Here is a 248,274-nt window from a genome sequence, read left to right as displayed (position 1 = left end):
ATATAATTAGTATGCAAGCGTGTGAACTAATACTATTGTCGATAATGGACTGTTCTAAGGATCAATTACAATATTCATTAATACAGTAACTTAATTATTGACAAACAATAAAATAGTTATTTTTCCGTTCATCTGAAGGATGTTACTCATATTAATTTGTTTTCATACAATCACAACGTTATTTATTTCAAAGAATTTTTCCTATAATCACAACGTTATTTATTTCTAACAATTTACCCCTATATAAACAACGACTTTTTTTCTTTTAATAAATCAAAAGCAGCAGGTCAGGTCAGTTCAGGGATCTGGAATGTGCAGACTAGTCACTAACTACAATGTTTGATATCACAAGATACAATATTACTTATTTTGTTCTTTCTTAGTAAAACTATAACAGCTAAAAGTACAAAGTGGTTCTTTTTTAGCTAAACACTCATTTCCTCTGAAAGTTTTAACGTTTCTGAAAATATTTTTTTAGACCGTTTGCTATTTTTTTATTGTTATATATTTTTTAATTTATTACTTTTTGAATGGATAGCAAACATTTTTGTTATATATATTCTAAAGCAAAACATTTTTTTTACAATTTAAATCATTTCTGTTTTTTTTATTAGCTTTTTTAGTATGAAAATTATAATAGTTAAACAATTATTTATATAGTTAAAAATAAAAGTAATGAAACTTACAATTAAAATGTATGTATAAACAACAAAAAGATTATTATAACAATAAATAGAAAATAACACAGTGACGTGATTGCAAATTAAAGTCTTTAATGAAAAGGAGTTGAAATATATTAGATATTAAAAAGGGTATGATAGGAAAGATTACATGAGGACAAGTTGTATGTAATTAAGTAAAGATAAATAAATTCTTTGGTAATGATAGTATTGAGTGGTGGCGCTGGAAGATCTACGGGGAGAGTCAGGTCTGTCGGTCTGTGAGACTACCAGAAGAATTTATTGAAAGATTGGTAAATACATTATCATTGGTATAATTATTGACGAGTAAGGCGTACATTATTGGCGAAACGAAAGTTATTGATATTTTATCATCATGACGAAGTGACGAACTTGATAAGTTACGTTTAGTACAATTGGGTAAATTTGGTGAAACATAGCCCTTTATTCTATATTTGTTATTCGAAGACATTATTAATTAGGGCCGGCGATAATATTGACCATAATAAATGAACGACCGTATTGTATCGACAACGGAGCGAAAACGAAACGACGAACGTGTGTTCATGACCAAATTACAATTTCAGTAATTATAAATTCAATTTTAAACAAGTAGTTAATTAGTTATAAAACTTTACGGGAAAACGAGAATTTATCTTTAAAAGAACTACTCTATCTAATAATTCAATGTCTCAACACATTTTTGTACCAGTTTTGCCTGAACATTACGCCGTGTTATATTATATTTCAATTTACATTATCAATAATATTATAAACAAACAATTTTAAAGAATATACATTTATGAAAATAATTAACTTAGTGAAAAGTTAGAAATTGTACTATAATAACTGATTTTTTTTTTTTAATTTAAATCAGTACCGTATTATGAAATACTTAATTATTATTAATATATACATTTTTAATTTTTATTTTTTAGTTACTGATATATCGTTTAAAGTTTTCTATTAATATAATTTTAAATCGCTTATTATTTTTTATGCTTCTCTTAATTGTAAATGTCAACAATTATTTTAAATTTAATATTTAAAGCATAATACCATTTCCTTAAAACATTTGTTGAAATGATATAAATATCTATGGTAATGAGCTAAGATAACTGTTACTATAGTATATTACTAGCTGGAAACCCGGCTTCGCTCATGTGTTAAATAATCGATTCGTTTATAGGTAAATTGGTTTTTTTTATTATAATTTAACTTAATTTATGACAAATAGAATGAAATTAAAAATAAATAGAGTGATTTACTCGAAGGCTCATTTGGTACATCCTTATGAAAAAAAAATTCGTTAAATTATTTAAATGACACGCTAAAAACCGTAACATTTAAATACAAACCTCCCCTCATAATGGTAAGAATATTATAATATTTAAAGGTGTTAACATTATACACTATAGTAACTATATAGTATACAGCAGCGGTTCTCAAACTGTGGTACGTGTACCACTAGTACCAGTCTAGTGATACGCGAAACACTGCATGGTGGTACGCGGAGGACCGTTTTTGCATAATAAACCCATTCAATTATTTAATTCGTATTTTATTTTAAAAAACTAATAAATAAAAAATAATTATACAGTAGTTGTAGTATTTTACTGCCTTATTATTTAAAATAAATGTATTTAACTGTACAATTTGGAATTTGGATCGTTCTATTTTTGGTTGGTCATTAGTGGTACGCGACTGATTGATAATATACCTAAGTGGTACGTAAAAAAAAGTTTGAAAACCGGTGGTATACAGAATATTAACTCTCAAATCGTACGTAAAATTGAAGCATTGATTAAAAAATCTAATGTTTAATTATAATAAAATTAGTCAAAAAGAGCATCCTGCATGTACAAAATAAATTAATACTTTGTATTGTTGTTTACGTTATTATTTTTTTTTTTTACACAACCTTTAATGGACATTATTGTTTTTATTCAACGAAATTACATGATTTATGACTTATGAGGTTATAATGCTATTATTTATTCACACCTTCCTATTTAGAATGCTTCTTTTATCTTAGAATAATTTATATAAATAACAAAAGGATTTTAGATTTTTTTATTTAAGGCAAAAGAATATTATATTTTAAACACGTTTTTCGGAAAATTATGGCAGACAAGTAGTGGTTATATTATAATAATAAAATAATGGCTATGTTAGCCTGGACATTATACCTTTTAACAAGAATCTTCTTCTAGCGATTACTTTTATTAGATGCGTATATACGCTGCAACAGGTTGATTCATTTAAAAGACAGTAAACATTCATTTTTCACTCATCTTAAAAATTATAATTGTTTATAAAAATATACATATACATACATACATATATATATATTATTCATAGTCTAAAATTTTTTATTTATTTTTTGAATGACCGTGTATACTCCGAAGCAGAATATTTTTCCGGATAATTTGAATGTACAAAAATTTAAATTAGAAAGAATATTAATGTTATATAAATAAAAAAATACTTTTTATTTATTACTAGGGCTCGGGACTTCTAGGAGTTTGCATGTTTTTAAATAATCATTAAAAACATAGCCAAGTAATATAGAAATTTGTTTTATAGCAATATAAGTTATATTTAAAATGTATAATTGCATATTTTGCATATTATACCATTTTTCATTTATAAGTGCATATTATTTGACCATTATTTTTTATTATATAAGTGCATATTTGACAATTATTTATACAGGGTGTCCAGTGAGGTTTACCCATTGCGATATCTCTTGAAATAATGAAGATATCATAATTTTGATTTTTTAATAAAATTCACAGGGACAAGAACTACAAATATTTCATGTTTTAATTTATTTTAATGCTTTAGTAAAAAGTTAAAAATATATTTTTTTATTAAACTATTTTCAAAAAAAAGTGGCTCTTTGTAGAGTTCACTTTTTTGAAAATATTGACGTTTTAACAAATTTAATTTCATTTATATCCTGATTTTTAATATTTTTTCTAGTTTCGAGAAAAACTGTGAATTACACTGAAAGCGTTCGTCGGCCGTACGAGCAGACGGGCCACATGTTTAATACATTGATACCACTATTCGCAAGTTTTTCTCGAAACTAGAAAAAATATTAAAAATCAGGAGATAAATGAAATTAAAATATTGAAACGTTAATATTTCCAAAAAAGTGAACTCTACAAAGAGCCACTTTTTTTTTTTAAATAGTTAAATAAAAAAATATATTTTTAACTTTTTACTAAAGCATTAAAATAAATTAAAACATGAAATATTTGTAGTTCTTGTCCCTGTGAATCTTATTAAAAAAACAGAATTATGATATCTCTATTATTTCAGGAGATATCGCAATGGGTAAATGCTCACAGGGCACCCGGTATGAATGGGTAAGTTTTTAATTCCCGAATTAAGAAAATAGCTAATAGTTCAATGTAATGCTCAAAGTAATTAGTACTATTTTAAAAATATACAAATGTATTCAATTTCAGTTGGTTTTTAAAAAAATTTAAAAATTTTCGTTTTAGACTAAAACTCAATGTAAGATGAAAACAAATATGAAAAAATAAAATAATTATCTTAGATAATTAATCAAATTAATCTATTTATGTATCATATATATAAATATTATTATTATTACAAATACTCATTCGAAGTTGGGTTTTTTTGTATACTTAATAAATATTTTGCTTCGGAATATAAAATTTAAAACAAAAATAACTTGTATTTTATAATAACTATGAAAAAAACATAAACATATATAGTTTTTTTGATAAAATGATCACACTGTATTCAAAAGTACACTCTGTGTATTTATGTTTTATTAATTTTTATTTTTTATATATAATTTTTGAAAATTATTACCTACTTGATTTACTTCAATCAAATTTACATTTTATGTGTTTTGCATTTATTAAGAACGATAAAGGTTTACTTAACATTAAAAACAATTTATATATTAAGTTATTATCGAATTTAAATTTAAAAATAATGAAATTATTATTAAAATATGTTAAAATAATAATAATAATAATGAAAATTGTATTACATAATTGTTATTTGACAAAATATAAATCGTAATTACTTATATAAACTCGAAATAAAATAAATACTATTTAATTAGCTAAACAATAAACATTTATTACTTACTTGGCTATGAACTCAGATTTTAAAATAAAAATATTGATATTTATTTTAATAACAAATAAAAATATATTTGTTCCATTATTAATATTATAATTAATTAAGTATTTTAATTTCTATAAAAAGAACTCTATTTTTAAATAAAACCCTAATTTTGATTAAATTTCCAATTTTAAAAGGCCGGGAGTTATTTTACTCAGAAATGTTATAGCTTAAAATCATTATTATAATACCAATACATTCTTTACTCAATTCAGAAAAAAAAAATTAAATATTAAAATGGTTTGATCGTATAAAAATACATTCGTGTATCTTTCTATACGTTTAAAAGTTAAAATGAATACAAAATATGTAAACTGATAGCAAACTATCGAGAAAAAAATACAATTAATATCTAAAAACTAAAAAGTTATTTCAAAATGAGAAAAGTTAAAGTTTCTTTACGTCTGTAGTCTACTTCAATAAAAGTATTCGGTAGTATGTATTATATTTAAAGTTGTTCTTAAAATATTAAGATAAAAATAGGCCAACGGCGATTATTAAGGTGGGATGTTTTTACAAAAGATTATCAAATCATTAAGTAGTTTTATACTTCAATAATTTCTCAATGATTATCAAAAAACAGGTACTTATTAGAAATATATTGGTAAATAATTATTAAATAAATAAAATAAATTGCTTTAATTTTTGTTTGTTATTATTCATACTTCAATTATCTGTAATTGTAATGTTATTATATAATGTGTGATTTATGAGATGTTATATATAAAACAACACAACATAAGAACATATTTTAAGTTCATAAAATTTGAATATTTAGTATTAACATAAAAATGAACACATTTTAAACAATTAATCATTTCTTGATAACAGTGTATTACGTAAATAAATTACCTGCAGTTTAACTAAGTGGTCATAAGGTTATTATAATTTTTTTGTTCTAATAATACAATGGAAATCAATAAATTGTTTTTTTTTTGTTTGTTGGTAAATTTTTATATTTTCCTATGCTCAGAGAAATTATTCTGTTAATAAAAAAAATGATCTTTATAAAATACAAGCTGAGAATACAATTCTTCAGGTAAAAATCTTGAAACTTTTAAAGAAGGCACTTCTTTTACTTTCAAGTGCGGTTACAAACATAATATAAATACCAGATTATTTAAAAACAATTTCAAGTTAACTGATCATTAAAATACTTGGTTTGCTTTTTTGGAATATTTTTTGTTTAAAATTAAATGTCAAGTTGGTTTTAAAATAGAATAATATCAGAAATATGTGATGATTTAATGATGTTATTGTTTTACTAAATTTTAATAATTGAGTATTTCATATTTTCATTTAAATTTAATTTATAGCTAGCAATTATAATAAATGAATAATTAAAATGTTTGTTTATAGTAATTGAATAATGTTAATACTGGAAACAATTATTTTAATATGTTTTGAATACATTGAAAATGTAAATAATTTTACTAAAAATACTTGAGCCTACATTGTATGGTGAAATGTGTTGCCAAGAGTAATTTGTACGGGAAACGTCGAGTTAAATGAAATACTAAGATAATCAATAGCCGTACAACAGTTCGGTAACTTGTATAACGTCGCGCGTCGTTACGCCGGACACGTTACAGGTCAACCTAATAACAGTATTATAATGTATCATTTATTAAACACAAACAATAAACATCATTTATTATTATGTTACTATTTATTTTCGTACTTAATTTCTCATATTTAGACACAGTTTAAAGACATTTATGACATTTTAAATGTATATGTGTTATAAAAATAATATCAATCAATTATATTTAAAATTACTCATATTAAATTAGTATAAATATACGAGTGAGCGTATTAATAATATGTATAGGTGTATTTAAATTTACTTAACATAACATATCTTTTAAACGAATCATTTAGTTTTATGATTTTTCCAATGAATATTTTTTTTTCTAATTTGTATTAAATATGTATTAATAGTTATAACTAATAATTAGTTTTAAAAAATAACTAGTATAGGTTTTGAATATTCAGCCATGTTGGTGACATAATAATGACATATATATATATAATTTTATATTTTTATATATTACGATAATATCGTGTTTTTAAAATAAGTTATGATTTATTTATAATATAGTTATGATAACAGCATATCGATAATTATTATAATATAATATAAATTATATTTAAAATTAAATAATAAAGTATACACAATTTATTTCCAATAGTAATCGAATTAATTTAAAATTAATAATATTTTAAAAATAGAAATTACGATAACCTATATATTATACTTTGTTACAATATAGACAAATTATAAAGTCTTAGTACTTAACCTAATCGAAAATATTATAAATAAATGAATCATTGAATATTAAAATTCACTGGAATTATAAAAATGCTATGAATACATTCATTTTTATTGGATTTTTAGCAAATTCGGTTTTCAAATGTAAATTATATAGAGTTTCGAACTTGTAATTTGACCTTTGGCATTCCGCGCGGATGATAATTTATTGGAACATTTACTGTGCCGATAATGTCAATATATATTTGTATGCACTAACTCCTCTATATGATTCCATTTAAGGTAATCTCATTTAAATGGTGTGTAGTGTTCAATATTTCGTTGCATAGAATTATATGGTTGATTCATTGAGCTTATCGGCTGTACGTCATTATACGCGAGATTTAACAAATATTAGGATAAACTGAAGATAGCACTGTTTGTTTTTCGTTTTACTGTGTTAGGTCATATGCAAATTTTAAAAGAACCAAAGAGATGTGGATATCTTTTTTCTTCAACAATAAGAATTCTATGACGTGATAAGAAATGTGTACTTTTAAATGCACGGACGATAAGATAAGACAATGTATTTACATATTATATCGTTAATACAGTATTAAATTTATTTTGTTTATCAATTTTTACATTGAACATTTTGGACGAAATATTGCTGTTTTTGTTTTCGTAAAAATATTTACACATTTTTATTGTAATATGTGTAATATATTTTGATGTTGTTATAAATTTAATATTAGGTTTGAGTAAGTATGATTAAAGTTTATCACTTATACATATTTTGTTTTTAATATTCCGTGATGTTACCTAGTTATATATTCCCCAATTAAAATGGTTTAGATTCTGAACGTTCTGTTGAATGTTTTTATTTTATAATGATGTGTTTTTATTTGTCTGTAGACATGCTAAAAAGTAAAAAATACTTTGATCTCAAATTTTTATGGTGTTTTTTTGATAAGAATAATTGGATCTAATTGGTACTTTGATAGGTTAAAATGAAAATTCATAGTACCTATTTTTCAAAATGATCAAGAGAATAAAACAAAATAAGGACGAACGAGGATTTTCACATAAAATTGGTTTTTGACAAAATTGATATTGTTTTTGGTGGAACTTAAGAACTAATAACTTCAGATATTTAAAATTTAAACTACATTTTTATACTTGACATTTTTTATTTATGATAAAATATATAACAAATTAATAAAAATGATAATTTCTTCAATTTTTACTGCTTTATATAATATAAAACAAATAATTTTAGAAAACTGTATTCTAGTTAGTGACATTAAAATATATTGGAGTAAAATGATATGTAATATAAGATTTGTACATAAGTATTACTCACCATCGTAAGAGTTAACTGAAATAACCATAAAACATAAGTTATGTACCTATGTGCGACGTACGTATGGATAATGGATATGATAACTAACCTTGGCGTTAGATACTTATATAAAGCGCATTTTATTATGTTGGCATCCAGTTAAAACAAAATAATATTACATTGCATGTAAAGATGTATGTTTCTTCGAAAATTGAAATTTATTAATTATACATATAATAAAAATGACTATTTTATCTTCACAATTAATATTATCAATTTTATAAAATACTCGATCTAAGAATAAAATATAGTTGTTTTTGTTATCGACAACTAAACAGGATAGTTTTTTTAAACTAAAACAATTTGTAAGATTTGGTCAGTTGGTTCTCTAGTTGGTATCACATGCTCCAATAACGATTGATTTTAATTTTTGATGGCTAGGTGATTTGATTATTTAACATTTAACACCTTATTGTTTATTTATGTGGTTATTCCATAAATCCCCTAAAGTTTAGTTAAGTTATTGAGATATCTTACCTACTGCAGTCGATTTAAATAAATGAACTACAGATTGCGTTAGACAGTAAGTTAAGGTTAAAATTAAATTAAGTTTTGTGTATTTTAATGCAGTCTTTCAATATAATCAAAAGCACACCGATACTAACTTAATTATCAGTTACATATAAAAATGATTTATTTGTAATAATTGTGAAGTTATTTATTTTGTTAATTCAAATAATTTGTATCATATTTATTGGTTAACTGCTAATTGTGAATAAGTAATTCATTAGCGACACTCTCAACGTACTTAAAATTTAGTAAATAATATAAAATACACGAATAAGAGATAATTTAGTCACAAAATCTCAAAATAATTAGATTATTTAGAATTTTTATTATAATAGGTCTTCAAACAATTTTTTTTCTAATCACCAGTAGTTATCAATTTTTTTGGTAATTTAAAAGCAGACTTCTTGTGGATAATAGGGTTATTAATTTACTGTGGAATATTTTTAAAATTAAAGTGTTTTTTGCAAGCTCATCGACTGTTGATCATTTTTAAATTGATGTAGAGGTCAACATTTATCATGTAGCCCGGGATTGAATTAATGGATGTAAGTTGTGTGTCCCAATATATACCTTTTTGACATATAAATTATATCTAGAGTATTTTTATGATGCAAATTGCGCCCAAAAATGTAATAAAAACGTATAAGTGTTCAACGATGAATATAATAGTATTTTCGTTCATTTTTTTCAGAATTGGAATGAATATTAATGTTATAATATTGGTATTTGATAGGGTAATAAATATTAGTTTTTTTTTATCAAGTCAACTCGGACTAAAGCTTAATAATAATTACGGTTAATATTTACTTATATTATTATACGAGAGGTTTTGTATATACATTTATATTGAAATGGATAAAAATATAAAAGATAGTTGCTATACAAATTCAAATTCAGTTATTTTATCTATTGCTAACTTTTCCATTTGTTGAATTCATTTTTCTTTTTCTGTTTTTTGAGCTCTAACCTTGAGCGTTCGTTATGTATGTTTCAAATTGTATAAATTTTCAAAATTCTTTAAAGTTTAATTTATTTAAATAATAATAATTAAATAAACAAATTAATTTTCTGAGAATTACTTAGTAATTGTTTGTCGTGCGAATTTGTGTTACCAAACATAACACATTTTTACGATGCAATTACGTCAACGTTTAAAATCATTTAAAAAAAAAATTGTAAATTAAAAATTTGTACCCGGCAATAAATTTTAATATTTCATTGTTATTTCTTATAACTATAGGTAATTATTATAACTTTAATTATAATACAGGAATATTCACTCATTAATTCGCGAGCTTGGCGAACTATTGACTAACTTAATCATACTTAGATTACGGTTCGTTCATCAACAAATATTAGGTATTTATCTTTTAAGTTATTTCGATGGTTTTCGGTAGTACACAATAAATGTACGTGTATATGTACCCAATGAGGGCTAATTAACATCATAAAGTTATTGGTTCAACCTTTTATCGGACCGCCGTTCACTATTTACCCACGGGGCTCCTGTAATGAGGCGATGAACTGATACATTGGTTCCGGACGGATGCCATTTGATTGTATTGGTCAAAAGATTGTTTTGTAAACAAATATTTTATAATTGAGACTTACGATTGATTTTAAAATATTATAGATTTTAAACATTTATTAATGCAAATTACCTATACATTACAATATGTTCCATTTTTAAATTATATTCTTATTAGTATTTTTCGGCCGTATGTGATTAATTTAATAAATATTATGTTACAAAAATCTCTTGAAAAGATTGTTTTTATTATTAAAATTGGTAAAATTTGATTAGATTTCTTTGATGTAACAGTATTATGTCTACATCATTTACTGAATACTGAATGAATCTACGTACAGCATTAGTAATTACTCGGTATACTCACTAATGATTTGAACTCTAGCAAGTAAATAATTATAATAATTATAACTATTCGTAAATCAAAAATAATATTATCAGGTTACATTTTATTTAATTTTTGCTCAAAGTATGTTACAATTATAATTAACATCACAATTAATCTTGAATATATATTAAATATAATATATACTTATATTTATTTAAATATAATTAAATTAGTTATATTATATACTTGGTAAAATATAATAATGTTATTGACAATTTAAATTAAATAATTAGATAATAATATTTCAATTTTTTTATTCGTTGAGCTGTATATTAATTACTTTATTTTACTTTTAATTATATATTTTTTAAATGTAATGTTTATTTATATTATATTCTTGTATGTTAAAGTAGAATAATAAAATGTCTATTGGGGTATTCTTAGAATAATAAATATAACACATAAAAATATTCTCCAAAGAATTTAATAATAATAAAAAAAATGTTATTATTACTTTTTTATAAATATATATTAAATAAAAACAATAAAATAAATATTTATTAATATATTCTACAATATATTAGAAATAATAATATGTTTATTTCAGTCATATAAAATATGATTATGATTTTCAATACAATATGCCTTGTAAGCGTTGTTTTCATAAATATATATATACTCGTATATATTATAACATTTAAAATTAATAAATATTATGTATTACTGCTAATAATTTATTATTGCCTTAGTAAAATAGAAGTATAATATATTCATTTAGTTAATACCTATACTAGTTAAAATTAATCTCAAAATTTAATTATTCTAACGTCAGATTATTACAATCTATATTTATATTAAAATGATTAAGCTTTTCTACTATGCAAATTAGTCATTTTATGAATATATAATATTAAAAAAAATTTACCTATAAGATTGTGAGCATTTCAAATTATTCGAATAATATTTTTTTTTTAATTTTAACGATATTATAATCATAATTAATATTTTTAAGAAACACCACAACAATTTTTTTTTTTAGTCAAGTAGGTATCTGTGATAGTGTTAATAACGCAGAATACAAATATGTATACATATAGAGCTTTTAGAGTAGAGTACCTACTACAGTAGTACTCGAAAAAGTGATGACGAACAAACGAATTACATTGCACTACTAATAAATTCCTAGCACTCTTCATCATAAAATTTATTATGTGAATTTACTTTTAATTATAAATGGAGCTAATAAAATTAAATATTTTTATTTATATAGTTGTTTTATCATAAAATAAATTTTAAAATTTAGAATTTAAGTATTTAGTTTTGGCTTAATCAAACTTAGAAAATACCACTACTTTCTACATTTTAAGTTATAATCCAATGTTTAAATTTTAGTTAAGTTAAGAAAAAAGATCGAATTAAGTTTTTAGTTAATAATTACGATAATTTTAAATATGTTTTCCGAAGCTCAAGATAGCAAAACCACTAGGACCAATTATTTGAAGACTCAGTCAATCGCCAGTTCGTCCCTGTTAATTATGCACATATCCTTTTTATTCTAATTTATCACCGAACTCAACTCAAATTATTATATTTAGGTAACTGGAAATAATTTATTTGATACGTATCAAATTATTTATGTTATTGTAAATAATAAATATTTTTAAATAAAAATCTGGTAAATTTGCAATAAATTGAAATTCGATTCGATAAATTGATATTGAAAAATGTATACCTTCATAATTTGTACGCTAGGCATATTTGAATATTAGTATTTCAGAATTTAATTTACGTAGGTTTTACTAATATGTACTATCACTACTGTATATAATATGCATTTGCTTGAAACATTATAGACATTTAAATAACATTATTAGGAAGTTATCGGCAATTATGATGAGTGGTAATAAAAATGTCTAAGTAAAATATTTTGTATTATTTTTAAATCTCAACATAAATGTTGTAATTTATAATAATACGATAATTAATAAAAATAAATGTGTCAGCGGAAGTATAAATTGAGTGGAATGAAAACTAGATAATCTGTTTAAATGTATTATTACATTATACTAATACATTTAAAAGGATACCTTATAAAATCATTTATTTCTTATGAAGTTAATTTTCAATTTTTTTTAACGGGTTTGTAACAGTTGGGACAAGTTCAATAAAATAAATAAGTTGGTCACTGGGGACTTAGGATTACCTACAAACATATACAGCTCCTACAAAATATAATTCCGAGACGATTGAAATAAAAACCCATTAGATAATGTGTATGAATTATTGGGAAGTGAGTAAACATAATATTATGAAAAATAAGTACCACACTTTTATATAATATATTATACTCCACTTTTACGTCAATGTTATTGTTCAAAAGATATTAATATATTGTATTATTGTGTGCGGTTGAATTAAACGACGAAATTCGAAGGAACGATAACTTTATATCAATGTGCTTTTTTTTTTTAGGGGATTATACGTTCGCTTTAATCCGAACGGCGCAAGTGAATTATGTTAATGATATTAGACGGACAAACGTCTACGTGATTCTGGCATTGGCCTCGTTTACTATATAGGTACCTCCTTTACACTCACATTCGACCATTGTTTAACATAATTAATACTAACAAACGTGCACTGTAAAAAAGAATCTACAGCCCGTCAATGGAAAATTCGAATAACGGACATTGTGCAGACGCATAGCGCGCTATGGTACGGTGCGTATTTTAATTTTTGTTTGTACCGCGCCGGTGTAGTTATAATACGGTACATAAAACCACGCAGTACTGCTCAGTACTCGCGCTAAATAATCGTTATGGTTAGGTTATGTTGTGGTAATACAGCAAAGTTTTTATTTCTCAACGGTTTTATCAATTTTTTTTTTTTGTCAAGAAAATCTCAAAAAAAAAAAACCCTATATCGACATATAGGTCCCGATATAACATCTGGAATCATCAGTACGCAAATTCTCTGAGTTAAATATAAATTCAGCAGAATCAACAATTTCATTGTTTTTAAAACATTCGCCATTAGTTCTCGAGATAAATAGCTAAATGGATTTGCTTAAATGCCATGTGTTTTCTATTTCGCGTATATGTATAGTATATATACACGCAAATTATAATAATATAATAATATTATGCATACTAAAATATCTTATATTGTCCACTGTGCACCCGTTTAACATTTGCTATAAGCCTATAACCATACGGATTCGATCGGCATTTGTCGCCATCGTCATGTATTATTATTATATAATACGATATCGAACAGGATTCAAATACGTGTATTAATAGTCGTACGGCATAGATCGATGTTAGTATAAAATTTACTGTGCTCGGGCTGACCCAAAGTCGAGTCCGGCGGAAGTAGCAGGAAATCTCTCATCCTGTAATATAGTTTATACGCGTGTGGCATAGACGCAAATTTGGTAAGATTTCTCGGGGGGTTATTATCAATTTGTTTTAAAATTATATTAAAGGCATTGGTTATAGTGTCTATAATAGTAAACTACAATGATGTAATTGTCGATATAACATTCAGTATCAATGACTGCGCTAAATATTGAATTTTTCGATCAGTAGCATTTTTATTGACATCCAAACCACTAGACTAAAAAAAAAAAAAAACACTATTACGTTCATATATTATTAATGATTAATATTTTACTATCTAAGCACGTATTATATCTACCCACCCACCCATCTAAGTCTTCAGTGCCGTGTCTTACAATATTACATTTGCGGCATCAATGCTTTATATTAATTTAATATATTAATTAAAATACCATAGAATACTTTTATTGGTTGACGATTTTTCATAAGATAATGTCTATAGAAAATTATTTAGATTTACAAACGGTCAAATTTTAGTTTGTTTACTGGAATGAAACGATTGGGCTTTCCTTAAACTTAAGTAAATGAAAAACTATGATATTCTTTAAAATGCGTAATAAAATTATCTATGAGCTCCTAAGCAATGACCAAACCTTACGTCATATTGATTATGTAGATGACTCAATATTTCGATTAGCATCACAGTTAAGATTTGATAATCACATAGAATACATTACTTGTAAAGCATTGCGCACTTAAAGTTTTATCCACTGCAATGCATTAGACTTTAATCAAGTCTCCGTCTTTTAGTATTGAATACTTCATTACATAGTAAGATCAATCCTGGAATATGGATTTATGATAAATGGGTCTATTTAAATTCTGAAAAACATAATATAATCAATGGAAAATGCTCAAAATCAATTTCTTTCTTTTGCCGATTAGTGGTTATGTTTTAAAAATGAAACACTCTCTAGAGTCTAGACGAATATATATTCCAGTTTCAGAAAAATTAAATTTAACAAATGTGTGTACTTTAGAAGGATTGGATATAAGATTCATTGATAATTTAGTTAAAAATTGCTACTACTGCTACATACTTTTCTATTAAATATAAAATCATCTTCAAACCAAGGATCACGTCGTGAACTATATATACATTTTACATTAGTACTTGTACAGCTATAATTACTTATGTAATGATTCTATTCGGGTAATAATGCGTTTAATTAATCCAGAAACCAATTTCTTAGACTATTAGTCTTAATGCATACCATTTATTGGAAAATCTTGGTTTTAGACACTATAATTGTTTGCTATTATTACTTATGATAATGTAAAATATTATGCACCACCTATATTTGTGTATCTTATATTTTAAGTCTTTACTTATATGCAATTTGTAAAAATGTTGATGAATTTGACTAAATGACTGATTGTTTGATTGTAAATGAATTGTAGATATCTTATAATTTGTATTACTCGTAAAATACACGAAATTAGTATAATAATATTAAAATCAATATATTTTAGACGACACGTAGTCACGTAGGAGGTATACATAGATAACCTACCACCTCACATGTAGACTTAAGTATTGTATGGCGATCAAATATAAGCGTATTGGATGCAATAAAAATAGCAGATTAGTATACAACATTCAACAACAATAATACCTATATGTTGAAATACGTAGAATCCAAAAATGAAATTTTATCGCGCTAATTTTTGGATATTTCGGGGGACAATATATTTTCAAAATAGATTTGAATTTCGTGCGTGTTATTTATGTGACATAGCTGAACATAATATAATATGTACAGTTGGCGTAATAGCACCCACATATATGGTTATAAATCGGCGGTGCTGCGGGGTGCACCGCCGAGAGTCGGGGATGGGTGATTAGTCCGCAGGAGGGCCGAGTGATCGTGAAAGGTTCAAAAGTCCGTCATCGCGGGGGGTAAAAACAATAATTAGGGTTAATATGATCGCGCGCGCCGGGTTAGCTGCATCGGTGTCGCCCGGCTTCCCGGGCGACGACGCTGATAATAATAATATAGTATGCGCGTTAACAGGTTTTATCCGCAGTCCGGCCGAGCAATAGTGTAGGTGCAAACCTAGACAGAAAAAAAAAAAAAAATAATGATACACACGTCTAATGCTGCGGTGGCTTGCGGAGTCGAGTTCTACTTTCTAGGGTCGGCACCAGATGTCGCCCCGTAAGCCGTAGTACCACGAAACCGTGTGTTTGGTGGATTGGGTAGGGGCAGGAGGGGGGGGGGTTGGCTTGAGAGCACGCTTTTGATGTCGGGGAAGGGTGTGGGTCGGTCTAGGGGTGTAGGCATTTTGAACGGTGGACGGGTGGGGTGGTGCGTCCACGAGAACCCCCCCCCCCTCCCCCACGATACTTTTGCCCGGTGCTTGACGGTTGCTCGGGCGGCGACTTTGGCGCGCGCACAGACACAGACACACACAGACGCACACACACTGACACACAAACACGCACACACACGCTCACACATACGCACACACACGCGCGCGCGCGCGCACCCGGACCCGTAAACGTGTAGACGGGCGCGCGCGCGACGTTACGACACCGGATCACCGCAGCGCACCAAGCAGCAGCGTCAACCGCGTTTCCGGACACCGGCGGCGACTGTACAGCGACAGTAACGAACGACGATCGACGGCGGAAGAAGCGTCAGCCAGAACAAGCTCAGCGCAACAGTTATCACTGCCACCGCCACCACCCTCGCCGGCCCCGCGTACAGGTAACGTCTATTGCCCGCCGCCACCGTTATATCGTCTCATCACCTGTCCCGTCTTACGCGCCGCGCACAGTTTTTTTCGGAAAAAAAAAAATCAAAAAAAAAAAAAAAAATACCCCAAATATTATATTAATAATATGCGTCCCACCGTATTATCGTACCTATATAAATATCTCATAGTATAGATAAGTACCTATTACATTATAATAATATTATATACATGATATATATACCTACCTTATTTATACATATTATTAATAATTAATATTACGATAAAAATATATTTTATGTTTGTTATATTGTACAATGTGTACATTATACATTATACTGCAGCCGATGATTGATGTCGGCAAAATTTAATACATTTTTACGCGCGTCTCGTGCGGAAACAGAGTCGTAACGGTTTAAACCGTTGAATTACGTGCAAAGTACCTCTTTACCGTACATGGATAAGTAATTACACCTCTGTGCGTAACGTTGCATTGTATTAACGGTTATTTTACAACCGGCTCACGAATATGCGAAAAAAAATAGTCGACGAAATCTTGAGCTAAGTAATAGCGAAAGCAAATTTTAAATATTCATTAATAGTACGAACGCATAATGTCGATGAGAATTTATTTTATTTTTTTAAATGTATTATTGTTTATTTATTTTACAGTTCATAATGTTTGAAATGTGGTCATACAATTTGACTCCTCCGAACAATAGGGCAGCGACTGGAATTTTACAATTTTCATTTTTTTATATGCGGTCGTACTATGATAATATTTTTCATATTATACAGAAAATACTTTTATAGAAAACATATTTATTTTTTCTGTATATTTTGGTTTCATTTTTAGTAAAATACGGTTTAAAAAATATATAGTTTATTGTTTGTCAAATATATAATTTTTTATTTTCTATAAATAGCTTGAGAAAACCATGACAAAATATTAAAATAAAATGTATATTCAAATTATTAATAAAGAGCAAAATATATTTTATTTGTTCAGGGTGATTAATATATATATATATATAACTATATAAGTAGTTTCAGTATAACAAATTGTTATATTGTATTGTTGAAGTGGTTAAATTATTAAATTCATTTTCGATCAAAATATACATTTTTATAACCTTATTATTTATGCACATAAAATTAATAAAAAAAATTAATTAATCCATATTTTCTATTATATAATCTAAAAATAAATTTTAAATAATTTAAAACGAAAGATTTTAATGGAAAATAAATATAAATTGCTGTGAAATTGAAAAATGTATTAAATGGGTTTATAAGGAAAAATTGATTAAAAAAGTGGTTGTTGTCTTTGTTAACTTAGTAATTAACCGACCATTTACGTTTGTTTCTTTTACAATTTTATCTCCACTACTTTTTGATTGTTATTTCCTTATCCAATTAAATATTTTAAAACAAGTATAATAAATTACTACTATACTATAAAGTAAAACATATTGTGTTTTTAGTAATTCATACTCAAAAACTTAAATCTTTGTTTTTTATGCACTATTCTTTTTATATTTAATATAAATTATTATATATTATTATTATAATATTATTTATTATTATATATATTATAATTATTACCTATTATTATTCATCTTATGGTTTATTTATTTTCTGATTCTTAGTATTTCAAACAGAACATGTTTTCTTTAATGTATTTGTTAACCACACATAATGTTGTAGGCATGTATGAATTTTTAAACTGACTTTTAGGAAAACAGAATTAAATTTTAAAAAGGTCTTCTCGGAGCTATCAATCTAAATCATCTAACATGTAGAGGTATCAATAGTATTATGTACATTTTGGTGTTTTAATATCAAATATATAGATCCATGGCCTTTATTTGGATTTTTTTTGAATGAAAATATTTTTCTTTAAAAATCAAGTACAAAACAGTTTTGTGAAACATTCCTTACATTTTCTCAAGTGAGGCAGATGATTGACCAAGGGTTATTTTTAATACGGGATATTCACTATAGCAGTATTGATGTTTTTTCCTTTTGTGTCGTAAAGAAGGTAGTGGTACTGTAGATCTATACATTTTCTTTTAAATTTGTTTAACAATAGTTTTACATTTGTTACAAATAAAATAACCAAATTATGAAAAATGTTTCATAAATATAGATATATTTCTTATTTTATATTTATACTTAATTCGTATTTTAAAATTAAAAAAAAATAATATTTCCAATGAATATTAAAACTTTGTTGTTTTATAACTGTGATTTTTTTTTTTTTTTTTGATTGGGTGTAAAACGAAATTCTCTAAAGTCGATTTAACGGAAATACCGCGTAATTTTATTTAGTAAGTGCACAACTTCTAGTTTCGTTTTATACTTTCACAGTTCATTAATATCGTTTCTTTTTTTTATTGTCCTCATTTATTTCAGATTTACTGCAGTTATTGCAATCAATTCACAAATAACTGTATTTTTTTTTTTAAATGGTATTCGTTACAAAAGTTTTCTTGAAACAAAATACCTACAAAGTATTTCTAGATAAAATATTGACTTCCTATTTCACAAAATATTAAGTGCGTAATACGATATAGTTAAAAGAAACTAGTTATTCCGTAAAACATATAACATGTATAATCTGTATAATGTATCTTAGATTGAATGTTTTATTCACAAAACATACAATACATAAATTCACATGTGTGTGAATTATTTTGTGAATTCCTATTAGAAGGACGAGTGACGATAATGTTAGTCGTAAATCATCAAGTGTCTACAGATTGTGAGTAATAGTGATATGCAAGTTATGAATGAATTATTAGTATACCGATTGCCAGGAAATATTTTTTTTTTTGCATTATTTAACTTGATGTATAATATTGTTCAATTTTAAATAGTTTATGGTAATGAATGTTCAACTTTAAAATAGCTGGATAAATAAATAATGCTTTAAGTAAGTACCTATACAAATCAGCTTGTTGGTAATAATATCGAATTTTTAAATATTCATAGCATATGTATTTAAATAATCTTGTCATTCAACTAATAATAAAATACATTTTAAAATAAATAGTTTAGTTATTCAATTATAATTGATATCATTAATTTTTTTTTTAATATATTATTTTATCTAGATATATTTTCCAATATTATGATTGCATTTTTTTATTTACTATTAGAAGTTGGCTTTGTGAATAACATGTAAAAAATATTATTTCTACTACTATTTTGACCAAAAAACTAAGTTATAGTACTAAATTGAAAACATTTTAACTTAATAACTATTATTATTATTATTATTATTATGATCCTTTTAATATTTTAATTCTTTTCACGTTTATTTTTAAATTAAAAGGTTTATAAATATTAGAAAGCGTCACAGTAGTTGATGTCTGGAATATAATTTAAGAGAAACATTAAATAAGTTAAGTTAAAAAGCGATGTTTTAAATAAAATCCAAGTATCAGTAGTTTGTACGTGGAATTATTTAAAATTCAGTTATTAAGTTTTAAAGTAGTATACATTTTGTTAAACAGTCAAGTTAAAAAAAAAATAATAACGCAAAACCAATAACTTGCTTGATTTTTTCTAATTCTATGATTGGTATTCATTTAATTGTAAAAATGTTTCGTATACAATCTTAGTTTTTTTTTCCTTTATAAATTGTTAGTTACAATATAATATTATTCATAATGTAATAGGATGAACGATAAAATATAGTGGTTGTTTTAAATTTTACATGCCACGTACAAATTTACATACACATTAATTAATCATATTATTGGATATTTATTATTTGGGCAATAAGAGATAGAAAAAGTTAAAGCATTGAAATTACTATTACGGAAATACGGAATAGCTTTGGGAAAGCGGTTAGGGTCAAGCATTACGTATTGCGGAGGTGGTTATAAAAGGATTTTCCTCTATAGCTGTAAAAAAAATCACTCAACACTAAATGCGTTTTCATTGAATTAAATATAGATGCTAAAGCTATATTTAATTGAATTATAATTACAGAGCATTTTTAAAGAAATTAAGGAAGTTTCACTAAAAGTTGCCTATATTTTCTAGTAGATATTAAAATATATTTATTGATTCAATTTTATGTATTCTATTTAATTAATCAAAATTATTTTGAATCCCAAAAAATTAATAAACATAGAAAAATTGTAATAACTATCCAATATAGAATGTACATTGTAGATACATTGAATAAAATATTCGAATATTCGAATCGATTCAAAGACATTGATTTTTTTATTTAGGAAACAAAGACATTAAAAAAAGATTCTATTCAACTAACATAAACTCAAATTTAGTATGCTGTAGAGTGCAGACGAATCAAAATAGTTTGATAACATTTAAATATATATTACTATGCAAATGTTGTTTGAGTGAAAATTGAGAGCAGTAAAATATTTTTTTACAGTATACATATATAATTTCAATGAAATATTTAAGACAGATATAATTTTACTATATGTACACTGTACAGTATGATGGATTGTATATATTCAGTATGGAATATAATATTATAAACTAAGAAAAAAAAAGAAATTAATTAAAATATTTTTAAATACGCAATAAAATATAGGGCGAAATTATAAACATGCATGTACGGATTTATTTACCAAGCTGTTGTTTGATTTTAACATTCATAATGAAACCAAATTAGTTTATTATGTACTACTTGAAATATATTACAGTATTATTTAAACCATTTAGCGAAGTGCTTATTAGTCATAAAGATATACTATGATTCTACAATCAGTTTGAAGAATAAAATTATAATACAGTGATAGTCATGTAAGTTAAAGTACAATAATTTATCTATGTAATTTTAATTTTTTTGATGTCATTTTTAATCACTTCCGTAATATTATATACACGTTTGTTAAAAAAGATTATTGTAATTTATAATTTTGAAACATTTTTAAAGGGGCCACGAAAATAGTAAGAAAACATGTTTGACAATATCATATTAATTCAAAAATGATCTCGCATTTAAAATGATATTATTTTAATATCTCCTGAACAATGGAATACCTTTTGAATTTACATTACAGAGTTCTAAATGATGATATAATTTTATTTCGAATTGAAATTGAAATTACTTCCATTTAAATCGTAATTATTGTAATTTATGACATACGTACAATTTATTAGTATTGGCAATTAATAAAATAAATAAATAAATTATACACGTAATACCAATCTTTTATTACTTCCTGTTTCTTTGACTGGAACGTTGGTAAAGCTAAAACCAATAATACGTATTACGTAATGTACTAAATAATACTTATTGTACATATTTAAACCGATTAATGTGAATACTTGTTGATAATTAGCTATTCACTTGATATTGAATGACATGCATTGTCAAAATAACAATAGTCCAATATTTACCTTTATTATAACATTTATGGAAACCCCTTGTGATCTATACGCGTATGACCGGTATATTAACAAGGTCTGAAATTATAAATAAAAGCAAACATTATAACCTAACAAACACAATTAAATTGATGCAATTATTATTATTTTATAACAATGGGTGTATTTAAATTAGTAACATAGTAATATATCTAAAAGAATATAATATATACGTAGGTATAATATTTAAATATTGTGTGTTTACACAGTTAAGTAAAAATATTAACGAATTCGAGTAACTGAAATATAAATTCAAACAAATTAATATTTTGATTTTGATTCTTATTGTATATAAATTTAAATCACGATATACTTAAATCGGATTATATTAAGGTATCGTTATATATCGATAGTTTTTGTTTTATTTTAAACAAAAAAAGAACATTGTTCTAACAATTTTAAACGTTTTAACGATTGAGACGCGATTTTAATGAGTCTATACTTATTTAATATTCACTAATAACAATAACAATTATGACAATAATTGTTCAACGTAATATTTAAGTTTTTAAAAAAAAAGTTATTAAAATATATATTAAGTGATATAGGTACATGTATGTATAACATTTTCTTGAGCTACTATCGTTTTATTCCGACCAACTCTCGTCTCCTTGGTAGATATGATGCGTGATTACTTTTGATTATTTCATTGAACTCTTTATGTCATTATGTTTTATTTAAATTACGAGTTTCAGAAATTAAAACATTTTTAAGTAACATAAAGTAAACCTATCGGTTATCATTAATTTAAAAAATATAAATGATATATAAAATAAAGATACATAAGGAAAATGAAATTTTATATTCAGTATCTAGTATCTACGTTTAAAGAATGTTAAAATAAAAAATAAAACATTTTTTTTTGTTTGGTGGAGAATATTATAATATATTTTTAATATTGAAGGTGGTTGAATGAAGATTTAAAAATTGATAATATAGTTGGTTATGGTGATAATTTGGGTTAGAGCAAAATGAGATGGGTTATGTCATAAATTGTGGGGTTGTTGTGTTGATACTAGAACTAGGATGATACGTTGTGGACTGTACCGAAGGGAAATCGTTCAATGAGAGTTTATGAGGACGAGACAAATGTCATTATGTTATTTCTACTTACATAATTCCTTAAAGTAAGCTCATAATGAAACCCTACTCAATACCAATAGCTTAAAATATAAGATATAGTATTAAGGGCACTTCAGTTAATTCTATTTTGTTTGTAATAAATATGATATATTTTGAGGCATTTATTCAAATTCAGAGTTCCTACACGATAAATAATACAGAATAATTCACCAAGTATACTAACCCCTACTTTTTTTTAATAAAACATTTATTCATATTCTAATTTTTAGCATTTTTAAATATGCTTATTTTTATCAATGAAAAGATATTTATATTCTGTATGCAAAAAATATAATAAGTATTAATTATAAAGTATCACATGACTTGAAGATTTAAATAAAGGTGGAATTGAGTAACAATACTTTAATTTAAATACACTTTAAGATCTCATTTTTTTGTTGAGATTTTTACTACAACTTAAACTTTTATTGTTCAAATGAGAATTCCCCTTTTTTACTGTAATTTATTTAGTCATTAATTATTTTAAACATTTTTATATACCTAAATCAAAAAACCAAGTATTTTTTAATTATTAAAATGTATTTTACTAAGGATAACAGTCATAAAGAAGGTTTTAAAAAATATATAAAATAGTTGTAATTTCGTATCTAATATTTCTTATACTTTGATCATTTTTAAAAATAATGTAAATCTTTCTAAAATGTTTGAATAATAATAATAATAATAATAATAGTCTTCAAAATACAATAATTATTGAGGATTATTATCTTTAGAACACAAAATTAAATAATTGAAAAATTAGTCGTATAATTTTGATTTTGATTTGTGAACATTTAAAAAAATATATCTACTGAATAATTTACTATATAAAACGATTGTTGTAATTTTAAAAACAGAAGCTTGAATCTCCACAGGACAATTATTAAGTAATACCAAATTAATTAATCTTAATTTGTCTTTAAGTATATTTAAAAATTCAAAAATTCAGACTTAACTACAATACTGAAGAAGAAAAAAGAGTTTTCATATTGGTGATCGATGAATCATCCTGTACTGGCTGTACTTAGTTAATATTTTATTTATTTTAATATTTAAAATTTGTTTTATAACGTCCATAAACTATAGAATAATATACACTGATTACAAATCCAATCACATCAGTTTACCTTAAAACTAAGTATATAACTACCAAAATATTTTTTTTCTATTCTATTGAACCTTAGGATAAACTGAATAATATGTTATTTTATTTTTATGGTATCTCATCATTGTTCAAACGTAAAATCACATGTGATATAAATTAACGAATTTTTGTATGATACTTTTATAGACGATAAATTTAATAGGAACACTCACTAAATGACATAAATGTTTTTATTTGAATTTATTATAACGTTTGTAATTGTTAAACCTATAATTGATATGGTTATATGTGTCAAATTCATACTGGTTTTCTCGGAAATCATTTTTTCTTTATATGATATACGCCAGCGTTGGGCATATATTATTATAATACCTTTTTATTCACCGATGTCATCATTATTAATACGAAGAAAGACGATCCAACAAAAATGTATCGGTTTTCTCGTTACGCCCCAATCACTCGTATATTTAATGCACTGTATATAATATGTAAATGTTAATTTTATCGTCGTAACATTATAGATTGTGGTTCGTTAAACCATAATTATCTATAATGACTGTACAATATATCGATTAGTTACATGGAAAAAAAAAGGCTTGTAGGTAGTTTCAGAAACGTATATTGAATAACCGCGACGAGCTTACAACAGGTCGCGGGTGTTTGACCCATAGGATTTGATTAATTTAATTCCGTCGGGTCACGCATTTAACGGTGGCAAACCTAAAGCGGCCAAGAGCTTTCGCCTCTCCCCCAGATCACCCTCATTCTCTTATCGTTGGTATTTCCCTCTCACCCCTATCACTCTGTCACTTACCCCGTCACGTCTACCCACCCGTTTGGGCGCAACAGGTAAAAGTTTTAATGTTTTGACCTCTGATGGCAACGGCCGTATAAAAGTACAACAATGCAAATTCCACCAACAGAGCCGCGGCGCATTAGGTACTGCGATATATTATATATAGAAATGTATTATCGCTGAGTGCGCGAATCGTACTATACAATAAAAAGTCACCGGATTCACACGTCCGGAGGCCTATTTCTCCGATGCTGTGTTGGTCGATACTGAGATCCGGAGAGACGATGCACGCACATGAATATATTATATTAATATTATTACCAACAGACAGACGTTCTCGTGCAAAATCCACATCATATGTCATCAGTTGACCAGAACCCCCTTTCCCTCCGTTAGATATTCCCGAGGGATAGTTTTCGCGTTCTCGACGGTTTTCCGAGAAAATTTTTCTGACACAAGCGTCATTCTGCCACCGTCCGTTGACCAAAACGAATAATAGTAATAATAATAATGGTATGTAAGGTAGATATTGCCAAAGGATGTGGAATGTGTCACCCACGCAACCGTGATTTTCATCCTATTTCTTTAACTCACGTACACCTTTACATTAATTATAAAAGAAAAAATATCGAAATAATTTTCACTACAAATTTACCATTGTATAATATAATATTATATAAACGTATACGAATTTCCGACGAAGGTTTAACACATAATATATTACATTGTCGTCTAAGTAAATAGAATAAAATATATGAAAAAACTAAAAAATTGTGTTATGAGTAAGAATTCTTTAAAAGACATATAAACAGAACATATAAATTCTTATTTTCTATTTTTGAATATAAAAAAAGATAATAATAATAAATGTGTGTGTTTAAATATTTTAAAAACTTATTTTCTTGCCTTTTATGTTTATTTTAATCATAACTGATTATTTATACTCTAATAATTTTAATTAGTGATTTCCACGAATTTCGTCGGAAATTTGTAGCTTTTAAAATTACGTAAGTACTTGGTATCTTAAGTTTTTTTTTTCAAATAAATGTCGAGCCGTCTAGGTCGATCCTGACGATCCTGTATATATGCATTATGAGCGACACGTGGCACAAAAATCTCCACTTCCACCTTTTAAATTTGGTACCAGACCTGACTTCAAGTATGTTTAAAATCAGAACTTTCCATCCAACATTACCGGACTTTATTCGATAGTCATGACTTTTTATGTTTGCCCGGCTTTATTATTTATTCGGCCCGTCGCGTGCACGCTGCTCGCCGAAGTAATCAATTATGATGTTTAACATGCGCGCATAACGCGGCTGAATGAGCTGACGTGCCAGTTCTCTATATACGTCATCAAAGCCGTCTACTACTTCCGATGGTGAGCCAATGATTGGCGTAGAGAGGGAATGGGGTGTTTAGGTCAGGCCTAGCCAAATTGTTATTGTCAAGCGATTTATGAACTTCAGCTTTTAACGGCAACAGCGGGAGATTTATGTCACCGCCCGTCACTCCGCGTCAGCTCAGCAGTATTAAATTTGCCGAAAACGGTTTTATAGTAGCAATAATTCATAGATATAGTTTGCACCGTATTTTTAAATTCCTTTTTTTTTTTATTGAAAACGGGATTGGCTTACATGATATATATCTAATATTCAGCGTATAATACTAGGCAGTAAATCTATCGTAGAATAATTATTTTCTATTCATATTGATCAAGTACGTAGTATACAAAATCACCTTCTAGATTGAAATAAATAAATTAAGAATAATAAAACCGTTGATTGGTATTCATTAAATTTTGGTATTTAATTTTAATTTAATGTACGAAACAACTTACTTTACTTACGTAAAAAAATCGTAACTCAATTTTAATTAATCATCAAGATTAATGCATTTCGATTCAAAGCATATACTTCATAGTATATTCGTATAATATATATTTTATTTTTTTTTTGTTTTTGAGTATTTAATTCTTTATTAACATCATAATATATTATATTACATTATTTATTAACTTACGTATTGGTTAAAATAATAGTGATATGTACAATATATAATTTAAATAGTTTATACGAACACCTTATGTATTTATAAGATATTACATTTGTTAATGTTTGAACTTTTAAAATTAAAAAGGTTCGTTGCTATTGATTAGAGTTAAATTCACTGCACATATAACATAGTAACTGAAATATATTGAGATATGGCTCTTTTAAAGGGTACCGTGATTTTATTTTCCAAATATATTATACCTGAACAAAAAATAAAAGACTATCTTGATGGTTTGGTAGTTAAAGGATGGACAAATAGTAATTAAAAATAAATTCGAAAATTATGTCAAATATTTAACTGACAATTTATATATTATAAATCTTAAGAATGTTTTACTCAATTCATATTCATTTAGCTAACTTGATTGTTCTTTTTTAGAGATATTGAGTAACTTAATCCAAAATTTAATATCAATATCAACACACATAATGTAATACATCACCAGTTGACATCGTCGAGCCCGTTCTGTTAAATATTGAAGTAAACAAATTCAATTTATTTTATTACTTTCACTGTTTAATTAAAAAATAATATTATCTTTACTAAGTGTTAATTGGTACATTAACAATTTCAAACAATGCGAATAAGTATACAAACTAAAATGTTCACATCTCATGTTAAATTACATATCAGGTGAATATTTCACATTTAAATAAAAAAAAATAGTCTTAATTTCGTGATTTTTATGGTTATTGGTGTTTAGGTCTATTAACAAAAACAAATTCAACTATTTAACTGGTCACAACATGTCTATATAATGCATTAAAAAATATATTAGTGCTTATATTTTTATATAATTATGTATAACGAGTTGTTAAATCGTGTTACATCTTAATAAAACACAAGTTCACTTCAATTAAACACAATGGTATTAAATTATAATACATTTAATATGAATACAATATTTAGGTAAGTATTACTTTATAATATAAAATATCAAGAACTGTTTTTTAATATATTATATATCACCAATGTAAAGAACACGAGATCCATTGAATTTACCCCCAAGGAGTTTTTTACTTTTAATTCATTTTTCTTTAAAACATGCCTGGGTAGTTTTGTACAAGAGATTGGTACCCTATATCTAGGGTACGTGGTATTATAAGTCACTCCCTTTTTATACGTAGAAATTCAATTAAAATCCATTCGGCTGCTTACCTCCGCTTGTACTCTGTATGCTCGTCAGCAGAGAATGTATATTTTCAAAGGTTTACTGAAACGCTGAGAATTCTGTGCTGCAGCGAGAAACATTTGGGTTAATTTAAAGGCTCACGCGCTGACGTGAAATAAGCAATCCGAGTACATGAAATAATGTATACACTTAGAATTGAAATTCCAAAGATCAGGTTTTATTTTTATGAGATATTAAATATAAAGCTATTAATATAACGTGTGTGCATTTGTGTCTATCAACCTGTAAAATTGTACGAGAAGGAAGCGTCTTTTTAAATGTATATAGATGGAAACCTAGACTTTGTTGAATAAAAAATAATGAATTACTTTTTGAATAAATACTAAAAGTCAACATTAACTCTTTATTTATTTAAATAAATAAAGGATTAAGAACGTAATATTGTTTATGTGCAAACTTATATTATTAAATAAACAAAAGTATTGCGTTATTTTTATTTAAAAACTAAACAGAAACTACAACATTTTTTTTGAGTTGACTACATTATTAAAAATATTTTACTGTAGAATTAAAAAAACTGAAGGATATTATATGATGTTTAAAATTACAATAGCTTTTATATTTGTATCTTTATTCTTTTATATAATTATAATTTAAAGTATTTTTAATTTAAAAATAATGGTAACATAAAAAAATATTTTTTAGATATTAGATTAGTCTCAAGTTACGTATGTTTATTAACCTCATGTATCAATATTATGATTTGTTTATATTATTTAAATAATTTAATAACATAGCATAACTTTTTTAATACATTTTTGTAACTTCTTCAAATTGATCATTTTAGTTTATTATAATTTATTACTATTTTTACTATAAGTATTATAAATATTTTAACTTATTTTTTTATTACATAGAGTGATTTATCAAGAATACTCACCCCCATTTTTTACGAATAAACGTATTCAAATTCTATTTATTAAATATTTTAAATATATCTAAGTCTTCATATTTAAAATACTTGAATTCTTTTATAACATTTATAGAGTGTCGTGTTGCGACACCAAATACTGTATTCATACGAGATCAGTTTTTGCATATGTAAAATGTTTATTAGATATTGACATATCTTAATTGAAATTTTAATGAGTAGTTTTTGAGTTATTTCAATTTATGAAATATGGACAATAATAAGTCCGTGGTAATGGGTTTGGTAGATATGGGATCTATGATGATTTAAAAACATTAATAATTAACGTTAATATTTAATCTATCAACATTTTATACTTTGTAATAATGTCCAAACATAATAAATAATAGATACAATATTACATCTGTTTTATATTTTGCCTTATTATAATATACGAATATCCGAGAATATTTTATAACATTTATTACACGAACTATAAATACATTTTTACAATTAGTGTAAGTGTTTTAAGATAATTTGGTGGCTTTAATATATACATAAATGAGTGACCTTTTAATGAAGGCTTCTAGGAATATAGATTTTATTTAGTTTAATATTATTGTTTAGTTAAATTATAAAATAACAAATTATATGAAACAATGAATATAATTTTAAAATATTTAAATTAAGAATATTGTATAATAATTAATAATATGTTGTGTTTTTATTAAATATTAAAATTTTATATTATTAAAATTTCAAAACTTTTAATTTTAAACTTAATATATCTATATTTATATAATAGACATCGTATTCAACCTCAAATAAACAATATTATAATAAGGTAGTTTTCAATTTTTTCTTTGTAAAAAGTAAATACTTTCTAATTAATTTTCTTTATTACTTTAGTCTTTAAATCGAAATATGCAGTTAAAAATAAAGAGTTTATTATAAACATTTTTATTTAATTAAATTTTTTAGAAACAATGAGTTTAGAAATTCAAACATAATTACAAATGACTTCAAGTGTCTTTCTAAAAAAAAGTAATTACATATTTTATGAGCTATCAAATAATTATAATTTTATTCTAGTATAAGTACTTACATAGCTACATATAAAATAAATAAATATACTTAAAAGTAGCATAATTATAATCAGAGGAATTTAAATTAAAAATTAAAAATATTATTTTATTAATATAGAGTTCAATTATAAAAAGGATTATTATTTAACTACCCTAGAAGTAATAAAATGTCCAGAGTAAACGTTGTTTTAAAAATATGAAAAATTGTGTTATGAAATTTATCAATGTATGACGTATGTTCGTTCATATATTTTGCAATGATTTAACTAATTTTTCGTTTTTATTATTTCTAATTATTGTATATAAAAGGTTTTTAGTTAAAAGTATTTTATATAAAAGTCATTATTATTCTGTAGTTCAGTAGTTCAATAGTATTGCTTGCCATGATTATATTATTGCTATGTATAGATAAACATAATATGTAAAATCTAATAAATAATTAGACTATGAAATGAACTCCTACTTTTATCACAAGCTTGCTTACAGAGCGTAAGAATCAGCTTGTTAATTTAAATATAAATGTAAATATAGTGCATTCTATAGTGTATTTCTATAGTTAAACTTCAATAAATAAATAAGTAAAAAAATGTTAGCACTCGTTTCGCATTTCTCTTTCTATTAAATTATGTTTAATTTTTTATACAAAATATATTAGCTATTGAATATATTTAAAAAATAATTTATGTCATTTATCCAGAATTATTTTTATAATTACAGATCTTTGATTATACTTTAATAACTTCTATATTATTTTGTGAAATAACTAAAACAATAGATTAATTTTGAAATTTAAATACTCACATGTTTAAAATACAACTATGGTATTTAGTTTATATTTTATAAAAATTCTACTTTTTAATTTCTAAACAATAACGAAAAAAATATTTTCTGTTAAAAAAAATTAATCATTATTAAGTGGTTTAAAATAGATTCACATAATTTTGCATTTTTAATTAAACATTCTATTCTACTTAAGTTTCTAATATATATTTATTTTCAATTATCGTGTATGATAACATAATAAATTTATATTATCAATATTAATAAAAATATAATCATACTCATAGTGAAAAGATATTTTTTTTTATTTTTTGTTCCATGAAAATAATTTAGTTAACATCCATGTATAATTTTGTTAAAGTATAAGAATTAATAATGTCTACTAAAATAATTATGAATCTAAATCCTTCGTATAAATTAATTGAATCCAGTTAAATAAGCAAACTAACGTAAGTACACACATTTAATATTAAAATATAATACGTTATCTCCTATTATGAACACTATTTAACCTTAAATATATCTTAAAATAAATAAACTGATTTTTTTCAAATTATCAAAGAATTATATTATACGTTCATAAAAAATAATGAAAATAACCAAAAAAAGATATCAGTTTTGCGCTTTTGGAATAGTTTGTTGCGTTGGAGGAAAATATATAGTGATAAATCATACGGCCTCAGGATGGGGAAGGAAATTAAAAAAAGGATATATTTCTAATTGTTTTTTTTCTGTCTCGTCTTTTTCTTCCCAACCCTAACCACTGCTTGCGGCTTTACGAAATGAGACGCACTAATTACAGGGAATGCCAGTTTGGATGTCGCTATATATTTTAACCAGTCCCTGGATAAGGTTCAATCGGAAGCAGAAACTATTTTATTTGGAAAATGAACGCAGACGTTGTTGTTTAAATAATTTAAACACGGACGGTACTACCCCTATCACTTTCAAACGAACACTTGATAAAATGTATTTTCGATTCGTTGGTGTTTTCTCTAATTTTTTTTAATTAAATCTCTGTGCGTGTCTTTGTGACTAATGGCCCGTAAAATATGCGTCAGCCAGAAAATTATTAATCATTTTATTTTCGTTTATATAGAAATTTTCAAGTGGGGCACAAAAACCGTCAATTATTTAACTGGTAAGGAAGGATAAGGCCTAACCCTTTAGCACAACACTTCTCCCCTAGGATTCGTTGTCCAATTTATATAGAGATTTACAGCCGATAAACTTTAAATTAAACATGTAATATTACCCTATGTAATGTTAAATTGCTTAAAATTTTATATTTTTGTATATATTAAAAAATAATATAACGTAAAACATATCATATCGCTTTAAAATTAGATAATTAACAATTTTTTTGAAATGTTTTATTAACAGCAGTGCAAGCATAGGAAAATTAATTATACTCAATCAATACAAACCATGATATACAATTATACAACCCTAGTATTTTTTGAAAACGGCTAATACTTACCTAGTGAACATTTTAATTACAAATTATTTGAAATATGACGTTAATATTTGTACATAGGAAACAGAGTTGTCACTATGACTTATGAGGTTAATGTTAATTTTTCTACATAACAAATATAAACACATTTTTTTTCATTTGTTTCTATCAAATTTAATTGATATTGGCCATTGGTGTTTGTAACGACAACATAATTAAATATTATGGAACAAAATAAACTATTTTTAAGTCAACTGAAATTTACCTTAAACTGTATACTAACTATATCCGTTATAAGGGCATAAAGCATATTATTTAATTATATAAAAAATCTGTTCACTCATTAATGTTTAATGATAATGTCATTTTATAGGTAAAAATGTATAATATATTATTTAAATACAATTTAATATTTGGTACAAAATGAAAGCAATTTTAAATTAATCAACATTATTCAATAAGTTGTATAGGATTATTAATATATTTATATGAACATTTTTTTGATATTAAAAAATAAATATATTTTTATGATAATTTTTTACTCTATTTTTACGCAATTTGACCCTAAGTTTTTTTTTTAAAAACATTTTTGCATTATTTAAAAGTTTATGTGTGTAAAATTATTTAGTAATGTCATCGAAATAAAATATTAAATGCAATAGGATCTTGTAATTAATTGTAATTTTCTATGGTTCTCAAACAATCTAGATACTTACATAAATTGTTTATAGACAATAAATATTGAACGGATTGAAAACTGTTCTAACCATTAAATCATAGTAGTTCAAAATGTTCAAATTATTATAAAAATGAAAATATTTTATTTCATGTATATCTTTGTATTACGTAAAATTCTTCAGTGGCAAATGTCTATAGTTATTCATTAATGTAACAAGCATTCTTGCAAGACCAAGTACAATAAACTTCAAATAGAATTAAACTCGAAAATGTTGTACATGTTAATAATACTGATTTTGAAGTATCACTTATATATTTTTTTTTAATAGAAAAACTCTTGTATTTTGATTCGATTTAAGTATATTAAGTATTTGGACACAATATATTCTAAGTACATGAAAATTGTATTTTAATATTTCAAAAGTTTTGACACTTATGTGCATGCAACTTTTTTATGTGTATTTTAACTTTGACACGTTTTTTTTACCGCAGTAAATTCTGTAATCTGATATCAAGTATTGTTCATTCAAATGTTATAGCTACAAAATTAATATTATGTTTTTGAGCTCATATAGTGTAATATAATATTATATATTTTATAATAATCTATCCTATTCGATTTTTATTATCAAACACGTATAAGTCAATAATTCTGATTTATTGTCGTATTCGAAAATATAAAATTTTATGTAGGTAGTAGGTGCATACATGTGTTTTTAATCATTATAATAACTATAATAATTTTAGCTCTAAATTATATCTTTTTTCATTCATATTTTCTTAAACAATTGCATCTATTCGTTCGATTGCCAATATTTTTTATCTTGTACGATTTTTATTCTTAAATCTTTCAAACGTTAACTAATAATTTTAAAATCGTATAGATTTAGTGGTAGGTATTTAATAGTATTGGTTATTTATATTACAATACTTAAACCTATGTTATATGATTTTAATATTCGTCGTTCTGAAGTACATCGTAGGAAATTAATTATAACTCGTGATAAATAATGAATAATAATATAATGACGTAATATTCGTTTCTGTTGTTTGAAAATGCGCACCTGTTCTTTTCCTTAAAACTTTTTGTCGAGGATGTCATGCATTTCAATATAGAGTTTAACGTTGAATTATCGTCCGGGAACACAATTTTCAAGTCGAACATAATAGCAAAGCACGCCCGTTTTCACGTGACTTTCCGGTAAAAGTCGTTTCGTCATAGACTAGAATAGTGTATTGTGGTGTACCGATATATATTCGTATAATACGCCCGACCGGTATTACGATATTCATTTTTTCTTTTTCTATTCGTCGATGTTTTACCAACAACGTCGTGCACGAGCTTTGCACAATAAAATAAAATAACAATAATATCTACATATTGTATGTATATATATATAAAGCCTCGTACATTATAAATATATACGTAGTTCATGTCATATAATATGCGTAATATGTATGGCCTGTATAGAAAAATGTATACACGCACACATTTACAATAATATATGTTCTACACAGTGCACACATCTCGATTCCAGGACTCGCGTCGTACGCACATCCGACGTGCTTACTTTAAACAGCTGTGTGCTTTCGTCCTGGATGGCACGGCCGTAATAAAATCACATTCTGTTCGGTCGTAGAATGCACGAGAGTTGTCGATTCTCGCATTCAAATATTTATTAAAAAGGCACATTTTTATGCGTCACACGTGTCATTTTACATGGATGATAAAGTGCGCGATAATGTTTTATTATTATTATTATTTTAAAGGTGTACAAATCTAACGGAATAATATATTGCGAAAAATGTGCTCGTATCTAAGTCCGCGATTATATCTTGTAGTGGTTTGTATTTCATCTTTTATTTATTTTTATTTTTTAATTTTTTTTTTTATTGAAGAGCTAGATTTTATAGACGCCAGCCGGACATAATAAATCGTTTCTCCTAGTCATCCTAAGGGGGACTGCGATACGCGAGAATAAAATACCGATTCGGATTTAATGTGAACAACATTTGACATGTAGGATTTAAATTTCAAGCACGTTTGATGCACAATTTATACTGCAGAGTGGTTGGTCGTACCGGTACAGGTCTGACGTGTAACGTCGTGGTGTTATGGGATTTCCATTACTGGCTACCAATACGGCCTGGCAGATAATGTAAAAGTTAACTTATCGTGAATTTTATCAACTTCATTTGTTTCCATCACTACACGATACAATTTACAGTGCTATTATGCGTTTATATTACATTCCACGAAATATTTACATGTTTTTAAGTTATGTATTTTTTATGTCATATAAAAACTTTATTTTATTATTTAAATACATATAAAGGTGTTTTTAAAATAGCTAATAGCGTGTAGCTAAATTACTAAATTACTTAAGCTAAAAGCGAAAAATTAATAATAAAATTAGTTAAAAAAGGACAATTTTTAATGGAAATAATGACGGATCACATACTACATTGAAGAAACTTTAAAAAAAAATAATAATAATAAATTTCATATTAAAAAATAAATTATAGCTAATCAAATAAAATTTATAAAATAAAGATAATATTTTTAGATTAAATCTTATACCGTACATAAAATGTATAAAGCTAGATTCCATGCAATTGTCGTTACTCAATTTTACACTTTCAGCAGGAATTTAATTTGGGCCTGTTACTCAAGAATGCAATTTAATCTCAAGAAACCACAATGTTATTCTTCGTTTTTCTGACAACATTTTGTTTAAAATAACGTTATACGCATTTATATATATAATATTATATTATGACTATTTCATAAACCAATGATCGTATATTTTTTATTATTTTTTGCGCTTGCTCTAAATGATTTGTTGACAAGGATATCATTTGTATCACGAGAATACAAAATATCTTAGTATTTTTTGCTAAAACTCTTCTTGTCAAATACATAATTCTATGTAGTTGATAATGCATTTAAACTCCACATATTGTATTGGAATTAAATAGTATATCATTTTTTTCTAAACTCCATTATATATTATTTTATTTTTTAAACATCGTTATATATACTATTTAGGTTACTAATGTGTGAAAAATCTGAATAATATTACGTAATAAAAATGTTCATTAAAATAATCGTATTGTTTAGTATTTTTTTAATTTGTTTGAAATTTAACTTCATTGTGAATACAATTGTTTATACAACCACTATATGAATATAATTTTATGTTTTTAGTGAAAAATATAAAGGATTAGTGATACAAAAATCACACAAATATAATTAAATTGATATATTCGTAGGTTTAATGTAGCTAACTATAAATTATAATGTACAATGAGTATTATAAAATTTAGGAATAAAAAAAATATATTAAAAAATTCACATTAGATACATTAAAAAGTCTAATGAACTGTTAACTATGTTTTTAATCCTCCCTAAGGTTTTTTTTTTACTGCAATGCAGTTATTTCGAAACAGAAAATTAGTTTTATTACTATTTTTAACCTAAAAATATCACAGTTCCATGATTAAAAAATAAATAAGTAATTTACAATTTTAATATTCTTAGTAAATCTATGAAATTTAGTTTTCAATTTAATTTATTTTTTTCATTAAATTATGCTTATTTTATGCCATATGGTTTAAAATATATGATATTTTTTATCAAGTCAATGTATTTGAATTGTATTCATATACCCTAATAATGCTTTCTTTTAATAAAAATATTAACTAGTTAAACCTATCAAAGAATTATGTACCTAACATTATAAAAATATATATAATTACATTGTTATTATAACTTTGCTAATAGTTAATAATAGTTCATTTAAATTGTGTGATCAGTATTTAAAACTCTACTATATGGATAAAATATGTATGAATATAAATTAAATTAGTTATGAAAATTATAAAATAATTTATAAAATTCAAATTAATAAAATTTAGAATAAAATAAATATTTAATTGAATTAAAATTAAAAAAAAATTAAAATCTATTTAATTAAAGTTAACGCAATAAATAATACACATCAAAAGATAAAAGACAGGTCGGCTTGAATGAAGGGTGTATAATGTCTATTGACACTAAATATAATTTTTATATATCAATGTAAATTATTATTGTTATATCATTATACAATATAATGAACACAAATTTCGATTAAAAGAATTTTTACCAAAACTTGTGGAATTAAACTATGTATTTCGGCAAGTGGAAAATAAACTTCTGTGGTTTATTTACAATTACAGTCTAAATGGGGATTTTTAACAATAAAGTTTTTTTTTGTAAAAAGAAAAAAATAGTCCTATTGAACTAAAAAAAATAAAAACATAAATTTTGATTTATTAAATAATATAGTATGTGATCACCAAGTGGAAATTTAGAACTTATTTAATTGACCACATAAAATTATGTCATATAAATTATATAATCTAACCCATTAGTTTTTATTACTCAAATTATTTTGGGTAATAAAACACAATACACTGTAAATAATGAGCATGCATTTTTATTTAAAAAACATGTTATTCTAAAAACGTACGATATATTTTTTTGTATCTGACCTTAAATTTGAATAGGATCGTGCTTAGAATTTTACTAAAGAGTGATTTTTAATACAAACAAAAACAAAAAGATATACATTTAATTATATTAGAATTATAATTTATAAATATCAAAAACAATTTTAAGATATTTTATATTTAAGCTGCAGTTGCTTGTTAAAAATATATATTCAAATTTTTTTAAGGTTAGGTTAGAGTAAAGAAATTAAATTAGATCATTTGGATCAACAAAACCATCCACTTGGTATGTTCTTGAATATAACCAATTAAATCATCTATTTGAAATAAATTTCAATTTAAAATAATGAATAATAATGATCCTTTGAAAGTTTATGCAATTTTATTAAATACATCTAAGTATATAAAAATATAACATTATTTTAAGATTATAAGATAAACTCTCAAGTATATTATGTTTATTGTACTATATTTTGTTTTAAACTTGTATAGTATGTATACAATTTTATAATATGTTCAAAATCAAATACACTCTATATAACGTAAAAACTGTATGGTATGACTATATGTGAATTTTGTATAAATTCCGATGTTTAGAAAATATTTCAATAAAAGTTTGTTTATTGAAAATTGCGATTAAAACTTTTAAATACTTTTAGTAGCATGTAAATATATACACATCTAATTTAAATACTTGTGTAGGTACATATATTTTATTTGATATCCTTTTTAGTTTGATCACCGACCCGTTGAATAAAACTATTCATTAACTGAACTGTTGTCTTCCTATTCGTTTCAGTATTTCAATCCAATTAACATTCTCTTTGGGTCACGGCTTTAACCTTTATGTCAGCACGTCCTAAATAGTAAAACTATGCCAGTGGAAAAAAAAATACAATTTAAAACATCACAATATATGTAGGTGTCACGCACGGTAAAACATAATAATATTAAATACAATCGATACTTTAAACGCGTTCATTAATATGTATGTACGTACAAGTGTTTAAGTTTTTTTTTTTGTTCTTAGAAAAAGTGACCAATTTAATAATATATAACTAGTCAGCAATAATATTACCCTTGGATAAAGTTCCTTATGTATTGGAAAATAATTCGTTCTTGGCAAGCATACCCGTAGGGAAAACAATGTTTACCCCGGAGAACACAAACTCTTAGATACAGGAGAAGAAGAGCTTGAAAAGTTTTTACTGCCATCATATGTTTACACGGGATATATTCTTAAAACCCATGTTTATTAGTTCGCCAGCAGTGCACATGCAGACGGAAATTCTATCTCGTAAAATACAAGCACCTATAATAATAACGTTCTCGGAAAGCTCTTCCAGGCCGCATAATATGCACGCGTGATACGCGTATTATACAAGTCGAGGTAAATAAATAGCCACTTTTAAGATTGCTCAATATTTATATTATATATTAAAATAATATATACATAATATTTAACGCTGCAAAATGTTCGTATTTTATTGTTGTTGTTATTATTTTTTTAACGCCTACTATTTTTTACATCTCGAATACTATGTGCGTTTCACGTCTCGATAAAAAAAACTGCCACGTTAGGAAAAAAAATCTGTATACATATATATACTTGTCTGGTCTTTGTGTATACCCAACACGCTATGCATAGTGAATATTATAGCCCTGTGTCAGTTCTGTAATGTAACACGATACTCGGTTTACGTGTTTTTATTCCACCTAACCGTTTCACCAAAGCACATTTTAGAAAATACGATACTTACCTACCACTGACGGGTTCCTTCAATGATTAGTGTACATTTTACATACTTCCATCCGCCTATGCGACTATATGCAATATATAATTAATATAATTCTGTCGATATTTTAATATCAAATTTATTTCAAATCTTAAGAGAATTTTTTTTAGAAAGTAATGTATTTACTATTTAGTTTTAATTTTTTTTAGTTCAAATAATATTGGTACTATATAACTAACTATCGAACGTATATTATATTAGTACTACATCAATTTTTTCCTCAAACTATTATTTCTCACGTTATTTTTAAATTATGAAACCATCACAAAGCACACAATGAATTATTTACAATCGATTTTTTTATTTTTTATATTTGGTGTCTGTAATACAGTTTTAGTCTTTCCTGTTTTCCATTAGCAATCTAAAAAATTGAAAAAAATATGTTTACAAAAATATAATAAATAGCAGGGTCAAATGTTTTATTTTTTATTAATAGCTTTAAATTGCGAACATGTCAATTTATTTCATGCTAGAACTCGTCAAAATGACAGTCTTTAATTTTTATTCTCATAACCCTAGTGTTATGTATGTTTTTTTTATTAAAACGATTTACAAACCCTTTATATATGTATATTTAATTTTATGTCCAGCTTTAAAATATTAACGCGTGTATTATAATAAAAAATATATTTTCAACACTTTTGTTTGTAAAAGTGGTTTGGGATGTAATATATTTATATAACTAAATAAATTAACAGTGTTCAGAAAATTTAAAATTAATTATTCTACACAATTAATCGATAAAAATAAAATATATAAGATTAGATATAATGAATAAAGGTGTATAATAAATACATCATTTAAATTATATCCAACCTAACCTAACCTTGAAAGTTGTTCAATACACCGTTATACAACTTTGTATATGTATTTTAATTGTAATTCATATAATAATAATTTATTACTTTAACTATAATATGTTTTATGAAGTATTGCACTCTATTTTTCAACATAAATAGTACGATGTTTATTTTATACATTACGAAAATTATTGAAAAAACCAAAATCAAATGTAGGTACTAGAATTATTTGAAAGTAACCAACGTTGATTGGATGATTCATATTGAAAAAATAACAGACCAATTGCTGTGAATTAAAAACTTGTTACACCTTCTAGTATTCACGTCTAAGACAATAAAAATGCAATTTCTTTGTTCAAAATGCAATGTAGGGCATCGTAGTATATTATTTTCCAGTGTAAATTATATTAAAACAAAAGTAAAATCGATATATTTCTAACACGGCGTGTTGAATAGGCAAAATAGGTCCATAACAGAGTAGGATATTTATAAAATGATACATTCAATAGTTTTAATTTTCCTGAAATATAATATACTATAAATTACTGTAAAACCTTATAACTTTGTAATAGCATATTATTATGTTAGTTAATTTAAACAGTTAAATATTATTATTTTTAAAAAATTTTCATGATAGTGAAAAGTTAACAAAAATGAATACATTCCAACGTTATTGAAATTAACAAGTATTATTAAATATTAATATTATTCGTGACTATAACATCAATATTATTTAATTTTAAAACCAATATTATAAAAACAGTTTTGAATACATTTGTTTTAAATGACATAATTAAAGTATAGTGGGTTGAGTCTGTTAAAGATAGAAATGGAAGATTAATTAACAAATTATGAAAATATTCATTACCACAGTTAAGGAGTGTACATGAGAGGCTATGATTGAACTCCTAAGTTGATAGCAAATTATGGTTCAACTGTAAACCTTGAATACAATGTAAGTCCACTAGAATCAAAGAAGTAAAACAATGATTAAAATCAATAACTTTAAAAGCAAAACTAATTTTAACTTGAACAAGCACTTTAATTGATAAAAAATTAATTTAACGTTTAAAAAATTTACTAATAATAAGCCTTACTAACGCGATTATTTATTTTTGTAAAATTTTAAACTTTTAATTAGTAGTATATGAAATTATAATTTTTATGGTAGTAAGTGGTTGGATAGTAATAAATTAATTATTTTCGTCTTCTTGTATAAATCATACAATACAATTTTTAATCAGAAAAAAAAATTCGTAAAATGAAATCGTCATCATTTATTAAAAATACTACCTATCGTATATGTTATATTATAAAAGCAATAAATACATAAACATTTTATTTAGAATAATATTCATCTTTATAATATGCATTATCAATGCATTTGTTCAAAAAGTAACATATATTGATAAAAATTGTCAAAACTACAATTTGTAATTTCTTATTGGTGTTATTTGATGATTTTAAATTATTACGAAAAAAAAATATTTTAAAAATAAATAAAACTTTTTGATTTAATCGTGTGGTTAAATTGTAAAAAGAAAACACCCAATATAATTAAAATATACCTTAAAAAGTTTTTGTTATTAAAGAAAATTAATGAATAAACTATTTCAACTTTGTACTTGTAGTTTTCATTTAACTTATGCTATCTACGATACTAAGCTTTAGAGAATTCGTATTTTTATATTTTTGTGTTTTTCCACAGAGAATATGTGAATGACCAAACAAATTTTTTGTCATAATCTACAAAAACTTTACATTCGCAAAAGTTTTACCATTTTATACATAACGAGTTTAGAATGAAATTATAATACAGGAAGAGTTATAAAATATTCATCAATTAGGGTTTATCAAAAGAACGAAAATATTAAATATTATATAATTTTAATTGAATGTGTATAAAAGTCTTAATCTATAAAAGTCTTTTATCTAGACATTTATTTGATATATTCGCAGTAATAGTATCTATTTTTTCGCTTAAAATAACAATTTAGATTTTTTATAATCAAAATTGTGTAGTGATTATTAGTCATATCAACAACCTATTGCTACATATTTTAAAAATTGGAACAGTAATCTGTATATATTATCATTTAAATTTTAGACCACCTATGGTATATATAATATATATAATATAATTATTATTTTGTATTCTCATTAATAACGGCCTTTTTTGAAATTGGATTTTAATTTTAAAATGAAACATATTTTGTAATATTGTTTGCTTAAAATACCTTTATATAATTTTTGACAAATAAACAAAGTGTACATATTATTTTTCTTACTCCGTTCAGAAACCATAACTTTGTTGGTCCCAATTATTACGACCTCAAACGTTTTTATAAAATAAATATATATTTACTGTGGCTTATAAAAATATTGACATTTTCCTCTGCCAAATTTATTATCAAATAATAATTGATTTAACACTTTATGTTTCTATTATTTTATATCCCACACGCATCCTCGATAATAAGACGAACAAACGAAAATTTCGACGTCACGTCTCTGGGGGATATGCTAGTCTACGAAGCCACACAGTGTCGCAGTTACTTACGAGTTCAAGAGCGTGAGCCAAAGAATACCGCATTAGTTACTGAATGTAAGGCCACCCACAATGTAGGGCAATCGTTTCGTCAAGCCATCATGTTGTTATTATAATTATAATCGTCGCCAAAGCTCAGGAATTAATCCCTTAAACAAATTGTGTATTTAAATCTTCACTACAAAATCTTACATTATGGGTCATCAATAATAATATAGTATGCCTTTCCGACGAACTATAATATTATAATAGTACAAAAAAAAGCATAGAAATATGTTTTATTACTCATAAAATGTAATGAAATTAATATTCTTTTATTAAGTACATATATATTTTTTAATATATAACTTTTGAATATTTTATGTAGAGTAAAAAATTAAAAAAACTAATTTCGTCTATTTATTTTATTTGAATATTTTATTTTTCTTATAAATTATTTGTAGTATTTATTTTTACAGACATTTATTAAACAAAAAAATCAAGTCCAAACATCTTGAAAAACATTTGTATCGAATCAGATTTATTCTCACTATTCACTTTCCCAACAAATATCATTAAGTTCCAAGACCTTGTCATCATCATCATCATAACAGTGATAATCATAATCATTTAGAGCCTTATTGGCTGTCTGGTGTAATATAATTCCGACACTTCACCTACCCTTCCTCAACTATTTCCACCACATTCTCACTAAAAATCGTCCCAATGCGGCATTTACAGCAGTCGCAATACGCTTACACCAATACCCTTTCTTCAATTATCGTAGTATGTAGGTTGTATATGTTATGCGGTAGGTACTCAACTATTTCTGCATCGCCAACACATTTGGTCCATTTTATAGCCATCGATCGGATGGTTTTTGTCGTAAATCACATGAGATAAAAAATAACTTAAAGTGAACATCTAAAGCGCACGCATTTCCTCTGTATACGTGCATCTAAAATTATTACGATTTTCGGGGAGAACATTTTTTTTTTTTTGTTACTTTTGAAACATCAATGGTTTAGTTTATACAAGTATGTGTAACGAGTCACGAATGAAAAATCAAATACAATAATAAAGGATTCGATAAACTTTCTCTTATTTATTTTTCTACATGAAATATATAATCTATACTCTATAGCCAAAGGCACAATCATTAGATGATATACGATTAACAAGATACATTATTAGACAGAAAAATAAAGAAATAAATAAGTTTAAAAACGTTAGAAAAGCCATTTAAATTAAGACATTTAATCACAAATGTATGTATTTATTTTATGATTAGTGATTAGCATTATGCATTTTTGTATTTTACTATTTACTATTTACGTTTTATGTGTCTTAGAGTATTACAGGAAATGGTGATAGTGACGATATTAATCAATTTTAAAAACTTTTATATAAATGATCTATATTTTTTATAAATGGCTTAGCTTGTTTGTGGACAGTTTTTAATTTCAGATCGGGAGTAATTATATGGTTAAAGGCTAAAAGAGGGGCATTAATGTATTCTCACAGGATAATATTTTGAACAATTTGAATTTGTTGAATGCATTTTGATACTTTCTAAAAATATATATATACATATATAATTCTAAATGAATACGTTTATAAAAATAAAATTGTTAAATATTCTGAATTATATTTTGTTTAATTATAAAATAGTAAATACAAATAAAGTAGAAGGGTTCTATCATCGAAATGTATAACATAATATTTAGATAGTCTTATTAACTTCATCATGTCACAAAATAAAATATATATTACTCCATAGTCAATATGCTATAAATAGAAATATGATAAATAGAAACCGGAATATACTAGAATTTACATTTATTTTTTTTGTGCAAAAATGTGATAGGATAGAAATACAAAAGGGTTAATATTTTTTTTTTTTAATTAAACGATTAATCGTATTTGATGTAGGTATATTCGGGTTTTAATTCGGGTGATATAAATTTAGAATGTTTTATGAATAAAACAACATTTATTTTAATCATCTATTAATAATTTGTGTTCTTAATTCAAAAATTAATCTAAGTGCTTACATATAAAAATAAGCCGTTATTGCAATCATATAATATATATATATATATATATTTTTTTTTTTTTTGAACAAAATTTGCATTTTGTTCTAAAATAATTTAAGTTATGATCATTTTTATTCCGTTATGGCGTCATAATAAATCAAGAAAATTATTAAATTATTACATTTACTACTGTTTTTTTTTTATTTGGGCCGGAAAATACAAAGTAAATATAAATAAAAAAAAATGAATAATTTATTTAAGGAATATTTGAATTAAATAATAGTATGATTTTCCTATGAATTTGTTTACATTAACGTTATATAAAATAAAATGTTAGAAAGCTTAAATAATAATAATAGTCAATAAAAATTTAATTGTGATAAAAAAAAAAAGTGGGCAGGTGGTAACCATCCCCGAGTTTAAAATCGAAACGAATTTACTGCATCAAAAGGTGATAACAGATAGAAAAAAAACCCACATCAATATAAAATCAATACATTTATTGCTCAGCTTAGAATTTTAAACTAAAATATTGAAAAGTTAACTTTGAACGCTCTTGAGTAATATCGATGAATGCCATTTCAATTGAATGATTTTATTTTCAATAGTTCTACTGTCATAAATTGTATCATAAACTCGATCATATTATTTTTTTTAGATAACTTAAATTGTATCTATCATTTTTGATTAAGTTGTCTTTGTTATATATGTATAATGTACATATATTATTACATGGCTAACGATTTTTTTTTTAATCAATTTCTTTCCTAATACTTTTAGACTTTTAGAAGTGCAATATAATTTAATTATTAATTATTTTATTCAGTGAACACTTTTTTGTGTATAAACTATTAAAAAGGTAAAACATTTTATGTATCACATTTAAAGATAAGACATCTTTTCTTTAGAGAACTTTAAAGAAGTAATTTATTGACTCTCTTAGAATAGTTTGTCTAAGTGCAAAGAAACTACCGACAACTGTTAAACATTTTTGAAGAAAGGTTAGTAATCGTGGTTTTTGAAAAATCGTTTTTTGAACGCGGCGATTTATCGTTCTTTTAAATTTAATATTAAGATACACTACTCTACTATATATTGTGCTGAAGTTTTTCGGTAGAGATTTTTTATTTCTTTTTACACTTCTATAGTACCTACGTAAAATATCTTTTGAAATATACTTTTAAAATTAATCAGATAGGAATAAACAACAAATATTCTATAAAGAACAATGTTTCTTTAACTGGACTGATCAATGCTTTACGCTTGTTTTGTGATATTCAATGTTTGACGAATCCAGATTATGATAAGATATTTTTTAATTATTATTTTTCAATAAACGTTATTTTATATGCTCATCGAAAGTTGTATGGATGTAATACACTTTATTAATCGATATTTCGCAGTTAGCAGTGTTATACATTTTCCGCTGATACGAGTATAATATTATATATATGTACCACTGCAAACATAGATTAATAATAAGTACCAATATAGGCTAATTATTCAGTCTCGTGTGATATAATGATACCACGATCATGACTATTTTGATCCGGTATATTATTCACGTTGTATTTTGCGGCCATTCGCCTCTCGTTATCCCTCTCCATTAACGACTTCCATCCACTCGTGTGGTTCGCTTTAAACCCCAACACGTACACAGTGTTCATTACCCGATCCGTCATATCCAGCCAGCTGGAAGATAAATATGGAAAACATTTGCTGTACGGTGGCAAGACACGTTTTGACAGGTTGCGAAATTACATTAAATGAAAACCTCTATGCTAAGAGACAAGACAAAGTACCACAGTACTAGTGTTAGTGCGGAAGTATGCGTACAGATAATATTGCGTACACAGCATACGATCCATTCATTTGCTCTATCGTTTTATACGTAGGTAAGTCTGAATAAATATGTAAGTGTGTGCACGTGCGTGTGTGTGTGTACATGTGTGCATAAATTTAGACATGTTTAAGAATTCATCAGAGACAAGAACGAGAGCTTTTAAATTTTTTAAAAATATATGGATTAGTGAAATATACCTTGTGGTAATAAAATAAAATTTATAACTTTATTCTAAATTTATGTAAAAATTGCATTAATATTTAACGTTGTGGCAGGTTGTAGCATATGTTATATTTTAATCGTATTCACTTATACAAGTTTAGGTATTAGTCAATAATATCTCTTAAGCCCGAACTATCCATACGGTCCTAATTTAATACGAACGAATTTATGATACTCAACTACACTTTAACAGGTACATGAGAATAATAGGATTTTACACTTAAAAACTTTTATAACTAAAAATAAGTATCAATAAATATATGATATATTTTATTTTTAGATAAACAGACAATGTGCGTACAAACTATTTAATACATTATATTTTATATTATATACACAATTTTTACACGTCTTGTAAAGTAAATTACATCTTAGTTACACATACTTACATTACCTGTGCTAAACACCATAAAATGTATATTAATTATTCTTTGAATCAAAGATTTTTTTATGTTAATAAAAAACATTTTTTTTCATAAAATCGAATTTGTTACGTTTTAAATTTAATGACTTTTAGAAAGTCGGTTAATAAAAATATTTTAATGGTTTAAATTGTGTCTTCGAGTAAGGATCAATATTCATATCAAAATACTTTGTCAAAATATATGATTGAAAAAAAAATATTGTAACTGACATTGACGAAGTAACACTACACTGGTGTGAATTTTATGAGACACGGAGTTATGATGGATCGAGATGAAAATATATATATACACATATTGTACACACGACAACGCACGTTACCAATTGCGCCAGATAAACCGGAGCTTTAATATATGTGTGAAACCATAGTGTGCTGATGATGTCTTTGTGTAGGCGATGTTCATAAACGTGACAGCATAACCGAATGTGGGTAATTTCGTCTGAAATACCATTTACATGTTGGTATGCCTACTTATATAAATGGTATGTGCTGTTTTGATATTTGTTCAGAATTTTAAATAGTGACTACGTAACATTTTCCTTCACTAAAAATTTTTCATAAATATTAATGCACATAACGGATTACTACCTTTTTTTTTTTTGACAATTTGTCAACGCGTTACATATTTTTACGCTTGTACGCGTTGTACGTGTTTATAACTTGATTATTTTTTAAATAAAAATGGTGGTAAAATCAAATTATGTTATATTTAACATTAGAAAAGTAGACGATGTTTGATTAAACCGAGTACCTGTAATTAAATTATCCAAACTATACGAATGATTTCGAAACAAAATATTTAATCTAATAAGATTTTATTGTTATATCCTTGGTCAATCTATTAGTTCTTTGCTAATTTAATAAATGCAACACCCTTGTACTCTGAAGGATTAGTGATATACATTATTTATAAAGTATAGGTAATTATACTTAAATATAACAATAATATGGATATATTTAAAAAATATTTTTCGGCAGTATCAAAATAAAATATTTAATACAAATTACAAACTACAATACATTCGATTATAAAAAAATTTAAATTTGTAAATTTTTCCTATTTACTTTGAAAACGTTTTTACCCTATTGTTAATATTACTAAATTGGATGAAAAATATTCAACTACATTGTAATTTGACGAAAGTTTCGAAACAATAATTTACAAATAAAATATAAACACGATTAAAAAATCATAAAAATCACTTTGGTGCAAAATGTAATTGTGATTATTTTAAAACAATATTTTTGAATGATATTTAGTAATGCTTGTAAACTATACATTTTTTTATTTTAAATAAAATACTTAACATAGTATTTTCAAAATATATGTTGTAAAAATATTCACCTGTAATATAACTTAAGATATAAACTATTTGAATTTATTATTCAATTTTTACTTATAGTTCCCAAGCTGAGTAAAACTAATTCGATATAAGTAAAACATCAAAATAAATTATCATGTTAAACTTATAACATTCTAACACTATTATAATTGTTATCAAAATCCGAACATTTAGAGAAAGTGAAGGATATAAATGTTTACATCTAATATTATAATAGTTGTTTAAATTATAACTAATCTTAGCACGTACTACAATAGGAACATTCCTGAAGTTATATGATATAATAATAATTAATGCTCGTATACATAACTTTTGAAACTTAGCTCTTTGTAAATTGCATAACAACAACCCACTTGGAGTGAAATTAACCACAAAATGTCCATGTTCTCAGTAGTAGACGAGCATTGTTACAGTAATTTAGTCATTGGGAACACTTGAGGGATACCTAGCACGCATTACCATTTAGTTACAAAAACTATAAAAACTAAACAAAATAATAATTGTAAAAAAGATCGACTAAAAAAAGAACTTTTATTAAACACCCAATATTTTATTGTCTATAAATCATTGCAAAATAATTAAAATTAAGTTCTATATTTTCGTACTTAAGCATTTTAATTTTTTTTTAATAATTAATAAAATTGTATTTGTTTTTATCTTTATATTAATATTTAAAGGGTATGTAAGTTATTATTGAAGTTGCTTAAGAATATAGTTTAGTATTTTTCTAGTTTATTTTAAAACTACTAACAATATAGAGAATAATATAACTATCAAGACAACAATGAATGATAAGTGATAAGTTTTAAACAAGCGCGGCGTTGTTAATACAGAGAATATATTATGTTTATTAATGTATTTCAAAGTTCAACGCAGGATCGTCCCATCATCATTGTAATAACTAATAACAATTTAGGCAAGTTTTATAGAATTATTATGATGCTAAGTTTTATAGGAATAGGTTATTAAAGTGAAAACACACTATATACATTATTATAAGGAATATAGTTACCGGAAAAGTGTGTAGGAAATTGTGTTATAGGATAAAGTTAAACCATAGGTAACCCAAACTATCCCTTTTCCGAAAATTCGCTATTTTTCCTAGCCAATTGGATTACAGTTTCAGAGAACATACATATTATATATTATATTATATAAACACAATATACAATTCTTTGACTATTCTTCAATATATAATAATATATCATATGAATAAAACAAAATTGTAATAGAACATTTAATGAAAAAATATCATTATAATTTGAAATCAAGGGCACATAAAAATAACAATCAGATAGTCCAGATTTGAAATTATTTATCATTCGTATTATATAGAAAAAACATACTTTTTTGATTTGGACATTACTCAAAGCATTTTTATTGTTTTTTTTTATAAAGATTATTTTAAAATGAATTTTTTTCCAAATAATACTATTTTTAAAGAAAATTTTCATACATCTTAACTATAATTATTAATTATATACTAGATTTTAAATCAAGCGACTAATATATTTCTAACTATTTGTACCACGAACCTATGTGATTCAACAGTGCTCGGTATTCACATAAAATAAGATTTAAATATTATATTATATATCATCATAATTTATAATTTAATAATAGTTTAACAAACCGTGTAGAAAAATAAATTACTAAATAATAATAGTAATATAAATAAAAAAATAAAAATCCTTGGAAATAAAGACTTATTCTGCGCAGAATTGTATGTGACGGTTTATGAATGCATGCAAATTTAACACAATATCTCTTTCAGTGACCTACTCAATGACAGTATGCATATTAAAATCAAGGTATAATACTTTGAAACCTACTATAGTGCATCAGAATGGCTTCCTCTATCTTTTTAATTGTTACTAATTACCAAAGTAAATATTGATGTACGTATTGTAGTACTTAATTAGTATTTACTATTTTCTATAATTTTCTTTTTATATTATTATCGTTGTTATAAATTCTTTATACACGATTTTCCAAAAAAAAAAAAAAAATGTAAATTGCAAAAGTGTATTGCAAAATTCAATAAAATTATTTACTCATTCATAAATCAACATATAACACTCAAGAAATGGACAAAAATAATAATATAATATTATGTTCTATCCAACAAAAAAAACGGTTATTCAATTTTTTATTTCGAAAATTAATAATACTTATAATTAAAAAAATGTTTCGTTTTAAACTGAAACACTGGCACGTTTCCATTAATTTGAGTTTGTTGACAAATCAAGTATGCGCATATAATCCAACATGATTAATTTAGATTTACACAGAGAAATTGTATTAATAAAATTTAAATTATTTAAAATACGGTTTTGATAGATAACCTATTAATTTTTATTATGTCGTCCAACAATTATTTACACATAAAACATTTTCGGAAATCTTTAAAAACAATAGCAACTTTCAATATAAGTAAAACCCAAATTATCTTGACGTTTATTTTAAATATACCTATTTCTATAATTTTTTCTTAAAGTTAAACTAGATTATTTTTTTAGCTTTTTTTAATTAATTCATTCATATTTTTAATTATTGTTAAAAATATGTCAGTTTGTATATTTTATTTTATTTGTTTAATTTTTGAAATATATATTTTTTTTATATAAGCATTAAATATATAAATAGGTACTATGATACCATAAAAATTGTAATTTTAATTTTACAAATGGTATATTTCAATAATCGATAAATAATTTATTTTCTTTGTATTTTATATTTTATGTGTTATGTATTTTTAATTTTTTTTTATTTAAATGTACACTCGACAATAATATTATTGAGAAAATTATTTCATATTTGTAATGGTAAATATTGGAGAAACGACGATTCAATGTTTTTAAAATCCTTAAACTTTATTAATTCGTTCATTTTAAAAATCGGTAAGAATAAAAAAAGTTTTATGGTATTCTCATTAGTGTTATGTAACAAGTTTGAAGCATTACTTATTTGGTAACGCGTACTGTTTTTATAAAAACAAAAAGAACGTTTTCTTGTTTTCAAACTTGTGTCGTATCTTTTAAGTTTTCATTTCTGAATAAAAATTTTAGTATTCACAGAGAGAAATTTCAAGAATTGTGAAGGTATTATAATACACAATAAAAGAAATAGAAATAAATCAAATCGATGGTGCATAATATTGAATAATGGATACTACAAAATAATTACATTAAGGTGGCACGTACGTATGCTTTATTATGGTTACCTATAGCGTTGTATCCACAAATTGAAACGTTCAAATCGTTATCAAAGTATAATTATTTGTATTTCTTTTGGTATGACGATAATAATATAGAATTATATTAAAACAATTGTATGCGCCTTGAAAAGCCCGACGTATGGTTCGGAATAAATTAAGAACCCGAAATTATATGCACTTAACCGTACCAAATATAAATTAAGTATTATCATTAAAATATCCTATAATAATATGTGCAGTACCTAAAAGAAAAATGTTGAAATATAAAATTTTTTAATGTAAAATATCGTATAAAACATAACATTATTACCATACATAATCATTAGTCTCGTATTAAAGCTAGTAATAAAAACATGCACATTCCCTTGATCTTAGGATATCATTTCATTGTAGTGTTCGTCAAATTTAACATGATTTAACATTAGTTGTATTGATATAGTAAAATCCCTATAGGTTATTTTTTTGCCATGTACAATGATCGTCATTCAACGAAATGTTGTATTTTTACGCTGTTCAAAGTAATATTTTTGTATAATTATTCGTTTTCTTTTTATTAAAATATCTAAATGTATAATATTATGTTTATTTATTGGTATATAAAATAAGCACGTTTCAATCGTTTCATGAATAACGATATTACATGGTGGCGTACTGGAGTGCGATAAGAGAACGTTCAGAAACACTACTCCAAAGAGAAGTTATTAATTTATTTTATTTAGATAACAAGGAAGGTGGTCCAGGATTAGGAAATGTTGACATGGTGAAATATTATGATTTGTAGATCCTCGAAGTTGATTACTAATGAATCATTAAAGGATGAATAAATTATTTACTATTTGTTTATAAATTAGAATTTTCTTTTCGAGAGATATTTTTGGACGAAGAAGTTGTCTTAGGTTGTGAAGTTGGATTGTTTTATTAATTTAATTTACATAGAAATGTCATCAAAACGAAGTGAAAAAGTAATGTAAGTTGATTTTTTTTTTTTCATATTTTTTTTTTTTTTTTGGTAGTTTTTAAGATTTTTTGTGGCTAGGTTTACGTTAATTCTAAACGCAGCTATTACTGCGTAAATGAAAAAAAAATAGCTTAACTATAGTGATATTGGAGTATAGTAGATCAGTAGTTGTACATATTATATGTTACAAAATGTTGTTCATAGATACTGACTTGTGAGTTGAGGAGCGGCTGCTTTCATAAAACGGATATTGGAATATTCATCTTTATTGTTAGTATGTTTACTACAAAAGTGCGAAGAGTAATTGATATAAACGAGATGTATTATGGTGGAGTGTGTTAGAAAAGAAGTTTTGACGAAAGCTCTTCGCGGCAAATACGATCAAACGTCTGAATGGCATGAGTTTTGATTTTAAAGTATAACTACATTAGAAATAATTTACGTTTCTTAGTGAATGGTTTGGTCATTTTTAAGGCGCTTAATGTTCAAATGGTTTTTAGGGCATTTAAATCTCTGTCCTGAAACTAAATGATAATCATATTATTACTTGTACTCCCGCAATCTCCGACACACAATTGATTCGACTCGAAAAATGATATCAACGTTTTCGTTAAATTACATACGAAAATAAATTATCTTTTTATTTACCTACGTTCGTTTTCACATCGATGTATATTTTATATGGACGACTACGAGTTGGTTCCCAATTGTCGAATCAGTTACCAGGTTGTCTACAGGTATTTGTTATAATTGGTTCCCGCCAGCTTTCATGATAATACAATTTTGTTAAATTATAACTTTTCAAATCATTATGATATTATATTCAATTCCCGTTTTATACAGACTTAGGACTGTATAGCATTATTATAGATATATATATATATATATATAAAATATTTCATACTTCAAACACTATCTAGAATACCTAGGTATGGTTAAAAATGTTGCTCAGTATAATATTATATTCATATTTTACGCTGCATACGAGGTTTATTGGTCAATAATAATATTTTTCTTTGCATCAATAATGATAATTAAGTGAAACTAAACAATTACTACTAGATACAACTAGGTATAAAATTATATTTATAAACTTTCCCAGACATCTTAAAACCTAATAAAATATTATAAGATTATTGATTTGTACATATTTTGTAACAGTTGTATACCTACTGATAAGTAATTTTATTTGAAAACCAATTCGAACAGCTCTATACCGGAAAGTAATTTTTTCCGGAACCAATTCGTACAATTTATCTGACCAGGAAACCAATTCCGCATTACCCTTTTATATTATTACAGCACCGGTACAGAGTGTTGTTATCAACTAGTATAATAGGTACACAAATACTACGTATACACGCGCGGTCCGCAACAATACGTACGACAATAGCAGCTGTACAGTGAGTACTTACCGGCTATACCGTCGACGAGAAAAGCTAATACCCGATACAATATAATACACTATATATACATTATAATATACATATATTCACATATTATCCGCATTAATCCCGAGTAATCGATGAATATTTCGTCGGTGCCGCGAACGTGACGATATTCGGCCGTATCGGCACAATAAACGGGTCCCGGGGCACGTACCTGTATAATTTGTTGTTTAAAACACAGCGTGTGACGGTGTTAGGCACCTAACTATATATATATATATATTATATGTATGTATGCAAATATATATTTATATATATACGTATTATACGTATATATATTTATATATATACGTATTATACGTCAGGCCGGTCAGCGAAATTGTTTAAAGACAAAAGACCACCGCCGCCGCCGCGGCAATGGCCTGGGCACGTACGCGTGTATATATAAACACGTCATCATTATTAGAGAATAGACAGTGCGGGTGGGACGTTAACTACGGGTTGGTAGGTCGGTGTCGGAGGGGTGAGTCGGCGGCGATCGCGTCGATAAATATTCCCCGAGCGACTTGTTCCGGCCGATGACACATAACAAGTGTGCGTCCGTTAAAAACGATCATCCTTCAATACGTATACAGCACATACATTATAATATATATATAGGTGGTGCTCGTTAATCACGAGCGCTCGTCTGTTTTTAATTTTCTCCGACGGCCCGCAGCTGTCACGGTCTGGCCGGCGGCAGCATTTGCAATAACCGTGAGCGAAAAGGTTCCGTTTTGAGCCGCACGACCGTAAATTGTTTGTTAAAAACCAAAAGAATCACTCGGTACAGGTATACTATAGTGCTATATTCGAAAGACGACATTTTCGCCATAGGAAGAGAATATAATATGTTTCCTACTGCGAGTGATGTACAATATCGTTTTAATTCTATTTTTATATAATCGTTTCCAAAACAATTAGTCATTAATGTTTCGTTATTTTTATGATCTGAAAACTTGAATAACTTTTTCCATAAACGTGATGATGATAAAATAAAAATTATAATCCACAGTTTAAGTTCATTTCTCTTTTTACGTAGAACATTTCGTTAACTGTTGCTTATTATTTAGTCTACTTTCGCACGAAACCGTTTCGTAATTTTCATAATATACTTTTGTTATTACACAACAACTAAAACGGCACTGTCGTAAGACCGTTAATTATAAACTTTTGAATTTATATTTGAATAAAGATTCCATTTAAATTTTAAGTTTTCTTAAAATTACCTATATTAAATCTCTCAAGTATACCCATAGCTTTATATATTGTGTAGTAATAATACGTGGCACGTGCCATATACGTCGATCGTTGTTGGGATTTTTTTAATTCAAAATTGGTTACTGAGCCATATTCTACAGCCAATTGTTATTGTCAAACTGTTGTCTAATGACAAATGTGTTATATTAATAATAATATGCCTTGTTATTAGAAAGTGTAATTTAAAAGCCATTTCGTTCAGTGTGAAAAAATAAAAAGGTTTATAGCTGGTGAATAAACAGTTGTTCTTGTACAGTGAACTATAACTCGAACAATATTATTTTTAATTATAGCTTAATATATATACGACAGTACTAAAAACCGTATAGCCGTTGTATTTTTGTTATGAAAAAAAAATTACACGCAATTCACGTTTTGTCCGACTAATACTCTATGCAAATAAAATTATTTATTAAGCTTATGATGATTGAACTCCAAATCCGTTTATAAGTATATTCGCCTTTACGGTACTAAGTCTAAAATACTTTAGATATGTATAAACTTGTGGTATAATTTTCTAATTAGAATGCTAAAATATTCTGTATGCGCTTATTCCACTCATTCCACCTGGAGTTTAAATCTATATTTATTTTATATCCAGATGCATTTATTTCTAGACCCGAATTGATGTTGCAGACGTTTTTAATCCTTACAGAATAATGAATAATAAGAATTATAATTTAAAAATACTTTATAATAAATAATGTTTTAATTGGTATACTTTCCGGATCATTTTTTCCATACATTTTATTTTATTTATTGCATTGTATTAAGTTTATAAATCCCAATAGTTACATCATATTATGTAATAATGAAAATACTTTTTGGATTGTGTTCTCAAAACTTTTAGAATGCGGTAGGTATAAATATTTTAGAAACCTCAAAGTGTATTCCAGTCTTTCAAACATATATATCTAGTTTGATATTCAAAAACGTCTTTTATACGTTACTTCATAATTCCTGAATAAATATTTCAACATATTAACAAAAAAAAAATATATATATTTTCACGGGTTTTTTTTTGTTGTTGTTAGACTTTATGGTCAAGTATTATATATAATATATATTCCGAGTATTATATATAATATGGTTTTGTGTGGTTCGAAATAAATTGATGGATGTTCTTATTGGTACTTCTTATATATTTGATTCTATTCAAAACTTATTTCGATTTATCTTCAGAAAATCCTCTCGTTAGTGTTGAAATAAAATCATATATTCTTATAAAAACCTAAATTCACTTTTGATATTTTATATGTGACGACTGATGAAATTGCTTTACAATTTTAATTTAATATATGTATATAATACTATATGTCTACATTATCACACGACACATTTTATATGAAATTTGAATATAAAATGTATTATATCACAACAAGATGATAATATAATATATTATTAAGGCCAATTATTTAAATTAAACGAAAATAAAAATGTCTGGATGACTGGATGATCATTTCGTATTTTACATATTTTATCGTAACATATGATATGAAACTAAAAAATTTATAAGATGGATAGTAAACATTTTAAAATAATTAAAATATTTTTTAAACCAATTTTAAGAAAAAAATATCTTTAAATATTAAATGATTTTTATTTAAAAAACGTATATGTATGCTATTAGTAATTAGTACAACATATGTACAACATTATAAGCTAAAAATATTAAATCGTTTTTTTATAAAAATTAATACCAAACTGAATGGTCATAAGTCACAATTCATGACAAGCATATTGTTGTTTTATAAATTTTCATTCTATTATAATATTTATATCCTGTAACCCATATCATTAAAATTATATCATTATTATAGTTTCGTATTCTTTTTACAAACAAATATTTGATAATGTTTACATAGCTTACACGATTACTCGTTTATGAAATAATTGATACATTATACGTCTTAAACTTTTGTTTAATATTTATAATAAATTCTATACAAATATACAAAATATACGTCATAAATATTTTGGGTATAAAAATATGTGTTATATTTTAATATTTTGTGTGGATATCAGGTATCGGTTTTTTTTTTTGGTACAAAATTCCTTTAAATGTAATTATAGCTATATATATAGGTAGTATATGTACCTCTACCTACGTATTATTGTAAATGTTAAAAACATTTTATGATTAATATAGGTAGGTAGTTCACATAAAATTACGTTCAAATAGCCATTGTTTTCTCATATAGGAATGTGCATGTGTATGTGTGTTTAATATCGATATGATAATATAATTATTTTTGTAAATCAACATACGAAACGTGTTTAAAATATTTCCCTACTAAAATATATATTCCGAAAATGTTTTATACACCAAACACACACGTGTGCATTGTATAAAAGGTTAACGGGGTTATTGAATTTGTACAAAAACAAGGACTTACGTGACGAGCTCAATGATATTCGGTAGGGCGAAAAACCCCCGATTACTCATTATTTATTCAGACCTTACTCAAAATATGTACAGGGTGTTATCGAGATAAATAACAAACGAGATAGTTGCGGGATCTTGCGATTGGAGCACGGAAAATGAACGTTACCCGGACAAAACGGATGTACTTTATTTTAGAGTTTGGACAGTTATTGTACCGAAGCCGCATTATAAGAGAGTTACGGTGATGGGGTGGAAAAAAGATCAAAATTTCCCCGGGCGGTAAATTATATCCGAGATAGCAATATTGTTGACCGTGATGTATACAATTTTAGACATAAGTCCCATAAATTTGAACTTTACAAATATATTATTATTAGCCTGACTAAATAGAAAATAGAAATATATAGTGCATTATGTTGCTTACATTATACTTTCATAATACTCGTACATTATTTTAACATCGTATAACTTACAAAGAACACATTTTTATATTTCAATTAATTTAAAAATAATTTATTACCTGTTATTAATGATTTATGTTTATAGAATAATTTATTATAGAAACATAATGGAGATATATTTTTTTTTCAAAATTATATTTGAACTTGATTTTGAAACTAAACAAGATATAATATATATATATATATATATATATATATATATATATATATATATATATATATGTAAATAAAATAAATACAAATAAAAAGTTTATAACTCAATTAATTAAAACTTTTAACAATACTCAAAATATAATATTTTACAGTGACTGGTATTAAAAATTAATTTTCAGTACCTATAATTAATTTTCTTTGAAATAAAATTATGTCATTAACATTCACAGAAGTTTCATCACAATTTTTTTAAATATATCTTGTCAAAGTAAAAATACTTGTATAGGATAACTAAGAATAACATTTTTAAATATATTATTTATTATTTGAGTCAAACCAAAATTCAAGAAAAAAATAAAAATAAAATAATTTTGTTTAGTTATCCTATAAATATCTATACCTAATCTATAATACCTATTTATATTATACATATCATAACAATTTTGATATTACTCAATATTTGTTCTAAATCAGGATCATCTGTGGATATTTATTTCACTTTCTGTATCAAATATATGTGAAAAACTATTAATTATTATTATTATTTCGTTATCAATATTACTTAAAAAGTTAGATTGTTATAACTATTCTGGAAAAATAAAATCGTGCTGACTTATCAGTTGATTAAACTCCAAATGTGAGTGTCATATTTTGTTCGTGTATACTTATCATTGTCAGGCTATTTAATACTATAATATTCGTATAATTTTTAGCATAATATATTGTATAAATTTAATACAAAATTATAAAATTTATATTTATATATGATACCTTGTACCCCCTTTCGGGCAATCCTACTCTATAGATTATATAAATTTGGTATATTGTGTGTTTTTTTTTATTAATTTTAATCGACAAAGATAAACAGGATAAAATCAACTGACAATTTATACACCATTATGATGAAAATTTTTAGAGCTCGAATATTCTACTGACATCGTATATACTTATCAAACATTTTAATAATATTTCGTTTTACCTTTCATCCCCGACAGCGTTATAAAAGTCACTAAATCTCTTATAAATGCTCATATTATTATAGAACCTTTCGACATGTTATTTTTCAAACTTGTACTGCCAAAAGAATAACCACAATGAATCTATCATACAGCGTGAAGGGTGAATATTTTTTTATTAATATATATTACCTAAATAAATACACGATGACATTTTTGTTATACTGCAGGTCGAAAGATTGTTTTCCGACGAATTTTGCATACCGGATGTCCAAACACGTACCCTAGAGCTAAACGAAATTCGGAAGTGAAGGCTTCGCATCCGGCTGTCGTGAAATTTAAAATTCAAAAATACTACCTCACAACCTTTTGGAAACTTTTTTGTGTTTAGATGACAAAGTACTATTAATGAATTTTGCATTAGCTACCAAAAGTTATGAACGTGTGTGGTATGAAATACAATATAAACTATTTGCACCATTGTCACTAGAACTCTAAACATTGTTGACGTTTTGAAAACGAATTAGTAAATTATGTTTTCAGTGATGTGTATACAAGAATGATATATTAAACTTTCTATAATATACTAATTATTTTTATATAGCAGTGATAAATACTTGAAAATAAAATAAATATTTGAGTTATCGTATCATAATTACATTTATTAATAAATGGATAATGTTTTGCTCGTGTCAATATATGATTTGGCTATTTTTTTTTAAGTAAAATAGCTTAAAAATTGAAATTATTATTTTTATTAAACTTTAATAAGTTGCATATTATATTGAAAATTAAATTAAATACATTTTAAATTTTAAAGCTAATTTTGACGAATGATACACAAAGGTACGAGTTTAAATGAAATGATTTAGGAAAAAGTTTTATTCGGAGCGTAAAAGGGATAAGTATACTACGAGGTTCCTGGATATTTCCAGTTCTCGGAAGTCGTAGGTAGGAAGTAATTGTGGGCGATACGTTTCTATACCCCAAACCGAATTTTGGCAGTGATAAAACCCATTTGGCTTGGCAGGCGTTTCATATGATTTTGTGGAAAATTGGAACGAGGTCTGTAAAAGTTATATTAAGAGCGTATAATAACTGTAAAGAATTTGAAAAATGAGCAAGCTGAAGCATCAGTCTCGTCATCAGAGCAAAACCAAAATGACGAAGAACTAAAACAAAATGCAGACTTTAGTTTTTATAATTTAATTGCATTTCCTTGTGTATAATACGATAAATATCAGTAGGTTATATACTTATATAGATATATCTGTTAACTTTGCGTGTGTCAGAGTGGTTAGACAGAGAACAGACTTAAATTGATAACATGGTTTTCAATCACATTAATAATATGTATTATACTATAATGTATACATAGATTATAGAGTATATTTTTGTAGTGTATAAAACAATTTATAAAATATAATATAATAGATATTAAAAAGTCAGGTGTTACAATTTTGTGGATATCTCATAAGTCATAACCAATAAGTTATAACACTATAATCCGACGAATAATATTATACTAATTTAGTACTCTAAAAATATTTATATTTTCTACAAAAAAATGTCAACTGCTTCTTCCTTCTTTCCTATTTATCTTTACTATATGATATTACGATCAACTCTGGTCTTTTACTTGAACATGTTAATGGATGTACCAATGAATATTTAATAAATTTGTTATAAAAATTATTTTCTTTAATACTATGTTTTATTATTTTAGATCAAAACCCAAGAAAAACTCCAGAAAGCAAACAATAATGTCTTCAATTTCACAATTCAGAAAGAACAAGCTCATGTATGTCTTCAATGTCTTCTTCGGTAAATACGTTTATTTTTTTATATTTTATCATTAACTCTGATATTGATAGTTGATATCATTATTTTTCAAAATCTAGTATCTAATATTGGGTAAAATAGTTTATTCTTCAAACCATATTATAAGTTTACTAAAAAATATAATAAATTATTTATCCTCTAGTGAGGAATCTTGGATTGAAAATATTAAACCATTGTTTCCAACACATCTATATAATAATAAATTATACAAAAAAATATATATACTATTTTATTTTCGTTTTGTCCAATAATAATGTTAAAAAAAACAGGCTTAAATAACTAAATTTATATTTAAATTACTAATTATATTCAATCAAATGAAGTCGTAAAACGTATATAGAATCTATATATACGATCGATATTTTAGATATCTTCATATTAAATACATCTAAATAATTTCAACAAAATACATAAACAAATTATTAATAAAATAACTTGATAATAGAATTAGATGATTATATATTCGAAAATTGTAATTTGTTAAGGTAATACTTATAGACTACTAATATTATGGAGAATATTATATTACATTTTACTCATCACGACAGTCACTTATATAACCTAAAAATATGAATTTGGACAATAAAGATTCTAGAACTACTCAACTATACTTGTATAAATGTTTAATTATAAACTTTATGTGTCATATTTAGATATTATTTAATTTTGATGAATATTGTAACTTAAGAATTCTCGTATCTCTTTCAAAAACTTTCTCAGAATTTGTAATTACATATTATTGTGGCATAACGAGTTAAAGTAGAGTACCTTACTCGTAGTATTAATTTTTAATATCATAAGCTAAATGTAAAGTTATCATTGCTCATAAGTTATACATTATATCTAAATTCTGATGAATCTCAACGAGACAAACATTTCCCTTACTTTATAATACACAATATTATTAACAAATCTAAATATTACACAATATCAATAAAGGCATACAGTAACTAATAATATTTTTATTGTGCATATTTTAAACCAATAATATAAAATTTAGTTTCCTAATAATTACAGTTAGTTTGATTTCTACCTATTTTTCACCAACTAAAGTATGCTATACGGCATATAGTCATGTTATATATTAATCATATAATTTATTACCTATGTAGTACTGTGAAATCTACTGTACTTTGTTTTATTCTATGTAATGGCTTAGCACGTTTGGACCTTACTGAAGTTTTGAATTTCAACTGAATATAATATCACTTCACTTTTCAATTCGTTTTTTATCTTACTTTTCTAACCAATAAATTAATGGTTAGGTTCTGTTTATGTACCAACCAATTTTAACCTATCGTCTTTCAAAATAACGTTTTGAACTCATATAATGTACGTAGTAGGTAGTTAAAATAGAATAAATATAGTCATATACACCAGTCTAGACTATAATTACTCAATAATATGCTTAACTCAATTATTAATTTATGAATGTCTACGCGTTTTAATCTTTTAACATATTAATTTTTAACACGTTCATTTTCTAATGTCTAATAAGTCGTTTAATAACTTATAAATCAAATTATTCTCCGATAAAAATTTTAAATATTTAATTATAGACCAATCAACAAATATTGTTTTAAGTTTAAAAAGTTCAATAATTTAGGTTTTTAATAAGACAGAAGATACTTTGTGTCCAAGAAATATTATATTCAACTCAAATAAATAGTAAAATTAAGTTACAAAAAAACATTACCTACCCTTTTTTTTGTCTTAATAATATAAAATGGATTATACCAATACCGTAATATTGAATATAATTAAACTTGTGGCAGAGACAAATATTCTATACGATAGTAAATATTATATTTTGTGTAGATTTATTAAATAAACTGGAACTTAAATTACCTATATAGTATCTGGTATATTACAAAGATAATTGATAAAAATGTACTGCAAAATTATTACAATGATTTATTTAATAAAAATATTATACAAAGTTATCAGAAAAAAAATGTACAATAGGTACAAAGTAAACAAATTACTTAATAAAAAATAAATATCATTTGCAGATATAGAATTGTTTTATAAGCTGTAAAAGCTATATTAAGTTTCACATATACAAGTATAAATACTTACAATATAATATATCTTAACTAAATTCATGAAACTCAATTTAGATAACAAATAAGTAACTTCTTAAATAAATCATAATAATTCGTAAATATCGGTATAATGAAATACAAGTATACCAGTATGATTTTACAAAGACATTTCCATTCAAAATTACAAACACAGACTTATTATATTGAAAACTAAAAACTGTTATTTATTCAAAATATTAGAATATATAAGAGATAATCAAATAACACAAATTCCCTACAATACAATAATATTTTATATCTTAATAATATATTTATTATAATAATATGTCTTTCTAGTGACTAACGAGTCTGGTTTTTAAATTATATTACATTAGGTATATACTTTAGAATTTTTTATTTAGAATTAAAACATTAAAATATATATTATATGAGCGTGAAACAAATTAATAACTAGTTTAGGATTAAGGATAAAGTAAAAATATTAAGTTAAAAATTATGTCGGACACATTTACGATTTTAATTTTTATATTTTATTATAAAAACAGAGTCATTTACTAAGCTGCCCCCCTCCACATAAATTTTATCGTTGAATAAATGAATAAAACAGAAAAATCATTTTTTATTCCTATATTGATTTACACAAAATAATACGGAAAACGGACTTATTAAATATATATAACGTGGACGTACATTTAAGTCTTCTACTAATAAATATTTTGTTTAAATTTAGCTTAAAACCCAGGAAAATTAATCCAAACATTATAAACTTTAGACGACTATTCAAATACTGTATATATACAGTATATACGTTCATATGTGTTTACGAAACTTGAAAAATAAAGCCTGGCCTATGTTTTATATACGCCTTATTATAGTTACCCAACTAACATATTTTAACTAACAATTTCAAACTAACATATAATTATATAGGTGTAATGGTTTTAACTTTTAATAATACATACTTAATAAAGTACAAACACCAACTCCGAGTACACAAAATACATAATAGTATAATTAGTATAAGTGAATTACTGTTGTAATGAAGGAACATTCATTTATCAATTATTAACAACCTATAATTACTAAAAAGTAGTGAAAACTCCCATATAAACTTTTCAAATATAGTATAATATAATAAGTATTCCGAATTGGCTCCGTGTTAAAGCTGCTTTCTTGCGGTGTAATATATGATAATCTAATACCTACTCAAAAAACCATTCATCCAAAGATTTATGTGAACAGTTTTCTCAAACAGTATACAGTATAGTTTAATATTGTACTAAATCTGTATTTTGTTCGTATATTAAAATAAATATTACATTTGTACAAAATGTACGATATTATTTTACTACTATTATAGTTACTCGTTTTAATATTTATTTAATCTTGATTCATTATTTATATTATTCTAAATCTAATCTCTCCTACGTATAATAATTTCTATTATATTAAATTGTCAATTTAAAAAAATTATTATTTTAATTTTAACAGCAAACATAAAAACTGCTTTTTAAGCACAAAAATTATGTCTGTCACTCGATCTGCAAATTATATAAACTATGGCTATCAATAGTCTTATAATTTTTCATGTTTTTTTGTAGGTTAGGTTAAAAACTGCCAAAATATTTTCAACGAAAAATCTTTTACAGTAATACTAAATTTATTTAATGTTAAACAAAAAACCAAAAAAAAAACCCTGTAAAGTCAACTTGTATAAACCAAATGTTATAATTTATGTATAAATACTAAAGCGTTAGTCTAAGATTTATAAAACTGAAACTTTCCCTAGAGATTTATTTATCTGTCTGTTTACTTGCAGTATTTGTTATTAGCAAAATTTATGCTGCCAATATAATCCACATTCCCAAGTGTACATAAAAGTATGGAGTTTACGTTGGATAATTTTAAAATGCTTTAAATGATTTTTTTTTTTATTTCATTTCAAAATTTATAAGATATTTAACATAATAATAACATAAAAACGTAATATTTGATAACAGCTTTAGAAATAACCAATGTAGCGGTTATGAAAAAAAACTTTTTAATTTATTGCAGGATAACCATTCATCATTTTTATATATTCATATATATGTACACGAAAGGTTAACTTTTTATACATTAATTGCATTTGTATTATTTATAAACTTTATGAACACCATACAAACGAGACAATCAAAGTTATGAAGTATTTAAAAAAAGGCATAAAGTCACCTAATCATCCAAAACTAAATTCCTCCAAGTTATTGCGTAGTCTCTGTGACTCATGACATTGATAAATTCAACCATGATGATAAATTCACGGCTGAGAGTTCATTTATTAACGGTTGCAGTCCAAAGAGGATCCAACCGAATATCTTAAACAATTATATCTGAACTAAGGAAATCGTCTGGGCAGGACATTATAATATTATCCGGGAGTCACCGTCACGCACGATTTCTGTGTATCCTCGAACAATCGACAATGTAATGACCCGGTGACTGGCGATAGAGAATGTCGTATGTACACTCTGAGATTAGTCGATCAAGAATAGACTGTTTAATCGTTAGACATTAAACATTTACGAAAAATACATCGGGGACTGACATTTTATGAACACTGTTTTAAGTATTAGAGTTGTATTCAATAAACTTTTTTTTTATAAATTTATTGTACACTTGATAAAATACTTTATAAAACACTTCCTTTTATATTCTCAAGTCACCTCTATCTAAAATACAGCAGTTCGGTCGTATTATTATTATCTCTGTCGTCCGCTATTTTGAGTGGTTCGACCACTTTACGAATTTTATCGGAATAGTTCAACGCCGGATTGAATGCTTGCTTTCGACTGTCGTCGTTTCTCCGGTTCATTTCACGACCTTATATTATATTAGTTACAACAAAAGGCTAAATTTTGGGAACCTAAGAATGCCGGCCGACGAAAATCCAACAAAAAGAGATTAATGGACTGGGTTAACGGATTTATCGTTATCAGTAGCTAAACAGCTTTTACTGAAGAAAAGGTCAATATTTACAAACATTTTTATAGCGTATGGTATTTGATGTCCCACGATTAAATTATGTTAATTTTAAAATAAATGTACTCTATTATCTTAACTAATTTATTATATCGTCTTAGAGAAACCACAGTAGCCCGATAACAGCTTTGCATGAAAATTACGTCAAAGGAAGAGTAAATAAAAAAAGACACGGTTATTCTGCTTATTTCGGATGCATTAAAAATAATAATACATAGAAATAATTTTGTATCAGAATATAGTAAAAATATATTGATTTAGCAAACACAGCAGTTTTCAATGTTTATTCGATCAATCATATTCAATGAAGTATAAATATTTAAAAAGTTTTATCATTATATTATCAATTTTGTATGTATATAGATATAATATTTACACTCAAACATCATAAACAAAACAGTTCATAATAATACATTTTTCGTTAATGTATTATTATCGTCTTTTAAATTAACAGATAGCTGATTGCTGATAATATATTATCTTTTTTTCAATATTTTTTTTTATTATTATTTTGAATGAAATAAAATTAATTTCAATATTCTTGAAAATTTAATATATTTAGTATACCCTCATAATTAATGCAAATTGACAGAATAAAAGAAAGTTAAAAACTATAAAATACTATATTATACAAAAGGTTGCTTCTCGAACTTTACTATACTTTTCGTAGAATTGTTATAAAAATTACTAACCATACAAAAAGTTATAATATTTAAACAGCAAAGTTTAGCACTTAGTTTATTAACAGTTTAAACATTGAACAATGTACATTATACATATTATTTTTTTTTTATATCTATTAATAGGTATATTTTGCAAAGTAATTAAACTATTAAAGCAATGAATTTAATACATTTATCTAACATAAATGAACAAAGAGTATATACTGCAGTATTGCGTTTTTATTTTGTTTCGCTGATCGTGTACCAAAAGCGTGTACTCTGCCGCCACTTGTTAATATAAGAGGGATATAAAATCATTGCGATTTAAAAAAAAAAGAATTTGGAATGAATTTTTTTACAGAACGGTCTCAATCGTTAACTTTTCAATATTAAAAATTGAAAATTTCAATATTGAACATATTTACGACCTAGTATTACTAATATTTACTATAAATTTTATAAAATATATCCTATTTGTTACATCAGTAGTATGGGATTTTACTATTTTTAGCAACGATTAGTCAGCGTGTACTACTACTAATAAATTAACTTTTCTCTTGTTTCATCTTATATACGATCTCTAAATTGCAATACATAATTATTTCAACATCACATAATGTTATTTCAATTTAATCTAAGATAATATTATTAGATTTAGATATTTACGTGCACGCATAAATACGTAATTGATTAATCGAACTATCTGACTATCAATTTATTGTCAAACTTAATTAGATTGAAATATTAAGCTTACAACAAGACTCTGATTTAAATTAAATTTTAAATGATTGAAACACGTTTTGAATAGTACTGCATGGTATATACTATATATTATATTACCCATATATGATTATTGGTTTTTTCAATGATGTATGTTTTTTATTGTACAGGGAAATATTTTTAAGATAGAACAATAAGTACCTCAGTGAACTTTCTTACCGTTTGTCTAAATACTGACGTGAAAGCAAAAACATAATATTTAGTATTTTAGATTAAAATGGGTTAAATATACAATTCAGCAGTTTCAGAAATAAAATCCTGCTGTAAACATTCTCACTATAAAACCTGATAAACTAAAACAACAATAAATCTTGTATGCGTATTGTAAAATACAATATACATACTTAACAATACAAACTCATAAAGGTATCATAAAATATTATTTTAAAATTAAAAATTAATATGTTTGTTGTTGTAGGTTATAAACTTATAAATATTATAATAATATGATGTTTTTATAATATTGTTGATATTATGGATAATCTGTAAAATGAAACTTTTTATATAAGTACCTGTTGTGTTCGTCCGTCGCTACTTTCGATGCCATGGATACTTATACCATTATTGATTATATAATAAAAATATTAAAATACTAAATTTTTTATGTGCAGGTGCATATTGTTGCTTTTTTAAGTTTAGTTTCTTTCACGAAATTGTTTAATGTACGGTTAATTAATGCTTCCATTGATATTTCGTTTAGCAACCACAATACATTTATTACGTGTAATATATATATATATATATATAAATATTTACTGTAGTAGGTAGTATTACATTTAATATAACTATCATTGGGTTATTATTGATTATATTGAATTTTAATATGTGCAATTAAGCAAAGTTGTCAAGTAAAGCCCCCCTCACCATTTAATATGAATTTCATTACACTAGTTTATTACTTTAAAATTATATAAATAAAAATGATTTCAACTAAATCCTATTCTTAATATTAGTAAATAAAATATTTTACAGAATACCTAAATTATAATATAAAACGTTTGAAATTAATAATTGCCATTGGCAATAAAAATGTTGAAATTGTTAAATCACGAAAACAGTATAAATTCGTTTTCCTAGAAATGTCGATAATAATTTTTTCCAAGCACACACGCTCGTATCCTCCAGCTGTTTCCGCAAATGCGATGCCTAACATTAAAAATCTTTCTCCATCGTCAATCTTTCATTATGACGTCTATGGGCTATCGTATAACTGTCAAACACTTGCCCGATGTAATTGGACGATTATTAACCGTTATTTTTTGGTATGTTTCAGACGTCAACTCCAGCGGCACCATCGACAAGAAAGATTTCGAGATCGCCATCGAAGTGAGTAATTACTATAAAATTTTTCAATGATAATTTATAATTTACGTATGCCGTTGAATTAATAAGATATCATCGTGTATGATGACTTTAATAAGGCTATGAATTATTAACACGAAGGTGTTCGATAATAACATCGCGTACAGTATTGTATATTTTCAACAGTACAATTTTACATCATGTTCATGAAACTATTCAAGATTAAAAATTTGCATAATTATGTTTAATTGCTTTCAAACATTGAATATCATTTGAATAAAGTCAGAACTTAGAACTAGATAGATACATTGAAAAGATTAAAAAGTTAAAAACAATAAAAACAATTAATTCAATTATGGATTGATAGTTGTACGTCTATAATTGTTATGTACGTATTTTACTAATTTTAGTATAATACGTTTTATTGTACATAATAATAATTCATTATTTTAAATAATATATTGTCATCACTCGGAAATATTACATCATACATGATTTAGTATTTAAAGAATATGTAGCTGATAACGTGCAGTATTTATTAATTCGAAAAATCGAGTAGGTACAGGATAAAAATTTAAGTTTTAAAACTTTCATGTATATATAATAAAAAATATCAAATATGATATGTTAAAAAGGATAATATATTATCCATAAATTTTCCTGAAGTAAAAATATAATATATCTATCGTGAATCTAGGAACACCTGGGCAAATAACGTGCATCAGTGGTTTTACGATAGTTTATAGCAGTTTCTTGATAAACCACAAGAAAATTACAAAAATTACTTCTTTTAAGTACTATTTGAGTAAAATTTCCAATCAATATAGGAATATATATTATAAAACTTTAAAATACTCTTTCTACTTGAAAAGTTTCAACAGACATTAGAACTAAAAAAAAACACATTATTGTAAAATCAATTAAATTTATTGAACCGCACAGAAATTATTAATTTTAGTAAGTATAATATACGTCGTATTGTTTGCATAATAAATTAAAATATAAGTTGAAATAACGGTATACGGAATATAGTATAATAGTTTTTATATGGATTTAGTATAGAAAATCTTAAATAAATACAGAAAATAAAACGTGATATTTGACTCAATTCTAAAATAATTTATGATTTTATTATTCTCACATCAGTACCAAGCTTTTTATGATTTCATAGCTAAATTTATTTAAAAACTTTAAAACTTTTTAATATTTCATCTATTGTGTAACTCACATATTAGCCGTTGATTCACTGTTTTAATTTAAAAAAAAAAAACTCACACGCACAACTAATTTCGTGGTGTGAATAAAGGTTAAATTATATAATAATAATATAAACCTTTCATAAAACATATTATGTTAACATATTTCTTGCAACCAAATCTATTTTTATTAGAAAACATTATTTTTTGACAACATATTTTATCTTTTACAGTTGATATGCGACACATTAATAAGTGTTTGAATATTTTAACTTTGATGGTTCATAGTATGTTCAACAGATTAATTTCAATTTCTTATTATGTCAATATTAGACTAGTTTTTTTATAAAACTGTATCCAAACTCTTGACTTTTATTTTATTTTTCCATCCATAATATTTATCTCAAAGTTTAAGTTTTAGGGACACTTGGAATAAAATGTATTAATATATTATACTTTTATGCGTCCTTATTATTTATTATATACGTAGTACCACATGCGGTATCCCGAACATTTCAAATGTACGTATTGCGGACATTATCCTCGTATCCAGCTAGTTGGACTATCACGTCCCGAGATTCTATTTTAAATTTAGCTCTAACATCATGTATAGCGTGTCCATATTTGAATTGATATAATAATAATGTACAGTGTACTAAAGTTTTGAAAATTGAAGTTTGATTTGGAAAACGCGTGTCATATATCTTTTTGAATTGAATATATATATATATATATAATGTATATATATTTTTTTGAATCATAAAAAATCACGTTTGTTGCATGTGTGCTTTACTAGACCTTTTTTATAGTTTCGAATGTTACTAAAATTGTGCAAACAATTCTATCGCAACAAATAATAAACTTGGTATATTGCCAACAAGTCAGAGGTAATCAGACGTACCATCACCTCCATAAATTACGTAATACAAACATATTTTATGGTTTCTCTCTAATTGTTAATGTAATGTTTGCAAAACACCTTTAGTCGAACCCGGTTATTCTTCAAATAAATTAAAAAAGTAATTTAAATCAAAAACTAACAACAATTGATTTTGTTTTAAAATCTAAGCAGAGTTTTTTTTTATGTTTGAATCTGTCATCACGTCATTATTTTCTTTAATCTCCAACTTAGGAATTTATTCTGGAAACAAATGTATGCTGGTTAATACTCAAGATAAAAATAGGAAAATTCCTGTACTTTTCGTAACAGTAGAGAAAATCTTAAATATAAAAACAGTAGGAAAACAGCAAATACATTCTATCTAGCTTTCTTTTCAATGTAATTCCAGTGTTTCAGTCTAATAAAATAAATTAAAAATTAAAAATTAAAAAGTGATATAAATTGACATTTTACTGAATAGTATGGAGGGTTATAAATATATTCCGTTAATCGTTTGACGGATTTATCCAATTTTTCGTCAACTTTACTCTTACAATATATATAACTTTATATATTTACTCTATATTGTTTATTTTACTTATACATTTATTCTTTTCAAAATAATCCTCTTTCGTCAAACCACATCGCCATCACTTATCTAACTTTTCCACACACTCCCATTACTGTCCTTTTATATTTTTCTTTGCAAACAACTATATCTTAAGCTTCTTTCCACCTGTATACTACGTAATAATAAATAACACGCCTAGACTATACATATTTCACTATTTCACAGTATTTTCTTATAAACGTATTTATTTATAAGTTCAAGTTTTCATTACTTTAGTACACTTGAAATGTAAAAGTTTACCATTATACAATTTAAGAATTGAATAACTGAATAATCTCTTAAAAAACTGATCGTATTTTTAAAGAACTCATTTAAAAAATCTTATCGAGGCAAATATATAGATTTTATTATGAATATTAACTCTTATCTCAATATAAACTGACATTATAATTTGCATAAAACGCTGTAAGAAAACACTAACCTTTAAAAACAATAGTAATTGGACTATGAAATTCTTAACCTTACAAATAACAAGTTAATTGTTTTATTGTATAATTTCTATAGAGTTTCTTTAATTTCTTTGGAATATTTAAGTAAACATAGCAAGCGTTTACTACAAAATATTAAATTGAATTATATAAAGGTACTAATTACATAGTGTTTGAATGCAGAACACCAGAGAAAGTAAATAAACAATAAAAAATAATTTAACAAACCCTAAGATTGTAGTTAATTAATTTGTTTTAAAATAAATATGCGTACCTGCTGTATAATACGTGTTATTATAGGTACCTATAGTATATTTAAGCTATATATTATTATACTCTTAATAAATAGATATATAATAACAAAGCTATCAAAAACTTAATACATATAATATTATATTTATATGCTCTAGGGAATAACTCTGGCCATGAAAAATAAACCCAAGGTAATATAAAATCAATAAAATGGTAGTTGGTAGACATATTAGGAAATTCAGAAACCATCAAACAATAAGATTGTAATCGAATAAAGTTAGTGTACTGGCGTCCATTTTGACCAATATTATACAAATCATGAGAACACATCAACTATGGATAATTACGATGAATATTAAATAGCTTTGTGAAAAATATAATTACGTATTTTATAATTCGCAGAACATTTAGATATATGTAGCTTATACACAGGTATCAAGAACTCATTTAAGAGTTTTTGATAAAAAAAAATGATGTTTTAGTTAGATATGTATTTTTTGTAATTATTGTGTATGTAACATTATTGTAACTCAATCGCATAACAGGATTTGCCTTAAAACAGTCGTTTTGCTCTTGAAACGCACTGCAAGTGAGGAGACCCTGCTGGTTTTATGGTGGATGGTCGTAGGGAAAATAATTATTACAAAAATGCAATCTTATTTTATGGTTTTTTTGTTATTAATGTGTTTGCATACAACATGGAAATGAATAATACAACGGTGGCTACCCGTGAAAATAATCGTTATACGGTTAGGGATTTCCGTTTTCTGCTCAAGTGAACCTCACTTTTTATCCCTGATTTTTGCCAAAAGAAAAAGAAAAATATATATATTATTTTAGATATTTTTTGAGAACTCCTTAATATTCAGTATTATTACTATTATTCAGTCGCGGCCAGAACCCGATGTCGGGCGTGTTACCGCAGACGCTAAAGAAAGCTTCAGACAGGCAAAACCACAACGAACGCGAAAAACTACTTATTGATTTTTGAATTGATTACTTAACTGTGTTGATTTTGTTGTTTGAAAACATTAAAGTAATAACGAGTAACCGATGGCATATTAATTATTATGCTAATTTACAGAAATATTCGCAATATTCGCATACATCACAAAATGGCTTTATGCGGTGAAGGTACTACTATATTTTATTACTTAAATTATTTCGAAATTAAACTATTTAGTGATGTTTATAATGACTGATATTTATATTGTACCTATAGATGCCATTTATAAAATTCGTTTAATTTAATAAAATATTAATAGTGATCTTGATATGATATAAACACTACACGAGGTAAGGTAAAGTGAGTCGCGTATAATATCATAATCATTGAAATTTGATAGATTTAGATTCAGAGGTTCTCGATAAACATCTAAAATATTAAATATTAATTTATTTTTCGTGAAAATCGGAATATTTATAACGCGGTAAACGGCCATGGCGATCACGGTCAAGGGTTACTTTGGCGGAAAGCGGTTACGCCCATACGGGCCCGGTAGATAAACCGCGAATGATGTCGGTTTGAAGGGTAGAACTGTGAAGTCAACTTAATATTTTGAATAACGTAGAGCCGGCCTATAGTGGGTTTCACAGGCATGTGTAAGATTCGCGCGTTTCAATTTACATAATATTATTTTAAATCGTATGCGTCGATAGCGAGGGTGATGCGTGGCCTAGAGCTAACCACCGGGCTATGTTTACGAATTTCAAACAATATAATATAATGTGCAATGCACGTATGACCTTAGAACGAATTGTTTGATTAAAAAAAAAAAATGAATTTACCATAGGCACGTTTTAATTTATATGCATTTTCTGTAGTACGTATATCAGCTGAAAGTATTTGACGTACTTGTTTATTTTCATTACAATTTATATGCACATAATTCCACGATAGCTGTTCGTTAATGTTGTGTTTTATATTATATACTTGCTAATAAACAGTTTTTAATTTTTTTAGTTTCTCTCCGTATGGATTATACCTGAAATCAAAATATTCATAAATCTTTTGAGATAATAATGTACCAGCTATAACGAAACTCGAGGATTAAACATAATATATACAGAATACACACTATTATTATACGTTACAAACAATGTGATTAATTTCATTATTTTACACAATAGCCATTACGAACCTTTTTTTTTTTTTACTTTTTTGTGAACGCATTCCGTTATAAGTAATATAGGATAGGTATAATAACCATAACAGTGATTTACAATTATTTATACACCGTATTCATTTATTATTTAGGTATTATATTATTATAATTATTGTTTTTTTCTGACAGTTATACGAGTAGGTTACGGTTTATTTTATTATTATTTATAATAAATATGAATGTATAATGTGCTTACATACCTACTTTGCTAAAAGACTATAACTGAGACACGAAACATTATGTGGCACTCGCTTGACACTTGTACTTTGTAGGCACAACCATTATATTATTATGATCAATATCAGACCACTCAACGTTTAGTAGTAGTGTTGGCATGACATATAAATACCTACATAGCTATTGTACATAAATAAGTATGCAAAACAAAAGAGTAGAAAGATACGAGTGATACGATTGTAAATAGAAAATCATAACTATATTAATAAAAAAACTAGGAAAATCAATTTTCTGTATTGTAGCTATAGATTTAAAGTGTAGGTACCTCAAATTTGATTCGAAATTGAGGTCACTGCTTAGGTAGGTATATTATTATAAATAATAAATCAATATTAATAATTTATTGATATAGATACATAAAATACTATATTTTTTAAATCTTTTAGTACACATAATTGGATGAATCTGGAGTTTATTAAGTTTGCAATGTTATTAAAAAATATTGACGTACAGCTGCAAGTAATAGCATTAAATTAATTTGAAATAAAATTGCATGCAATATTCATTTGTAAATTCAAGTTATAATTTAACACTTTTAGTCTTGTATTACATACACATAATATTATATTACAAGTAAAATTGCGAACATAAAAATATTGTAAAAATAAATAAAAAAAAAACCGTTTAACAATAGTGACTGCTATGTTTAGATTTTTAATTATATCGTAGTAATGCCTAAAGTATTTTAATGTCGCTCAGAAAATGACATTAAAAAAAAAAATATGTATGCTTTAGGACATAAAAGACAATATTAAAATAAAAACCATCTCTGTATCATAATAACCAGAAAAATGTTTGTCGTTTTATATTTATTTTTAACATATTTTTGTTTTTTTATCATCTCCCTCTTAGCATTTAATCTCTGAGACATCTCGTAGATTTTTATTTTTTTTTCATTTTTGCCCTTTAGCCCCCACCACAATCATGACTTTTTCGCTGAAACTGTCTGTCACGCAAAGTAAACAACGTTGAACGTTTACTCCGACGCATTTATGGTCTTTAACGATTTTTTGGATGTCTAAAAAAATAAAATTCAGTCATTCTGAAATTTTAGAATAAACTTTTAACATGTCTAAGGTGGAGAGAATATATTATAAGTGATGAAGTAGAACGATAAAAAAATCACTATTTGATAAGAATATAACATTTGAATATAAAACAAATCAGTAGTATCTACTAAAAAAATAAAAACCATAAAGTTGTTTGACTTTTATTTTGTAACTACTAACTAACTATACCAATCACAATTATTAATTTAATTCATTATTATCTAAAATAATTTTAACATATCAAAAAAAATAAAAAATGGTTCAATTTTTACTCACAGCTATAATTAAAGTCATTAGAGATACTTAAAAAATTTGATTCAAAATTTCAAAATTTAAAAAAATGTATGTTCATTTGAAAGTCAAAACATTCTATTTGAACTCAAATTTTCGAAAGAAAATTGTTTATTTTGAAATTTATTATTTTGAAACATTATTATTATAGTGTGATGATATCGGCAAATATTAATTTTATTAATTTTTTTATTCAATTTAAGCACAACAAATCTACACGTCTATATATTTTCAATTATATATCATAATTTTAAAATTATGATCATGATTTCTATAAAACTGCTGAAACTAGGATCCGGATTTAGCAACAGGTCCTCTTATTTACAACTACTTTTAATTTAAAAAATTAAGACAATTTTTTGTTTTACTAATAATTATTATTATTATTGTGATATTATTGATTATAATTATCTATATATTATATTATACTAAAATAATAATATATACTGCTATCTGAGTAATTATTATAAAATGATTAAAATATTAATCATTGTAAGGGTCTTGGAGACTATATTATGATAATGAACACCAAAAAATGTAATTTCATAAAGAGGAAATAATACAATATTTTTATTGACTGCGATGTTTCACTAAATATTTAAAGTATTGATAAGTATACTGATCGAACTTTTATTCTTTAGAATACCTCATTTTTGTATTATTTAATTTGATTTTATCACCTAATTCAATTTATTACCTAATTTAATACTGATTATTTGTAAACAGTTTTTATAAATTGTAACATTCTTTTTCTTAACTCTAGTTATCAAACTCATCCCGGAAATAGCAGATCATTAGAGGTCGATTGTGAATTCTACACTGATCATTTTCAACAATAAAAATATAACATATATTAGTAAACACGTCTCGATACAATTTAAAGGCAACACAAAATGTATCTTATCTTGTACAAATTACGCAGAAAATACGCCAAAAATAGCTAAACTTGAATTTTATACACGCAAAATAAATGTACCTCACTATTAAAAAATAAATAAATGTATAATTACATAACTATTATTTTAAAATTTTTATGATAGACACATATTATCATTTATCATCTAATTATAATTATAATACTATTTTAGTACAGTTATAATAACAAAACATTTTTGGATAGTAAATAAGTAATTGGAAATCATATCCTTTTTTTTTTATTATTATATTAGATTATTTACAATCTATGCTACAATAAGGCATAATAAGCAAATTTGAGCACACATACGTACAATTTTATTTACAACATGAACACATGAGGAGGGAGGCCATCCAGTGATAGAACCCAACGTTATTTTTAGTCATATCCTTATCGTTCGAATAATGTTAAACAAATATTAAAAATAAAAAGGTTATACGTACGTAAAGGTATGATTAAAAAATTATGGCCCATTTTAATATTTAATTTTTACAACCGGAAAAAGTGATTTCCTAAAATTTACATTATTCTAGCACTCCTTAAATTTGTTCATACAACCTAAACCAAGAATTGACGTTTTTAAAAATACATGTATTGCAATAAAGGAAACAACAAAATTGGTAGTAAATAAACAATTTATCCTCATACAGTAGATACTATTACGCCCTATGGCTGGTAAGTATACTGTTGCACAACCGACGTGAATAGTATTACTGTTACACTTTGGTACGCTTAGAGCGAGATTCGCATGTATCGAAAACCTATTCCGATGAATGAGTATTATCGTTGAAAAAAAAGTCCGCGGGGAAATGTTCTACAGACGTATAGCAGCACAGATTTCCTTCTTTACGATTTCGTTTACTATAGTCCTGAACGCGTCGATAAACAATACTTAGTTTTTTTTGTAAATTTCTGTGGAAAGATCGAGAATGGTAGGAATACGTATAGTGGCAAATTCGCGATAAAAGGAAAAATAACAGTTTATCGTTATTATTAATATTATATATATATATATATATATATATATATGTTTAGTTGCAATTACCGAAGGACAAACGCTGAAGTCGACAGAATAGAACAAAAATAAAATGAAAATAAAAGAACCGACTCGTTAAAAGCATTTACACGCCCTTTTCGACGTCGGCAAATAATTGTATGTGTGAAAAAAAAACAAATGAAAAAGCGTAGTGGTGTTCAATAATTTGTCACCATCTGCAGTAGATGTTATACGTGGCGTTGCGAATATTATCAAAGGATTTTCGGTATTACAACACTGGCGAAATGATCTCGTTCCGAGAGCATTATTATTGTTATGATAATAATAAATGATGGGAATCTCGAATCGGCCGCCGGTGGTTATTATAACGTTATATTTATTTCCGAGAGGGGGCGTCGGCGCCGCGCGTATTAGGGGCGAAACCTCTTTTCTGTGCAGAATACGTGTAAATTCGACTGCAGAGGCCCGCCCTTAATGCCGGGTCTGCTGTCAGTATTTAAAACAAAATTAATGAGCTGAACTCGCCACTGCGCAGCAAAAACGTCTGCGTCAATGTACTACAGCCGTAATAGCTACAGTTGGTACTGTCTGTCTGTCTCTCTCTCTCTCTCTCTCTCTCTCTCTCTCTCTCTCTCTCTCTGTCTCTCTCTCTATTATATGTCTTTACGACTACCGTAATTGCATTAAACACTTGTGGAATTCGGTAATAATGGCCCGATCGACTGAAAGAATATCGACGAATCATCATTCAAATATATATATAATGGATGTCTCTGCGTATATAATATTATGTGTTTCGTGATAAATGAGTTTTTAATGGATTCGTAAAGCCGAGCGCGAAAACGTACATGATAATAATATTATATTTAAGCAGATTCAGTGTTTTGATTGTTTCGATCGGATCAATATACTATTATAAGTGAACGTTTAAGTCGTATTAAAAAAAATAATAATAATAAACGTATTATTATAATCGTAGAGGTCTAATTGAAATTTTCGCCAAATACTAATATAAACGTATTCCAGACATGATTAAATTTTTGAAACATTTAAATAACCTATAAACTTTTGAAATTTTAGACTTTTTTTCAATTTATGTTAATAAAATATTTATTACTAAGTAAAAAATCTTAAAAATGTAATACAATAATCTTCGTAAGTTTTTTTACGGCAATTTAAAATATTCAAAATACAATTTACATTTTACATTTTACATTTTTTATTAGCATTTGAAGTTTAAATTTGATTTAAATTGACCATTTAAACGAAAAATAACGATTTTTCATCTAATTGTTCTAATAAATATACTTTTTATCAAAACATTTAAATATGATCATTTAACATTATAATATTCATAGTTCATCATATTTTAAATTTGTAATATAAATATATCTATATTTTATCCGTTATATAATGCGTAGTATCTGAACATAATATATATTATATTATTATTATATTCTAACTACAGTCATCATCTGCGTATTTAAAGGAGATTAAAAAGCTTTAATTCATCGTTGTTAAAATTAATACAATATTTATTTTAACCATCAGTATAATATCTATACAAATATTATGATGACTATCAAAAATGTTTTCCTGTAACACATTATTCACTTAATTTTAATCTTCTATTCGTACATTTTACTGGCATATCATGTTAAAATAAATATACCAACAATGGTAATTTAAACAGGGTTCAACCCTTGTCAGTAACTGGTCTCCACAATCATTGGATAAATCTAAGAGCTGAATTATAATTTAATTTAATTCCCAGTTGTAGGTAGAGAAACTTAAAACTTTGAACTGAACTGAGTTAAAATCTTCAATTAGCTTTGAAACTATAGATATATAATAATGTATTGTATATATTTATATATATACAATACACCGAAATAAAACATTATCAAACTATTGTCTGAATTAAAAATGTTGAGTGTATTGAAACATTCCACCAAAGTAAAGTACTTATTACATTATGAGCGGAGATAGTTTTATAGTGTTTTTAATTATATTTAATGGCACAAAATAGATAATATATCTACTAAATCTAATTTTTTGATTTTCATATATAGCCCATCTATAGACAATAGAATACATTCAAATAATACTTTTTAAGGAGACCTTTTTGGGATTTCTTAACTCACACAGGTTTAGAGACTGACAAACAGAAAAGTATTTCAACTCGAGTCGATTGGAAATTTCATCGTATAGTGAAGTTTTTTTTAAGACCACGATAATTTCCATAAGATTAAAGAAATTAGATTTAATTTTAGAAAACCGGAAGTTTGAAAATAAATGTTATTATCTAAAAATCTTGACATTTTTTTTTATTTTAATGGTATTTAATGAACGCTTCAAATGTTGATTAAAGTGAAATATTTTTTCCGTACAAATTGTATTTCCTTATTTTTATTATTGATTGAAAATAAATATCGGCGACACAGAGCATTCGTTAAGTTACATAGTATATTTTAGTATTTTACATCATGGTTATGAATACAAATGTAATACAACAAACATTTTAAATTCAGTTATACATATTGGTTTGTCTGAAAAATATTATCAAGTCAAGGTTTTGTTCATAATCGGGTACAAGTGAAAAATTATTATTTATATAGTTATATATTTTATACATACATAAATATATACATATTTATGATTAATACATTTTAAGGGGTTTTTTTTATAATTATGGAGACTTTTTGATTAAAAACTGCTTCAGAATTGTTATTATGGTTCTACATCATTTTGTTGTTTGTCTAATATAATATACAATATATACTATATAGTGTGTACATATTTTTTCGTTATTTTTTAAAACCAATTTTATATATATATATATATATATATATATATATATATATACATAATATATTATCTCTTTCGCAATCTGGTGTCCATTGATCATAAAAATTGAAAACTATTGGTTTTTTAGTTTTATTAAAAATGTCTTAATTCTTGGAAAGACGTGCGATGTAGACTGTTTCAATTTCCTGTGTATACATTCTAAAGATACCATATCGTCAGCACTATATTCATTTATGTCAATTGTACGTATATTTCAGTAATCTTTTGACTTTAATTCAATCGTTATATTTTCAAATCGCAAGATGATAAAATTGATTTTACTCGAATATATTTGTAAGGATATGATAAGACACTCGCCATAAGACAATAATTATTGTATTAAAAGTAGCTAAACTAGTAAATATTATACACTAAATGATTTATCGGTATATTTATTGTTTGCCTTTTTTTCCTTTAATAATACATTTATTCAAATTATGTTTTTTTGGAACTTTATTTAATGTTTAAAAATTGTTCGAGTATTTACCATAATAAATATTATTATATATTTTTATATTTTTCGTGAAACCATTATTAATAACTATTGCTATTATATTATTTTATATTTTATTACACTAATATATTTTTTACGTAAGTCTTAATAACTCTGAAATATCTCGTTAGAATTTCAATTTAGATGCAAAAACAATTTCAAAAAAATCATCTGCTTGATAATTTACTGTAAAAAAGTTTGGCACCTACTTAAAAAAATAAGTTTATAGCACACTTTCATTATATTAGGATAGAAAAAATATTGTCTTTAATAAGTGGGCTTACTTGAAAATTCTATAAAATCGGGATTTGAATAAATGCATAATTAAAGATAAAAAGCGGGTAAAAATGCTTAGAATGAATCAACCTATATATTTATATAAATATATATATATATAATTATGTATATAATATATAGTTATGTATACTCGTAGTATTTATACAACCGACTCTTGGTAACTCAAACTCTGATACCTTGAAATATCTCGCATGTATAAAATTCTCTTTCAAACGCCGTAACATTAAATTAGTTTTTGACATCTCAACATTTTTAATAACATGATTTTTGTCCTTAAACTTCGAACTTCCAAAAGTTGATTATATATTGTAATTTTCTCGATGTGTTTACGAACAAATTAATATTATTTTTTATGTCATTGAAAAAAATACTAAACATATATAATATGTTTTTAATAAGTTTCATTGAAATAATATATAGGTAGTTAGTTTTTGATAGTAGTAAAACATGCCATGCATTTGTCCATTAATATTTCTTTTCATAGATGACTTAAATTGAACCACTTGATCCGTCAATTTATCAGTTAAATTCGTTGATTCTAAGCTAAAAGACTAAATTTAATTTAATAAGATAACCGTTACATAATACAATAAGAAACAAAGAAAACAAAGGCTGATTTTAAATACACCATTTACCATTCATAGATAATCATTCCCACTGTTTGATGCTTTTGTTAGAAATGAATATTTTTTGTACTTAATAAATACTATAATTAAGATATATATTTCTTTAATACACTTAAAATACAATACAAAGTCTAAAACAAAATACCATAGAACTGATTTAAACTTGATTTTTCTCAATACTTTATTAATCATGATAAAAAACCTAATAACTCTGAAATTATCTAACAATGCATTAATTAGATACAGTGACGGATTTAAGGAAGGACTGAAGCCACTCCCCCCTCTTGAAAATTATACTATATTTGTTAGGCTTAACATCATATCCTATATTGTGTTTGCAAAATCAATATGAAAAATGTTGCTCCCTCTCTCCACCCCCCACCCACCGCAAAAAAAAATTCTAAGATTCGCCAAAATGATTAGTTAATATACATTTTTCAAATAAACTTATAAAAGGTAAAGAAAGTTTTTAAATTAGTACCAAATATAACAAACTTTCTTAATATTTACTTATCAAATTTGTTCATACAATAATATTACAAACTAAAACTGTTTATTTTTTCTTTTAGAATACTCGAACAATGTTAGATTACCGACATACTTTTTTAGATACGTCTAATATACATTTAATATATTTTGTATTGCAATCAATATTATGTTCAAATTAATAATAATTTTTATTTCATATTTTATTTTCAATTTCAAACAAATAAAATTAAAAACTCCATGAATATTCTGAATTGTACGACCACAAAATTGTATAATACTAAAATTCTAAAACGTTTACAAAATATAACACAATTGTATATACTCGTAGGTATAAGCATATCATTTAGTCCTAATAAAAAATATAAAAATTTAATCAATGTCATCAATAATTATATTAATTAATCAAAATAAATAATTCCTTTTATAGTTTTTTTTTTCGTAAGTTTTATACTCTTAAACAATATTTTAAAATAACTTAATCAAAATATATTGAACAATTTTAATAATTGATATGTACAATTAAAATTGATTAATATCCTGTTACAATTCTGACTGATTTTATATTTTATGTTTTCGTAAACCATGCTGTAAAATATTAAAAAAAAAAGAAAAAAATGAAATCTCGCGTCTTACTTTATTTTGGATTATTAATTTTTTTTATTTTTATATATTTCATCTGAATATGAAACTATAAATAATGCTGCAAAATTTTAGGTACACACTATTTCAATTATACTATTTTATTTCTAAATAACTACCTATTATTTTAAATCAGAATGTATTGTTTATGTACTATAATATAAGCATATAGTAAATTTACAATTTAAATGAAAGCAATAAAAAATGAACACATGGCTTATTGCTATAAATATAAAAGAAATTCAGTGTGCATAATATATTAAGTTTGAACAATACAATGCAACAAACAAACAATAAGGTAAAAGTACATTTTCATCAATATTTTTTGAATTTTTCCATTCGATATTTATTTTATTTTATAAAACATCCATCCCAAATAATTAATAAAACAAACGAATAAACTTACGTCTAAAAAAATAAACGTGGAAAAATAAAAAAGACATGTAAAAACATTTAAAGTTAAATTGAAAAAACCATTAAACAAAATCCATTATTGATCAGTTGAAAGAAAGGTGCTGAAACATTAGATTCGTATAGTAGGTACTTGATACTTGAATGCTTGATATAGATATATAAGATATGTTGTTTATAAGTTATAACTTACATTTTAAATCATCAAACTTTAAGCTTAAATACTTTATGTGCTTAAGTGATATTTGAATTTATATTTCATTGAATTGTCTCTGAAGTGAAAATAAAGAACATCAGTGTAATACCTACTAGCTATCGCTTGGCCTACAATCTAAACAAATTTAATTCATCTTACATTTTTTTTAATGTTTTTTTACAATGTAATTATTTTTTGGTTTATCTTGTCTGAATCAATCAAATATTAAAAGTTAAAATTACCTATTCTAGACTTAATACATTGGACTTATTTTAAATCTAATAAATAATAAATCATAAGTGTTTTGTATTAAGTCTTTTTTTGAAAAGGGCATATTGACACTCTTCCTTAATAGTATCGTTTGATTTATAGTCCCGAACTTTTTAATTCATGATTTATACAATTCTGTTCAGTATTTTGTTTTATAAAAATGACCAATATTAATTTTATTAACATAATTTTTACTTTATTATCAAATGACGTACTCTTTTTTCGATATTAAACTTTTTATATTTTATATTTTGTCTTAAATCAATCATATTCTTACTATTTCTAAATTCTAATAACATCATTATTTTTTATCTAAAGTCAGTTCCGTAGATTGAAATTTGTATTGTATAATAAAACATAATATTATTATCAATAAAACAATAAGAAGCTTGCTTCATTTGACCCGTCTTAAGTCTATTTTATTTGAAATTACTTTTAGCTGTACCTACATAATATTATTAAAAAAAAAAAATACTAATACTATTTGTACAATCTTTATTTTATTTTTCAGAGATTTTGTAATTTGAGAGGCTGGAGCGGTGACTCGGAAAAAGTAGAGAAGACCCGATCATGTCTGCTCAAGGTTTGGGATGGCTTACAGTCTGGTGCTGATAAAGATCAGGATGGTCAGGTTAGAAAAATACTTCAATACAATTTCTAGTTAATATCAAAATAAACTTGAAAATATTTATAACTACATATGTATATGTATCGTGGTATATTGCAGTACCGAGTACGTATTATACTTAATGAATAACTGTAGCGTAACAAATAATTGAAGAATATAATATATTATGTTAGTAAATTATTTACAGAGCAAAAATAAATTAAAAATTAAACTAAAATAATCTTATCATATATGATGGAAAAAAGTATAATTGTGTTACCTATATTATTTTTTTTTTTAGATATTATATTATTTTAAATATGATGAACTTATTTAAAAGTTGTATCTAAAATATCAATGTCAATCATAAAAACATTTGCTAATATTTATGGACTCTACGCCATTATTTGGTGATATTTTATTTTAGTATATCCGTTTTACTATAATGGATCTTTTAAAATAATTTATTAATCAAACTAAATAATGTAAAATGAATAGAAAAATAACTTAAAATTTAATTTTTGAATAAATTGACGTTAACTTCAAAAAATTATTTATTGAATAATTTCAACGATTATTTGATATTGTATAAAAAGAAAAATATTTTAATACATTATAAAATGAACACTTCGTGTACCTATACGAACGAATAAGCAGAAAAGTGCTAATAGAAACATTTTATATTGTTTTGAAACTTGTCCTTAACTTTTTACTTCAGTGTTTTTTATCTGTATTTTTTTACGTTTTTTTATTTTTATTTTTTTTTGATAAAAACAATATAATGATACATTTTATTTATTAACTTGAAAAAATACGAACAAATACCAAGTCCAAATATCGATTATTTGTTTCAATTTCTTTTCCTTAATGTGGAAGTGGAAGATTATAATTTTAAATTTTTCAATTAAAAATAATGGGAAGGTCATAACTCATAACATTTGGCAAATAATTCTGAGCAAACAACATCAACTATATAATATACCATAGTATTCGTGATATAATATGATTCATCAAGCATTCTCATTCCCATTTTCTTTAATTTATTTATTTATTCAAAATTCGATTTTTCGAACATTAAATATACTTATACACGGGAACATTTTTATTTTTGACTTTTTAATGTAATATAAGATTATATACCTCTCTCTTTTATTGTAAATCCATGAGCTTTAATATTAAGTAATTAATAATAAGTATTATAAGTACCTATTAGACGTAAAGGTTAAGTATTTCACCTGTTATATATTTTATTTAAAATCATTATAAAGGATTTTTATCCTTATTAGGTAGCTGGTAAGTACATAAAGTTTAATATCTAAGAAACTTTTTTGATTGTATAAAAATCTAAGTACCCTAAATTATGATCATTAATTATACTTAAAAATTTCGAAATTAGAAAAAATGCATCACCAAATAATGTAAGCATATAAAGTACCTACATCATTTTGTTAAGTGTTTATATTTTATAGGACATTTTTAATATTTTAATTTTATAAAATAATTAAATTTGGTAAGTAATGAATTAGTGGATATCGTTTAGATTTTAACTGCTTTAAGTAAATGTTATTAAATTCGTGTAAATTAAATTCTAATCAATTAAAAAACTTAGTTCCATAAATATTTCAATAATTTTTATAATTTTTCTGGTACATTTTTCCTTACGCTCACTATAGTTCAATAATAATTTTGAGTTATTAAAAAATTTAAAGCGTATACTTACAATTTAAAGTGCGAATGAATAAAATGGAAATTCATACAAGTATGGGGTACTCGATATGTATTTCTCCAATAACATTTACTAAGTTGACGATTGAATAATATGACTTTAAATATTTGATCAGTACGTACAAACACGAGTATGTAACTACATCAATTCCAAAGTTAGAGAAGTCAGAAAATCTCAAGGGAAGTAAATGGATATCGAGTTATCTTCACAATAAATCGTGTTTTCAGTTTTCCCTAGGTAGTCAATCGCAATAAACGAAAGAACAATCAGCAGTAAAAATACATATACATACAAATGCAAAATCACTCCATTTGTTTGCTCACATTTATTTCATTGCACATAAACATAGCTTTTATATGTATCGGTTTTATTTTATTTTCTAATATTTTTTCTCATATAGGTGACACAAGATGAATGGTGCGCAATGTGGGACGAATTTTCTAAAAACCCAAGTGCACCTCAAGAATGGCAAACACACTATATGAATTTCATGTTTGATCTGGTCGACACTTCAGGTAATAATTATTTGTAATTGTAGAACAGTAAACATTAAATATATTAAATGTAATAAATACACACGTTGTTGAATACTGTATGACTAAATTATGTAAGTATAAGCTATCAACTCGTATTGTTAAAGTCAGATTAATAAGATAAAATGATCAAATATTTGAATAGTAACCACGTTTTATATTTTTTCCTAAAGCAGAATATTTTTTGTTTTACTCGAGTAAATTTAAAATTGTTGACAAGTCATTTTTTTATTTATTCAAACATTTAAAGTTAAGTAGAGCAATAAAATAAGAACCAACAATATATTACATTTACGCCTTATTATTCTCATTATATAACACTTTATAGAATCTAGAACTGCAATCTAGTACTTTTTTCCATTGTAATTTAACTATGACATGGTAATCAACTGTGATTTTTTTTACTGTAAAACTACAGTAAGAATATATTAGGAAATTAAAGTAGATATTTAATTTACAAAAAACTTTTTAATATTTATATAAATATCAAAACGTGCAACATATATTGTAATAAAAGATTTGAACATAGAAATTAATCATCTGGTTTATAATTATATTACGTTGAAGAGCCCAAATTTATTTTCATTAAATGACGGTCAAAAATATTTATTTGAATATTATAAAAATGCAAAATCGTCGAAAAAACATCATTCAAGGTATAGAAAAAGTTTTTCCGTTATCTCACATGTTTCCTTGGAGTGGATCTATGATGTTGCTGTCATTTTGTATGCCTTTTGAACTGTGAATTATGGCATTATTTAAACTTGGAACAACAAACACTCAGAAATGATAACAATGTAAAATGAAACATTTGACCTTTGTTTGAAAGGGAAGGGATTTAAAAATATATAACTTTAGTATAGGGTGACAACTGATGTTGACAGAAGAAAAATTATGTTATACAAACATTAATTTATGCGTAATATAACTTTTTGCCAAATTCGCGTGAATTTACACAATTCAGTACAAACACATCCAGTCCGTTAGAATTTTCATTTTGTTAACGCAGGCAAATAAACTTTAAAATTATTTCTATTACTCTCATCGTACTGAACTAATAAAAACAAATGTAATCTGATTTATCCGCTACTTTGTTATTGTATGATATATGAACGCACTAGTATACGGCTATTACGACAGAATTGATTTCCTTCAAATTGTCGATAGATTTTTTTATGATTTTCAAGGAAATTTCTAAATATAGCATAAAAATGAAAAAAAAAGAATTATGTTTTATTTAGTGTCAAGAAAAAAAAATAATTATAGCAGTGAATTATAAATTGAGCTGCTATACGTGATCTTTTTACATTTATTTTTTTCACTGAACTGACATCAACTGTTATATTTCATTGCATTTTATAATGAATAATATATATACAAATTATGTACACTAGTCACGATTTAATAAACTATAGTTTGATCTCTGTTTTTTTTCACTTAATAGTTATTAAGGTTTTATTTTTTAATAGTAAAACTCTTACATAATTTCCATATTCTGAAGCAGATTATTATTTGAAAAATGGTTACTAATATAGTAATATATGCAGTTTATTATTTATAAATTTATTATAAACATTTAAAGTTACCAAGACCGGAATAAAGTATGAAAAATTGGTGGGATATTCTCTATACGATCTTACCTTTCCACTATAAATGTCTGTAATATACTTATAAAAGTTATAAATAATAAACTATTGGTTTATATTATATTCAATATATATTTTAAATATACCTATACAAATTCTTAGATAATATTTTATTCATTGTCGTAAAAAAAAATACAATCCTATAGAATTACTGCTATATGACGTATAAATAAGAATACTGAATAATACAAAATTACCGATAAAAATAACGTAAAGATTTACAAATTAATTATACCTGTGAATATTATTTACTAGTGTTAGATTTTCGAGTATATCGACTATAGTATTAAAAATAAATAATACAATATGATTATCTATTGTACATTGAACAAGTTAATTAAATTTGTTCTAAACATAAATATTTTAGTTACATTCACGATTCCTTCTATATGAATTTAATTCAATTAAATTGTAATTCAACTTAAGACTTTAACCGACCACAAGTTAATGAGTATTTACCAGTATTATAAAAATACATCTAAATATAGGTAGTAGGTACTCATACTAATAATGAATTTTAGACTTCCTTTCTTTTACATAACATACATTTTAATATAACGTAATTTTAACACTATTTTTAATTGTTGAATTAACTGTAAAATTTTTATGTGTACTTATGTGTTGAAATTAAATAATCATGCAATTAAATATAAATTTTAAATTAGACAACGTTAATAGCTTATACATATTACACATAGTTTTCACAAGATTTTAAAAATTACAAAATTGTAATTACCTATTTTTAATTTTTTTTATAAATATATTTTTTATTACTGAAACAAACAATTATTATTATCGGTCTGTTCAAAGTCCACTGACAATAGTTGTACATTTAAATCAAATAACCATATAAACATACATATAAGCGTGTATGAAGTTACATGTTTAGTGAAATGACTCCTGTTCTTAATCTAATATATTTTATTAAACAAACCCGAATGGCTTCAGACGTTTGAATCGTCTGGCTTTAGTAGCTGAATAGCTGCTGGATTGATGTATAGTCATTAGTCTTGGTTTATGTATGTAATTTGAATTTATAAGATTAAAAATATTTATTAAAATAATATAATAAACATTTTTATTTAATATTTGTAGTTTAATAACTTGACTAGTTTATTGTTATAATATAATATATACATATATATTATATCGAAAATAAAAAACAAATAATTTAAATACAGGAGATAAAATAATTTCATAATAAAATAAAAATTGGAATGTAGAGTATTGAAATATTTAAATTACAAAACTTTGCCATTCGCCAATACATTTTTAATTAAAATAATGTTAACATTTTATATAAATATTTTTCTATAAATTTCGACGAACTCAGATTATATTCGACGTATGAAGGAGTTAAGTACACTTGGTAGATTTTCAACCCTCTTTTCCATAGTACTGCACTTATTGTCAACTTTAACAATAAAATCTTTCTTAACATTTATTATAAACTCAATTGTTCACTATTCACCCCATTTATGTTATTAAAAAAATATTTAGGTAATACATTTTTTAATTTATATAGCTTATTAGACATTTAGTGTTTCAGAATTGATACACCGATTTAGGGATACCAAAATTAATGCAATATTTTCTTAATATAAATCTGTAATTTATTTTAAGAATTATTTTTTTAATACATAATTATGTACACAATTTATAGAAAAAAAAAGGAATTATTAAAATTACAAAAATTATTAAATCGGTTAGTCATATTTTTTTGTTTACATTAAAAACTGAAGTACCTATAGACGATTAAAAAAAAAAAATAAAAGATTGATTATTTATAAAAACTAGTATAATAATATTTCAATATTACCTCATTATTAGCTTAAATTTATTTAAATTCCTATTTACAAAAAATTATAGTTTACCGATTATACATATTATAATGACACATTTATTCTATGTTCAATAATATGTTTTAATTATTTATATGATAAATGTATAATAAATACTCATGACGTGTATTAACTACTGTTTACAAAAAGCATTTTGTAATTTAAGATGAGAAGCTTTCATAGAATTTGACAAAAAGGTTTTAAATAATGTTGTAACTTGTAAGTATGTTTTGTTGTACAGGCGACGGTTCCATCGACGAGGCAGAATTTTGCGAAGTTTGCCAAAACAACGGTGTGCCTGGTGCGGAAGCTGCCGACGCGTATAAACGATTCTCAAAGGTTAGCCTACTCCCTTTAACGATTTAATCACTAACTTTGTAGTAAGCCTTACTCTGGCCGTAATCTTACCGGAATTCCGGATGGAAATTGATGTGACCGGAAGCTTGTATAATACTATCTACATTGATATGTCACAATGTTCGAGGATAATATTGTATCTGATTTCCCTATATTAGCTCTATCACTCTCGAACAAGAACAAAATAGATTTGACAACAGAACATTAGTCAAATAGGTATATTTATGAACACGGATTAAACTTTAACAGGCTACATTGTGTAAACCAATAGTAATAATAATGATACAATGAATTAAACTTATCTGTGTGTAGAAAAATAACGATCAAAATTACAATATAAAAATTCATTTACAATTTTACATGTTAGTTTAACAAATTTAAGATTTATGTTGTCATTCAGAAGAGAAAAAACTTTTAAAGAAAATACAATTTTCAAGAAATATAATTTTTTTAATTGTTCTGCAATAATTACAGAAAACTATGTAAAAAATAATATTTTGAAAATTTTAAAGCTTTTTAAAATAATAATTAGAGACACTTAAGCGCTTTATGTATATAGGTACTGTATGTCTGCATGTGTATATAAATTCCCTTAAAATAGTTTAAAGTTATTTTAATTATAATAACTGAAAGACAAATAATACTGACATTGACCCTACTGTACATAATAATAAACGGTCATTTAAAACAATTTTAACTGCGCAAGAATGTGAAATGTAACTGCGCTTTAAAATAATATGCCAGCTAGGTAATAGGTTTTTATTTTACACCATAGTATTCATATTAATTATTTTTATCAGACTCTAATGCTTCACTTATACATAAATAATTTTGTTTTTCAAAAGTTTGTTTCTCGACGGAAAGATAATACTTTTTGTCATTATTAAAATCCTGTAACTAATTAAGTGTGCTTTATTTTATACATTTACACAGGACGGAACAGTTCAAGTCTCTCGCGACGAATTCGCTAAATACTGGGTGGAATTTTTCTCCTCCGAAGATCCAATGGCATTGGGCAACTTCATTTTTGGCAAAACATCGTTCAACTAAATTACAAAAAATTCGAAACGCGTCGTATTTTTTGTATATTTTTTTTCTTTATAAACTAATACTTAAAACTGTGGTAAAAAAATATCACATACGTCAAGGATATTCAAAACGATAAATCTTCATTAGATATCATAATATAATATCATATAATATATCATAATATTCTATTTAAATAATTAGACTACAAGCGTAGTAATTACATTTTATCTAGTATTTAAATACACTATCTTAGTCAATTCTTCGTACGTATTTCGTTTAACTATTGTGATAAGATAAAATATGATGTTCAATATATTATTTATAATATAATTAATAATTCATATTACAAGTAATATTAAACAACAATTATTATTATTGGTTTAGCTCTAGTAAAAGAATACTTGCATTCTGTTCGTGACTTATTCACATAAAAATAAAATCATGTAATATCATGCGTATTCATATTTAATATTAATAATTAAAATAATAATAACTAGCATATCGTACGTTGAACACATTTTTTTAAACTTTTAAGCTTATACACATTTATAAACATGTTTTTATAACACGCAATTGGGGATTAATTATTACGTCAATAGTAAAAATTAAAAATAATATATATATGAGTACCACAAACTTCAGAAAAGTTGACTACTTTAAGTCGGTAAAGAAACAATAGCAATTTTATTCTAAAATGATCTCGTTGCCAAATAACATTATACTATATTAATATAGTGTAAACTCAGGGTAACGATTTAATAACATATAAATCAATACAATATATTTATATAAAATCACAAATCTCACAAATCACACGTTATTCAAATAACAATAATATTATAGCATCATATACATAGTTATCATAACAAATATAATTATTAAACGATTGAATGGAAATATAAATGATACGAAATCGAAAACAATAGTAAAGCTAATATTACTCTATTATATATTAATATTATGTATGGCCAGCTATATAGTGGCACAGTAGAAAGTCAATAATAGTATTGAATTTTGTGAAACAGTAAAATAGTAGAACATGTTTGTGTGTATTCATTATAATTATTTTTTTGTAATATTCTTTGTATTTCTCGGAAATGTAATACGTTTTTAAAGGTATTGGCCATCATTTCTGTAGTTTTTGATTCAAAAAATATACATACATAAATGTAACATTTTAATCATGTGGTTTTATTTTTTTCATATCATAAATTTTCAGATGTCTCGTCGGGGTGAACAGTAGTATTTGATGTTGCCTGCCGATCAATAGATCTAGCAACCTGTCTAGCATGTACCTCATCCAGTCGATCAGATATCATATCACTCCTCGCATTAGTCTCACTTACCTAAAAACAAACAATTTTATATAAAAAAATAATTAATATGGTACCTATCTTACTCTATAAGCTGGATGTGTTCCAATTATTTACAAAGACAATCTATATTAGCATACAATAACTACATGATGAAAACAGTATTCACATAATTGTTGCTTATTCGGCGAAGTGAAAAATATCTAAATGTAAAATAATTACAGTTTAGAGAATAAATGTAATCTGACGTGATTATAGGCATGATTCTATTATTTAAATATGTGCATACTTATTTTAATACCTTAAGAGTGGACCCACATTTAATCTTTTTTCGCCTTTACAGTTTGTTTGAAAACAATTCAAACTGAGTCAACGTACGCCTTCATTTAAATTTAGCAGACAAAAGGTATTTTAATATTTTGTTTAAATAGAGTTAAAAAATAACTTAGAACAGTTTAAAACTTATTACAATCTAAAAATGACTAAAATAGTAAAATGGTAGGTATGTAAAACCTTTGCTGAGTTTTTGAATACGCAAATAAGAATATATTTGTAAGTGACAGTTTTGTGTCAAGTGCATGTATTCTTAGTAAAATAAATTCAGATATATGTTTTCATTCCATAATGCCATTGTACAGGAAATAATTTAAAATCAAAAGGTAATGATATTCTAATTTTGTATCTTATCTAATACGCCACATTAATTGTACTTTACTTACTTGTCTGAATAACCCCAAACATTGTTCTTCCAATCTTTTTAATCTAGCTGCCCTTCGTTGCAGTCTTTCCTCCTCTTCGGGCCGTAATACAGCTGTATCTTGTTGCAGTCTTTCTTCCTTTTCAGTTCTTACAACTATTTCATCAGTTTGTAATGTATTGTTTTCATTTGATTGTAACATTATTGGTGTTGAAGTACTAGTTCCTGGTATTTCAACTAAAATTTCCGAAGAATCTTCATTCTCCGATGTGGTCCGTCGTCCGGATCTTCCGTATTGTCTTTGTAATTCTTCAAGCCGCTCACTTATGGAGTCACTGGTTCGAGAAGTACGTACCATTTGATTGAGCAACGATCTACTCTGTTTCTCTAATCTTTTAATCCCAGTTGCTTCAGTTTCTGACTGGGGTTCGTCTACTGTTTCTGTTTCTGAGGTATCTAAAGATAGCGTTTTTAACCAACTCTCATCATCACTACAAGCTCCACTGTCAGCAATGGCTACCCGGCTCTCGTCATCTTCGAACCCACTTTCTACTGATGTACTACATTTTCTTCGAGCGAATTCTTCTCGTAACGACTGCCAATCTTCTTGAGATTGAGTATTCTTCAATCGGGCTTCATCCCATTTCTCTCGACAATATTCTAGCTCCTGTTTAAGTTCAGTTAATACAGTTCTTTTATGTTGCAATTCGTACCTTAGAATCTTCTCATGAGTATGAAGTTTTCTATGTTGAGCATTAAGCTTGGCTACAGCATTCCACGCCTTCGACAGTTCGGCGGACACAGTTGAAAGTCTTTGTTGCTGATGACCAAGTCTTGATTCCAGATGGTCGTTAAGAGTCTTTAGTCTACCGATATCTTTCACCAGAGAATTTTTTTCAAGGATAAGATCTTTAAGCTTCAAAAATGTTCTACTCACAGAAGCCACCCTTGATTCATTTGAGTCGTCTGGCTGAACCTCATTCGCCGTTTTATTGTCATAATGACCCAACAATTCAACGAGTATTCTCCAAACTTTTGGTAGATTTGAAGCAATTTTTTCCCTATTTGACGTACATTCTACTTCTTCGGAACGCTCCAATGTATCACCAGCAATATCCATCAACACAGAGGCCGTTTCATTAATGTCCCCGTTGAATGTCAAATCAGATATCAATTCTCTATTTTCCTCCAGCATCCGAGCAAATCTATCAAAGTCGGGTCCCTCGTCACCAGATAATAAGGTAGAGAATAGATTATTAACTAAAGCCATTTGTGATGCAAGACTCATTCTATCTGCTGATGTAGTCATGTATTTTGCTTTCATTTGTTCATATTCAATTTGCTTACCTTGAACATCTGTTTCAAGTTTTGCTATAAAGTCATTCATACCCTGCTTACTGTTTAGTTCTTCTGCCAATTTTGCTTCTAACAAAGAATTTTTAGCTCTCTCTTTATTAATTTCTCTTTCATGACCCATAGCTGCTGCTTCTGCCCTTTCTTCGTATAGTCGACGTAAATTTCTGATATTGTCGATTTGCTTCTGGTACTCCACTCGCAAATCAGCCAAACATTCATCCGCGTGTGATTCCATTTCTTGTAATCGTTTTTTCAAGTCAGTTACCTATTATAGACGTAGTTATCAATGATTGTTCAACACGTTATGGAATTCCATAAATACAATGAATTAATCACCTGTGCTTCTCTGATTTTCAACATATCATTGCTGATGTTTGCTACTTGCTTCAGAGCTTTGACCTGTTGTTCTAATCCTTCTTTTTCTTTTCTCACCATTTCCAGTTCTTCTTTATACTCCCTCAATCGATTCATCTCAGCTTTAATCGACGAAAGAGCGTCATGCCGCCGTTCGCGTATACTCGCCAAATATCTGTCGAACTCATCTGGGTCTTTGGCATCAATAGCAGTATTTTCAAAAGATTCGTCAACTAAGTCCTTTTAATAATAATAATAATAATAATATAATAACAATAAATTTACGTTTGAACAATAAATTAGTAGGTATAAATTATTACCGGTGCTGTTAAAGCTGGCAAATCTGCCGGACGACTCCATATTGCGCCCATCTGAAATAGTTTCACTATAAATAAATAATAACTTATATAATGCTCATATGTAATTGAGGTTTAAATTTATTAGAATTTGATAGGTCACTAAAAAAGCATAGTTCAAAATCTATTTTTATTTTTGACCTAAATTAAAGAAAATATTTATAATAGGTACTTATTTAGTTCAACTACACAACTAGGTATACTTTCAATTAAATGATTTAAATGTTATAGTGAATTATAAACGTATTGAATAATTTATTTAAAATATATAACACTATAACTGACTCCTTTAAAAATACATTTACCTATTTTAAATTGTAGACAAAGGGTTAACATAATTTATTTTTTATTTACAAGATTATTAAAATTAAATAGTTAACAATTAATCATCTATTCTGTGCTAAACTACCTTAAAGAATTCAATGACATTCATTCACTGTATACCATCGAATAAATTGTTTTTACAGTATAATATCAGTATAATATACTTTTTTTTTACTATACTTTATAAAACTCTTCAAACAAAATTTTAAAACTACGTAATTTATTGTAAAACAATTATCGGTCGGTCTACCTATGATAGAACTGGAAAATACTAACGGTCACGAAACCATGGCTAAAGATAATATCTACGCATATGATGATGGTATAACTAAATTTAAAAAAAAAATTAATTTAAATTCACCGGGACATTAAATAATAATACTACTTAGTAATTATATAGATCTACAAATCAATACAGTGATACCAAAACCGAACATATTACTAGTAACACATTGGCAATTTTTGTTTTCGCGCGATACGAGTGTTTTTTTTTTTAATTTTTTAATTTTAGTTGTTTGAGACGCAAAATTCGCACACACATCACATATCACGTGCGATGTATAAAAGTATGCCGACTGTACTGTATATATATTATACCTACCCGCATAAACACAATTATAGCAATCAATTTATCAAATGCGACGTGTAATTACATAAGTAAATAAGAAAAATGTCACGTTACCTGGTCGGACAACGAGATTTTCGTACAATTATGTACTGGTGATGCTGTATGTCCGGTCGGTCGTAGTGTGATGTTGTGTGGTGTGGCGCACACACGGTCTATAATTATAATAAGTATATCTGCCGCGGTAGGTACTCAATCCGTGTCGGACTCTGACGCGTGCGCGCATCGCACGGGTGGTTGCTAATCATAGCCAGAGGTCTATTTTTACGGCTAAGACGCAATTCTCCGGCCAAATTAAATCGCATTTCGGTCGGTGTGCGCTTTTTCTTGAAACGCACGCGAGAGTCCGTCCGACGTGATAATGGCCGGCCGGCTGGTTAGCCAGTCGGCGAGACGCGCACAAAGAAAATATCATATAAGAAACTAAAAAAAAAGTAATAATAATTTACATAAACAAGTTAAAACAGCTGCCTTCGCGGCAAACCGAATCGAACCAACGGAAACTATACATATGGCCGATGATTTTTGGCCAAAAGTTGTAAGTCGATATTTTTTTTCAAAATCGTTTTAAAAATCGGATCAAATTAATTATTCTTCCAAAATGTATACATATTAAGAGTTCGATATTTATTTATAGTGATTTGTTAAGTGAACAAAGTCCTAAAACAATGGAAGTTTAGATAAAACATAGAACAATATTTTAACACGATACTAATATTATGATAATAGCTTGAAAAACTTATAAGGGTTAATCTTTGGTAAAATTTGACTTTGAATATTGTGACTTACGGATAACCACGAATATACAAGTAAAAAATGAATCATATTATACCTAGAAAAATATTGTTAAGCCCGAATGTCATGACTCACGAGCCAAAAAAGAGTATGGTACATGTCCTCATAATTGAGTTAGTCACGTCATCACCATAATATATTTGTGTTAAATTTTAATTCAGTGATAAATCATTGTATTTATACGAAGAGAAAAGACAATGTATATGCCTCCATATTTCTTAAAATACTTTATAATATATTATATTTAGCATAATTTATTTTATTCTTATAAATTATTATAATATAATATTATTAATATTTAATAATAAACTAACTACCTACAGTAAGTCTTTAACGATGTAAAGGAAATAAATGGGAATAAATAGCATAAGATTAGTCAAAATATTTTAAAAACGTAATTGTGTATAGAAATTAAAAATATTGTACATATTATATACTTAATAGTGAAAAGCTTCAAGTTCCATTGATGACAAAATTATTAAAATTGTTAAAGAAAAAAACAAAATTTTTAGGTTTAATTACATAATATTGTTTGGAACAAGATAATAGTATATTTTTGGTATACTTGAACTCGACAGGGATATCATAAACTCTAAATTCTCTTACATTAGGTAATAAATTAAATTTGATTAGATTTTATTTTAATGAATTTGTTAATCATGAATAGTATTTGTTTTGGACAATAGACGCTAACCGGTAGAATGCCCAAAACCGTATAATTATTTTTGTCGAGCCTACTTACGCACTAAAAACATATTGCATGCGTATTAATACACGGATTGTTTGTGTCCCCATTAACTTCCCTCCGTCGCTATTGAGTATTGACGAGTATAAATGGACTAAGTTGTATGCCAATCCCGACTACCAGTCCATTTCTTAATAGGTTTCTGGTTTAACGAAATATATAGTTAAGACCAATACATTCGTCGCTTTTATCAGGATCTAAAATACGTTTCAATAAATAATTACAAATCGTATAATAAATTATAAAATTAATAAAATAATGATGAGAATAAACAATTTTGTTTATATTTTTAATATATTAATGATAACCAGTTGTTGGTTTTTGTTTTGTTTTTTCGCTGGTTTGGTCAACAAGTATGTAGGCAATAGATATTCAGCTGATTTACCGGTATATACTATTCGTCGAGATTTAAATAATTTACGATAAAATTCCAATTTACTAAGTAAATGTATGCATTTAGAATATTGAGATACCTACCGTTTTATAGTAGTACGCAATAAAATTGCAATGCGTTGTAACCACTTGACACAATAGGTATATAATAATACTATGTTCGGATTATGGTACCCGAAAAATTGTTCGTTTTATTAGGATTTAAACTTTGTGCCGACTAGCGAGTACGTTTTAGCGATCGATTTAGCCGTATAATATATTATGTCGGGTTATAATATTGGCACGCGGCCCATTCGTTGTTCTCTTCCGGGAAAACGCAATTATTATTATTATTAATCGTGTACTCGACACAACGGCTATATTTTATTATTACCTACGTACCGACTACCATACCAATACGTACGACATTATATATATATATATATATATATATATATAGGTACCATATACGCTCGATAATTCGAGAGCATAAATAGTATAATGTATGTATTTTTATTTTTTATTAAATATTGTCACCGGCATTTCGAGGATACGATATATTTTTATACTATTTATAGACCTGTTGTGTTCAAAATTAAAAGAAAAATCACTCCTTGTGAAAATTCAAATCCGCTTTTATCGAATATTCATGCTTGAGATGAGTTGATCAATCGCGTTGAAAATACTACCAATCGCTCTCGTTGGAATTGCACGAATGCGACATCGGTTATTAAAAAACAGCGTTAGACTGAAAGGTTCTATGATTAGCTGATGATTGAAGTTTATAAAGATTTTACATATATAAGTAAAAATACACGAATTTCGTTGAATAAACACTCGTTGAATTTGACATTACTTCAGGATTGAGATGTTAAAATAAATACAAAACAATAATAATAAATCAAAGTTAAACAATTCTGAGCGGAGACAGTCTGTCAGCCTAAGCTTAATATTGGTAAGTAATATTAAGTAAGTTATATTTAATAATAAATTTACATTGCTAACATTGCTATTATTTTTTTATTAGTAATACATTAACCAGTAAGTTTAACTAATTTTTTACAAAAACTGATAATATATTATTCAATTTAATACCTATTACTAGCTGTTAATTGTTATACTTATGTATATATAAGTTTAACATACAAGTCAATACAGATTTACCGTATAGAACAGTGTAAATAAGTTCATGGTATACAGCTTTAAATGAATCTAAGTAATTTGAAAATTTATAGTAAATAATAACATATCATAGGTACCTACGTAATACAAAAAATTAAAAATGCCAATTCCCCATGAATAATATTTTTTGAATTTACAATCAAATAGCTAAAATCGTTATGTTTTGTTTAAATGTCTCATCTCGCCCAAATTTCAACCTGAAATGTCTATAAAAAAAAATTCCATGGGTATGTATTTTTAAGATTTTATAGATTTTTATAAGCTAATAAAACATATAAGGTATCTTGTATTGGATTAATAAGTATAGTGTTTAAAATTAAAAATTTTATGAATTTTTAACTAAAAACTATTTTCTACAATTTTTATTTTAATGAATTATGTCCAATATTGGAACTTAAACGCTTAAAAAAAATTTCTTTTAAATATTTTTGTATTTTTAAATTGCTAAAAGAATAGATAATTAATAGGATTTTGCAACACGCTAAACTGTTTTGTTTAATTCCAATAAAAAAAACGTATGATAAATCTTATTGTAGTAAATATTAGTCTTTGGTGTTTCAAATTTTTCAAATTTTTTTAAATTTTCTACTAAAAACGATTTGTAAATTTTTATGTTTTAACGAATTTTGTAAAAAAAAATTACTTCGACTAACGGAAAAGTTTATATTCATGTAACCAAAACGTAGGTACAGTGAATTTAACCCATTTAAATTTAAATATAAATACGTTCAAATACCTAATAATGTCGCACGGAGCAATAGCCATAATATAAGGTCAATGAAGTTCACATCATAATATTATACAGATATGCTATTTATATAAATCGCTGTTCCGTTCTTTAACTTTTCGTTAACGTTTGTGCTTACTGCTGTGTAATATTATTATTATATAACAATACAGATTTTCAATATCATTTTTATACGCGTATGATTTATCGTTGAAATAGATATATGGAAATTGGTCTCAGACCAATTTTTTTTTTTTTAGAGTATATTTTTGTAAATCGGAAACTGTAATATAGTGTATTACTGTATATTATATTATTATACATTTATACTACCTATCTACGATGACGGTATAGTATCACAGCTTAGTCTGCATTGCGTTACTGTTGCCGCCTTGGCAATTGGCCATGTTATTATCCTACATATTATTTGTATGCATAATATTATAAACGTGCTTTTTTTTTTTTGTTTAAATGTAGCAAAATTGTTTCTAAAAAATAATAATAGATTTGTCCTCGAGACTTGACTTTTAGAATGCGCAGAAACCTTGATCTTGAACAAAACTCGCATACTCTAAATGTTTTAATATTCTTTTGAATTTACAGTTGTATGTACATCTGAACAAAGGCTTATATTATTCAGTATTCGATAAATATCTTACAATATTTCAAATAAAGCGTGCTAGCTTTACCAAGAATCGTGGTAAATCATAAGATTTAAGATGATCGCATCGCCCTTCATTACCATAAAAACCCTAATACCGACCCGACTGAATACCATTTATTTCTTAACACATATACAGTTATACCTAAACAATTTCGTATGTTTTCGTTTCATAAGCTAGATTTCTGCCTCATATATTAAACTCCAAATAAATAAGGATATATTTATTGTAGTAGGTACATAAATCATACCTCTTTGAAGTTAATTTGTATGAGCCATTTTCAAAACCTACTTGCACAATAGATACAAATAAATAATAATATAAAACTGTAATTTATATTTTTAATAATTTCCAAATAATCACATTTACTGCTTTCCGTTAAAAATTTTGTAAAAAATAATTATAGGTACCTATAATTATAATTATTATTTATAATTTGTTCTTTGTTTTGAACTACGCAAATTAACGCGTATATTTAAGCATATGTATTACAGTTTAACAAGTTTGTGGTCTTATATTTATACCATAACAATAGAAAAAATAATAGGTTATATATATTTAAGACTTAATGAGTCGTATTTAAGCATCTTTACTGCGCCAAATAGATTTTCTATTTTTAACTAATCCCGAGATAAATAAAACAAACGATTAATAACAAAATATATAGATATTAATAATGCTTGAATTATTTATCTATTTTCGAGTAAAAATGCATTCAAAAAATCATTTTATATTCCAATATCGATTTGATTTCGAGTTTTAACTTTTAAAATATTTAATTATATACATAATATATAGTTATAATAATTATATATAATCGCTCTTACGTGAAATTTTAAATCAAAAATTATTCTCGTGACATTTCATTTTCACATTTTCGTACACGACTGTGTGTGTGTGTGTGTGTGTGTTAAATTATAGGTACTTAAACTTGCTGGATACGAATATATACCATTGTCAATTCAAAAGCTGTCACGCAGACCCAACGAATAATCATCGAATGTTTAACAGTATATAGTTGACGTCTCTATATACATGATCATCAACTATACACTGCTGCAGCGACTCATTTCGTATACAGACCATCGGCATTCAATGTGACTGGGCGCGCAACAAACATATATATAAATATGTATAATAGGTTGATACGTATATATATATATATATAATAATATATTATATGTGCATGTACTATCATTTCGTTTGGCCGTTCAACCGAGTTGAATAATGTCACCATGTACATAAAGCGGTGACGATTCAGACAGTGTTTTATATGCACAAGTCGAATATACAAATGCATTCAAATTTGTTGGAATGTACATAATATACACTATATACTTAGCTATATAGTATATTACTATATTATGCAATAGCTTTATCTGTAGGTGTATCGTAATTCGTAATGTAGATGTGTACATCGATTGACGTTTATTTTTGGTTACCTACTCAAGTGTCGCCGTAAGATCGTTTTATAACACTTACTATTCAAACGACTATATCATACAATATACTAGATAGATAAAATACTAGGTAGATAAAATGTGCATCGCGACGGCTCGTCTAAACTTTGAACCTTTATAAAACGATGAGTTCGATAATCGACGTACCTGCCTATAATTTGTAAGTGTGATCAATACGATATAATCCTATGTATTGTTCTACATCATATCATCCTAATAAATTGCCCCTAGATCACTTATAAGTTATAATCATGGGACGTACACAGAAAAAAGTTTTGGAGGGTATTTTTGAAAATTAGTTATTGAAAAGTAGAACTTTTTTTAATAAATATACAAAAATTTTTTTATGAAAATTAGGTATACTTAAAATACTTTTTTTTAGATACAAACATTAATCTAACAAAATTAATATTAAAATTGAATAAGTAAATAACCATGCAAAAACCCACGTATTTCGGGGGGTGTTTGAACACCCAAAACATCCCCATGTCCCTGGTTATAATATATATTATTAATGCGCATTCTTACATATTATTATTCTATTCAATTATTCATGTCATATCTACGTATAAATCTTGATTAAAACCGAGATTCTTGTATCAGTAATACTATGATTCAATATACCTAGACTATAAAAAATAGACAACGGGTATGCAGCACACTGTAACTGATTTCATTCATGCATATTATCCAGTACCTACTTGAATTGGTGAAGGAAATACCTCTTTTCGCTTTTCTTTTTTAAAAATATTTTAGAGTATAAGTACACCTTATAATATTTTTAGTGAGACGCTAAAAAGAATTCTTTTACAAATTTATTGAACTAATAAATAGGTACAGATAGCAAAAATTCTAGTAAAAATATCATTAAAAATTTGTAGTTAATTATAAATCTTGCAAACAATATGAAGCGTTTAAAACTCTTCATAACTCACACACGTACCAATCAAAAAATAAAAATTATTTTAAAGAATTTTTATAAGACCGTAAGGTATAAATAGTCAAATTTAAATAGGTAACGAATTTTAATAACTGTTCAGTTAATGTTTATATTCAATACGATGAAGAAAGTGTTCGAAGACTACCTAATAACAACATTTCAGTTGAATGGAAAAACTAATAAGTAATAATTTAAGGATATCGAAAATTTAAAGATCCAGAAGGTTCTTCAATATCTACCTAGAAGTTCAGTTAAGTTCACTCTTTATTGCTACCTAGCTAATACATAAGTTATTACCATATTTTCATCATATATAGTGTAAGAGGTCTAATCTGGATCCAAAGGCACAATTTTAGTTTTAAATTTAGAGGGGCTATTATAATTTGCATGTATGTACTGTGTATATGTTCCCTGAGATATATAAAGATGGAAGAGGATATATACAAACCATTTGGGGGGGGTATGATTGATTTTGAGGGGGCTTAGTTCCCCGAGCCCCCCCCAAATTGCGCTTTTGTCTGGACCCCTCCCATTGATTGACAGAATTTAAAATTCTTAAGATGCAAACCACTGATTTCAATTATGTAGTTTTTACATGTTAAAAAATTTTGAACCTCCCTTATTTAAAACATTTCTGGTTACGTCTTTGATACTTAATGAACCAAATTATAATTATAACATCTAAAAAAACAGTTATATAACTTCTGAACACGTCATATTATTGTTAGTATTTATTAGGTACCTAGGTACTAGTGGTACTACCTAGTTGTGTGGACCTGTCATTCAATTGTTTGTCCAAAACAAATAATTAATGTAGCAATTAAAATAGCTACCTAAAAAATATACACTATTTAACTTAAAATATTACTAATTTATCTAATTAATAGCTAGACTTACCGAATTTTGGTCCATTTTTATATCAAAAGAAATTATTTTAATCGCTAAAACGTACCATTACAAAGCAATACTGCATCAAAACCGATTAGAATGTGTTGTAAAATTGGTTTCAAATTAGTTTATGATAAGTTATACTTAAAAATATTCGATATTTTTACATTTAGTTTGGATTCCAATTTAATATTTCCATACCCTAAACATTTTATGGAACAAAAAAACGATTTGGAAATGCCAATATCACGTTTTGGATTTTAACCCCTCGAGTGCTAATAAAGGAATCAAATAGGTATACATAGATATATCTACCAATTATATTAAACATAAATTGGGCGGGACTTTATGAAATAATACAAGTACATGATAATGATTATATCTCTATTACTGTTAAGTGTAAATAAAGGTCGTAAAGGTTACGGTATTCATAACAATGGCGCACCAGGGGAAGGACTCTGGGATCATTAAGTTAATTTTTATTTTACCAAGGTAGACAATAAATTATTATTATTATATATGCATATTATCATAATTTATAACATGAGATTTAAATGCATGATAATAACAATAATAGGTATAATGAAAATACATTTCTTGACTGGACCACATAAAAATAAATAAATACAACCGAAATAAAAAATTAATGTGTAGTTACCTACTTAGCATAGCTCAATAATATTATTTTACATTTTTGCTGTATTAACACGCAAAGGGAAAATACTTACAGGAATAGCTGCTATTTTCATAAAATGTGAACCTACTAGGTCCTATAAGTGGCTAAGTACCCAAAATAGTGAAAATGCATACATTATAATGTCATATCATCATTCATAATTAATATAATTCGAATAATCAAAGATATTAAAGATGGATTTTATATCAGTTATTTTTGGGATATCAAATAAAAATGAATTACAACCAATATCCAAAATCTAATATAAAAACCGTAGTTAGGTAACCAAAAAATGGGATCTATCAATATTCTTAAACATTACGAGTTATTTTTACTTCTGAACATTTGACACCTATTAAATTATAAAAGAATGACTAGAATTTAAATTATAAAAGAATGACCAGAAATTAAATTATAAAAGAATGACTAGAAAGAGTCCAGAAAATCCACAATATAGTTGATAAATTAATTTTATCATTATTCATTAGTTGTTTAAAAAATTATTAGAGATACTTACAAAGTTAACCACCCCCACGATCACGAATTTTTTTCTGAGTAGGTACGGCCTTGCTTAACTAAGCCTTAACTATTTAAGTACACTGTAAAATTACAAAATTATAATTGTAAATTGGGTAACTATAAGCTAAATTATAGCTGATATATTGGTAATTTGTTAAACTACTTCATCATTATCTTTCTTTTGTACATATTAGCATATTAGCACTATATTTAAATAAAAAGATGTAATAATCAGGGGTTCTTAACAGTACATACATAATTTATATCTTGCTATATGTTGTTATGTTTGTAATATTAATACTATTTCTTTGTTACCACTATATTGTTTATATAATATGTTTACTTTTGTCAGAGGTCTAAGCCCGTAAAATAAAATAAATAAATAAACAAATATACTATTTATATTATCTAGAAGGTAGGTATAGGTATCTATGAACCTTATATTATATCCTTTGTCCTGGCAAAATATTATTATCATAATGTATTGTTTAAATGTGTCTGAATATCTTATGGGAGAGGGCCAAGGAGGTGTGTGTAGGTATACAAACAATTGTTAGTAGAGTATACAGTTAGCATATAGGTAGGTAACTAAACTTAAATTACATTTTAATTATTACATCTAAATGAAGAATACAAAAATATAATTTTGTTTTAATATAAAATTATAACATAAGAGTAGAAGATTTAGGTTACTAAATGCATTATGCATTTATATTAAAGCTCACTATATTATAAACTATAAATACTATTGTCATTACTGTAAAAAATATTTTATAATAAACTATTCAATACAATTATTTTACTTACATGGTTATTTAGGGGTTATGCTACATAGTTATTATGGATTATTACTACAAAACAATTTAATTACATATTGCACAAAAAATGATTTATTCATCATTGTAAAGTTGACAATATAGGTGAACCACTATTTGATTTTGATGAATACTGTTTCCATTACAGATTGCTAATAAAATTATAATAAAGTGATGAAGATGCTTTCATTTGTCTTTATCAGTCAATTATTTCATTTATACTTTATAGTATACTTTCAGTTATTATTTTTTTTTTTAATATAAATTACTAATTAGTAATTAGTTAAAATACTAAATAATTTCAATAGACCCAACTATTAAATTTAAACTAAAACATAAATGTTGTATACAGAATGTTAACCCCATAACAACTTTACTAGTTTACTGATTAGGTCATATACTTAGTGCACACTTTCATCTGATATTGGTATTATTTGAACTGAATGTTCAACTGTTCAAGGGTAACAATAATATAGTGATATGTTTGTACATCAATATCATAATAAAGTATGAACATACATTTTTAATACATTTTGGTAATAAAATTATGGTCATAAGATGTTTGATATAGGTAATTTAGGTTCAACTCTTTACTGATTATATCAACACATCATAATATTATTATTATAAGAATTTTAGTTAGTGATATTAAAAGATATTTACTAAGTCTACCTCTACAGCCATTTTTTTGTACCTTTGACCCCTATTTGATATTTCTGAGTGAGGTATTTTAGTCTAACAGATATCTAGACATTTGTATAACAAAATAATAATGCATCAGAACTATTTAATAACAATTTAAAAAAAGATATATATTATTTTGAACGTATATACAAGATTAATAAAATGTATTATAATATGTAGTATGAATGTGTAAATGATACAATATTGATCTGAACATAGATTTAATTTCCTTCAACGGGGTTTTTATTTTTTCTTAGCAAATGGTAACTTGGTAACAATTTAGTCAGAAATTCGCGATGACCTCCAGGAACCTAAAAATATACAACATATTATTGTTTATCAAAAACAAAACATTGAATTAAATTTTTTTTTTACTTACAGATGGTTTACAAAAAGCTTTTTGTCTAGTACAGTTTTTACCATACACACAAATGCCATCTTCAATAGGCGCGGTTGATGTTAAGTGACAACCTGCTCCAATAATGCAATCATTGCCTATTGTTAAATTTCGACCAACATAACCTAAACATTTTTAAAATAAAATGTTTATAATTGAAAAAATAAAATCTAATAAATATTCCATTCATATTAAGAAGGAACCTTAGCGGTCAACTTGAACACTGGGATATAGTTTTAATATACTGCAGGGATATAGATGGTTGATTTGGTAAGGTTAATTATAGACGGGTGTTATCCGACTACCCTAGATAAAAACTGGCCACTACACTACTACAGAGGTGCCTTATTAACGTAAATGGACTATGTTAAGTTATTTCCATACTTTTAGATTCAAATATGTTATTGTCTCCAATAGATTTGACTCCGTCAATAGTTGAATATACTTCAAATACATTATTAGAACCAATTTTCAGTGTAACCGGCTCAGACTGTTCTTCTCCAGGTAAAAATCTATTTAGAAATACATTTTATTAAATCAATATATCAATATTCTACAAGAAATTATAAAATTATAAATGTATGATATTATACGTAATATACATTTTATCTTTATAAAATATAAAATATATTTTATTACTTTTAAAAGGTTTTATAATTATTATTATTATTATTATTATATAATTTCTATTCTATTTATATATCTAAAGTTGGCTTTTACTACTCTCTGAGAGTTTTTGCTGCCTCCAGGTAATTTCTCTCAATCATGAATTATATCTTTAATTGTTCTCTCCTACCCTTTCCAAGTTCTTCTCAACCACATCTAACCACTTAATTATAATTTCTATACAATTCAATTGTATTATACCTATAATTTCTATTAATTAAACAAAATAATAAAGTCATTAAAGAATGATTGAATAATTATTAATACAATAAAGTACAATTAAATTAGTAAGAATTATTGTCTTATTTATAATTGCATTTTATATTCTTGATATTATTGAGACTTACTACCTGTTATAACACTATACTAGCAGTGCCGTAACTAGACTACTCGAGGCCTATGTGCAAATCAAATGACCGTATTATACATTTTTTTGAGCCCCTGCAATATAGTATGACGCCTGTGGCCCGTGTGCGGTGCACACTATGCGCACCCGGTTTTTACGACACTGTATACTAGTAAAAATGGTAAAACAAAAATTTAGATTTATCAATTGTTGTCACAAAAAGTTCTATTATAAGAGATAAGTTTCTATAAATAAAAAATTGCTTGTACTTATTAACGTTAATATAGGTAGTTAAAAAATTAAACTTTATTGATATAAAGTTGGATCAGTGAACACGGAATATGAATGTGATATATTTTGATTATTATTCTAATTACAGTTGTATTACAATGGATACAAATATCAGTTTGATTGTAAATCAGATTCATATTCAATAATGATACTCACTTGTGAATAATATTGACATATTCTTCAATTATATTATTTTCTCCTATATCAATGGGTCCAGCTTCAGCAATTAAAGTTACACCAGGATGAATTATTGTAGACGCACCAAAACTTACTTGACCCTTTACTTTAATTTCTTTACAAACCATAGCTCCCTGGCCAATTTTAATTCTAAAAAGTCAAATTATCATTTAATGCACAGTTTAAATGGGGAAGAAATTATTGTTTACTAAAGAAATAATATCCATATTTAGGTACTTACTTAGATGACATTTTGAAACAAAATCAAGGTACAAAACGATTGTGAGTTGTTGTAACAATCCAACGTCTAATATTTTCTAAAATTAAATGAATAAAATTAAAATATAGATTAAAGATACAATAATATTAATATATTATAAAAATATTAAAAATCACTCATTTCAGGATTTTATGAAAAACAAATCGTTTACTTTTTTATGATAACAAAACAAAATAAATATTTATCAAAAATTGATAAGTGATAAAATTAAAATGATAAATTCACACGTTTTTAGATATTTTGTATTTTGTATTAAATTATTATTATTAACATGTTATAAAATACGTTGTACATCTAACTAATATAGTAATACTTAAAATTAAAATAAACTATTTAATTTAAAATCAATTATATAGTTCTTAATCATACATAATATTAACTAATAGAATGTTTATTATTAAAAGTAATATGAAAATTACATTATTTCATTGCAAACATCTGAAAAAATACAAAAGAATTGGATGTTACTATTATTCTATAGATTTTAAACACGGTAAATTAATAAAGTTTTACACAATTTTTACATTTTTGTTTGAAGTTAAAAAGTTTAATATTTTCAGGAGAAAATCAAATATTACCCATGAAGTATGAACCTAAATTAGTTGAAAAGTCTAAAAATATTCTATCACCCAATTTTAATAGTATAAATCATAATATTGATAATCCAAAAACTTTTTCCATCGTATTGCCACCACCAAATATCACTGGATCTTTGCACTTGGGCCATGCGCTTACATCCACTATTCAGGATATTATTGTTCGATGGTTTGTAATTTAAATTTAATTTAACTTAGTTATTTTTTTTGTCAAACATTTTTTTTTTTAAATTAGGCACAGAATGAGTGGTGTTGATGTAGTGTGGGTACCAGGTACTGACCATGCTGGTATTGCCACCCAAGTAGTTGTAGAAAAAAAATTATTTGCTGAAAAAAATATTAGCAGACATGATATTGGTAGGAAAGCTTTTAACCAAGAAGTGATAAAATGGAAAGAAAGCAAAATATCAATTATTAGAAATCAATTAAAAAATCTTGGTGTAACATTAGATTGGAACAGAGAAATTTTCACAATGGATGAAGTAATTAATTTGTATGGGTACTCGATTTATTTATCCCTTGTCTTTTTTAACAATTTAACATAATATCCAAAATCTTCTTTATAATTTATTTTGAAATTATTTAAACCTAAAAATATATTTTTAGAAACAAAGCAGAGCTGTTAATGAAGCTATTATACGATTATTTGATAGTAAACTCCTATACCGAAAATATTCATTAGTTAATTGGTGTTGTTCATTGCAATCTACAGTTTCTGATATTGAAATAGATCATAAAGAAATTTTAGGAAGAACTTATATTAGCTTACCAGGAAGTAATAGGCCGGCAGAATTTGGAATTCTCACTGACATTGCTTACAAATTTCAAAATTCTGGTTTGTATCTACATTATAATTATATTAAATTATTAGTTTAAAATACATTTTTTACTGATTATTAGATCAAGAAATTGTTGTATCAACAACTAGACCAGAAACTGTACTTGGAGACGTAGCAGTTGCAGTAAACCCTGATGATATTAGGTATAAAGGACTTAATGATGTAAAACTATGGCATCCTTTTAGAAAATGTACTATACCTATAATTTATGATAGTTCTGTTGACAAAAATTTTGGAACAGGTATTTTTATCTAGAAGGATTTAAATATTTAATACTTAAATTTTATAAATATTTTTTTTTTTGTTTAAGGGGCAGTAAAGTTAACTCCTGCACATGATATTTTTGATTATGAGTTAGCTGCTAAGCATAATCTTCCTATTATCAATGTTATTGATGAATCTGGAAATATTAACTGCAAATATGATGAGTTAAATGTAAATTACAATGAATAATAAATCTAATATATTTATATAGAAGTATAGAAATATATTTGTATTGTTTTTAAATATTCAATTTTAGGGTCTACCAAGATATGAAGCTAGAACTGCTATAATCCAAAGATTAAAACAAATGAATTTACTAAGAGACTCAAAAGAACATAAGATGTCAATTCCTATTTGTAGCCGTACTGGTGATATAATAGAACATCTACCAAAACTTCAATGGTATTAAAATTGTTTCGTATATATTTAGTTTATTTTTTATTCCTTATTTCTATTAACATCTAAAACTGTTTTCTTTTTAACTTTTTAAGGTTTATTGACTGCAAAGAAATGGCTCAAAAAGCATCAGAATCATTTAGAAATGGTAAATTAACTATTGATCCTAGTCATTATCAGAATCAATGGCTGTTGTGGCTTGATAATTCCAAGTATATAATTTAAATAAAATATGAATATGTATTTAGCATGATTAAAAATTATAAATATGTTTTTAGAGATTGGTGTGTATCTAGACAACTCTGGTGGGGACATAGATTGCCATTGTTTGAAACTAAATATGGTTGGATATCTGCTCATAATACAGATGAAGCTAAAAAAAAAATTGGAACTAAAATTAAGCTATCAGAAAAAGAAATGGCTTCTTTGGATATTCGACAGGAAGAAGATGTATTAGATACTTGGTTTTCCTCAGCGTTACTACCGTTCTCTTCATTTGGTTGGCCCGACAAGGTTAATAATGTTTATATTAAACATTACTATTAAATGTTTAGTAATAATTACAATGCACGTTATTTTAGACTGAAGATTTAAAGAAATACTATCCTTTGAGTGTTATGGAAACTGGACATGATATTCTAACATTTTGGGTTGCCAGAATGGTGATGCTAGGAACATTTTTAACAGGATCACTTCCTTTTAAAGTAATATTTATTGAAATATATAATTTACATTTAAGAATTGTTATAGCATTTTTATATGTTTAGAATGTGATTTTACATGGTATGATATGTGATAGTCATGGTAGAAAAATGTCCAAAAGTCTAGGAAATGTTGTTGATCCTGAAGATATTATAAATGGAATTTCATTAGAGGTAATCACTAAAATAATTATTTTATTCTTAACTCATTTTTTTGTATATATTAGGATTTACAAAACAAAGTTAAAGCCAATGCTAAATCTGGTACAATATCATATGATGAATTAGAAAAAGCTTTGGTAGGACAAAAAAAACTATTTCCAAATGGTATTAAAGAGTGTGGTACAGATGCCCTAAGACTAACTCTTGTTTCTCAAAACATCAAAAGTAAGTTAATATGATTTTGATGCACAAAATATAAGACTTAATATTTCTGTAAATCGTTGTAGATCAAGTAATTCACTTTGATGTGAATGAATGTTATCAGAACCGTATGTTTTGTAATAAAGTATGGCAAGCTACAAGATTTGTACTAATGTGGGCGAATGAGAAAAAAGTTCATGACTATATGTCACTGGCTCCCATTAACATAATGCAATTTTGGATACTGAGTCGTTTGGGGGATTGTGTTCATACAATGAATAACTCATTCCAAAATTATGATATTTATATTGCTACAGCTAAATTGAGAAAATTTTTTTACAATGAGTTTTGTGATGTTTTTTTGGTATAAATCATTTTAGCATATTTTATCCAATTATGTAATGACTAATCAATTAATTTATTAAATTATAATTTTTTTTAGGAAACGTGTAAACCTACGTTTGAACATGGCACTGATGAAGAAATTCAAACAACTTGTCAGGTGTTATTATATGTTCTGGATACATCTCTTAGACTCATGAGCCCAGTTATGCCTTTTTTATCAGAAACCCTTTATTGTGCATTACCTGGAAAAAATAAAACACAAATCGCATATACTAAGTTTCCTGAGCCAATTGAAGTATATCTAATATATAATATTGTATACTATGTAACACATCCGTATTTAATAAGAATATTTATTTTTTAGTATATGAAATGGCATAATAAACAATTAGATGCTGATATAAGAATAGTGAGAGATATAATTACAGCAATACGTAGAATTCGATCAATAAATAATTTTAACAAAAACCAATCTGAAAGTATTATAAATGAATATTCAATTTTTAATCTAAAATTATATGATACATTTTATTTTTAGTTATACTACATTCAAAATGCCATAAATTATTACATAAGTATGAAGATATTATTCAACATTTATCAGGATCTACAACATTATGTTTCTTAGAAGAGAACTCTAATTTAAAGTTGCATTCTATTTCTGATATAGTTGGTGATCATACTGAAATTCATCTTCTTTTAAAGGTATTATATCAGCACTTGAAATGTTTTGTTATCTTAAATTTACTATACATACCTATAATATATAAATAACATTTATATGAAGATTAATACCTGCCTGTAAAATTTGAAAACATTTTAAAAAGAAAATGTATTTTTCAGGGTGGAAGTTTAGAATACAAGAAATATTATAGTATTTTAAATTCAAGACGTCAACGTTTACAAAAACAAGTAATGAAAATCGAAAAATCACTTTCATTAAGTAAAAATATTCAAAATAGTACTGACAATGTAAGAGTAACACGAGAAAATAAGGTACATAATAATATTCAAGATTTTATATATACATATATTATATATACATCTAATACATTTTTAATTTTTTAGTTGCATTCATTGTTGGAAGAAATAAATAGAATCAGCGTGTACATGAAAACTATCAAGGATAAAGAAATAGTAACCGAATAGGCAATTTAACAATGAATAAAATAAGGTATTTCAACGAAATACTTTATAGTCTGTATACAAGAGGAAGACTGAATTTAATTTGTCTCAAATTATGATAAGACCTTGGTAGGCAAGAAAATTATTGTTTCTATAAATATAATAAAGTTACCAAACTAACTAACAATATTCTTGTATTCAATTTAAATGAGCATTTACTTATCACCAAAATCTGCCTAAACAGACTAGTTATTACTTCGACGTTTTATTTTTTACTTAATAAAATGTTAGGTTAGTTAACTCTAAGTTATTTTAAATTATATTGTATTTATTTATTTAGTCATATTTGTATGAAAAATTTAAAAACAAATATTTGAAACACAATCACCTAGCTCGACCATAAAATAATGAATTATTACTATTTAAATAACACTGGAAAAAATTCTTAATAATCCATTCATGATAGAATTTACATAATCTATTAAAGTTAATGACACAAAAAACCGGCAGACAAAATTTCTTAATCAATATGGTAATAAGATAAAAAAAATACATGAATTTAGCTATACAGCATCTTGTCACATGCATCCCAATTTTGACTTTTTGTTACCATAACAATATTTTTGTGCTACAAAAATTGTTTACAATTTATGTGGTGTTTTCTTTTCGAAAATTTAAACTGTTAAAAAAAAGTCATGGTAATTAAATAAGTGTAATAGGTTAACTTGTTAGTTGTTAATTTCTAGTCTATTATTATCATTAAAATATTTTGTTTAAATACCTATGCAAGTCTTGTGACTTGTATGTCCGATTCGTATTCAGATGACATTATGACAATGAATTATTATTTTCTGGTGTTGGATAAGATTAATTAGGGATCTGGCGATGTTTCAGTTTATTTTCGAATAGAGTTTGCCATTTAATTTTGAGGCATGGATTGTATCTATTCATATGTTACGTGTGGATATATTCGGTGTCCGTGAATTATGCCAATATGGGAGGGGATCTACACGAGTTTGATAATTTGGTTGGTTGTGAGGATTATGTTTTTGATGCTTCAAGTGAGGTTGCATTTGATATGTACCTATGTGGCTATGTTGCCGTTATTGAGTAAACTGCACTTACAGAGTCATTTAAGATGAAAACTTTATCGTAGTTATTAGTGGAAAGTGAAAATACACGGCTGCTAGTAATTGGTGAAAGTTTCTGCAGTGTATATGCTTAAGAGAGTGAGGTTTTCACTGTGAGCAGTGGAGTAATAGATGGAACTAATAAAACCATTAGTTGTTTTGAAAGCAGCTGTATAGATTTAATAGTAATAGTATGTGCTAGGACCATAGAAATAATATTAGATGGTTCCATCCTAATTAGAGTTCGAGTTACAATCCCCTGGTTTGGACACCGTAGAGACCACACGGACTTCCGCTTTATTATTATTATTATTATTTTTATCTTTAATAGCTCCCGATAGCAGTATTTAAACGACTGCTGTTAAACCACGAACTAAGATAGGTACTACATTTTTAGTTCGTGTGTTAAACGTAGTACAAAGTCTAATCACAAGCAACCGTATGGCATATAGTTTAAACTTTAAACCACCACACGCAGTTAGGCAATAAGTCCGTTATTATAAAAGTTACATAACGATTACACACGACCAGAATGATCTCAAAATTCAAATAGGTACTCGCAATAAAATAAATCAACTAATTTAGATGTACCGTAATAAACCTAATAGTTCCACCACTCGTCATTATGAAATCCAGATTTCTCTCAAACTATGAAGACTCAATCTCCGTCCCCTATTTGCTCCACCTTCAAGTTTAGATCTCCAAGAAAAATAATTAAAGTACTATAAAAATATAGAATAAATGTATAGATTCTTCAAACACTAAAAAAACATTTTTTTTTTTTAATTCAAAAAATTCATTTAGTTGGTACTTTGGGGGGTCAAAAGTAAAAAATTTCCAGTAGTTTTCAAAAGCGTCAGGAAAAACCCTGAAAAAATAACGGAAAAACGGGAATTTTGCTGTAACTCAAAAACGAATCATTGTAAATACTTGAAATTTTCAAAATAAGTAGGTATTTAGAATTTTTTTAAACTATTTATAAACCATTTAGATTTTCGATTTTTCTAAATTTTTTTTCTTGAAATGCGGATAAAAAAAAATTGGATTTCCAAAAAATTTTTATACAAGGTTTATTATAAGTGTTACTTATCGTAGTAAAAAAAAATCAAAAATCGTTAATCAACATTTTTGTTTGTAAGCATTTAAAGTTCAAATGTTTACGAAATATAACAAAATCGCAAAAATTTGCAAGGAATTTTGAAGTTGAAAATTCATAAAATTATTGTGATTTATACCTAAGGTTAAAAACCCAATACAAGGTTATCCTAAGTTTTCTTTCAAGTAACTGTAAAAAAAAAATTCCAGCGTCAATATAGAAAAAATTTTATGAGCGTATGAAATTAAAATTTTTTTTGAAATCAAGTAAAATAACGATATATTACAATTTAAATATAGGTTATAATATAATATATCCTACTAATTATCATTGACTGATAAATCATCTCCGTTCAGAATCGTTTTTCGTATACAATGACACCTGTCAAATTTAACACATCCGTTATAGTGACCTACTGTCCATTTCCTCTACTACGCTGCAGCAGAGCGATAGGTACCCACTTGCTCACCTTTTTTTTTATGTATTATTGCATTATAACATTTATACAATAACATTATACATAATCATATATTCATTAACCGGAAGACAGAAAAATAAAAAAATTATAATACAGATTATACTGATTATAGATAAACGGTAATTATGTTTTCCAAATTAAAGCGAGTAAGTTATGTACATGTCATAAATAGGTTAGATATTGGAAATTGGATTTAGATGGTAATTATTATGTGGAAATTATTGTGAGTTTATTTAAGTTAATTTAGGTTAAAAGGTCGTTAAAAACGGAAATCTCAAATGTCCCAACAAATAAACACCATCACCAAATTGCATAGGTTATATATAGATTCAAATTATGTACCAGTAAGTTATCACCATTATAGCAACTCAAAATGCTATTATCAATTATCAGTTTATCACAGAAGTATAATATGAATGATTTGTCGACGGTCCGTGACCGAAGAACACGATACATAATAATCTGCTTTCTGCCTTCAGCGGTTCAGCATTATAATACTATTCATTCAATCGTTTACATTTTAAATCTTTTTCAGCATAAAGTTGTTCATTGTTACTTTAGTTATTTGTTTTTGTATTTTGTTCTTGAGTCTTGACACAGTGTTCAGTGTACCTGAAATATCTATTTTCTTATGCAATGTGGTTTTTAGTGATATGAATGTTCCTCAGTTTCTGTAGTTACTTGTTTTATTTAAATATTTTGCTTTCCATATAACGAATGACAAATTACCGTTTTGGAAATATAACTTTTAACAGTTAAGATTTTATTATTCTGTTAATCTTAAAGGAACAATGGATATCCCCAACGAATTGCCTATTATTTATACAACACCAGTTTTGATTCCTGGTTTTATTTTGAAAATTCGATTACAAGTTGAAAAATAGTAAGAATACATAATATCATACATTAAAAATAATTAACAATCAATACCTAGTTTTATTGTACTTTAATATTTTTAAGATATTTTTTAATTATCTATTTATTTATAAATGACTATTTTTATAGTTATTTTATAAGATTTTTGCTTCAATCTATTTTATTATGACACTAGATTATTATGTGTTATGAGATATAGCTTATCAGGATTGGCTAGGTGTGCCAGTGTGCTGTAGCATGCTGGGTCAGCTCAATTTAATATGTGGCACTTGGGCCGAGGGCTACCAAACATTTGACGATACATATTACTAACACATTTATTTTAAATACCAAACAGTTTTTAACCACAGTTATTGAGTTGGTATGAATATTAACACCATAAGTTCATGATCGAACTTTACAACTTATAATATGTGTATACAGAATGTCCTATGAGGATTTATCCTTTGCGATATATCCTGAAATAATGGAAATATAATATTCTGGTTTTTTAATAAGATTCACATAGACAAGAACTACAAATATTTCATGTTTTAATTTATTTTAATGTTTTGGTAAAAAAGTTAAAAAATATATTTTTTTATTTAATTTAAAGAGCCATTTTGTAGAGTTCATTTTTTGAAAATATTGACGTTTTAACATTTTAATTTCATTATCTTCTGATTTTTAATAATTTTTTTAATTTCGAGAAAAACTGAAAGCATTTGCTGGCCGTACGAGCATGGGGGCCACATGTTTGATACAATGTACCACTATTAAATAGTTCGCAGTTTTTTTTAAACTAGAAAAAGTCTTTCATCGGGGGTCGGTGTTCTACAAAAGGTTAAGAACCGCTGGTTTAGAGGCACAAAATATCTTAAAAGTGCCCAATATTATTGTTGCCTATTATTTCAATCAAAATATACCATTTTTATTTTTTTTTTAGTTTTCTATAGCTATTTGTTGTTGACTTCTGCAATAATTTTACACCAATTATATAAACTGACGCAACACCTACATCTGTTATGTAAATCTTACTAACGCATAACATAGTACATTGTACGTTCTGAATAATCCATTTCACTCTTTTTTTGATGAATTTTACAGTCAATTGATCTATTATCTAATTTAAATGTAAGAACATTGTCTATTTAACCCCACTATTTTTACAGTATTTTTTATTTTAAAGTGTGATGAGCATTTTAACACTTTATTATTAATGCGTTTTAAAATTTTCATATCTTGCTTTAAAATTAAAGTATTAAAAATGCCTATAAGGTTTACATTATTATGTTTATAAAGAATAACATTTTAAAGATAAAGTGGGTAGGTAGGTACTCCAATATTTGTGTACTGTTTTGAGGATGTACTTTTCTACTGTCTTAACAATTGTTTTAGTGAAAAGTCTTTTTTATTTATGATTTTCTATTGTCAGAAATAGATTAAATGACTTAATTATGTTAAGTAAATATAGAAAATAATATTTCTCAAAATATAAACGATTTCTTATTTAATTACCTAATATATTTTCCAATGATTAAACAAAAAAAAAAAAATTTTTTAATTTATTTTTTGAATAATTATGAATCATTAAAATTTTGAAAACCAGTATAAACTGGTATGACATATGCAATAATACAGTGATAAGCAACCCTTGATGTACCTACCTATATTCTATATGTGCAACATGTTTAAAAAAAAAAAATTTGCCAAAAATATGCTGGTCTGTAAACAAACGGTATGTTTACAAACAATTAGAGAATTGAAGCACTCAGTGGCGTCATTTCAATTTTTTTTTAATAACGCATGGCGTATTAAACAGGCCACTTTAAGCGTAAATCACTATCAATTATTCAGGCCAATCAATTTATAAAGTGGGCCAAATTACTACAATATTGGATTTTAAATACGCAAATGTATACCATGCGCTGTCCAAATGACGCCACTGGAAGCGCTACTAAAAAACTAAAAACATTGCTTTAGGAAAATTACTTCTTAATTCCGTACTGAAAACTACTAAAGTACTTATAGTTTAAGTATGTAGATAATAATTTTAATATGATAAAATATCTAACAAAAATATGTACTATTGTGGACTTCAGATTAAATGAAAAAGTGCTTACCTACTTAAATATATCTATTGTTTAACTTATAAGCTATGTTTAAGTATATTAGTATATACTTTAGTAAGAATTTACTATTTTTGTAATTATTTATATTTTTTTTTAACAAGTTAAATAGTTAATATAAGTTTTATTTGGTTTGTAAACATAATATAATGATTGACATTTTTGGGTAGGCATATTATTTAATTCCTTACTGTTATAATTTCAAAAAGGTATTTAATATATTTTCAAAGGTTCAGCAAGATGTATGAGTATATAATTGTAAAAAATTACAAGAAAAATAGATATTCCTATAAAATAAATATATTTGTATAGTCAATAAATTAAAAGGCCAGTATAAAATGGGTTTAGGCCATTTATTTTTCTAGAATACTAAAATGTATAATTCTCAGTTCACCCTCGAATACTACCTACCATAATGTTATAAGAACCCTAGTATGATTTGAAAATTAGCAACTGGCATAAATATGTAACGCTTTAAATGGGATTTAAAGATAATTTATTAATAAAAATCTGCCTGCTACAAATATAAATATAAGCATAAGCATTTTTTATTAACAAATGTAATCTAAAAATCAGACAATTATTAGACCATCCTTAATAACCCATGATTGTTTTTTTTTAAGTTGTTTCATTTTTTTTGAAGTTTTAACCATTAAAGAAAAAGCAAAAATAATGTAATCTTATTTTTGCTTTAGATTAGTTTACCAATAACTAAAATGCATATATTAAAAATTGAGAAGTGATTGTTTTAGTTTATTAAATTGGTCATTCTTAAGTTTTAAGACATATTATAAATACATTTTGATAAACAAATTTTAACTATATTTCAGCTCTAATCTATTGAATTATCTTCAAACTAATCATGAATCAAAATCAATACATATTGGTGTAATACCAAAAACAGATTTTGAAAAGGTAGTAAATATTAATAATTTATACTTAAAATACAAATGACAGTAAATACATAATTTACAAATTTTAGGTTGACAATGTAATTGGAACCGTGGGTCTAGTTCGAAGTATAATTAAAATTGATTCTGTTCCTGAAGATTTTTTTTTGTTTATTGAAGGAATATGTCGTTTTAAATTGGATGTAAAGATAGCTGAAGAACCATTACAAATTAATAAAATCATGACAATTGAAAATTTTAAAAGCCTTCAAGGTAATTAATATTGTATAAATGCATACTGTAAATCATGAACTAAACATATCTTAATTTAGGTGACAAAAAGGAAATAAATGAACTTATAGCTGAATTTGAAAAAGTGGTGATTGACTATTTGACATATTCTGAATCAAACGTATCAAAAGTATTTACAAAAGAATCTTTAAAGGTATGAGCAAATATAATTTAAATTGACTGCTGATCTATTGTGTTACCTAATGCTCTTATTACTTTACAGATTTTATTTAATAAACTTGCCTTGCATCAAATTGTTGATTATTATTTAAAAGCTTTTGTTCATTTAACTCCAACTAATGCATATGTAATTCTTAGAGCTACAAACTTAAACGATATATTAAGATTTGTTACAGATTGGTTAAAACGAGAAACAATTAGTATGTCATGTTAAATATTTTTTTATATATTGCACGCTTAAATTTGAAGAATTTAATATTATGGATATTGTTTATTATATTATAGAAGAAAATAAATATTCCTATTCTGGAAAAACTGGTTTAGTTCCAGTTCATTCAATAACTCTTAATGATATTGTTGGAAAAAATAATGTTATGTTCAAAATGCCCGCTTCACATGAATTACATGAATTACTTAAAGCAATTAAGTTAGTATGATCTAAGTAATATGTATAGATATTTAAAATAACATATTAATATTTATTTTTTTTATTATCAAATGTATTTCTTAGAGGTTCTGGCATGCCAACTCCAATACATAAAGAGATTATGAAAGAATTTAAAAGACTTCATGAAATGAATACTAGCCATCCTGATTATTCTGTATTTATAAATTATATCAGATATATTGCTAATTTACCATGGAGCAAACGTACAGAAGAAACCTTAGACCTGGAAAAAGCCAGAAATGTAAATATTTATTGAAATACTAGTTTTTAAATTGAAATTAATTATTTTACATGCTTGTAGATGTTAAAATTAGACCATTATGCCATGGATAAGGTCAAAAATAGAATACTGCAATTCATTGCTGTAAAAATATTGAACCCAGATCGGCGAGGACCTATACTTTGTTTTGTTGGGCCACCCGGTGTTGGCAAAACAACTATTGCTAAAGCCATTGCCAATTCGTTAAATCGAACTTTTAAAAGGTATAATTAATTATCATAAATATTAATATAATTATAAACAACAATCAAACAAGTTTATTTTATTTTAGAATATCATTAGGTGGAATAAATCACTATTCTGATATTAAAGGACACAGAAGAACATATATTGGGGCTATGCCTGGTTGTATAATGCAAGCTATTAATCAAGCAAAAACAAATAATCCTGTCATTTTATTGGATGAAATTGATAAGATGGTTAGAAATAAAAATAATACTATTTTAATTTAAAAATTATTTTTAACATATTTTGATATGTATACATCTTCGTTATAATATTGTCTAGTATAAAGGTTCAAGTGGTGACCCCGCTGCAGCATTATTAGAAGTTTTAGATCCTGAACAAAATAACTCATTTGTTGATTCATATGTTAATTTGCCGTTTGATGTCAGTCAAGTAATGTTTATTTCAACTGCCAATAGTGCTTTTAAAATACCGCAGACATTACGTGATCGAATGGAGATAATTTATTTGGAAGGATACACAGAAGTATATCATTTTAATAAAGATAAATAATTAAAATATTTAATTGTTAAATATTTTAATAAATTTTATAGGATGAAAAAATGCAAATTGCAGAACTTTATTTGATTCCCAAGATACTTAAAGATCACAATATGAATGAATTACAGATAACTATTTGCAAAGAAACTATAAAAGATATAAGTATGTTTTCTTATTTATTGTTATCTGCAGAATGATTTAACAGTATTAATGTTTAATTTGTATTAGTTCAAAAATATACGAATGAAACTGGTGTACGAGAATTGCAGCGTAAACTTGAAGTTATTTGTCATTATATTGCTGTTGACATGGTTGAAAATAGTAATAAAAAAATTAAAAACTATGTGATCACACCAGAATTATTGTTGAATATTCTTGATGTAAGGACTAAAAGAAAATAATTTTTATATGGAATTTCGTAATATAAAATATAATTTTTCAGAATGAATTATATAATGTAAAAAGTTCATTGGTAGAACAAAGTTGTAATAGAGTAGGTGTTTCCATTGGATTATCATGGTCCCCAGTTGGTGGTAAAATTCAAATTATTGAAGCCACTAAGTTGCATTCGAGAAATGAGAAATATGGTATAATAATAACTGGCCTAGCTGGTCAGACCCTTAAAGAATCGGTTATGATTGCACAAAATTGGATACAATCATTTGTAAAGAATGTAAATTACTTTATTTTTATTATAGTAAAACAAATAACAAAAATCGCCAGCTTATCAGATTATAATTTTATTTATTAATTAGAATGAAGTTAACATAAATGATTTCTGCGCTCATGTTCATTTACCTACTGGAGGAATTCCAAAAGATGGACCATCTGCTGGGATTTCAATTGCTTGTGCATTAATCTCTCTTTACTGGAAAATACCTTTAAGGCCAATGATTGGAATGACTGGTGAAATATCATTGAGTGGATATGTGTTGCCTGTATGTAATATATTCAATTTTGTATTCAATCAGTAATTTTGTAAAATATTTGATTTTTGCATTTAAAGGTAGGTGGCCTGAAAGAAAAGATTATAGCGGCATACAACTCAAATATTAGAACTATTATCATACCTGAACTTAACCAAAAAGATATAAAAAAAATACCCAAAAACATCAGAGTAAGTATACTTTACATGTTATTTAACATTTTGATACAAAAGAAATTAATTTGTGCGGCATGTTTTTCAATTAATAATTAGAATCCAAATATATAATTTTTTTCCATGACATCAATTTTACAAACCCAGCTAGTATTAATTAGTTTTAAATCAAAGAAAGCAAGTAATGTTTTTGGTTTTAAATTAATGAGTTACTTTTTTTTTTGTGCTAGTCATCACATGTTGTTCTAGTAACATTTAAATGCATTTTTAATTTTATTTGTATTTTTGGTGGTAAAGAGGACATTTCCCTTACTTTTGAAGAAATTGAGTAAAATACTAGAAAATGGGAATATTTATATGTACATATCTTAATCTATCCAATTATTTTATTTTTTTTTAGTTTGAAATAAACATAGACTTAAAGCTTTTTTAAAATACTTATAAGAGGTTTGTTCAGAAAATATGCTTAGTGTCGCTAGGTTTGTACAGATCAGCTGATGTTAACACCATTTCCCGATTACAAATACCTTTATTCATTAGTTAACCACATGGTTTTTAGTGAAGTGTGATTTTTTTGTATTTTGGATTTCATAACAAATGACTTGAAGGAGCAACGACTTGCTGTCAAATATTATGTTAAGCTAGGAAAATTTGTGGCAGAAATATTTGGTATGCTCAAGACGACTTACGGTTATGTTGCTTGAAATGTATAGCATGGACGTGCTAAGGATAGCCGACAGTTAACTGAAGACAATGAGTTTCCTGTCCTTCCATGTCTACTGTTGTAACCCACACATTGACAAAATTAATATCTTAGTATGGGTAAATCAGCGTCTGACCATCAGAGATATTGGTTGGATCTTGTAATGAGATTTTGACCAAAAAATTGAAGATGCATGGCATTGCGGCAAAATTTGTGTTACATTTGATGATGTATGACCAAAAAATGTGATCATGGCCAGGTTTGCGGAAAACTGCTGGATCGTTAAAAAAAAAATAAACATTTTTTGTCAAGGCTCCTTGTGACTTTTTTATGTTACCTCAACTAAAATAATCCTCAAAAGAAAGATTTGAGATTTCATAATTAAATAAAAATTAAGGTAAATGTAACAAAGGATATTACAAAAGAAGTGTTCAAGACTGTTTCATAAAATGCAAACACCGTTGGGATAAGTATGTGCGCTGGGAAAAAGAGAGTACTTTGAAGGGAACCCTGACATGTAACTTATAAATAAAATACATTTTGTTTTATGACGTTAGTCTGCATATTTTTTTAACACACCTTGTATAAGCATTGTATAGATAAGTAATTTTAAAATATTTAATTATGTTAGAGCTATTTCTCAATAAACTGCTTATTAATTTAGTATGAGATACCTTTTTACTTAATAATTTTTTTTAAGCAATTTAAAAATATCAAAAATCCACTTTTAAAGTTTAAATTGTTCATTTCTTTTGCTCAGAACCTTTATTTATTAGTGTATATATTGATTTTTTTTTTATAAATATTTAATTAATAATTTGTTTTAGGAGGATTTAAATATTATTCCAGTGAAACATATAGAGGAAGTATTGGATATTGTTTTTCCTGGAGGATTGGCAATGCTGCAAAATCCATCATTTATAACAATGGGAACATGTAAACTTTAGTCCTAAAGTATGACAAACCATTATTTATTTATATTTATAATTATTTTAAACAATACCATGTAATACATAAGATACATGTTTTAATATTTATAAGTTACTTAATTAATTTTAATGAACAAATGTAAAATATTCATTATGTACCTACTTTTAAATATAATATTTTACTTTTTGGAAGTTGTAGTTTCAATTATTATTACATTAACTAACTTGTAAAACAATATTTCTCAAATATTGTAAAAAATATGTATCTCGATTGATGTTATAGATCAAAAATTATCTTTGTTAACATATAATAGATCATAACCACTTTAGGCTCAACATTTGCATATAAGTTTTATCAGGAGCATCAATAAATGAAAGTGAAATCAAATTATTTTTCCTCAATACTATTGGTAGAATTTATTCATATTTTTTTTAGGTATTTTCACAAGATTTATTGTGGATTGCTTAACCCAGGTTTTTAAGAATTTTTAACAAAAATGTCCTGTAATCTACTAGGTACTTTTTAATACGTAGTATTTTTAATTTTAACAGTTTTTATGTAACAAATTCAGAAATCTAGTAAAAAAAAGCAACATACCGATGTTAATGTGATCTTTAAAAGTATATAATATAAATATGAATTCTTTATTTTTAATAAGTAATTGTACATAAACAAAACAAATTTTCAACCTAACGCAATACCTGTGCTTGTTTATGTTGTGTTATTTTGAACGTCAAACATGGTTTCCCTAATTATACTAATACGGGGCCCACCCTGCGAGCCGTACTGAAATTTTTATACATTGTAAATACATGATTTAAATACACAATTTTTGATGTTTTTTAAATCATATAAACATTAAATAGGTAGGTGAAAATAACATTAATAACATATTACCATTAAAGGTTGTGAAATTGTATTTATTTAAGATATAAAACTGTGTTGGCAATTAAAATATTTCTTATTTAATTTAAAAAAAAGTATGTATCTGTTTATCATATAAATGATGTATGCTTTAAATAGTGGCTGATTATGGAGTCGGTAAATTAAAGTATGTAACATTTTAATAGTTTTTTTTATCAGAGTTCAAGTTTCTAAATCTTTACTGACTTAGCCCACCCTGCTACAAATGTCTGTGCACGCCTATGCTAGCATGAGTTATCAGACTGCTGAATCACCACAAATTATTAGGATATGCAAAAATCACAGATGTTTTTTATTTATTTGGACTTGATGGATTTATTTTTACATTTAGAAAATTAATTTAATAATCAACAAAAACATACAATATTCTACAGACTAAGCCAGTAGGTTAAATTTATGTTTCTATATGTTTTTATGACTCCACTTTGCACTCTCAATTTCAATATTCAAATAGTTTTTCATAATTTACAGAATTTATTTTACTCAACACATGTTACGACGTAACACTTCTCATACTAAGCTTCTCTGCTCTCAATGTGCATGTCAGCTAACGTGTAAACAAACTCCCATATCATTTTTTATTGATCTTGAACAAAATTAATTAAACCAAAGAAACTTGGATGGTCTAAAGGAGTAATAACCAATCCTACTAAATTTACGTTTTTGTAAAAAAATTCTCTTAGAGCTTTTTATACTCCACAATTCAACTGTGATTATAGTGGTTCAGCAAGTTATACCTATACTGCAGTTGCAATAAACCATCTGATCTGTAAAAATATGCAGTAGGTTATTAATATTTTACTGATAAGTCATAACCATAAATTAATAAGGTTTATGCATATTATTATTTTAATTAGTGATTAAAACTGAATGTTCAAGAGGTCTTGTTAAAAATAGAGTTGCAATGGATTACATTTTACAAATCTCATGTTGTCTGTCATTCAAAAAATAAGAATCATCCTAAAACTATATAATATTGTCACCAGATATTTCAATTCCACTCAACTGGCAACTAAGGCTCCATCTGTGATAAAAATTCATTATTATACTAATACACCATTTACTGCAAAATACTTAGAACTAACAAATGATAAATAAAGTTTATTATATTAAAAAGTGCAATTATACTTATTGACAAAGCTCGTAAAGTAAAAAAAAAACAAAATATTATAAAGTATTTTCTTTACTTTCACAAAGTTTGTTGAAGAAATAATAATAAACTAACAATATTTTAAAAATAAAATACATAGTCAATAATTATATCAAAATTTATCTTGTAAATGATTCAAAGGTGGTTGCTTGACATTCAACAAGCAAACAGAATTCTTGCCTTCAGCACCACAGCCAGTAAATAGCATAGCACAAAGTGCAAATGAAGACATTGCTGCCCAATACTTTTCACACCACCGATTTACTAGATCTAAATTATTTTTATTTTTTAGCTGCATGTGTGCCATGCAAAACTGATTAGTTGTGTCTTCCATTGATTTACACACAGATTCTAGTACACCTTTGTTGGTAGAATGTTCCTCAATACTTAATTTGGATGTTGACCATATATTATCATATGGTGCCATTAGGTTCTTTTTTAGATGAACTTTACCTATAAAATTATTAAAATTCATATTAGTGAACCTAAATTGGTTTTATTTATAATGAATTATAATTATAATTACTTATATATACTAAAAGGTATAAATAATAATAATAAAAAAATATTATAATAGATTGAAAAATTTAGTAATACAATAGAACTTCAATAGTTGATAGAAGGCCTAATGATGTCTAGAATCTAGATTACTGGAAATTATATTAAAAGGTATATAAATTTCTAATAAATTTTGTTTCATCACTTTTGAATAAGTGATTATTTTATTTTAATACCGATTTGTACACAGTGGCAGATCCAGAAATTCATCGGGGGAGGGGGGTAATTAAAATATATCCATCAGATACTATTCATACCTACTTAATAACATACTTATTAATATTCACCATTAACAATTTATTCTTACAAACTTGTATCAATGACAACATTTTTATACTTTTATAAATTTATAAAATTTAAATATAATTAGCTCAATAGGGGGGGGGTATTTACCCTTTACCCCTCCCTTGGATCCGCCACTGTTTGTATAAACATCTTATAAGTTATTACTCTCTTTAATTATTAACTTCGAAATGATTAAATAGTATTTATATGTTAATAATTATGGAATATTAACCATATTCCATTTAATAACAAGTATATATAAAAAAAAAACACTACTTATAAAAATATTTAACACTATTATGGATACCAAGCAACATTAAAATAGAGGGAAACAAAAAGGCAGGCAGACTCATCAGTTAAACAAGCAACAAGTGTCAACAAATTACGGGAAATAAAACATATGATAGATAGATGGATTAACCCAATAAATTTAACTAGAGAACAAGATGTAACACTGAAGTGCTTAAGGACACCTGGTATATCCATAAACATCCCATGGATAAAACAGAAACTGAACCAGGCACAAATTGTAATTTTGAAATCTCCATCAAATATCTACTATTTGAATATTATCAATTTAATGAAAAAGATCAAAATAGAACATCCCATATAGCCTCTCCAACGAACATCTAAACATTTAGAACTTACTAAAATTTACCAGACACATTTTATACGGAACCATAAAATTAAAATAAAATGTGAAAATATTAAGAAAAAAAGAACTTAATGATTCATAATATTATAGTTTATTATTATATGAAGGAAAGAGTTAGATCAAATTTTCAGATCAAATAAAAACAAAATTTGAAGTTTTCAATATTATAAATATAGTTTTTATAATGAGGGTTTTAAATTACTATTTCATACATTAAGATGGGTAAAGCTAAAGAGTTGTAATTCAAAATTAAATACTATGTTATATATCTTTCATAAATCGAATATTTAAAACTAAAATAATTAATATACTGAAAAAAAATACATGTCTAACACCAGAGTTAGAAAGATATTTTTAATTAAGTTTTTATGCTTGAGAAAATAAGTTTAAATTAATAAAATATTATATGGTCATATTAAAATGATAGTCACCTTTGGCTGAACTTTCTGAAACACTCTGCAATAATGCTAAGAACTTTTTAAATGTTTCTATATGCTTGACATTTATTTTGGTTTTTTTATTTACAAATTCAGCTAATCTCTTCTGACCCATTAAATATGCATCTCCATAAGTTAGGGCTATAAATAAAATACAATAATATTAAAATTTGAGGATTAATTTTAACATTGAAACATACATTTGCACAGTTTGATTTGTACGAGTAACATAGTAGCACGACTGTCCTCTATAGAATCATGTCCAAGATTACCACATTGAATATTCATATCTAAAAAATTTTTGGCCAAAAGTTTTAATTTACTTTTATACCCTTTATTTCCATTCAAGTTGAAAATAACACTGGTGTCTATAATGTATGGATGGAATAACTGCAAAATGTATATTATTAAAAACGGTTCTTTTAAGTTAAACAATTTAAACCCAAGATATTTGTTTATACCTTTAATGCTTCCAAGTCACAATTTAATGAATGTCCAATTAAAATCGAATCTGGGGATAATAAATTTATTATATCTTCTTGTACATCTGATAAAGTAGTTTTGACATCTTTAAGTTTTGAAGCTGTGATTCCAGAATAGACAGTTAAATAATTAGTAATTTTGTTTGTGGGTTTCACAAAAGATTCATATATTACCTAAATAGTAAACATAATAAATAAATAAATGAAAATATGACACTATAAAAGTAAGTTGCAAATAGTATTTTTGATATTAAAAAATGCTGTAAAGACTAGATACGACAAACCTACAACACACATAATTGTTCAAATTTTAACAGTATGCAAAAATATTACTATATCATTGTTCAATCTTGGGATTAATGAAAAGAATTATTTATTATTTTTAAAATATAAGAATTTAGAACTAATTACTAACAGATATAATATTTTGTACTTTGAAAAATGTGGCTCATTTAAACTAACTTCTTAATATTTACATTAATATACATATGACGTGAAAGTTTATTCTTCACAATGAAATATTTCAAATCAAAACAAAGGAATATTAAATTGTCGAGTTACATAAATGCTGTTTATTTCTTTAAAACAGCGGTTCCCAAAGTGTATACCGCTGTCTTTACACAACTACTGCCTTAGAATTTTATATGGTCTAAAAATAAACCAGCCAACAGTGATGATAACGTCGTAATATTAAATATTTGTAAGGTACTGGTTTGTTATAGCCCCGCCATCCATATAACAATAAGTTATCAATCATTAACCAATATATTAGACATGGTTCTACAATTTTTTCTGACAGCTGAAAAGCTTATGTTAATTTTATACAACATGGATTTCAACATTATCAAATTAACCATAGGTATATATAATTTTGAGGACCCTAAATCAGGAACCCACACACAAAATGTCAAACCTAACTTAACCTGTGGGGTTTGGCCAAATGGGGCAACAAAAAAACGTAGAGGTACTGACAGAAATTTTTTAGACTCTTACATGGCGGAATTTATGTGGCGATCAAAACTAAACAATAGTGATCCGTTTGACACCATCTTACAAGATATAGCAGAATTTTGGGAATCACAGAAACCATAATTTTTAACATTATAAACATTTTTTTTTGTTATATTAATATATCTATCATCAAATTATTAGATTAATATTAATAAATAAACTCATTATTTTATATTTATACAATATATTTATTGTTATATGGATGGCGTGTGATTTTGTTTAAAACTTTCATTACCATGAAAAAAAATTATATTTAGGCCTAGATTATAAATATAACATATTACTGGCATTGTGCATTTTTATAAAGTTGATAACATTTTAGAACGTAATTTGAAAAATGATATGCTATCAGTAGTACAGAGATATAGTGTTTAGAATAGTTGTAAATCTAATAATTTTAAACTTTAAAATTTAAAATTAACAATATAATTATTTGATTTTTATATAAGTAATTCATCAATACAGTAGAATCCACTTATTTGGGACATCACATAAATGGGGACAACCGCTTAATAAGGACAGATTGGCATAGTCCCGAACAAATGTTCGGCTTATTAGTTATTCGGTTAATCGGGACAAATAGGTCACCGCCCAATGTGTCCCAATTAAGCGGATTCTACTGTATTTAAATCCCCATTAATTACAAACATATTGATATTTTTCTATAAATAATGACATTTTTGTATTCTGAAAGATTTCAGTGACTTAATGTAAATACCAAATAAAGGTATGTATAATTAAAATGGTACCCCAGGTGAATGAGCTTTATATGGGCGTTTGCATATAATTATTATAAACAACTTACATCTAATTGTTCATTAACAATGGAAACTCTAGTAAGTTCATTTCTACCAATAGATGTATAACACATTTCACAATCAATTGCATACATTGGACTCTCATCAGTAACAGGCAAGTAATGACTTTTTGTAAAACGGAAGCCATCCATTGTAAATTGACGTTTGTTGGTAGGTAAAGGATAATTGTGAATCATCATTTGGTTTAAAGACATCAGTAAGCGTGTTCTTGAGCAAATTTCTTTTTTCTCAACATTTTCTTTTTGTGTTGTTAAAGCTGATTCTGAGACTTTTTCATCAGTTATTGAAGTTGAATTATCAGTATCTATTGAAAAAATAATTGTATAATTATTTATTACACTATTTTCTAATTAATAAATTTTTTTGTCAAAAATCTATTTATAAATGTTCTAAGAATACAATCTAGTATTTACCATTATCAGCACACCAACTTGGGGGTAGCTCAACTTCAATAGGTGGTAAAAATTTATACTTTGAAAACATTGGCAATGAATTATTAAAATTTGATAAGTCATCTTTAGTTTTTACATCACATCCATCAATTATTAAAACACATGTTTGATGTAAGTTACATTGCATCTCTAAACTTGACCATCTAAATTTTAAAATAATTTTTTTACAAAATGACTAAGATTTTTTAACAAACCCAACAACTTACTTTGGAACATATTTTCCAGGACCATAAACAGAATATAAAATTAACTCATTTAGATCAGAAGGTAATAACGGACTTTCACTGACACCACATTCATTTAACTGTGACAATTGTCCACGGGCATTTAGTAATATTCTTGGGAAAGTCTGAAAAATAAGTTTATTAACTTTAATAATTCAATCATTTTATAAAAATGTATTATAACAATACTAGTGTATTCATTTTTAATATGTCTTTAAACTGAGTCAGTTACAGTAAATAAAAAAATATACTTTTTTTTAAATACACTTGATAATTAACATTTGACTATTAACATAAAAAAATATTAACTATCAAAACTATTTGAAAGTATCATAAAACAATGTAATTTATTCACAAAAATATCTGATATGAATTTTTATAAGTTTATACATAGAGTGTACAATTGGATTTTTTGATATACCATATTATGTATTTTATAGAATTATGATTAGGTAGATAATATTATTATTGTATAAATATCCTTTTACAGAAAAAATTTACTTAAATATAATTGTTATACTATATGAACTGGCAAAATATTGAAGTTTAAATAGTAAGGCAATAGATTTAATTGTATCTGTTACCAATTTGTAGAAAAACTAGTTAATTGGTCATTTTAAAAATAATTAATCTTGCTCATATTCATAATTTATTTTGATTTAAAGAATACTAAGACAAAAATAATAATTGTTATAAATAATCCATCCATTATGGTGATACTATTATGGTAATTGATATTATTAAGCACGTTTAAATTTAAAAATAGGCATGTATGCATAATTAAATACATACATATTTTTATTTTTAAAAACTATTAACATATATTTTTGATTATTATTCTATAGATTAATGTAATCTATATTCGTACTATTTTTTGTATGTACTAAAATAAAAAAAAATTGCATTAACAGATCTTTATATGTTTAGCACCATTTTATTATCATTTTATAAATCTAGAAAAAGCTACTACCTATAATTATTTTTTAATAAAATTTTTTTAACATAATTTGATTATTGAACATATACTAATTCTTTATTTAGACATTTAAATTATAACTTAATATAATATGAGTATATGAAAATTTTGTATAAATTACAACTAAATAATATTATATATATTAGGTGGTAAAATGGGTTGTGATAATAATATATTATAAATCATTCAGTTTAGTTGTTTTTGGTTAAAATTTATAAATGGTATAGATGTAAAATAAAACCATTTTGTAGTTAGATACTCACTTTTAAAATTTTTTTTTTTTCTTTTAAATAGAGTTTTAGTTTTGAGTACTCTTCTCCAGTAAGTGTATTCGCACCGTTGGTGGACTTAGGTTCCTCGCAAGTACGTTTTTGTTTGACGGCTGGTTGAGCGTTAGACAACAACGACGACTTATCTGTCAACTTTCGTTTGCCCGTCATATTAATTGTTGAAGAACGAATAGACCACGTGCGGAATAAAATATAATCTGTGTTCCGAGGTAAAATAGTACGAAAATAGTATTATTTTAACACTATAATAGTAAATAGTTACCGTATATTCCTTACAATCAACAGTCGTACATACCGACACCTCGGACACCCGTGAGCCGCGAATCAAAATGATCCGCGAGTCTTGTACTAACTCTTGTCGACTCTAATTGACGTAAATGTTTAAGTTAATGTTGTTATTGTCAACAGATAACGCGTGATAACGACCACGAGGTGGCAGCGAGGATTTTGATAAGAAACCCAACGATCGCGCAGTATGACCGCTGACAAGAATATTGTAAAAAGGTTTTCGACCAAAATGCACGACAGCTGAAAATTCAGCTGTTTTCCGAGCTTATTTGACGACAAATCGTTAATAATGTTATTATATAATAACAGTAATGTCATTGTTTTGTTTTCCATTTTTCCAGCATTATTGTTGCATTCCAACGTTCCAGGCTAGCTACCAGCTGGGCTTTTGCTCTTTTACAAGTCTCACCCCGTTAAAATCTAACCCTCTCGCGACGACAGCAGTCTCTTCACCCACTCGCTCGCCTGCCGCAGCAGTGCAGCACCTACTACACTACAAGTCACAGCACGAGCACGGCTGGCTATCGAAGTATCGAACCGTTCCAGTCGTCCCGTCGACGGCTCGCTCTCGCGGTGCTCGAAGACAAGTGTCACACCGTCGTGCTGGTGTTGCGATTTGCGACTGAAGTCAAAACTCGCCCGTGTACACATCACTCGCTTGTCGCGCCGCATCCCAAGAACCCCAAAGTTCTCTACTGACGACGACGACACCCACGGTATGCGACCGTCGACGTCGCCGTTCACCAGCGCCCAGTCTGCGAATACCTGACGTAGAAATCCAAATTCCAACTAAACACTAAGGCCAGCAAACCCCATCACCACTGCGAACGGACGCGCGCTCACCCGTCCGCGCAGGGTTGGCCGCTGAGCTCAATCACCAACGAACGGCCGGCGACACACCGGTCGGACGACTAGTGACTAGTGAGTAGTGAGTTAAGAGTTTGAAACGGTTTTTGGCGGAACGATTTCGGGAGGCTCCCCCCCTCCACCTTCCGGCGATGCATGTGGACCACTAGACCACGACTTGTCGTTGTTATTATTATTATTACTATTATTATTATCGGTTAGTGTAATAGTGTGTGCGAGTGCGTGCGCGAGTAAACGCTGTCGAACACAATAGGCTAAAGCAAATTGGCGGAATTTCTCGACCGACGTACACCACTTGCCTCAGTTTATTATTATTTTCCTTCGACATTTAGTTTGCGCTACATTTTTGTCTTGCTCGATCGATTTGTGCCACGACTAACCATCGTTATTTGCTCGAGGTTTTCTCTATTTAATCTATTCTGTGATTTTACTATAAATTTTATTTTTACGTGTTGTTATCAACGAGGTCGCTGGCCGCTAAGTAAAATGCACTCGGCACCAACGTATCTGACGAGTGACTGTAGATAGTGCACGAATTTCCGAATAATCACTGCAAGTTGCAATGTGCATTGCTAGCAAATCGTGAGTCGTGACGTTACTTCGTGTGACTGCATTGGAACATAGGTAGGTTTTTTTTTTACAGTTGCAAGACGATCGATTGTTATTATTAACATCCTCGTCCGTCCAGCGATGTTGCAGTGATCTTATGTTGTTTTACACTGATCCACTGACTACCTGCTGTTTTATTGCAATGTTTATTTTTGATTTATTGAGTAGAAATAGTTTTCTGTTGTTTTGATTTCAGCATAACATGTATACCTAAGCTAAGTTTAATGATATTAGTTTGTATAATCGATTATCCAATTGGCATTACTAAAATAAAACCATGTAGATTTTGCCTAGAGACCTGTTTAACATTGATATATCCATGTTTTAAAATAGATTAAATAGGTATTCATAAATTCTTCCTAAGTTAATAAATAATAACTTATAATTCTATAAATGCCTGTAGAATTCAATTTAAGACTGTTACTTCAAATTTGATGGATAGAACTTTATTTATTTTTAGTTATAATTCATCTATAAAAAACATTACTCAAATAAGTTTTATAAAATCTAAATTAAAACAGTTTTAATTAAAGGTTTATCCTCTACCTCTATCATTCCTAGAAGGTTAAAAAGGCAATGGCCAAGAGATCTCCTCAACACCTAACTAAAAAATAAAAAAAATAAAAAACATTAACTAAATAAACTCAAACCCTAATTTCTGGTCAGGTGGCACTGCTGGGAGCCTTCCTTCTCTTGTTATTTTTATATGTTACTTATTTACTCTGTCACCACACTTACTCATTATACACTTATGTATAGATTGTAAATACACTTATTTTTAATAATAATAAAAAAAAAAAAATACCTAATATAAAAACTGTAATTACAGGTAGACAGGTACTATTGTTGTAGTAATGTTAACTATAAGTTTATAACATTGCATTAAGAAATCCAATAAATGATGCAATCTGTACACAACTTTTTTGTACATATATCCTATTGTAATAAAAATCATTTAATTCAATACGTTTTTAATAATTTGTTTAAAGATACATAATGAGAAACCGGAGTAGATTTACAAGTCAATCTGATCAATCTGATGATCAAATTTTCACACCCGTGGTTCATACAAGGTAAAGTTACCTATATTATATTGCATTACTGAATTATAATTATTGATACATATAATGTTTAGGTCTAAATTTTCATCCATGCATCATACACGTGGAAGTAGTGATCGCCATGAAGGAGATGATTCAAACAATATAGGTAAAAATAGTAGTATAATTTAATGTTAACTTAAAATTATTATTTTATTTTATCAATACAGAAGGAACTAGAAGAAGTACCAGAAAACGAAAATTAAAATATGAAAATTATAGTGACACTTGGATTGTTGGTTCTCAAGCACTTAAAGGTTATCCAAACATGGTAAATGAAGATGGAGATGGTAAACTTAATGTTATTTTCATAACTTATTGACAATAATACTCAAGCATATGTCTAATAAATATGATATTTATTTAGTTCAACGTAGAATTACAAGAAATTATAGATTGAAACAAGTAGTAGATGATGATGAAGAGGACGATGAAGAAGATGATGATGCTAATGCTAATACTGAAGTTAATGCAGATAATCAAGAAAATGAAGAAGAAGAAGAAGAAGAAGAAGAAGAAGAAACCAATCATAACTCATCACAAAGTAATGATTCTAAACAAGAAGGTAAACATGTCTCTATTTCAACTGAAATTAATGATAGTCGTCCAAGAACAAGGAGAGCTGTAGCTGAAGCAAGTGATAAATCTAATGACCAAAATATTGACAATGTTGATTTATATACTCGTATAAAACGCACACGAAATAAAAATCAAGCTAAACCTAATAGTTAGTATAGTTTATACTATAAAATTATTAAAAGTTAATTTATTTTGTGTAATTTAATTTAATAGTTGCCACGGAACAAAGCAGTGATGAATCCATGAGTTCTGAAGAGTTGAATAACTTGAATATTGAAGACTATTTAACATCTATTAATAAGTTAAATGGCAAAAAAAAAAGAAGGACTATAAGATTAAAGCAATGCAGCATCAGACAATCCAATCGACCAAGGTATTATAGATACAGTTTGCGAAAAATTAAACCTACTGTCCAAAGATTTCAAATACATTCTGAAAAAAATACAAGTAAGTTTTATGAGTACCTTTTATATTTTATTTAGTTATTGAGTATATTTGAACATTTTTAAGCTTAATTATTTTTTTATAGTGGAATCCTTACTATTCAAATATTCTCATATTCTAATTAATTTTAATTGGCACTTTAATTTTTCATAAAAATTTATTAAAACAAATCTATTAACATATTTTTCATTTTACATACTGATTTATTGAGTATAATAATTAGAAAAATCCAACAAGACAATTTTTACGTTAAATTTGTTTTTGATATTTATTTTGTTATTAATTTAAAAATTAATAGCTATAGATATTTGTTATTTACACCATAAATTCATATTGATATGACTCAATGAAATTTTCAATATATTTTATGCCATTTATGGGCATTTGAGGTTTTTATATATATATTTTTTTAATGTAAAATTCAACATAAATTATTCTTACATAAAATAAAATATATCAAAAATATGATCATATGTATTTTTATCAGTGTAAATTATTATGTAATTCTTGGAAATTTAATACAAGATTCTGAGTTTTTTTTTTATTGGCATTTAGGAATTTAATAAATAAGTTTATGACAGTCTTTATCAGTCTCATGATTGAAATTAAAATTTTCACCACATTTAATATTCAAATGTTTAATAATGATTTATTTTCAAATAATTGTAACAAAATACACTATAAAATTCTTGACTTATAATTTAATAACAGCTTGTGTAATATTATAATATCTGTAATTTTTTGTTGAAAAAAATAGTTCAATCTATTGCATTATCACTAGAAAAGTTAAATAAAATATCCTTAAAGATATAGCTTAGTAATAGATTATCATTTAGAATCATTTTTATATGCAATCATTTATCATTTAATTATAATTTTAAACATCTATTACAATTACATTCAATGACTTGATCCACTCTACACCTAATATACACCAGACCTACTTCCCTAGTTTTTAATTTAATTTTTCTTTTTTTATTGTTTATAATTATTTAATTTTATCATATTTTTCAACTTTAGAATTAACCAGGGGCGTCATTTCAATATTTTCTAGGGTATTGCATAATAATGACTGGCCCTATAATTATAAAACTTAAGTATATATAAAAAAAAAGGCGCTCGCTAGGTAACCCAACTCGCATTTAACATATTTTTTTTATACTTTATAATTTATATAACACAAACTATATCCACTTTTGTTAACATATTACTTATTAAAACATAAATAATCATAATTCACATCAATTACAGACTCGTAAGGGTCATAAATTTACTGCCTAGTTTGGGCCAAGAAATGTTGTAAAAAAAAAGCCCAAGCTTGGACCATAAAAAGGGGAAAATCATCCTAACTTTTTAAAAAGCCTGTTCGGGTCCAAGGATATGTTTCCTCCCCCCCAAATAAGCTACTGGAATTAACTTACATTCTTTATGATATTAACATCATCCTGTATATATATGTTATTGATTTTTAAAAGATGAAAAAGATAAAAATTTTGTCTGTCGTTTCTTAGTAACTATATAAATATTTATATAACAATTATTATTTTAAGTATTAACTAAGTATTTATTTTTTATATATATTTATTCGGTAATTAAACTGCATAGCACAATTTGATAAAAGTAATGTATCTTTATAATATATTTATTAATCTTTGTTATGTATAAAAATTTGTACTATTTTTGTTTTATTGTTACATAATTAAAAAATGTATTACTTAATTTTGGTTCTACCCATATTTTTAATGGATTTTATCATTTATTGTTTTAAAATAATTAAAAGAAAACTATATTCCTGACTGTGAAATTAAATGATTTTTGTAGTTTATAATTCCACTATCTCCAGTCTATGGCCACCCAAGTACCATTATTAGTTTCTATTATCAAATTTATTAATAAACATATTATTTTTAAACACAATAGTATACATAATTTTTTTGGGGGTAATATTTATTTAAACAAAATACATTTATAATTAAGAAGACATATTATATATATTATAATATATATTATTATATATATTATATTATATTATTATATATATATTGTAAATTTATTATCACAGTAAATTCACATATTATAAATGTTAAAGGTATTAATATTATCAATGCTTTATTTTTGACTTTTATTTAAAACAATATGTACAATTTTAAAACTCTCATAACTTGTTTTAAAATTGCAATAATGAAAAAATACAGTTAATATTCTTACCTCTCATTTTATATTGAGTTAATTTGCTTGTACATTAAACTAACACAAAATAGGTTCTGCTGAACCCAAATTTCCACAGGCAGATATTAATTATTATTTAGTTTCATATATTTTTATTATTTATTTATAGGAGCTATAAAAACTCCTTCAAAAATGGTGAATGGTCCGAGAAAACGTCGTTCTTCGTCTTCATCGGATTCAAGTTCCTCTGGTATATCTGATAATGATTTAGAGACATCTGTCAACCAAACTCAAGTTATTAAAAAACCCAAAGGTCACACAAGAGATGATAAAATAAAAAATAAAAATAAAACCTCTCTAGAAGATATTAAACCAATTGTAGTTGACAGTGGTATTGGTTTTGATAATATTGGTGGTTTACAAGAACACATTGACTGTCTTCGAGAAATGGTTGTTTTCCCGATGATTTATAGAAACGTTTTTGAAATGTTTGAACAACATCCAGCAAAAGGAGTGATTTTCCATGGACCACCTGGAACAGGCAAAACATTGCTTGCCAGAGCATTAGCCAATGAATGTAGTAAAGGTGGACAAAAAGTATCATTTTTTGTACGTAAAAGTGCTGATGTATTATGCAAGTGGGTTGGTGAATCAGAAAGACAACTTAGGCTGCTTTTTGATAAGGTAAATTATAATATAGTGTTTAATGTAAAATATATTTTTTTCATACAATGTGATACAGATAATCAATATTGTAGTTGGGGTTAAGTCTTTATTTTAAAAATAATTAATTTTTATATTTTTCCCTGATTTGATACCAAAAATAAGATATTTATAACAAATAATTATAAAAACTAATGTTGGCTAGTTACAATATTTTATGAATTTTATGAATATTATATAAAATTAACCCACAGATTTTCGGAGTTTAAAGTTCCTATTTTTGTAAAGAAAATAAATATGAACTATTTCAGTTCAATTTTTAATTGCTATATTTATTATTTAAAACTAAAAATATAAATTTTAATTATTTGTTTATTATTTTTCTATGTATTTTTATACTTTCAGGCCAAAGAAATGAAACCATCTATTATATTCTTTGATGAACTTGATGGATTAGTACCAGTACGTTCAGGAAAACAAGATCAAGTACATAATAGCATCGTTACTACAATGTTAGCTATGATGGATGGATTAGAAAACCGTGGTGATGTCATTGTTATTGGTGCCACAAATCGTATTGATTCTATTGATCCTGCTCTTAGGAGACCTGGACGATTTGATAAAGAGCTTTATTTTCCTCTCCCAACAGACAAAGTAACATTGAATAATTATATTAATTTGAACGTTTTTGTCTAAAATTAAATATTTTTTTTATAGGACAGATTACATATATTACGTATTGTAACTAGTAAATGGAAGAATCATCCAGCAAATGAAACATTAGTAAAACTATCAGAAGAAACTGTTGGTTACACAGGTGCTGATTTGAATTCTCTGTGTTCTGAATCAGTATTGCAGGCATTAAATCGTACATATCCACAAATTTATAAAACATCAAAAAGACTACTCTTAGATTTAGAAAAGATTCTGGTAATATTTATTTTATTTTATTAAATATAATTAATTAATTAAACAAGCACATCTTCTGTGTTTTTAATTAATTATTATTGTAAACAAAGCTCTTAAAGCAATAGACTATTTTAGGTTTTTAGTTAAAAACTTTACTTATAAAATATTCTAATACAACATTCATTTTAGGTGAAACTTGAAGATTTTGAAAAAGCTATGAGTAAAATTGTACCAACTACTGAGCGCAATGTTGTACTAAATCCTAAAAAGCTTCCAAGTATTTACCGTCCATTATATGAAGGTGTTCTGAATGATTTTATATCCTATATAAGTAAAATCTTTCCAGAACTCAAATCTCAATCAAATCAAAGGTAATGTACATGAATATATATTCTTCAAAATAAAGAGGTATATTTATTATACTGTTATTAATATATCTATATATATATATATATATGTTTATATTTTTAATTGTTATTTTATTTTAGCTATAAAAAATATTAAATTATTATTTTATTTACATATTAGACTGAGAGTAGCAAAAGCTCCTCGCCTTCTGGTTCACAGCTTATCGGATTCAAAAAACGTTTTGGTTATTCCAGCGCTTCTACAGCATTTTGAAAATTGTTATAGACATACATTAAGCTGTACAACATTACATAGCAATTCTGCATGTTCTCCTGAGGAAGCTATTGTACAAGTAATACTATTAAATACTTACTCTAACTAGAACATAATTATTTTTCATGATATAATACATATGTTTAATAAAATACTTAATAATAACAATATTTTTTAAATTAGTATCATATTGTTCCTTATGATTATGCATTTTATTTTTTGTTTGTTTACTGAATATTACCTTATTTTGTTTCAGATTTTTAAAGAGCTTCCTAAGCATCTTCCTGCAATTTTATTTATTCCAAATATAGGTGAATTTTGGTCCAGTTTAACATATTCATTACAAAAACTGTTCTTAGAATTATTGGAATCATTAGATATTACTCTTCCTGTGTTTATATTTGCAACATCACTTTATGATTTCAAGGATTTACCAAACGAAGTAATAAATATTTACGATATAACTTATATTATGTTCCAACTATAAATATTATATTTTTAATATAATTTATTATTATTGTTTTTACAGATATCATATATATTTTCTAGTGATAAAAGAAAATATTGTATTCCCAATCCATCTGAAAAAGATATACAATCGTTATTCTATCTGTTACTTGATAAAGCTCTTACGCCACCTATTGTAGTTAATGAACAACCATTAGAAGAATTACCTATTGCTCCTTTACCTAGTCCTCCAAAACTAAGTGAATCCGAATTAAAAAATATTATTTGTCAAGAAGAAAACACGCTAAGAGAACTTAGAATATTTTTACGAGACATTTGTGCTAAACTAGCTCGCAATAAACAGTAAGTTTTATTTATTAATGATTATAAACAATTTTTTTTAGCTATACTTTTTTGAGAAAGTTCTTTTTAATATTTTAAATATTTATTTAAGATAAAAAAAATATAATTTTTTATATTAAAATTTTAATTTTAGTCAGGCATGTTTACTTACTGTAAATACTTCCACCAAAATGGACATGAATATATAATATTCATAATGCTATATTTTTAAAAAATGCTTTCAAAAAATCAACTAATACATTTTAGAAATTATATTTATAAAATTCTTATAAATTTCTGGATATGAATTAAATGATACAAACTAATCTGTTTATAACTGTTTTAGATTTTTCATGTTCACAAAGCCAGTTGACATAGAAGAAGTACCTGATTATTTAGATATTATCAAGGAACCTATGGATTTAGAAACTCTTATGAGTAAAATTGATAAACATAGCTACATTTGTGCCAGAGACTTCTTAGATGATATTGATCTTATTGTAAGAAATGCGTTGGAGTATAATCCAGATAAAAGTGCAGAAGATAAACATATTAGACATAGAGCTTGTTCTTTAAGAGATAAAGCATACGCTTTTATCAAAGCAGAAATGGACTCTGATTTTGAAGATACTTGTCGAGATATCAGAGATAAACGCAAAAAGCGTAATGCTACTGAGATTGAACAAACTTGTGTTCCTGATTTCGTACATACTATAAAGAAAGAACATCAAATAGTAGATAAAGATGGTAATTACTAATTTAAATTTACTTATTTTGAACTCTGAGCTCCTCAGTAACATAGCATTTTATTACGAATAATTTATTTCTCTATACCTGGTGGATGGCAAACCTTTTGAACACTATATGCCAAAAATTACCTTCTTTTTTTTTCGAGCGTGCCATGAAAAATATTATATATGTAGTTGTACTGATTAATGTTTACTGAGGTAGGTACATAGTATGAGTGTTTATGGCTTTTATCGATTAATTATCATTATTTAATTTTATACTTGTAAAAAATGTAAATATCTTAAAACTAATTTAAATTGTAGCTAATGGCCATAGTTGCCGAGTTTTATATGATCAATATAAAAAATAATAATAATAATATATATATATATTGGCAGTTTAATCTAAATAAATGTATATAACATACTAAACACCACGGACTAAGATATATTATATCTACTATATCTTAGTCCGTGCTAAACACAATATTATATATTATTATTTTATCTACAGTTAAAATTGAATAAGCGTTATTGACCAATAAAAGACATGTGCTCAAAATATTTTTACCTATTATATATAGTAAAAATATTTTAATTTTTCGAGTGCCATGGATTTGCCATCCCTACTCTATACTATACTATATTGAATATATTTTTAAAAATATAATTTTTTTTATTTAACACAATTTCAATTTCAAAGCTAAGTTTCTAATAAATGTATAATAATAAATAATTGTTGGTAGTTTTACTTTAATAGTAAAATTGTCTCGTTGATACATTTTTGTATTGTCACCCCAAATACCTCGTGTTTATTTATCTAGATATATACATTTTTATGTAATAAGAAAATAAAAATACATCATTTTATTTTCAGATCATAATGAAGACAATAATGGTAGAAAGAAAAAACGTCGTAATATGTGGCAAAAAGGTTTAACCCCTAAAAAGAAAAAATACTCAAAAAATTCCAAAGTATATAATTTTTATTAATTTTATTCATACTTAATTTATTAAATTTTATAAATATTCTATTACTTTATCACATTCTAATGTTTTACTCCAATTGATTTAGGAGCTTGATGACAATACAGTCAACGAGAATACTAGTAATCACACAGTTAATGGAATCGAAAGTCGTAAGTGCTAAATAGCTAATATGTATATTTTTTTTTAATAAAACTGTATTTAAGATTATTCATTTTATAAATGTAACTATATTATTGGCTACTTTTAGTTTAATGGTAAAATTTTTGTTTTTTTATTCATCTTTTACTAAGCACTCAAATATATATATATATAAATGTGTAATTATATCATAGTTTAATACTAATAGCTACAAATAAAAAATGTGTATTTTCAGTTAATGGAGCTGATGAAAGTAGTAATGATAGCAACCATTCTTTAGTATGGGTGGACCGGTCAACTTCACCTAGTCCTACACCTAATGAAAATAACCAATTAGGTTTGTAATATTTATAATTAAAACTCATAATTTTGGTTTCTTATTGAAAACTATTATTTTATTATAAATAATGATTATTATACAATTTTTTTATAGTGTTGTCAATACCAGTCATTATCAAACAAGAACTTAAAATTGATAAGAACTTATTAAATGCATTCATATGTAAAGATATTATGACATTTTGGGAGAAATTCGACAATTATAATATTGATGATGGAATTATCGATTTGTTTTCATTACTCGATAATAAAATTAGTCAGTATTTACAAATATGGGATCGATCCACCTTAGTGACGGTATTACTTTTAACTTATTATATTATTACTTACGTTTAAAAAATTATAAAAATTATATAGTTGTACAGATCGTTTGGGTTTAATAAAACTGTATTTTAACCTATTTATAAAATACATTTTATATCTTGGCTTTAAAAGTGCTAAGTTCATTTCTTGGATAATGTTTTGCTGTATTCTGTGATTAATCGTTTGGATTTTTTTGTTATAGGAATTAAAGGCAGAATTTGAAGAATTTAAACTTCAATACATTAAAGATCTTGAAGAAAAGAATTTATAAATATGTATTGTATCTTACTGTACCAAACTGCCAAAGACATTTTTAGTTAAACATCATATTACATGGTAAATTATGGTAAATAGGTATATATTTAAACTGTATTAATTTTTTATTGGTCCTGAATCAGTTTTATACTGCCATTTTATTTTTTAATTTATCTGATTATTATTATTATTATTTTTTTTTTTATACCGAAATATTTAATTTCATGTTTCCATAAATATAAACTTGTAACTAAAATGTTGTTGTAATCTTAGGCATGTTATAAATTTGAATAAACTAACTGTGAATATATTTAGCTTTTTATTATTTTCTAAAACAACAAATCTAAGAGTTGTTAAAACTTAAAAATTGATTTTCATTTATTTAAATATATGAAATTTGGAAAAAATAAAATGAAATTTTAGAATCACTCAATAGCTGACAATTCTTAGTCAAAATATAATAGAATAATGAAATGTTTTATCGTTCATTCTAGATTCTAGAAGGAAAAGTACTCAAAAGACAATGCTAAACGACATTTATATTGTAAGTTGTTACAATAAACAAACATGATTAAATAATTTCTTCATGTATTCACTTAGGTAGTCATGACGTTAAATCTTGTAAATCACAATTTACAATATAAAAATTATAAACTTAAATAGTATTCACAGGTATCTTAAAATAATATTTTCATGTCGAAGGTTTATTTTATTCATATATATATATTTATGGTGCTTTAAACATCTGTTGCACAGAATAGTAAAGTTATTCTGCGTCTGTAGTATCAAATCCTTATCACAACTCGGGAGAACTAGTATTACCCGTAGCTCGCGTACAAATCATCCGTCCTTGCAAGGTTTGGCCCTACTGTTTTCGAGGTATCATCTAAGACCGTGGTTACCAGCTTGCTACCATATATTTATCATAATATCATATGTATTCGGAGATAGTAGATCGAAGTATCGAGTAAGGTCAGCCCCAGTTTTCGACCTTTTTTTTTCGGCAACGGTGGTGAATTTAAGATTTTCTTTTCATACGTAGTATTATTATTACAACTCAATAATCATGTTCCGTAATATTTCTACTGCGGTGAAAGGGTGTACCGAAGTCGTGGCGACCACATCCACCAAGGCGCCGTGCGCAGGTAAACCGTCTAAACAAACCGTACCACCTAGGCCGATCTACCTGACCAACTTCACCTTGCAAAGTAATCTGTTATCCAAGAAAGCATTAACTGCAGTTACCGCGACCCAAATTCGTTTGGTCCACACCGATTTTAAGGTTCCGGATTACAGCGCTTACCGTCGTAACTCAGTGAAGGACCCGAATACATCTAATCGCGACACCTACGAAAGTCGAAATGCCTTTACTTACATGGTTTTGGGTACTGCCGTTACTGGCACAATGTTCTGTGCTAAGGCGATCGTTCACAAGTTTGTCTTGTCAATGGCACCGGCCGCTGATGTCTTGGCCATGGCTTCCATAGAAGTTAACCTTAATGATATACCAGAGGGCAAGAATGCAACCATCAAGTGGAGAGGAAAACCATTGTTTGTTAGACATCGTACAGCCACAGAAATCGAAGCCGAGCAAAATACCACTCTGGCTGAACTCAGAGACCCGGAAGACGACTCCGTCAGAGTTCAAAAGCCTGAATGGCTAGTAATCGTTGGAGTATGCACTCATTTGGGTTGTGTACCAATTGCCAACGCAGGAGATTGGGGTGGTTATTACTGCCCATGCCATGGTTCACATTATGATGCAGCTGGTAGAATTCGTAAAGGACCTGCACCAACGAACATGGAAGTACCACCTTATAAATTCATTAACGATAATACACTTCTTGTAGGTTAATGTGTATATTCAAGTTTTTGTCTTTAGATGTTGTACGTTGTTAACATTTTTTTAAATATATGTAATCCTGCTATCTGAAATTTACTTTTGTTTTTAAAATTTGAACATGAAATCTTATATTAATGTTCAACAATATGTAAATTGTGATAATAATTTCTTGTAATTTCAAAAACCTAGCTAAATTTACTCCAAATACAATATTGTATAATTTATCAGCAAAATGAAATATAAATAAAAAAATTATCAACACCAAAATTGTAAATGTTTGTTCTAAAACACAATTTCACAATAACAAATGGTAAACGTGCTCTTTTTTAATGAATGTGCCAAATATACAATGCCATAATTAAGTTATTGTAGTCATTGAAATAGATGTGTTAACTTTGAATTCAATGGTAAATCATTGCACATGAAAAACAATTCCGAGCAGTCTTATTAGCCTTTATTAGTATATTACTATAAGTACCTTTATTTTATGATATATTTATATTGATTTTATAATTATTTATTTTACTATAAGTAATAGTAGTAATACACTTATACACTAATATAAAAGATGGATTCATTTTTGCCGAAAATATTAAATTTGTTATATGTTATTAATATTTAACTATATATCATAATAATATATTATATCTATACAATTTATTAACTTTTTAGTCACTTACGTCTTACCACAAAACAGTGTATAGGTTTGTAGTTTAAAAGTAATTTAAATATTTTGCAAAAGTTAATAGTTATAACTTATTATGTATATAATATATTATAATAATTAATAATATGTGTAAAAGTATCAAATCATTCAAATTTATACCAAAAATTATTTTTGAATTAGGTACAAAAAATTACTATAAAATATATAATCATTATCTTTATTTAAGAACATTTTATAAATTTTTAATTATGAAATAATTTGTATATTTTCGTGATTTTGTCAAAATATGAACTTCATATACTTATAAAAAAGTTGTACAATTGTATCTTTAATAATGTTTAATATACATTAATCTATTATAACAATTTATAAGGAACCTTGAATTTAATTTTCAAGATTTTTGACCAAGCAAACAATTTTTACCTATACATATCATATTGAAAAATATTTAAATGTCTATAAATAGTTTAAATGATTCCATATTTAAAAAATACTAATATAAACATTTGGTACTAAGTATCTATAAACATTAATTTATACCTTTAATTTTTAAATACAATAACATTATAGATATTTGAAAATTGAAATATTCACCAAATTTTTATATTAGTATTTCTATACATGGTATATATGGTACCTATAATTTTTAAAACTGTACAACTTTTTTTCAACGATTTATAAACAAGTGAAATTATTATTAATATATTTTTTATTTTTATTCCATACGGCATACATTTTGACAAAAAAATGTTTAACTCTATTAAATGTTAAAACCTTGAAAATTGAATGTATCTAAGGTTTTTTATATGTAAGTTACTATTCATTTATCTACCAATTAAAAATTATCAAAAATAAATACAGTCAAAATAATTTTTAATGAGTATTTAAAATTAGAATTTTTATGAATTAAATAAAAATCACGAAAATTTATAAATTATTTTTCAGTGAAGAATACCTAATATTATTAATATTCATACTTTAGATTTGAAAGTGTTATATTATGTTTCTCGTTCTCATAGGTTTTTATTATGATATCATCGTGGCATCGTCCATCGCCATCACTTAGATATACGATAGATAATAATGTACCTATACGTCATTTTCTAAATTATAATACAAGTCTCGTTTTAGATTTTGGTTATTATTATTTTTTTTTTTTTATTAAAACTATAATATTCATTACCTATCATTAAATTCTGAGCGGAACGATTGATTTTGTGTGATATGCGTGCTTTTTATATGAAAAAAAAATAATAAAAAATGCTTGAACCTTCAACTTCGTAGGTGATTTTTAGTAGAAAGTTGGTCAAGTTGGATCTATATAGTTAATATTTGGTAGATAGGTACTGTTTAAAAGTAAAAAATTACCAGTACTTTATTACGATAATCGGGAAAACAAAATCAAATAGAGAAAAAACCGACATTTTTTAAGTTTTTTCTTCGTCAGTTTTTAATAATATCAAAATTATTTATTCGTTAAAATTTGAAAATGACTGTAAAATTTATAACCCAAACCTGACAAACATTTTAAAATATCTTAAATATTTTTATACTATTTATAGATATTTGAAACTTTTTTTAGTTTAATTTTGATTATGTAATTTCTTGTTTAAGTAAAAGAAATTGAATTTAAAATTTTATAAAAACAGAAATTTATAAAATTATTTTGTAGTTAACATGTATAACCTTTTTTAGTTTTACATTATAGGTTTAAAGTTTAATGTAAAATTTCTTGTTTTTTTACTAACATTTAAAAAAAAAGGTTGGTCACTTAATATTTTAAGATCGTTTGAAGTTCAAATTTCAAATTTTGATCGCATTAATAATAATCGATTAATTTATTCTGTAAATCTTAACCATTTAAATCCCTAACAAAAGCATTGTAAATTAAACTCATAGTTTTTAATATTTTGTACACAAGTCATTTAGATGCATCTCTTTGATACCTAACCAAATATGTAGTCATGTAGCTCCTGTCTATTAATGCATTAATAATTACATAATACACATTAAGTGTAAATGAGATATGTTGGTTAGTATGAGTGAGACAGAGGAGTTAAAAACTAAAGAAAATTTAAAGATTACTATACAACAAGTCAACGATATCAAATAGTACTTATTAGTTACTTCTTAAACCTAAGGCTATGGCTGAGAGTGCATACTATTTTATGCTTAACGTGGAATAGATATATCGCATGATACCTTCTACATGGTAATTACCTGCTTCCCTAATATAGCACTAGTCATGGTACTATAGTAGTAATTAATATAATGTTATGCGCATTGCAGCAGTTCGTGGTATAATCCATAAACATAAAAAAAATATCATTTCACATTATACATAATATATTATAATATGTCTGGTCGTAGAACAATATGGATAGGTATCGGGTGTAATATTGTGATACCGACTAATCTGACTGCGACGTGTGGACGACCCCCCGGAGGATATGAAACCGCTTCGTGAATAATAAAAATCTATTATTTTCCTCGGCTGTACAAAAATTATGAAACATTCCACCCATTAACTGACGGAAAAAAAAACAAGCACCATCAAACTTATCAATATCAAATCGTTTTTTTTTTATATTTTTCTATGAATCAAACAAAATATCATAAAGTTTAGTATCGTAGTAACCGTTTAACGATTATGTATAGTAATATAATGTAATAAACGTATACACGTAAAGAATATTATATTATACTGTCGAAACTATTTCCGCAGTGCCCGCCAACCGCGTTCGGTGTCGCGGGTAGAGAAACAAACGATAACTCGCCAGTCGCAGTTACTTAGTAGCAATTTTTAACGTATATATAGTGTTGTTGTCCGATCGTTTTGACTTTTTTAATTGCCGATAACGAATAACGGCGGCGAGGTTACGTTATCGTTTTCAGCGGCGTTGGCTGTTACGACGATAAAATTAAATAAAAATATTTTAATAGACTTCCCGTGCGTGTAATGGCTCGTCCTTAATGTATCATATTATGTAGATAATACGAATAATTATGTTATAACGATGTGATGTATATAATAATAATAAAAAAAAAAACAAAAAAATTATCGTAACCATTGAACATTGCGAGCTCGGCGACCGGACGGACGAGTGACGAGAAACCGGAGAAACGCATCGCTGTCGAACGCGATAATAATACGCCGATATCGCAAAGCACTTCAAGCTCATATTTCCCCGCAGGGCACGTGACATTCGGTTCGGTTCCTCCTCTCTTTTGCTCGAAAATATCGACACTCGTTGGTCCCGGTCACTGGTCAGTCGTCGCACGTCGTCCAGATCGTCATGCTCGTCGTTTGCGACGGACCTAAGCCGCCGTCGAACGTCTCCGATAATAAGCCGCCGGTCTTCAACCCTACGCCAGTCACACACCGTCGATGTCCCTAAGTTTTGGTGTAAGATGGATGTGAGCGGTCTTCCTTCGCCGACGGACCAGTTTACCTGCGGACGGTTTGCCACTAGTTGTCTGCGATACTACTATGGTAGGTACCAGACACTTGTATTTTTTGATTTGAGTCAAACTCTTTATGTAGTCGTTATGATCTTATTAGTTAGGTATATTGTTATTATTACATTGAAATGGTCTAAGACATGTTTCTAGTCGTTGTCGATTTCAACGCGTTAAGTTCAGTGTGACAGATCTATTCAATTGGCCGTGTGAGTTCATTAAATATATAATTTTTTACGTTTTTATCAAAAATATTCTGAATGATTTAGCTGTACAACTTTGTTTTTACAAGTGTCCACACCCATAATGTATTGTTTAATAGACAAACATTTACACAAAGTAGTTGAATCATACAGATAAAACATCGTCATAATATTCCATCATAGCATTTATAAAATTTCTAATACGTAAAATGTTTTAATTGGACACCTATTGATTAAACTATTACAAATATTAGTGTTTATTATCAGGAATTGGCCACTTGGGATATGAAAACTACTCATTATAAATATCTATAAGAAATGTATGGTTAGTGTTTAAAACTATTTAATTTATATTAAATATTTTGAAATCATTAACATATAATTAATAATCAAAAATTAAATTATCATTTAATTAAATACTGAATTAGTATTTGAATTTCAAATCATTGTGATTACTAATTACTTATGACTAAATGAAAACATATATATCACATAAAATATAAGCTAAAGGTTAGGTTAGGTTGTTATATAAAAAATCAAATTTCTGAAAGATTCTCTTTATTTGAGTATAATTTCAAAGTTTCTTTAATCAATTCTAAATTACTTAAAAATGTGTATAGGTAAAAGAGTTAACATAATTTTAATATTTGTTTATGTCAAATAATTTAAGTAACTTAGGTATACTAATTTTTAAATGACTTTGTATTTTTTATACATAGTAATATTTTATAATAGCATGTTTGCTTGAATCATTGTATTTACTTTCATCATTATGACATCTAATTGTATATTAATTTTATTATTTTAATAAGCATTTAGGTCATTTAGGTGCTCTATATTAATCATTTTTATTTATTATAGTTGTTACAAATTAAAATAGTTTAGGTAAAATATAATGCAATTGTAATTCAATAAAAAAATCAACATGTAATAATTTTAACATCTAACAAGCTGACACTTGTAAGTAAATAAAGGTCAAAACATTTAAATAGGTAGGTTCTCCTCCTAGTTCAATATTATTTTAAGTGGTCTTTTGTGGTATCCCCTGTAACTTTTTTACAAGTAGTTATTAAATATCTTGTTGGATATGATGAATTATTCAGTTAGATAGTTTATATCTCAATAAAATAAAACTTTTATTAAACAATAATGATTATTATTTTGTTTTCATCATTTTAATGAATAAGAAGTTTTAAAATTGGGTTCAAGACTGTTTATGTGAGTAATTCATTAGTACTTGTATTTTAGTTGTACAATTATGCTATTATTGGTTTGATTAATAAATTGTTGTTTTTGTATCTTATAGTAAGTATTCACTAAACATTATTCAATTTTAATACTTATTACTTGTTTATATTAAACTATAGAAAAGCCTAGAACCAATCGTCGTCAGTCCTAGATTTAATTGGCTAAAATTAAAAAAAAATTAACAATGCACACAATCTTATTAGTAATAATAATTTAATCACTATTTAATTACCTATGAATTATGTTAAACATTTGTTTTTATAAATTATTAAAACAACTAACAATTTAAATGGTTAATAATGCTGTTAATAAATATTTTTCAGAATCAACCAACAAATTAGGAAAGTGATTTTAAGTTTACAGCAATGAAAAGTGGTAAGATAATTTTAATTTGTATATATTATATAGTTTTAGTATCTATCTAACTCTTTTAATTATCATTAATTTATCATACTAAATAGTGACTCAATAATAAATAGTTTTTATAAAATGCCATAATTCTAGATACCTTATAAGTTATTTTGTTTCGTGAAACTTATTAAAAATTTTAAAGTCATCAAAATAAATTATATTTTACTAGCTCAGACATGCAATTTATAGAAATCTATTTATTAATAATAAAAATTAAATAAATAGTAATATTATGTTTACAATAATATGCTTTTAGAGAAGAGGTTTAGGTGTTATCATGATGTGTATTAATATAAAAAGGTTTTAAATTGTTTTCTTCTAAAATAACTATTCTATGTATCTTCTTGGATTAATTTATTAAAATTATATCATTATTTAATGAATTATGTTTGTTGTTTCATGATGTCATATAAATAATATAGATCATTTCAATGTTTTATTTAATATTAAAATAAAAATGTCTTCAGTGATAATAAATATGAAATATTTTTATATAGTCAATTAAATATGCAAGTGAAACAATTATTAAACCAAGTATATTGGTTTTTACTTTTTAAGTTAAATTTCCATAAAAAAGTAATACAATAACTGCATAAATTAAATTAATAAATGTATTACTTATGACTTCAAATTTTAAATTGTATTAGAAATTACACTATACATAGGTATATGATATTTATGTAAATAATAATTAATAATACTATTTAGTATTTGTATGCATGATTTATAAGCATTTCCTAATATGTTAGGTAGTTATAAACAAAAAGATAAAGTATTCTGATAAGCATTCTGGGTAAACTGTTTGTTGTTTACACAGTACACATCCAAGAAAAAAATGCTATTAAATTTAAAAATCTATACAATTACATAATATTTGTTTATTGTATAGTAGCGTTAAACAATATTAGTTTAAATAAAGTCTAGTACGTGCTTATATTCTTATTGATTGTGTTATGTTAAAATATTTTGATTTTTACACTCATTTAATTTTAAATTAATAAATGTTGTTTAAAATGTTCTGTCTTATACAATAATAATAATACTACAATTATCATTATGCTTATTGGGTTTAAATTTAAAATGTATAATGTAGTAATGTATACACCTATTTCCTTCCATATTAAATTTTATCTTTATAGCTTACTCTGTTTAGTTTAAATACCAAATAGAAATATACTAAATATCTTATACTTAATTGCAATTTATGGCAACCAAAAAAGAAAAAGAAAAAATAGGAAAATGAGTAAGTAATTAGACTCAAAATATTTATGAACACACCATATATTTTATTAGTATTTATTATACTACAGTATATTTATCTTTTTCTATTAATTTTTGCGTTCAGTCCAGTATTACTTATTATGTATAATTTACATCATAAAGCAATGTATTGTTATTCTATAGAAAATAACTTTTGAAATTAATAGTTTTTTTATTTTACATATTCTTGAGATCCCATCCCATCTTCATTGTTATGTGTTTACAATTCCACAAAAAAAAAAAAAAAATACAAATACAAATAATTAATTTCAAATAGTTTGTTTTTTATTTTAGCTTAGGAAAGCAATTTAATATAACCCCTCTTTAATTTTATTTCTTGCCAAACTACAATCAACAATATTTCATGATGAGTTAGTTAAATATTATATTCTGATATTTCTGTTATTAGCTTAGCACTAAAAAGTGAATTTATAATCCTTGTACTTTAATTTATTTTAACATGAAATTCTTAAATATATTACATGGTAATATGTTGTTTGCAAGATCCAATCATCTCGAAAAAATTCATAAAATAAGAAGAGTTTATCCATCAGGAAAGAGAGGTCAGTTTTATGAAAAATTTGGTTTTTGAAACAATTCATATTCATTCTTCTATTATTATTAATGCACTTATAGTTTTTAATTAACAATACATATTAATTAATAACATTAGGTATACATTCAATATTCATAATAAAACTTCTTAACTCTATTTCTGCTAAATTCAAGTTTAATTGTTTTTCATTTTTATGTATATTGTATATTTATAGGTACTTAAAGTATTAACTATAATTGTAATTTTGTATCTTTTTACTAAATTACATTTTGTGTTATTTTAGGGATGTAGATTAAATATCTAAGTACTCAAATGAATAAAAAATGAATAGTACTAGTTGAACAATAATTATAAATATTAAAGAATGTTATGTATGTTTTACACTCTTTGATTATTAACAATATTAATATAATTAATTTTTTACAGACATTTTATATTTTAGCCGACCGGGCATTAAAAAAAATGCCATATTAATCTTTTGTATTGGTGTGATATTTGGTATATTTTTTGCTTATACTACAATATCCATTACTGAATGCCATTTCAAAGATATTAAAATACTTCCATCAAAGTTTTCATATGATTCAGTTAGATACCACGATCCTCATTCACATGGACATGATAACGAAGGTTCATTCAATGATTCAGTCATTATGAAAGACCATGGGGAAAATGAGACATTACATTTTCGTAAGTCAAACTAATTATAATTTTTAGATAATTTTTTTATTTGATGACCAGATATTGTTTTGTTAAAGCAGGTTTCATAAAAATTATTTTTAAAAAAATGTTAAAAATATATAATATTCTATTAATTCGATAATACCAAATAAGTTGAAAAAGGTTAAATATTAAATTAAAGAATGGGGAAATGGATTGAATATTTATAGCTTTGCCTTGGACAACCAATCATAATGACACGGTTTTGTTAGTACTCACATTCAAAGCATTGAGAGGTTATGTATTTTTTTATAATTATTCCGTATTCGAATAAAAATGTAATTGAAAAATTGCCAAACATAATGCTAATACAAAATACAATTAATACGTTCCATATATTTACTCTCTAGTTTCTTCTTTAAATAGTTCTATGTTTGTTTCATTTATATTATTTTTCTATTTATTTTAAATAAAAGAAGATTTACAATCATAAACTTAAAATACAATGCTAATTATTTTTTTTTTAATATGTTAATGTTTTAATTACCAAAATACCAACCATATGTTAACTAAGATAAAATAACTGAAAATTATCCAAATAACTATGTTTGAAAATTATTCAAATAAAATATTATTGAAATAATCCTCATAATAAAATTGTATTCGAATGATGTCCAACTCTGATATTATGTAGAGCACTTACTGAAATAGAAACACACCAATAGAGCGCTATAGTCAGAAACTTAAGTGTATTATAGCACATACTGAATTAGCACCAAGTAGTTTAATATTAAAATTAAAGTAAAATGATTTTTCTGAAAATAAAACTTGCTATGTTTTAGTCCTCATTAATATTATAAAATCAGGCTGATAGCCTAATGACTATTAATGCCTAGTGATGTTTAATCACTAATTTTAATTTTATTAGAATAATATCTATAGAACCTATTAAAAAAAAAATCTATATTTTTACTAACCTGATTTGACATAACAATTTAATGGGATAACCATTGAAATATTGGTACCATCTCGTTTAAACTGAGAACATCTGATTTCAAAATATTTCATTATTTTATTAAATTATAGATGAAGATCTTGTGGCTCAAGAGCTTAAAAAACGAATTAGAGTTCTCTGTTGGATCATGACTAGTCCTAGTAATCACATTAAAAAAGCAAGACATGTAAAAGCCACATGGGGTAAACGTTGCAATACATTACTTTTTATGAGCACTACTGAAGGTTTGTATTAGTACTATACTACTGATTTTAATTTAATTAATTTAATCTCATAATTTAGATAAAAGCTTACCTTCTATTGCATTACCAGTTAAAGAGGGTAGAGAATATCTTTGGGGCAAAACTAAAGAAGCATTTAAGTACATCTTTAAACATTATAACGATTATGATTATGTATTGAAAGCTGACGATGACACGTATGTAGAATTGTATTTTATATTTTCAAATGAAATATTTTAACATGTCTGTATTGTGTTTGTAATAAGTAGATACCATTTATTATAATCAGGGTTCAGATGATCATGCATATGCATATTTCTTAGGAAGCTGTACATTAAAAATCTAATTTGACACAAATTTGTTTTGTACAATTCAAATTCAAAAAGTTATAATAATACAAAATGCAATACATTAGTATTTTTGAATATTATTACTCTGTGAATAATTATATATTTGTTTAAGTATAATCCCATATAAATATAGAATTTAAAAAAAAATTACATATGCTACTTCTTATATAAGATTTTTTTTTTAATGCATATATTTTATTGCTTTCAGCTAATAATTTTCTGATGAATAAGTCTCTGATTATAATAATTATAATAGGTTTACTTAACTATGAGTATTATAAGTGTTAAATAAATTAAATTTATAATTTCAATTTAGACAGCTATAATAAGTTTTATTATATCACTAATAACAATTTATAATATTTAAAATAATTAATTAATATTTTAAATATATACCTAATAATTTAGTATTGATAGTAATTATTTGTTGATAGAATAATTATTTATTATTATTTATGTGTAAAAAGTTTTAAAACATAGAACATAGTAATTTGGTGATAATACATTACATTTATACCCTCTTCTACTCTTCCAGTAGCTACAACTCGTGTGTCAATGCTATGTTTTGTAGTTAGCTTAACAGTCTAACAGAAGATAGATCATTTTATTTATTATATGACTATATTTTATTTCTTTAATAGCACATTACTAATATGATAATTATTTCATAGTTAAAATAAACAAGTAAAATAAAAAGAAACATTTTAATACTTATTTTTGTATATTTATTTACAGGTATGTTATAGTCGAGAATTTGAGGTATATGTTAACTTCATTTAACCCAAAAGATCCAATTTTCTTAGGCTGTAGGTTTAAACCCTATGTTAAACAGGGATACATGAGTGGCGGTGCAGGTAATTAATAAACACCAAGTATATTTTGTAGGTTAATAATAGACACTATATTAAAATATTAATTATAAGTATTGTAACTGTAGTAAGTTATAAAATATATTTAAAAATTATATTCTTATATTTTTAAAATTAAAACCATTTAAAATATTGTTATAATTTAATAATTTATTTAGGTTATTTGTTAAGCAAAGAATCAGTTAGGAGGTTTGTTGAAAAAGCTATACCTCATAAACAATGTCGGCAAGACAATGGTGGAGCCGAAGATGTAGAAATTGGTTAGTTAATTTTTATTAATAAATAAAAATGTTTGTATTTTATTAGTGTATAGTTTACGGTTTTTTTTTTCATTATATTTTCATGGTGGTGGTGTTTTAGACCTATTGTCATAAATTATATCAAATTCTCTAAATATCTATAGAATATGTCAAATGTGGTTCATATTATTATTATTATTCATTAGATCTATTTTATAATTTCAACAAAAGATAAAATTATCATTAGGATAACTGTGAACAATATATTTAGTACACTGTAAAGTATGTTTATAATATTAATGCAATAAATTATGTATACTTATGTATTTTTTTTTTTATAGGTATTTGTCTTCAATTAGTTGGAGTAAAAGCTGAGGATACTAGAGATAGTTTAGGTCGTGGACGTTTCTTTCCATTTATTCCAGAACACCATCTTATACCTGGACATACAGATCCAAGTTTTTGGTACTGGAAATATATTTATTATCCAATAGTAGAGGTAAAAACAATAACATTAACAGTAAACTAAATGAATTTAGTCACTTATATTTTTTAAAATTTTTTTTTTAGGGTATGGATTGTTGTTCAGATACTGCAATTTCATTCCATTATGTTAATCCTAATAATATGTATGTACTCGAATATCTAATTTATCATTTACGACCGTATGGAGTGACTCAAAATATTGATCCAGCTACCGTAAAAAAAAATTATCTTGGCAAAGAAAGTAATGCTACTAAGACTGATCAGCCAATGAACAAAACACAACATGTATAAACTTTAATTAAATGTTCTTAAGACATTTTACTGTGATTACAGTTGACTCTTATATTGTATATTTTATTAAACTAGAATAATTAGTTCCGTGCCATTCACACGTTCTGTTTGTGTACAGAAAATCTTTACTAGTCAATAACTTATTGGCAAATCCTAGTCAATTTGCTCATAAAGTTCTTATTGATGGAGCTTGATTCCTTGAATTTGTTTTTCTTATTATCTAAATGAACAAAATAATTATGCACCATATTTATTTATTTCTGTGGTCATTTTTTGTTTATTTATAAAATAAACTGTTATTAATATGTCTTGATCTAATACATTTTTAAATACCAAAGATATTATTTTATATTAGCATAAATGTCACTAATAATATTTTTTTGCTATTAGTGATTTTTTTGTTTATCAATAAATAATTGTTCTTAAATGTAATTTATAGTAACTATACTACTTATTCTTGTATTGAAAATAAAGGGAATTTATATATTTAAATGAACTGTAATTTATTTTAAAAACCAATGAAACAATTAGTTTAGTTAAATAGTGTAATTGTAAATGTATTTAAACAAGTATAACATTTTGTATTGATTTTTCATATATTTTATAAACACTAAAACTAAACTAATTTCCATCTGAATTAAATATTTAAATGTATTTATTACATTTGTTGATATATACAGTGTATGTACAAATAATATAAATTATAAACTGCGTTTTCTTTGAACTAGTCATGTGTGAAACTTGATATTTAAATTTAAATGGATTCAAAATTATTAATGAATATGTAAAAATCTTTTTATCACCAATAAAACAAAATTACATCTATTTTATTTTTTATTCAATAATAGACGTTTTTGTTTTATAGTAAAATACTATAGTGAAACTATTGCAATTGGTAATCGTCTGCATTCTGTTTTTTGAGTGTAAAGGCACTTATAAAAACAACTGAAAAAAAAAAACTTGTATTTTAAATTAGGCACTGTAGGGCCAGATTAAATTCAAGTGCTAAATATTAGAAACAATAACTATTAGTTGTTGGATCAAATTTTGATGTAGGCAAGTTTGTAAGAACATCAAAATTTTCAAATAAAAATATGTTTTAACACTTTAAAGTAAAAAACACCTCATTTGAAAAAAGAAGTTTATATTGCCATGAGAGTATTACACAGGACACTCAATGTTATAAAAATCTAAATGTGATGCTTCATTGCTTAGGTAGGTTGGTTAGTACTAAGTAGTATACCTATATATAAATACTTAGTACTTACCAATTGAAAGAAAAATATAGATGAGCAATGGTGCTTGTTGAATCATAATATGTATTTAAAATTTTATCGAATATATTTAATACTCTTTTTATGGATATAGATCGTTATTCTTTTATTATTAAAATAATTATTATTAGAATATTTGATATTACAATTAGATACATATTTTTATTTAATTTTAATATAAAATACAACTCGCTACATTTTTAAATTACAATTTGCCAATAGAAATGCAAAGGCCAGAATTTCAAGTGATACCTAGTGCTTACAGCATTTTTAGGCCATTCCAATTCCTTACAAGTCTAGTATAGGTAACGTGTTGACTGTTGTGTAATACATTTTTATCGATGTTTAAGTTTATTAATTTAATTTATTTTTAACTTATATATAGTTTTATATAATATAATAAAAATCATTATATTAAGTTAGTTAATCATGATAAAAATAATTACAATTTATATAGATTATAGGTAATAAAAAAATATGTACCTATAATTATAGACGTCTGTCACATGTTATATATGTAGATAATAAAAATAGATAAGTATTTGTAAATTATTGAATTCGTTTATTACCTACTAAATTTAAATCATTTCTGAAATAATATTGGTATTTGGTTTCAAACTATATTTTGGGCCTTTGGGGTTATGGATCATTGATTTAGGTAGGTAAATTATTTATAGGCAAAACGTATTAACATTTAACACTATTAATTATTACATTTTTCATCACGTTTTAGAAGAAAATATATTTTATTTAGTGACAACTGGTAAAATATAGGACCCTTGCTTAGGGCCCAGGGAACTAACTTTTAGAGCCTTAATTATTGAATGTCACGAACAGGATGTGCTCGGAAACTCTCCCCAAAACAATTAACATTGCTACAAGTCATCATCCCTCGGAGGTTGATAAAATTCACCTAATGCCTAATGCAACGGGTAAATAGTAGCCGTAGTAGGTACTATAATAATTTCTATAATGTACTATTAGAATATTAGACTATAATATAGCACTACTATATAGTCACTATATAGTAGTGCTCTTGCTTCTTTTTGAGATTCTTAGGCTTCCAGGCTTCATATGGCATAAAGCATAGGATTTAACGAAAAATGAAGGCTAAAGTAAGTAGTTAAAATTCTAAAAATTCGTAAAAAAAAAAATAAAACCTCGAGAGCTTATAATAGGTATAATATTATAATAATATATTGACTCTCTAACAAAAACCGAATACGTTAACGCCATCTAGCTTCTATTGCGGGCGGTTCTTCGTGTTATATACTTATATATACAGTAGTACGGTGGACAGTAGCTGCACTGCTGCAATCTTTAAAATATTTAGTTGTAAAATTGAAATGATTGTATTTATTGATGTTTTTTATCATCGCGACATAATAATATAGCAGTATAATAATTAATACTTAATAGTTGTAGTTAATTGTCTTCAACACGAATTATATTAAAATTATAAGACATTACTTAACCCGTTGTTTGTATATTTCATAAATTGATATTTAAATATATATCATACTATATATTGTATGTGTAATTTATGAATTAAGAAATTTTTCTAGTTAAAATATTTAAAATTACATTTTTATGAAGTTACAACAAGTCTAGGCAAATTACAAACATCAAGATGCCAGAAACGGAAGTTCAAGACGGGAGTCAGACCCAGCGGCTGACCAATGCAGATTTTAGACGATTACTTATGACCCCTAGGTTAAGTCATCCATCGGCCACTCCATCACTTGCCAATACAAGCGAAACGCCATCTTCCAAAACACCATCTTCATCAAAATTCGAAGCTGGTGGTTCAAATGATAAAGCAGAACTTAGACGTAAAAAAAAGATATTCTATGCTAAGCTCAAAAAACAGGAAGAAAATAAAATGGCTGAGCTTGCCGAGAAGTATCGTGACAGAGCCAAAGAACGCCGGGTTGGTGCTAATCCAGATTATCAGTCTCAGGATCCCGTTGCTGTTGCCAGTGGTTATAGAGCTGTAGCCCCAGATATGAAATCTGGTTTGGATGCTGCCGAACGTAGGCGTCAAATGATTCAGGAATCTAAGTTTTTGGGAGGAGATATGGAGCACACTCACTTGGTCAAAGGTTTAGATTACGCTCTGTTACAAAAAGTCAAAAGTGAAATTACTGCAAAAGAAACCGAACAGGAAACTGAAATGGAACAGCTTGCTACTACTAAGCCGGTAAAAGAAAAAGCAAAAGAAGAAGATGAAATGCAATTTAAAACGAGACTTGGAAGAAATGTCTATAGGTGAGTAATAATTCTTATTAAAAATTTATTTAAAAATTTTAATTTAATTTTTTTTTTTTTTAGAGTTGCATTATCTGAAAATGAGATGTTTCGTAATCCATCATTTGCTCCTGGACGTATGGCTTACATAATTGATTTAACTGAAGATATTACAGATACTGATATTCCAACAACACTAATTCGCAGTAAATCTGATGTACCTAGCATGGATGACAGACCCACATTGACCACAAATGATATTGTTATTAATAAATTAGCACAGATCCTTTCTTATTTACGAACTGGACCAAAACACTTAAAGAAATCAAAAAAGCGTGATAAACAAGTTTTTGATGATAACATATACCCTGAATTACCAGATTATGAACCATCTACTCAAAAACGTTCTGAAGAGAACACTAAAAAACAATCTAATTACTTTAAACATTCCAAAGATGAAGAAAAAGAAGTAGAAACTGAGCATCATAAAAGAGATGAGATGGGATGGGTAAATATTTATTATTTTGTATTTATTAATAATTATTACTATTACCACAATTCGAGAGTTTTATAAGTGAAAATTGATATAAAATATGCTAATAATTATGTAAAACATTTGGTGGAAAACTCGTTGGACAAAATAACAATGTGTCTTTATAGCAAAGATATACTGTGACTGTCAGGCCATAACACAAATATGGCATTTTTAAAGTACTTTGCGATAATGGAAAAATTTAAATTGACAAAAATATGAATTATATATTTTTGTTTTTAAACTAGTAATTTTATAGAATTAATATCCAGCTTGATCTGCTATAAATCCAGAATGTAATACAAAGAAATATGAAACTTCTTATTTGTTTAATTTTTTTCGTGTATTATTATTTACTTTTTTTAACTTACTAAAGTATAAATATTAAATATTATTTTATTAGTAAAACAAAAACTATTATTATTTTTTAATGACATAATTATACAATAATTTTTGAATTCGATTAAAATTAAAAAAAAAAAATCTATTTAACAATCCATATTTTATTTTTAGTGTAATATAATTTTAAATTAATTAATCATATTTAAATTATGTATTTTTCTAGGAGGCATTGAGTAAAACCAAATTTCAACGCAAAAACCAAATGGGCTTATTATCTCGATTGGCAGCTGAACCTACTGGTTACGCAGAATGTTATCCAGGACTGGATGAAATGCATGATGCAATTGAAGATTCAGATGATGAGGCTGATTATACAAAAATGGACCTGGGTAACAAGAAAGGACCAGTTGGTCGTTGGGATTTTGATACACCTGAAGAGTATGGTACATATATGAGTAACAAAGAAGCATTGCCAAAAGCAGCTTTCCAGTATGGTGTTAAAATGACAGACGGACGTCGTACACGTAAACATAATAAAGAAAAGAATGAAAAAGCTGAACTTGATCGTGAATGGAACAAGATTCAAAATATAATTCAAAAACGTAAAATACCAGCCGGTAAAGATGAAGGATCATCATTTAAAGTACCTAAGTATTAGTTTATAAAATAATAATATGAAATATTTGACAGTCAGTTTATTGTAATAAAAAAAAATAATAAATAAATAATAAACACAAATCATTAAATTATTATTATTAAATTAAATATTGTACTTCAATTGTATCCAACTTTTAACTCCTTTCAAAGACATTAGTACAGGGATCATAACAGGCAAGAATAACGGAATATAAACAGCATATTTTTGATCATCGGGAAAATAGAGCAAAGCCAATAATGATGGGTGAGTGAATGCAAACTCTGATGTTTCAAATGCTATTTTACTGTATTCCAAAGCTTCTTCCAATTGTCCTCTTTTTAAACAGTGTAATACTTTAGTAGCTGCTTCTACAGATTCAGTTACTGCTTTTCCAACTTCTTCAATTATCACAATATTACTAATTTCACCCAAAAGTCGAGACAATGAAGTTAAAGTGATACGTGTATTAGTGTACTGTTCAATAATTTTTAGTCTGTACATTGAATCTAATTGCCATTTACGTAGAGTAGATGACTTTAATGGCATTAATGACATATAATTGGACATATTTGGTACACCAATCAATGAATGGAATTGTGTGATGATGGGAGTCATTATACTGAGATCATCAGGTATGAAGCTTACTGATTCATTGCATGATATCTGATCGGCGTTTAAGAATTGAACTCCACCCCAACGAGCTGACATCATAGCAGTAGTTAACTGATTGTCTTCATGAAAATATAAAGGTATATAAGAACAAGGGGTTACATATACGACAAAATGTATACACGGATTTCGAGACACTCCAGAACCTACAACAAGTAAAACAAATAAATATTAACCTTAACAAGTCATAGGTAACTATTATTAAACTTTAAAAATATTACCTAATTTTTTTTCTAGAGGAGTAATTATATATTGAGCATGGTTCTTGTCTAATACAAATGTAGTGTTCAATTTTGGGGGTTTTTGAACCAAATCGATTAAATAAAGCCATTGAGATTGAACAGAAAAATTTGAAATTAGTTTTAATTGATCTAGTAAAGGATGAAGATAACCTAAAAATAAATTTAAAAATCATGAAATAATTTAATATTGATAAAATCCATGTTTTTGTAAAACCAACGTTTTAAAGGTATTTCTGGCTTCCAAGCCACATGCAGTTTCTCTGGTTCCGGATTTACAACAGTAAGAAGTACATTATAATCCGATGATGGTCTTACTCGACGCTGTCTTTCAGTTACTACTTGTTGGTCATCAGAATGATTACCAGGATTCAACATTGATATCATGGAATCAGATAACGCATCTGTTTGTAAGAGTCTTATTAACGAGTCCATTAATAATGTAATGTCTGAAATACATTTAATATGAATGAATATTGACAACAAACAATGGGTAAAATATGGTCAGCTTACCTGTATTGGGAGGAAAATAAATATTGCGGCCAATACCAACTATTATATCGTCTACACTATTGGTTTCGATTAGTTGTAATGATCCTAATGGAGTAATAACCATCTCTAATTCATTCAATGTTTGGTCTGAATTAATGAGAGTGGAAGGTTGAGCATTGATGCTGAACATAGCTATAAAAATAAGTTTTATTACATCTATATATTTTATCAAGTATTTATTTTAGAATTACTTGAGTTGAATCTAGTATTAATATTTTTAATAATATTTTTTGTTACATATGGATTTTTGGTATATATAAATATGTCAGTAGCAATAACTACGTCCATGGTACCCAATTGCGAGATCTGTGCATATGGTAGAGAGTGGCGTTGTACTTCTGTCATTCGCCACCATAGCGGTATTCCAATTACCAATAGTATAAACGCATAAACCGCAGCAGACAAATTCCTCAAGTCCTCTATAAAATACCATTATATATTTGTCTGCAATTTTTTTAACACAGTATATTATTACCGTCATCTTCTTTGTCAATTATTTCCCAAATTTCATCATTGCTGACATCATTTTTCAATGTTTCAACCGTATCGGTAGATTGTTTGTCGCCCACTAAAGTATCCATTCTATGTAAATAATATAACAATCAATTATAATTTTATTTAAAAGAAAAATACGTATCAATTAATTGATAATTTATAATATGAGCAACAGAGCAACATAAGAACTCCAGAATATATAATACTTTTGAAATTTAAATCATACCTAGGTAAGTGAAGGAGGTAAAAATATTCTAAATATTAGGACTTGTTTTTTAATGTTTAAATATTCACAACCGCATATCGAAAAGACCTAATAAAATTACATGAAAAATCAATGATTTATAATAAAACATTTTAAAAAGTACTGTTGGATATTGGTTCCATAAATTAAATATATTATAGAATATACAAGACGCATACAAACGTATACAACTATGACTTAAAAACTAAAAAGTCTTAAGTTAAGGATTTAAGACGGACGAAGTGAATTCACTGGATTCGTCAATTCGTTATCTAATCTCGTATTTACATTTACAGATAACATATTAGTTATATATATATACTACGTTCATTGGCACAATCATTGCTTGCAAATATATCAATATTCATTCATCAATATATAATTAATTTTTTTACATTGTTCTGAGCCCAATTTATCTTTAATCGTGTTCTGATCTTAGAAAAACATTAAAATAATTCGATCAGAGGTTCTGTGGTGGTTATATTATAGTAAGTGGAAGGGAGATTATTGTTTACTATCATTTATCAGTTATCAGTTATCACACTGAAAAACGCTTTGGAGTTCGTTTATGAGTTGTGGACTGTGTCTGTGTACACAAACAGTTAATATAAATAATAATTAATACATCTATTATTTTTATACTCCATTGTTTTTAACAGTTAAACGTTTTATACTGTAAAGGCATTAGGAATTATTGTATTTTGTGAGCTAATTAAATCGGTAATTTCAAAAATGAATAAAAGAAAACTAGAAGAAGAGATTTTTCAACAGAATAAGTTTGAAAAGTTAAATAATATAGCTGATTCGGAAGACGACGACGACGATAGTGTTGATGAGAATAATTATGATGTCATGCAAGAGCAAGATATTGAAGGTAACTACATCATGATATATACATACAATATAATATGTAGCATTTATAGTTGAATACGATTTGAATTGTTCAATTTCGGGACGTATTGTAAAATTTCTTACTAATTATATTATTAATCCACCTAGGTCAAGAAGAAGGAGTTGTTGGTCAAGATGGTGAGATACGAATCACACCTTTTAATATGCAAGAAGAACTTGAAGAAGGGCACTTTGATAAAGAAGGAATGTATCACTGGAAAAAAGAGAAAGATGTACAGGACAATTGGCTAGAGAATATTGATTGGTGTAAAGTAAATATAACAACAGACAATAGTTTCACATTTCGTCATCTTATATTTATAATTTGTATTGTATGTTTAGATTAAAGATATGTCAAAAGAAAAGAAGAAAACTGATGAAAGTGAAGAAGATAATGTAGAATTCAATGTCGTTGCTGCTTATAAAGAAATCTTAAGTATGATGGAGCCCAAAGAGACCATTTCAAAATCATTAAGGCGTCTAGGTGGAAACAAACGACTTACAACTGCTGAAAGATGGAAATTGAAAAAGGCAGGGTTAAGTACTGACGAAGGTTCATCTACGAAAGTCACTAGACTTACAGAGCTTGCTAATCAAATTTTAACAGCTAATGGCAACATGGATGTTTATCAAGAAACTTATGAGCAGATTTCTCAGATTGTAAGTAGAGTTCTTTTTTTTTTTTTTATTTTGCTATTTACACATGTTAAATTATAATGTTACAGTATTTTTATTGAATTTATAATAGTTAAAGAACTTTAATAAGTAATGTTATTTAGTCATGTTTTTAATATATATTTACATATGTTTAATTGGTATTAAAGTCTATCAAATTGGTTGTATATGTGATTTACAAAAATGATCGGGTTTTTGGTAAATTTTTGTTTACATTATAAGATCTCTAAGTAAAACTTTAAATAACTTTAATTTCAAGTTAAATATAATTTTATATTTTTTTAAATAATAGTTTAAATTTTAAATAGATTGCAATATTGGACCCTTTTTTTAAACTTATAGCTTTGAATAAAATTAACTTTCAATTGCAAATTTGAAACAAGAATATAATTTTTATGAGCAAAATTTCTTTATTTGGCCACTCATTTTTAAACAATTTTTTTCTGCAAATAAATGTGTTTTTATATGCTGATAATGGTGGTGAAATCAAAATTTTGTGGAAATTCAAAGATTTAATGTTATAGCCATTTGAAGTTTGTCGGTTTTACTTAATTTAATCTGACAGTGTATATACCTAGGTAGGTCACCTGCATGTTCAGATGGTTTATATCAAAAACATCCCTCGATTTGTTATATAAAACCACCTTAGGTAGATCTGTAAAACTATAATAAAAATGATAAACTTTTAATGGTAATACCTATACCATTGAATGTTTCTGTGAAATACTAATTCTACTATAGTTTTCTGCAAACAAAAATGCATTCATTTGCAGAAAAAAAAATGTTTAAAAAGTCTACTGATAAAGTACATAGCTATATACTATTTTTTTTAGATATTTTAATCTTAAGTTTTTAGTTTATATATATATGAATAATTCTATATTTTTTTAATAGATTTCAAAATCAGAAAAAAAAGGCCAACCTTCAACTTCTATGTCATCAGATTTAGATATGTATGCAGAAGATTTTGATTTAAAAGAAAAGGAAAAATTAGAAAGTACAATTCAGAATGATAAAGTAGAACCAGAAGAACCAGAAGAGTTATTGACAGGTATTTATAAAATATTATTTTTAACCATCAATAAGTACTAAATAAATATTTTAATCAAACTTTGACAATTTCATTAGGAGAGTCATTACAATGGGAATACAAATTTTCATTAGAAAGTAATGAAGTATTTGGTCCGTACAATACTGAGCAAATGCAAAAATGGAAAGTAGAAGATAAATTTAAGGAACCCATTTGGGTACGTAAATGTAATTCAAACAGTGATTTTCATTCATTCATACGGGTTGATTTTGAACTTTATTTATAAGTATTTTAAGCGTATGTGTTTATTTAATTTACTAAGTAAAGTGTATAATTAAAATAGATTTTAATCCGGGAATTGTAACGGTTAAACCAGAAAAAGTTTTTAATGTTTTATTTCTCATTTATTCTTTGTAACATCTATTCCTGGTTTAAAATTTTCCGATTTGTAATACTAATTGTTCATTTTAAAGGTTTTAAATTTAGATATAATTTAATGTAATTTATATAGTTATTTTAGTTATATTACATTAAATTTATGTTGTTAAAATAGTTTACACTTTGTTGAATATTTAATTTTAAATTGTACAGTTAGTGAATTAAATACATACATGCAATATATATATTGATTATTTTTTTTCTTTAGCATTCTACACACCGTCACTAATGGACTTTGAAAAAATACCTTCACTTTAATCACTGTTGTAGCCATTGAACTAATACAATAAATAATTCTTATTTTATTTAACATAAGCAATTACTTAATAAATTATTAAGTTAATTTATAGTTCTATATTTCATAACACTATACAGAACTCTTTTTCTTTGGCTATTGGCTGCAGTTGATTTGAAATTTTTTTAAAAGACATCATGTATATACATAGGTAAACAATGTTCAAGTGTCTATACTTAGTAATATCTGATGATTATTAGACAATTTAGTTTAAGTGGTTTTTATTAAATATTTATATTATATTATATAGATTGATATAACTAATTAGTAATTAGGTTTTGATATTCTACTATTTGGTGAAGAGAATTCTAAACATGATTTATTACTCAACATACGACTTAAATATTGTTAGGAAAAAATGTCTGATGCTTCACTTACAATGCTGATTATTTCTTTAAGAAGAGGTTGGCTGAGATGGTAGACTTTTCAGTTCATGATTTCGTCTTGAGTGGTAAAGTTCTGTATGATAAAAAGTTCTCTTCAAAGTTTATAACTTGATCTACTTTTTAAGTATAAATGTCTTTATACATCTTGAGAGTTATATTATGGTTTTCTATATTAGCATTTACTATAAGTATGGTCAAAAAAGTATAAAGTTCAAAGTTACATTATGAACCCAAATCGATAATAATTTTGAATAGAATGAATGTCGGGTACTGCATAAATTTAAATGAAACAATTATTTATTTTTAAATTATAGTTTTGAAATTAAAAACAAATACTATTTCCAATTATTTTATTCAGTTGCTTAAAATTGTATTGTTATTATTGTATGTCTTATTAATAAATACTACCATAAGACAGTGGTGTACCCAAATAGCCTATCCGTTACGCCGTGTAATTATAATTCGATATTTTGATTATTGAAATGTCTATTATAGTATTATACAATATAATGTATAAACTATATAATACATAATCATTACTGGAAATATACTTACACACAAACATATTTCTCTTAAATGTAATTTATTTTATTAAATTACTTATTCATCACTTATTGCTGCTTTTATTAAAAGATAAATACAAGAAAGCAAACAAACGAAAAAATTATAATTTTGAAATAAAAAAATAAATCAACTATTTTAATAATGATACAAAATTGATGCAATTTAATCTACTTCAGTTATACATAATATGTAAATAATATAATAACTGTTTATATTTCTACTTATACATTGGAGATTAATTAGAATAACATATTCAATAAAAATAAAGTACAATATTGAGCATTTTGGTATTTAGTGTAAAAACAACATAGTGTATAATATAAGTATAAAATTTAATAAATAAAATAATAAACATTTTTTCCCAAACAATTATAATTTATAATAAAATTTATAACCGCATGTCAAAATAAGGAAATTAAATGAAAAATCTTGTTGAATATAACATTGAATTTTCAAATAAAATTGAACATACGTTTTAAATACATGCTATTAAAATCAAATTTTATACCTAGCGTATATCACCTATATATCATGATGAGTACGAAAATAAGTATTAAGTTTTAAATTTTTATTTATAGTAGGCAATAAATATAGATAATAATATGCTGTGTATTATTTTTTAACTATTAGAATATCCAATTTTGTTCTAGCGTATATTATCTCAGAACAACGCGTAACACCTATTATATTACTGCTTTATACAATTCGCACTCGGCAAACATAAAATAAAATATTTAAACAAATGTCATTTTAGTGTAATATCGTAAACTTGTGTAAATAGAATATTGTATAGAAACTTGATTTTAAAGAAGTTTAATATTATATTATTGTAAACTATACATTCCAGAAACATGTACATCAGCTAACGTTATATAGGTACAGCTGGCCATTATAAATTATCGTTTTCTCATAAACATAACAGCTGTAGTCTATATAAGGTTCCTACACATATCATACTGTACGCGGGTACGCTGCTAAACAATTGATTCTTATATATCAATATTATATAGTATATGGATGTCGTGGTGAAATATTATCATATAATTTTCTTGTACTGTTTCATTGGTAAATTATATATATATATATAATATGTATATGTATTATTAAATTATTATCGAATAAAAACAAATTCGGTAAGTGTGCGTTAGTTACTGTGCAAGGGAGCCATCTGAATATCTACTTCAGAAAAAATGAAAATTTTAAAAATAATACTGACATTGTCAAAAAAAAAAAAAAAAAATAGATAGCAGTAGGTAAATCGATTAATATCATATTATACTATTATGTACAGGTAGGTACCTATAAGCGTATTGTATACATACATAACTTATTATATTATATTATAAAATTTAAACTACTGTAACGGCAATAATTATTAAACACATCAATAATAATATGTAAGCCTATACAATACAAATCATAATCGGTATGATATAATAACGATACACATTGCATAATCAATTAAACAAAATAATAATAATAATAATAATTAATAATATAATAATAATATACTATGTGTATAATATTATGCGTGGTTGTCATTCAACAAGCATAGCATTGCACTAATCCCACTTCGTCACAGTTCATACACTTGAGGGCGATCATTTCGGTGGTAAAGTGATTCCTGTGCACGGATTTCTTGCTACCGTTGCACATCGGACAAGGGAGTAGCCTGTAGCCCCCGCAAACTTGGCACGTCGTACAGGCGTCCGGACTCTGAAACCATACCATAGCATTATATTATTGTGACGCTGTCGAAAATCGATTTATTTATAACATGTATAAAGGTATACATTTTAATACTATATGAGCTCCTGTAAATTCCAAGAACTAGGTGCAGATAAATTATCTTTCCGAAACAAACTTAATAATATGCCATATTGCAGCGGCACGAATTATGATATATATAATAAATAGGGATATGGAGGGGGAATAGGAAATTAGTTTTTAAGTGGTCTGTATATGATTTGAAAAACATTTTTGAGGCATTTTTTTTTCTTGCTAATAGTAAGTTGTTTTAGATCTCTATACGCGGATAAATAATAATAATAATAAAACATATCGACATCAGATTTTTTGGCGGTTCATTCATTTTCCCTCTACGGTTCAGAAAAAATGACTCGATCATTAACTTATATATTTTTAAAATAATATCCACTTGAGATTATTAAATTTATTTAAAAATAAATCGAGTGTCGTTTAAAAAAAAAATGCATTTTAGAGGGACGAAGGAGAAGCGTCTGCGGAGCATACTTAGGGGAAACTCGTTAAGCCATCATCTAGACCGGCGGCGAAAACCTCAATGCCTATACTGACTCTTTGGGTAGGTATATATAAATAATAATATCTTATATATATGTACTATATGTATACATATATAATTTATCTACCGTCCGCGTTAGCAAAGCTCTGCGTCTAGTGTATCGATTTTTCGGATACAACAATAATTTATAAGCCGCACGCGCTATAATAGGGACCGGTACTTGTCGTGTAACACACGTCCGCGTCACAGTTGTAGGTCGACGTGTCGTTTGTTCCGAAGAATCACACAGACGCACACGAATACGCACGCACACTGCACACAAAACGCACATCACTGCTCGCTTATTGAATTCGAGCCAAAGTCGTCGCACGCGTTGACGGTCCAAACGATCGCTTGCGATTTTTTTCCGCTCGTTTTCATCGTCACTTTCTTCCATTCGGCAATGTATTATTCTAAGCATCGTACGTATAGTATTATGCGCGATTTATGACGTTATTATAATCGTACGCGTTTAGTTATCATTATTATTATTATTAAGTATTATTGTTTTCATGTGGTATTTTATTCTGCGGGGATGTCGGCTTCGTTCGCATAGATATAATAATATTATATCGTATAAATATACTTCCTACCGGAGGCGGAACTTGGTACAAATATAAATAGGAGGCGTATAGAAATAAAATGTAATAAAAACAGAACTGAAATAAATTGAAAAAACTGGAATCGATAAAACAAAATTGCATTGAAATGTAGATAAGTATACTCACGAGCAGCTCATTTTTCCTTTGCCACCTCACATCCTGTTTTCTGATATTGGAGTGGCAAAAGTATTGTTTTGCTCTCTCGAATAATATCAGTGGGGAAATTTTAAAATAATAATATGTATATATATATAAATTAATATAATATATAAAACGTATACAACACACCTCTTTTGCATAGAATTTTGAAACTTTGAGTACTCGCGTGTCGTTTTTGATATTTTTTTAGTTACGTTTTAATCTATTTATGGCTATATAGTTTATTTTGTTGTCCCACGTCTGTGTTGATAGCACAGAGAAATATTAATACCGCAGCTATACGGTTTTTGATCGCTGAACAATGAAGTTTTTATTTATTTTTTGCCGTAAACTGAGACATGAAAAACATCTACAGATTAAGAATAACTTCATTGTTTTAAATTTGTATGTGTGAACGGTTTTTGGTTCTAAAACGAACAAGTGCTCAAAGTCCTATCTATAACATTGTCCTCAGTGTCGTCACAATAATAGTAGCATGGTATACATTACGTGTGATGGAACGTGTTATTAATTATTATTAAGTATTCATAAATAAATAGAAGATTTGTATGCGACACTCCTAGAAAATTAATTTATTCCTATTACTTATTACATATATTAAATTATGTACATTGTTGCAACGACTATTACGTTAATATACTTACATGCGTGTTAATATTTTTATTGCATTATAATATTATGGTCGACAATATTTAAATACTTATTCTATTGTACCTAATATACGCCTATAACAATGGTGGATACAAGAAAATTAATATTTATAACAGGGTAGTAATAATATATTACTTAAATTTACGTGATTTCTAAAAATAAAATGTAAATATAATAATATAAGGTCGTCGCCCTTTAGAAAAATAAGGTATCATATTTTTATAAAAGGTGTTATTTGTCGCATATATATACACTAAAGCAGTAAAGCTTTTTATATAATGGATGGGCAAATTTTCTTTTTATAATTATTTATAATTTATATTAGTTATCATAATGCTGTGTATTGTTACATTATTATGTTGCATATTGAATTAGTTCATAAAATTGTACTAATAATGGATTAGAAAGTGTGATGTAGATTTTATCGGTAAAAAAAAATGTTTAGATTATTATTTAAGAAAATTGGATCTGTCAATCAAAACGTTAATGTAAAATAAGAACAATATAGTATATAACCATTTAAAATAATAGTGTTTCTGAAAAAAATTCCCGATAAAATTAATATTATTAAAATTTAAAATAACAAAATAAAACAAAATTGACAAAATGGTATGTCAATATTTAATAGAAATTAATATGTCATAGATTCAAATTGTTGCCATGTGATATAAAAAAATAAAAACGTAAATAAATACGTATTAAACATTAAAAAAAAGAAACATGTCCGCATTCATACTACTACTATACTAGTAATAAAAGTGATTTTAATCGATTCACTATTATTAATTTACAACATTGGACATTGGTCTATTATAGCGTATTATACCTATAACGGCTATAACTTAACTGCAACTATTAAAATTGCAAAATATACAGTATTATTAATGCAAATAATTATAAGTTTTATTGATTTAGAGAGATTGCCGGTGCTTGGTATGGATTGTACACGATTATAAACTACAAATGGTTCAAAAGCGTGATTCAATCATAATATACGGTACATCCATCATTTTGAACCGTATTTGTTCGGTGGTTCCTTTTTGTTATGCTATATATTAGATAACATCGTGACTTGGGTTGTGAAAAGTGAAAACATTAAGCATTGAACAAATTTGAAATATTTACATAATCCACGCGTAAATTCGAGTACATTTATATATGTATTATATTGTTTGTTATAGCCGGCGGCAGTATGATGGAACAACAATGGCATGGGTAATAGATAGGTGGAGATGCAATGAAGTGAGAAGCGAGAGAGAGAGAGAGAAAGACCTCTGTCAGAGAGAATCTTTTCATATTAAAAAAACTATCGCGAGTATATAGTAGTCCGGAATAGGAAAGTTGGATTTTGTAGTGTGTGTGAGTGTTTGATGGCATCGGACAACAGGATATTCTTGTCTGCACCGGAAGGAACGTTCCGAATATGAAAACGGATTAATGAAACATAAATCTTTTGGCTTTACCTTAAATGGTTTTAAAATCGATCGGAGTTCCCCAGATTCGTTCAGTCTGTCTACGGCTGCTGCATCCTGAGAACAAAGTCAAACGTCGTTTAATCGTTAATCATTATCATGAACCAATGGCTATGATGATTATTGTAAACGGCTAATATGAAATATATTATTTTTTTAATTGTTAGTTTGAACAAGACATTGTCGATCATTAAATTCAAATGTCGTAAACTTTTAACAACATCGTTAGATCGTTATTTGTTTAACGGTACCGTGTATACGTGTATAATATGTTATGATAGTACGCTAATAATATATATAGTATGGCATTAAACAATTATAAGTATTGCGTATCTATACGCACGTACACGTCTAATAATGATAATATCAGTGAATGATTTTCGAAACACGAATTTACTTTGCATTTTGTAGTTTGCGAAATGTTTATAGAGTTTTAAAAAAAGGTACCTACACAAAGTCACTAAAAGATAATAAAAGAAACTAAAGCGGTGTTTTCACAAAGTTTAAACTACAATAACATTAAAGCACGCTTAAGTTGTCTCAGACGAATAAAGTTCGCCGTCGGTTTATCTTGTAACAGAACACGAAATTCAATTAAAAATCTCATACAATCATGATGCGGACTGTGAGTTATTAGTTCCGAGTTATTGTTATGAAGCGATTGTGGGTTTAAATCCCAATGCGTGAAATTAAATTTCGAAGCTTAACGATCTCGTTTTAAATTTTAAACATAAAACACATTACGCAAAACAAAATTTCAAGGAAAACAAGTGTACAATTAGGTTATATTATATTCATATAATATTATTAAAGTTGTACGAAAAATAATAATATTATACTGCTCGTAACCACTCGCGTTGTGTTAATGTGAATTTGTGAAATTAAACGCGAAAATTAGATTATGTAAAGAGTCGACAATGTTTAATATGAATCTATTGTATTATTGTATTATGCACATACGCCGTGAACACGTTATACGATACGCGTAGATAAATAATTAATGTTCGGTAAAAAAAAATGAATAATAATTATAAAAACGGAAACTGACTCCGATGAGATTCCCTTCGACAAACAGCTGCGGCACTGAAATGGTGTCGCCGCCGAGACGTTCTCGGATCTCCTTCTGCACTTCTCGGCTCATGAAGACGTCTCTCTCCACGTACTTGACCAGATGAGTCCTCAGTATTTGCCTGACCTGAAGGCACCGCTGGTACGTGTCCCTGACTATGCCCATGGTGGTCGTGTACAACACCACTTTGCCGGCTTCTTTTTCCTGCCATGTCTGAAACACCACAATCGGATCGAACATTATTTTAGCGATATGGCGCCGTCGAGTACAGAATAACATTATATAGGTGTATCATTTGTATTCGTATACGTTGTGTACGGCGATGATATAAAATATTATTATTACAGTTTGTGCCGTTTGTGGGCGGATAATATAGTGATTTGTATATATTATTATATTTCTATATGTGTGCCTAGGGAATACGAACTTTGTTCGCATTTTTAATATCACCTGTAGTTATATATTTATTGTGTTTTGTTTTTCGGTGAAAGTATGTATATATAATATCCCAATACAATAGTACCTATATAATATCATGGAAAACGTTTAATATTATTAATTTTTTTTCCTCAACGACTTAAACCACGCGCTGACTGTTTATTCGGTTGTCTTAAAAGACACGACGTTGGCTGCTGGTGCCCGCGTTCGGTATTCAGGTCAAGGAATGTGCGAAAGGTGAAGGTTCCGGCATGTGCATGAGCTTAACCGTTTATCGTATTTATATATTATGTTTGTCGGGTTGGGTTCATTTCGGAGAGGTTAAATTACCAAAAGCGAGGTAAAAACGCAAGTGTAAATATTGCCGTGTTCGCGAATTACATATTATATTTATTATATATTCGATACGTGTAGGCGCCACGATCTTGTAACCTCCGGACAACCGACGGTAAATGCGCAGTCGAAATTAAACGCGATCGATTCGACAATTCAAATATCCGTGTTAAAAAAAAATATTAACAGAAACGTGTTCGTGTCGAAAAAAATCGACCGTAAATCATTATACATAAACAATTGCGCTGTATTGATTTCTTTGAAATATAAACACTAGCTCTTATTATTGATATAGCTTAATTTAAATGTCCGATTTGTAATGGTTTATGACTTATTGTTTTGTGCCGGGTGTTGCGGCTGTTGTGTAAGTGAAAATGTAATAATATATGCGTGTATTTATTGTTGAAAAATAAAAAGAATACAATTTATTTGGTTTACGCAAAATACTGCGGTAGATGATCAAAAATATACGTATAAGTGTAATATCAACACGTGTAACGATTGGCATAAAAAGTAAACTCGCACAAAATCAAAATCTCTTACGGTACATTACTCGCAAATATATTACGGCAGAGGTTCCTAACCTTTTTTGACTCACGGCACCCTTAGTCATTTTCTAAAAATCCGGAGGTACCCTATATATTACGGTATAATATTGCTACTATATCGCTAGAAACCCATAATATGCGTATTCCAATGTTGTCACAGATGCCGACTATATTGACTATTATACGTTTTTTATTAATTATAATAATTATAAGAACGATATACCTATAGCTACATATTATGTGTATAATGTATATAATATATATATTATATATTTATTAGAATGTGCGTGTGCGCGTGCGTTTACAGTATATATTATGCATGTTGAATGGACTCATATTATATTATTCATTATAAAACATGTATATGCATAATACATCGATGACCGATCGACCTCCACAAGGAGATTCGGGCGAGTGGGCATGTGTTAGACGACAACGAGTTTAAAAAGAAAGATGAGATAAAACGGCGGCGGGGAGAATCGACCGACAAGGACGTAGATTGAATGACCCGTTTCGCAATTAAAATATACTCACTATAGTGTGTGTGTGTGTATACCTATATATAAACGAATTTACATGTATATAGTTATAATAATAATAATAAATAAATAATAATAATAATAATAATAATAATAATAATAATAGTAATAATATAATAGCGTCAACATCGACGGCGGTCTGTATAAAATGGAAGGCGATTTGCGCCCGGAGGCTGTGCCCGATGTATAATATGTGTGCGAGAGGAGACCGCTCCTTTTTATATATATATATATATATATATATGCCTACATATGTGTGTGTTTCCTTCTTATTATTTTTTTCACGTTGGGTATCATTGACCCGATCGCGAGAGCAGATATAGGTATACGCGAAGATTTCTGTTCGCACACGAGCGCGCGCGATCTTTCGTTTTGTAACATCGTTTTGCATTCCTCGGGCCCGATCGAACATAACAATAATAGTAATAATAATAATATTTATTACAATGATATGTACACGCTTATATTTCGCTCTCTCTCTATTTTTCTCATAATTCATAAACATAAATTATATCTCATTATTAATGTACATATATCGTTTGTTGTATGTTTGATTCTGCATTCATCAATTATAAATTGTTCATAAATAAAATGGTTTAGAGTGTATTTGCTAATATTATTTCGTTAATGTTTAAATAGGTATATTTTTAATTTCAAAACATATTAATGTGCAAACCTATGAACACCTCTAACTCGCGAAAAGTGAAAGAAACTGCGAAGAACCCAGCAAGTCAAGCATTTTGGAGATTTAAACAACTACAATAAGTTGGTGTCTAAGTACGTGTTTGCGGTGATCGATTTAACAAGGAAATGGGATAGAGCTAGAGGATTATATTTAGGGAAAGTAAAAATATGAGATCTTCATTTAAAAAACCTTAGACGTTTTGGTTTTGAATATACTTTTTTTCCAAATTTTTACATTTTTTCTATATTATATTTCATTCTTTATATTTTCTTTAATCGCATCATATTTCCCCAGATATTATTACCGAATATAATATTATAATACAGAGCCGTGTCTCACAAAATTTTTCATCGTACATATACTTCACTACCCGCATCCATCTTGTACGTAGAACACTTCGATGACTATTAACTATTTGAATATTTAATGAAAGCTTAGGTACCTATACTTCAACGTAAAAAATATTGATATAAATTAACCTTAGATTTTTGAGTAACACGAGAACAGCATTTTTAACTGGTATTAATGTATGTTACTAAAATTAATACTTAAAGCCATATAAAAAAAAAGGATTAGAGTGTATTGATTTTCCAAAATGGAATTTTCAAATTATGAATCAGGAAAAAAAAGTGATAAACAAACACGGTGATCGACATTACGTACAACGCCAAAGTGCAAGCAATTTCCCGTGACATTTATAATTTAATATTTTGTACCCTGATACACAGACAATAAATATTATAATATATGCAGAGTGACTCGCCAAATAAACACATCTTAATTTTTACTTTAATAATACATTTTGGTTTTTTTTTGTATAAATACTTAAGGACCATATTTTATAATTTTTGATATTTAAATTTGAAAATCCTATGGTGGTAAAAAATTCTGTTTTTTAAACGAGAGCTTTCCTTTTTTTTAAACAGTTAATTATTTAGTGAGTGAATAAGTTTTTTTTGAAATTTTGATGTATCCAATTTAAAATTAGAATGACTAGTTTCTTCGTTCGTAAGCTGCTAATATTTAGGAAAATAGTACAACAACAATTTGTAGTCAAAAATATTAATATAGATTTATGATAAATATAGTATAGATCATCTAATAAAATAGATATTATTAGATTAATACTAACATTTTCAAATCACCCCATATATTCTAAATCTATTTATATGAACATATTATCCTTGGTACATAAAGTTAAGTGACTCAAAAATAATTTGTCTGAATTTTGATTTTTATACTTCAAAAGTATCCACTAATAATATAATAATGTATAGTTGTGGAAAATGTGGGTTCTCAGTTAGTATGATTTAAAATGTACAGGTTACTCCATAGAAGTAGGTAGTACAAAGACTTTCAAGGATTTGAAAGTCAATGTATGATTTCCAAAAATCAGAATTTAGAAAAAGGGTTGATTCACCTGTGCAGTATATAAAGCTATATTATTATGGTTAGTGGCGTTCGACGTAATTCGATTCCGGCGAATTTCCAATAGCCGCGGGCATTTAAAACCGTCCGTGAACAATAGTGGCTATAATATATTTATGATAATATCATGCACGCGTAATGCTTTACACCGTATATATTAATTGTTGTCGGATTGTACGATAAATTATTATATTATTATTTTATAATATCATATTGTATCGAAAAGTTGGGTCGCCGGGCGCGTTTCTCGCGGCGGAGAAAAAGAACGCACAACACGCTGAGCTCCGCAGCAGTCTTTTATCCTCGCGCACCTTTATATACTTCTCATATACGACGCATTATAATTTGTAAATTGTAATAACACAATAATACACGGTACAATGGACGGTTTAAAAACAAGTCGAGTCGCGTTCATTTGGTTTTGGAAAAGTTAAGCGGTTTTTATTCTTTCTTCTCGTCGGTTTTTTTTTATTACGTTTTAATAGTCATAAGTACGCGTATATGCTAGCTTTTTGTTATGTACTTATACAAATATTATGGGCGGGGCGCATATCGCGTAATTCATTTGGAAATTTTTTTTTCTACCTTCCGTGTGTTCGCATTTATACGCATGCGATGTTTGAATAATGCGCAATATGTATTATAAGTATAGTTTTGTTTCGTACGCAATACTTAGAAAGAAGTATCAATACTTAGAATATTTACTTCAAATTGTCGGTTTGTTAAGACCGGAGAGCGTAAATATATTCGTACACTTCCAGCACATAATATTACAATATATATATTGTGGATTTGTAACAGTTTATCAAACGAGATAAATGTCATAACATTTTGTTGTTTTACAACGTCATAATTTGCCATGATAAATTATTATGGATTATTAGCACATGGCATTACTGTGGATCACGTTTCCACTCGGGAGGTTCAAATAAAAAATAAATATTTAGGACAAATGAATTGTGCTAGGTATTTTTTTTATAATCAAATGTTAAATAAAACAATATCGTAATCCACCAATATGTAACTCCTTGAGCAAAATAAAAAAATGTGCATTTTAATTAATAATTACATCATTTCTGAGACGAATTTCTACTCAGTGGTATGATAAAAAAACTCATCCATTTCACTAGTTTCTTCGATACGTATTTGGCATAATTCACCACAAGTATGAAAGAAAAAAATTATTCATTTCGACATTTCGATATAATGCATTATGATACGTGTGAAGCAATGTATTTTTTTTATTGTTTCACGACAATGTTAAATTAGTTTTTCTAATTATTATTATACATGGACAGTCTGTGTCTTTTTTTATAGGAAGAAAACTTCACAGATTTGTCTTTTTTAATTGTAAATATTTCTCACGCGATGAATTGTAAACAAATTTCTCTACTACTAAACTAAATTAAGTTACGAATGATGTGAATCGAAATTTTGTTTCGAGATTTTTTTTAACTAATTTAAATACGAATCTGAGTTACCTAAGTGCGTTACACAATTAAATTTAAATTGTTTTATTCTTTTACATATTATACATAATATTATATTAATATGTAGGAATGTAATTTTGTTGTAGGTACCTATATTACATAAAATACGTATAATACTCAGAACACATCACATAAATGGTTATGTACTCAAGTATACATATTTATTATTATAAAATAATGTGATGTAATCCATTAGGAAATTAATTTTTTTTTAAACTATATAATGTTGAGTTTGTGTAAACAAATGTTTTGTATTAAAATCTACCTAGTTTTTTAAATGACAACTAAAATACACATTTTGACAAGTTTTATAAATTTTATAACCATCTTATAATCATTTTTATTTAAAATATTCACATATTCTATAGTATATTGTTAGAGTTAGGATTATATACACTAAGAAACTACGGAATATGGTCTAAAAATACGTATAGCGTTATGCATTTAATAAAAAACATAAGAAATCATATAATAAATTGACGTATTAGAAAATTTTACAAATAAACTCAATAATATGATCTAAAAAATATTCTGCAGTAATTTTCAAAATCTTCAACATTTACAAGAATACGCCTAATAAAAACAACATATATTTTTAATTTCCAGTAAGTGAAAAGGATTTTTATCTCGCTTAGCTATATTTTGAACTTATAAAAAAAATATGCAAACTGTTACAATATTCTAACACTAAATAATATGTAACATATTATTATATGAGTTATAAGAAAAACTAAAAAATAATTACAAAATAACGTACCTAAATATTACAATCTTTTGATTACGCCATACACATTTCGAAAAATTAATTTCATTATGATTATAAAACGAATAACCGTAGTTACTTTAAATTTTTATAAAACATTCATATTAGGTAGTATTTTTCAGGTATAGTCTAAAAATATTTTGGATTATTTTTTGCTACGTTATTGATTTTTTTTTTTAACTAATAATATCGATAAAAATGTTTATGCTCGGTTAAAAACCTTGAAAATTTATTCAAGGTTGATCTAATAAGTTTTTCTTTCTGGAATTAAAAAAAAGTTGGCGTGAAATCAAATTCATTTTTTATGATAGATTGAAGTTAACATTTTGACGACATATAGGGTATTTGAACATATACAATATACATAATATTATAGTGCAATAATGATTTATCCTAAAAACAATTTTTGTTATTTTGTTGTAATTCTTAGAATATCGATCGTCTATAACAGTGACCTGGGTTACCTATACAGCGAAAATACTTCCCCGGTTTTTTCCCTTCGCTTTCAACTGTCGAATTTTTGGCTGTCACGGTTACACGTCTCTGAATGCAAATGCACAACGTATCTGCGTAGTATGTATATACAATACTCGTATAGTCGTATTATTATTATTATTATTATATTTCATATTTCCTATACTATATAGTTTATACATACAATAGATATACACCATAATATCGTTTGTACGTTTGACAACTCAATGACAGCGTATGTGTTTGCTTACTCTGGTTTAGTACGTGAAAACAAAACAATAAAAAGGCGTAAAATCCATACGGGAACGCAAAGTAGTCCGCCTAACAATAATTATTATTTGTATGTAGGTCTGCAAGAATGGTAACCCCGTACGTCGAGGCGGTAGGTAGGTACGTGGCTAATTCCTCGTTTACACACAAAATATATTGTAAAACCTCTCGGTTCCAAAGAATAGTGATATGCTATTGTTCGCTATTTTAATTACATACCTACGTGTTGATTATAACAGCGGTTGCAGTATATACAAGAGCGAATTTCGAACGATATATATATATATATATATTGCGTAAGCATATAATTTAGGCAAATGCATATTGAAAATATAACGGAAACGGGAATAAATTATAATGTTGTTATATATGTTCTAAATGAGCAGTGCGAAAATATATGTATTAATATATGGAGCACGCGGACCAGTCGCGCTTGGGATGAAATATAGGCAGATATTGACGGACGACACTACTACTACTACTAATAATAATATATACATGCACGGTGTACTAATCACGCAGTTGTTAGTGCATCATATATTTTAACGGTAAATAAAAATGTCATTAGATTCTTGTATATAACGACTCATTTACAAATCAAAAACGTTCCTCGTAAATTGTCACGGAATCTAAACTGGGGTAAATTATTATAAGTAAAAGCTGGCTTTAAAATCAATAACTCTATCCTTAACGAAAAGACGTTGTAATTAAATTATAGCTCATGTTTAATATGTAAATTTCAACTAATATTATAATTTTTACGATTGCTAAGAATAACGTTTCAGTAATACCTAAATTTTATTTTTTTTATCAAACCGATAGTGTCATTATAATAATATTTATTACTCATATTATAGTTCAGGTGGATTACGGTTTCCGGATGTGATAAATGTTGCCTCGTTTAAAGTCAAACAGCAGAACGAGTTATTATACGATGACTTACGAATAAAACAATTTTCAGACGAACACTTTAAGATAAATATTATACTAGAAAATTATTTTCATAAAATAAAAAATCGAGTGAAAAATCGAACAATAGGTAAAATGTCAAGTAAATAAAATAAATGATTTGTATAAATAAAATGAATTCAATAACAGTTAATAGATACATTGGGCCATATTCAATTATATGGTCATTTATAACTCATTAATAATTTTTATTATTGTATATCTAGAAAATAAAATGAATAAGATAGATGTCCTGATAAATATTATTATTATTAGTTTTACTTATAACTAATAACAACAGAAAAAAATAATAATTAAATTATTATTTTGCACGTCACGAAGTACCTACAGAGTCACACGGTAAATTGAAATTGCTCTTTGTTGACAAAATAATTTTGACAATCTTCTTTACGAAGACTCATACCAATACCTGAGTAAATATTTTTCTTAGTATTTGAATTTTTGAGATCGTATATTCTTGAATACATGACGCGACCCAGTGATAGCGTTGAATGAATTATTGTAGCCTTATAATAGGTAATCGGATAAAAAACTATCAATTTAATTGAATTGATTTGAATATTTTCAATAAAATAACGAAAAACACATTGGACGATTTCTTATACATAATAATATAGAATGTATATTATAATTATAAAATAATCTTTTACGTTTCGATTTTTCTTCTTCGTACACGCGCTATAAATAATAACATCACGTTATTGCGACCAATAGTCTGTTCGCGGTTGTATTCACGTTTATTTCCTCTTTGCATAGTAGTTAGCTGAAATGTTTATTACGGATGTGTTTACGAATAACGAGTATGTATAAAGTATAATAAGTTCTTACAAACACACGTACGTGTACCTTCTGCGCAAGCGTAAAAATTCTCATCTTGTCAAAATGTTATAAATTCTGAATACAATTATTAGTCCAATCAGGTATCTAATTGGAAAGTTAATAATATCGGTCGGTCCGTAATATAATCAGTTCTATGGCTTCGCTATCCGTTCACAGGCGACTAGTCGGTATATTATACGACGTGCGACGTACACATATTATAAGCTAACGTTATGCACATATTTTACGACGTTCGAGTAATTCGTATGTTAATTTTCCAACTCTACTGTATAATATACTTTATTATATGTATATGTCGCACTGTCGGATATAATAATAATACGGTCTATATAGTATAAGTCGATTAATGCCAACGCAGAACGCATGTAGACGATAACCATCGAGCACGTCATCGGAAGTAAAAGAAAATACCGACGAAATGCAGTTTAAGACTTTTTAAACACACACGGCATACACACACACACACACACACGCACACATATTTATACACGTGTATCGTTATTGCACTGTGGGTAAATGTGACGTGATCAAATCTGTCGAATTAAACGACATGGTATAAATCGTACGTTTTTCATAGAAATTTTTAATGAAAATTTCTGTCTACCATTACGCACACGTAATATATTATAATCAATAATTCATCATGCAACAATGAATAGACATATTTTTCGCAAAAACACTGAAGTCACGCCTACAGTCAAATTACGTAAGGCAATGTTTATTTTTTCTTCTCCCGTGTCAAAAAAAAGTAAAAAAAATAATAATAATATAAATAAAGGCATAATTTATATTAGTATAATGTGGTGTTGTTGAGGACAAACATTCTTTTGGAACAAAACAAATTGCATATACGTTCAACGTCCATAATGTATAAATTATATTATATACATATATGCACAGCTATATAATACCGCCTTATATATACCTCTATATGTTTCATTAAATCGGTACACGCACATTTATGTGCGTATATTTATATTACGGCGGCGAGTGCGATATACTACGTGTCTGCAAACGTCCAATTATAAAATAATAATTAGCGTATCGAATTAACGTTTCGATACGAATTAATTTACGCCCAATTGGACATTTCGACGGTCGGCCCATGTATATTGGGTCGACGGGTCATCGGCCCACGAGTGAAAGCTTATATAGGTACCCGCAAAGAGTTTTTTGATAGGCTCATATAGACACACACAGACGTGTATAATTTATCTATAAATACACGCGCATTACTCGGTCACATACATGCATATGGATATGATAATACGTATGTATACATATTATAAACAGACGCGGCCGCGAACACCGCACCGACAATGTTTATATTAATCTCTCACGTTCCGAATCGACGACGAGGAGATGTAATATATATAATATTATCGTAAATACCTATACGCGTGTATTGAAAAAGTATAATCACCGAGGCTTCGACGTTGTACCTATATAGGCACTACTATACGGTTAGGTATTGTGTGTGTATAGTAGTCGGATAAGACGGCTCGTTTGCACGAGAACGAGTGCGACGAGAAGAAGTGTGCGCGGCGGCGGCACTCGACGAGTGTGTACGATGATTATGGACTTTCGCAAAGAGTCGTAAGGTATTTGCACGCTGTATTTTGTAATCGCAATCGCTATGGGTATTCGGGTTATACTCCGCCGCACTACGTCGTTTTGGGAACAAAACGATAATTTTTTATTTTTTCATCGCTGTGCACCCGCTATATGCTATCTATTATACCTATATGACATTGTTAAAATAATACGAGTAACAATAAGCATATATTATAATACTATAATATGTTGTGTACACAAAGGTATTGTAATAGGTGCATATTATAATATACGAATATTGAAATATACACATAACAATATATTGTATGCGAAATCACTTATGGATTTATCGTGGTCGTGATAAAATAATTTATTGTAACTATATATACATACAGGACTGCTGACTTGAAAATAATACAAACTGTGGTCTATGTATAGGGACAGTAGTTAACGAAAAGTGACTTATTTGTGTTCAATCGTCAAGATTTCAATAGCAAGTTCCACCAAAATGATATTTTTCTTTTTACATTATAATTATTACTTATTGTATTTAAATTGAACTAATAATACATTACTTCGTAATTCATTGATATTATTGATATTATATTTAAACTTTAAATCTGTTATAGTGTTATACTTTATATTTCAACTTTAACTGAATCGTGTTTAGGTGTTTTCAAGACGTTTAGACTTTTGTGCAGGTGCGGTGCAGTGATTTAGCCATAAACTCATATTCTAACACTGATATACTGCCAATACTCGTAGTCCACTGTATAGGTACATAATATTATAAGATGTATTTACTATTTATAATATGATATTATGGTAATATAGTTAATTGGTTAATACGCAGTAAAGTGTTCAACTATTAAAATACTGGTTTGTTTGCAGAATATTAAACATATAGATTGGAAACGTCAACGTACGAAATATAATATATTGATTTATTATGTATATAGGTTTATATGATATTGAAACGATAACTTGGAATATAAAGATATGTTGGACGCATTTGGAACTAAAAGAGAATTTTTTATTTTTACACTGCACTAAATCGAAAACTTTCATACGTCGTCGTCGTTTAAAAACGCAGTGCACTAGATCCATATTATATTTGTGCGTGTCTTGTTTAATTATTATTGTCATTAGAGCATAATATATTCTACTGCGAAAAGCGACGAGAAATGTAGTCGTCCGTGTTATGTTCTATGCTCGTTTAATATAATTATGTGTCGTATGTATAGATGGACTTTACGATCTATAATTTGAATAATAATATAATATATCCTTTTAAAATAATTGTGTGTTATCGACTATCGTTTATCGACCAGATGTTTATTTCTACAACCGCACTAGAATTGTTACCGTTTTACCTTTTGACCGCATCTTTCCGAAAACGATAATATAATACATGTTTCGATTTCGAAAAATTATTACTATCGATTGGTCACTAGCATGTACACACACATGCACACATACATCAAATAACGATCATTTTACTTTTCGCTATGGAAATTAATGATTTCCGTTTTTCCAACCATCGCCGGCGGGCGGTTTCCACACCGCCGCCAAAACGAATAAAATATTAAATGAAAATAGCGAACGGTTGCGAAACTTTCGGACATATTGCTCCGTGTGTCCCATTGTTACAATTTTTCACTAACGCCGCCCATAGGTACATAATATATATATATATATTATACCGACGTGTATATTTATCATTATGCAACCCCCCGAGTGCGTGAATTATCACGGTCGGAGATATTGTTACGTTATATTTTCGATTGATCGACGTGCAGCGTTCCGTTCGGCGCGCCAAATAGCTGATTACTATAGTCTATATTATAGAACGCGTGCGTGTATTACTGCAGACAACACTAACTATATATATATTATATACACGTACGAAAATAATAATAATCATAATTCATAGATACACGATACGTCATATACATGTATACACATATAATATAATGTGTGCACACACACACAAATTATATGGTATATTATGCGGCAGACACATATATATATATATATAGTATACACAATACATATAGGTATATAATATATGATATAGACGCGTATTGTGCTCAGGCGAGGGCGTGTGCGTGTTCACGTCGTTCGTGAAATCAAAAATCAAAGATCAAAACAAAAATAAAAAATAATAATAATAATAATAATAATAATAATCGGCGGAAACGATATATATATACGTATAGGGTTTTCACGAATTTTCATTATATACCCGACCGGTGAATGAAGCGACGACATAACGACAGTAGTCGCAGTTATTAATTATTATTAACGTTATTATATATATTATTATTATATTTGTGTCTCGTGCTGTTTGGATGAGCGCGACGGACGCGTCGTGTAGTAGGACACACGCAGTCCTCCTCTAGCAGGCGGAACAAACGGAGCACACACCGCAGCACGACGAAACCGTGTCACATACCTACCTACTAATCCAACGACTAAAATATAAGAATACGAACGAACGCACGCGCTGACGGTATACGTTTTCTGGAACCGTGACACCGTTGCAATTGGACCGCCCGTATTTTCATGATTTATGATAAGTACTTTGGCGAGACGTATATGAAATCATATTTTATACTCTCACTTCGCGCGTCATTGATAGTATAATATAATATAATATACTCATAGTAGCACTTATTTTGATTTCCAAATCGCAAACACTGTAATACGCGAAGTCGTGATATTGGTTTTGCGTCCGAAACCGAAGAATATCCGTTTTGTATACCAGTCCACTATGGGATAATATTCTATGACGATTTTCGGGTGCGTTGTTTGGATGGTTTTTCGTGACGGGGACGTTAAACAAATAAATAGTAAAGTATGCGTGTCTCGGATTCTTCAAAGAAAACTCCGGTTTGGACCGGACTTGTCCTATTATACCAATACATCGCGTGGGCAGATTCAGGATAAGGTTTTTTTTTTTTTAATAAATCTGGGCAGAGTTTTTATTTTTCAAATAAATAATTGTCGTCTGTTAATAACCTTGTGATTGACCTATTCGTTTAACCAGATCACATTCAAATAATTTCAGTCCTAACATTTAAGTTTTGAGTCCTAAAATTTTGCACGTGCAAAAAGTATATACTTAAGCACGAGTATTTCGTTTATATATTTTGTCTTGTTTTAAAAAGTAATATCTATGATTAATTTACAAGAAAATGCAGTTACAAATAATTTACAATCAATGCTTTAAAGGGAACAACCTATTAGTGGTTAAAGTGGTCACACCTTTTTGGACGTTCATTTTTTTTTTAAAATTAATATATATTATTTATAAATATCTATTTTTTTCTGAAAATATTAAGTGTTTGGACAGCTGTATGCCACATAATATTATAATATATTACGTATACGTAAAGATTTTTTTATTTATAAAATTAAATACAGATTAAATGAATATTATAATATTAAATAGCATTTGATTTATATTTATTATAAAATAATACATTAATATTTAGACAAAATTATGTATTCCAAAAATCGAAAAGGTGAAATTCATGTTTATGACCATAAAGTGATATGACTTTTAAATCATTACACGTCTCAGTTACTCATATTAAAAAATATTTTAGTGGAGTAGAGTACATTTAGTACAACGATAACCTATACATAAATTATTGTTAAAAAAAATACATTCGCCAAATGGGAATATAAGAGCCTATTGTGTTAATTGAGAAATTGACCTATACTCTCACAGGGTTATTAAGTTATAAACGTGTATTTATTTTTTTATTACCTTATCGTTTACTTTAAGCGATATAATAAGGACATTTTTGTAATAATAAATTATATTTGCTAATGATTATGAAAAAATGTGGTAAATATACCTACCTAACAACATAACCTATATAATTAGTAATTATACAATATAACAATACAAGGTGATTGTTTTAAAGATTAACAATCACTTTTTCAAAAAGTATTAACGATTTTGGAAATATGTTTTTACATAATACAAAGTAACAAAGTAACAAGGTATAAAACAACATGTTTGAAAAAGAAGTTGACTAGGGATAGGTATTTTAAATCACTTATATTTTATTTTAAATTTCAATAATATTTTCGTAAAAACGAGTGTTTACTTTTAAAATAATCATCTTGTATATAATTATAAAACTATGTAAATACTCGTAATAATATTCGATTATAACTCTTAATATATACATGATGTGCTATGTGCACGGGTAAGTTATGCTAAATATTACGAGTCTGATGGATTTAAAAAACCTGCGCATTGAATTGAAAACAATAATTCGTGTACGATACCGCAAGTTATGCTCAATGATTTTTTTCATTAAACGATCAATAATGAAAAAAATCATTAAAAAAGCGATTATTATTTTATAATAAGTTTTTTTTTTATTTTTTCGATTAACTGATATACTACCTATACAATAGGCACTATCGACAGACGACAATTTATTTAAAATGAATAAATATATGTACACAATATATATATATTATATTATATTATATTATTTGTAGAATTTAATCGATTCTTCCAACGAGTCATAATATTTTGTTATGTCAAATCAAATACTTGTTTTTTTAGTATTGAAGTGTTATTGTTATTTTCCATCAAAATAATTGATATTTTATTTATATAATTGAGCGTTTCGCAGACACGTGCATACAATTATTATGTAGTACAATACAATATACAATACCTGTTACATCTATCTACATTAAATATGAATAATATTATATGTATTATAAGAACTGTAATTATGTAATAGCGTTTCGAAAAAAAGTCGATTGGTATAGATAAGATTACTACATGTCTACAATATTGCTCATTAATCATATTATTATATATGTTACCTACGAATTGCAGATGATATGTTTTAACACTACCTACATAGTATATATATACCTAATATTCATCCCGACGCGCAGCGGTGTGAAATTTAACATATTTTTTTTTATCCATTTCTTAATAATTATATCGATATAAACTCGATTTTATAAGAACCTATAATGGGATGGGTTTTTTCTCCGGCAATATAGCTGTCATTATTCTTGTACAAACGAACGAACGTCGGGTTCGACATGCATATATTATTATTATTATTATTAGTGTCGTAAAACTACTTATCTTCTCGTATTTGTTATGCAATAGAACCAAAACGTTCCAAAACTATTCCACGAGGATTTTGCAATGTCACCGGGCGGCTGCAGATGCAACTAAATCCCGATGGCGAGTGTCACATTCTCACATAAGTATAGTTAATAATATTATTTATTGATTTCTACCGAATGAGAACAGATCAGACAGTTATGTCACGTATACAGATAAAATAACGCTGATGATGGGTTTTTATGAAAAGGCACATTTTTCGTGTGTCGTGTAGGTATCAAATAGCCACTATATCTAGGTCATTGTTTTGGGTAGACAAATTGGTCGGGTGTGTCTTTGTATAACGAAATCGTCAGTTGTATCATTCTCATGAAATATATAATAATATATTAAATTTGAATCACTGCCGCTGATTTCATCAGAAGTTGGTTTTCATTATGCTAACAACATAAAAACAGTGCTGTTTATTGAAAGAAACTCATTAAAAAATATTTAACTAATTTAATAATTGCTTCGCGCACCGGTATAAAATATAAACTGCTATTATAGGCACTCCACAACGGGGTGTAATTACGTAATCTAGAAAATTGTCCGTAACGTGCTTAAGCCTTAAGCATTTTTTCACCCTCTATATTAAAAAATTCATTTTGTTCAGCACTTATTTTACTACAATAATAAATATGAAACGCATTGGACCAGAAGAAAAATTCGTACCACGCCTAAGTTATTGATGATTGGGTGGGCCGGACGGAGGAGACACATTTCTGGCATTAACCCTACTAAAAGCACATCAATAGCCGCCAATGTTGAGCAATCGACCATTATCATCGGTGTGCCTATAGAGTCTTAACACATCGCGTAGGAATTCGATAAGATTTCTACCGGAAATCTAAGATTTTACACGTTATTATGTTTAAACCACTACGAATAAAATATCAAACGATAAAAATATACTAAATATTTATCATCTCAATTCGAATCAAAACCCTTAAAACGTCGTTATCAAAAAAACGCCGTCTGCAAAACACTATTCGAACATGTCAAAACTTACCTTGTTGGTCTTGGGCTGCAAAAACGTCGCTATTCCGGCCCTGACGCGGTTCTTGACGCCCCTGATCGTGCCCTTGGCGCTGCGTATCGTGTCCGAGGTGGCTGCGGTCTTGCACCCCGCGAACGTGTCGTCCGACGGCGCGGCGGCGGCGGCCACTGCAGCCGCGTCCACTTCGTCGAACACGTTCTCGTTCATGTGAAAACTGTAGTACTGGTCGGTGTTGTCCATGTCGATGACGCGGTCGGTGGCGGCCACCGCGGACGCGTCGTTGTAGCACCGCTGTTGGACGTGGACGGCCGGCGGCGTCGAACGTTTCGGCAGCTCTTCGACGACCGTCGCGACGATGGCGGTGGCCACGACACCGGCCGCCGTACACGTCTGCACCGCCGGCGGTTCGTCGGCCACGGGATCGGACGACGCGACCGGTACGACGGCACCGCCGCCGATAGCTACGACGGCCCCGCGTCCCGGCGCTGAATCGACCGTCATCACGGCCGTCTCGGGATCTGCCGTGCTGCTCGTCAGCGAATCGCAACTGCACGTCCCGTCGTCGCTCTCATCCCGGCGGCTGCCCGTGTCCAGGTCGCTGCCCGTGCCGCTGTCCAGCGGCGACCGGTGTCCCGACGACGAGCGCCTGTCGTCGTCGTCGTCGTCATCGTCGTCGTCCACGTCGGTGTAGTGCCGACGGAACACGAACGGGTCCACGCAAGTGATGTTTATCTTGACCGTACTGGACCGGCGGCCCACCGAGTGCTCGCGGCGTGGCCCGTCGTCCCGTTCGGCGCGGTCAACGCCGCCGCCACCGCCGCCGACCCCGTCGACCATCATCGGGTCTATTCGGATCTTCACGACGTGACCGTTGGACTGCAAGATGGTCGCACCGCCGCCACAGCCGCTCTCGACGCCTGTTTTCAGACAACCGCGTCGGGTCTTGGGCGGCAGCGGCGGCGGAATTTTCTTCTCTGCTACGGTTTCCAACATGATGGTTCCCGCGACACCTGAAACACGCAAAACGCATCTTTTGGTGAGCACAATAATATTACAATAATATTGTATAACGAGTTCGCGGTATACGAGTAATATAAACGTATATATCGACGACGGGCCGTCGTATCTCTCTAACAGTTTCATATTGAATATTTTGAATATCAATAATAATATATTTATATCACCGGGACTGTTTAATATTGAAAAAAATGTAAATAAAAAATGCTCATTTTTAGCAAAAGATGGCTTTGGGTTTTTGTCATTTGTATATACACGAAAATCGTTTTTTTTAACATTATCAACAAAACGCGTTTAAAAGTAACAACATTATACCTGTCATATTGTGTTGAAGAAATGATAAGTGAATTATTACAACTCCGCAAATGAGGTTCGACTCGTCGGTTTTCTTAAAGAACAACGTATAGTTATGGGTAAGTAATAACAGTAGTTTCGGTTACAACCGATTATTTTTCGACGATGTAGTCGGTTCACGGGCGTGAAAAATATTATACTGAAAATGTGGCAAAGACGTCTTTTTCACGCCATCCAACATACTCGTGTATTTAATGGCTGCAATAGTATACCTATCCATTTAATACGCCTTAAACAAGTTAATATTTCACTTAATGATATTTTTCAAACTTACACCACACCAAGACTACGGTTTCCTCGAAATATCGTTATTATTCTTATTTCGTTTTTCTACCCACGGTAACCTGTGAATTACGAGGGTTTTAAGTGTTTTAACACTTATCCGTCGGGAATAAGTTACATAATATAGATTTATACATAAATTCAGAATGACGTATAATAATAATTTATGGTGAATAACGTATTTATTAAAAAAGACTTCAACCAAAAGCATTGGAGAAATACGTGTAATTCATACATGGTACGTTTAAAACGATAAAAACTACGATGTGCACGGAAAACTGAAATATTATACATGTTTGAACAGGATGCATTTTAATTTGGTGAAAAAATATACAATATAATATGTATATGGTATATCATATAATATGTTGACAGATAAAGTGTACTGAGACTAACAGTTAAAACGATTTATTGATTATTACACATAGAATTATAGTTTTATTATATCAAATTAAGATCTAAAATTAGTAATTATTCTTTAAAAATTAAAAAAGCGTTGTAGAATAGATAAAAAAAAAGTATTAATATATTATATATCGCTTGAAAATGATTTAAAATAATTATAGCTTACTGTAATAGTGTAATGGTATGGTATAATTATTCGATATAATAACATATAGGAGGCACCTATTATAAACCATTTAATTATTTATGTATCCTAATATTATTTTTACCTTCGACATAGGTACCCAGGATCAAAATTAAGTCAGCCCTTTTTGTCATATGAAAATACATTAATATATATATTATTATGTACTTCTATTGGACGATTTTCCAAGCTATACAATTAAGTAATACACTTAATTCGTTTAATATGCTATTTTTCTTTACAGTTAGTCCCATTAAAAAATTAAAAATTAAAAATCAAAATTATTTTTCATTCCTTAGTAAATTGATCTTTTTATTTAAATTAAATTAAATTAAAACAAAAATTATATTCTAAAACCGAAAAGAGTTATGTTCTTTAAACACCCGAAAAAATAATCAAACCTATGAATTCCAATCAGAAAAATATAAACATGTTTAGGTACTGCAGTAATAAAAAACAGTTATCAAATATTTGTACTATATTTTCACTAAATTCGATTTAATTTAAAAATAACTAAAATAATATAGTACAAATCTGTACAATTATTAATAAGTTGGTATAAGGTCATTTATTTTTTTTTACTATTGGGCGTATTCTTGGATTATTTATAACATTAATACATTATATTGTGTAAATGGAATTTTTTTGAATTTTTAATTCCATTGGCGTGTGTTTAAAGTAAAGCAACAAAGAAAAACGTTTGTCCTTTAAAGTATAACCAGTATGTATATAATAATATAATATTATGTAGCTCTACACACACAAACGATACAATCTAATCTATTTAATAACAAACATAAATCTCATTAATTAAATTATTATAATTATTACGGAAATTAAAAATTCTTATATCATATTTCATGTTCAAATTTACATTCACTTATTTAATTACAAATTACAATGTTATCAAGAATTATAAAGGTATGTAAACTTATTATTTTTAACACTCTTTGGTTACCTATAATAAACGCCGACAAAAAAAAAACTATTACCAACAAAATATTATTGAAAAAAATAATAAAATTTGCACAAAAAAAAAACGATTCGTTAAATAAATGATACATAAATTGTAAACATCTCCGAATAATATTATTATCTACTACATTTAGCTAGACCGAATGAGTACCTACTTTATAAATTATGATGATGTAAGATATTATAGTGATATGATAAAGAAATATACAAAAGTCATTCTGCGGCCTGCGCTTGTGTGTTATGGTTTCAATATGTTATGTTCACATACCTACTAATTTGTTATATGCAATTAAAAATAAAAATAATAATGATACAAACTGCGGTAGTCTATGAGGTATATTAATTTTTAGATCATTGTGAAATTTAATTAATGGTTTTCGACTTATAATAGGTATCATTATATAAAAAATACCTAGCTGCCGTCCTTTTTTGTATATTCATAGAATTTTGTGTCAGTCAATATTTCAACATTTACACTGGAATTTTTCTTTTCTTCAAGAGGTTTCAAGATGAGATTTATTTATAAATATAATTTAATTAAGGATATTGTTTTTTTTTTAATTTGGTCATAGATTATATTATAAGTATATATTATTATCAATTAATAAACATGTTATAATTGATCATTAGTTAAGTGGAGATATAGCTTCATCGATGCTTCGAAGTAAAAATGACGTATTAATAATATTAATTTAGTACCTACTCTATAATATAGGTTACAATATTTATTAGGAAATAGTATAGGTATCTATATAATAATATTAATATATTTCGTACCTACACACGACAAAACCATTCTTACTGCGATTGATTTACTAATATACAATATTGTTTGTTTATTATATAATATTTCGTTATTGTTACTTGATAATTTTAAGACGACGAAATATATTGCAATATAATAAGTTGGCTGTTATTACATACATTATAGTTACTTTACAATATTTAACTACTTTAAAAATTTAAGTAGATTTAAAACTTTAGAGTGATACAATTTTTGTTTTTCGCATAAATTGGCAGTAGTTTAAGAAATATTAAAATATTTACCAACGTAATCACATGGTTATATTAATAAATTAAAAATTAACAACAATTTGTAGTTATATCGAAAAAAAAATCATCATTTATTTATGTAAAATGACGTTAATGTAGAAGAAACTCTTCTATAAATAAAATAATTTATGCCAAAAAGTTCATTACGCTGATCAGTTATACACGTATTAATAAATATTATATTTTTAAGATAATTTAGATAATTTACTGTTGAACCATTATGTATTTTTCGAGAGGTAGGTACATGGGCATTATTACTTTATTAGTTAGCCTATAATATGGTAATAATATCTGACATAAAAATTATGATTTCTACTGAGCGTTTACATTTAAAATTATCATAGTGAATTTTAAAGTGTCTTCATGCTCGTGACTTTTATAGTTTTATAACACGATATTATATTCGCACAACAGCGTGTGACAAATCCAGCTAAATGGACGTTGAATATATTTTACTACTTATCTGAATCTTTCGTCATTGATTTAATAATATTATAAAAAATATATATACATTCCTGGAAATATGCAATTACTACAACAGTAATGGAATGAAACCGGTTTAATATTTCATTGATCAGTTACAGTAGTTGAAGGAATATGCTATATGTTCGAGATAGGATCTAGGTTATCACTCAGTATTTCTGTCTTATATAACAGTACCTCCTGCATAAAATACTTTTATCTGCTAATAAATTGTTTATAAATCATAATAGACATGCGTACTTAAATGTTTAAAAGATTTTCAAGGATTTGTGTAATATTTAAACGTTGGACACAAGTACAGATTGACTTTTGACATAACTTGTATTATATAGATAAATATATAACGGTAAAATTGTGAATATGAAGTAATTAGTCTATATAGATATATACTTGTTATTGAATCATAATAATCATTTCGACGAGAAAAATTAAATTAATTTTAAGTTTTAATTGTTTTACATGCAACTACTACTATTATATTAGTATGGCTTATAAATGAATTCAAAATTATCAGGTAGAAAGTTTTTTCAAAAATAATGACATTGCGTGGTTGATAGGGTGGTTCATTTATTTATTATATTTTACCGTTGTAAATCAATAAATTTGCACAGATTTTCGATCCTCGAATAATTTTAAAACTATTTTTATTATATTATCGTCATACGTTAGAATAAAATGATCGTGTATAATCTCGCATACGCGTAAAATATTAAAAAATATTCGGTTCAGTAGTCGTTGAAATGTACAACCAATGATGGAAGACGGGGTTCCGGAGAGTAAAAATATTACTTAATCGAGTAAATTTATCCTCCAGACTAAAAAATAAGAAAAAAAACCAAACGAATCAATTTAGCAAAAAAAAAAAAGTAATATCTATGCGATCCATGACTTGTGCGTAGAGCCGTAGAACAATGGGTTTTCTTCATTGTTCGGCGGACCATGCGTGTGTCTGGTGTGTGTGGAGAAGAATAGATCGTCGGCGAGACGGTGCGGTGGAGCGTCGGTGATCGGTTCGAGAAACAAAACATGGCGAATTCTAATCGGACGTCATATTATATTAAACACGATATTGTTATGATTTCGGTTTGTAGTCCATGCACCGGTGACCAGGAGAGCAAAATTCAATAAACTATCAGCAGCGAGAAAAATATCAATACGCGCGAAAGGCTGTCTAATAATATATGTAAAAATGGCATTGTCTCTAGAAAGCGTGTCTTCGCTGTGGGACACACGATGATTTGGTCCGGCGATGTTTGACTTTGTATAGGAATATAGGATATACCTTTTTTTTGACATCCATTCATCCCGAAGCAGACGCGGAGCGACGTCCAACCTCCGCAGTGTGATGTGATGATTGATGTTCATTTGATACGACAAATGACCAGGCAGATTTTGTCGAGATTAAACAACAATAACAGTACGAAAACGTTTGTTATTTTCGGATGGCACATATACGTATAACGACTGTTTGAATCCTGTGTAATACTACTAAGGAGTTTAAAAACTAAGCGAAAATCCGTTTTTTATGCGATGTCGTTCTATACAATGTGTAATACATCAGAATACATTGTACTATTTAAGTTGAGGGATGCAAAACAAAACAAAATAAATATTTACATGCTTTTAAAGGTTTTTAACACTTAATAACAATTACATTTAATATTTTTATTGTGGTATACCTATTAATACAAAAATATATAATATTATTATATAAAAAAAGACATATGTTATAAATAGGACAGAAATAAAATGTATCTTCTATAAATGAAGATAACTATAAAAAGTGGAACTTTATATTAACTATTCATAAATGTAATGTTATTCATATGATTACAAATTATGATCTATCATACAAGAAAGTAAAAATGTATTAATTGTTAACACAATACCAATAAGGTTATAATTAAATTTCCAAACTAAAGTATCGTGTATTAGGTACAATATGTTTGATATTGAATAGAAAAATTTCGTATTTTAAAATCATATTATTTTACTTATTATTTTTTTAAATATTTAGCTATAGACTCACGCTAATGAATTCGCATAATAATCATGCTTTATTTGGACGAAGAAATCCTTCGTTTCTTTTTAATCGTTTTTAAAATAAACAAACATTTAAATTTTAAATTGATCTGGTATACGGATTTCGTTTCATATTATACGTATTTTATACAATCATTTGCTGTGAGATGAAAAACTTTAAACTTAGAGAAAAGAAGGAAATGACAAAAATCTTAAAAAAAAGTCATAAACAATGTCCGTAATATTATTTATAGGTTTGATTTATTTACACTAAAATCAAATAATCACGAGAAGGAAAATAAAAATAGACAATTAATTTATATATATATATGGAAGTAAATTTAACTTTTACACTGTAGAAAATAGTACCTAGACTAAGATATTATTATAGCGTGTGGTGTAATAATTAGTAAGTCGTAATAAACTGCGTGTACGAGAAATAGTCGAAAAGAAAAAGTAGTAATTTCGCAGACGTAATAAGAATTTGAATTATTTAAAATTACTCGATCGACAGCAATGTCGTGTCTATTGCTGAAAAATAATAATCAACGAGTCATTTTGGAAAGGATTTTGTGCATTTTAAGCGTCTTACGCGTGTATAATATACTCGTATTATGGTGAGTATAGACCGTAATGTGCTACTCGACGACGGATAATTTTATGACTGTTCATATATGACGTGTGTGTGCGCGTGTGTGTGTCTGTTTGATTTGATAGGTAAAAGTCATTATTTCGTGTTGCACACTTTGATCCGGCGCGGGGCTCAGACTAGGCAGATATAATATTATAATTTCTGTGTACACGATAAACGTGGACAACTTATTGGAGCGTGTAAAGACTGGTGTCCATTGTACGCCGCGGCATAGGTAAAAAATGTGCAGTGGAAAAAAAAATTGAATTTTCCACACCATTACTATTATTATTATTATTATCAGCATTACTAGCTATTATTATTGTTGTTATTTATGTTATTATTATTATTATTATTATTCATGAATCATGGATCCGCATGATACACATTGCTATCGTCGGTAACTGGCTGGCGATTATTTCGAAATGGTCCGGTAGTTTGTGACACACCGAGCAGTGCGCGTTCTAAAAACGCGTTTGTGACACTTATATTAATGAAAATATAAATATTACGAAAAATAATGACAATAATGAGAAAATAAAAGTAGATTGATGTCGTGTACAGCACAGCGCTTGTGCAGTTATTATACCTCTTAAGTACGTTTGTTTAATGTTTGTACGCAACTTTACAGTGGTAGCTGTAAATAGTGTAAATATAGGAGACCGCGTCCGTTTCGATATTTTACCCGGTAATTTATAATACCTACCGGCTACCATAGTCCAAGCAAAATCATATTATTACGGCGCTCGTGAGAACGAAAATGCCATTGTTACCGCGTTATAATATTATTATTATTACATTTTCCTATGTCACAATACGAATCTCTCGAAATATATATCAAACACATAATATGAGGCCAATTCGAAAACGAATTCGATTTCTTTCGTAAGTCGTATCGTATTCTACCGTACCCGCTACCCATATATATGTATAATATATTGTATGATAATATTATTCTCGGTGGATATTGTTTCAATATACAGTATCTACGTGCGTCTACGAAATCAACCCGAATGTCCCGAGGCGTGTTTTAAAAATTGTTTTTTTTTTCTGGACGATTCCTACCCGTTCACCGTTAGTTCTCATCGCGTGCTAACGCGCCAACAACATATATAATCCGATTCAAACTATAATTATTATATTATACCTGAGCTGGTTACACACGTTCTCTTGGATTCGTATCATATGCCTACCACGGTTTGTATGACTATGAAAATATTACGTTAACGTTACTTAAGACCACATATTTCAAGAAGCCTGCGTGCAGCGTATACATTTAGTTAAATTAGTATACAATATATAACGACACGAGAAATCAAAGTATTCGTCATTAACGTTTTACCAGGAGAATACAATTCAGATCTGAAAACCATAATATAATTGTATTGGCCTTCGGGCGTGTATTTCTTATGAGTTTATAACCTACCGATAGTTAGTTTATAAATCTGTGTAAACAACGAAAATGTTAAACAGTTTGGTATCCAATATTTTTTCTCCTCGAAAAACAATCTGTACAGTTAGGCAACAGACATCTATTGCAGTAGACGAGGGTGTTCCGCTGAGTTTGTAGCGTTATTGTTGAATGACGTATAATTACAGAGAAACATTAATTACGAACTACAAAAGGGATGAAAGGGGACGAACCTCGCACACAATGCCGGAGGCTGTATGTATCGTTGTTGTTGTAGTCGATTTTTTTCTTTTCTTAAGAATCCCGAAAACCGGCAGAATCGAGAATCATTTTCAAAGAAAAGAAATCAAGACAAAACTTATCACAGCACACACGATTATTTGCCTGCCCGCCCTTATCCTGACAAATGTTTGTTGCCATTTTGAAGGGTGGAAAAATATACCGTTTACCTTTTTCGTCGAAGTCTGCAGACGATATCCAACTGACGGTGGTTTGATGATATTATAACAGGTGTGATTTGCGTATAAAAAAAACAAAAACAAAAAATAAATAAATAAAAACAAAACGAAACGAAAAATTCACAAACTACAAACGTTTACTCGGGATATCAAAATCGAAAAAACCGTTTTTCGGTAAACAAAACGCGAAGTAAAAAAATAAAAATATTTTAAATTATAAATATCGGTGTTCGTCGACGAGTGGACGCGCGCGACGCGATCTTCCAAGAACAAGACTGTCGGTAGGTAACCAGTCCGACGTGGATGGACGAGATCGCGCAAACCTGTTTGTACACGCCCCACCTGACCGGCGGGAACACGCGGCAGACGGGAATAGTACGAGGTACCTATAAGAAAAAAAAATTAGGTAGGCAAGCAGGTATCTTGGGCTACTTTTTTTTCCCGCACCGCCGCCGCTGCCGTCGCAGCGGTCTTTCAACGGAGAATCACTTATAAAACTTATCATATGTTATTATTATGGTGTGCCCACCCGTTCGGTATTCGTGTTTGACGGTGATCATGACGACGATAATAATCATATAATAATAATACTTAATATTGTTAAGGATAAGTCGGCCCCGGCGGTATGTAATAATAATAATAATATTAATAATATGATGGGATCTGACATTCCGGCGCCAAAATACCGAAACACAAAAAGCCCGGAGAAATGAGACGAAGGACGATCGATTTTTCCGAACTGAAAAAATAATAATAAACACTAGTCCATGTTCTTTTTTATAATAGTTATTTAATATTCTATTTTTAAATAAATGTTGTTTGCTCTCGATGGCATACATTTGCGATATCTTCAACTACGACAGACAAACGGTACAGGAAAATTAGAAGAAAATTTAACTATAATTATAATTATATTAATTATTATTATTGTTATTGTTATTATTATTATTATTATTATTATTGTAACGCTTCGGTGTTTTCAGCGTCTGCACGTTTCCTGGTTAAAATCCAAACTTTCATTGGTTCCGGTTTTCCTTTCATTGGCACCAGTCCCCTGTATGTGAACTCGAACTGCGGGTCCCAGTTGTTGCTTTGATTCAGCACACTGTAGGAAATAAAAGCACAATAATTATTATTACAATACGATTTTGTAATATGTTTACGTTAATATAATTGGATTGATTACACGTCGACGCATCATTATCTATGTTTATAATTTAAGTTTTTTTTAAAAGATTTTACTCCAAAGAAAATATTGTGAGTTTTTGGTTTTTCTATTTATTTATTATCGTAAATAGAACAACAACAACAACAAAAAACTATTGTCACGAAACGACGTCGTCTTTTTTGTTACCTACTCGAACTTAATACCGCCACGCTGGACACGGTGCATGCACGTCTTGTATTGATCGTGAAACTGTTTATATACATCGATCACATATACCTATAGTCTTGGGGTACTCTATTCTTTCTTTATTTATTTTAGTCGACTAAAAGAATGTTCTAAAAACAAACCGTCTGAATAAGGTAAAAGTTTACCTGTACAGTATACGAATATTTTCGTATTGTTTATTGCTTTATTTAATGTGTATAGCTTAACGAAGCTGAAAAATTGATTATCGTTTTATCACAGTGTCGGTTGATACGAAAACAAAACGGTAGCTTAAGGCATATGGAAATAGCGAAATAATACAGTGAAACTAACTACATTATTTTTTCCTACTCATATTTTTTTTATCTTTCATTCATATATGCACTCAAAGTCTTCGCTGTTGTCATCCGTGAGTCACGAGAGATTTAAGTATTTCCGTTCGAAGCTTTCTCTTCGATTTTTCAACTTCGAAATAACAAAACCTATTTAGTTTGTGGACCGGCGCACTTAAATTATTACGCTAAAGTCATAAATAATTATAATTATCGAAGAAAATACTCAATTTTTATGTTCGCCGTGTATTATTCTAAACATAGAGAAAAACAGTTTAGCTCGACACGTATGTTACCCGCGCCTATGTATACATAACATTACATAGAAATATATAGGTAATTTAGTCATTAAATTACCTATAATACTACTCATTTTTCTACATATTTAATTTTATAGAAACTGGTTCAATCAAAATGTGGTTCTATGATTAATTTCTCGTAGACAAAAGTATAGGTTTGTACGCGATGATAATGTATATAACAATATATCAAAGCATTAAACACGACAGTGTTCGAGAACGGACCTACAGTGATTTCACTAGATATTTTTCGTCTTCAAAATATGAAATTATTGTCTAAGTATGGTATTATAATATTATATGGATACCCGCCTATTATAACACAAGGATTGTACAAGAAGTAATTTATGTTTTTTTAATCATAATAGGCCTACTCGTTGTATTACCGTTTTTTTTTTACAAAATAATTTAATGTTTTTTTTTGTTTTTACAAAACGTTCGTCGCTTAGCGATACAAAAAATCGTAATGTTGATTACGTCTGAACATTTTCGAGGATTGGAGGCTGCCACATACACCGTCCGTCGACGTCGTCATCTTCATCAAAACGTTAAACCGTTGTCTCGGTAGGTATACCAACACACACACACACACACACACACACACACACACACACACACACGACAATATTACTTACTATATACGTAGGTAATCCGAACGAACGACAAACCGTACGTGGAAACACCGATCGTTTTACTCGCGTAGGCGCGTCGGTACGACCGACGTATCGGGTGGCGCCGGTCACCGCGTTGTAGCTGGTAGTTGGAGACCGGAAACGTGTTTGTCGCACACACGCACACATTCCCTACACGACGACTCGGTGACGTGTTTTCGGAACGTTTCTGGTTCCTAGTCGCGATGACCGGCCGCCGCCGATAAGTACCCACTACGTATACTAATACCGGCTCGGAGTGACGGTCAAGGGTACGCGTTCAATAATACCTATATGTATTACGTATTATAAATCGTCGTACACCTATCGTGGATACGATGTTTTTATAGGCTTAACCCACTGCGTTTAAAACATAATGTACTGCACACCGACCGTATCGATTAAGTCCGACTTTGATGATTATGTGTAGCGTACAGGGTGACCCAACACCACGCATATAATATAGCATGCGTAATATTTGCATTGTTGTTGAGAAAATGATTTTTTTTTTTGAAAACTGAATTGCGATCGAAACACGAAAGAGTATAGTTTCTTTAGGATTTTTAAGCCACAGTGTTCCCCTATTTTTAAGACCTGTTGTCGCCTTCATTCATAAAGCTAGTTAAACGCTCGTTCGAATTTCTCGACGCACCGACGTTCAAAATATACCGTTTATCGTAAAAATAGGGTGGCTATCATTTTTGAAAAAGAGAAACGGCACGAGAATCTAACAACTATTTTTAAAAATTCCAAAAATCAGAGTTTTAACAAACTCGTCCGGACAAAGGAAATAGGGGTGAGCACTGAACGTGGTCGATGAATCACCCTGTGCATAAAAATAATATGAAACTACGATATTATGGCTTCTGAGGGCGGCGGTAAATCGACAATCGTAAGTCGTCGTCGTCGTCGTCTGTCGTTCAGTCGATCGGTCGGTTGGCAGATCGGTGAGCTTGTCCGGTAAGTCGGTCGGTCGGTCGTTAGTTATCTGTCGTACACGTGACGACCGCGTTTCAGGAATGACCATGCAGGCGGTGTTGGACGAATTTTACGCGCAGATTGTGGCCAAACTGGAACGCGACGAGCTGATACCGGCCTACAAGCGGTCGATGCACCGCGAGTACCTGGCCACCGTGGTGGACGGGCTGTGCGGACCGTGGTGCGGCCGGGACAGACGTCGAGCGTGCGAGGCCGCGGTGACCGGGGCCGTGGCCTATCACGGCCGCGTGGTCCGGGACAACGGGTCCGTGTGTCCGCTCGGCAAAAACCACGACATGCTGTACGTGATGGCCCGCTTCGCCATGGACGCGGACGCCGGTCCCGAACCCGTAGCCGCCCTGCTGACCGCCATTTACACGTAATTTATGTTGCACTATACTTTAATTTTTGTATACGCGATTGTTACGATAATTCGATTAGAGCTAATACGAGATTACGCGAGTCGCATTAAAAATAATTAATGTGTAATTCGTGTTGGGGGTGGGATGGGGAGGTTAACGTGAGCTTAGCGATAATAATAATAATTGAAATGTAATAAAATAATATAAAATACGATTTAATTAATGCCGAATTCAAAGGGACTAAACACTATAAATATCATAATTTTTTAAAACGGTCTATAATATAATATGATAGGTATACATCTATCTGCACGAGTCCCATTTGGTCTCTCTACCGGTGAATGTAGTTCGATTACTGGAAAGTAATACGATTATTATGGAAGACGGCTGAGAACGAAATTCTGATAGCTTTTGAATTCTCAGAGTTATTATTAAATCCTTTTTACACCGTTTAGAGACGTCTTTTGTTATGATATATCATATATAGTATGTTATCATGTCCATTTTTTCTTATTTCTCAAACGACTTGCTTCAGAGTCCGAATAAATATTTATACAAACGTGATAATCGTTCACGTGTATAATTCCTATAAGTGATCGATGTCTGATATATTATATTAGACACGGTGTGTAAAAAAAAACAAAAGCGTTTAAAATAATAAAAATAAAGTACGTTTAAATAATTGTATTGTGCACGTGCGTGTTTATCGACTATTTTACGCTATTGGACGTTTTGGTCGACAGAGGTGGCGGGTATATTATTATGCGGTACTAGAGATATTTAATACTATTATTACGTGAGATATTTTGGCCGCCATCCAGTCAATCCGGATTAAGAACCCAGTGGACCCCGGAGCGTACACGAATTTGTGTCCTGCGCTCTGGACGACTACAATTTAAACGACCATAACCTTTGTGTAAACGACCGACTTTTTTAATTGTATATTTCCTATAGATAATAATATTAAAATGAAAACCATTATATTCTATACATATAATCACAAACACGACATAAAAATTACATCTATATGTCGATTAATTAATAATCAATCATTCGTGATACGAATTACGCGAGTCCTGCACAGTTTCCCTCCCTATTAACGAAGCTTGCAGATTTAGTGATCATTAAAAGTTACGCAGTAGATACACAAACTTTAGCGATCATCAGCGTAAAATGCATGAAAAGAAGTCGTTTCGTGGTCCCCACTTTCCATTTCTTTACCGAAACCGATGAAATCAAAAATGCTAATTATTCCCATTATCAATAATAAATGTATTCAAATTCTGATTTTTGGAACTTTTAAGTATACTCCAGGGCCATATTTTCAATTATTTCGATTTTTTATGCTATATAAGAGTTTTCCGTGACGATACCAAACTTATTTTTACAAATAAGAACCAAACTTTTTTACTGTAAATTATAATTAAGTAGATGTTTTTTTTTTTAATGTTAATGAATCTAAATCAAAATTCGAATTAATAGTTTTTATCAGATATTAATAGGGCTGGTAAGGTATGTACCGAAAAAAACCATAAACCATGCTTTTTATACGCTAAAAAACCCATTAAATAGTTTGTTGTATGCACTTAATTATTTTTATTTTAAATAAGATTTGAACCCAAAAATATGCTCGATTAATTAAAAAATAATTTTGCACGACTGCATAATTTCAAGACTTTTATGTGGACTTTTAATCTGAAAAAATAATTATTCTTATTTTACTTTTGTCACCAGTCGTGCGTAATCTCGATTTTTAAGTCGTACGGATCAGTTTAAAAAAATGCGATTAATAATATTCGATTAGGGAAAAACTTTGTTATTACCTACATTATAAAGTTATTTTTCAAAAGTAAAATCTTAACATAAAATTCAAAAACCGGATTTTATAGCATTGAATGAACTAAAAACACTAATAAGATGTTATAAAAAATGAAAAAAATAAAAACTTTTTAATCCAATTAAAAAATACATGAAACACTGAGGTTAGCTTTAGCTACACTTAGGTACACACAATGAGAGAAAAAAATGGGCGTGAGCATAATTGACGAATCATCCTGTATATTTTGGCGCCACAAACTATATGGTATGCGGAAATTCTTCGCCAGCTATATATTATACTCCATCACTACTCCAGTAGTCCAGTGGTTACTTCAACGAAAACGATGGGCTACGAACGTTCCGCATAATTCTCAAAATCGGAAGCGACTAATACAATCAAATCCGATCGAAATTTCAGTCTCATAAAATACCTATATCTTGTTATTGGCCTGACGAATCGCTCGATTTGTCCCACTTCGACTTTAGCGTAACGTATAGCGGACTAGACGCGCCGGCGCCGATGCAGCGGAATACGATTCCGATTAAATCCGTGAAAGAATAATACCATCGATAGCTATGTAGAAAAATTATTATTATTATCATCGGGCAAATAGAAATCTCATCGTTAAGAGGAAGTTTGTGCATAAAAATGTCTAGTATAAACTCTCTACTGTTCTACCGAACGCGTTTACGTGCTTTTATGTGATTAACATAATACCGTTTGAAATCTATAATTGAAATATATAAATCATGCAAACACCTAGAAAATGTCCGTTTCTCTTTTTTCCTCTTCTTCAAACCAAATAATTTTAGAACATTGTCATTGTTTATTTTTCGTTACAAATTCTTTAGACATCGATATTCAATAATAATAATAATAAACATATTATTATTGTCATCAATTTCTTTTGTCGTCTCTATAAAATTATGTTATATACGGTACATTTCATTTGTTAATACTTGGGTATTTTGTTAAATGTTTTTTCGTCAGATTAAAAATCCCAGACATATTCAAATTATTCATATTATACGAAATATAATCGTAAGAAATATTCTGCAATTTTCGAATAAATTCAATTTTTCGAGGTCTAAAGGGGTTATTGGTAAAACTATATTATATATATTTCATTGCAAAGTCCGATTGAATTAGAATCTGGAAGTAGCTTATATATTATTCAAAGGTTTTTATTTAAGCAAGAAATAATTTTGATAATTATTCCAATACTCTGTGGTATAAATATAATATAATAGGTAATATCAATGAAAACAAAGCGATATTATCACAACAACAACTGAATCATATTTCGTTTATTAGTCTAATTTGATCATAACACCTGATTCGAATTAATAACAATTTTAGGAAAACACAATAATATATGAAATATAAAAATTATTACTTAATAATGTGTGAAATTAAAATGTAAAATTAATAAATCCATTAATTATTATTATAATTGTATTTTTATATTAGTTGAGATATATATATATAAATGCAATAAAATTACATCAGAAATAGTTTTTAATCGACCTACATAAATCTTTCATTAAACAATTTAATGTTTGAAGTAATTAGTTATCAGTATTGGTTTGGTAATTAGTTTTGATTTTAAGTTAACTATAGGCTGCTTGTCTCACTCATTGTAAAATAATAAAATTATCATCTATCACAACCAAAAAATAATGAACAATACATTGTAATTATTTTTTAATTTTATTTTCATCAAGGAACTTTTTATAACTTTACTGTGGGAACAAAATGTGAACCTAAAATTAAAAATTATTGTATTTAATAAAAGTACCTAGTTATAAATATATAAAGAGCTACTTGGTAATTGAATAATTATGAATAAAAAAAAAGAAATACTTTCTTCGTGCTCATTATTACAAAACGAACAATCGTATCCGTGTATATTCATTGTATTCTAAGAACGAAATGAATCGTCCACAAAAATGAAAAGTAAACAAATAAAATAAAATATTTTATTATTATTTATTTATGTTCTTGAAATATAAACTGCATTTTAGTTGGATTAGACATCACGTAGAAAGTTTTTAAAATCACTAAAATAACTAAATCACTACTTATGTAATACTGTTAAAAACCTTTACGACATAGTCACGTATCATACGTATTACGTATGTATGACGTATATATGTATATAAATACATTTTTACAGAATAATTTGTTTAAGGTCATTTCTTAATAATATCATATTAACAATAATATGTTTTAATTAAGAAAATACGTTTTTAAAATCGTAAGCTATTTGTTTATAATGTCCATGTTTCGATACACACAACGCACAAGTATAATTACTAAGATTTGCTTTGTTGTAATTAACGCAATTTAACTTAATAATATAATATGTATGTCACTGTAGAAAAAATGATATTTATTTACATTCTAAATAATATGTTCTCCGTCCGTGTATAGATGGAATGTATTAAGTATTTAAGTTCGTTAAATATTATATTTTACAAAACGCACTCGAGCATTATAAATTAAATAAATTATAATATATGCGTAAATAGGTAGGTTTGTATCGCGAAAATTGAAATGACTGTAAATGGTAGATTATGCAAATAATACTCATTTGTCGTTTCAAGAATAGTTATGCATTTAACGTTTTATATTTTAATTTAGCTTTGGAAGAAAAAAAATTAACATAATATATAGTTTTTACTTTTAAGTAAACAAACGTCTTATTACTATTCCGTTTGTGTAGGTATAACAATACATTCCCGGCAAAAAAATATTAAGATTTTTAGATTTAGTGATAATCGTAAATTGTAAATGGAACACATGGCTACAGTATATAGTACACTTTAATATTTATAACCTGTATTACAGTATATAGTACACTTTAATATTTATAACCTGTATTACAGTGTTAAAATATTATGTAGTATAATGTTTGTCATTTTCAATTCAATATTTGATTTGAAACTTATTTCGAGTATTTAAGTCAGTAACGAGGATGATAAGTAGAATGTTAAGGATTTCAGGATCACGAAAAAAAATGTATGTACCTACATGATATTCTGTTAGAATAGCATAAGGTAGCAATACACTGTGAAAACCATGACGAATATTAAATGCTATTGTGTAATGGATTGCTCGTTTCAGAATGTTTTGTTGTCGGGATAGGTGTTTGCACTACAGTTAATTTTTTTTTAATCGTATTTCTAATTCGGATTCGATGAGATATTAAAAAAATACAATTCGTTACGTCATGTTTTAGAATTAGGGTATACCACTACGCACATTTGATTTTTTTATTCCGCAAGGTCAAGCTAAACTGAAACGTGGGAAAAAGACTAATGTACTTAAAATACTAAGTATACATTTTAATTTACTCGAAAGCTGGACAATTATACATTTAAAATGAAAAATAAATTATGACATTATACAATAAATACCTACGCTATCGCATTTATACAATTATTGTTTATTAGTATTTCGGTTTGAACGTAATATTTTGCATGATATAGCCGATGTTAGTTATACGAAATAAAATATTAACACCGCATTATACAATGTATTTTTAGATTTTAGAAATAACTTAACTATAAATACATATTATTAAATTGTGGTTATTAAAAATTATACAAATTAAACCTGTAGTTCTTAATAAACTTGTATCTATTTCGAAAATATAATCCGTATAAATTAGTAAGCGTTTAATTAAAAACTAAAATTGTTGTTTATTTAGTTTAAACAATGTATTAAAACTATTTGATAGTATGTTATAATATAAATTGTTACATTATGATTATATGTTTAAATATAATTAATTATTTAATGATATGAGATCATAAGAATTTATAAATAACGTTTATAATTTATTTAGTGTATAACAAAATATTAAACGAAGATTTTATTGAGTACGATTTTACATTTTTATCAAAGATTTTTCGATTGATTTTTCTTTGCCTATCAAAAATGTTTAAGGAAATTAACATTAATATACTAAGACATAATTCATATTGTTGAAACTTTCCCAGACAACCTAAATGGTTTACTTTATTTGAAAATAATTTGATTTTTCATAAGAAATTCATCTCGTTAAAGTGTAAAATTATGTTTTTTAATAGTTAATACCTATTACACATTATGGCCATTATGCATTGTTTATTATTTAAGTTTTGAACAGTTTTAAATTTTAATAAATTATACTTGTATTCATCTCACGTGTGGTAAGGGATTGCTAAATTATCGCATTAAACCTTCATGTGGCGGCAGTTGTAAAATTAAAGTACTTTAGTCTTTAAGTTTGTTTTAAACTTGTAGTTCGTTTAAATTTCATTGTTTTCATTAAAAAAACAAATGCAAAACATATTTAAATATTCTGAATGTTGTTTAAGTAACCATAATTTATTAATTTATTTGTATAATATCATGTTCATTGATAATATGCGTTTTGAATAATACAATAATTTTTAAACTATTAAATACAAATTTAACAAAAAAAAAGTGTTAAAAAGAAAAAAAGTATGACGTTATAGTGTGTACGTTAATAAACATTGTGTTTATATTATTATTATTTCCCAGTCACGATATTTTGTTTGTTTACACATTACAGTCCTAACCTTGAGCCAAAGAAATCAAATTTAAAATTTGCTCCGATATATTTGATATCTCTTTCAACACGTAAAAAATAATTAGTTTGCAATATTTGTATTCATATGATCATATGGCACAAATGCCACCAATTAATATCCGGAGTTATTGTTATTCTATTGTAGCACAAGGACAGTGCAGCTTATGTGAGGTCCTCCCTAATGCCTCGGGAAGTCAAGCCTATAATACGGTCTGATCTGAGAATGGTACGTTTTGATTACAAGTTTGTTGACTTTACTTGGCCTAGTTGGGAAAAATATTCATTGGCATTCTATAAGTGGTATTAGCGAAATCATCATTCATACACAGATAAAGTATTTGTATTTATTTATTATTATTATATTATCATATTAAATTTCAACTCACGTATAATATATATATGCCATCACTAAATAGAAATGATGGGCATTATTGCCAAACGTTTCTTTTTTACGAAAGTTTGACGGGAGCCGTCGGAATTCGTAGTCAAAGATGAGTTATTTTTTTTAATACATTTTGATCTGTATGAGACTTATTCTATGTACTTATTAATTTCGAGTATGAAGTATGATTTTTCTTATATGTGTGTATCATAGTATGTATCTACTGTATATCAATGTCAACAAAACACGTGTGGGTATGTGTAAAAAATATAATTTATAAGAAATTATTTATACTCAAATGTCAGTTAATTACAAATTTTTATTTCAACACTTTTAAATACCTAAACAAAATATAATATTACGTTAAACAGGGTTTTAAAACTGTGTCGCATAACATATAGCTGAAAAGTAGAAGAGTGATAGTTGACACATGTCCAAAACGAACACCTTAACGAAACGTCAGAAGACCGCTGATGTCTATAACTCTGTGTACATGGTCCGGAAGTGCATTTAGAATATGACCTACAATTTCTTGAAACTATTAATGCTAGTATTTCTGGTCTTACTTTCGTTCCCATTCAGTTAAAAAATTAACGTCATGTAGATGAATGTTTTATTTAAATTGCGTAGAAGTCAAATATAGGTCAATTTTAATTTCAATGTACAAGCGCCTTATTCATCCGAGTTTATTGGTTACCGGTTATTATTGCCTACTGGTTATTAATATAAAAACTACAAAATGTTTCTATGTATATATATATATACATAATTGTACGTATAAAATCATAACAAAATAATTTATCGAGTATTAATGTTACACAGTATTGATAGTCATGGTAGTTGTTAAAATAATGTTTAACAAATGTACCTATATAAACTCTGATCAATAATAAAAAAATATTTTAAGAAAAAAAATGACTAATAGTTATAAACAGTTAGCGTTTGTGGTATTTTGTGTTTTTAACAGCAATATTTAGACTCTTAAATGTAATTATGTGTAGTACCTATTGTATGATTTGAATGCATTTTATAAAATCATTATTATTATAAGCACAAGTTATAGGTTTGGTATGTTTGAAATACAATTCATACTCGTGTTTAGAGGCTTATCCAAAGTATTAAGAACATTCATACACTTATACGCAGGTAAAATGATTTTTTTAAATGTGAACACACTTAACGAACTATATCCTTGAATTTATGATAAAATTCAACTTAGCTATTCATCCTGCGTTAAAACTAATGAAGTATACATATTATTAGATATATTCAAGAAAGCGAAATCCTTGAAAACGATAATCATCGAAAAATTATATAGGTATTATATTCCATAATATTATATCCCATAGTTAGGTACTGCAATTTAGAACAGTTCTAAACAGTATTATAGTTACTGTATCTAGGATTTGAACAAATGTATACAATCACAATGGTTAGTTTAGATTACATTAAAATTATGAAAACCACATAACGTATACGAGTCAGGACGGCTTTGTTTGATATTCAATTATTATTGTACTTGACATTGTTAAATTTCAATTACAAAATATTCGTTAAGTAAAAATAATTTGATATTATTTGTTGTCGAACAAATCTAAATTTAAACGATTTATTTGGTTCTTGTTAAAAAAATATTTATGTATACCTACGTATAATACGTATAATACGTATATTAGGTATATAAAATGCCTAATGAGTATTAACATATAAAAATAAGAACAATATTATAGAGTAATTTAATATTCTAATTATTATATTTGACTAGTTATGAGCTAGATTTTTTTGTTTATATATTAAACAAACCTCACAATATAGCATAATATATATTTATTATACTAATTTAGGTATTAAACTTTAATTTTTTAATTTTGTACTTTACAATAGATACAAATTAATATATGAATAGATATTATATTATAATATATAATAATACAATATGAATAGATTTATTTGAATTTAAGTAAAAATGAATAACAATGATAAGTTTATAAATAGCTTGGCTTTTGCATTCCATTTTAGTATTGTTAAATTGTTTATGTTGTTTAATGAAAAAAAAAGTATAAATGTAATTTTAAAGTGTACTTTAAATTTTTTTATGGATGTGTTAAAAAACAACTTCATTAGTTACGGATTCTAAAGATTTCTTATTGGTTAGTTAACTTTTATGTACTTATTCATATATTGAATCTTATTTTTTTTATGCATTTAATGATTTTATAATAACTGGATTCGTGTACTACATATTCCATTAGTACAATTTAGTAAAGTATTTTACATATATTATATATTTATTTCATTATAAGTTATAATAGTGCAATATATTAATGTTTTAAATAGCAAAATGCTAATGTATATTGTATAATGTATTGTTATGTCTTTGAATATTTCCGTATTATAAGTATTTTTTTTTAATAAGAACCATAACTTTAAAAATATTAACTTCAAAAAACTATACATTGTTGTATAAACGTTGTATAAAAAGTGGAAAACTTAATAAATTTAAGGCTAACGCTAAAATCCAGAAAAATATAATATTTATATATATTTATTTGTTATAGGTATTACGTTAAAAAAAAATACCTTTTATCTACGGCTGACTGTGTTTAAACAAAAACCTTCTCGTGAAGTTTGATTTGAATCAGTTATTCGGTCATTGTTCTTCCTATTTACTATATATCATTATACCAACGAACTACTGAACGGTAAAATACTTAGAATTTGAGCTATTGCATTTCACTTTTTAATATTTACTATTCGTTTTATTTACTGGTCTACAGCTTATTTTCTATTCATTTTTAATTTTATTATACTGAATTTAACGATTTAGCAAAACGACTATAATAATTTAAATCTGTTAATTCATCTTAAGTTTCTTTTTTTTATGATAATATAATCAGAGATTGTTGAAATAATCTTGTAAATAATTCAATAACTTGTAAATAATATTGTAAATTTGTAACATTTATCGGAGAATATTTTAATCAATTAATTTTAATCCAATGGATAAAAACGTAGTGACTGAAGAGAGTTCGTTGTGATTATATACTAGACTTTCGTATTTGATCTATAGTAATAATATACTAAAAAATTATTCAAACAACGTAGTTACTTATCGTACACGCACACCCGCAAAATAGGCGAATAGTAATAAAAATATAAAGCGATTTTTGTGGTTTGGTTCCGAATCGCTTATAGAATAACGATTGCAGTATAGATGGGTACTTGGCAAGTACTGACTACTCGCGGAAACAAGCGCGATATAATATAATGAGTAATGACGATATTATAAATGCATAATTAGTTATAATAACCTAGTAGAAACTGATCATTTTCGATTGGCACCGCCGCGCGCCAATTGAGTTAAATTTAGAATCAGGTCCTGAGTTCTGACAACCGGACGATCACCTATTGACCCACTGGCCCAACACCCGTTACGACTTATATCATAACATTATACGAATATGATAATATTACTATTATTATTGTGGTATACGTGTATTATGTATTATGACCAGGCTGTGCGTAAAGCCGTAAAAATGCATAGAATGTGAAATAAGGTTGGGTTCACAACGACGTGTTAACCCTTTCTCTCCAACCCGAAAAACAACTTATGTACTCACGATTTTTTTACGTAAAAACTTACGTATTACCACTTTGCCGGTTTACCCTAACACAATAATATAAATGCAGATGTGTTAATGTTAAACATAATCCATGACTAGTTGGTACATAATATATAGTGTACTGTATAGATTTTCACGGTAATCCGCTACAACTCAAGTCCCGCAGTTATCCGACCCTAATAATTATTATTCGCACTATTATAATGCCTAATACAATATATTAATAATTATTCCGATAAACCTACCATATTATTATTTAATATTTACAGGTGGTTTATAGTAAATTTTACGACGTATAGAAAAAAAAAAGCATAGAATAAATAAAAGTTTTCCGTATAATATATTAGCCTTCACCGCGGTTCTCTATCACTATTCAAAAACTAAGAAATGATTTACCCTTTTGATTAAATATGGATATTATAGGGCTAATACCTTTTTTATTGGGTTAAAAATAAATAAAAATAAAAAAAATAGAAAAGAATTTTTTAAATATTGACGACCAAAATATAAAGAAAATATTTTGTATAAAATAACAATTTAATAAGTAAAAAATAAAGTAAAGATTAAAGTAATTTAATTTTTTTGTTATTTAAAAAAAACGATACCACTATAAGAACGCCGTATTTACAAACATTGATACTTAAAAAATATAACTATCACGATATGACTATTATTAATAGAATAAACAAGTTAAACGACTGTTTTGACTTTAAAATTAGTATTTACGTGATGTTAAAAATTGGGTTTTTAAATTTCTACATAGAAGACTACCAATACTGTAGTTGTCACGAAGCACAAGTCTTGTATTGAGACAAAGTTCAATGTACTTCTAACAATATTATCTCCAATGTTTACGACGTGTGCAACTTTTTATGTTGTTATTATGCAGAAATATGCAATTGATATGTTTTTTACTTGAAATATGTAAAAATAAAAACACAGAGATAAACGTTGAAATCAGAATATGCTAATAAGATATTGTATAATATATAAGGATAATCAACACGTTATGAAATTTATGGGTTTTTAAATGGAGACGGTCTAATAGTTAATTAATATACACGAAAATATGCATTTCCATTTAAATCGTAACCGCACGTGTAGGTTACACGAATATCATTATATTATGCGTTGTTTAACAGGATCGTCACGACGAGAAACCACATTATTGTTATTATCGTCGCGTGTCGTTGCAGGTGCGAGAAAACGTTGGAAAAGCTTTTCGAGGGCGCCGTGGTGGGCAGCAAAGTGGCGCGCATGATCAGCGGCCGGTGGACGGACTTCGGAGCGACCGTCGCGGACAATCAGACAGCGTTGGACTTTTATCTGGACCGGGCGACGCGCGCGCGACTCCTGCTCGATGGCCGCCGGATGCAGGACGTCCGGATGCGGTCGTACCGGGCGGCACCCGTGGTGGTGGCCGCGGTCACGGGAGACCTGGCCGCCTTGGCCATGCTGTTGCGATACGGCCCTGATGAGAGGTCGGTACGTGCGGCCATCGCGTACTTGCGCCGTTCGGCCGACCACGACCGCGGCCCACCGTTCCCCAATCGCGACCAGTCGTGTTTGGAACTGCTGCTCAGAGCCGTCGTCTGCGAGGGCGGCGGGCGCGGCAGCGTCAGTGGTGACGAGGACGGCAGTGTCGACGGTTTCGGCAGTGTCAACGGTTTCGGCAACGGCGACGAGTCCGGATGTAGCGACCGCGGCGTAAATGTCGTTCCGGCACTGCTGCACCTATCCAGATGCGCAGTGCGCAAGGCGTTACACCGAAACTTCAGTCTACCGCACGGCATACCGCAGTTACCCTTGCCCAGGTCATTGGTATCGTATTTAGATCTCGAGTGTTGATCCATAGCGTTTCTACTCACACCTACACGCCAGTCCGGTCGTTCCACCGCAAAAATCGACGTACGCGATTTATTTTTATCTTCGTCGAATACGTTCGCAGCTTGTTATTATAGTCGTTTTAATAAAATAGTGATACAGATCGTGATATCATTTTTTCTCTTTTATATTTTTTCTTACCGAGGCTTTACACCAGAATTAATCCGGATCCGTGACACTACTAAAAACCCTTATAGAAAATCAAACAACGTCCGATTTAACCCAAATGATTATTTGACACCAACAATCGAAATAATACATTCCCAAAAACCGAATGATTTTTCATATCACAAATTTGATGTAATTAATTTTATTCAAAATGTTTCTCTCTTGTGGTATAAAATATTTATGTCATATATTTGATCATACTTTTAATAGTTATTTAATTTTTTTTCTGAACTATAAGACGCCCGTGTTAACCCTAAATATCACGATTAATAACCCCAAAAAGTTTCTTTAAATTCCTTATCCTGATGTTTGAACCCTTAATATATTCAGCACCCTTCACTCAAATAAATGATTAGGATGCAAAGCTTTGCTTCTTAATTTTCCAATAGTTTCACGAGGTTTTCCGCAGTAATCTGAATGCTATTGTAGTATTGATATTGACTATCGTTTGTTAATTAGGTTATAGTATTAACACCGCGACCACCTTGGTAACTAAGATTGTAACACCGCGACTGTGGTTGGAGACGCTCCACTGGCATATTATTATTATACACAGACACTGCACGCTTAAAAAAAAAAATAGTTATTGATATACAGACATTTATTAGTCTTGTTGTTTTCATTAATTAAAATGTTGATTTATTTTTCGAAGTGTGCGGCTCCTATTGGACTCCTATGAATTTAAACAGCGCAGTAATAAATTACCAAAAAGAGTGAAGCAGGTAATAAACTATGGTGACTTTAAAACACGGTTTAAAATAAATAAATAATTGTTTTACCCCTACAGTCAATATTGAAACATTTAATTGTATTACGCTCGTCGCTGTTAATACTTTCTATAATTATTTAATAAACCACGGAGATGAATAATGTAAATGAATTGAGGTGTCTTGTGAATTGCTTTGTACGATGTATAATATACTAATGTAAAATATATTGTGTATTATAATCGTTTGTATTGTACAAAGCTTTAGTTTCACGATCAAATACATTTTTCATTACGTAATTTTGAAAATGATTGTGTTATCGACGTGTTATTTTTTATTTATATTCTTATCAAGAATATATTTCGACATTAATTATTAACATAATTTTATAATGGAAAATATGATAAGTAGGTACATTTTGAGAAATTATTTATTATGTGTGATATTCAGGGTAATGTTAGTCATTAGTTATTTATTGGCATAAAGATTGATTTTATTAATTGTTATAATATATAAATCATATTATTTACCTATATATATATATACCTAATAAATCTGATGATAAAAATGTAAACATTATAACCTACTAAGATATGTGTATCGTGTATGAATGTATATGTAAATTACGAAAAATTTGGATTTTTTTTTTCAATAAATAATTTGATTTGTCATAACTATAATGTTTATGGAATTGTTTGATGGAATAAACATTTATTTTCTAATCATATTATTTTAATGTACCTAATTGATCTATAAAATATTGGGTACGTATAAAATTACATTAATTTAACCGTTTAACATTTAACATAATTGGTTTGTTTTTTCCAGTCAATATAAAAAATTAGATGCATAAAAATATAAAATGTGAAAGTTTTACTACAGAAATTTGAATAATATTATCAACGGTTGTCAATAGGTGCATTACGTTAATGTAACGTTCTTAGGAAACTGGAGATGAACCATTTTTATTCTTGTTTTCACTTTACATATTCATAATTTTACCTACATTTATGTAAACATTAATTTTGAAAAATTTATATAAACTTTATGCAATCATTAGCTGGCCCGAGAATCGTCGATAGAACATTTATTATATTACATGGATAATATTTCATTATAGTATGTTACTATATTATAATCGTAATATTGTATAAATTAAATTGTAGTAGAAAAGTTGTTAAAAATCTAATAAACAAAATTATTATAATCACACGTGCAGCAGTAATGATACTTGCATTTATTTAGGTACACGTATTTAGTAAAGATTTGTTATCAGATTTTTTTTTATATAAATATAAAATATAAAACAAATATTAGATACTAAAATATATCTGTTCTATTATGAAAATCATTTTATAGAACAAAAGTACTAAATTCAATAATAATATAGTAATTTTGAAATGTCTTTACTGTTTTCTTTAAAAGTAAATTTTATTTTATTTTCTCGGGAGTAAGACTGGCTGTTTGAAATTATATTATACAATCCACAGAAGATTAAAATTATTTGAATGTATTAAACTGAATATTAGCTGTTGCCCTTTAAAATATTTGTAATTCAGTTCATTATTAGATTATCATTAATGTGAAATTGGACAGTAGTTCGTTAATATTTTCCCGGTTGGTGCTCATTAGTACAGCTTACTAGTTACTACAGTAATAGTTTAACGAGGTGTAACGTTCCTTTAAAAAAGCATCATCACCGGATCCTTATAGTGTAATCAATGAAAATTTAAAAGCTTAATACGATGGTGTAAGCGCAGCTATTAAATTGCACGTTATAAATACACTCTACAGTAGTTCAAAATTAAAAACAAAAATTGAAATATTAATGTACATGGTACGAGTATTATTATTATAATACTCTATTAATATTGTTTTCCTAGTGACTCGTTGCTCACAGGTGTGATTGTATAAATATAATATATAGCTATGTAATTTTATCATCAGAACCTGCATGTGTAATATTTTGTTAAATTACGACAAGGTACTGTCAACTCAAACTTAGAGGTATAAAATTAATTAAAAGGCTGTATAAATAAATTTTTTTTTTTATGAAATGGTAAAATATTAAAAGGGTTGAAATACAAATACACGCGTGGTAAGGGGACTAAGCATGGCCCTTCTCTAAGTTAAATATGACGCTAAATACGACCTCAAATAGTTATAAAAATACCTATAATATATAAAATACTATTAGAAATTTGAAACGTGTTAATTATTTAATTTTTTCATGAAACGTATACTACAAACGATATTAACGAGGCTTAAATTAGTATTAATTTTTATCGAAGGGAGACTAATAAAGTAATAAAACTACTAAAGCTCTTGAAAACTAAATGAAAACAAAAGTTATTTTATCAGCGTTACATCATTATTATAAATTCGTGTAGAGGTATTAGATTACAACATAGTAGAGTTGATATAAAAATCATAGGTACTTATTAATTATTATTCAATTGTGAACACGATAATTTTTAGCAACTCGAAATAATAAGTTTTGGATAACAATTTAATTTTTAATTAATTATTATAATCATAAAACTTCACGATGTCGTTGTTTATACTCTTACACACCAATATAATATCGAACCAATAATAAAGTAGAAGCAAAAAATATTTACTCATTTATTTTTTATACTAATTGCTAATAAACCATAGCTAATTATATATGACATCATCACGAAATGTTACGTTTTCTTACTAACACTGAAATAATTGTACACCTCGGCCAATATGCAGCGTGGCGTGTAAGTCTCAAGACATGTTATACGTATATACAATACTTTTTTAGTATTGTCCTTAAAAATTTGTATTTATTTGGTTTAACCATTATTATTATTTTTTTTATAGCTTCAACGCGTTCAGTTACCATTTAGGTCACGATCGCCTTACATCTATAATAATAAGAAGCATAGTCAAAAAAATTTCGTCGCCGAAGAGTTCTGTTAGTCATTACACAACTATTTGTACCTATAGTATACGTCCCGCACCGAGTATTACTGTCAATTTGTTTCTCAATAACAACAATAATTACCCTTTTTCGCCCTTTTGAATTTTGGTGTCTGATAATAATGACGATCCATTAATGTAATATAGAAATATAAAATAATCAGGTAAAGTAGACATTGCCCGATCAATTTGGTCTTGACATAAAACATTCTGACTAAAATACTTAATTTTATTAAATTGTATTATATTATGAATATTTTAAAACAATTATAATAATTAATAGCTAATGCTAATAACTATGTATTATTAATTATTGATGAAACAATAGCTTATGAAATAAATAAATGAGTTATTATATTTTATTATTCTATAGATTATTTAGAATTATTACCTATTTTTATTATTTATTTATAAACTGTTTACTAGAATAGCGGTTTTAATTGCGAAATCTAACTACTTTTCTACAATTGTGTTTATTTTTTTGCAAAGCTCCGTACAAGTGTATAGACTATAGATCATCTATCAATATTATATATTAATATATTATATAAATATTATCATCATTTTTTTTTTAAATAACCAGAATATAATAAAATTGTTTTTTATTTTTCAACAATGTTATATAATTTTTTGTAATAATATATGCAATACAAAATATTGCACAAGAAATGATTTTTGAATACAATTTATACGTTGTCAATACGTAGAGTGCCCATAACATATTTAAAAATGATGATAATATATAATATATATTTTATGACATGAAAAATCGTAAACGGGCGATCAAAAACGTATACAACTATTATAATATTATATAGACACACCTCGAAAAGTTTGAAAAATACGAATTTATTGAATAAAAAATAGTCATAAATTCATAACAATAACTTGAAAAAATAATTAAATCAATAATTAATATACGATTTTAAGGCTAACATCGAAATTAAATTCTATGGAACGGACGATTGGCGGCGGCGGCAGTTAGGTGATATAATATATTATACGAATATGCGCATTATGATACGCATGAATGCATATTATGATGGTAATAACGTCTGATTCGACGTAGAAAGGTATACCCAACTATTAGCATTACATCAGTGGAGGGAAAATGAAAAACGATGATGGAACGCGCACGGGATGACATCGTTGATAGTTTCGAACGTGAAATGCATGTCGGTCGGTGGCGGGTAGACACGTGACACAATATATTATATTGTGCAAGAGACGAATAACAGAGTACTTATAGAAAGGCGAAGGGAATGGCTGTTGCCAAACATACGTTTCTGTGCAGGGTGATTTTTTCCTCATTCGTATGCGAAATATTTTTTCTAACCCAAAATTTGAGCCGAAGTATAATCTCATGTTGTAGGTACAGTTGTAATTTTTTTTTTGTATTAAGCGTTACGCGTCTCCGTCTCCTCGTTTCATGACATCACCTTGTTATCTAATCGCACCAATATAATATATATATAGACGCCAGACGCTAAACGACCCGTACGATGACGCCTCCGTGACCAATTATTATGTGATTTATTTATTTTTTCGTTTATTTCGCATTAGGATTCGGTATCGGAACAGCGGTGTACACGCAGGGCGACAATGCTTTGTTTGCCGTGAAGTTAAACGACCGTGAAGTCGGCTGAACGAAATCGAATTAATACGACGCCGCAAAAAAGTACAGTCAAACCCAGAGTTAAAAAGGAAAAAATTTAATATTCTACAGACATAACAATAATTTATAAATTTCCTTGTCTTTTGTCAATGTTAGAATAGGATATTAAAGAAAATATTTTATTGATGAGCCGTTGTCCGTGGATAAGATACGTATTGTTCGCTGTGGATAATGTTGATAAATTCGTTTAACGTTACTTAATTGTCATTTTATTTCGTCGTACATACAACTAGTCATATTGTTTAAATTATTCATGAAACGTTCAACTAAAATTCACTAAAATATTTAAGATACGTAGTCGTATCACGCAATATCTTAACATTGCAATTAAATAATGTATCTGGATATTTTTGAAACGGTGTTAATTAAAAGAAAGAGTTGAGTAATAAAATTGAAACCATTATATCAACTAATTGTGCTAAGTATACATAAGCTTATAACGCATAAATTAAAGCTTATTAGTCGTTATTGTGATCATTATTCGTTTATGTAACTAAATATATCTATGTACGTAGTATCATCAACGTATTTAATTCTCATAATGAGCTGTGTTATAAATTTAATCAAAATATGATGTAATAAACATGAGATAATAATTTCATAATTTTGAATATATGTTAAAATATGTACATAGTCAGGTTTCTTTAGTATCACAATTAATTATAAATTGAAGTTTTTATTAATATATTTTTTTTAAATTAAAATAATTAATTCATCTCAACTTTATAGTTAATAATATTGTTATTATACGAAGAATATTACCACCCTACGCCAATATGATAATATTACGTATTTCGTCTGTTGCTTCGATTAGTTTAACAATCGTCTCTATATAGTTATATTTTATTCATTGTCACGGTTTTTTTTATAATAAAGACTTCATTGGTTTTTATTTAAATTTTTTAAATTATGATAATATTTTGTTATACACGTCAATTTATTAAATAAATACTCGTACTAGATTGTAACCCTCAATAGTATATTTTTCTATATATTATCTATTAACTCGTGATATTCCACTTCATAAAATCCAAATTTATGAAAAAAAATATTTTTAAAAACTTATTATATAATTTTTTTATATAGTCTATAGGTTATTTATAGCTAATTTATGATTTCTCAAAAATATAAAATTGTTCAGGAGAATAATTTTAAACTTCTAACTGTTAGTATCTTCTTTCATAACACATGATTTTTAATGATTATTGTCAAATTTAATGTAAGTTTTACTGATAGAACATTTTGGTTATTAGTAAATATATTTTTATTTGGGTAGTTATAACTTTTTTGTTCAGAATAAAATGTAAATCAATTCCAGGAAATAAAATTCGGTTAAATAAAAAAAAAATGGTTTAAATTTAAAATACCTATTCATTTATTATTTTGTGGATAAACGAATAATACTATTAATGATACATTTACTAAAGTATCTTACTGATATTTTTTTGGTTGACACAACGAATATAAAATAGCATTTTTTGTTTATCACTAATTATTTAATAATATTTTTATCATATACATAAAACTTATTGGTTTTTAACACTATAGTTAAAAACCGCAAAGTATTGTATTATATAGATCACTCATAAAGAGGTAAAAAATTTGTTAATTATGTTTATTCAGAACTTATTTTATTAGTGTTCAATAACTTTAAATAGTTTACCTAAACAGTTGTTTGTGAGTTTAAATTACAAATAGTTAATAACTAAACCTATTTGTATAAAAAAAATAGTGGATTTGCAAACAAATCCATTTGGAACCTTTTGATTTTGAGCACAAAATTACCTTGACGAGGTGTATCAGCACCAGAAATTATGATTATTATAGTACCTATTACATACATCAATATCTTATAAGTTACTTACTTGTATGCGTTTTCTGAAACATTGATTTTTCCTGGTATACCTGTGGTCTCGGTCCTGCTGGTTAGATTTACGGTGTTGCCGAATAAACAGTACCGAGGCATCCGATGACCGATTACTCCCGTTACCACCTCGCCGCTGTGTATGCCTATTGTCAGGCGCTAGATACATTGGTTTAAGATTATTAAAATATAAATATATATATATAAAAATATTTTTAAAACTAATATTATGTTATGATTATGAACTGTGCGACTGTGTATATCATGTCATTGTACAATGTATACGCCGCACAATCCAGAGACACTACCCACTATGTACTTACAACGGGCACACCGTCCACTACAACCGTATGACTGAGGTCCATCATGTCTAAAGCCAATCGAGCAATGCACCGGACATGCTCTTCGCAAGGTTCAGGAAGTCCGCTGACCGCCATATATTTGTCGCCGACAGTTTCCACCTGTATAATACACGAATAATATAATACACTATCGGTTTCTGCGAGTACACAATAGTATAATTATTGTCCGTTGTCGATTTTTTCTAATATGGCGTGATTTCTCACATTGTTGGTATTACTATAAAAATGTGTGATTTTGAAAATTTAGTTTTCGCGTATTCTAACTATAGCACCTATAATATTTATTGCATTTATATTTTATTAATATAATATATTATTTTTTCTTACATCGGCCATTATGAGATATGAGAATACACGTTAAACCTTTAATTTGATTTGTTTAAATAAAAAATTAAAAGTAAAACATTTTTTCTTTTACATTTGTCAAATATTTGAATATTATTTCTCTCAGTTATTACTTATTAGTTATTAGTAATATAATAAATTTACTAATGAAAAATAAACAATAAATAGATGTACGATAAGTTAAGTCAGTAACTCATAGATGATAAGATAACATTTCGGCATAATATTAGCGCAAAATAGATTAAAATATGCACATCGTACCGTTGTCGTCAAATTCATCTGCGGCGATGAATATAAATATATTATTTAAATAATATTGAATATAAAAATAAACATTATTTAAATAGCTTAAGAAAAAAAATCTTTAAAAAAAAAAAAAAAATTAAATACACATTCTTATTATACTTATAAAATAAAATCAATGAAATATGCACTTTTTCCAAAATATGTAAAATAGGGATTTTAGATTTAAAATTTTTAAACTTACTTTTGTATAGTTCGGATTTCTAACTTGGTTTGCTATAAATCGAAAGTGTATAGAGCAATATATCTCTTATAACTTCTGAGTCCGAGTCATTACATTATTATTATACCGGATTCTTGTAATTGAGTGGAGTAATATATGTATATATTTATATGTATCAATAAAAATATCCGACGTATTTCGTAAAATATAGGTACTACTTTTTAATAAAAAAAAATTGTAAGCAGCTTACATTAATTAGGTCCAAAATACTACATGTAATTTATACTATTTGTTTTAAACACAATTGTTTAAAATGATTATTAAAACAACACACCATTAGAAAAATGTCCATGATCTTGAAAGTTTTTGAAGATTGAAGAGTAAAAGTTTTTTTTTATATCCGGGTATCATACGAAAACTATATTGAAAGTTGTAACTAACTTATACATTTTGTTTTCAAACTAATTTTAAACATATATACTTCCTGAAATAAAAAGAGACATTTAAAATAAAAAATTGTTTTTCTTTTTAAAAGTTTTTAGAAATTGAAGATAATTTTATGAAATTCATTGAAAATATTATTTACTTATTTATTTCTCTCTTAACTTCGTAAAAACAAACGTTTATTTTTCTCTTGTATTTTAAAATACGTTTACACGTAAATTAATCTCATTGTAACTTTCCGGCAAAAAAATATTGATATTTTCTGTTTAGAATATATTTTAATTTGTTTAAGTGTTATTTAAATAATCAATAATAATTGATAGATTTTTTCATGTTTGTTATTTATGTATTCCACAAGTTTCAAGAACATTAGTGTATTTTAAATTACTGTAAAAATAAATATCAAATGCATATTATTGTATTTTTATTTTTTGCACAAACTTCATATAATAAAACGGAATTCATTCGTTTACAACAATAATATATTTTTCTTTGTAAGTTTATTTCACATATTTAAATACAATTCTCTTTTTGCAATTGTTTATTATTAGATAAGTAAATATCTTGTCTTTTAAAAAGTTTGAGTACTATATACAACATACATTATATTTAAGGTTCACCAGCAATTTAATACTATAAAACATGAAACTTCTATTTATTAAAACAGATGGTTTTGAAAACTTTCACGAGTTTTATTCTACTCTCAAAGAAGAAACTGTTTTGAAATGTTATAAACCATGTACAATTACTGAAGAATTAACTACACATTTTTTATTATTCTTTTCAGAAAACCGTATTTTTCCGTATTCAAATGTTGTAAGTATATTTCATAGTTTATTAGCATTTCCGATCAGCTACGTAATATTATTTTTCCTAAGTTTTAACCAATTGAATATATTTATTATGTATATAAACATTTCAATGTAAACATAAGTATATTCTGCGAAATTCATTTTTGGCAGCAATTTTTTTTTTTTGTTCGTGACAAGTCGACCGTGCAGATGCACTGCGGCGCGAATTATTCTCTCCGTCATACACCGTGATTTACGGTAATAATAACATCATCGGAGCCGTTCGACGTGTTTCCGATACAGATTTTCGATCGCTCGAATCTGCGTCTCCGCGACGGTATCATACATCATTGCGGATTATATTATTATACTAATGCGTCCGGCGTCGTTGGCGAATACGTTGGAGTGGATGACCGTTTCGTAACGGCAATGCTCATACAAAATAAGACGATATAGCGACATCCATTTTATACAGGGTGGTTCAACAAGTATATTCACGTTACAGAGTTTATCCATAGATAATGTATTATATATTCAAATTAACAAATTCAGATTTTTAGAATTTTTTAATTAACTTAAAACTAAAATATGATCTTCAAGTATGTTTAAAATTTTCAAATACCAAAATAAATAAATAATTATCAAAGGATATAAAATTGGGGGACACGAGTGGTGAAGCACACTGTATATACGATGAGTCATTGTATCTACGTGTGATAGCTGGTCAGACAAATACGTTTAGCTTTAAGCGTGACTTAAGGGTAGTTGGAGGCAAAAGCTGCTGTGGATATGTTAGTTATTTTCGATCTCATACCTGTGCATTATAGATTAGTATACCTTGTAGACATTTGGGTTTTTCTTCGGATCGGTGAGCACGTCGAAAGCCGTGTAGAGCTGGTTGAGCATCCTGACAATTTTCATGGCGCCTTTCGAGTCCGCGTGACCCGCACAATAGTCACTGAATCCGACTATGCCGGAAAACAGCAGTGTCACGCACTCGAACCTTTTCGGCGGAACCGGTCGCTTATGCCGCAGTTCTGTCGCCACGCTGATTGGCAGCACGGAATACAGCAGTCTAAAACAATACGGAGCATCACAGAAGATGAAAAACCATTTTATACTTAAATTGCATAATTGTATATGACACACAATTTTAGTCCTCAGTTTAACGATATTCTATAATATGATGCATCACAATAATAATATTATATTATATTATATATTGTAGAGATGTAAGTTCGGTAAATTTACCAATTATTTTTTACAGGTAAATATTTTTTACTAAAAAATTAACATGTGATACCTCAAATTAAACATCGTAACGAGGTGAATATTCATAACATATCTAAATGGAATAATTGCTATTATAAAATTTAAAATGTTAAATTTCAATATGATCACAACTACTGATAGTGTATTACCATAATAATATATAATATATATCTACAATTATATGCTATAAATACATTTTATTTTATTATTAAATTAAATTACAATTTTTATTATTTATATATAACTAGATACAAATAAAAATAAAACTAAAACTTGAATTGATTTTGATTTTTTTTTATTAATGTTATATGCACCTACTAGATAAAAAGCCAGTTTTGTTTTCCGTGAGTTTCAGTAGCGCCTATTTAATTATATAAATATGGTTCGTAACAAAAAAAGCGATCCAACATAACTGCTTATTTCATTTTCTGAGCACAAACCACCACCATGTCACAGTTATGTTGTAAAATAATTCGTATTTCATTCGTTACGACTGTGCGTGTTTTTGTGCGTATATTATATTTATGTATATATAAAGTAGCCTACGGGGGTGATTTGCGACAAAAAGAGCTTCGCGAGCCAAGCTAAAGATTGCAATCCAAAATAGGGAAAGAAAAAAGTTAGCCACAATGGCTTTGCTGCTACTATTTAGATTAAATTCGTTTTTGGTATAATATTCCACCAACACTAATATATATATAATATTATTTTTATGGCTAAAACGGTTTTGACAAATTTCGTTTTTAAAAACATTCACAAAATATAAAGTGAAACGTATATAACTTTTTTTTTTATAAAATAACAAATACTTATAATTAAATTATTAATACGCGTTACATTATTATTATTATTCAAATATTGCATGTTCAGAATTCTAACAAAAAAAAATATTTTTTTTTTTTATATTTAACCATTTGTATAATATCTTTATTATATAGCTATTATATATTAATATAATTACATGCAATCAATAAAATATATTATATGTATATTATACTGGCCAGTGAGTTTTAAAAATGTATTGTAATTAATAAAATGTATTAATAAGATATGTATCTATAAACAATGTAATGAAAAGTAGAACAAAAACAAATTAACTCATTAATCACTATTATAAATCTATTACCATCTAGAGTAGATCTTTTTTGGTGAACAAAAAGTATTAATATAAAAATCAAAGGAATTCAATTAGACCGAGATAACGCGAAGGAGTAGTAAGTAAAGAAAAATATTTTATTTCAAAGAAAAATAAAATTAGAGTACACATTATTTCGTTATTTTATAACTTTCGGTTGGAATTTTTAATATAAACATTTATCTTTTTTTGTATCAAATGAATCCAATTAATTTTAAAATACTACAAATTGTTTAACAGGTACGGTTAAAAGTTGAAACAAACCGAAAAATTAATTTGTATTTTACATTGCAACCCTCTACGATCGTAAGATTTTTTAAATAATAAATAAACAAAACGTATTGAATGCATGTAGAAACATTAAAGCTTATGAATTTATATTATTCAAAATTTCGAGATAATTATGGGAATTTAAATGAAATAAAAAGTAAAAAACATTCAATTTTAATATAAATTTCACTATCATAAAATATAATTCATAATTATAATTTTGTAATTTTCTTAAATTTATAATAGTTGAAAATTGAAATCATTGTGTATTTTACGTCAATCTGTTGTAAATATAATATATTAAGTAACTACATATTTATATTTTTACCAATTAATTTTTAACGTTATAGATCAAAATTGTTTTTATAAAATTTATGACTACGTTTTCTCGTTTCATTTATAGTATATATAACGTTGTAAGTACTTTGTTATCAATTTTATCAATTAATATTTTATTGAAAATAATTTATATATTTAGTACATAATAGATACATATAAGTATCTACATAATTACCTCTCATAGAATCTGTAACTTATTATAATTACGAGTTTTATGATAAAATATTTTTTTTTGAAATATACTACACATCTTGTAATATGGTTTGTATTTTGTGTACGTGCCTAAAATATTTAAATACATTTTCATTATGACTTTATTAAACATAGATTTATTTGAATATCGGATGGATAATTTTTTTCTTTTATGCATTTCTTAAGATTGCTTTTAATTTTGTAATACGATTTATTAAATAAACATGTATCGCCGAATAGTTTTTTTTACTCGAAGATTAGCTATATTGAACTACCTGTCGGTTTTTTGTTTTTCGCTTTCCAGTTCCCTGTAAGTCTGCTGGAGCTTGTCAGTTAAAAACTCCAAATCTCTGGTTAGTTTGTAATCAGCTTCGAATTGTTCAGACATCAACACCAAATCCCTAGTGGCATCGTGCAAAGGTATATCGCTGATGTACAGGCCCCGTCTGATATAAACAAACATAATACACAATGTCAATACAGGTATAACTGAATAACCTAACCTAACTTAAGAAAAGGTCATATAATCAAAATATGAACGTATCAATATAAATGTATTTGTATTAACTTGGTCAGATCATCGAGATTCACAACACTAGGATAACATAAAAACAACATTAGATCCGTTTCTGGCACATACAGCATTTGACCCTGTAAAACAAACCGACGTTTTAAAACGTATACAGTCTATATAGTGTCTAAACAATTAGACCTGTCAATTATTTACTTTAAGGCGCAGAGATATTGAACAACCATCGTTGGAGTCGCCGTTCATAATTCCCGGTTTTGTGTTAAGAACGTACACGGTATTAATGTGCGCTAGAATGTTGTCGAATGTCAATTCCAAATGAGGTCTTACCTGCCCAACCGAGTCAACATTATTAATAATTATTTATTATGCTTGGTTGTATATGTGTGCGTTAACACCTACGGGGTATAAGATTTGTGTTAATTTGCATGGTTCTGGCCCTTGTACCATGGGTATTACTCGGGTGATCGTGCAACCGGTTTGAAGGACGTTCAAGTCTCTGTCGAACATCAGATGGAATGGGAACACATGGCAAAACGTGGCCGGACTAATTTTCGGTTCTACAAAAACATAGTAAAGTCGTTAGATTATATACGCTTTTAATGTCGTTTCACAACGCACTGATATATATATATCAAAAATAATAACCCATGTTCCGGTCGATGAAGCTATTATAACAGATATTTTATATTTTTTAAAAAAAATTGTTTACTTTCATTGTGTATTTTTTAATTACCCAATCAAAACGCGGATATGGTTTTTTTATTTTAACATTAATTTTGTTTAATGTATTTGCATAAGATGTAACTTTATTTTTTACTCAAATTCAGTTTAACGTGCTTTGGATTTTTGACTATTTAGAGTTTCTTTTATTTCGTTTATTCAATACAACAAAAAAGAAATATTTTATAATTGTGAAATAAATATATTTCCCAAGTTTATTTAGAAAAATTACAAATTGTATTGTGTGTTTTGAATAGATTTTGTTAATCCAACATATTTAAAAATAGTAACTGTCAATGATTTAAATCTGGTATTAAAAAAAAATACTAGTAAGTACCTATATATATTCTTTCGAATTTAGTTAGTACCTTAAACAGCATATATTATTATAGTATGACAACTGACAAGTACACAGCGATTTGAACTTCTCATATTTAGTGACTTAATCGATTTAAACTATTAAGATGTTTACTATATATTTATATATATGTATTCTTGACGTTTAAATGTATGAAAAAAAAACACTTTTGATGTTGACCTTGTGATAGTGTCTCGACTTCAGCTGTTTGATCACTTTGACGTTGACCTGTGGTGTTTTTATCGGTTATTAAGAACTGCACATGATCACATTCTTCTTTAGTTTGTAATATCTCCACCTCAACCTCGGTGTTATGAAGTTTACTGGCGACGGTCTAAAAGACACATACACACAAAGTATATATATAATATAAGTTTGCGGTACACTCACTACGTCGACTCGTTATTTTGAGTAATAAAATATTGTTTTTACAACCTTAACAATCCCGATGACAATGTACTCCAATCCGGGACGGTCGGAATAATAATGTAAGACAAGTGCGCCGTCCTCGGTCCTTTCTGTGCACCGGAAAGAAGGTGCTCTCATACCCGGATATAGTGTACCCAAGTGATCGTGCAAAGCGTCCAAATTCTACAAAAACAACGAAGATAACAGTTATCGTATTGCGTAAAGGATGTAAGTCAAACAATGCGTACTTGAAGAAAGTCCCGGGGTGTGGCTCCAAGCACCTGTAGGATTTTGTCGTAACCGGAATCCTGGCAAAACTCGAAAAACATCTTCCCGAACAGTTCTAATATGCTACTGGCGGGCAGTTCTAATGCATAAATACACGGCATTATATAACACTCTAGATTGTGGTTTATTAGCATATTTCAAACATAAATTTCATACGGTCTTTTTTTTTTATTTAACGCATAAGATAAACGAGTCTCAGATAATATTATTATACACACTATTTTCAAAATTGAATTCTATTATATATATAAATGTATTTCTATTATATTATTTACTTCTTTAACGCACTGTGAAAAAATGCCGTAGGTACCTTATATTGTTTATTTATTTAAATTGCTTCACACTGTATGACCTAGCATGATCGTTGTATACATTGCGTATTATGTCTCGCAGAATACAAAACTTTTTTTTTATTTAATGATACATATATTATTATATTTTTATGTATTTTAAATAATAAATAAAATAAATAAATGTGGGTATAATAGTTAAGAAATCAATTGAAATGTAAATAATATATTATCTAACAGATTAGAGTATCTAATAAAACTCATATTTATTTTTCAATCATAATATTAATTCAAGCGATAAAATTTAAGTAAATCAAAATATATTGAGAAATAATCATACTCACCGAGAATTTGTGCGGCCGACGATACCAAATTGTATGTAATTTCATCATCGTAAATTTGTCTGACTAAAAACTGACCATCCATTGTAACCTCTGCATCTTTTCTATAAACATACAGTTATACATGTTTAAAAATGATTATAAAAATAATTAAGTCTAATGAAGTTTTGTATAACATATTTTGTCTAATAATGTAGTACTCACTTGATTTTTTCCCACGTCTCTTCGCCAAATGTTTTCAACACGAGCAGCTCTAAAGCGTAATTCACAAATCCGTACTAAAATATACAAAAATAATGATATGTATAGATAAATATAATCTACATGATACACACACACACACATATATACACACATGAGAATGCATACTTCAGTTTATTTAACAAGTCTCAGTTCTATCATGTTTAATTTTCACGATTAATTAATTAAAACAAATCCGTAAATCTCGTTATATCAAAATAAAAATTAATATTCCCCCCATCATCAAAAAAATATCGTCCGATAGACTCTTGCGATATTTTTTAATAACACAGATTTTTTGTTTGTGAAAATTTCTGTACTTACCATTTTGATTTTATGTGTTTCTAAAATCTCGCCCAAAGATCGACAGTTTCTCGACGGAACGGAGCGAAACACATACGTGCAGTTTTGTTGGCCGAGCGTATACTGACGAGGGGTACGAACATCGATTCATTGGCGCGCAGTTGCCGTCACTAGATGGCGTTAACCTGGGTAACATTATAATAAAAATAATAACAATGTTATGATGTTATTATACCCAATGTATCAATAATATAGTTATAGACAATCGGATCATTGTATAAAATAGCGTAACAAATTAATATTAAAAACCTTTGGGTATTTTTTAAATTTATATTGGTTTAATTATTTTTTAATATATATTAAATTTATAGTTTACAATAGGTTATCTAATTTTGAGATATTTAGAAAGAAGATCAGCTATATAATATAATAATTTAGTAATTATAAATTGTTAATTATTAAGATGAAAGTAAAACATTTCTTCTCTTAGAATAAATTAAAAACAATATGTGTATTTTATAACTATATAATAATATTATAGACAAAAATAAAACAACTTTTGAACCAGAAGCTTAAAAATGTCATCGATATAATTCTCTTGAAAGAATTGTGTATATAATTGTAATTAATGTATTAAGTTTATTGCAATATTGCATATTAGTTTCATTTATTTTTCCATTTTTGACAACAAAAGTCCTTTAAGCCAATTATTTCAAAATTAGTTCACGATAACAATATAAAAATGCACATTATTTACAGCCTCGCGCACATCCAATACAGTAATATGATTTACGAGTAGGTAGGTATAGTAGGTACAGTAAGGTATAATAATATAATATGTAATATGCGTATATGAGTTTTTTTTTGTTTTGTTTTTTTTTTCATAAAAGCCCATACAAATTACAATACGTTTTTCATATTATACGGGTTTTCTGATACTTCACCCCGTTCTAAAAATATAATTTCATATTACTTTTTTTTTTCAAAACCATAACGTTATTTACTTGACACATGACATAGCAGATAACGACTGTTTTCTTTATAGCTCAAATATATTTATATTTACTTTTTTTTTTTTAAATATGTAAACAAATATTCTTGTTTTAAATAGATTTATTTTTGACTTTAAACCATGGAAGTTTTACTTGATTTTAGTTTGGCAACTTCTTCTCGGAAAATACAATGATGTTATGACAATTAACATTTTCTTTTCAAAATGAGCAAGCATATATAATAAATTTGATTTTTTCTTTTAAGTAGGTAGCTAAAAGTTCATAAGTCTAAGGATTTAATATTGTATTAATAATAATATATTTAATACACATTCGACCAAAATAAGCACAATATTATATTATGTGATATCAATAGGTAAATGCACACAATCTAAAAAACTAAAAATAAAATTATAACGTCGTTATTATAACTTCTAAGTTCTAATGTAAAAGTCAAATACATTTAGAATATTATTTTTTTTAAATTCTAAATAATTACTTTTGTAGTTATTGAATAAAGTAAATTATTATTATTTATTCTATTAATTGTGAAATTTTGATCTATTAATTAAAGTTTAATTATATCTCAAAAACCAAAACATATCGATGAAAAATTAGACATTTATATTATATTAAATCCTAAACGAGGCAATGATTGTTTGTTTCTATGAAGATAATTTATCATTTCATCTGTATGCTTAAGTGTATAAAGTATTAAAGTATAACACTATCACTTACATGAAATATATTTAAAAATAATTGTGTTGTACTCACTACTTATATAAGTACTTATTTTTAATAATACACACCACACACGGCTAAACATTTATTTTTGGATTGTTATTGAGTTGATGTATAATAATATAATATAATATAATACAGGGGCGGCCAAACTTTTTTGGCCGCGATCTACTAAAAATATACTTTACCTTTGATGATCGAATTCCATAAAAAAAACTAACCACCATGATTAATTTTTTTGTGCGTAGCCTAAAAATAAATTTTAACACGATCGACCGGTCGATCGCAATCGACTGTTTGGCCGCCCCTGATATAATATAATATGGTTGTAATAATTTATGTTTAATATTATTCCAGTTAGTAACACATATTGTAATACACGTCATGATATAAAATAATAAATTAATAAAACAACATTTCTAATAAATAATAAGGCGAATAAATATAATATTATAAAATAAAATAATTAAATTTTAATTAGTAAACAGTTATGGAAGCATCTTAGTTTATGACAGTTTCTAAAAGTTATTAGACGCTCTGTTAAAAGTAAGTAGTATATATACCTATTATATTTCTATAGTGAGTTGTTATGGTTTTCAGAATTATTATTTAAATAATAATCACAGACCTTAATTTTGTAGATAAAACATCCAGTGATAGAATATCACCTAGAAAATGTTTCTTACTATTATTACGATATTTACATTAAATTCAAAGAATAATACTAAACAATACTGTTTGATTTTGTAATGAATACATTTTGTTCGAATAATAGTAATAAATAATAATTAGGCATTTTTATACATAATAATATCATTAATATAAGAATAATAAATTAAAGTAAGGCAATTTTGTTTTTGAAGACCATTTCTATTATACTTAAATTATCTTTCACAAGGTTCTTCTACTAATTCCATTCACTTTTGATGGGAAATATTGATACATTTTGCATTTTTTCCTATATGTTTTGTATATTTTTCCTTATATTTATTATTAATATAAATAATATAATATAAATACTATACCTACACTAAATATTATTTTTCTAGTTAAACAAAAATATTAGTCTATGCGCGCCCGAGTGAGTGTATGCGTTAATTAGCTAAACATATATAGGGATGCCATTAATCATTTATATATCTAGTCCATTTCAGCTAATTCAGTTATAACATGTCACAAATGAACCATATACACTATACCTTTTATATAATATATATATATATATAGTAAATTAGATCTTCAGGGATATTAAAAGTTTTCTTTTCAATTATTTTGAATTGAAATATTAAATTTACTAACATTAAGTACCTATAATACATGAACATGTATTTTTGTTATCATTTAATTTAAGAAAAAAATAATAATAAATAAGATAATAGTATTCATAATAACTAAGATATGATTTAAAACGTTTAGAAATAATTTATTATTAGATAGTTTCACTTATTTATAAATATTAAATGAAATGTTTCTAATGATATTAAAAGTTCAGTTCAAATTTAAGTTTTTATATGTATCTAATATTTTTACATATTAATTTTACAACATACCTATTACAAGTTCATGTTCCTATCTTATAATATATAATAAAATACATGGTTATTGACTTAAATTAAATATAATAATAGAGATTTAAAATCATTCAATTTATTGTGACAATGTTACATATTTTATGTATATAATTAATGAATGTAAAATTCTTTAAGCAGCATATTTTTTTTTTTATTGGGGTCCAGTAATTACTTGTTTATTTTAATCTTTTATTAGTTATAAAAATAAATAACTTATAAATATAAAATAACTTAAGATTCAGACATATATAATTTAATAAGATATTTATTTGAAATATAATTTTGCTATAGTTTCTAAAGGTTTATTAAAAAATATATGCTTATTGTTGTTTAATCAAAATTATGATTAACAACAAAAACATAGTTACATATTTTATAAAACCTTACTAGTTAACACTCAATTTTATTATCTTATATATTCTCAAAATAATTGTAAAACTTAATGAAACAAAAACAATGACAATTTTAATGAATAGGTCCGTCATTAATCAGTATAAAATATAATTAAATAGAAAAAAACAACATAAAATGATTTACTACTGTAATTTAAACAAATTATGATAGTTATATAATAATACCTATATTTTAACGGAATGATATATATATTATATATTATATACCTATACTTATACATTCGTGAAAATAGGTCACATTTAAGTTTGCACATCTTTATTTAGATAATTTACATTTTAAATGAGTGAATTCCCCATGTGATACATATTTTATAAATATAATATGTTAATAATTGTTAAAAAAATATCTCTGTAAAATATTGTGGTGAATAAAATGTATTGATTTTCAATAATTTATTTATAATGAAGAGATACGATAATTTAAAGTTGTTTTAAGTAATGTGTAATTTTTTATGAAAACAACTGAATGTATAAGTCATTAATGCATGATAATTTTAAGTATAAACTTATTATTCATTATTCTCACAGTTGTATTAAAAAAAAATAATAATAATAATTACGTATCCTTCGTATAAATAAAACCTATTTAATGTTATTTAAAAAATATAAAATTACCTAGGTATTTATTTATTTTCTTCACTAAATAAAGCAAATGTTCACCTACTACAAAATTGAACGTGCACGAGTCTCCAGGGATTTTGAGATATAATCTTTGAAAATGGTTTTTAGAAACTTGCAAAGCACGTTTTCAATATCGTTATAATAGTAAAATAAACCGGAAAACCAAATCTCAAAAGAAAAATCTTTACTAAGGGAGCATACGCCTATATTTTTATTTAAAAAAATGTATTTATTTAAAGATTAAAATCACAAAATGTATATATATTTAATATACATTCAATTAAGTATACACATTTTTTTTTACACTATTTATTTAATTTATCAGGTCATAATATACTCGTATAAAATAAATCCCAAATTAAAAATTGAAATAAAAGTACTCAGTATATAATATTATAATAAAATTAAGAATTAATCAGAAATATTCTAACTACATTACAGAAAAAACATTTTTTACGATACGAAACGTGACACTTAATGACGATAATGAAAATTGATAGATTATCGAAGTTAAGTTACAAAATGTAATTTAATTTAAAATTTAAAAGAATTGGTTTCTTCTTTTCAACAACTTAAACCATGATGTTATTATGTAAAGAATTATGTCAATGTCAGTACAATAAGTTAACAAATATCAGAAACATTAAAGTAATTAATAATTAATAAATACATAATGCTGTGAAGTGACGTTATAAATAATACATTTTATTTTTAAGCTTTAGGCCTGAATCGTACACAAATATTTTAAATATGGATACTTGGTAAGATTTTAAATTATTGTTGCAGTTTAGGATTAAATTGATCCTGAGTTGACAAACCATCGTCTAAATCCAAAACCATAAAAAAGGCGTAAACCATATATTTTTTTCATAACCAACTGATAAATATGTATACTGTATAGTTTAAAGAGTCTTTAACTTTAAAGGGCGCTAATAATAATGTGGCATTTTTACATAAGTGGTCTACGGATGAAATATAATTTCTCGAAGCGGTAAAGCTTTTAGTCTTTTAAGTTTTAAAGTGCTACATTTAACGCTAAATAAAATATTCTCTCTAATGTTTCTATATTTGATTAACAAGTTGCAATTTAAATAGTCATTGTAATGTATTATCTACATTTTAATAAATCCATGAATTCGATTGATGTTTCAATGCATTATTGGTTTGGATGCAATTTTACAAAGTATAATGAAAAGTACTCAAATTAATTACATTTTTTATATGTTATATTTACTTTTAAAGATAGGAATTTCATATATTTATATAATTATTTATATATTTGTATATATTTATGTATATTTTGTCTTTTATTTGATATATTATTATTAATAAATTGGAGATAAAATTTGGTTTAAGTTTTTGTGATATCAACCATTAGTGCTCAACCTTAGTCTTGGGTGTCTTACTAGACAATTATATTTTTGCATTAATAATACATATTATACTGTACCTATTATATTTTTTGTGATATTTTTTAAAAATTCTTTCGTGTTATCACTGCGGTGGCTATTCGTTTGTTCGTTGTGATGTGTCCGAGTCACTATTATTTGGTTCAGTATACCTAGGGATGTTTACTTTTAGGTTATTATTTCATTTTTGTATGAATATTATCATTAAATATTTATATATTATAATAATAATAATTAATAAAATAAAGGTACTTTTATAATATATTATATAGATACATATTATTATACTCATATATTCATATGTATATAATGTTTTTTGGGCGTTTAGGACAAGTGGGAATTCATAATTAACTATACAATTCGAAAATGTTAAAATGAAAAAGCTCACGTTGTTCGAATGAAATTTTTTTTAAATTATAGTCGACGACCAGTGTCGTGGCGTGCAAAAGGATCACTCCGAAAGAAAACTACATTATTAGTACCTGCTGTTTTCGCAATTGTGGGATATGTGTGTATCGTATATTATAGAAGTATTGGCGGCATATTATTAATAAAACTTTATTTAACAGGAAAAATGAAATAAATATTAAACTTTTTATTTCAACTATTAAGTATAATGACATTTAAAATTTAATAAACTATAAAATTCAAAAATGTAATCGAATGCCAACAAAGGATTAAATAACCTCAAAAGTAGCGGTATAATGATTTGAATACTAATTCAGTTTAGTGAATTGTATACGATTTATGGAGGGTTGTATAAACAATCACTAAACATTCAATGAATCAATAACGAACTAATAGTCCCTTAAAAACATGATTTTATGGCCTACGATTGGTCCATTAAATTTTAGTGAATTATTAAATGAATATAATTTAATGCAATTCACTTAATGTTTTAATTTTCAATGTAGGCAATTTTATTTTTTCAATGTACAGTTAAACCACAAAATTATGAATAATAATATTATAATGTTTTTGTGTTTAGTGTAATTGATTTATATATTTATATACATATAAATCTGTAGGTATTTTGTATTTTTATAAAAACAAGTTATTTATAATTGAGTAATATGATCTATTGATATGATTCGTGGTTTGTGATTTAATATGATAATATTAGATATGCGCAAAGTATATTATGAACATTTCAACATTTTCAACTCACTTTAATACTTGTCGTTCCTTGTGTAGTTGTTATGTTTTATCGTCGAGAAATTAAAAGAAAAATATTAGGAAATTAAAGACATTTTGAAGTATGATGATTTGTTAATTATTATTATCATCCACGGCAATTGGTAAGCATGAAACCGGTGTTACCTGGTATTGATACAGAAAATACCCATAAACTATAATATAAGTTATAGCCGCTATTGGTACCCATACGAAAGTTCTCGGAACATTCCGACCAGATATTGCATAATAAAACAACTCTAGGAATTGTTTCATGTTTCTAGGATTTTAGGAATAAGTAATTAGACACGGGATTAGATTCAGCTGGCAGATGGTGCATAAATAATATTTATTAACCCGTCGTTGGTGTCGCTAAATATTCTTACACCGTTAGTATCGTGTTAGCGTTTCGCTCACATATTAAAATACACGTGTGAGCATACAAATATACCACGGTACTGACAAATGTCAACATTAGACTGCTGTGGTATAATAATATAATAAGATAATAAACCGAAAATAAATTCAGTATAATAATAAAATATACGGTAAGGCGATCAGTGACGGGCGAGTACAACGCTAAACTACACGGTATTATTACGTAAACGGCAACATTGGACTCCGATAACTTTGTAAATTTATTTATAACTTTTAATATTTTTCCGTAATAATTTTCGTAAATAACTCAAGGAAGCATTTAGATAATATTGTCAAAATCCAATAATATTTAAACCAGTGATTCTTAAAATGGCAATTGTGTGAGCGAAATGCTCATAGCGATACCAACGGGTTAAATATCCACTAAATTCACGCTTGCAGAATGCAGACTTAAGACTTTAATACGTTAGTGAGTAAGTACTCTTTCTGTCATTTTTTATTTAGCAAAATTGTCAATTGTAATTTTTTTTTTTGAACGGATGCTATAAGTAGCATATTATGCGTATAAGATGCTCGTATTTGTATTTGAAAAATATATTTTATTGATTTTTTTCATGATTTAATACCACTTTTTTTTTTAATAATTATCAATCTTGATTTTCTAAATAATTACAATCAGGATAATACTAAGTTCAATACAATATTATAATATCATATCAATACTAAATTATTATTTTTATTTCCGTATAGTAATAATTATATCCTTTTTAAAATTATTTTATTTGTGGTAAACTTAGTGTCAAACTATTTCGGCTTAGTTAACTAAGTTAAATAATATTATAAAATTAATAATTAGGTATGTATCTAATCATTTGTTTAATATATTTAAAAAAAAACATCAGTTTCATTTATAATAATATGTATAATATTTTAATTTACAAAACAACAATAATTTATAATAATACTTAATAGTAAGTAACCAATAGCGACGTATAAATATATCAATATTTTATACAGAAAAAAAATTGTCATCGTTTTTTTACAACCATAAATTGATAAATTCATAAAAGTAAACATTTTCACAACCAAAAAAATTTTAATACAAATAATACAATTATAACATCGAATGATGCAATGAATTTTTTCTATAATTCACATTTAAATCCAGAGTAACATAACTCTAACCTCATCTTTCGTCAATAATAAACATCAATTAAATAAACTACGTCATCAATACATCGACATTTTATACAGAAAGAAAATGGTCATAATTTTTTCACATCCATAAATTGATAACTGTATAAAAGGAAATATTTTCACAACCAAAAAATTTTAATATTATAACAAATAGGTAATACAATTATAACCATCGAATGATGCATTTTTTTTCTATAATTCACATTTAAATCCAGAGCAACATAAATCAACCTAACCTCATCTCTCGTAAATAATAAAATTGATTAAATAAACTATGTATCAATATATCGATATTTTAAACAGAAAGAAAATAGTCATAATTTTTTCACATTCATACATTGATAAATGTATAAAAGTAAACATTCTCATGACAAAAAATAGGAATATTATAACAAAATATAATAAAATTATAACCATCGAATGATGCAAAGCGTTTTTTTCTATAATTCATATTGAAATCCAGTGTAACGTACTCAACTTAACTTCATATTTCGTAAATACTAAAAATAAATTCAATGAATTTGGGTTAGGTTACACTGGACTCAATAACGGTGACGCACTTTCATTTTGGACCACTGTGCGCCGCATAAGAAACACCTTATTGTGTGCGGGGTGTGGCGCAGCCGCAAGTACAAACCGCTCGGAAAATATCCGACAAGCGTTTTTTGGTTCTTCTCCAGAACCCGCGTGGTTTTTTCAAACCGTCGGCACACGTTTTGCGTGGATTTTCCAAATCGTCGTCGCACGTTTCGCGTGGACTTTCCAAATCGTCGTCGCACGTCTCGCGTGGATTTTCCAAATCGTCGCCGCACGTCTCTGGTGGTTTTTCCAAATCGTCGCTACACGTCTCGCGTTCTTCCCGACATGCTTGTGGGGCCATCGGCGTCTTTGTGGATGGGAGTGGTTTCCACAAAGAGCGATGCGCCCATGAAACGATGATCGGTGACGGTAGTCCGAACGCAGTTATGATGTGGTTGACTTCCAAATCGAGGCTGTCGATAACTGATAGACACCATTTCTCGTGAGCGTTCATTGCTGCGTTAGACATTAGGACACAATAAGATATAAAGACACTACGTAATACGTAATAGGCACTGCTCGTATTGCAGGACATTAATAAACTGTTAATGATTCGAGACGATAAATAAACTCTAAAACTATTGATTTTATTTTCTAGTTTATAGTGGCCAGCATAGTAAAAATTAAATATTAACACATGCATAAATAACAAAAGTTTTTATAATAATAATATAATATTATTATTTTATTTATTATTATTTTTTTTATTATTTTTATTATTAATAAAAACTTATGAATGTTTTTCAAATTATTATACGATAAATTCTCGAGATAGTATTTTAACCATTCTTGAGAATTTATGGTATAAAATAAGTGTTACTCAAAGTCCTAACCTATCATTAATGGTTAAAATGATTTATCGATGTGTACTACTATCGATGTATTTACCTGTGTGTCGTTATTGCCTTCGAATAAAAGAAAATAATGGTAATAACTAATAATTAAAAAACTTATAATTACTGAACGAGAAAAAAATTGAATAATGCATTATGCACCCTCACAAAATATTTAACTGGTCCACTAGATCAAACCTTACCCTTGTGATTGTGCATATCATCATATTTTCTACTATTATATAAATGTTTAATAAAAAAGTTACATACATTTTAATAATTTATATGCATTTAATATGTTTTGAGTAAATTATTGTTTTACTATCTAAATAAATATTTTTAAAATACAATTAATATAATAAAAATTGTTATATAATATGTTTGAATTCATTTTTATAACTCTAAGTTTAATATTATTGTGTTCCCAGTACTATGTTGGCCATGATGATCTAGTGCCTATAGTTACAGCACTGAAATACAAAATATAATGTAAACGAAATTACTCAGATTTTGTGTCCAAGTTCATTAACTTGGAAAGATCAACAGTTGATCTAAATTAGTTGATCGTCAACTATATTAGTAATTAGTATAGAGAGTTATCGAATTACTATTTTATATACATATATTATTACTATTTTTTTTTATTAAAAATTATTATATAATTAGTCATATGTGAAATTAGTTGAAGAGCATAACGATGTAGTAAATAATATGTTTGGCTCCTTGTAAAAATATAACATATAAATTATAAATTTACTTACACACAGTTTATTATATTCATATAGGTACATTTTTCCTAATGAATCATAATGTGATATATTAATAATATTATTACTGTGTTGTTTACTATTGTCAATATAATTGGCATAACCGTAGTCCGTATTAGTATTTATTATAATATACAGGTTAGGTACATCATTATAATATTATATATTATATTATTATATGTTAACTTATTTTATCTATTTAAACATATTTTTCATTCAAATGCATTGTACGACTATAAACTACATATTCTTAAATAATATAATAGGATGTGGTCACGGTGTCATTATTGACACGTTGTTATTGCCAGTGTGCAGTGTCGCTATGTTATACAAACATATAATAATAATATTATGTATTTATCTTGAGGTTATTTCAACAAAAACAAATATTTGATGATCATAAATTTGAAATATTTTCTTTTAAAAAATTAAAATACTTCCTAGTTCTTATATATAGGAGTCATAAACTCATAACTCATAAATAATAATAAATTTCAAAGAATCGTTAAACGAAATTAATAATATTTTTTATGTAATCGGTATTTAAATTATATTGATTTTAGTACGTTCTAATCGTTATTAAATAAAAACATTTTCCAGTTTTTAGTTGGAGTATTTATATTAGTTATTTATGTAAGATATATGAAAATATAATATTATCAATTATGTAAAACGGTAATGGTGCTATAACAGCTCATGTTAATACACATATTGTTTTTACAATTGCGCGTTGAAATAATTATGAACTCGACATTACTCTTCATAAATGTGTGATAAAGTTAGGTTAATTTAATCTAATTCTTGAGGTAATTAACTTGTGCATAATTTATGAACTTGTTACAACTTGAATACTACGTTTGTATAATATTTTAACAAAAAGTTACACGATTATAAGTGTAACTTGTAAGTAGTAAAATAAATGAGTATATACATATATATGACATTTTAGGGTTTAATAATATACAAATATTAAAAACAAGATACGAAATACAACTGAAAAATTTCTTAGATCATTTTGTAAGACTCAATAAATAAATAAAAATACAATACTTTGGTAACAAAAATTATTTTATAGATTGTAAATATATTTTAATAAGTATAATAATAATAATAAAAAGATACAATTGAGATGAATATAATTTTCATCAAAAGTTGTCTGTTGCCTATAACAATTATTAATCAAAATCAAAAAAATTAAAATATATATTATTATGTGAAGAACTGTGTAATGAGTTTTGAAAATGCGTAACCATAATGTTATTAAAGTGTCATCAAAATTACATCGCGGAAAATAAAAAAAATTAATCTGTTGGTACTATATTTTTTTTTTGTATTTAATGACGTTATATTGTGTGTACATAAAATATATTTTAAAATACGTTGTATAATATATATTTTGGGCAGATGTATTATGACTGGGAAAAAAATGTACTCATACTAAAGAAAAACATGTTAAATTCCATTTAAGACGTA

The 248,274-nt window shown here is 26.9% G+C and overlaps 15 protein-coding genes across 25 annotated transcripts; 9 read left to right on the top strand and 6 right to left on the bottom strand.

The window, feature by feature from the left end:
* Nucleotides 1-16,819: 16,819 nt before the first annotated feature.
* LOC132931023 (calexcitin-2) lies at nucleotides 16,820-93,680 on the top strand. Its single transcript, XM_060997206.1, has 7 exons — nucleotides 16,820-16,978; nucleotides 61,528-61,625; nucleotides 69,422-69,474; nucleotides 85,272-85,391; nucleotides 87,494-87,608; nucleotides 91,355-91,452; nucleotides 92,404-93,680. The coding sequence occupies exons 2-7, from the start codon at nucleotides 61,565-61,567 to the stop codon at nucleotides 92,518-92,520; spliced, it is 564 nt and encodes a 187-aa protein (XP_060853189.1). The 5' UTR covers nucleotides 16,820-16,978; nucleotides 61,528-61,564; the 3' UTR covers nucleotides 92,521-93,680.
* LOC132931021 (myosin-J heavy chain) lies at nucleotides 93,670-97,717 on the bottom strand. Of its 2 annotated transcripts, none has more exons than XM_060997204.1 (5): nucleotides 97,582-97,717; nucleotides 96,540-96,604; nucleotides 96,202-96,459; nucleotides 94,532-96,130; nucleotides 93,670-93,845 (listed from the first exon to the last, which is right to left on the bottom strand). In XM_060997204.1, the coding sequence occupies exons 2-5, from the start codon at nucleotides 96,588-96,590 to the stop codon at nucleotides 93,705-93,707; spliced, it is 2,049 nt and encodes a 682-aa protein (XP_060853187.1). In that variant the 5' UTR covers nucleotides 96,591-96,604; nucleotides 97,582-97,717; the 3' UTR covers nucleotides 93,670-93,704. The 2 variants fall into 2 exon arrangements, with proteins under 2 accessions (XP_060853187.1, XP_060853188.1); XM_060997205.1 differs by having other exon boundaries at nucleotides 96,540-96,590.
* A 162-nt stretch (nucleotides 97,718-97,879) lies between these two features.
* LOC132931020 (valine--tRNA ligase-like) lies at nucleotides 97,880-114,962 on the top strand. 3 transcript variants are annotated; one of them, XM_060997202.1, is made up of 18 exons: nucleotides 97,880-98,062; nucleotides 110,707-110,911; nucleotides 110,978-111,224; nucleotides 111,349-111,577; nucleotides 111,643-111,822; nucleotides 111,892-112,016; nucleotides 112,102-112,247; nucleotides 112,337-112,453; nucleotides 112,520-112,754; nucleotides 112,823-112,945; nucleotides 113,009-113,116; nucleotides 113,170-113,329; nucleotides 113,392-113,669; nucleotides 113,748-113,945; nucleotides 114,015-114,129; nucleotides 114,189-114,355; nucleotides 114,494-114,646; nucleotides 114,719-114,962. In XM_060997202.1, exons 2-18 carry the CDS (start codon nucleotides 110,727-110,729, stop codon nucleotides 114,797-114,799), a joined length of 2,847 nt encoding a protein of 948 aa, XP_060853185.1. In that variant the 5' UTR covers nucleotides 97,880-98,062; nucleotides 110,707-110,726; the 3' UTR covers nucleotides 114,800-114,962. The 3 variants fall into 3 exon arrangements, with proteins under 3 accessions (XP_060853185.1, XP_060853186.1, XP_060853184.1); XM_060997201.1 differs by lacking the exon at nucleotides 97,880-98,062 and adding an exon at nucleotides 110,421-110,639; XM_060997203.1 differs by lacking the exons at nucleotides 110,707-110,911; nucleotides 110,978-111,224 and having other exon boundaries at nucleotides 97,881-98,062.
* Nucleotides 108,076-110,296, bottom strand: LOC132931024 (dynactin subunit 6). Its single transcript, XM_060997207.1, has 5 exons — nucleotides 110,108-110,296; nucleotides 109,846-110,016; nucleotides 108,771-108,898; nucleotides 108,369-108,511; nucleotides 108,076-108,300 (listed from the first exon to the last, which is right to left on the bottom strand). The coding sequence occupies exons 1-5, from the start codon at nucleotides 110,116-110,118 to the stop codon at nucleotides 108,211-108,213; spliced, it is 543 nt and encodes a 180-aa protein (XP_060853190.1). The 5' UTR covers nucleotides 110,119-110,296; the 3' UTR covers nucleotides 108,076-108,210.
* A 2,943-nt stretch (nucleotides 114,963-117,905) lies between the features above and the next one.
* Nucleotides 117,906-126,201, top strand: LOC132930125 (lon protease homolog 2, peroxisomal-like). Its single transcript, XM_060995809.1, has 16 exons — nucleotides 117,906-118,362; nucleotides 121,294-121,378; nucleotides 121,446-121,626; nucleotides 121,686-121,798; nucleotides 121,868-122,024; nucleotides 122,110-122,251; nucleotides 122,336-122,513; nucleotides 122,574-122,755; nucleotides 122,824-122,971; nucleotides 123,060-123,263; nucleotides 123,332-123,440; nucleotides 123,507-123,658; nucleotides 123,721-123,951; nucleotides 124,034-124,216; nucleotides 124,285-124,395; nucleotides 125,908-126,201. Exons 1-16 carry the CDS (start codon nucleotides 118,271-118,273, stop codon nucleotides 126,025-126,027), a joined length of 2,388 nt encoding a protein of 795 aa, XP_060851792.1. The 5' UTR covers nucleotides 117,906-118,270; the 3' UTR covers nucleotides 126,028-126,201.
* Nucleotides 126,202-128,015: 1,814 nt separating this feature from the next.
* Nucleotides 128,016-134,671, bottom strand: LOC132930127 (uncharacterized). 5 transcript variants are annotated; one of them, XM_060995815.1, is made up of 9 exons: nucleotides 134,568-134,671; nucleotides 134,246-134,469; nucleotides 132,989-133,131; nucleotides 132,744-132,925; nucleotides 132,318-132,634; nucleotides 130,481-130,675; nucleotides 130,220-130,409; nucleotides 130,014-130,160; nucleotides 128,016-128,537 (listed from the first exon to the last, which is right to left on the bottom strand). In XM_060995815.1, the coding sequence occupies exons 2-9, from the start codon at nucleotides 134,420-134,422 to the stop codon at nucleotides 128,197-128,199; spliced, it is 1,692 nt and encodes a 563-aa protein (XP_060851798.1). In that variant the 5' UTR covers nucleotides 134,423-134,469; nucleotides 134,568-134,671; the 3' UTR covers nucleotides 128,016-128,196. The 5 variants fall into 5 exon arrangements, with proteins under 5 accessions (XP_060851798.1, XP_060851795.1, XP_060851796.1 ...); XM_060995812.1 differs by having other exon boundaries at nucleotides 134,549-134,660; XM_060995813.1 differs by having other exon boundaries at nucleotides 134,535-134,651.
* A 231-nt stretch (nucleotides 134,672-134,902) lies between these two features.
* On the top strand, nucleotides 134,903-146,373 carry LOC132930124 (ATPase family AAA domain-containing protein 2-like). 3 transcript variants are annotated; one of them, XM_060995807.1, is made up of 19 exons: nucleotides 134,903-135,481; nucleotides 137,026-137,109; nucleotides 137,172-137,245; nucleotides 137,307-137,426; nucleotides 137,504-137,863; nucleotides 137,929-138,162; nucleotides 140,498-141,012; nucleotides 141,397-141,645; nucleotides 141,709-141,921; nucleotides 142,090-142,271; nucleotides 142,429-142,600; nucleotides 142,778-142,963; nucleotides 143,051-143,331; nucleotides 143,657-144,057; nucleotides 144,916-145,013; nucleotides 145,114-145,177; nucleotides 145,402-145,503; nucleotides 145,600-145,802; nucleotides 146,011-146,373. In XM_060995807.1, the coding sequence occupies exons 2-19, from the start codon at nucleotides 137,033-137,035 to the stop codon at nucleotides 146,077-146,079; spliced, it is 3,600 nt and encodes a 1,199-aa protein (XP_060851790.1). In that variant the 5' UTR covers nucleotides 134,903-135,481; nucleotides 137,026-137,032; the 3' UTR covers nucleotides 146,080-146,373. The 3 variants fall into 3 exon arrangements, with proteins under 3 accessions (XP_060851790.1, XP_060851791.1, XP_060851789.1); XM_060995808.1 differs by having other exon boundaries at nucleotides 134,903-135,488; XM_060995806.1 differs by lacking the exon at nucleotides 134,903-135,481 and adding an exon at nucleotides 135,631-136,051.
* Nucleotides 146,374-147,008: 635 nt separating this feature from the next.
* Nucleotides 147,009-147,998, top strand: LOC132929813 (cytochrome b-c1 complex subunit Rieske, mitochondrial). Its single transcript, XM_060995391.1, has one exon. The coding sequence runs from the start codon at nucleotides 147,130-147,132 to the stop codon at nucleotides 147,916-147,918; it is 789 nt and encodes a 262-aa protein (XP_060851374.1). The 5' UTR covers nucleotides 147,009-147,129; the 3' UTR covers nucleotides 147,919-147,998.
* A 3,221-nt stretch (nucleotides 147,999-151,219) lies between these two features.
* LOC132929562 (glycoprotein-N-acetylgalactosamine 3-beta-galactosyltransferase 1-like) lies at nucleotides 151,220-160,333 on the top strand. 2 transcript variants are annotated; one of them, XM_060994996.1, is made up of 9 exons: nucleotides 151,220-152,066; nucleotides 153,807-153,858; nucleotides 156,137-156,400; nucleotides 157,457-157,609; nucleotides 157,668-157,803; nucleotides 158,692-158,810; nucleotides 158,984-159,085; nucleotides 159,406-159,563; nucleotides 159,635-160,333. In XM_060994996.1, exons 2-9 carry the CDS (start codon nucleotides 153,849-153,851, stop codon nucleotides 159,839-159,841), a joined length of 1,149 nt encoding a protein of 382 aa, XP_060850979.1. In that variant the 5' UTR covers nucleotides 151,220-152,066; nucleotides 153,807-153,848; the 3' UTR covers nucleotides 159,842-160,333. The 2 variants fall into 2 exon arrangements, with proteins under 2 accessions (XP_060850979.1, XP_060850980.1); XM_060994997.1 differs by lacking the exon at nucleotides 151,220-152,066 and adding an exon at nucleotides 153,343-153,453.
* A 2,119-nt stretch (nucleotides 160,334-162,452) lies between these two features.
* Nucleotides 162,453-165,001, top strand: LOC132930131 (protein Red). The gene is made up of 3 exons (XM_060995818.1): nucleotides 162,453-163,383; nucleotides 163,447-163,870; nucleotides 164,460-165,001. The coding sequence occupies exons 1-3, from the start codon at nucleotides 162,746-162,748 to the stop codon at nucleotides 164,892-164,894; spliced, it is 1,497 nt and encodes a 498-aa protein (XP_060851801.1). The 5' UTR covers nucleotides 162,453-162,745; the 3' UTR covers nucleotides 164,895-165,001.
* LOC132930130 (GPI transamidase component PIG-S) lies at nucleotides 164,917-167,333 on the bottom strand. The gene is made up of 7 exons (XM_060995817.1): nucleotides 167,055-167,333; nucleotides 166,809-166,915; nucleotides 166,525-166,752; nucleotides 166,295-166,465; nucleotides 166,003-166,230; nucleotides 165,764-165,934; nucleotides 164,917-165,688 (listed from the first exon to the last, which is right to left on the bottom strand). The coding sequence occupies exons 2-7, from the start codon at nucleotides 166,912-166,914 to the stop codon at nucleotides 164,997-164,999; spliced, it is 1,596 nt and encodes a 531-aa protein (XP_060851800.1). The 5' UTR covers nucleotide 166,915; nucleotides 167,055-167,333; the 3' UTR covers nucleotides 164,917-164,996.
* Nucleotides 167,334-167,496: 163 nt separating this feature from the next.
* Nucleotides 167,497-170,291, top strand: LOC132930134 (CD2 antigen cytoplasmic tail-binding protein 2 homolog). Its single transcript, XM_060995821.1, has 5 exons — nucleotides 167,497-167,946; nucleotides 168,072-168,235; nucleotides 168,306-168,623; nucleotides 169,533-169,689; nucleotides 169,767-170,291. Exons 1-5 carry the CDS (start codon nucleotides 167,805-167,807, stop codon nucleotides 169,952-169,954), a joined length of 969 nt encoding a protein of 322 aa, XP_060851804.1. The 5' UTR covers nucleotides 167,497-167,804; the 3' UTR covers nucleotides 169,955-170,291.
* A 1,060-nt stretch (nucleotides 170,292-171,351) lies between these two features.
* LOC132930132 (uncharacterized) lies at nucleotides 171,352-203,849 on the bottom strand. Its single transcript, XM_060995819.1, has 5 exons — nucleotides 203,359-203,849; nucleotides 194,105-195,102; nucleotides 177,586-177,819; nucleotides 176,529-176,594; nucleotides 171,352-173,067 (listed from the first exon to the last, which is right to left on the bottom strand). Exons 2-5 carry the CDS (start codon nucleotides 195,083-195,085, stop codon nucleotides 172,894-172,896), a joined length of 1,455 nt encoding a protein of 484 aa, XP_060851802.1. The 5' UTR covers nucleotides 195,086-195,102; nucleotides 203,359-203,849; the 3' UTR covers nucleotides 171,352-172,893.
* A 286-nt stretch (nucleotides 203,850-204,135) lies between these two features.
* Nucleotides 204,136-236,298, bottom strand: LOC132930126 (guanylate cyclase soluble subunit beta-1). The gene is made up of 14 exons (XM_060995810.1): nucleotides 236,149-236,298; nucleotides 235,789-235,862; nucleotides 235,588-235,688; nucleotides 234,914-235,032; nucleotides 234,693-234,848; nucleotides 234,438-234,591; nucleotides 233,579-233,736; nucleotides 233,375-233,506; nucleotides 233,216-233,298; nucleotides 232,923-233,093; nucleotides 230,277-230,514; nucleotides 227,355-227,492; nucleotides 227,033-227,190; nucleotides 204,136-204,472 (listed from the first exon to the last, which is right to left on the bottom strand). The coding sequence occupies exons 1-14, from the start codon at nucleotides 236,149-236,151 to the stop codon at nucleotides 204,325-204,327; spliced, it is 1,833 nt and encodes a 610-aa protein (XP_060851793.1). The 5' UTR covers nucleotides 236,152-236,298; the 3' UTR covers nucleotides 204,136-204,324.
* Nucleotides 206,929-221,014, top strand: LOC132930133 (uncharacterized). The gene is made up of 2 exons (XM_060995820.1): nucleotides 206,929-207,377; nucleotides 218,981-221,014. Exons 1-2 carry the CDS (start codon nucleotides 207,040-207,042, stop codon nucleotides 219,630-219,632), a joined length of 990 nt encoding a protein of 329 aa, XP_060851803.1. The 5' UTR covers nucleotides 206,929-207,039; the 3' UTR covers nucleotides 219,633-221,014.
* Nucleotides 236,299-248,274: the final 11,976 nt, after the last annotated feature.

Source organism: Rhopalosiphum padi, chromosome 4 (genome assembly GCF_020882245.1).
Source record: "Rhopalosiphum padi isolate XX-2018 chromosome 4, ASM2088224v1, whole genome shotgun sequence".
Lineage (NCBI taxonomy): Eukaryota > Metazoa > Arthropoda > Insecta > Hemiptera > Aphididae > Rhopalosiphum > Rhopalosiphum padi.
Note: the sequence above shows the minus strand (reverse complement) of the source record. Positions and strands in the feature narration are given on the sequence as shown.

What these genes read in the sequence shown, in the direction of transcription:
- LOC132931024 (XM_060997207.1), bottom strand. An exon ending in TATGTCAATATTATTCACAA is followed by an intron (nt 108,899 to 109,845) that starts GTGAGTATCATT and finishes ATTTCTAAATAG; the next exon opens with ATTTTTACCTGGAGAAGAAC. An exon ending in TAACATATTTGAATCTAAAA is followed by an intron (nt 108,512 to 108,770) that starts GTATGGAAATAA and finishes AAAAATGTTTAG; the next exon opens with GTTATGTTGGTCGAAATTTA.
- LOC132930124 (XM_060995807.1), top strand. Translation starts at nt 137,033, where the DNA reads ATGAGAAACCGGAGTAGATTTACAAGTCAATCTGATCAATCTGATGAT. An exon ending in TTCCTCTCCCAACAGACAAA is followed by an intron (nt 141,646 to 141,708) that starts GTAACATTGAAT and finishes TTTTTTTTATAG; the next exon opens with GACAGATTACATATATTACG. An exon ending in TAATGAAAATAACCAATTAG is followed by an intron (nt 145,504 to 145,599) that starts GTTTGTAATATT and finishes ATTTTTTTATAG; the next exon opens with TGTTGTCAATACCAGTCATT.
- LOC132929813 (XM_060995391.1), top strand. Translation starts at nt 147,130, where the DNA reads ATGTTCCGTAATATTTCTACTGCGGTGAAAGGGTGTACCGAAGTCGTG.
- LOC132931020 (XM_060997201.1), top strand. Translation starts at nt 110,534, where the DNA reads ATGTTTATTATTAAAAGTAATATGAAAATTACATTATTTCATTGCAAA. An exon ending in TTACAAATTTCAAAATTCTG is followed by an intron (nt 111,578 to 111,642) that starts GTTTGTATCTAC and finishes ACTGATTATTAG; the next exon opens with ATCAAGAAATTGTTGTATCA. An exon ending in TGTTTCTCAAAACATCAAAA is followed by an intron (nt 113,330 to 113,391) that starts GTAAGTTAATAT and finishes AAATCGTTGTAG; the next exon opens with ATCAAGTAATTCACTTTGAT.
- LOC132930134 (XM_060995821.1), top strand. Translation starts at nt 167,805, where the DNA reads ATGAATAAAAGAAAACTAGAAGAAGAGATTTTTCAACAGAATAAGTTT. An exon ending in GCAAGAGCAAGATATTGAAG is followed by an intron (nt 167,947 to 168,071) that starts GTAACTACATCA and finishes TAATCCACCTAG; the next exon opens with GTCAAGAAGAAGGAGTTGTT. An exon ending in ATGAGCAGATTTCTCAGATT is followed by an intron (nt 168,624 to 169,532) that starts GTAAGTAGAGTT and finishes TTTTTTTAATAG; the next exon opens with ATTTCAAAATCAGAAAAAAA.
- LOC132931023 (XM_060997206.1), top strand. Translation starts at nt 61,565, where the DNA reads ATGTCTTCAATTTCACAATTCAGAAAGAACAAGCTCATGTATGTCTTC. An exon ending in TGATCTGGTCGACACTTCAG is followed by an intron (nt 87,609 to 91,354) that starts GTAATAATTATT and finishes TTTGTTGTACAG; the next exon opens with GCGACGGTTCCATCGACGAG. An exon ending in CGTATAAACGATTCTCAAAG is followed by an intron (nt 91,453 to 92,403) that starts GTTAGCCTACTC and finishes ACATTTACACAG; the next exon opens with GACGGAACAGTTCAAGTCTC.
- LOC132930130 (XM_060995817.1), bottom strand. Translation starts at nt 166,914, where the DNA reads ATGGATACTTTAGTGGGCGACAAACAATCTACCGATACGGTTGAAACA. An exon ending in AATTGACAAAGAAGATGACG is followed by an intron (nt 166,753 to 166,808) that starts GTAATAATATAC and finishes GGTATTTTATAG; the next exon opens with AGGACTTGAGGAATTTGTCT. An exon ending in TAATACTAGATTCAACTCAA is followed by an intron (nt 166,466 to 166,524) that starts GTAATTCTAAAA and finishes TTATTTTTATAG; the next exon opens with CTATGTTCAGCATCAATGCT.
- LOC132930126 (XM_060995810.1), bottom strand. An exon ending in CACCCCGGGACTTTCTTCAA is followed by an intron (nt 234,849 to 234,913) that starts GTACGCATTGTT and finishes TTGTTTTTGTAG; the next exon opens with AATTTGGACGCTTTGCACGA. An exon ending in AATCTCGATGATCTGACCAA is followed by an intron (nt 233,094 to 233,215) that starts GTTAATACAAAT and finishes TGTTTATATCAG; the next exon opens with ACGGGGCCTGTACATCAGCG.
- LOC132930133 (XM_060995820.1), top strand. Translation starts at nt 207,040, where the DNA reads ATGACCATGCAGGCGGTGTTGGACGAATTTTACGCGCAGATTGTGGCC. An exon ending in CTGCTGACCGCCATTTACAC is followed by an intron (nt 207,378 to 218,980) that starts GTAATTTATGTT and finishes GTGTCGTTGCAG; the next exon opens with GTGCGAGAAAACGTTGGAAA.
- LOC132930125 (XM_060995809.1), top strand. Translation starts at nt 118,271, where the DNA reads ATGGATATCCCCAACGAATTGCCTATTATTTATACAACACCAGTTTTG. An exon ending in ATTTGGAAGGATACACAGAA is followed by an intron (nt 123,264 to 123,331) that starts GTATATCATTTT and finishes TAAATTTTATAG; the next exon opens with GATGAAAAAATGCAAATTGC. An exon ending in TATTGTTGAATATTCTTGAT is followed by an intron (nt 123,659 to 123,720) that starts GTAAGGACTAAA and finishes ATAATTTTTCAG; the next exon opens with AATGAATTATATAATGTAAA.
- LOC132930132 (XM_060995819.1), bottom strand. Translation starts at nt 195,085, where the DNA reads ATGTTGGAAACCGTAGCAGAGAAGAAAATTCCGCCGCCGCTGCCGCCC. An exon ending in TGCAGCCCAAGACCAACAAG is followed by an intron (nt 177,820 to 194,104) that starts GTAAGTTTTGAC and finishes GTGGTGTTTCAG; the next exon opens with ACATGGCAGGAAAAAGAAGC. An exon ending in CGATTTTAAAACCATTTAAG is followed by an intron (nt 173,068 to 176,528) that starts GTAAAGCCAAAA and finishes GTATGGTTTCAG; the next exon opens with AGTCCGGACGCCTGTACGAC.
- LOC132930127 (XM_060995815.1), bottom strand. Translation starts at nt 134,422, where the DNA reads ATGACGGGCAAACGAAAGTTGACAGATAAGTCGTCGTTGTTGTCTAAC. An exon ending in CCTGGAAAATATGTTCCAAA is followed by an intron (nt 132,926 to 132,988) that starts GTAAGTTGTTGG and finishes TTTAAAATTTAG; the next exon opens with ATGGTCAAGTTTAGAGATGC. An exon ending in AAGTTGGTGTGCTGATAATG is followed by an intron (nt 132,635 to 132,743) that starts GTAAATACTAGA and finishes TTTTTTCAATAG; the next exon opens with ATACTGATAATTCAACTTCA.
- LOC132931021 (XM_060997204.1), bottom strand. Translation starts at nt 96,590, where the DNA reads ATGGGCGCAATATGGAGTCGTCCGGCAGATTTGCCAGCTTTAACAGCA. An exon ending in TGAAAATCAGAGAAGCACAG is followed by an intron (nt 96,131 to 96,201) that starts GTGATTAATTCA and finishes CGTCTATAATAG; the next exon opens with GTAACTGACTTGAAAAAACG. An exon ending in GTTTGGGGTTATTCAGACAA is followed by an intron (nt 93,846 to 94,531) that starts GTAAGTAAAGTA and finishes GTTTGTTTTTAG; the next exon opens with GTAAGTGAGACTAATGCGAG.
- LOC132930131 (XM_060995818.1), top strand. Translation starts at nt 162,746, where the DNA reads ATGCCAGAAACGGAAGTTCAAGACGGGAGTCAGACCCAGCGGCTGACC. An exon ending in CTTGGAAGAAATGTCTATAG is followed by an intron (nt 163,384 to 163,446) that starts GTGAGTAATAAT and finishes TTTTTTTTTTAG; the next exon opens with AGTTGCATTATCTGAAAATG. An exon ending in AAAGAGATGAGATGGGATGG is followed by an intron (nt 163,871 to 164,459) that starts GTAAATATTTAT and finishes GTATTTTTCTAG; the next exon opens with GAGGCATTGAGTAAAACCAA.
- LOC132929562 (XM_060994996.1), top strand. An exon ending in AAATGAGACATTACATTTTC is followed by an intron (nt 156,401 to 157,456) that starts GTAAGTCAAACT and finishes ATTAAATTATAG; the next exon opens with ATGAAGATCTTGTGGCTCAA. An exon ending in TTGAAAGCTGACGATGACAC is followed by an intron (nt 157,804 to 158,691) that starts GTATGTAGAATT and finishes ATTTATTTACAG; the next exon opens with GTATGTTATAGTCGAGAATT.